Source organism: Mesoplodon densirostris, chromosome 12 (genome assembly GCF_025265405.1).
Source record: "Mesoplodon densirostris isolate mMesDen1 chromosome 12, mMesDen1 primary haplotype, whole genome shotgun sequence".
NCBI lineage: Eukaryota > Metazoa > Chordata > Mammalia > Artiodactyla > Ziphiidae > Mesoplodon > Mesoplodon densirostris.
In genome coordinates, this window is record NC_082672.1 from 47,954,238 (window position 1) to 48,197,010 (window position 242,773).

At 39.8% G+C, this 242,773-nt stretch overlaps 2 protein-coding genes and 1 pseudogene across 4 annotated transcripts; 2 read left to right on the forward strand and 1 right to left on the reverse strand.

The window, feature by feature from the left end:
• Positions 1 to 8,399: 8,399 nt before the first annotated feature.
• Positions 8,400 to 9,305, reverse strand: RFPL4B (ret finger protein like 4B). The gene has a single exon (XM_060114540.1). It carries the CDS (start codon positions 9,303 to 9,305, stop codon positions 8,400 to 8,402), a length of 906 nt encoding a protein of 301 aa, XP_059970523.1.
• A 60,874-nt stretch (positions 9,306 to 70,179) lies between these two features.
• Positions 70,180 to 71,102, forward strand: LOC132499842 (nucleophosmin-like; annotated as a pseudogene).
• A 25,054-nt stretch (positions 71,103 to 96,156) lies between these two features.
• LAMA4 (laminin subunit alpha 4) lies at positions 96,157 to 238,157 on the forward strand. Of its 3 annotated transcripts, none has more exons than XM_060114340.1 (39): positions 96,157 to 96,312; positions 96,416 to 96,762; positions 135,806 to 135,907; positions 144,685 to 144,809; positions 147,300 to 147,380; positions 156,378 to 156,592; positions 158,784 to 158,879; positions 160,751 to 160,902; positions 162,715 to 162,825; positions 168,665 to 168,776; positions 171,829 to 171,996; positions 174,234 to 174,427; positions 180,399 to 180,515; positions 191,965 to 192,113; positions 195,183 to 195,324; positions 195,932 to 196,028; positions 200,311 to 200,427; positions 201,998 to 202,177; positions 204,511 to 204,650; positions 207,054 to 207,230; positions 207,904 to 208,049; positions 208,489 to 208,651; positions 209,531 to 209,664; positions 210,130 to 210,301; positions 211,696 to 211,827; positions 213,281 to 213,423; positions 215,034 to 215,172; positions 215,627 to 215,764; positions 217,397 to 217,530; positions 218,441 to 218,605; positions 220,436 to 220,589; positions 225,717 to 225,904; positions 227,173 to 227,362; positions 228,103 to 228,258; positions 229,637 to 229,796; positions 231,766 to 231,896; positions 232,956 to 233,049; positions 233,527 to 233,646; positions 237,715 to 238,157. In XM_060114340.1, exons 2-39 carry the CDS (start codon positions 96,568 to 96,570, stop codon positions 237,858 to 237,860), a joined length of 5,475 nt encoding a protein of 1,824 aa, XP_059970323.1. In that variant the 5' UTR covers positions 96,157 to 96,312; positions 96,416 to 96,567; the 3' UTR covers positions 237,861 to 238,157. The 3 variants fall into 3 exon arrangements, with proteins under 3 accessions (XP_059970323.1, XP_059970325.1, XP_059970324.1); XM_060114342.1 differs by having other exon boundaries at positions 158,784 to 158,858; XM_060114341.1 differs by having other exon boundaries at positions 96,200 to 96,217.
• Positions 238,158 to 242,773: the final 4,616 nt, after the last annotated feature.

A 242,773-nucleotide genomic window follows, 5' to 3' on the forward strand; every position in this document is an offset into this window, starting at 1 on the left:
CACCACTATTATTCAACATAGTTTTGGAAGTCCTAGCCATGGCGATCAGAAAAGAAAAAGAAATAAAAGGAATACAAATTGGAAAAGAAGATGTAAAACTGTCACTTCTTGCAGATGACTTGGTACTATACATAGAGAATCCTAAATATGCCACCAGAAAACTCCTAGAGCTAATCAATGAACTTGGTAAAGTTGTAGGATACAAAATTAATGCACAGAAATCTCTTGAATTCCTATACACTAACAACAAAAGACCAGAAAGAGAAATTAAGGAAACAATCCTATTCACCACTGCAACAAAAAGAATAAAATACCTAGGAATAAACCTACCTAAGGAGGTAAGAGACCCGTACTCAGAAAACTATGACACTGATGAAAGAAATCAAAGATGACACAAACAGATGGAGAGATATACCATGTTCTTAGATTGGAAGAATCAATATTGTGAAGATGACTCTACTACCCAAAGCAATCTACAGATTCAATGCAATCCCTATCAAATTACCTGTGGCATTTTTTACAGAACTAGAACCAAAAATCTTAAAATTTGTATGGAGACACAAAAGACCCCGAATAGCCAAAGCAGTCTTGAGGGAAAAAACGGAGTTGGAGGCATCAGACTCCCTGACTTCAGACTATACTACAAAGCTACAGTAATCAAGACAATATAGTACTGGCACAAAAACAGAAATATAGATCAATGGAACAGGATAGAAAGCCCAGAGATAAACCCACACACCTATGGTCAACTAATCTATGACAAAGGAGGCAAGGATATACAATGGAGAAAAGACAGTCTCTTCAATAAGTGGTGCTGGGAAAACTGGACAGCTACATGTAAAAGAATGAAATTAGAACACTCCCTAACACCATACACAGAAATAAACTCAAAATGGATTAGAGTCCTAAATGTAAGACCCAACACTATAAAGCTCTTAGAGGAAAACATAGGAAGAACACACTTCGACATAAATCACAGCAAGATCTTTTTTGATCCACCTGCTAGAGTAATGGAAATAAAAACAAAAATAAACAAATGGGACCTAATGGAACTTCAAAGCTTTTGCACAGCAAAGGAAACTACAAACAAGATGAAAAGACAACCCTCAGAATGGGAGAAAATATTTGCAAACAAATCAACGGACAAAGGCTTAATCTCCAAAATGTATAAACAGCTCATGCAGGTCAATATCAAAAAAACAAACAACCGAATCCAAAAATGGGCAGAAGACCTAAATAGACATTTCTCCAAAGAAGATATACAGATGGCCAATATGCACATGAAACTCTGCTCAATATCACTAATTATTAGAGAAATGCAAGTCAAATCTACAATGAGGTATCACCTCACACCACTTAGAATGGGCATCATCAGAAAATATACAAACAACACAAATGCTGGAGAGGGTGTGGAGAAAAGGCAATGTAAATTGATACAGCCACTATGGAGAACAGTATGGAGGTTCCTTAAAAAAGTAAAAATAGAATTACCATATGACCCAGCAATCCCACTGCTGGGCATATACCCAGAGAAAACCATCATTCAAAAAGACACATGCACCCTAATGTTCATTGCAGCACTATTTACAATAGCCATGTCATGGAAGCAACCTAAATGCCCATTTAGACGGGTGGATATACAATGGAATATTACTCAGCCATAAAAAGGAATGAAATTGGGTCATTTGTAGAGACGTGGATGGATCTAGAGATTGTCATACAGAGTGAAGTAAGTCAGAAAGAGAAAAACAAATATCGTATATTAACGCTTATATGTGGAACCTAGAAAAATGGTACAGATGAACCGGTTTGCAGGGCAGAAATAAAGACACAGATGTAGAGAACAAACGTATGGACACCAAGGGGGGGAAATGGTGGGGGTGGGGGGGGCGGTGTGGTGGTGGTGGTGGTGGTGGGATGAATTGGGAGATTGGGATTGATATATAGAGAGTAATATGTATAAAATAGATAACTAATAAGAACCTCGTATATAAAAATAATTAAAATAAAATCCAAAAAATGAAAGAAATCACATGATAACACAGGCTTAAAATGGAAAGCTGTTTATTTCTGTATCACATTGGTCAAGTCAGAGGTGAAGTTCCAAGGCAAGTAGAGAGGCTGTGCAGCCGTCAGGGGTCCCTGTACACTTCATGGGCACAGGCTTCTCTCAGGCCCTGAGGCAGCCCCTTACCCTTATGGTCCAAGAGAGTCGAGCAGCAGGATGAAGGAAGAGACCACAAAGTGGGCAAAGAGGGAGAGCCAGCTGTTTCTTAAGAAAGGTCCTTAGAAGCTTGCCACGAGGAAGTCTAAGACTAGGCTGCATGTGGCACCCATACATATCAGTACATTTTAGAGTCTGGGCAGAATCTGCCACCTATGAAAAACAAAGAACAGCACTCACCAAACTCTAAGCGAACATGTACGGACTATACAGAGACAGTAACCTCTTAAGAAGCAGAAAATCTCACCACTTTTTCCAGATTGCTTTCTATGGAAAAAAGGTGGCCCAGAAAGGCTTGAACAAGAACCATTTTCTTACAGAAAGTCCTAAAACCAAATATTAAGAATACAGGCTTGGGTCATTATGGTGAACAGTCATTTTTATACACACTTTGGGGTATTATCAGGGTATAAGAATTGATGAAAATCTTGTGATCAATATGCAGAGGGGCTGGTGGTGGGCTAGAATGTCCATAATGTTATCTGAGTTTTCTAAACACACTGATCTAATCCCAGCTAACGTCCCTCATTCCCCCTCCCTTCTCTTCAACTGTTCCAGGGTTTTTCTAATTTGTTTTGGTTTTTTTTTGTTTGTTTGTTTTTTTGCGGTACGCAGGCCTCTCACTGTTGTGGCCTCTCCCGTTGCGGAGCACAGGCTCCAGAGGCGCAGGCTCAGCAGACATGGCTCACGGGCCCAGCCGCTCCGCAGCATGTGGGATCCTCCCGGACCGGGGCACGAACCCGCATCCCCTGCATCGGCAGGTGGACCCTCAACCACTGCGCCACCAGGGAAGCCCTGTTTTGGTTTTTAATGCAAGAATTAAAGTTAAATTAAAACTAAAATGGAATTACATTTTAAATTAATTAATGGACTTAATTCAAGAATGAAAATTAAAGTGCACTCTGTCCTCTAGTCCACTGGTTTCTAAGTGTGGTCCCCACCAGCATCACTTGGGAACTGATTACAAATGCAAATTTTGGGGTCCCACCCCAGACCTACTGAATTCATCCAAGAGATTCTGAGGCACAATAAACTTATGGAACCAGTTCTTTAGTCCAGTGATTTTCAACCCTGGCTGCACACTGAAAGCACCTAGAAAACTTGGAGAAGTACCACTGTCTGGGTCCCATCCCCGAGGTTACAATTTGATTGGTTTAGGACGTGGTTTGGGGTCTGGGAACTTTTGAAATTCCTCACATGATTGTAAGGAGAAACCAGGGCTGAGAACCATTGCTCTGGCCGCTTATGTCATCTGTGTCTTTATGGCCAAATAAAGTCATTCAAATCAGCTATGTCTTGGAGTGGTGGGGAACTAGTCTTCCTCCCAAATAGAGATGTTGAAGGTAGTGTAAGTTTTTCCCGTCCCTGTGACTCAGGTGGGAAGGACTGAGTTCCTCCTTCACCATTAGCCTTGGTTGGAGCTCAGCCTGGCCCTCACCCTTCTTTCCCTGCATCTCCACACCCTTTTCTTGTTCTCCTTCCCCACCTAGCCTGTAGTTTTAGTCAGTTATGCTAATTGAGGCAGGGTGGATAGGTACTTAATCAGTTTAGTCCAAGAAGACCACAGTGGAAAGAACATTATGTATAAAACGTATTGCTTGGAAGGATAGTGAGGGAGAGGCAGAGGTAGATGTGAAAAAAAGAGTAAGGGGTATGATTCTGGCCAAGTTTGGGTGGGGAGGTATTTTATTAAGGATTCCCAGATGGGGGTAGTAAGGGCTGAGGGCTGGAAAGCTGAAATTTGAGAAGGGCTGTTGGAGGGGAGGTGGGAGGTGCAATAATAATTGATTGATATTATCCTAATATACCAATTAGCTTCAGAATTGTAATTATCCTCATACTACTATTGCTTTTTGAGGCAACCAGAGTTCTGTTCCCCAAATTGACTCCACCTCTACCCCCAGAGCCAATTAAAACCTTTTTGTTGGGCTTCCCTGGTGATGCAGTGGTTGAGAGTCCGCCTGCCGATGCAGGGGACGCGGGTTCATGCCCTGGTCCGGGAAGATCCCACATGCCGCGGAGCGGCTGGGCCCGTAAGCCATGGCCGCTGAGCATGCGCATCCGGAGCCTGTGCTCTACAACGGGAGAGGCCACAACAGTGAGAGGCCTGCATACCAAAAAAAAAAAAAAATCTTTCTGTATACATCAGTCCACACCACAATTTGCAACAGTGGGAGGGGTTAGCTGGGGGATGGGAAGAAGGAGGGAAGGAACTTACACAGATGTGTGAGGGGGATGGGCACACCAAGATGCTTTCTTCTACCAATCCATAAGTAATACCAAACAATTGTTTCATTACTAAAAGACTAGTCAAAATGCAATACCTCTTCCTGAATAAGTTTAAAGTATTTTAAAAACTGGGATTAAAAAGATGTTTCCAACATGATAAGGAGTATGTTAAATAAATAGCCAACTTCACACGTCACCAAAGATACTAGATGATGTCACTAATTGGCACCAAATAGTACAATCTACAAGCAAGGCCCAGAGCTAAACAATCGAGGTGAATTATCAAATTTAATCCATGTAACAATCCTAAAGGCTGGGTTTCTTATTAATCCCTCTTTACGAAGTAGGAAACTGAGGCATAGAGAAGTTGGATAACTTGTCCAGAATCACATAACTGAAAGTAACAAAAATAGGATTTGAGCCCTGGGAAGCTGGCTCTGGTGGAAAGAAAGCTAGTGCTCCTGGAGAGGAGTGAGGGGAGAGTGTGTGGGGGGGTGCATCTGAGAGAATTTATTCCCCCTGACCTATTAATCCTTGCAGGGTTTAAGACAGGAATGACCTGATGGACAGTTTAAAAGAATCATTTTGGTGCCCGGGTGGAAGTGAACTATGGAAAGGCACGGGTGGAGCAAGGAGGTTAGGAGGCTGTCACAACCGTCCAGATGGGATACGTGTGAGGTTTAGATTAGGGTTGTAGCAATAGACATGCTAAAGAGTTGGATATGTGAAACATTTTGCTAAGGAAAAATACCGATTGGCAACAGGATGAGAATGTGACCCAGCCCCCATCATTTCCCCTGGGCCACAGTGATTCAGATAGGAAAAAAAGAAACAGGCCAATCATTGGCCACTGGCATTTTCCCTTAATGTTTGATGAAGAAAAAAATCACTCAGGTCCTTTAGCTGGGATGAAGGAAAGCTTGAACTGAAATCCCCCTGAAGAAGAGACAGAAAGTCCCTTAAAGCAAATGGTCCTTGAGAGAAGCTGAAATATGCAGATTATAACACATACTGTTACCTCTAGTCCTAGGAAACTGGGGCTGCCTTCTCTTTAGCACTCAAAGACATGAGAAGCCCAGGGACCTTCCTAGCTTTTCAAATTGAAGTTCTAACCTATTGGTGAATTCTGAAATCAAATTAGTGTGAGACCAGCATCTTTTCTAATAAAATATAATAAAAGAAAATTATAGTGTTATCACTCGTCATAGGTATTGTCTCAGAAAACTTTTGTTTCAACAGTACAAACACCTATTAAGGTGGATTGGGGTGGTCTCCACCTAGGCCCAGTGTCAGAGAAGGGCAAGGAGACCCCTGAAATAAAATCATATGGATCAAAAGGGAATAACAACAACAGCAAAACACCACAACTGGGCTGTCCCTCATATCCAATGGAGTTGGAAAGAAACAGGAGATCACAATTCTATTAGGGAATCATTGACCGAAACCGCTCGCACTGGCCAGGCACGATGAGTTGTCTCACCACAGGAGGTCCCGATAAAGAACATGGTGCTGCCACTGAAAACTAACCAGGAGAATTCGGGAGGGGCCAAAAGGAAGGAGGAGGCGCCATCCCATAATATTGTCCTACCAACCTCCCAGAATCCTTTGCGCTAGACTCCAGCTTGGCTGAGAGATATTGGCGCCACCAGGAAGGACTCTGAGTCAGACCATATATGGGCCAAGCAAGATGATTGGCCAGAGACATCCCGGAAACTAACCCTATTACCATAAAACCTGAGGCCACTACCCTGCAGCTCTCCGCCCAGCCACAGCCCCTTCCCAATACGGTAAGTCCCCTACATATGAATGGGTTCCGTTCTGAGAGCACATCCGTAAGTCCAATTTGTTCGTAAGTCCAACAAAGTTAGCCTAGGTACCCAACTAACACAATCGGCTATACAGTAATGTACTGTAATAGGTTTATAATACTTTTCACACAAATAATACATAAAAAAACAGACACACAAACTAAAGAAAACATTTTTAATCCTACAGTACAGTACCTTGAAAAGTACAGTAGTACAGTACAACAGCTGGCATAGAGGGGCTGGCACTGAGTGAACAGGCAAGAAGAGTTACTGACTGGAGGAGGGAGAGGAGGTGGGAGATGGTAGAGCTGAAGGATCGTCAGCAATAGGAGACGGAGGGCAGGCTGCAGTTTCACTCACGCCTGACGTTGACTGCATGGTTCTGGTTCCTTGCTGGATTCAATTCTATCTACCCTCTTGAGAAAATGATCCAGTGATGTCTGGGTAGTAGCTCTTTTTTTCTCGTCATAGATGACACGGTAGTGCTGGATTACATTCTGATCGGCTGCTGCAACCTTCATGTACTGTTCTACGTTCGGGTCCTATGACTCAAAAACTAACAGAGCCTCCTCAAATAAAGAAAATCTCCTTGCCATTTCCTGTGTTGTGAATCTCTTTGGTTCTTCAGTTACTTCTTCTTCCTATTGTCTCTCTTTGTCCCTTCTCTGGGCCTGCAGTTCCATCAGGACTTCATTAGTAAGCTCCTCATGTTGCACAGCAAGTTCCATCATTATCGCTTGACGCTTCTTAGCAGTACCAACTACATCACCGCTGCTTTTACACTTGCTTCTGGACAACTTGGGCTTGAAATAAAGATACTGTACTACTGTACTGTACTATACGGTACTGTACAGTAAAATACACAAAAGCACAACCACTTGTAGAGGATGCACATATGTGACAATGTATGCCAGACATGTAAACTAACTTACATGATTGGACATGCGAACATATATTCGCATCGTTGAAAGTTTACAACTTGAAGGTTCTTATGTAGGGGACTTACTGTAAAGTCTTTTGCTTTGTCAGTACATATGTCTCCTCAGGAGATTCATTTCTGAGTGTTAGACAAGAGCCCACTCTTGGGCCCTGGAAGGGGTCCCTCTTCCTGCAACAATTCTGGGTCTCTTTGGAAGGGAAGTCAAAGTCACAGTCGAGAACTTGTCCCAACCCAGCATTCCTAGGACAGATGCCACCTTGGAAGTGGCTGGCTCAGTAAAATTTTAAAAATACAACCCGAAAGCCCCTGAATGGTTTGAAAAGGAGCCATCATGAGCATTTAAGACTGGGGTGTGGGAAACTGCAGTCTAGAACAGTGTGGGTGTGATGGGAGGGGAGGGGCACAAACTACAGATAGGTTGTGAGAGGATCCAGTGTTCCAAACAGTCATTTCCCTCCTTATATAATTGATTCCAGAAGGTCCAGAATCTTAGAGAAACTGTTACTGGACCAAACTTGGGTCTGCTCACCCGTGTGTAGTAAAGCCAATCTACTGACAACGAGTTGTGGTAGAGGAAAGTGCAATGTTAACTGCAGGGCACCAAGCAAGGAGTCCAGGACAGATGCTCTCTGACTGATCCTATTGGCACCTTTTTGGCCATCATATATACAATACCACTTTGACAACCACCCAATATGCCAATTATTGAACATTCTCATTAGGACAAACATGAATCACCACTAACTATATCTACCTCAGTGAAAGGTTCTTTGTCTTTCAAGAAAGCAAAAATAAAAAACAGTTCTTTCCCAGTACATTTGTCTCTCTCATTTAAATTTCATGTCAAAATATCTCACTCTGGCATCTCATTCTTCTTTTTCCCCAGACAGTTATCATTATCAGGAATTATACTATAGAAAAGGCATAAAATAATGAAAAAGGCATTGTTCCTCTCCACAAAATGTAATAATTTAATTTATAATCTAAAACTCCCCATTGTATATACTACAGAATAAATGCACAGTGTAGTCTCTGATCATCACAGCTGTTTGGCTGTGAGATATAATTATCCTCAAGTAAAGACTGAAAAACTGAGGCTTTAAAGTGCTTAATAACACCTCCTACACCCCATAGTTATTTAGCTGCAAGGTCTACAAAATACACCTTCAAATCAATAAAAATTGCTTAGCTACAAAGTCTACAAAATTGTCTCTTCTTGGGTCATTCTGACGTTTCTCACATCAGAGATCTCATTCACCTCACAGGACGTTTTTAGGAAGGGATGAGTTCCTGATGGACAGATGGTTAGGGGGCTACCATTATCACCTTCTCCGGGGAACTCAGGACTAAAGAATGGACACAAAGGCTCCAAACAGGAGAAATTACTGTGTATGTAGATGAGGGCATCATTGCTAACATCAAAAAACTTGATTTCTTCCAACTCAATATCTAGAAAAATTCCTACTTGGCTAAGGCCAGGGCTTGCAGGAATTCTAGTTTCTGGGATAGAGCAGGTATAGATTATTCCCGCCTTCATGCTGATGATCCAGAAGCCATGTTCAGAGGAAAAACAGCTCTTCCTCTTCCTGTCAACTGATTTTTTGCAGACCCCCAGAGCCCACTCATTCCCCTCTCCCACTTCTACCACCCAGTAATGACAGCCAGAGGAGAAGCACGGAGTGCCCAGGATACAAGGCCAGTATGCAAATCTCTGGGGATCTTCCATCAGGTTCTGGCAGATCTTCCCACACTGGACACTCCTTAGGTCATCAGAGAGGACAAGAAAGGGGTTGGCGGTGGCTGCATCCAGAGTTATGTCCTCCCAGAACTTCAGGTACTCATCATTCACATGCAGACCCTGCTCCAGTTGGGAACTGTGCTGTATGATGAGAAGAATCAGTTCTCCAACTTGCCATTCCTCCAAAGGAGGATTCTCATTGATGCCTCGACATACGGGACAGATCAATTTCAGATCCTTCTGTTCTTCCATCCAAGTTTGCATGCAATGAAAGCAGAAACTGTGGGCACAAGAGAGAGCAATGGGGTTGAAGAAAACCTCCTGACAGACTGGACAGGCTGCCTCCTCTTGCAGACGGTTGGCCATGGTCCTTGAAGTCCACTCTTTAGCAGAACTGATCTGAAGTGGCCTTTTATTAGCTTCTGGGAGTGATCGGGAGCCTTCAGTACCTGATCTGCTCTTCAGTAGTCAGGATATACCTAAATCCAATACAAAAATTAAATAAGGTAAATCTTTCTGTAGTTTAGACATGAAAGTGACACTAAGTCAACAGAGAATCTTAGCAAAGGCACTGTCTGTGAGGAAAACTATCCAAAATTTAAGTGATCACAAGAAAGAGAAATAGGACAGTTGGACATTGTCTTTTCATGGGGGACAACTTACCTTGTCTGGAGACTTCCAGGTGAAGTCTTGTCTGCTCTGACCACAGCTTCTCCCCGTAGGAGGTGAGCCCAACTGGGTCTTTTTTTTTTTTTTCCCCAACTGGGTCTTTAACAGGAACCAGGAGCACAGTCTTTACCCCCTAAACAGCATTACTTTGTAAGTCACTTGCAGTTGAAGAAAAAGAATTTCCACACCTAAATACAATCATTAAAAAAAGAAAAGGCCACCTACTGAATGGGAGAAGGCATTTTATATATCTGATAAGGGGTTAACATCCAAAACATACAAAGAACTCATACAACTCAACATCAAAACAAACAAACAAAAAAGAAAACCCAGTTTAAAAAATGGGCAAAGGATCTGAATAGACATTTTTCCAAAGAAGACATAAAAATGACCAACAGGCACATGAAAATATTCTCAACATTGCTAATCATCAGGGAAGTGCAAATCAAAACCACAATATCACCTCACACCTGTTCAAATGGCAATCATCAAAAAATCTACAAACATGATACAGCCACTATGGAGAACACTATGTAGGTTCCTTAAAAAATTAAAAATAGAGCTACCATATGATCCAGCAATCCCACTCCTGGGCATATATTCAGAGAAAAACATGGTTCAAAAGGATACATGTACCCCAATGTTCATTGCAGCACTGTTTACTGTAGCCAAGGCATGCGAGCAACCTAAATGTCCATCAACAGATGAATGGATAAAGAAGATGTGGTACATAAACACAATGGAATATTACTCAGCCATTAAAAAGAATGAAATAGGGCCTCCCTGGTGGCGCAAGTGGTTGAGAGTCCGCCTGCCGATGCAGGGGATACGGGTTCGTGCCCCGGTCTGGGAGGATCCCATATGCCGCGGAGCGGCTGGGCCCGTGAGCCATGGCCGCTGAGCCTGCGCGTCCGGAGCCTGCGCGTCCGGAGCCTGTGCTCCGCAACGGGGGAGGCCACAACAGTGAGAGGCCCGCATACCGCAAAAAAAAAAAAAAAAAAAAAAAAAAAGAATGAAATAATGCCATTTGCAGCAACATGGATGGACCTGGAGATTATCATACTAAGTGAAGTAAGTCAGAGAAAGACAGACATCATATGATATGTGGAATCTAAAAAAAAAATGATACAAATGAACTTACTTACAAAACAGAAGCAGATTCACAGACTTAGAGTATGAACTTATGGTTACCAAAGGGGAATGGACTGGGGGGAGAGATAGATTGGGAGTTTGGTATTGACATGTACACACTGCTGTATTTAAAATAGACCTAACAAGGACCTACAGTAATAAATAAATAAATAATCTACAAACAACAAATGTTGGTGAGGATGTGGAGAAAAGGGAACACTTGTACACTGTTGGTGAGAATGTAAATTGGTGCAGCCATTATGGAAAACAGTATGGAGGTTCCTCAAACAATTAAAAATAAAACTACCATATAATCCAGCAATTCCACCCCTGGGTATTCAAAAGATAATTATAGCTAATGAGAGAGAAATGGGATAGTGGAAACAACCCAGACAGAAATGATTGCTTACATTGATTTGGGGACTTTCAGCTGATGCCCTGAAGCTCTGAAGTCTGCACTTCTACCTCTCCAGGCTTCTTGGTGAAGTGAGTGGGAGCTCAGACAATCTGGCTTTTTATAGTGCCTGGGGCACAGTCCCCGCCCACAATCAGGATCAAAGTCTAGGCCTCAAATCTTATCAAGTGAACTTACTCTTCCGGGGCAAGATGATGGCATGAAATCACATGCCAAATTTCACAGTACTACAGTTATCCTCTTTGAGTTCAACTAGCGAACCTACTGCCATCTGAATGAGATTATCTAATTTCAGAGCTCAACTTTAAATAACAAAATATTTTAGAGATCAAATACAGAAATGCACTACTGAAATCTAACCAAGTCTTGCCTAATGTAATCACATCTCTAGTACATTTGTTAGTGAACAGGATCTAGAAGAGTTTTCATATCCTTTGATTCAGCAATTCCTCTCTTGGAGGGTAGTTATTGAACAGGATAAGAAAGAGAGCAGCCACGTAAGCCTGTTGCCCTGCCATATTAATAAAACCTCCCTTTACTTTAAGAGAGTTCTAGTTTAAACAATAAATTATATAGTGTCTGTATTGGAAGTAGAAAGAGCAATGAAAATCATAATGAAGGAGAGCTAAGACACAATCATCAAAAAAGATGAAAACTCTAATTTGAAAAAATACATGCACCCCAACGTTCATGGCAGCACTATCTACAATAGCCAAGACATGGAAGCAACCGAAGTGCCCATCAACAGATGATTGGTTTAAGATGATGTGATATATACATATATATATACTGGAATATTAGTCATAAAAAAGAATGAAATAATGCCATTTGCAACAACATGGATGGACCTAGAGATTATCATACAAAGTGAAGTCAGACAGAGAAAGACAAATATCATATGAAATGGCTTATATGTAGATTCTAAAAAAAAAAAAAAGATACAAATGAACTTATTTACAAAACAGAAATAGACCCACAGACATAGAAAACAAACATATGGTTACCAAAGAGGAAAGGGAGTAGGGGAGGGATAAATTAAGAGTATGGGATTAACAGATACAAACTACTATATGTAAAATAGATAACAGATAAGCAATAAAGATTTACTGTCTAGCACAGAGAACTCTATTCAATATCTTATGATAAGCTACCATGGAAAATAATCTGAAAAAAAGTATATATATAACTGAATCACTTTGCTGTATACCTGAAACACAATATTGTAAATCAACTACACTTCAATTCTTAAAAAATTAATTGAAAATAAATCATAAAGGGAGTTGGAAGGTAAATGAATTCCTGTTGCTAAGGGCAATCTAAGAATAAACACTTCCCTACAATACACGCATTCTGAATAACTTCCCACTTCCCAGAAGTTTCTTGTCCTTCTTGCAAGGGCAACTGCACATCTTTCATTGTATTTTTATCTATTGGCTGATTCCATTTTCATAAGTTAAACATCTATAGCAGTGGGTCTCAAACTTTTTAAAATCTTAATCTCAAGACCCTTGACACTCTTAAACCTGAGAACCCCAAAAATCTTTGTGTTTATGTGAATTTTATTTCTCCATATACACACCATTAGAAATTAAAACAGGGAAATTTTTAAAGAATTTATTTAATTCATTTAAAATAAAACTATTATATGTTAACATAAATAGCACAGTTTTATGAAAAAATAACTTTATTTTCCTTCCAAGAAAAATAATAATTAGTGAATAGAATACCACTCTTTTGCATGCTTGCAAATCACTGTAATTCCTGCTTAACAGAAGACAGATGGATTTTCACATCTGCCTCTGCTGATCTGTTGCGATATGTTGTTTTGGTTGAACTATGTGAAGAAAATTTGGCTTCCCACAGATATTTAGCTGGAAAGTGAAGAACTTGTCCTAATTAGTATTAGATGTCCTAATAGGGCCTCTAATGGTCAGGACCCCTCTGACCATTATTGGAGGACCATTGCTCTACATCAAATTTCATAACTCCAAGAGACAGCCCCAAATCTTAGTTTCTTGGCAACCAAAGACCCTAACGACAAACCCAACCATCCTTTTGTATGGCTTCTGCAATCTCAGAACTAATTCATATGATGTAGCTAAATATGAATCATTTTCCTACCTTTGCCCAATTATGATGAGGTTCCTTTCTTTTTTTATTTTTCTATTTAAATTATTTAACTGCGATGACAATGCCAAATCAGGTTGTTCTCTATAGCACTGTCTGATATATAATAGGCTCTCAACAGATGCTTAACTATGACAAAAAGCATCATCTCTCATTGATGTACATTTTTCAGCCAGCTCTGATTGTGGCTTGATTATACACTGACTCGCTGGTGCCTCTGAGTCTTTGTCTGCTGGGAGAAATATTTCTTCCCCAGAAATACTTTAATTCCAGATTCTTCATTACTACCATAATGCTGAGTTCAGGAAGAAATGTCATTTAAAAATTTTTCAGGTACTGGAAATATTTGGAGCCACTTATCTGTAATGTCTTAATACGCTCATGACAACATATCAAAAATGTGCATGAAGATTTTTTTTAATTTTAGAATAATTTTTAATTATCATTAGTGCTTCTACAAGTTAAGATTAAATCACAAAATGAGCTTGCTTCTGTAGCTTCCTGATTAAAAAATAAATTGACTTTCACACATGCTAGTTAGATAAGATGCAGCCTCTGGTGAGGGAGGGGGACATAGTCAGCCCTGTCGGGAATCTAACATCCCTACAAGAAGATGAAGTGTTTGCTTAAACCACAGTTTATATTTTTCATAAGGCAGCAGCTGTAGTGGGGCAACTTTTCACAATTAGTTTCCATCCCCTGGCATGGGACTTGACTCCTCTCTTCTCTGCAGCCCTGTTATACATTAAAGTGGACCCTTCTGTGTATCTGAAAGAAGATGGAGGGCACCTCTCTGAATTATTAATGCCACCAAAGCCCACTAATGGTGCTCCCTGCTCTCCTCTTCAAAAGGAGCCATGCTTTGCAGACCCGGTGAGCTCCACGAAGAGAATATTTTAGAATATGTAGAATGTTGCACTTCTGCACTTATTGTAAAGGACAGACTCTACAAAAAACGTCAAGGATGATGAGACTCCATAGTTATATACTTGATAATATGTAATCCGTACTCTAGTCCTGTTCAGGACCTCTTATATTTTGTACCTCTGGTGGGTTTTCTTGTCAAAAATATTGAGAAAAAAAATTGAATAATGTTTATGTGTTTTATTCACAAAGTGTGTTCCTATCTGGATAAGAACTGGCCACAGAGGTGCTTATCTACAGCAAATTATCTGTAAAAATAGCAAGTTCTAATCTGGGTCTCTATGTAAATTTCAATGACCTTAGGCCACCCACCCTCAAGTAAAGAAGTAATGCTTAGTCACCCCAAGTAGCCTCACCCTTCTGTCACCTTGTAGGTACGAGTCTGAGCAGAGGCCATAGGGGGTCAGTGTGAATTTGCGTGAGTGGTGATTGTGCAGGAGCAATGACAAACATGTGACTCTGCCTCTGGTGCTGTTTATCTTTGCGATTTCTAGCGCCAAGTATAAGTGTTTTCAGATTATCCATATGTTTTCTCCTCTGGTTTAGGGCTGATGAAATATTTTTATGTAGGTGAGGAAGCCCGAGTCAAAATAAATTTCCTTTCCCCCTAACTATCTAACGTTCAATGTTTTTGTTTGTTTGTTTTTTGATATTATTGAACGCAGCCTGCAAATCTCTTCAAAAGACCTGAGCCGCCCCGCCCCGCCCTGCCCTCGGGAAATCCAGGTAATCAAGGCAAGCCGCCAGCAGTCCCGACCTCGGGCAGGGCTCATCAGCCTCCCGGAGGTCAGAGACTGCAAATCAGGCTCAGGAATAAGGCGAAGATCCAGCCTCAATAACTCCATCCTCCCCGCAGGCATCCTCCTTGGTGGCTGCCCCCTGCTGTTCGAATACAGAACAAAATGCCGCCCCTGTCTCTAGCCTCATCTTCTGAAATCCACAAACCCTCCTTTCAGTCCTTTCCCCGTGCTCCCTGCTAATTCAGGACAGGTCAGTTCTCTCTGGCTGCAACCAGGTTCAGCCAGCCACCCAGCTAACACCTAGTCATGGTTCAGATACAGCTGGAGTGTCAGTTCTTCCGGGGAGCATTCCCCAGACTAGGTCAGAAACCCAGTTTTTGTTTGTTTGTTTGTTTGTTTGTTTTTCTTGGCTGCAGGTGGGATTTTAGTTCCCCGACCAGGCATTGAACCTTGCCCCTTGCAGTGGAGGCACAGAGTCTTAACCACTGGACTGCCAGGGAAGTCAGCCCAATTATATCCTCTCATAGCACCCTGCATACTTCCTCCAAGTAAGTTATCACTATGTTAGGTTTCATTTATGGATGTGATCTCTTGATTCATCTGAGGTCTCTCACATTATTAAATAACACTTACTGAGCACTTTTACTGTGTTGCCAGGCATTTTTCTAAGTATGTCACGTTTTCTAGCATTGAATCCTTGCAGCTCAGAAGGTAGGTGCTGTTATCATTTTAACTTCTCAGATGATGAATTTAAAGTTCCACTGTCAACAAGCTGTGTGACCCTGGTGCGTTACTAAACTTCTCTTGATCGCCTACCTCTAGTGTTTCACAGGAGACAGAAATAAAATTCTACCCTGTTAAAATCAGTGAATTTTATGCATACAATCCAATCCAATTGAAGCTCAATTAAAATAGGTGTTAATCTAATTCTTTAGCTTCTGGAACTATATGGATCCATGCTATCTTGATAGTCTCATCAGACTTCATCCGGGGATTGAATACCCTGGATCCCAGCTATATTTTCTACCACATTTTGCATTTTACTGGTAGTTTATCACCTAACTGAAGAGACGAGTGTGACTCATTGGCTTATCTATACTTCTAAATGTGCTTGTGTGCCTGGACATTAGCTCTTCAGTTTTTTTACAGTTCTATTAGTGAGTTCTTTGGCACGGTATCATTGCAAGACAAGAAATGGCAATGACTAAATAGCAGAGTCAGCCCAGTTCTGTGTACGCAGTGTAGGATGCCTTATGCAGTCCAATGTTTCAATTACTATAAACACAACACACTGTGCTGCCCGTTGTCATGAGGTAAGTCCAAATAAACTAACCAAAATAACTGTCCTTCTTCAGAAGAGCCAGCTGCACCCTAAGCCTTTCACACAAACATCCAATGATTGCCTGCCATCTTTGAGATATGCACGCTGTTAAATACTGAGGCGATCCCAAAACAGGAATGACACTGCTGATGCCCTATATGTTACAGCACCATTAAGGGAGGTAAGACAAATATATGAGAAAGTAAATAATGAAGTGAAGTAGATAAGACGGTCTGTGGTATGTACCGGACTGCTGGTTACTCATACATCTTTTTTTTTTTTTTTTTTTTGTGGTACGCGGGCCTCTCACTGCTGTGGCCTCTCCCGCTGCAGAGCACAGGCCCCGGACGTGCAGGCCCAGCAGCCATGGCCCACGGGCCCAGCCGCTCCACGGCATGTGGGATCCTCCCGGACCGGGGCACGAACCCGCGTCCCCTGCATCGGCAGGCGGACCCTCAACCACTGCGCCACCAGGGAAGCCCCTCATACATCTTTAAACCACATCTACATACAGAGGACAACATATTTTGGGTTGTTTTTAGACATCTTTTCAGAACCTTCATACCAATTAATGCTCATTTCTTAAAATAGCATCAAAGACTTTTGAAAGCAATGTCAACTAACCTATTCTACATAAAGGTTAGGGAGGTAAATTGGTATAGCTTTATTTCCTAACCAAGCTCTCCTCCCACCCTAAAATAATTCCAATTATCCATGACTGTCCACAGGAAGTGTCCAACAAGTATTATAGATGGATAGTTTGCAATGAATTTCTTTATTGATTCATGTACTCCAACCACAAATAATGTACTACCACACCTCTGTCTCCCATACCCCTACCATAGGTGCCAGGGAGACATCTAAGTGTCTATATAGATTTGAGGTATCTACAGTTCTGCATCTCAAGGGAAGGATGTGGGCTGCAGACTTGGACATAGAAGGGGTTAGCATGGACATGTAAATGGTAACTGGAAGACGGGAGTGATTGGGATTGCCCACAAAAGCCGTGCAGAATAGAAAGGAGGGCCTAGAGCAGAAAACCCTGAGAAACACCAGCAATTAAGGAAGGGGAAAAGCAACCCCCAAAAGAGATTATGTTGAAGACACTGAGGAAAGAGATCCCTGCAATTGACAACACAATTCTGGAATCCAAAGGCCTCCATCCAGTCCAATGCAAGCAACTCTGAGAAGGCCTAGCAGTTCATATATTGGAACATATATTTTAGGGCTATTGGGAAATAATCAATATGTTTTAGGGAAGATATTATGCAAAAAAACTTTAAAATACTTTAAAATAACCAAAGAACATTCACCTAATTAAACATAGCCTTGAAGGTATACACTGATGCTCAAATTAGTCCAGATATGATGTTGAAAAGTCAAATCACAAAGTATATCCAGCTTGTGCTTATGAAATGTCCAGAGGACTTATCTGTAGGTTGCCCAGAGTGATCTTGTGTCAGGGATTAATAAAAACTGAAGCACAAGGAGGTCAGCACATCATATAACTGAAAGATTATTCCATGCACTGAAGAAGAGTTTTGAAGTGCAGATTTTTTTTCAGGCTTAAATGAAAGAAGAATAAGATTCTTTGGTGTCAGTATAGTTCAAATAACTTCAGTTACTGATTCGGCAAAACCAAGTTTATGTAGGGAAATCATTTCCTAGGAGGATAACCTTTTCCTCTGACTGGGCTGGAAAAAACAACACTCCTGTCCAGAGATTCCATCTCTTCCCAGTCAGTTGCCCCTGCAAGGCTGAGAGACAGGAATCTTCATCGCACACTGCCATCTACCGTGTCCCTGGGGGAACTGAAGCCCCAGACTGAAATATTTTTGATTCTAACCCTGAAGGCAAGCAGGAAACCAATCGATGAGCATCACTTTCCTTTCACTTGTGGGAGGTTTTATGACTACAAGAAAAAGATATAAATGAGAGGTGTGCACTTATGCCGTTAGATTCATTGAGATCCATAGGACGATGATTTTAGGAACAATGGGGTAAAATTAGACAAGAAATTGTCTCACTGAGGGGAAATCAGTTTATAAAATCTGTGATCACTTTTCTTGGCATCACAGAGAACAGGCAAAATGGCATTCTGTTTTGGCTTTTTTAAAAAATCAAATCCCGAAGCACACCACTCTAAGATGACTGAATTAGGTACATGTAGAAAAAAAGAAAATCTTCATGTAGGTCTGTTTTATTTGCTCTTCCAGGATTATCAGAAATCAATTGTTCAAAGCTCAACAGTCTATATTTGGTCCATCCTCTCCTATCTTTCATCTTGGTACCTAATTTCTGGTCCTTTCTCTGCAGTAGTAAGGTAGTAGCAAGGAAAGAGACAATGCATAACACTGAACTGTCACACATAGGCTTGTTAGCTGAGATTGTCAGCATTTTTGGTGGGTCAGTGGGGAAAGAGGTTTTGAAATGCAAATCGAATTTCATCGTGGATTTAATTCACCAACTCACCAATGCTACTAAAACCTGAATACTGGGTGAATTTCAATTTAATAGTTAATTATAATCTGTGCCTAGTACATGGTTGGCACACAACTAGTAGCTAATACTAGTGACCCCCGGTAAGACCAGCTTTGCAAGGAGTTGGCTGGCTGCTGAGAAGTCCTGTGCATTAGGAGAGGGCTTGAAATGCCACGATTCCAAATACATTTTTTCCCCCTAACATGTTAGGCATGGTCTTGTAAAAACTACTCTGGGGAGAATAATAATGTAGGATGACTCCTTAAGTAGGTAAGTAAGAATTCAGTCCCTGGGAAACAAGCATCTGAAAAGAAATAGGAGTCACAGCAGCACAGTGTGGAAAAGAGCAAGGGAGAGGGGACTCCCGCCGTGTGATTTTGTTCAGTGATGGTTCTTACCCTCTTGTTGCTCAATCCAAAAGACTGAGAGGGCTCCAGCATGATTTTTTTTAAGTTAATTATATCAAAGGATATAATTTTTTTAAGTTAATTATATCAAAGGAATGGGTGGTTTTGTTTTGCTTTGTTTTGTTTTTTGGTAACCAGTTTTACTGAAAGAACTTTTGCAAGAAAGACTCGCTTTTGAGCCTTCTGATATCTACAGATCTTCCAGAAACGGTCTAAAGTCGCTTTTCAAGGAAAGGTAACAGTGCAAAGACACAATCTATGTCTCAATTTAGGGAGAATTCAGCACAAATTCTGCACTTCAGCTAATCTAGCCATTCCTTTCTCCTGCAGGCTGATCTGCCAGTTCAAAACAACCCAGTTCCTTAGAGTTAGACAAGGCTTCAAACCTCTAACTGTGAGCACCCACCCACCATGGCTCTCACTGCTCAAGGGACTAAACAAAGTCACCGATTTCTCTCTCTCCCAGAGTGAGATGCGTTTGTAGAAGAGGGAAGTTTTTCATCCTTTCTCGTGATCCAAATATAATTTCCAGGAAGGCCAAAGCCAAGCAAAATGTCATTTGGACCCCTAATTTTAAGCACCTGCCAGTATCATGTTCAAACAAGTTTGGCCAGAAACTTTCCAAGCCTCTGCTTTCCCCTCCTCTCTGTATGTGCTTGTCCAAGGTGCTCACCTCTCACAGCTAGACACACCTCCCACCACCTCGGCCATTACCCCAGGCTAAGCCATCCTTATCTCTGGCCCCAACTGCCAACAACAGCCTCCTAACTGGTGGCCCTGCATCACTCTGTCCTCCTTCCAGTCTTTCTGTTACTCACACCAACCACTCTCTGCCTCTTGGTTAAAACTCTTCAGTGCATCCCCATTGTCCCTAAGATAAAGACCAAAATCCTTACCCAGGCCCACACAGCATGTATTGCCCAGTGTCTGGACACTGTCTCCCTCTATGGTCTCAATTCCCACCACTCTCCCCCTTTGTTCTCTATACACGGTCCTTCCGTCAGTTCTATGATGTGCTAAGCCCCTCCCCGCAGTGCCGGAGCATGTACTGATGAAATGCTCTTTGGACCTGAAAGGGGTCCTTTCTCATTTAAACATTACTTCTCCTGCAAAGCTTTCCCTGGGCTCCGACCCAAGTCTCATGCCTTTGATAAACTATCTTATTGAACCTCATTCATTTCCTTTGGAGCACTTATCCTAGTATATAATTATTATTAATATTGTATCTTTACTCCCACCAAATAATCAAATTATTGAATGTGATTATTCATTTATAATCCAGCTCTCCTAGTAGACTATGAGTTCCATGATGAAGAGGCAGTTTAAAAACAACATAAGGACAGAGATGATTGAGAAAGAGGGAGAGAGCAAGAGAAAGAAAAGAAGGCAAATGTTAAAACAAAAAACAAAAAACTCTAGCCTAATATTGATTTGGAGTTCATGTTGGAAAAATTCCCTATTGCTTGTTGCTCAGGCCCGGCAAGTCCACAAGTTCACCATTTGGCCTCAGAGTATAAATTCGGCTACTCTGACATCTTCTAATGATCTGTCTTTAGTCTGGCTTCAACTAAAGTTTTAGCTTACAGGAAAAGCTTTACTCTCTGAAAAAGTGTGTTAGAGCGAGGAATTTCTTACAGATGTCCCTTACAAAGTATTCCAAGTTCGTTTCTCTCAATTAATTTTTCAATCAATTTCTATACCCACTTCACTATATTTTTAATTTAATTTGCAAATAAAATGGCATTTGCATTTTCTTGACTATGTCCCTTCAATTACCACCCATTTTCATTTCTAGAATCTCAATTACGTTATGATATGTGCCACAATAATTGCACTGTAAAAAGTCATGAACCATGATAATAGGGAGGCTATTCACAAAAAAATTCCCTCACTGTCTACTCACACTAAGGGCTTGATTCATAAATTTGAAAGAAAAATTCCATGATTATGTGAGCTGGTGGAAAATCATTGTGTTTTAATAGGTCATATAGCCTAGGGACTGGGCATATACACATGTGGCGGTTTCTGAACATGGTTTTAAAGCAAATCTTTGGGGCTTCTTACTTTAAGAATATCAAGGGTAGCTTGATATAAATTCACATTTTTTTTAAAGACTCCTCAGTCACAGATTTGACCATACTGCTATTTTGCTGGGTCATCATTTTTGAGCATCTGACAGTTAGCACCTGGGTCCATAAAGACTGGTTTTCAGCAGCTCATTGGCAAGATGGATAACTTCAAAATCCTGCCCCAATTCTTTGATACCTCTGAAAGACTCACCTCTCTGTCCATTACTCAGTACTTTGCCACTTGTACTGCTTTCTCAAAAAACATTCTGTAATTCCATTTGTTTCAATTGGCACTTTAATAATGCTGTGCTGGGCACTCTGCTGTGTAATGTAGGGGAGAGATGGAGGAATAAGATGTGCCCTCCTGGTTTCTAGGGAGAATGAGATTCAGCAGGAATAGAAGACATGTGTATACCTTATTCTCACATCAGCTAGAGTATGGCATGTTGCATATGCAAGTTATAAACAAAGTATTGTCCTGGCTTCCTTATTCATTTTTCTAGCATATTAGAGGTTTCTTCCTCATGATTCAAATGTTTTTTTCCCTCTACTCCAAGAGTAGGGCAGCTGCACATTATGTTGTGGTTTAAAAAATAATAATAATAAGTTGGAGACATCAAGCCATTTTGCTCTAAATACTTTTTTTAGCATGTGGCTCTTAAGAACAAAGGAATTGGGAGGGAGACGCAAGAGGGAAGGGATATGGGAACAGATGTATATGTATGACTGATTCACTTTGTTATAAAGCAGAAACTAATAAAAAAAATCCAAAAAAAAAAGAACAAAGGAATTCTCCTTCACAATGACAATATCATTATCACAATCAAGAATCAAGGTGGGGCTTCCCTGGTGGCACACTGGTTGAGAGTCCGCCTGCTGATGCAGGGGACACGGGTTTGTGCCCCGGTCCGGGAAGATCCCACATGCCGCAGAGAGGCTGGGCCCGTGAGCCGTGGCCGCTGAGCCTGCGCGTCCGGAACCTGCACGTCTGGAGCCTGTGCTCTGCAACAGGAGAGGCCACAACAGTGAGAGGCCCGCATACCGCAAAAAAAAAGAATCAAGGTGTAAGGGTCTACATTCTATATGCTTGTCATATCTCTAAAATCTCCTGATTCTAGAACAGCCCACCATCACCAACACCACCAACACCTTCTTGTTTAAGCTTTTAAGGACACCGACATTTTGATAAGTCCGTGCCAGTTGACTTTTAGAATGCCCCCCAATCTGGATCTGTCTACCTGTGTCCTAATGGTTAGGTTCAGGTCAAACTGCACCATCATTTTGTTGTTGGTGGTGGTTTTTTGTTTTTTTTTTTGCGGTACGTGGGCCTCTCACTGTTGTGGCCTCTCCCATTGCGGAGCACAGGCTCCAGACGCGCAGGCTCAGCGGCCATGGCTCACGGGCCCAGCCGCTCCACAGCATGTGGGATCCTCCCGGACCGGGGCACGAACCCGTATCCCCTGCATCGGCAGGCGGACTCCCAACCACTGTGCCACCAGGGAAGCCCTGCATCATCATTTTAAAAAGTGGATCACAATAGTGTTTACTGCTCATTGTATTTTCCAGTGATAGACAATTCTTTAAAAGAAATAGAGACTATGAGTTGGCCTTTTTGAATAAAGTATCAAAGAGGTAAAAAATTGTGGATTTGTTTGCTGCCAGATTCTTTAGTTTAGGTTAGGACAGTGTATTCATGAGGTGCGTGTGAATCTTGAAATTTCTGAGCATGTTTTCAAACGATTCATCCAGCCTTTAGAGATTTACTCAAAAACTCCCTTTTCTTCCTCCACTGAGAGATTTTTGAACTTGAGAATTTAGAAAGTGATTGTTCATTATCCAAACCCTTTTAAAAGAGAAAAAGGAGTAGGCAGCACTGTAAATGGAGAATCTTAGTTGCTGGGATAAGAGACAAAATTTATGACTTTCCCACTGATTCCTTGGCCAATTTTGCCCCTCCTCTGTCCCCACTTCTCCAGAGATTAAAACATGCTTGAATTGGAGTAGTCGTTTCCTTCCTTCTGTTCAGTGCCAGTTCTCAGAGGAAAACATCCATTTTGCTCTTTGATTCCTGTAGCCCAGAGATGGCAATGAAAGAACCTGCTGCTTCCTCCAGTATGAGAATTTTATTTGGGGGGCTGCAAGGCAGGAAAGAGAACTAAAGGGTGCGTGTGCATCAAGTGTGGGTATGAGAATGATTTTCTCCAGGGCCAGTTAGCTGGCCTGGAGCCAGAGGGAACCATTCATCCACCTTAAATTGCACCAGGAAACAGAGATGGCTGGAGGAAGTCACTAAATGGCCCTACCACTGGCTGCCTGTTTTCATTGTGTCTTTTTGATAGGGGATATCCTAGAAACGGATGCAGTTTTCTGACTCCTCCTATAGGGGGAGTAAAAGATGCACCTCTCAATGGGTCAATGGGCTGTAAAAATGTGAATAATCTCCCATTAAAAGCCAAGACTTGGGGCTTCCCTGGTGGCGTAGTGGTTGAGATTCCGCCTGCCGATGCAGGAGACATGGGTTCGTGCCCCGGTCGGCGAAGGTCCCACGTGCCGCGGAGCAGCTAGTCCCGTGAGCCATGGGCGCTGAGCCTGCGCGTCCGGAGGCTGTGCTCCGCAACAGGAGAGGCCACAACAGTGAAAGGCCCGCGTACCACAAAAAAAAAAAAAAAAAAAAAAAAAGCCGAGAGTTGAAACTACTGTCATATTATTATGGCCCTATATAACCAGATACAAAGATACAGTCATTAATCATAAGTTCTATTTCTAAGTACTGAGTGGATGATGAAGATGAAAGGGCTCTAGATACAGACATGGAACCTATTCAGACATCTGATGCTCAAAATGTAGACTCAACTCAATCCATTTTGGTCTGAGAATGTTTACTTTTAACATTCAGCTTCAGGTTGTAAGAAAAAGAAACATGAAATAAAGCACATAAATAAAACTTACCGAGCTCCTCACAACATGAAATCAATAAATTTGCTCTAATTTATGGTGCCCTCCACACATAAGTTCAAAATCAACCTAATTTGTTTCAGTTATATATTATTATCCTATTTGTATAAAGGAGCCAACAGATCTCTGGTAATTGCACTAACTTATCAGAAATAAAATTAGAACTTACCTTTTTTTAAAAACAAATATTGGCTCACTTTAATAATAAGGACAAGTTAAATAAAAATTTTGTGATTCAAGAAATTCAAATGTGTTGAAATTTTGTATGTTTTTGAATCTCCTTTTTAGTTGTAATACTTTTATTTTTTAAAAAATCTTTGGTAGCCATCAAAACTAGACATCTAGTTATTTTAAAACAGTCTTAGATGCCCTAAAATCTTGCTAAATATTCCTCTATTACTAAAAATTTGAATTGGCTCTGTCATGACAAATTCAGAAAAGCACCTTTTTTTCTTCATTTTTAAAATAATTCCTAGGACATTTACAGTTAGAAAAACCTAAAACGTGATAAGATATTGGTGAGCTGCTACTGCAAATTGGAAAACTAATATTTCATTTTAGAATGCTTCTTTATATAATTAAGTTAGCTCAAAACAATTAAATTTTCTCTTTGAAATGAAAAATCCATACTAAGTACTTTACATGTGTTATCTGATTTAACCCTCATAACAATGAGAAATATTATCAATCCCATTTTAAAAGGTGAGGAAACTGGGGCATAGAGGGGTTAAGAATCTATGGAAGCACAAATAGTAAGAGACAACTCAAAAATCCTTACGCTTTAACACCCAGCCCTGCCTTCAACAAACTTTTAAGTGATGGTAGAGGGAGAGGAGCCCACGTGAGAGAGAAGCACAACCAGGTTAAGGAGAGAACCGGGGGACACAGTGTTGGAGGAACCAAGGAAAAACATAGAGTGTTTTAAGAAAGAGAGTGTGGTCAGCTTTGCCAAGTGCAGCACACAGACCCTCAGAGATAAAGACTAAGAAAGGTCAATTGCATCTGGGTTGTGAGGTCATTATTGGTGACCTTATTGAGAGCAGTTAAGGAATGGTGGGTTCCAAGGTCGGATGCCTGTATGAGGTAAGAAAGCAGAGTTAGGGGTCTAGCCACTCCTTTGAAAATTTTATATTCTCAAAGAAAAGAGAGACTTGATGATGGCTAGAGAGAGAAATGGCCTCAAAGCCAGTTTACTTTTTTAGAAACCCGTGGAGAAGGAAGGTTGGAGAGTGAGGAGGGTAGGGCAATGACTGTAGGAATAAAATGCCAGAGAGTTCCACAGTGGCCTGTGGGTCACTGATTTAGGTCACTGACTTTGGTCAGTGGCCTAGAGGACTTGGACTTGAGAGGGAGAAAGCCATCCTCTGAGATAGTAAGACAGTGCATGGGAGCCAGTGTGGATGTGGACAGAGGGAGCATGTTGACACCTAGCTGGTGGTTGATGGAGGGCTTACCTGGGACCTAAATGTCCTCAGTATAGGGACAGCAAAATCATCTTTGGAGACAGAGGAAGAGGGCAGTAAAAGGTGTCAGAAGGAGCCTTGTGAGTTTGTGGGAAATCATTAAGGTAACTGGAAGGCGGCAACTCTGAACAAGTAAAAGCACTGAGAGGAACTTCTGAGGACCCAGCTAAGACTGGAGACCAATTGTCTGCAGTGGCCCTGATCTGCCAGGTGTCCTGTCTTTTCATCCCAAGTGTTTGTTCTCCCGAGCGTGGGAGCAGAGGAGGCAGATAGACTCAGAATTCAGTCGTGCTGTGCAGAAGCAGTGAAATCACGTAGTGATCAAGAAGTAAGGCGACTGGCAAAAGTCATTACGATTCTCAACTATGCTATTCAGTCTAGAAATAAAATGAGTTGCTGGTGAGGTCCTTTCTCCCTGTTCCGTATTTTCCAATGGCTCCATTCAAGACCTAGGGAGCCAGAAGTTAAATCATATGCCCAGGATATGTCCTAGAGAGTTCAAGGATTTCAGACTTTGGGAGCTTGACCTACAAACACTGCTCCTGTTGTGTAAGGAAATGAACTTTTAAATCAGATCCTTACATCAGAACATCAGAAACCAAGCAATGCACACTAACCTCTACACAACCTGTGGAGAAAATGGATGGGTATGCCTCTGAATTCAAGACAATATTTGGAGTGTGGTCCTCAGTAGGAATTTCTCCCCTGGACTGTCTCAGTCAAGAATGTGTCCAGTTTTGACAATCACACTGATATAACAAAAGTCTTCCCTTGGTTCACATCAGTGACAGAAATGTCGTATTTCCTTATCAAAATAAAAGAATCTTAGAGTTGGAAGAGAGGTTTAAGATCATTTAAGTCACTTTTTTTAGTTTCCAGAAAAAGAAACTGCAGTTCAAGGGAGTAACACATTTTGTAAAAAAAAAAAAAAAAGTCAGAATAAGAACCTCATTCTGCTCTCCCTCAAATTGGAACTTAACTTTTTGTTTGTTTCCTTTTAAAAAAATTATTTATATGTTTTATTCTTATAAACTTAAAAATAAGCATTTTAAAGCATTTTAGAAGCCACCTAGAGATATTGTTCAGGAAGTAATTTGCAGGCACTGATAAATTAGACTGAGTAAGAGATTGTAATTTTTGCAGATTTTATATAACTGAGAGCAGGGATTCATAAAGAGGTAGTATGTCACAGACTAAAATTCTTATTCCAAAACTTACTGAGTAACTAAGTTATTGTTAACTTCTCTACATCTCTATTTTCTTCTCTGCAAAATAGGTAAAATAATACTATTTTACAAGGTTTTGATAAAAACTCTATGCAGAGTACCTAACAGAGAATATGAAACGCAGGGAGTATTTAAAAGAACGGCTCTGGCTGTTGTTAGGAAAGGCTTTGCTGAAATTCTCTGTGATTACAGAGAAAACAAACAGTGATTACTCTTCAGATCAAAAGCCATCCTGGGGCTCAGAGCTGGCTTCCTCTGAATCAGCAGGAAAAACTCCATCTCTGAGCACATATACTTTGCATTTCAGACTCAAGGACATCCAGTCTGTAACATCTCCAAATGCCAAGGTTTAAATTAAAGATGTTTTATTTGCGTTTTAACCACCAGATGGTGGGGGCAGCTCCCTCAGCGTGCCTGCCTCTCATCTCAGTCTGGGGGACCCCGAGTGCATGCTGCTCCCAGCCCAGCCGAGGCCCCGTTAGCGCTCACACATTGCCTCTTCCATAGCGCTTAGCACAGTGTTGATTTTTGTCTGTCTTCCTCAATACATCATGAACGCCTTAAGGGCAAAAAATTAATCTCACTCCGATTAGTATTCCCAGTCATTAGATAACAAATATTTGTTGAGTGATGAATAAGTAAGACTTGCCCCAGCCTTGCCTTGTCTTCAGCTTTTCAGAACACTCAAGTTCTTCAATAACTAATGGGCACTTCAGCTGATTGAACTGAGGTGCCTTCACTTACATCAGAGAATGAGCCCAACAACTGCATGCTCTGCTTCTCTTCCATCCAACATGTCCTGGTTTCCAGCTGGTTCCGTGAGCTTCCCTGTCCAGTGAGAAGAAGCTTTGAATAGGAAAAGAATTATAAAAGAACTAGGCTGCCTAGCACATATCCCAGTAAAATTTAGGTGTTTGGAACAGAATAGAGTTAGTGTTAAAAGAAACTCAAATTCTTCAATATGCCAAAAGGTAAATAAGTTGATAGGTCAGCATGTACATTCTAACTCAGGATAAGTTAGCCAAAAACAATTCAGTCTCCCCGAATAAGTGAGTATGTACACTTAGGAAAGCTTTCAAAGGTATCAGCATGTCAGGACCTGCTCTGCAAATGTCAAAATAGGGCACCGGTCATATCTACAGACAGACAGATAATAAAGGAAGGGCCTGCTCACTATCTCATAGCAATTTGTCTGGATAGTTTTCTTCTAATCTACCTAATGCTGTCACAATCCCAATTTTATATTTACCTTACATTAATACTTTGTAAATCATTTTTGGTAGTGTAGATCATTGATATTTCTCAAGGGATTCTTCTGGAGGTCTTCTAGAATCTTTAAATTTTGGAATATAATTACAAGTAATTATTTTCCCTCTCTCTTTTTTTTTTTTTTGCTGGTGGGGGGTGGTTCGCGGGCCTCTCACTGTTGTGGCCTCTCCCATTTCGGAGCACAGGCTCCGGACGCGCAGGCTCAGCGGCCATGGCTCACGGGCCCAGCTGCTCCGCGGCATGTGGGATCTTCCCGGACCGGGGCACAAACCCATGTCCCCTGCATCGGCAGGCGGATTCTCAACCACTGCACCACCAGGGAAGCCCTAGTTTCCCTCTCTTTCCTCAGTGAGAAGCTGAGTAGATCTGTGCACACAGGCTTTAAATGCCCTTGACAGGTGACCAATTAGGCTCACTCTCACTAAGAGATTTGTTCCCACAATACTGCCTTTGTTAAAACCAGTGAAATTCAAATTGATTACAAATGGTAGGCCCTCAGAGGTAACCTGTGAATACTGAAAACCTCAGTGTTCACCCTGACAAGGCCCTGAGTAATACCCAGATCAGAGTGGCTGTCTTTGAGACTCCTTTGTGAACTACTTTACCTAAGAAAAACTATGAGAGTTCACAAGAAATCTATCGTGCACTTTTGTCTCTAGCTTGGAGCCATTGAGAAACATTGGTGCAATCTGATGGTTGTGGGAAAGGACAAATAAAAAAATAAAACAAATTGTTATAATGACTTACATTGTATACTATTGGGTTGGTCAAAAAGTGACTTCGGTTTTTAATTAAAAATAAAGGACACGGGCTTCCCTGGTGGCGCAGTGGTTGGGAGTCCGCCTGCTGATGCAGGGGACGCAGGTTCGTGCCCCGGTCCGGGAGGATCCCACGTGCTGCAGAGCAGCTGGGCCCGTGAGCCATGGCCGCTGAGCCTGCGTGTCCGGAGCCTGTTGCTCCACAACGAGAGGCCACAACAGTGAGAGGCCCGCGTACCGCAAAAAAATAAAAAAATAAATAAAGGACACATTTTTCATTTTCACCAAGAACTTTATTGAACAACATATTCACCCTTTTGTTCCACTACCTTCTGCCATATTTCAGGCAACTTCATAATTCTGTCTTCCCAAAACTTTTTATCTTTTTGAGCAAAGAATTGTTCCAGGTGCCTTTTACAGTATTCCAGGGAATTGAAAATTTTTCCATTAAGATAATTTTGTAAAGACCTAAATAAATGGAAATCCAAAGGTGCAGTGTCTGGTGAATATGGTGGATGAATCAGAACTTCCCAGCCAAGCTTTTTGCTTGGTCATCAAAGAAACAAGCAGTCTTGTGTTATCCAGATGGAAGATTATGCATTTTCTGTTGACTAATTCTGGATGCTTTTCTTTGAGTGCTGCTTTGTTTGGTCTAATTGGGACCAACCAAAAGCAGCACTTGTTGGAATTAATCGTTTGGTTTTCCAGAAGGAGCTCATAATACAGGACTCCTTTCCAACCCCATCATATACACAACATCACCTTCTTTGGATGAAGACCAGCCTTTGGTGTGGTTGGTGGTGGTTCATTTCACTTGCCCCACGATCTCTTCCATTCTACATTTTTGTACAGTATCCACTTTTCATTACCCATCACAATTTGTTTTAAAAACAGAATGTTTTCATTACATTTAAGTAGAGAATCGCAGGCAGAAACACTGTCAATGAGGTTTTTTTCGCTTAACTTATGTGGAACCCAAACATCAAAACAATGAACATAACCAAGCTGGTGCAAATGATTTTCAATGCTTTGTTTAGATATTTTGAGTATGTCAGCTATCTCCCGTGTGGTATAACGTTGATTGTTCTCAGTTAATGTGTCGATTTGATCGTTATCAACTTCAACTGGTCTACTCAACCGTGGAGCATCGTCCAGCAAGAAATCTCCAGCACGAAACTTCGCAAATCACTTTTGACATGTTTGATCAGTCACAGCACCTTCTCCATACACTGCACAAATCTTTTTTAGTGTTTCAGTTGCGTTTTTACCTTTCTTGAAATAATAAAGCATAAATACGCTGAAAATGTTGCTTTTTTCTTCCATCTTCAATATTAAAATGGCTACACAAAAATTCACCAATTTTGGTGTCTTTTTAAAAATGCACACTTATATGACAGCTGTCACATACAATGTAACAAAATTGTTTCAAATGAAGTTAAAATAACTGAGTGCTACTAGAGCCATCTTATGGAAAAAAACTAACGAAACTTTTGGCCAGCCCAATATTTTCTACATAACAGCTTTATTGAGATATAATTCACAGACATACTACACATATTACTCATTTGAAGTGTACAATAGTTGTTACTATATTCACAAAGTTGTACAGTGATTATAACAATCAATTTTAGAACATTTTTATCTTCTCCCAAAAAAACCCAGACCCATTAGCTGTCACTCCCCATTTTCTCCCAACCCTCTCAGCCACAGGCAACCATTAACCTACTTTCCATCTCTATAGAGTTGCCTATTCTGGACATTTCATATAAATGTGATCCTCTGTGACTGGCTTCTTTAACCTAGCACATTTTCAAGATTCATCCACACAGTAGCATGTATTAGTACTTCTTTTCTTTTTGTTGTCAAGTAATATTCTGTTGTATGAATATACATTTTATTTGTCTATTCATCAGCTGATGGACATTTAGGTTGCTTCTACTTTTTGGCTATTATGAATAATGCCTATGAACACTCACATGCAAGTTTTTATATGGACATGTGTTTTTATTTCTTTCAGGTATATAACCAGATGTGAAATTGCTGAATCATATGGTATTAAGCTCTAAAGAAACTGCCAGGCTATTTTACAGAGAATCTGCACCATCTTACATTCCCACCAGCAGAGCATGAGGGTCCCTATTTCTCCACATCCTCACCAACACTTGTTATCATCTAACTTCTTAACTATAGCTATCCTAGTGGGTATGAAGTGATATCTTACCATATTTTTAATGACTATGATGTTGAGCATTTTTTCATGCAGTTATTGGCCATGTGTATGTATGTACTATTTGAAGAAATGTATATTCAGGCCCTTTGCCTTTTTTTGGGGGGGGGGGTACACGGGCCTCTCACTGTTGTGGCCTCTCCCGTTGCGGAGCACAGGCTCCGGACGCGCAGGCTCAGCAGCCATGGCTCACGGGCTCAGCCGCTCTGCAGCATGTGGGATCTTCCTGGATCGGGGCACGAACCTGCATCCCCTGCCTCGGCAGGCAGATTCTCAACCACTGCGCCACCAAGGAAGCCCCCTTTGCCCATTTTTAATTATTTGTCTTTGTATACAATACTTTTAAAGTTTACAAGATGCTGTAGTGTATACTATTTCAAATATCTTGTACAAACCAGTGCTATGGATATTATTATTATCATAATTCAAGGAAAGAGAACTGAGACTCAGAGATGTCAACTGACTTGCCCAGGTCACTTGCTATCAAGTAGCAAAGCCAAAATTTGAACCCAGCAGAGGCATATCTCCTTATAAGTATGAGCTCTGGAAAAAAAAAAAAGACAGACAATTTTCCTTGTATCCCACCTGGTCCTGACTGGGCAAACCACAGTGTCCAAATGTCACTAAATCAAATGACACTAGAATCTCTACACTAAAGATAACTGCCCAAGAGAGAGTTGAGCCAGAGCACTCGATATGGATTGCATAATGACCATTCAGGAACATTCCCGAGCAAGAATTCTTTACAGGACTTTGTCATGAACCCCACTGGTAACTCAGAATACAACATAAACTTCCCATATGGCAGGTCATCTTGCTGTGACCATCACTAGCTCTAAAATCACACTGCCAAATGAGGTCCAATAGATGCTTTGTTTTATTTTTCATTTCAGGATGGGAGGTCTTCAACTTTCTCATGATTGATAAGAACTTTCAGATGCTTCCAGATGCAGTAGGTAAATCATTCTATGGAGTCTGTGGAAACCATCAGAAACAGTTCCCACAATCTACAAAGTTCCAAATAACTTTACATGGAACACAAATCAAATACTACTGAAAGCACATGGTAAGCCTTGTGTTCATTTTAACATGAACATGGTATGAAAATTACAGAGCTGGAAGGAAACATTAAAAAATGAGGTAAGGTGGGAAAACATGGGCTCTGCAATCAGACAGACTTGATTAAATTGCAAGTAGGCCTCTTAGTGGCTGTGTGAACCTTAAGTAAGTTATTTATTTTATCTGAGACACAGGTTCTAGTTATTTTCTATAAAATGTTAAAAAAATTTTTTTAACCTATTATATCCTCCAGGATTATCCCAAAGTTAAATGAATAGTTGTGTGTAAAGTGTCTGGCACATTACACCCAGTAATGGCGCCTGGCTTATGCAAGCCGAAGAGCACATCTGTAGGATCGTGGCAATGTATGTTCCATTTGAAAAGAGTAGCTCTAAAAGAAGGCATACTTTTCTAGTATACATCCCACAGGGCATATTTTAATATAGTGGGGGGAAAAGATTGTTCAAGGCAATAAGCAAGTTCTTGGCAACATGGTATATGACTTTATGTCTGGCAGCTACTGTATCACCGGGAAGATCTTCTATAACCTTGAACCAAGGAAACAAACCTACAATATTGCCACAGAATAGTGTTTAGATGGAAATGAAGACATTCTTTGTTCTTTGCCTTCTTAAACAACTCATCACTCACTCTTTCAACAAGACCTGACAGGATTTTGTCTGTCTCTTAGATTCTGTTCTTTATTGGATGAGAGATGGCAGAAACACTTTATTAATGACATAACTTGATGCAAACATGCCACTGCAAGCTAGTGCTATTTTCAGGACTGGCGTTATGGTACACAGGCCCCATTACATTCCTGGAAAATAGAAAGCTTGTGCCCAGCTGATAGCCTCAAGCAAGCATAGTGGGGACAGCCCACCATTTTGGGCTCAACGTGAAGAATTCCGGGCAGGTTAATCAGAATTTTTTTATGGAATACGTTTGAAAGAAGTTTCATATAATTCTGAAGCAGTTCAAAAGGAAAAAGATGGGACCTAAAACTGGCCACTGACTTTGGTTATTAGTGAAGTTGAATATTACATGTGTAATATTTGTATTTTCTCTTCTGTGATTTGTATATTCATGACTTTTGCCCACTTTCCTATTACAGTGTTTGTCTTTTTCCATATTGTTTAGATTTTTTAATATGAGGAACATTAATATGATTGTCAAATACATAGCAAATATTTTCTAAGTTTTTGTTTGCCTTTTCATTTAGTTTATGATGTTATTGATGTAGAGATGCCTTCCATTATAATGTAGTCAAATCTGCCATTTCCTTTATGATCTCTTGCCTTGAAACATCTCCATCTTTATTCAAACCTGATTTTACAACTGCTTAATGTCACCTGATGTTACAGAGAGGTCCAGGAAGGTGAAGACTGAAGGGTAGGTTGGATTAAACAATTAGAATGCCTTGATCACTTTTAGGGAGCAATTTCTGTATACTTGTGAGTTTTGACCCCAGATTGCTAGAGTATAAACAGTAAGTACAGACTAAAAACTAAGATTTCAAGAGCGTTTATGTAAATGAAAATAGACACTATCAAAGTCTGTGGATGGGGGGATGAGGAGCTGCGTTGAGGAGACTGACGCAACCTTTACTATGGCAGATCTGATATGCCTTCAGAGAGACAGTGTCCTTTCCTCACGATGCTGTGACCCTTTTTAGTGATTAACTCTATCCTCAGAAAGAAATTCCATGACTCTATATTGGGTGATGTCTCAGAAAAAAAGAGGAGGGAGGTTATGTATCATCATAATAGTGGTAAAAAAATGAGTTTGAAAGCTTTGAAGCATTTCTCCACGTTATTTCATTTTAGCCTTAAGTGTCAAAATGAGATAGGTAGAGAGCTATCATTATCTCCATTTTACAGAAGAAAATGAATTCCAGAGAGTTCAAGTAATTGACTAAGCCCAGGGTGGTACCTGGTGTGAAATATCAAACTATATTCTTTTCCTCATAAATGTATAGTCTTGCGAGTGAGACAAGATATATTAAAGGAACAATTAAGAGTATCCAAGAGAGTACACACCAGCATCAAATTAAATACAATAAAATACTGTAATGAGTGGAGCTAATAATAAATGCCAGACAAATAGCTGAGAAAGGGTTATATCAATGTTGCCTCACTATTAGAGAAGATTTGATGGAAACATTACTATTTCAAATGGGAGTTGGATTTTGGCAGGTAGAAAGAAAACATTTCAGCCAGGAACATAATGAGAAAGCATTAAGCTAGGAATGTGAGGTCTGGTGTAGGGAAGAAAAGGAGGCAATGAGGAGGCTGGCCTGTTGGAATAGGCTTGTTAGGAGCAGGATATTAGGATGGAAAGGAAAAGTCAAAATTTTAAAGGCCTAGAATAACAGGGAGAGATATTTGAAACAGAAACTGTAAGCAAAAGAGAAGCAATGCAGATATTTTCAAAGGGGAGGGAAATAAAGAATTCTTTAGGAAGAGTTATATGATGAGAACATGCAGAGCAGATAGAAGGAAAAGATGCTAGAGCCTAGAAAGAGAGTTAAAATGCTAAAACTGCCATCCAGATGCGAGGTGATGAGGTCTTTATAATGGTAGTGGAGATAGAAAAGCACAGGGGTAAATTCAGAATCACAGTAGCTGAAGAAACTTCTTCCCAAGAGCTGAGTCCCAGGGAGTGAAGATAGTCTGATGCCAGTGAAAAAAAAGACAGGCAAAGAGATACATTTTTTATATCCATATTTGTATATATTTTATGTGTATATATACACATATATATATATATATGTATATATACATACATACAGACTACTGTGCTCATGTAGCAGGCACCCAATAAATGCCTACTCCCTGCTCCCCCCTCCAGGGCCCTGCAGATGACACCACTTAAGAGGTTTATTAGTTTAGACATAATAACTAGGATTGTGAGAATAGACGAGCCCTCCAATGCAACAAATGCAGAAATTAAAAAAAAATTAAAGGCCCACAGAGTAAGATTCAAAGAGCGTTCACAGTTAATGGATGAGAGAAACTAACAAAGGTGATTAAAGGAACAGGGGGGAGTGTAGCTCCCTCTGACAACAGCACAATCACCTTCTAAAGCATTAGGTTTAAAGCCTCATATGCACTGCAAAGGGTGTGAACAGTAAAGTTAATAGACAAAGTAGAGTTATTCTGCTGAAGAGACCCATTTGAAAGTGAAATAGAGGTCAAAACCCCACTCTAACATGGAAATTGGAAACCACCAGATGTTCCAATGCTGTGGTATAGTTCAAAAAGGGCAGAATTGATGGATTATTAACCGTGCCAGCTGGCATCGTGGAATTTATGTTTTCTTTGTTATGTGAAATGTACAATCATAACAGAAACATTAAAAACCTGAGTACGTTCAAGGAAGGACACAAAACAATATTAATCAAATTTTGCTGTAATAAATATAACGAACAGCAGAGGGCTCCCTTCCACATCTGGCAAACTCTCAAGGCAGACAAACTCCAAATGTTAGCAGAAGCTTTTTATTTTCTGGTAACTTCTGCTAGCAATTGAACATTTTCATACATAAGGGGGAAAAAAACTATGCATTTGTAAATAAGTTACAAACACAATATTTAGATCACCAGGTCCTAAGGCTCTTTTCTTTAAATTTTTTTCCACTGTGCTTTTGCTAATGAGAAACTTTATCTGAAGTCATTAATAAAATAATTCAGGATGGTCTAGTTATAAAATGCCTCAAGACAGAAGAGTGACAACAAGTTACAATCCAGAATAGTCAAATACTTAGCAATTATGATCTTGAATCATCTGACAGGATTTCTTTTTAAATGAAAGTAATGATTTTTGGAACTAATGGTAATATATGCACAATATGGGAAATAAAAATAGAAAGAGGAAAAAATCAGTAAGCTTATCCTCCAGGTATACCTTTAGTTAATATTTTGGTTTTTTTCAATCTCTTTTATGTATAACTTTGTTCCCATGTTAATACATAGTCAGATTGATTATCATATTATGTATAGAATTTATAATTTTCATCTTGCTTCAATAATTAACATTTCAATAAAACATGTCATAGTCCATTAAAAATTTATTAGTATACATAACTTAAAAATTACATGACATTCAGTAATGTGAACATATGTAATAAAAGGTATTTAACCAAATATAGTTGGATATTTAAGCACATTCTAAATTTTCTTTTCACATAAGTGTAATATCTTTTTGCTTAAAATCTCTTTTCTGTATTGTGATTGAGCTCCTTAAGCTAGTTTTCCAGATAAAAATTTTTGACAACAGAGTATGAAATAAGTAGCCAGTTTAAACATAACTTCTGTTTAAGTGGGGATGAAACAGTTAAACTGTAAAACCTTAGCGAAGCAGCAAAATGACCATTTTTAGCCACACTGCTGCCCCTGAAGGACAACTGATAACAACACGTGGTAAATACCCATAGCATAGAATAGAAGAGACCACTCCGGTTTGATAATTCACATCAGAAGCACACTACAGTCATATCTACATTTGTGTAGCTTTATATTGCTTTTAAATCTATTTACATTTTTTTTACATTTACCTGGGAAAATGGACATAGTACATTCTGAAATATTGGTATAATTATTTTCTTAATTTATCATATTGTTGTTTTAAAATCCTGAATTAATGGAAACAGTAAGCATTATTAAAAAGAGATATGTGAGCCAGTTAGTACTCACTGACACTTCGAGTGAAAATTCTGGTGTTTGGATAGCAGACCCAAATGCACACCCTTTAAAACAGTGCCTGCATGGGTGGACTTTTGGCTTTGCAGTGACCACGAAGTGTGAGTGGTATGATGGACTAAACACAAAATCTGCAGTCAGATGATTTGGGTTCAAGTTTCACCCCAATCGTTAACAGATGTATGATTTTGGAGTAGTGAATCCTTGGAATTCACTTAGGGGATTAAAAAAAAAAACAAAACAGAAGACGATAGAGTGATTTCTCTAACCCCTCTTATGTAATTCAGACTATTCACCTGATGACACAGACAGTATTTCCATAAAATTTCAATTTTGGGCCTGTTATTCCTGTATCCAAATGCACAAACTAGAATCACAAGAGGGCTGCCCTCTGCAACCAGGACTCTAACAAATCAGAGCTGAGAGAGAACCAACATCTGGTTAAGCACTAAGATATTTTAAAATCAAATCAAAACCCTATTTATATTTTTTATAAGATATTTTTAAGTATTTTGAATCATTCATAAAGCACACTATGTAGTAGACTATGTAATCTGTCCATATTTTCAATCAGCTTTTTAAAATTTATTATGAAAAATAAGGATAAAAGGAGATTTTGTCCCAAACATATTGTCATGCAATTTGCACATTGTCCTTAGAAAGGGCAATGATTTTTCAAAGGCCAGTTTTACCACTAGTTAAGCAGGGCACTCATTTAAATACTGATATTTTTATTTAAATGCATATGTTTGATAGCTTCTTTGGATTCATCAAAGCATATCATTAACTACATCAGGAGTCAGCAAATTTCAACTGTTCAATTCAGGGGCCAAATTCAATTGGCCCCCTGTTCTTCACAGCCCACGAGTGAAGAACGATTTTATATTTTTAAAGGACTGAAAAAAATCAAAAGAAATATAATATTTAATAACACATAGAAATTATATGAAATTTAAGGTTGTGTCCATAAAGTTTTTTATTTCATTAATAGAAAATTTGTTTTCTATTAATGTGGAAATTTTTCTCTCTTGTTATGCAAGTACTTACATAATATTCTTAATTTTGCCTCTTGGCCCACAAAGCTTAAAGTATTTTATTTACTATCTGGCTCTAAACAGAAGAAGTTTGCCAAACCCTGAACAATGCCAAAACCCAAAACCATTTTTTAATGTTCCCTGGGCTCTTTATAAATAATTAAATACTTTTCCCCTTTAGCATTAGAAGCAAAGAGTCTATAACAATTTTTTTTTTTTTGGTTCCCAAAATTATCTGACTTTGGAATTACCAGGGTACTTTCAAAAAATACTGATCTTTGTGTCCCAGCCCCAGAGAAGGTGATTTAACTGGTCTGGAGTATGTCCTCAGCTTTGAAAGTTTTAAAAGATGCACAAGTGATTCAAATGTGGAGTTTGGGAACCACTGATTTAGTACTTTGGCAAATCTAATCTACCAGCTTCACCTGGGCCCTCCCTTCTGCAGACAGCCCTCTTGTTCCTTCTGCTAATTCCCCAGCCCATGGCCCACTGCAGCTGCCCCAAACCCTCCAAACTCGCCTTAAGCCTTCCATTTCCACTGCCCCAGGCTTCATTTCTAATAGCAAGTGACATCCTCCCCAACATGATTGAAAAGATCAAGGCCAATTTATCACCAAATTTGCCTATCTTACTTCCTGAATGGAATTCCTTCCTTAAGTCCATTCTCTTCTGTCCAACCCTTCTAGAGGGAATATACTATGGTGATTAAAATAAGATATTGAATCAGGGAGACCTGACTATGAGTTCCTGTTCCTCTACTTACAAGATATGTGACCTTGAACAAATTATTTAATCAGTTTGACCATCAGTTTTCTCATTCATAGAATAGGAGTAAAAACAATCCTTACCTAATAGGGATCTTCTCGAGAATTAAATGAGATATGCTTGCTACTTAAAGTGCAGTCCTTACATCACTGGCATCACCTAAGCACTTGTTAGAGATACAGAATCTCACATTCCACCCAGACCTTCTGAACCAGAATCTGCATTTTAATGAGATTTGTCTGTGATTAGTGTACACATTAAACTTTAAGAATCATGGTGCTAGGAAGCTTTTCATTTCACTGCATGCCCAAGCTGAGTCTCTTTTCAGCCCTTCTACAACACCATATATATATATATGAGATGGTGGTGGTTCCCTTGAGTGTGGTTTTTATGTCCAAAAAGAGATTTGCTTAATTAAAAAGAAAATTAATCTGTCAGCCATGTACAAGATAATTTGAAACCAGGAGTAACTAGTGTGAAGGAAAGGGACGGTTAAAAAGTGCAGGGTTACCTTCACACAACTTAGGAAAAGATACTCCCTCTGAGCATTTATGACCCCACAGGTGTGCACCTGATGAGCTAACAGAGTCCCTGTGCAATTTAGAAAAACATACTCCTCTGGGTTCCTGCTGCCCTGTTTCAGAGCACGTAACTTGCCAAATACAGCAGGGGCTCTGCCAGTTGGCCATGGGTAGTATGTGGCAACGCTTTAGATGTGAGATTAGTTGAGGTCCTGAACTAGCATGTGGTCAGTTGGAATGAAAATGATGGATTCCAGAAAATGCCAAAATGGTGGAGGGCAATGGGGAAAAGGTAGGGTGGAAAGTGGGGTTGTTAAGGAAGACTTCTGGGATGAGGTAGAATTTGACACAAGGGTTTGTATAACTGGGGTGTGGGGGAGGGGGAATGAAATATTTAGTATGTTATGAACAGTATGAGAGAGATGACATTTGGAAAGTGGCAGCCAGTGGGCACCATATAGCAGGAAGAACAATGGACTAGGAGGCGAGAGGGGGTTATTGAAGAGTCTCAACTCTTAAGCTATGAATTTGAAACTACATTATTTTCTTCCAATAACTGCACCCAACTATGCTAGACCAAGCCACTGCCCAACAACATCTTAGCCCAAGTTTATGTTTTTAGTCACTTTACTTGATTAAGATTTAATGTTATATCCAATTTATCACATTCTCTCCCTTCCTCTAGCCAGGGGTGTGGTCTTTGTTAGATGCCAGCCCCCTTCCTCCCCTTCCCTGAAATATCTCCTTTAGAGTTGGGGCAGGACAGAGTGAGCTTGAATGCTTCCCCTTAACCCCCATCCCTACTTCTCTGTGGCTACAACATGCTTTACCCTCACCAACACTCCCTCTAAACCATAACTCTAGGCATTGGTAGTTCCTTATGAAATTTGGTCACATGTCTGGCTGACCTCAGCTAGCACTGTTGTTTCACATTCTTTTGTCCCTCATTATGAGATTCCTCTAGAGACACATGACCCCAAACTCTAACTTCCTTGGCCAGTTGGTAGGCTTACAACATGTATATGTAGAAGCCCTCTCAGCATCTCTTAAGAGGGGGCACATGTCAATGGGGGAGGTAAGAAATCTTAGTGGCCTCTTCACTGGAGAGTTCCTTCCCCAACATGCAAGTACATATACTTGCACATCTGTGACCTCTCTCTCTCTCTCTCTCTCTCACTCTCTCACTCTCTCACCTAGCAGCTCAGAGGTAGTTCATCAGCTCTGCTAACTAAGCAGACATTCAACCAGAAAATGAAATGTCAGTAGGCCTTTCATTAGCTACCCCAAAATATATGAATGATTCTCTTAGACTTTCTTCTCTTGTCTTCAGTGAAAGAGAAGAGAGGAAATGAGCACTTCACTCCCTCAAAAGGGTTTCTTCTCAGTTTTCATACAACAGCAGGGGATAAGAGATAGTGGAATGATAATGCGTGGTCTGTTGGAATAATCCTTCTCAGTTACACATGCAAAAAGATAGCAGGTCCCACTAGCTGCAGTTTTCAGGGCTTAGAATTTGGGGGACCATCTCAGCTCTGGGTCTTACTGATGATTCTGAGTCAACAGAGAAAATCCTACTCACCCCCTATAGTTGCCCTGTTACAAGACTGAGATATTAATTCTCAGAGAAGGGAATATGTTTGCCCGATATCAATTAAGAGGTGAGATTTAAATACCAACACCATGCTCCTCACACTGGTTCTTTTTTTATATAAATTTATTTTATTTTTGTCTGCTTTGGGTCTTCATTGCTGTGCATGGGCTTTCTCTAGTTGCAGCAAGCGGGGGCTACTCTTCGTTGTGGGGTGCGGGCTTCTCACTGTGGTGGCTTCTCTTGTTGCAGAGCATGGGCTCTAGGCACGTGGGCTTCAGTAGTTGTGGCACGCTGGCTCAGTAGTTGCTGCGCACGGTCTTAGCTGCTCTGCAGCATGTGGGATCTTCCCGGACCAGGGCTCAAACCCGTGTCCCCTGCATTGGCAGGCAGACTCTTAACTACTGTGCCACAGTGAAGTCCCCTCCCACTGGTTCTTGGTAAGTCAGCTTACTTATCCATAACTTGAAAGTTTTTAAGCTAGATGACTCCAGGAAAATGAGACTGAACAGCCACATTTTGTAAGCACAGCCACCATTTTATCCCAGTGAGTACCTCTACGTGCTTTTTACAAATTGATATGATTAGCCATACTACTGAATGCTGAGCCTAACTCACTCATTAGTTACAAGCATCTCAATGTGTTACGTTGGTTTAAGAGAAAAAAAACCCACTCCTCATTATCCATTGTATCCATTACTCCATAGATTTTGACTTGTTGAACACTGGGACATTAATACAACCAACAGGGAAATGGGGAAGAACTTTCCTTGGAAACACTGTTCTTCCTGCATCGACATTCCAACCTGTAGCCATGGACAGCTGCAGTTAAGCCAGCTTCCTGTGCCTTCAGAAAGGTCAAGCTGGAAATCATCTTAAGGAAACATTTATTTTTAAGTTAAGCCAGATCTATATAAGCAAAGGGAGAGAGAATGTTCCATCATTAGCTAAAGCATTTGGTTCATCTCCAAGGAGCAAACCAAGATCCTTTGCAGACATGTTTAGAGGTAGGACACTGAGCATTTACCTAAATCTTCAAGTTACTGAATATTTATGCACTCTTTCATTTTACTGGGGATTAGAAGGTTTCCCTGCATGGAGATACTACACTGAGAAAGCCAGAGCAGGGCTGTGACCAGGAGGTCCATAAATACCACTGGGTCAGATGAAGGTGCTTTAGAGGCAATTGGAGACAAACATTATTTCAGCTAACAAGTATTTAGTGAGCACCTGCTCTGTGTTGAGCTCTGTGTGGGGGCTATAAATCATGACTCAACATAACTTCTCTGTGAACCAGAGATATTTTCTATTCATTTTTTTCTAGAGGTACAATGCAGAGATATTATGGTTTGGCCAAATTCTCAAGGCTTTTTTCATCCTTATTGCACTGATCCATGCTTCTAGGTTCAAGATCTTTGGTGCTTTCCAGATGAGAAATATGTTTTCCCTCCTTTGATATAATCCATTTTGAGTTGGCACCAGCTGGGAAATCCTTGCTTGCCTCACCTAATTGAGCTGTCAGGCCAGTTACCAATCTACATTTTTAAAAAATAAATAAATAAAGGAGGAAAGGGAAAAAGGAAGGGAGGAAGGGAAGCTAAGGTTAATTCTAGCCCCTAGGTTTATAGTCTTAACCCATGGCTTTTGGAAGTGGAATTAACATGCCATTCTCCAGATGCTCTGTTTTGTAGAGTTAGGAGCCCCAAAGAAATGTTTAAGCACTACTGTTAAAGAGCCAACAAGTATCTCATTGTGGTTAGATGATGCATTTCCCTCATTTATATGTGTATTCTCTCCCCCCTTGATAAGAGGTGATCAGTAAATATTTAATGGATGAATGGTAAAATAAATACATGTCCAAACGCAATGTGAGGGGGACCACGGACACCTAAGGGTTATGGTTCTGTTTTACCTTGTTGTTGATTCATTCATATTTTAATTTTTTCTAATAAATCTTTTATTTTTCTAATTTTATTTTATTCTTTATACTTTGTTATTGTTCTGCTCCTTTTGGCTTGTTCCCTTTTTATTTATTTATTTTTTGTTGTGATTCTGTTTTACCTTGTAGTTGTTTCAATTATATTTTTTTCTAACATATTTTTTAATCTTTCTAATTTTATTTTTTATTCATTGTTATTGTACTGCTCCCTTTTCTTCTTTGCTTTTGCTGTGCCACACAGTTTGCTGGATCTTGGTTCCCAGTCCAGGAGTCGGGCCTGAGCTCCTGTGGTGGGAGCACCAAGTCCAAACCCCTGGACTAATAGAGAACCTCAGACCCCAGGGAATATCAATCAGAGTGAGGCCTCCCAGAGGTCCTCATCTCAGCACCAAGACCTGGTTCTACCCAACTGCCTGCAAAACTCCAGTGCTGGGTGCCTCAGGCCAAATAACCAGTAAGACAGGAATATGGCCCCACCCGTCATAAAAAATGAGATGACAAAAAAGTAGGTTACAGACAAAGGAGCAAGGTAAAAACCTACAAGACCAAATAAATGAAGAGGAAATAGGCAAGCTACATGAAAAAGAATTCAGAATAATGATAGTAAATATGATCCAAAATCTCAGAAATAGAATGCAGAAAATACAAGAAACATTTAACAAGGATCTAGAAGAAATAAAGAGCAAACAAACAGTGATGAACAACACAATAAATGAAATTAAAAATACTCTAGAAGGAATCAATAGCAGAATAACTGAGGCAGAAGAACAGATAAGTGAGGTGGAAGTTAAAATGGTGGAAATAACTGCCACAGAGCAGAATAAAGAAAAAAGAATGAAAAGAATTGAGGACAGTCTCAGAGACCTCTGGGACAACACTAAACACACCAACATTCGAATTATAGGGGTCCCAGAAGAAGAAGAGAAATAGAAAGGGTCTGAGAAAATATTTGAATAGATTATAGTCGAAAACTTCCCCAATATGGGAAAGGGAATAGCCACTCAAGTCCAGGAAACGCAGAGTGTCCCATACAGGAAAAAACCTAGGAGAAACACAACAAGACACGTATTAATCAAACTAATAAAAATTAAATATAAAGAAAAAATATTAAAAGCAGCAAGGGAAAAGCAACAAATAACATACAAAGGAATCCCCATAAGGTTATCAGTTGATTTCTCAGCAGAAACTCTGCAGGCCAGAAGGGAGTGGCAGGATATATTTAAAGTGATGAAAGGAAAAAACCTACAACCAAGGTTACTCTACCCAGCAAGGATCTCATTTAGATTCGATGGAGAAATCAAAAGCTTTACAGACAAGCAAAAGCTAAGAGAATTCAGCACCACCAAACCAGCTTTACAACAAATGCTACAGGAACTTCTCTTAGCGGGAAACACAAGAGAAGAAAAAGACCCACAAAAACAAACCAAAATCAATTAAGAAAATGGTAATAGGAGCATACATGTTGATATTCACCTTGAACGTAAATGGGTCAAATGCTCCAACCAAAAGGCTCAGACTGGCTGAATGAATACAAAAACAAGACCAGTATATACGCTGTCTATAAGAAACCCACTTCAGACCTAGGGACACATACAGACTGAAAGTGAGGAGCTAGAAAAAGATATTCCATGCAAATGGAAATCACAAGAAAGCTGGAGTAGCAATACTCAGATCAGACAAGATAGACTTTAAAATAAACACTGTAACAAGAGATAAGGAAATGGACTACATAATGATCAAGGGATCAATCCAAGAAGAAAATATAACAATTATAAATATTTATGCACCCAACATAGGAGCACCTGAATACATAAGGCAGATGCTAACAGCCATAAAAGGGGAAATCAACAGTAACACAATAATAGTGGGGGACTTTAACACCCCACTTACACCAATAGACAGATCATCCAGACAGAAAATAAATAAGGAAACACAAGCTTTAAATGACACAATAGACCAAATAGACTTAATTCATATTTATAGGACATCCTACTTGAAAGCCGAAGAATACACTTTCTTCTCAAGTGCACATGGAACATTCTCCAGAATAGATCACATCTTGGGTCACAAATCAAGCCTTGAAAAATTTAAGAAAATTGAAACCTGATCAAGCATCTTTTCCAACCACAGTGCTATGAGATTAAAAATCAATTACAGGGGGGGCCTCCCTGGTGGCACAAGTGGTTGAGAGTCCGCCTGCCGATGCAGGGGATACGGGTTCGTGCCCCGGTCTGGGAGGATCCCATATGCCGCGGAGCGGCTGGGCCCGTGAGCCATGGCCGCTGAGCCTGCGCGTCCGGAGCCTGCGCGTCCGGAGCCTGTGCTCCGCAACGGGGGAGGCCACAACAGTGAGAGGCCCGCATACCGCAAAAAAATAAAAAATAAATAAATAAAATCAATTACAGGGAAAAAAATGTTAAAACCACAAACACATGGAGGCTAAACAGTGCACTGCTAAATAACCAAGGCTCACTGAAGAAATCAAAGAAGAAGAAAAAAAATACCTAGAAACAAATGGCAATGAAAACACGACGATCCAAAACCTATGGGATGCAGCAAAAGCAGTTCTAAGAGGGAAGTTTATAGCAATTCAAGTTCACCTCAACAAACAAGAAAAATCTCAAATAGACAATCTAACCTTACACATAAAGCAACTAGAAAAAGAACAAAGAAAACCCAAAGTTAGTAGAAGGAAAGAAATAATAAAGGTCAGAGCAGAAATAAATGAAATAGAAACAAAACAATAGCAAAGATCAATAAAACTAAAGGTCAGTTCTCGGAGAAGATAAACAAAATTGATAAACCTTTAGGCAGACTCATCAAGAAAAAAGGGGAGAGGACTCAAATCAATAAAATTAGAAATGAAAAAAGCAGAGGTTACAACTAACACTGCAGAAATACAAAGGATCATAAGAGAATACTACAAGCAACTATATGCCAACAAAATGGACAACCTGGAAGAAATGGACAAATTCTTGGAAAGGTACAACTTTCCAAGACTGAAACAGGAAGAATTAGAAAATGTAAACAGACCAATCACAGGTAATGAAATTGAAACTGTGATTAAAAATCTTCCAACAAACAAAAGTCCAGGACCAGATGACTTCACAGGCAAATTCTATCAAACATTTAGAGAAGAGTTAACATCTATCCTTCTCAAACTTTTTCAAAAAATTGCAGACGGAGGAACACTCCCAAAGCCGTTCTACGAGGCCACCACCACCCTGATACCAAAACCAGAGAAAGATATCACAAAATAGAAAATTACAGACCAATATCACTGATGAACATAGACTCAAAAATCCTCAACAAAATACTAGCAAAGAGAATCCAACAACACATTAAAAAGATCATACACCATGATCAAGTGGGATTTATCCCAGGGATACAACGATTCTTCAATATATGCAAAACAATCAATGTGACACCATATTAACGAATTAAAGAATAAAAACCATATGATCATCTCAATAGAAGCAGAAAGAGCTTTTGACAAAATTCAACACCATTTATGATAAAAACTCTCCAAGAAGTGGACATACAGGGAAACTACCTCAACGTAATAAAGGCCATATATGACAAACCCACAGCAAATGTCATTCTCAATGGTGGAAAACTGAAAGCATTTCCTCTAAGATCAGGAACAAGACAAGGATGTCCATTCTCACCACTACTATTCAACATGGTTTTGGAAGTCCTAACCATGGCAATCAGAGAAGAAAAAGAAATAAAAGGAATACAAATTGGAAAAGAAGAAATAAAACTGTCACTGTTTGCAGGTGACTTGATACTATACATAGAAAATCCTAAATATGCCACCAGAAAACTTCTAGAACTAATCAATGAATTTGGTGAAGTTGCAGAATACAAAATTAATGCACAGAAATCTCTTGCATTCCTATACACTAAGAACAAAGGATCTTAAAGAGAAATTAAGGAAACACTCCCATTTACCACTGCAACAAAAAGAATAAAATACCTAGGAATAAACCTACCTAAGGAGGCAAAAGATCTGTACTCAGAAAACTATAAAACACTGTTGAAAGAAATCAAAGATGACACAAACAGATGGAGAGATATACCATGCTCCTGGATTGGAAGAACCAATATTGTGAAAATGACTATACTACCCAAAGCAATCTACAGGTTCAATGCAATCCCTATCAAATTACCAATGGCATTTTTCACAGAATTAGAACAAAAAATTATACAATTTGTATGGAAACACAAAAGATACCAAATAGCCAAAGCAATCTTGAGAAAGAAAAATGGAGCTGGAGGAATCAGGCTCCCTGACTTCAGACTATAATACAAAGCTACAGTAATCAAGACAGTATGGTACTGGAACAAAAACAGAAATATAGATCAATGGTACAGGATAGGAAGCCCAGAGATAAACCCATGCACCAATGGCCACCTAATCTATGACAAAGGAGGCAAGAATATACAATGGAGAAAAGGCAGCCTCTTCAATAAGTGGTGCTGGGGAAACTGGACAGCTACATGTAAAAGAATGAAATTAGAACACTTCCTAACATCATACACAAAGATAAACTCAAAATGGATTAAAGACCTAAATGTAAGGCCAGACACTATAAAACTCTTAGAGGAAAAACACTCTTTGACATAAATCACAGCAAGATCTTTTATGACCCACCTCCTAGAGTAATGAAAATAAAAACAAAGATAAGTGAATGGGGCCTAATTAAACTTAAAAGCTTTTGCACAGCAAAGGAAACCATAAACAAGATGAAAAGACAACCCACAGAATGGGAGAAAATAATCGCAAACGAAGCCACAGACAAAGGATTAATCTCCAATATATACAAAGAGCTCATGCAGCTCAATATCACAAAAAACAAACAACCCAATCAAAAACTGGGCAGAAGACCTAAATAGACATTTCTCCCAAGAAGACATACAGATGGCAAAGAGACACACGAAAAGATGCTCAACAGCACTTATTATTAAAGAAATGCAAATCAAAACTACAATGAGGTACCACCTTACACCGGTCAGAATGGCCACCATCAGAAAATCTACAAACAATAAATGCTGGAGAAGGTGTGGTGAAAAGGGAGCCCTCCTACACTGTTGGTGGGAATGTAAATTGGTACAACCATTATGGAGAACAGTATAGAGATTCCTTAAAAAACTAAAAATAGAGCTAACCATATTATCCAGCAATCCCACTCCTGGGCATATATCTGGAGAAAACCATAATTCAAAAATATATATGTACCCCAGTGTTCATTGCGGCGCTATTGTAAATGTCCTAAATGCCCATTGACAGATGAATGGATAAAGAAGATGTGGTACATATATATAATGGAATATTACTCAGCCATAAAAAGAAATGAAACTGGATCATTTGTAGAGATGTGGATGGACCTAGAGTCTGTCATACAGAGTGAAGTAAGTCAGAAAGAAAAACAAATATCATATATTAATGTATATAGGTGGCATCTAGAAAAATGGTACAGATGAACCTATTTGCAGGGCAGGAATAGAAAGGCAGACATAGAGAACGGACGTGTGGACAAGGTGGTGGGGGGAAGGGGAAGTTGGGATGAATTGGGAGATTGGGTTTGACATAAATACAGTACCATGTGTACAATAGATAGCTAGTGGGAACCTGCTATATAGCGCAGGGAGCTCAGCTCAGTGCTCTATGATTGCTGAGTTGGGTGGGATGGGGGGCAGTGGGAGGGAGGTCCAAGAGGGAGGGGATGTGTGTATGCATATGGCTGATTCACTTCCACTGTACGGCAGAAACTAACACAACATTGTAAAGCAATTATACTCCAATTAAAAAAAACAAACAAACAAAAAAGGCAACCTGAGTGTTTAAGAGCCTGCCAGTAGGAACTAATGATCCATGACACCTGGTAAAAGGAGACAAAGGCACCAAGAAAAGGCTCAGCAGAAAGGTAGAGTTACCCAGACACAGTGTTATTGGCCACGGGATAATCTGTAGATTTGCAACATTTAAAACATGTAGCAGAAACAAAATTGTGATACCTAGAAGATCTTTCTTATGACCTAGAATAATGAAAATCTAACCAACTTCCTTTGTGGAAGTAGCTCAGTCCTGTTTAATACAAAGAACCAAGCAATCAATTAACTTATTAATTGATAAACAATAACACAGAAAGTAGAAGAGAGAAGACAGGCAGTGGGGAAAGAGAAAGGTAGATGGGAGGAAGGGGAGAGGAGGGAGGGAGGGGTAGGAGAGAGAGAGAGAAATTTTTTCCCTCGGAGCTAACCTGGGGGTGTAGACTCATTAAATAAAGAGCATGTCTTTACTTGAGAGATGGCATTAGGCTCGAACTAATGCCATGAATAAGACATCAATTTTCTGCTAGTGCCACTGAGAAGAGATGAAGAGCTTCCGATGGTTTGGGGCAGCTTAGTGATAACCAGGAGCCTGCAGCCTGCTTGCCAAGTTTATTTCAGAAATGGACAAAGAATGAAGTGAAACAACAAAATTTATGTTCCCTTTTGGTCCACAGCTGAAACATCAAGCTCCAATGTGAGAGATGAATGCAGTATCATCCCCTCAAGTGTTTTGTTCTCTATAATACGTGCTTGCCTGCTCCAGGAGAACAATATTTGTTAGAAAATGCAACCGTACGTAATCCAACTAATGGACATTGTTACCATGCCTATGTTTTGCTTTAAAATACTTCAGCATAAATAGCATGTGTTAGTTTAAGTAAAGCCTTAGGTGTAGTGTGTTGTCCTAAGCAGAAATTCCCATCCCAGGATGGTCAGTAAGCTACTTAGTTATAGTTAATTGGGAAGCCCACACTCCAAAGGAGGCTAGCACAGCCTTCAGGTATCTTTTTCTCCATCCACACCAGAGGCTTAGGAAATTAGCATAAAAAATATTAGAAATGGGCTCTAGTGATGAAATTAATGACACCCCAGATATATAGAGGAGGTAAAATAACATAGTTTCAAGAGACTCCCCACCCTATAATAAAAATTTAACCTGACCTGTAGCCTGTGCCCACTGTCCTGTATCCAACTGGGAGGTCAGAAGACTTCTGTTTGCCTGATGTCACCTGTCAGGGTAACAGAATCCTGTCTCAGGAAATCGGTGTGTCTGCCTCAACTAAACCTTCCATGTAATGGGTAGTTAAATCACCTAAAGTCAGAGACCTAAGACCTCCTCAGCCTTAAAGAGTAGAACAAGCTAGCCTGGCCCTGATTAGTAATAAATGTTAATGAATGTCTATATGTGACTCCGAATTTTGTTTGAGAATTTCTTTCATCATCACTTCATATCAAGGTGATGAGAGAGGAGCATCAAACCGCTGAAATCTCCTATTATCTACCAAAACTAACTTAAGAGTTGTGCATTTCCAAAATGGCCCGAGTCAATTTGCTATAGGTAAACAATTAAGTTTAACAGGAACTGCTGCTTTCAAATTTGCCTTTCAAGGGTTGGAAAGTTCAACTCGAAAGAGAGTTCCTGTATCATCAGGCCACTCAAGCCTAGATACTGACAATTCTAGCTGCTGATTATGGCACCTATCCCTGCTGTGACTTTGGCCTAACCCTTCTGATTACTGAAACAGGTTGCCTCATGTTACACTGGCCAGTTGATTCCCAGCTATGAATGCTGCTCTCAGCACTTCAAGATTTGCTATGATTTTCTACACCACAAGATTTATGTGTCCAATGTCTCTCTCTCTCCGCCCCCGCCCTGTATATATATATTTATATGCCTAAGATATTAATGTGGAAGATTAATATAATGAGGAAGATTAGTGTATACTTTAGACATAATGTATTCCACTAAAGTGAGCACTGACTCACAAAAATGTCTAACATACAATTAACAATTCAACATTAAGCCATTTAAAATATAAGGCATCAGGGGCTTCCCTGGTGGTGCAGTGGTTGGGAGTCCGCCCGCCGATGCAGGGGACACGGGTTTGTGGTGCCCCGGTCCGGGAGGATCCCACATGCCACGGAGCGGCTGGGCCCGTGAGACATGGCCGCTGAGCCTGCGCGTCCGGAGCCTGTGCTCCACAGCGGGAGAGGCCACAGCAGTGAGAGGCCCGCGTACTGAAAAAAATAAAAAATAAAAAAAATAAGGCATCAGGGTTTCCCTGGTGGCGCAGTGGTTAAGAATCCATCTGCCAACACTCTATGATATAAATCACAGCAAGATCTTTTTTGACCCACCTCCTAGAGAAATGGAAATAAAAACAAAAATAAACAAATGGGACCTAATGAAACAAAATCTTTTGCACAGCAAAGGAAAACATAAACAAGACGAAAAGACAGCCCTCAGAATGGGAGAAAATATTTGCAAATGAGGCAACTGACAAAGGTTTAATGTCCAAAATTTACAAGCAGCTCATGCAGCTCAATATCAGTAAAACAAACAACCCAATCCAAAAATGGGCAGAAGACCTAAATAGACATTTCTCCAAAGAAGACATACAGATTGCCAACAAACACATGAAAGGATGCTCAGCATCACTAATCATTAGAGAAATGCAAATCAAAACTACAATGAGGGGGCTTCCCTGGTGGCACAGTGGTTGAGAGTCTGCCTGCCGATGCAGGGGAAATGGGTTCGTGCCCTGGTCTGGGAAGATCCCACATGCCGCGGAGTGGCTAGACCCGTGAGCCATGGCTGCTGAGCCTGCGCGTCCGGAGCCTGTGCTCCGCAATGGGAGAGGCCACAACAGTGAGAGGCCCGCGTACCACAAAAACATAAAAAACAAAAAAAAACTACAATGAGGTATCACTTCACACCAGTCAGAATGGTCATCATCAGAAAATCTACAAACAATAAATGCTGGAGAGGGTGTGGAGAAAAGGGATCCCTATTGCACTGTTGGTGGGAATGTACATTGATACAGCCACTATGGAGAACAGTATGGAGGTTCCTCAAAAAACTAAAAATAGAACTACCATACAACCCAGCAATCCCACTACTGGGCATATACCCTGAGAAAATCATAATTCAAAGAGTCATGTACCACAATGTTCATTGCAGCTCTATTTACAGTAGCCAGGACATGGAAGCAACCTAAGTGTCCATTGACAGATGCATGGATAAAGAAGATGTGGCACATATATACAATGGAATATTACTCAGCCATAAAAAGAAATGAAAGTGAGTTATTTGTAGTGAGGTGGATGGACCTAGAATCTGTCATACAGAGTGAAGTAAGTCAGAAAGAGAAAAACAAATACCATATGTTAACACATATATATGGAATCTAAAAAAAAAAAAAGGTTCTGAAGAACCTAGGGGCAGAACAGGAATAAAGACGCAGATGTAAAGAATGGACTTGAGGACATGGGGAGGGGGAAGGGTAAGCTGGGACGAAGTGAGAGAGTGGCATGGATATATATACAGTACCAAATGTAAAATAGATAGCTAGTGGGAAGCAGCCATATAGCACAGGGAGATCAGCTCGGTGCTTTGTGACGACCTAGAGGGTTGAGATAGGGAAGGTGGGAGGGAGATGCAAGAGGGAGGAGATATGAGGATATATGTATATGTATAACTGATTCACTTTGTTATAAAGCAGAAACTAACACACCACTGTAAAGCAATTAGACCTCAATAAAGATGTTTAAAAAATTTTTTTCTTAATAAATAAATAAATAAAGTGGGTTTCTTGCAGGAAAAAAAAAAAGAATCTGCCTGCCAATGAAGGGGACATGGGTTCAAGCCCTGGTCCAGGAAGATCCCACATGCTGCAGAGCAACTAAGCCCATGCGCCACAACTACTGAGCCTGCGCTCTAGAGCCCACAAGCCACAACTACTGAGCCCACGCACCGTAACTACTGAAGCCTGCGTGCCTAAAGCCTGAGCTCCGCAACAAGAGAAACCACCACAACGTGAAGCCCGTGCACCACAATGAAGAGTAGCCCCCACTCGCCACAACTAGAGAAAGCCTGCGCACAGCAACCAAGACCCAATGCAGCCGAAAAATAAATAAATTAAAAAAAATAGTAACAAGGCATCAATGTAGCTTATGTTCAACAAATACATTTTCAGCTGAGGCTGAATTGTAGCTTTGGAATAGAAATAACTTAGACAAAGAGTATTTGACTCAAAATACAGAAGGTTTGATGATGGCAAATTGGCCCATCACAACTAACATTTTTAGGCATGTTCCCTTACAAGGTCTCAAAACATTTTACCAAGAGTTTTCATTTCTTAATTTCGAAAGCATTGCTGTGCTCACTTAGCAGTGCTCACTTAGCAGATGAATAAACTGAAGAATAAAAATTCCTTTGTTTGGTCCTCCAGTAGCATATGAAAAGTCAAAGACCAAAGGAAAGGGACTCTTTGAGCAGATCTTCCTTCAAATCCAAATCATACAGGTAGGTATTCTGTCCTACAAATTAGTCCTACAAAGACTATAAAGAAAAATAGCAGTGACCTTCCTCACCCTTGCCCATACCCAGTCCTGCTTTCCAATGGCACCCAGTTTTTAATCTTTTAACTATTTCCTCTAGTATTCATTCACATTTTAAAATAAGATATGCATGCTGCTATTCTTAGTTTATGAATTTTACATGGTAACCTATTGGTTCTCTATGGTGGAAATTGAAGACTCTATCTCTTGAGCTCACTGGCAAGATTAAATTTACACAAAGAAGCCAGAATATGAAGAAGAAAGAAAATTTGAGGAGAATTCTTTGAAGAAATTTATGCTGTGATAACCAGTTCTTTTTCCACCAAAAGGGCAGGGATGAAATGTCAGTTTCAACTTCCTTAGCTTCAAGTCCAAAGAAAATGGGCTTCAAAGTGACCACCAGAGGGAATCACGCGTCGTCCTCTAGTGGAACACAGCAGAAATGTCTCTAACTCCTGCCCAGGAAATCTTGAAGGAAAGAGAAGCCAGTAGGCTGCTTTGGTGGCAAGACAGAGAGAAAGCTGGGTCTGTGTTGAGAACTGTGCTTCCCTCTGATGGTGGGTCAAACATCTGTGAAACTCAGGATCCAGATGTAGAACCTATAGAGGGTATGGCGGACACAACCTAAGATGACCTCCAATGAGTCACAATCCCATAGAATTCCCTCCTCTAGAATATGGGCAGAAACTCTGACTGGCCTCTAGCTGATAGAACATGGCAAAAGTGATTGGATGTCGCTTCTTTGATGATGCTACATTGTGTGGTGAAGTGTTGGAGTGTCCCTTCCTTGATTAGGCAAAGAGGATGGGATAGTCACTTGTGTCACATTACATTCCATTGCATAAGACTTCCTCTTTGCAACCAGGCTAGAGATTTAACTTCTGTCTTTGAAAGAGTAGTTGCCATGCTGTCAAAGCACCTTGAGAGGGAATATGACAGAGAACTGCATGTTCTAGGAGCTAAGAGCAGTCCCTGGTTGATGACCAGCAAGAAAACATGGACCCCAATCCTACAACCACTAGGAAATGAGTTCTGCCATCAATCTCATGAGCTTGGAAGAGGAGCCTGAGCTCCAGAAAGAAATGCATCCCATGTGAACCTTGACTGTAGCCTTGTGAGACCTTAAGCAGAGAACCCAGCTAAGTTGTGTCCAGACTCCTGACCCATGGAAACTGAGATAAGAAATGTGGTGATTTCAAGCCACTAAGTTTCTGGTAATTTTTTTAGGCAACAAAATAAAATGAATACAATAGAAATGCTGTTCTGAGGTAATATCAGAAAGGATCCTGCCCAGAGCACAAAAAGACCTCTGACAACAGGAATCCATGGATTGATCATCTAAACCCAGAAGCTGATTGAGGGTTGGGAGTGGCCTATCGAAGGACAATATGCATTGCCCATCACAAAGAGGTACCTGATGATGGGAGCCTCCAAAGAACTCACAGGTCAGGGGAGAAGAGGTGAACTGTCTTACAAGTCTAGAGAGCACACAGCCACTGTAAACAAAGAATGCTCTTAACAGGGCCTAATCCAGAAATAACACATTGAGTGGCCTATCAACGGAATCCTTGCCTAACCTAGGAATGAGCCTTCCTAGCACCGTGAGACAAATTGGTCATGAATTGCCTCCTAAACCTGGGTCAAATTTATGACCAGTAAGGGGCACTGTAAACAAAGAATGTTCCCTGCCATTGCAGTTCTACAAAGATCAAATCATTAGCCACTGCAGTTACTGACCTACAAGTACACCCTGAAATTCAGGGTGAAGCATTCTGTCTTTTGGATACATGGGCCCCTAGGTAGTTAAAATGAATATCTAAGGAAGAATTTCAGTGACTCCAGATTCTTGCATCTCCCCATACATAGAAAAGCACTAATAAAATGAATATCTAAGGAAGAATTTCAATGACTCCAGATTCTTGCATCTCCCCATACACAGAAAAGCACTAAAAGCATTGAGATGTCTGATCCTTGTGACTAGCAGTAACCTTTTTTTTTTTTTTTTTTTTGCGGTACGTGGGCCTTTCACTGTTGTGGCCTCTTCTGTTGCGGAGCACAGGCTCTGGACGCACAGGCTCAGCAGCCATGGCTCACGAACCCAGCCGCTCTGCGGCATGTGGGATCTTCATGGACCACATGTGGAATCTTCGTGGACCGGGGCACAAACCCGTGTCCCCGGCGTCGGCAGGCGGACTCTCAACCACTGCGCCACCAGGGAAGCCCACTAGCAGTAACCTTTCACCGAGATCTTGAATGCACGTATATATACTGGCTCCTCCTATACCTCTTTGGAACAGTTTCTCAGAGCTACCTGAGAGGCTGTCTTCTGTCTCCTAGGCTATAGTCTTCAGTAAGACACTGAATAAACTCAACTCACAGCTCTTAATGTTGTGTTTTTTTCAAGTTGAAACCACCAAGGGCCAGGGAAAATTCCCCATTTCCTGACCCATAGTGTGTTAGTAAAACAGCTATCCAGAGAGGGAAAAGTCCTGATTTATAACACTTGCCAATTTCTGTGGTGTAAACATACCCACCATGACTGATTTCAAGCTACCAATAGCTTAACAATCTTCTCATAATTTTCCTGATATTTAAAAACTGGCTCTTGGGAGCCAGTGCTCTAATACACCAGGGCTGCCTCTACTTCCTCCACCCTTGAGGGATCAGCCAGCCTCCAGGAGTAGGGACTGAGGGGAGAGAACAGAAATCTGACCTTCAACAATAGCTCTTCACCCAGGGGGAGGGTGAGAAGAGACTTAACCTTGATTGGAGATTGATGTGTTGGTTCATACCTCAGACTGGACTGTTAGAAAGTTGAGACTCCATGTTCATGACTTAAGAAGATGTAGAACTGCCTATTTTACATGGGTGAATGAAAGGTCACGGGACCTGCCCAGATTTTCATATACATACTCACATGCACACACACACATATATAATGTGTCAACAAAATATGTAAATTAATTATCTCTGTAGGTTAACTAACCAAGATAGAGATAAAAATTGCAGAGCTACCATTTTCTTTCTTTCTTTTAAAACTATTTCCTAATACTCCCCTTTTCTCAAAATGCCTTTCTAAATGAGATGACTCATAAATTCCAAAGTTCTAAATAGACGAATGAATGATTAAATGACTAAAGTAGATTTCCTAATGTGTTTGTCTGTTTAAAAGTGCTGTCACCATCTCAGGAAGCCCCCTGCTTAAATGCTCATTCAGTTAAGTCATGCACAAAGGTGCTCTGCTGTGGGGCATCTCGGGAGATGTCAGGAAAAAAAACCATCTGATTTTAAAAGCAGTGCAATGTGAGTAGCTTTTCATACCTAAATGGACCTGACAGCTAAGTGTGGCTAACATGAATATTTGCTTCAGGAAACTCAGAGTACAGAAGAGGAAACGACACTTCAACCTTGGGTGGAGCTAGACCTCTGGGGTCAAGATGAATCTGTCTGCACTGTTTCTACTGGATTTCCACTTACAAGTCCTTGGGTGAGTCATCTGGGAACAGTTTGCACAGTTGTCATGGGTAACCCTCCTTTGAGAATATTCTCCAAGGGATTGAAGCCCCGAAATTTCCCACCAAGTATACTAATATTCCCCTTTTCTGGAAGAATATCATTTTGAGTCTTACGTCAAAGAGCAAGACATGAGTTGCCCATACAGCTATTCTTTGTACACACTATTATGGTACTTCTCAAACTGAACTCTTGCTTCCATTGATTCTGTTCAAGTGAAACTAGCAAAAAATGCTTAATAGAAAGAGCCCAAAAGTAAAGGGTCTCTCTGACATATTTATATCTTCATAGAAGTTTTGGACTATCCTTGCTCTCAGCTGGTGACCTTAATTCTCACTTCACAGGGAAAACAGAAGCAATTAGAAGAAAATTTCCACAGGCATCTACTAAAGTATCTACCTACATTCTCTGCATGCTCACCTCTTCCATGGATGAAATTTCCATTCTCCAAAGTGTCAGCCCCTCTCTGTGTGTACTACATCCCATCCCTCTTGCCTAATCAAGGATGTCGATCTACCAGTTCTCTCTATCTCCTACACCATTATTTTTCACTGTCTGTTGGATCATTTCTATCAGGATTCAAACATGCTATTATGTGTTCCATCTTAAAAAGGAATAAAAAAAGCACTTGTTCTGACCCTACTTTCCCTTACCAATGCCCTTCCTTTATTCCCCTTTGCAGCAAATTGCCTGGCTATTCTCTTGTTCCTTTTCTCCATCCTGTCTTGAATCCATTCAGTCAGGCTTTTGCCCTCACCCCTCCACTGAGACTGCTCTTGACAAAGTCGTAATTTCCATGCTACTAAATCCAGTGGTCAATTCTCACTGACTGTCTGTCAACTCAGCATGTGACAAGGTTCATCACTCACTCCTCCTTTTTTTTTTAAGGTATATTGTGGTCTGTATTTTTTTAATATATAAATTTATTTATTTATTTATTTTTGGCTGTTCATTGCTGCGCACGGGCTTTCTCTAGTTGCAGCGAACAGGGGCTACTCTTCGTTGTGGTGCATGGGCTCCTCATTGCAGTGGCTTCTCTTTGTTGTGGAGCATGGGCTCTAGGCGTGTGGGCTTCAGTAGTTGCGGCATGGGGCTCAGTAGTTGTGGTTCACAGGATCTAGAGTGCAGGCTCAGTGGTTGTGGCGCACGGGCTTAGTTGCTCCGCAGCATGTGGGATCTTCCTGGACCAGGGCTCAAACCCATGTCCCCTGCATTGGCAGGCAGTTTGTTTATATGGTTTCCAGGATTACACACTCCCAGTTTTCCTTCTTCCTCACTGCTCACTCTTTCCCCGTCTCCTGAATTGGTTCTTCTAATTCTCCCTGAAGATTAGTGTTGGAGAGCCCCAAGCTCGGTCCTCGGCCTCTTCTCTTCTCCAAATACCCTCACTCCCTTAGTGATCTCATCAGGTCCCCTGACTTCCTCATTATTTATATGCTGATGACTTCCAAATGTTGATCTTCACTTTGGACCTCTCTCCCGAATTCTAGACTTGTATAGCCAACTGCTTCCTTCATATCTTCAGTAGGATGTCTAACCTCTCAAATTTAACATATCCAAAACTGAGCTCCTGAGCTCCCAAAACCTGTTCCAGCTGCAGCCTTCTCCACCTCATCTGGGGAAAACTCCATCCTTCTATTTTCTCAGGCCAAAAACTTTAGCGTTATCCTTGATTCTTCTCTTTCCCTGATACATACAACCAGTCAGAAGATCGTACTGGCTTTATCTTCAGACTCTGACCACTTCTTACCATGCCCCCTGCTCCCTGATGGTCCACGCACTGTCCTCTCCCATCTGAATTACTAAAATGGCCTTCTTTCTATAAGTCTCCCAGCATCCATTATTGCCCTCTAGTGTCTTTTGCAATAAAACAGCTATTAATTTGAAACATAAACTCTGTTATCTCCTGCAAGGCAGTTGCCTCAAGGGAGGCCACTGCAGAGTCTTCAGGCTGAAAGATACTAGCTTCCTTAGTCAGAGAGGAATAGATGCTTCTACTGACAAAGTAAGCAGAGTTTCGAGGTATATTCTACAGCTACATTAGATTCTACATGTTCCCATCCCTATTTTCAGGGTCCATTACTTCGAAATCAATACCGTCACTTCAACATAAGAGATCCTGAAAGGTTCTGAATTCAATTTACTGCTTCAGGTTACCACCATACTGACTATGTTGCATAGGTTTCAATATACAGTGTTTTTCTTGTCACTACTTTTTCCTTAGTTTGTAATTGGGTTTGATAGCCTTGTTACACCAAGAGTTCTTTGAAAGACTGCTTTTAAATTTCTAAATGCATATATATTTTAAAAAACTATTCTACTCTTGTTAATGCCTACTTTTGTTGCACCTATGTGAGACAGTATGTTATGTATGGTTTCTTCTTTCTTGAAAGTATAAAGATTTTATATGTGTTCTAATACATGGACAGTGAGTATAACTATTTCCTGTGTTTGAAAAACGACTGTATTCTCTACTTTTACATCTGGTTAATATGTTAATTTTGTTTATCAAATTCCCTCTACCCTTTCATATTTTGTATTGACTTGATTTGTCAATTTCTAACAAAAGTACATTAAGGTTTATACTTTTGAATCTATAAAAACAAAACAGGGGCTTCCCTGGTGGCGCAGTGGTTGAGAGTCCACCTGCCGATGCAGGGGACGGGGGTTCGTGCCCCGGTCCGGGAAGATCCCACATGCCGCGGGGCGGCTGGGCCCGTGAGCCATGGCCGCTGAGCCTGCGCGTCCGGAGCCTGTGCTCCGCAACGGGAGAGACCACAACAGTGAGAGGCCCGCGTACCGCAAAAAAAATTAATTAAAAAAAAAAAAAAACAGAGGGGAGAAAAATACCTGTAGTGGCTCCCATCACGTGCAGAGAAAAAACCTAAGTCTTTACAGCGGCTGCAAAGCCCCCGCTGCCTCATCACGTCTCTAGCAGCTTTTCCAATTTTTCTTCTCCTCCTCCCTCACTTTTAGCTCCATTCCAGCCAGAAGCCTCTTTGCTTCTCCCCCAACATGACCTTTGCTCTGAGCGTTCCCTCTGCCTGGAATGCTCTTCCCCAGGATCCACCCAGCTAACTCCCTCACCGCCTTCAAACTCTGCTCAAATCTCACCACTTCAATGAGAGCTACCCTCTCACCTCACTTAATATACAACTGTTCCCACCCCCAATTGGCAGTTTCAATCCCCCTTACCCTACTCTATTTTTTCTCTTTTTCATAGCATTTATATCACCTTTTAACATACTATGTAACTTACTTATTTTGCTTATTCTTTATTGTCTATCTTCCCTACTTGAAAGTAAACTGTGAGAGACAGATGTTTGCCTGTTTTGTCAGCTAGTTTATTCCAAAACCCTAGAACTGTGCCTGGCACATGGTAAAGACTTTGTAAACATCTGATAAATGAATGCCCTATCCTTAGATGGAGGCTTTCATTTTCATCATTCTTTCTGAGAACATTTGTTGCATTGCAAGACCTTTCTCAACTCTCTACAGGGAAAAATAAGTAAGATTGTATTTGTGTTCCAGTAAGTCATTAGCAATAGGTCTTGTTATGAGATCAGATCACAGTACAACTATTTGCCAGTTATTTAAAAGTGTAGTAATTTAGTTAATATAAATGTATGTTACCGTTACCCAAAAGACTGCCCATGGCCAGCATTTCTTAACTCTTTTTGGCTTACTGTTCTCATTAAGAATCCCCAGAAAAAATGTACATATATTTTTTTTCTTCAATTTCAGAGAGTCTAAGAAACCCCTGACACTTCCTCATGAATCTCTAGGCATTCACAGACCTCTGTAAAAGGCTCCATGCACACATACGCTCACAGAGACATGTACGAACACTTTGGATATAATTTACATGGACTCTCTGATTTCAATCTTTTTTTCCAGTATATTTTATTTTAACTTTTCCCTACATCTTACCAAGTTGGGTTTTGGGTTTTTTTTTTTTCTGTTTATTGAAATAACTTTAGAGTGTTTCAGTTTCACAAAAAGCTTGCAAGTACAGGACAACCACATGAAAATCCTGCTGGAAAGATATCATGTGTAAATTTCTACTTCAAAGCGAATGAAATGCAAAATGAAGATGTGGAAATAATTTCCTGGCCCATAAATATTTAATAAGATTTCGGGTTGATGGGTGTCAAGTGGCAAACTTATAATGTACTGTGTTTAGAAATAAAATACACAGTCTCATGAAGTTCTTTGTGTGACAAACCATTCAATCTACCAATTATATTCCTTATACTTAGAATAATTTATGCCTTATTAGTTAGCATATTCTTAATTATAATTATAAAAGGCAGTTCTGGTTGTGGTCTCTGAGCAATTTTTACTACAAAAAGTTTAAAAGTCTATAGGGGAAATGGCATAGGCAGGCTCTGTTTGCAAAATCACAGACAAGTGGTTTTGCAATACCTGAAGTATATGAGGCTCTCCTGTGCCACTTTACAATTATGTGTTGTAGTTTCCCTGACTCAACTACAGTCCTATTGAACCAGAATCTCCCAGGTGGTGCCCAGGCATGTACTTTTGAAAAACTTCCAGATGAGTTTTCCAAGACAAGTTGAGAAGCCCTGCACAGGCCGTGAGATGTTTTTGTTTGTTCGTTTTTTTAGTTTTTATTTTGGGGTAATATTTGATTTATAGAAAAGTTGCTAAAATCGAACAGAGTGTTCCCATATACTTTCATCCAGCTTCTCCTAATCTTAAGATTTTACAAACCCATGGATCATTTGTCAAAACTAAGAAATTAACATTAATATATTACCTTTATTTAAGCTATAGACTTTATTTGGATTTCACCAGTTTTTCCAATAATGTACTTTCTCTGTCCCAGGATCCAAGGGACCACATTGCATTTAAGCATCATGTCTCCTTAGTCTCCTCTATCTGTGAAAGTTTCTTAGTCTTTCTTGTTTTTCATGACCTTGACACTTTTGAAGAGTACTGGTTAGATATTTTGTAGAACATCCCTGAATTTTAGTTTATCTGTTGTTTTCTCATGATTTGGGGGAAGAATACCCCAGAGGTGATGCACCCCGTTCATCCCCTCATAAGGGGGAACATGATGTTAAAATCACTAATCACTGGTGTGGTGATCATGTGGTTAAGGTGCTGTCTGCTAGTTTTCTCCACTGTACAGGGACAAGTTTTCCCTTTTATTCTAACAACATTCAGTAGAGGAGTGGCACTAAATCTAGCTTACACTAAAGGAGAAGAGAATTAAGCTCTACCCACCCCCCCAGAGAGGGGAGTGGTACCTACATAAATTATTTGGAATTCTTCTGTAAGAAAGATTTGCCTCTTCTCTCCCATTTATTTATTTATTTATTCAACCACTTATTTATGTTAGTATAAAAGTAGGATTTTTAAAAACATTATTTGGGTTATAATTCAATTCTCTCTCTCTCTCTCTTTTTTTTTTTTTTTTTTTTTTTTGCTCAAATTGTTTCACCTTTCAGCATTTCAAGCTCTTTCAAGTTGGTTCCTATGTCCTTTTGACATGCTCCATCTTTTTTTTTTTAATGCATTTCCTCTCAATCTGGCACTACGAGTGCTCCAGGTTCATCTTTGATTTTCTGTGACCCAGGACTAGAATCAGATATTTCTCCAAGGAGTTTTGGTTCCTGATGTTGGAAAATGACTTCTGGAAACCAAGTCCAGGTGCTGGTGTGCTTGTTGCTACTGAGATTTCCCTGCTTCTTGGCCCTCTCAAAGGACAGAGCTAGGAAATAAATACATGTGTACTAACCCATGTACACACACATATCAATAATTGTTTTGTATCCATCTATCTGTTCAAATATTAAACATGCGTTTGTACTGATGTTTCCAGCTCTAATCTACCACCAGGTTTATTTCAGCCTTCCCCACTTGCTTATTTGTAACTTCTGTCCCTAGCAGTGAGAAACCTGACTCTCATTATCTACAATTTATTTACATATTTGTTTATTGCTTGTATACTTGTAAAGCAGTTTCACAATTGCCAACGCATAACCCTGTAAGAAATGAATTTACCAACAAGAGTACAGTGTTTATGTATAGTTCTTTTCATTTTTAGCTTTATAGCATCTAGTAAAAACACTATTTTCCAAAGTTACTTAGGTCAGCTCTTTTTTTTTTTTTTGCGGTACATGGGCCTCTCACTGTTGTGGCCTCTCCCGTTGTGGAGCACAGGCTCCGGATGCGCAGGCTCAGTGGCCATGGCTCACGGGCCCAGCCGCTCCGCGGCATGTGGGATCTTCCCAGACCAGGGCACGTACCCGTGTGCCCTGCATCGGCAGGCGGACTCTCAACCACAGTGCCACCAGGAAAGCCCGGTCAGCTCGATTTTATTCCATCAGTTTGTTTTTAAATAATTATTTTGCCTTGTTACACAAGTAACATATTCTCGTTGTAGAGATGAGAGTAAGCAAAAAAAGGAAATACAACTCATCCCAATACTATGACTTAGCAATAACAAGATAACCACAGCTTACATTTTGGTGGACTGTGTGTATGTGTGTTATTTTTGCTAATATTGAAATTATTCTTTATATTCTTTTGTATGATTTTTTAATCTAATATTATGGATCCTTAAGGAACTATAAGTTTATAGACAGAAGCATCTGCCATTAAGATTCATGTTATAAAGGCCACTCTGGTGGCATGGAGAGAATACAGTGGAGGTGAAGGGAAGGAAGGAGATATTGAAATCAGAAACAGTAGTTAGGCAGATAGAATTACCCAGACCGAAAGATGATATGTGACATATTTAGAGTAACAGTGGGAATTTGAGAGGTATTCAAATCCAGTAACAGCTGGATTTGAGAGGCATTCAGGATAGAATTGCCAGGATTTTAGCAAATGACTGGATACTGGAGTGAGGCAGAAAGAAGAGTTGAAGACATCTGACATTTTAAGATGGAATGGACCCATAAGCAGTGATGACATTTACCAATGTCCATGAAGAACACAAAGCAAAGGATGGGTTTTACAGAGAAGGTGATAGTTTTATTTTTATACGTATTGAGTTTGAGATGCTTCAGGTCTTCCAGCTGGAGCAGGTCAAAGATTAGTTGGAAGTTTGTGTCTGGTGCTCAGATAAGAGGATCAAGCTGGAGGCAGAACTTGTAGAGAAAATACTGGAGTTCACACCAAGAGATTGGGTGAAATCAGTCAGGGTGATGTGGAAAGCTGAAGAAAAGAACAAACAGAGTTGGAAATTTAGATAACATTTAATATTTGGTCAAAGGAAGAGGAATCAGCAAAGGAAAGAGAAGAAAGGGAAAAGTGGTCTAAGAGCTAAGAAGAGAACCAAAGGCGAGTTGTATGTAGAAAGTAAGAAGTGTGCACAGTTCAGAGAATGGAGTGGTCCACTGTGCCAGTGCTGCAGTCACAAAGATGAGGAGGTTTCCAAGGACTGAAGGAGGCAAGGACATTGAAGTAACGCGTGTCAACCCTCCTTCCAAGAATGTGAAGGTGAATAAAAGCAGAATCACAGAGTGGTATCTTGAGGAGAATTTAGGGTAGATGAGAGGCATTGTTTCCTTTCTTTCTCTCCTTATTAGGACTGGGGACACTGACAGGGCAAAGGTTGGAGGTGAGGAGGCTCTCCAAAGTCTGACGGCCAAGTGGGTCTCCTGTCCTTTAAGTTACCCTTATAGCCCAAAGGCCTAGTGAGGAGTTACTGCCAAATGTGAAGAAAGTAGAAATTCTTAGTGCGGGTTATGTGAGGGCAGGGCTGACAAAAAATATTGTGAGTCTTCACTGTTTATACACACACAAGGAGAAGGCCAAAAGAAATAATAAAAAAGATTACTTGTTTAAAATGGTGTTTGGGAGAGTTGTTGTATAACACAGTTAAAGCTACAGTTAGAAATTCTGGGATTCCTTGAAGAAAACCATAATAACACAATTTTGTGCTTTTCACCCACGATGTGGTTTTTAAACTCAGTCAATCTACAATGCTCAAGTGGTTCAAGAACAATAATACAATGTGTTTCCTGAGGGTTGCAGATATGTAATGACCTTGAGCATGAGTGGAACTCCAGTGAACCACTATAATACTGTGAGAAAAATCTAAGCCTCAAAAGAAAAATCTGCATTTCATTGCTTGTGTGGGAGTAAATGTTTTAGATTTATCTAAACAAACAATTTCAACTTATTTATTTACGCTACATTTTATAGAAGAATCCACTGAAAACATCAACAACCCTGAACTGAAATATGGGCTGCTTATTTATTGAATGGCTCTTTTTAAAGATAATAATCATGTGAGTCACAGAAGTTAACTGTTCCCTTTTGTAACACAATGTGGAATTCCTTTTTATGTGAACAAAGATACAATTATTTACAAGTAAAATAAAAAGAATTTCTTTTTAATTTTTGAAATTAAGAACACGGATTTATATCAAACTTTGACTGAATACAGATAGAAATTCTAGTCTATGCTCTGCACTTACTACACCCCTCTACTCTACTCTAGACTTATTACAATGTAAGTATATTCTGAAGAAGAGCCTTCATGGTGAGGAGTGAGAAATAGAGCCATGAGTGCCAACCCCAGTTCTGTTGCCAAATGGCAAGTCACTTGTTATCTCTGGATTTTGATCAGAGCACATTTTGCCAATTCTCTGATTCCAGGCTCCTATATGAAACATGTAATTCCATTCTCACCCCTGGAAATCAGAGAGGTAAAATCTTCTGATGAGGTGACTAAGGCAAAAAGAAACTCATTGACTTATTGAAGACAAAGAACAAAGACATCAAAAGAACCAGAAGTAAGATAGAAAGTCTCAGGTCACACCAGCATAGTACAGTGGCAAACAGCAAAGGCTCGGGATTGGGACTACCTGAGCTGGAGCCCTAGGTAAGTCATTTAACCTCAATATCCCCATCCTAAAAATGGGCTAAAAATAGACCTAGTGCTTAGGGTTGTTGTGAGAGTGGAAGAGCTAGAATAAGAAAAATGCTTAAAACAGTACCTACTGCAGGTAAAAGACTCAAGAAATGTTAGTTATTCATATTATTTGCACTACCTTCCTCATATTTAGCCATCAAGGGCCTGAATTTCTTAGTCAAACACAATGTAAATTAAACTACTCCTCAAAAAGTCACTCAACCAGGGCCAGACCCAAGTATTAAGTGGCCTGAAGATTATACAATTTGGGAGGCCATTTTTAAGATTATACAATCTGGGAGAATTATGAATTATGAATGCAGCAGAGGCCCTTGTCAGAACCCAGGCATTTGAGGAGCTTGAAGTGTAAGCATCATCAGCATCCTTTTCTATCCATCCTCCCCTGCTCTCCACCATCACATTATAGAATACAGCATGTTGCTTTGACTTGGAAATTCTCTCTTGTTGTAAAACAGAATAAATGTAGGAATTCTACAAATCAGTCACAGCCCAGTCCTGACTCCACTGAGAGGTTCTTGGATCCCCTACAACTCACAGCTGAGAGACTCACAGAATGTTTGAAGTTGGAAGAGGCCAACTGGATGTTTTATTACAAAAGCATGCTTTACGTGCAGGTCCAGAGGCCAGTTCTGTAACTGCTGGGTCCTGACATCCAGGAGGAGCAGATGGGGATGGTGAGGCTGCCAAAGGGCAGGGCCCCAAGCAGCTGCACGTGGTGTGTGTTGAGAGCCAGCTTTCTCAGACAATGCTCGAGATGGCTCAAGTTACCCAATGCCTGAGTGAAGATAGCTGTTATTTATTCTAAAAGAATAGAGCTGAGGAGGGAAAAGAAGAGGATGAGGGTAAAAGAGAAAGAAAGCAAAAGAGGTTTCCTACTTGTCCTCTCAAAAGGGAGTGAGACATTTTCCTTAATGGCTTCACTGACAGGACAACCCTCCCTTGAATACTTCACTATAAGGCAGTGAAGGGAGAGCCGGGCAGTGGGAGAGCAGGAGCATTTGAAGGCAAACAACTAGGGAGAGAGTTTTCTTTTCTTTCTTTTTTTTCTTTTTTAATTTTCCTAGCAAACCATCCCAAACCCCTGCAGTTATCATTATTTATCTATAGTAAGCAAGCTTAATCATGAATATACTAATAGAATTTCCTCTCCCTTGCGGGGGTCCAGGCAGGGGTAGTATTATGGAAGAAGAAAAAGAGGAATATTGGAATTATCTTTATAGCTCATCTGTAAAACTCCTTCTCTTTTGAAGAAGGCAGTACAGCTCAGTGATTAACATGGCCTGGCTCCATTTCTTTTCAGCTGCATCCTGGATAATAGGTAAACCTTTCTTAACCTTAGTTTCCTTGAATGTGAAATGGAGAGGAACATGGCGCCTATCTCATGGGAGTGCTGGGGAGGCTGAATGAGACAAGACAAACCAAACTCCTAACAAGGCACCTATTAAGTGCTCTAAAAGTGCAGCTATGATTATTTGACTATTAGGTGTGACTCGATATTTTCTTAATCCAACGTACCAATCACTTCACTGGTCAAAGGAAATATGATCTGAAGCTTTCTTGAAAGTAACAATTACTAAACCCTTCTTTCTTTTTCTTGATTGTTAACTTGTTGTTTCCCAAATTATAGCTTTGTTCTTTTAACTTTTAAAATGTGAAAAATCACCAACTGAAGGCCTCTAAATTGAACATTTCCACAGAACACTGGCTGTGGCTGAAACTGCTTTAAGAAATGATGCTCTCAATGAGAACACAGTGTTTGGAAGCTAGTCATTAACATCTTATTAAAGCAGTACTATATGTTCAAGTTTCAGCCTTCCTGAAATCTATTCTTGGGAGGATACCCGGATCCTCGGATCTGTTGCAGAAGTAGAGAGTGAGGTCCTTGGCCCTGAGGAGTTTATCATTTATAGAGCAACTGGCTGTAGACAGAATCACATAAATAAATGTAACAGAAGCACATAAGCAAATATTTATACATAGCTGAGCACAGCTGCTTAGGTTTACACAGGTGCAAAATAATATATCAGGGAAAATATTTTTTAATGGTTATTACAGTACTTGGCGACTAGAATACAGAGCAATGTAAGTTTTGCAATTGCACAGAACTATATACACGTGGTCTTCATGGTTGCTAAAAAGTATGTGGAGCCTAAGGAAGCTCAGAGATTAGTGAAGAAGAAAGAAATTCCAAATTCAGGGAAGAGCAGGTACAATGAATTGGAAATGAGTGGGGCTGAACTGTTGCAGTTTTTGTTGTTGCTGTTGTTGACAGTTATTCATGACTGATACTTGAGCACTTCCACCGTGCCAGGAATAAGGCTTTAAATCAATCTCACAACAATCCAAAGAGGCTGTGTCCTTGTTACTCACATTTCACAGATGAGGAAACTGAGGCTCAGTGAAATTCAGTGCCTTGACCAAAATGTGTGTTTCCGTGACCAAAATGTGTGTTTTAAGTGTCAGCAAGTGCCGATACTGGCATTTGAACCTGGATCTGTCTGATTTTAAACCTGCCCTCTTAAGCTATTACTCCACTTCCTTGCTGTCATGAACTGAAAAGAGTGGTAAAAGGGATCAGTGGAATAAAAGACTGTTAACTAAGCCCCTTAAAGCCCCAAATGAAGATCATGACAAGACAAGACTGTGTAGAAGAAAGAGGTGGTCGTGGGAAGAGGAGCCTTGGATGAGGAGAAGCCAGCAAGAGGGGCGCCAATGGCACACATCTATCTACCATCCAAAGCATTACTGACAAACTTCCTGTATTACTAAGCAAATTGTTTTTACCTGAAAACTTTAACTCCCTAACAAACATTGCAGCATCACAATACCACACAGTAAAAAGCAGGTCATCCCAAACATGCATATAGATAACCAGAGAAAGAGAGTACTGGTTATCCACCTGGTGACCTGGCCAATTGGTAAGCGAACTGGAAAAATATCTGCTGCCTTAATAACTACTCCACGAAGTAACCTTCTCTCAATGAGTTCCTTGTACAGCATTCTCTGTTAACCTATCCATTAGGGTAAGAGTGAATCTCTCAGGAAGGATGCACCTGGACTCGGGTCCAGGCTCAAACACCTATTGGCTTTGTGACCCTAGACAAGCTTTGTAAGAGCTCTAGGCATCATCTCTAACATATGCCTAGTAGATCTATCCTAGGTTTATGGAGAGGATTAACTGAGATGATACACGTGAAACACTTAGTACAATGCTTAGCCCATAGTAAGTGCTCAAACATCTTAGCTGTTTTTATTAAAGATGTTATAAGACAGGTAAAGCGCTTTATAAGCTCTTCAAGGCAGTTAGAGGCATCCTTTCTCTTTGCTACTTAATTAGCAATGATATTCTTCTGTTGCCATTTAGTGCCTCTGTATCAGGCAAGCACATTTCTGCTGTGGGTGGTACCACTTATTGATGTGGGATAGAGATCTAATTAAGCGCAATACATTGGAACTCCAGGAGTCAAATCCTAGAGCTGCAGTGGTCCGGGGGGTGGGGGTGGCACCACTGCTAATTGAACATTTCCTCTGGGGCTTTTTGTTTCCCTCTGGCTTCCTGTGAAGCTGCTCACTGGGTTCAAGTGCAGCTAGGGTTTGCAGTGCAGTTAAATGACGCCCCAGTTGCACAGCTGCACAAGGTTTTGTTTGGGTATTGCTCGGTCAAAATGATGTAGGAGCTGGGTGGTCGGGGAAGTGCAATCTACTGCAACTGTTCATCACTACCCAGATAAGCTTGAGAAGCCTCCCAATTAACCTTCATGTGTAATAAAGCCAATCAGTACCGAAAACAAGGATTTCTCATTTACTGAAATGATATTTGGCTTGTGATAGCTGTCTGGGAATGTTGAACCAGGTAGAAAACATGGAGAAAATCGCCCTCCTACCCGCAAATTTAAGCTTGGTGATTATTTAAAAAAAAAAAAAAAAAAAAAAAGACCAAGAATTTCATTTGGTACCCTAAGCTGTTTTTGTCCTGATTTCAAGGTAAGAATAGAAATATATGTCTTCTGCTGTAAAATAATATACTAAAACATACCTGCAACTTCAAACCTGATATAAATGTATGAGGCATATCAATGTTTTCCTAAGTTCTTGTGGCTTAAAAATCTAAATAGCAGAAATTAATTTGGAAACATGTTTTCCTTACAGATATGTTTCATCTTTTCAGACAAAGAAAACAGAGTAAAGAAAATGCAGCATTTATGTAAATAAGAGAAGGACATGTCACTATAAAAATTAATATGGCCAGTCAAGTGATACCATTTTTTGAGATCTTGCTGTGTCCACATTACTGTGCTATACTGGAGGGTCAATATAATATTAAGGGTGAGAAGAATAAACCTCACTAATTTTGTGTCTAATAGGCCCTCAAATGTTTATTGAAATGAATTCAATTTAACTTCATTGAATTGATTTATACTGACTTGAATTAGGACAATTATAACACACTGTCACTATACTTAAATCTCTAATCTAGCTAAGGAATTAAATATAAATGCATGAAATTTTAAGTAATACAAATAATGAATAACAACATGACTATAATTTTTTTAAATAATGGCTATTCTCCAGACAGTAGTTGTTTATCTCTGTCCACCTCCTCTCCCACCTAAACATGTGCCACGAACCTCATGGAAAACTCAGTGGACGTGGGCATGGACCCTGAGGTCCCAGAACTATCTTTTTGATTGTCAACTAAAGGCTGACAAAGATTATCATTTTATAGTGGATAATGATGAAAATGAGCACCAGTTATCTTTAACAACAGTCAGTTTAGGGGCTGGTGCAAGGGATGAATTGCATACTGTTGAAGCAGAGGTGGTGAATTATGAAGGCAGTCCAGTTAAAGTAACACTGGCAACTTTGAAAATGTCTGTATAGCCAACAGTTTCCCGTGAGAGCTTTGAAATTACACCACCTGTGATCTTACGGTTGAAGTGTGGTTCAGGGCCTGTGCATATTAGTGCACGCACTTAGTAGCTGTGGAGGAAGATACAGATTCAGACAATGAAGAGGAGGAGGATGCGAAACTCTTAAGTATATCTGGAAAACCTTTCTGCCCCTGTAAGTGACAGCAAGTTTCCACAGAAAAAAAAGTAAAACTTGCTGCTGATGAAGATGAAGATGATGATGATGTTGATTTTGGTAATGAGGAAGCTAAAGAAAAAAGCTCCAGTAATGAAATCTATATAAAATACTCCAGGCAAAAATGCACAAAAATCAAACCAGAATGGAAAAAACTTGAAACCTTCAACACTGAGATCAAAGGTCAAGAATCCTTAAAAAAAAAATAGGAAAGAACTCCTAAAACACCAAAAGAACCTAGTTCTATAGAAGACATTGAAGCAAAAATGCAAACAAGTATAGAAAAAGCTTGTTCTCTTCCCAAAGTGGAAGCCAAGTTCATCAGTTATGTGAAGAATTCTTTCCAGATGACTGACCAGGAGTCTATTCAAGATCTCTGCAGTGGAAGTGGAGGAAGTCTCCACTAGGGCATAGTAATAGTGGTGGTCAGACAAATGGAAATGGTGGGGAGACAAAAATATACATGTGAAATAAATTCAATATGTTAATAAAGTAAACAAATAAATAAGTGTAATTAATAAATAATGGTAGACACACAGGAAGTTGCAAAAATGATACACAGAATCCCATTAATCCTTTACCCAGCTTCTATGGTGCCATTTTATTTGACTGTAGTATAATATCAAAATCAGAGAACTGACATTGGTACCATACTGATAACTAGACTACAGACTTTATTTGGTTCTCCCCAGTTTTTGCCTGCCACTCAACTGTATGTGTACATGTGTGTGTGCTTATAATAGCATGTAGTTCTATGCGATTTAATCCCCTGTATAGATTTGTGTAACCACCACCACAATCAGTACACAGAACTATTCCCTCACTCCAAAGAGACTCCTTCAGTTTACCACTTTGTAATCTCACCCACCCCCAGTCACAATCCCTAATCTGTTCTCCATTTCTATTGCTTTGCCATTCTAAGAATGTTATGTAAGTAGAATCATATAGTATGTAACCTTTTGAGATAGGTTTTTTTCACTAAGCATAATGCCCCTGAGGTCCATCTAAGTTGTTCCATTTGTCAATAGTTTGTTCTTTTTATATGGCTGAGTGGTATTCCATGATATGGACATACCAGTGTCTGTCTACCTATTCACCCATTAGAGGACATTTAGATTTTTCCCAATTTAGGGCTATTACAATTAAAATTGCTATGAACATTCATGTATACATGTTTTTGTCAATGTAAGTTTCCATTTCTCTGGGATGAATGCCCAGGAGTACAAATATTGGGCTGTACGGTAGTTGCATTGTTAGCTTTGAAGAAACTGCCACACATTCCCACCAGCAGGTATATGAGAGATCTGGCTGCTCCACACGCTCTCCAGTATTTAGTTTCCTACTATTTTTCATTTTACCCATTCTGGAAGGTGTGTGGTAATATCTCATTTTGGTTTTAAATTTACTTTTCCTCAACACACAACTACAATTTGAGATGTCACATGAGAGTTAATTGATTGCCAAATTGTATGGACAATTTTTCTCTTCTATTTTGGTGGTTTTCAGTATTGACTTTATGTTAGAATCACCTGGGGAGATTTAAAACCAACTCCAAGCCCAAGCTATACCTCAGACCATTTAAATTTGAATATCTCAGGGTAGACCCAGGCATCATTACTTATTTGTTAAAATTACCCCGATAATTATAATATGCAACCAAGGTTGAGAACCAATGTTGAATCTAATTTCTACACAGACACCAGAAGTCTAATCATAAAGCTCTTTGCTGACTCCCCCATAAGCTGTGCTGCAGATAAAACCCAAGCTCATTGACTGGCTCCTCCAAATCTTGCTCCCCACCTTACCTCCAGCCCCAATAACCTCCATTTTCTGTCTACATTTTATGCTCTGGTAGTAACAAATTATTTGTAGCTTGCCACAGTTATCACTGTGTTTCATGCAAAATTCCTGCAGTTAGAACCTGAGAATGTACATTTTTATCAAGCATTCTAAGTGATCCTGATGCACAATAATATTTGAGACACTATTTCCACTAATCGCAAAGTGATTTACTTATTTTTTATTACTTTATTCTTCATTTATTCATTCATCCAAAAAATATTAATTGAGGACCTAATATGTAGAAGGCACTGGAGAGAATAACTTATGGTACAGTGATGGAAAGTCCTGGCAGACAAGTAAAAAATGCGACAAATACAGGGTGGGTAAGCACAGGGGTTTAGGGAGCTCACAGGAGTAGCACCCCAACCAGTTATAGTAGACGTAGCTTGAAACTTGAAGGATGAGTAGAAATTAGCCAGGCAAAGAGAGGCAAAGGAGAGGAAACAGTTTTTCTGAAAGAGAAAACAACATGTTTAAAGGCTAACAATAGAATAACATGGCTTGTTCAGACAATTTTAAGATCTTTGGTATGGCTGGAGCAGGAAGGAAAAGGAATAAACATAGACGTCTAATATTCAAATGTTTTAATCATATTACTTTAATGTCTCTAATAAAGTAATATCAATAAATAAGAATCAGTGGCTATGAATGGGTGAAGTCATTTTCCTTAAGCAAAGAGTAATTGCCAATTGCAGCTTGAAGGGCTTTTGAAGATTCAATTGGAAATAGCCTTCACCTCATTAAACTCTATTAACAGCATTTTTTTAAGTTTCTGACCCTGCCCAAGAGTAGTTGACCTCAACTTCAGGGTCAAGAGATTTGCTTCGAGCACTTATTTCAGACCCTAAATGTTATGGGAACTAAGTACTCTCTCTTAATCCAAGGGTTCACCTCTGATGGAGGATATTGCTCTGCTCTCTAAATGACACTAACACTTCACTTTTCAAATACATGTCAGCTGTGTTGCTGAGTGTCTACAGCAGTTGTCCTTCTGCTGCCTGAGTCAGTGACTCAGAGAAGCTGCCCTCCCAGCAGTGTGTATGTTTGGAGAGGGTGGTGGGGATTAAAACATAAGATCCTAACTGAAGCACTTTAACTTGCTAAAATTGCTACAGTAGTCCATTGGAACCAAAAGGTGATGAATTCTTCAACTGAACTGTTGAAAAAGTTATCAAGGAAACTGAAAAGGAAAAGAAAAGTAAAATTTCATTTCAAAGATTAGCTTAAAAAAAAAAAGCAAGTTTCATCTCACTGGGGAGCTTTGCTGTTCCAGAATGATTTTAAGTTCACTTAGGGATATTTTAGTTTTATTCATGTTTTGGCAAAATTTATGAGCTGCAGATCATTTCCTTAAAAAAGACATTCATACTCTCACTGCCGACACTGGAGTAAATTTTACTTTATCGAGCAAAATTGTTCACTCTCACAATTAAAAAAAAAATTTATCCCAGGTGCTATGGAGGGAGTGTTCTCCTTCCTCTGGACCTCTGAGAACAATAAAACCATGGTGTCAACTCGTGGGAGCAATTCTGCATCAGAAGACTCTGGCCTGGATGTCACCACTGACCAGCTATGAATTAGGACTAGCCACTGCCATCACAACAAACTTTTAATTAAGAACCTAGTCTGCCACATAGACAGACTAGCTATGGGGCAGATCTTCTGATAAATTTGAGAGTATTTCAAGAGCCCACAGAGTGGAACATCTGAAATCAGGGCTATCTTAGAAAATCTAGGGCATGTCAGCACTGTGCCTACCCTCAATTGACTTACCATATAAACCCTGTTGACATGGATGAAGACCAAACCAAAGAAATAAAAACATGTAGTAAGCATGGTTAAGAATTTATATTCTCAACCAATTATCTTTTTTCATTGTCAGCAGTTTCCAAATCCTCTGAAGGCTCAAAACTCTGTAATGGAAGGGGACATCATAAACGCCCCACTGGCCAGCTTCTCAAGCTACTCGTCTTTGCCACTTTATGTAACAAAACTAAAAACAACACTCTCTCTTAAACAGAATTGAGGCTAGGGAGGGGTGTGTGTGTGCTGGGAGAGGCCAGATCTTGAATACAACACTAAAGAGACTTACCATGTCCTTCCATTTGTGACTGCTCTCTTCAGAAAGTAACTCTGAGAGAGGCCAGCCCTTAGAATATCAGCAGCCCTGGTACTTCCCTGAGGACAGCCCGAGAGTAGAAGGGTCTTTCTCTCCTGCCTTGAGTACATGTTTACCCAACTTTGCCTCTTTGGTTAAAGGAGCATTCAATATGAAAATAAATAAAAGTGTCCTCCAAATCACTGCCAACATTGAGGCAAGTGGTCTTCCCCAAACTCCTACATTATGTGCTTCTTTCCCACCCATCTCAAAAATTAAATAGGACAGGCAGAGGAGCAGCAAATTTCAGACTAACTTTTTCTTCCCTTCCCCTGCTCCCCCCACTCCAGTCCTTGAGTCTTTGTCCTCTGCCCTAAAAGTGTCTTATTTTTTCCCCTCTTGTCATCTGGCAGCCAAGAACATTGAATGCAGCTTGAAGAAATAACATCATATTATAGAAACACCCTCTTCTTAAGACAGCTGACAACATATGTTAGTGCATGTACTCATTCTTTAGATTGCTATGCCATTTTAGGGCAGAGAGAGGGTTTAGATGCAGTCTTCACGCTATTTTTCAAATTTCATTTGCTGTGGAAAAAAGGCAAACCTTGCCATTTTTCATTTTGCAAGGTTATGAGGATTAGGGAGTATTTTCTTTTTTCATTGCATGATTTAACATGACTTTGAAAATTGCACATTAACTCCCAACAAGATTTTGATATTGTAAAGCCTGAACAATCTTTAAAAAGCAAAAGCAAAATATAGCTAATTAACAAGGAAACAAAGATTCCTTTCGAGGAATGACATGGTACATTTCCAGGGTCTGGCCCAGCAAAGATGGGAACGGTGATCCTCACAAACATGGCAAGTTCAGGCCTTTAGGCACCACTGTCCTTCTGCAAGTGTGAGCTTTCTTTCAAGCTCACATATGAAACCCTGGCATGCTTATAAGCTGGCTGTTCCTTCCTTGCCCTTCCCTCTCTGTCTCTTTTATAACCCTAACTCTCCTCTTCCGTAAGAACTAGTTGCAGGATGGTAAAAGGAAATGATTTCATTTGGGTGGAGAAAGGAAAAGATACAGATTTTGTCCCAAATCTTGTAAGTTAAATGTGCTGTGCAAGAAAAACAGCTGTCGATCCACCAGCTGAGTCTCCTTACGTGGCAGGGCCTGGCTGTAGCAGAGTCCCCAAGGGCAGGAGCAGCTCAGGTGGAGACAGGGAAGAGACAGAACCAAGACTTAAATCTTGGTTCCATGTTCATAATTCTCTCTATCCTGTCGTCCTTTCCCTCTTTACTTTAGTAGGAACAGTCCTCTCCAGAGATCTAGAGTGCTATGCTGGCGGCCATAACTTCTCTCTCACACACTGCGGGGAAAGGTGAAAGGACAACTAATCTTCTCTACCCTGGATTGTGCAAAATGTCTATTTCTTAGATCATTGCATTATGTGCTCACGCTGAAAACTAATCTAGAAATAGATTCAGAAAGTAAGATGCTATTAAAAACCTGGATTTAAGATTCTATCCCAAACCAGAAAAGCACAGTTAATCCTCAGGGGGAAAAATATTGCAAGGCATGTGCTAATTACACTTACTCTCGCTCATCCTGTCATGCTGTATCTCCAGTGTGCTTCAGCAAGGAGGGGATGCAGAATTCATTAAAATGGCCTGGGTTTTCGGGTGACAATCACACCCAGAATGGATGTTGGTGGGCTTCCTACATGCAGTAGAGGAAATTGGCTCATCAATCCAGCCTCTGGGGGACTCAGATTTGGGAATGGCTGTGAACTTACTCCTTTAAATATCAATTTTATTTGTGTGTCTATTAATCCTTCTTGGATGGAAATCTTTGAACATTTGCATTTATCTCTGTCCTCATAAAGAGAGGATATTTAAATTATTTTAATTGTTTGGTGACCGGGGTCTTTGTTATTAAAGTCCACCATCTGACCCACCTCTTTCCCTTTGTCAGCTCACTTCCTTTCTAACTCTTTCACAAGGGGAAGGCCTTAAAATGATCCAGCACGTTGTAAGACATTGACTGGGTGACAATTCACTAGGAAGCAGGGTCAATGTTCGTCGACAGGTTCCAGCTCACTTGCACTTCTTATGGTCCTTCTAGGGACCTGCCCAGATGTATTTATTCTCTTTAACATCCTTTGCCCATGCACCTATTAAGAGGGTGCCTTAAAATCTACTGGCTGGGCACTACAAATACTACCCTATTAGATTTTATCACTAAACCTTCATGGTAACCCATGAGGTATGTACTAATATTATTTCCACTTTACAGATGGGAAGAATGAGTCTCAAAGAATGTCAGTAACATGTACAAGATAACTTAGAGAGACAGCATCTAAAAGAAGGCAGTCTATCTTCAGCCCTTGCTCTTGACCTCTGAACTATGCAGCATTTCATCTCAGCCCTGACTGCTGGACCTGCCACATGAGCCCTGATATCCTGCCAAGGTCGCTCATGCCCAGTGCTCCCAAAGTGGGAAGTGGGGGCGGGTGTGTGTGTGGGTCCTTCTACAGGCCATGCACAGCTGTATTCTAAGCGGAGGCAGGAAGAAAGCCACGATCATCACTCAGTTCAACACTCAGCCATGTGCGTGCCAAAGCAGCCGCGCTTGGACCCTTGTTTTTTAAACTTCTTCATGAAAACCATCCTTCAGTTCTGCCATAACCATTCTTTCTAAGGGCAAGGCACATACCTGTAGACGACAATTTTATCCCCCAGTCTCCCATCAGCAGGCATTTGGACTGTTTTTATGTTTTCCTTGTTGTGATCAGCCCTGCTGTGAACATTTTTGAGCTCATGTCCTGTTGCACATGCGTGCGAGTTTCTCCTGGGAATTCAGGGAGATGCAGAATAGCTGGGTCACAGGTATGAGGATGTTCGACTTTACAGTCCAGTGTCAAACATTCCCTGGGAAGTGTGACTCCTAGTTTAGATTCAAACGGGGACCTCATTCCACAAGAAAGTAGCTCCTCCAGAGATGTGAATCAGGAACGCTGTAGACTCTAGATTGTGGAGAAAGCTTAGTGACAAGCCCTAGGCCACAGATAACTACGGGCTTTACTAATTCTGATGAAGACGTGCTCTGAGTTAACATTAGACCCATGTTGGGAAAATCTGTGCTTTGTGATGTATTTTTACAATCCAGTTAGCTGTTTAGTAAACTATGCGTAGTTATTTCTATAGTGTGTGGGCTCAGTCATTCTCAATAAATTCATTTATTGGTTTGTAAATATTCAAATTAAGGAGCTTCTCCAAGTATAACAGGCTACTCCCTGAACTGGGGGAGTGATGTGAGAGCACTAACAAATATAGCAAGATTCTGGTATCTGAAGGGAGCAATAAGATAAATCAGATATTGTTTGTAGCTACTGCCTTACTGGCTTATGTGAGTATGCTACATAAAACCACCATTGTAGAGATGCTTCTCCATGCCAGTTAAATGGAACTGTTTTCATTTTCAAGAAAGAATCCAAATTCTGTATTTTTTTTCCTCTGATTTTAATTTTTTTAAGTTTTCTCTCTTCTCCCTCCTGCCAAATTATTAGACATCATTTCACTTTCTCTTATAATTGTGCCTGTTTTCCCCCTTATGAAATAGTCTTATAATCCACTGTGGGCTTAGAAACCACTAGCCAAACTTGTTATCATTGTGGGTAACATAAGAGTAAATGGGGTCCAAGAAAGAGTCTGAAGAGGCTCTCTTCCAAGTAAAGTGAATTTCATCAACTTAACTTTTAAGGGCTAAAGACTTCTTTTGCTCACTTTCTTGTTTTCAATTGTGTTTTGAGAGGGAGAGGTAACTAAATGGCCAAATTCCAACTATTTAAGATAACTGAGCAAAGGATTCAGACCACAATTCAGGTTCTATTTCAATTCTGATATTTGATTTCTATGTGATTAAGCATAGCCTTAATCATCCTTTAGCTCTCTCAGTTTATGAAACTAGAAAATGGAAATGGCCACCTCTCTTCAGGTATAGAAAGGCTTAACTGTCACCATGTACCTGAATCTTCAACTGGATGGCATTGCCACAGCATAGGCATTATCCTAATGAATTAAGACTTCCTTAGCATATGTTGACCCCTGTTTAGAAATCTCAAGGAAAGAGTCCCAAGTTTCTAAACCTTTCATCAGGCAAAGAGCCAACTAGCTGAGCTTTCCTAACAGATATTCTAGCTGGTGCAAAAACATCATACCAGGCCTGAAGGAAGATATTTTATATAGTTGAAGAGAAAAAATCCAAAATATTGGATATCTAGAAATCTAAGTTTTTCTTAAACCATTATATAAAGTAGTGTTGTACCGAAGTGGATCAAGTGAAAGAAAAAGGCAAGGAGAATGGTACATTTATTCTTCTAATTATTTTTGACTACAATTTGCCAAAGCAGATGACACCAAACTCAGTGTGGTATATTGCAAATATGATCACAAACCCATCACTTTTGGCCAGTAGGACATTAGCAAACTGGACACATGCAGAAGCTGAACTTACCCTTGCACACTGGAACATGTCTTTTTATTGTTCTTAGAACCTGCCTCCACCATGTAAAGAAGCCTAGACTAGCCTGCTGGAGAATGAGAGAATTTTTGTAGGAGAAGCATGTGCCCTCAGCCAGCCAACCCTCCAAAGTAAAGCCACTAGTCCACCCATACCTGACTTCAGACACATGTGGGTCTGAAATTCAAAAACAAATGAAAGAACCATCCAGATGAGCCCGGCCTAAATTGCTAACCCCCAAATCATACACTGAATAACTGGTGATTATTTTAAGCACTAAGTTTTGAGGTGGTTTGTTACTCCATAATAAACAGTTGGTACACTGAACATCTATTCCTCCTTTCTTGCTGTCAGACTTCAAATTAGTCAAGTGATTTAGAAGATGGTGACCTAATCCCCTCCTCTAAGAATGAGTCTTGATTGATCTAGGCCATTGATCTACTATCTTGCCATTTATGGTTTATTGTCTATGCCATTAATATCTACAAGTTGTAAATGATCAATTGCCATTGATTGCTGAGTAATGAAATCTGAGGGGGCGATCTGTTGGGGGGCTGGATACTTCTCTGCTTCTAAGATAATATCTAGTATGGCTATGAGACCTGGAATTGCTACCAGCGCAAGGATAACCAACATATAGAGGAAAGAAGAACCAAAAGATTTGCAGAAAAGCAGAGCTGGAGCCCTCACACCCTGTGCCTATGGCTACAGCCCCTGCTTCTGGACCTCTTGTGATGGGAGAACTTGAATTTCTCTATCGTCTGTGCCAGTTGGAGTAGGAGCTTTCAGTTTCTTGCCTTCCTTGAATACTCACTCCCTGTACAGCAGCTAAACTGACAGCTAGAAATGTGTCACTTGCAATAAACATTTTACAGCTATTGCATAAAACTGTTCATCTTTTAAAAATAGAAACACATAAATTAAATATTTACTTTCCATGTTTCCATACACTTTGATCGTTATTACATTCTGGAAATATTCTTTGATGTGCAAAGAAACAAAATTATGCTAGCAAAGCAGTGAATATAGTTATGGGAACATAATTTCAGAGCTACATACAGGCTCGGGCAGTTATAACCAAAGTCAGTTCTAAGACCTAAAGAAAAATGTAATGTATTTGTTTATCTGTTATCAAATAAACTGATAAATTTGGCCTCTATAAAATGCTAAGTATAATAGCACAGTTTTTCCACTTGGAGATACATGGAAATTAGTAGATACCACTTAAAAGACAACTCTTTGTAAACCCAAGCAAGACCAAATGAGAGACAAAGTGAGATGTCTGCTGACCACTTCAAAGAATTTTGAGCCGGAGTAATATGGAGTAAGTATGAAATTGTTTTATCCATTTTAAAAAATGTGTGAATCTCTGATTACTTTCACACTGATATGGAACTTGCCTGCAATGAACTGCCAAATGTTTACTTTCTGGAATCAGAAACAATGTCAGGCAAAAAGCTCACCATCCGTTCTGCATGGCTCTCACCAAACTTGGCCCTCACATATAGCTTACTCCTGAATGAATTCAGTGAAATGACACATCAAAACGCTTCTTTTAGGGCTTCCCTGGTGGCGCAGTGGTTGAGAGTCCCCCTGCCGATGCAGGGGACATGGGTTCGTGCCCCGGTCCGGGAGGATCCCACATGCCGTGGAGCGGCTGGGCTCGTGAGCCATGGCCGCTGAGCCTGTGCGTCCAGAGCCTGTGCATCCGGAGCCTGTGCTCCGCAACGGGAGAGGCCACAACAGTGAGAGGCCCGCGTACCAGAAAAAAAAGAAAAAAACAACCCTTCTTTTAGAGAATGATTTCTTTTTTCTACTCATGAATTTGCCAAAATGCATTCCTTTACTTCCAAAGATTCCTCAATAGGTTTCTTTTGAAAAGAAGTATTCCTTGGGGCTTCCCTGGTGGCGCAGTAGTTAAGAATCCATCTGCCAATGCAGGGGACGCAGGTTCAAGCCCAGGAAGATCCCACATGCTGTGGAGCAACTAAGCCTGTGAGCCACAACTACTGAGCCTGCACTCTAGAGCCCGTGAGCCACAACTACTGAGCCCGCGTGCCACAGCTACTGAAGCCCATGTGCCTAGAGCCCACGCTCTGCAACAAGAGAAGCCACAGCAATGAGAAGCCTTCACACTGCAATGAAGAGTAGCCCCCACTCACCACAACTAGAGAAAGCCCGCACGCAGCAATGAAGACCCGACACAGCCAAAAATAAATAAATTTAAAAGAAAGAAAAGAAATGTATTTATCACACACACACAAAAAAAGAAGTGTTCCTTTGTCTAATAAGTGGAGAAATGCATAGGTCCAGTGACTCATAATACAAGGCTCTGAGAAGTATTGCTGTTTGTTTTTTTTTTTTAGCTCTTGTTTATCCCATTATCTGTAAGATGCTGCTTTGTGAAATGCTGCTTTAGTATAATCTATTGACTTGGCAATAGATAGGAAATGAGGTTCAAAAAGGAGACAGTAGTAAAAATTGTGTTTACACGTTGAGCCTGGCTGATTGGAAAAATGATGGTTCTTTTAATAAGACAGGAAGCATGAAGAAGTTTGCAGGGCTTCCCTGGTGGCGCAGTGGTGGAGAGTCCACCTGCCGATGCAGAGGACACGGGTTCGTGCCCCGGTCCGGGAAGATCCCATGTGCCGTGGAGCGACTGGGCCCGTGAGCCATGGATGCTGAGCCTGCGCGTCCGGAGCCTGTGCTCTGCAAGGGGAGAGGCCACAATGGTGAGAGGCCCGCGTACCACCCCCCACCACCAAAAAAAAAAAAGTTTTCAGGTGTGGCAGAATGAGGAGTTCCATTCTGAGCATGCTAAGTTTGATGTGAAGATCCCTTTTGGGGTATAACTGTCCACCAGTTGGAAATTCAGGACTAGAGCTTACTAGAATGGCCCTGACCAGAGATGAAGATTTCATAGTCATACACAGAAGCAACGATTAAAGCCAGGGCAATAGATTAAATTGGGAAGGAACTGATAAAAGAGAGGAAAGAGTGCCAAAGGCAGAACGTCTCACTGTATTTAGGGAGTCTAATCAGAGAGTTTAGAAGAGAACAAGAGATGTATGTTCCTTTAGAAGCAAGAAGAGGAGACAGTCTTAACAAGGAAGAAATGTCACCCAGAGACTGAAAAGATGAAGACCAGAGATAATAAGGTCATTGAATGATGTGATCTGAGGTGACTGAGGACCTTCTAGAGAACAGGGATGGTGTTATGGTGAGAACCTAAGCCTTATAAAAAAGACGAAGAGTTGAAGGGGTACCGAGGAACGTATGGCCAAGGAACACTGACTTAGTATGTCAGTGATGAAAGGAATGAGAAAGATAGGTTGGTAACTTAAGAAAGAGAATACAGGGAATATTCACATTTTTAAGATGTAGGATGGCCTAAGCTTTTTTGTAGGCAAAGGAAGTGACTCCAGATGTAAGTTAAAAGGGAGATAGTTGATAAAGTAACATTTCAAAGAAGCTGGAGGACTGAGGTCAGAAGTCTGATTGCTGTTGACAGAAGATAAATTGATAAAGTCTTTTTAGAGAGCAATGTGACAATATCTGTCAAAATTATATGTGTGCATACCCTTCAACCCAGCAATTTCACTAATATGATTCTGACCCACAGAAAAACTAAAGCAGGTATGCAAGGATATTCATTATAATACTAATTGTAATAGCAAGAAATGGAGAACCTAAATGCCCTTCAATAAAGAAACATTTAAATAAATCACGGTAGACCTCTTGTATAGGATACCACACAGCCATTAGAAACAATGAGCAAAATATATATATACTGAAATGGAATGAAGCTCAGTATTTTTCCACCGCACCGTAAGCTCTACTGGAGCAAGAACTATGTATGTTTTCTCAGCTTGTATATCCATGCCCTAGCATAGAGCTTGACCCAGAGTAGGTGCTCAATAAATACTTGATAAATGGAATGTTGAGTTTTAAAAACATGTTGCAGAATAACAAGTAAAATGTGAAAAGATTCACATTTGTTTTATATATACATATATATGCTTAAAATATATATGTATAGGTTTGCATGTGCATAGCAAAAAATTCTGGAAGACTACTCAGGAAATTAGTTATATTTGGAGAGTAGGATTGGATGAGAAGTGGAGCAAGAGAAGTAAGTACATATACTTTTAATTACTTCTGTATTCTTAAATTCTTAAGTTCAAACATAGATTTCTTTCATAATTTTAATATGTCAATAAAAGATATAAAATCACTGGAGAAAAGGGAAGACAAGTGCAATAGAATGGGTTAGCCTTGAAGAGGGTCAAACCCCCCTCTTCCTGAAAGAAGGTAGTGAACCATGGCAACATTACAGAAAGGAGGAAAAAATAGGGAACCCAATCATGTTGCTCAATAAAGTAGGAGCCAGTGTCATCCCTAAGAGTGAGGGCAGTGGTGACTGGCATCTGAAAAAGGTTGAGAAGGTTCAGAACATGGACTCGGTTCTAGAGCTGGGGAGGCCTTGGAGACGATTCAATCTAACCACCCATTTTACATAAGGATTTGCCAAAAAACACACATTTTTGTGAGCTACGATGCCAGTCCAGTACAACAGCCTCTAAAAATATGCAAAAATAACTCGAAACAGATGAATAAATGGATTGCCAGGCATTTGTGAGGGCTCTGATAAAGTTAAGAGGGAGGAAATGTGTAGAGTCTATGCTACACTGTGGCATTCTGCGTCAAGGCCAGGCAGTCTGTAAGCTGGAGCAGAGGCAGGCAGTGAGTGGAGAATGGGCAAGATGGTGATGAGTCCTGGCAGATAACAAATATTTCAGCCAATAAATACATAAAGACACAGAGGCAGGAAGTGAGTGGAGAATGGGCAAGCTGGGGAGGGGAGACGGTGATGAGTCCTGGCAGATAAAAAAATGTTTCAAACAATTAATACATAAAGAAGCAGAATGAGGAGCTGGAACTTGTAAGCTAATGAGAAAAATTCTTTCTGAGCTTAGGATAATGGTATCCAAATGGGAGACAGCAGCAAGATGACTGACAGACTGGAGTTTAGATTGACTGACTCAAATGAGTGACAGGCCACTGGAGTGTTCCACTTTCATCCAAAGAACCACATCTATGCTAGTGTCATGTGAGTAGATAAGTGGATGGAGCTGTTGCTTCAATTGTAAAGGCAATACCTGCTTGCTTAATAAAACATAAAAGCATGCCAGTGAATCAAAATGTCTGCTGGTTCCCAGAATCCTCAAGGTGGATCCTGACCTACCACTTTGAAGAGGTTTAGCTAGCAGTTCAGCCCTTCATGAAGGCAGTGGCTGATTAAGGCTAAACATCCTGGCAGTTGTATCTGGCTGTATAATAGAGGGGTGAATTAAGGACAGGAGACATGTTTTTTAATTCTTTTCCTTTTGTGGTCTCTTATTTCTTTTCTAGTCTACAGGTCTGAATCTGGCAGAGTTTAAAATAATAACTCATCTTTCTCTCCCCTTTGTTGCATTTGATTTATTACATGAACTGTCTACAGGCTTTCCTGAGGTACCTAAAACATAGCTTCAGGGACAAATGACTAGACCCTGGGTTTTATTATTCCATCAGGAATGGCCATGGAACAGTGCTCTCAACCTTGCTTTCTAAACCATCCATCTGCTCCCGGCCATGGCCAGAATGGTCAGAGTATCTGGGGATAGGTCCTTTTCTAGAACATGGGAGCCCTGAAGCTGGGCGGGGCCCCAGGCTCATCCTGTCTCACTTTTTATTTTATAGAGGGAAGAAGTGAAGGCCAGGGAGCTTAAGAGACTAGCTCAAGACTGTGACTAGTGAGGGGCAGCCCTGGAGTGGAAACACAAGGTCTCCAGCCCCCAGGCCAGGGCCTCTTCTCCCCCATGTGCTCTTCCCTAGGCCCTCTACAGATCTGCTTGTCAGCACTCATCATAACACCAGGTTAAAAATCACACTAAACCTTTCCCAAAGGCAATCTCGCTGAATTAAGCACAGAAATGTCACGGGCTCATCTTCAGTAGCTAGCCGGAAGAAATGCTCATTTCAAGGTCTTTAGTACATTATCATTTTCACCCAGAAGATCTCTTCCCTTAGAATACAAGCCAGAACCGTGATAAGCCCAGTCCTTAAATTGTCTGTGCTCAGATATCCCAGTTCACAAAGAAAGAGAATAAGCCTTCATTTTTATTCAGCTGTTTAATGATGAAATGTGTCTCCTTCCAAACATATGTTCCTTCTCGCTGATCCCATAATCAATTTTTTCTCATTGGTATTTTTGTTTTCTAATAAATACTAATTTAAGAGTAATAATAAGTGAACTGTTTCTCAAAATCTGATGGACAGCAATCTTGAATGCTGTTATTTTTGTGTCCTTGCTGCTCAGCTATGACTTAATTGGGGTTGTACAAGTTAAAAATGTCAAAGACTGATGACTTCAGGAGCCCGGTGGAATGGGAAGAGATCACTCCAGGCTGGGAACTTGAAAATCAGCCTTCGGGTCTTGGTCTGCTACCCACTGATGTTTTCATTTCTCTCAGTTTCAAGTTGGATGATGATGCTTACCCCACGGAGTTGTCAGGAGAGTTATTTGGGACATTGTAGGTGTCAGCATTCTGCATACTCAAAATGAAGAGAAATGAAGACCTATGTAAAATGCCATAATTCTAAAATGTTTTAGTAATTATAGATTCTGAATTTGACTGCCTGAGAATACCAGACAGGAAACTGTCCCCTAAATTATGGTCCAGTCTCCTAGAAAATCCTGTTCACTTCTAGGAACTTATTCCTGTGGAATTTTACTATATCTGAGTCTACAAATGAAAATTCAAATAGAGGACTGAGTCAGGTAAGGACATGATTCATACTAAAATCATTTTGGACTGAAAGAGCTAAGTAATTAAGGACGGAGTAGTTGGAGCCATGAATTATCTGGATGGTGCTAAGGAGTAAGATGGGACCTATAATGAAGGGCTAGATGTTATCTTAGGTTGATAATGAGACCACAGCCATGTGATAGACTGAGTAGCAGCCTCCATGAAAAATGTTAACAAATATTAGATACCATGTTGATAATAAAGCATCTATAATTAAGCTATAGCTTCTGAATATTAAAATAACTAAAAGAAAAGTGAGTACTTACTGAATTGCTATAGACAACAGAGAATTTTATTAACTTTATCATCAACCTCTCTCTCTGTCTTCTAGTTTACTCCAGAACACATTATTCATGTAACAACTGGAATAATACTAATATTAGTAGTAATGATAATAGTGGCTAAAGTTTATTGAGTGCTCACTATGTGCCAGGCATCATTCTGGGCAATTTATATGCATTATCTTATTTTACCCTCACAAAAACTCTATGAGGTTGGTACACGCCCCATTTTACAGACGTGGCAGCTGAGGCTTTGAGAATGAAATAACATCCCAATATCACACAGCTGGCAAGTAGGAAAATTGAGGAAAACAGACAATCTGAATCTGTAGACTGGGTTTTTAACAACTACGTCTAAATTATCTTTTAATAAATGTCTCCAAACTGACAAACTCATAGAAAATCAATATATTGCATATACAGGTTTTGCTTTTCTGTTGACTCCTTCCAGAAGACTAACATCCCTGTTAGTGGCTCTGCCAGCCATCTCCTATTTCTCACTGATACACTCATCACAGTCCTTTTCAAAATCACATTTCTTAAATTCCTACTGTTCTTGTATCAGAATCCTTTTGGTTTTCAGTAACAGAAAATCTAACTCAAATTGACAATAAAAGGTATTCCCTGGCCCATGAAACTTTAAAGTTTAGAGTTCAGTTTGATTTCACAGCTGAACAACTTCTTCCAAGACCCATTTTCTTCCTCTCCTCACACTGCCTTCCATGGGGTCAGTTTCTCCTAAAGGTGGCTTCCCTTGGGACTCCTAATGACTGCAAAGGCAAAAAAGTCCCTCTTCCATATGCAAGAGATAAGAGCTGCCCACCTCTAGAGGCTCTCTCCAAACAAAAGAGAAAGCCTCTTTCTAGAAGACCCTAGCACATCTCTCCTTCCACACGATTGGCCTGTGTCAGTCACATCACTATCTCTGACCCTATAATTATGCTCCAGGATGGAATGGGATTCCACTGAATCATTTAGATCAGAACCAAGTACCCCATCTCTAGAGCAATGAGACACTAGCACAGGTGCTGTGCTGGGGAGTAAAAGAAGAGTAGTTACCAAGCGCTCTCTTAATGTCTCCTAGAGGTCTCATCAGTATCTCTAGGGTCCCAGCGATATGAGGGTGAAAACTAGTTTAGAAATCCCAATAGAGGGACTTCGTTGGTGGTCCAGTGGTAAAGAATCTGCCTTCCAATGCAGGGGACGCCAGTTCGATCCCTTGCCAGGTAACTAAGATCCTACATGCCACCAGGCAACTAAGCCTGTGTGCCACAACTAATAAGCTCATGTGCCTCAACTAGAGAGTCTGTGTGCCACAAACTACAGAGCCAACGGGCTCTGGAACCCATGTGCCACAACTACAGAGCCCAGGTGCCCTGGAGCCTGCATGCCACAACTAGAGAGAAGCCCTCGTGCCGCAATGAAAGATCCCACATGCCTCACTGAAGATCCCGCATGCTGCAACTAAGACCAAATGTGGCCATAAATAAACAAACAAATAAATAAATAAATAAATAAATAAATAAAACGAAATCCCAATAGAGAAATGTGGCTGTACTTAAAGGTGAGAACCTATGTTGATGGGTCACTTTATTAGTAAGAAACTACACGAACTACAATCCCAAATATCATAATTGTTTGTTTTTACATATCCTTCTTTAATTATTAAAAAGAAAAGAGGTTTTGGGAGCTGATTTAATATGAAAGATTATCTTTTTATTAAATAAAGGAAATATGTACTTAGCTTGAGATAAATATAATTTAAGACAGTGTGGGACTTTCGAGAAAGCAAATGGGGACTAAAAAAGGAGAAGAAGAAAAGAAGGAAAGAGAGAGGAAGGGAGAAAACCATTAGTGGCCATTTGGAAGTAGTCAAAATAGTCAAAGTAAACCCAGGGCCAGTAATTAATCAACTTTACTTAAGGATGATGCATATGATGGATAGAAGCTATCTCAAGGAATTATTGTCAAGCAACACCTTCCACTGGCTTGGCAAACTCATGATGGTGTGTGCTGGCTGAGAAACACAAGTTTCAAACATTGCTTTCTTTCTGGCCTATCCATTCCCTCCAAGGATAGGTGTGGGGGGGGGGCAGGGGCAGGGGGCTGACTCTATTCAAGCTAAAACTCACCTCAGTTTCAAGGAAATATTGGTTTTACAAATTGAGATGTCTGTGATGCAACCAGATTGGCCCAAGAATGGGGAGTTGTGTTTGGGGGACACAGTGACAGTTCATAAACATTATTCTATTTGTCAGCTGAGGCCTAAGCTGCTATTGCAACAGTCTCCCAACTGGTCCCCCAGGCTCTAGTCTCTCCACTTCAGTGCTCTCTCCACATGGTTATTTGATTAACCCCTCTGTGAGCCTCTCACTCTCTTCTAGTAGTAAACTAGTAATCAGCTCCATACCTATCCATACCATATTATCTCCCATTATTCACCCAGAAAAAACTCTTCACAATGACTCAACCAGTCTGCCCTTGCCTGAATGTGCATGTATTTTCACTCTCCTATTCCTGTGTCTATGCTGTTCCACTTGCATAACATTCCCTTCTCCATGCCCTTCCCCCACCAGTCTTTCCATATCTAATTCCTATACCTGTGTGGAGATTCAGCTCAAATCTATAATACCTTCTTTTCTTATTGAGCTCAAAGGGGTCCCTTCCTGCTTAAAGCAATGGATTTATGCCCATCTTGACCACCTGATGTTACCCACATGCTACAAACCTCCCTTACTAGACTGTAAGGTCATCCCATAGTATTATCTACAGTATTACACACAGTGCTTTGTAGATCCCAAGTAAAAAGATAGTTTGTGCCTGATGCATTATGTATTATGAATTTATAATGTTTTAAAAACAAGCATTTTAAAAAAGGAAGGAATACAGTGTAAGAATCCAATCTAAGAAGCATCTCAAAAAAAACTTGTCCAAAACTAAACTCTTCATCATCTCCATTGCCAACTTGCACCTCCAATTTTCCTTCCCATGTTAGTAATGGCAAATCAATCATTTAAGTCTGTTCAGGCCAAACAACATGGACTTCAGCTTTGAGTCCTTTCTCACTCTCATTCTTCATATCCAGCAAATGTCATTGGTTCTACATTCAAAATAAATCCAGAATTTGAAGGCTTCTTACATCGATTGCTAACATTGTGGACCAAGCCATCGTCAACTCTCACCTGTATTATTGCAAGAGCCTCGGGATAGTCTCCCTACTTCCTCCCTCATCTCTTTCCCTAAAGTCTATTTCCCACATGGCAGACAAAATAAGTCAAATCATATCACTTGTGTGCAAAGAATATCCAAATACTTCCCATCTCACTCAGGACAGAAGCCAGAGTTGTTACAATGATCTCAAAGGTCCTACATAACCCACCCCAGTGGCCCCCTGCCTTTCTGACACTGTCTCCAACTACTCTTTACCTCCATCACTTCATTCTAGCCTCTTCCTCAACAAGGCCAGCACCTTCCCCCTCTGCAGCCTTCACTCTCTATCCCACAGCAACTTCATTTTTCTCCATAGCACTTACCATTTGACAGAATGTATTCCATGCATACATATTTCTCTTGCTTGTTTATTCTTTCTTCTACCCGTGCCTCAGTTAGAATGTAAACTTCATGAAGGCAGAAATTTTTATCTGATTTCTCCTTTGCTCTTTCCCAAAGCCTATAAAAGTGCCAATGGCAAAGTAGAAACTCAGAAAATATTTGTTGAATGAATGGGTGATGAATAAATCTTATTTAGAGTGTTAAATATTCAGGGTCTGTAGACCACCTAAGGGATGTGGTGGACAGTGACTTGAGAATCTTTCTTCTAAAGGTCAGAATCTGTACAGTTGAACTTTTAGAATCGGATCAGTTTCTCACTTGTTAGAGGAGCAGTAACTGTACTTCAACTCCAAACTATAAGGCACCGTGCAAATATAAGGCATTGTTATGGTTATGTGCTCCCTATTCTGAAATATTGTTTCCAAAGTCAGTTGATTTCCCAAAGTGAGCATGTCCAGTATGCGTTTTCTAGAGGATAATGCAAGGGATGCAGAGCTAGACTGTGGAGCTTCTGATTAGCATCTTACAGCCTGGTCTGCAGCTGCTCATACAAAGCAGGTTAGAACATATTTTAGCCCCCCGCCCTGCTTATATGCCCACCATGGTGACAGCAAGCCTTCTCTTAAAGAATCTTCTCCTCCTTTTGTGGTGCTGGGGGTGGGGTGTGTGCAAGGACACAAAAAGCCCGTTTTTCAGACCTCCTCTTTTGAATGTTGCCCAATTCTCCTTAATTGTATCATTTCATTACCAAGTCCTAGGTGCTCCTATTTACTACCGATCTCATCACTGAGTTAACGGATGCTGATGCCTCTGTACTCAGTTGATTACATTACCACAGAGCATCCATCACTTCCCTTTAGCCTGATGAAGTAATTATTCCAGCAGACCTAAAGGAAGGTCACAGCTGAGGCAGTTGATAATCCTCATTAGGACCATTCTCTCTCACCTGTTGGTTTCACCCTTTCTCCATCAGGATGAACGACTTGGATCAGAACATCCTCATTTCTGTTATTATTCCTAAATGCTCTCTGAGCCCCCTCTTCACCGGTACAGTCCCTGCCCTTGGAGCTGACAGAGCCAGTGTAAGAAGAAAGGGCTTCCCAACCTCCTACTGGCCCCTCAGCACTGCCCTTATCCACACTAGCCAATCCTCCCAAAATGCCAATCCGAACACTGTGAGCTATTCACAGTAACAGTGACACTGGAGTTACAGTGGCATGGAGAAAAAGTTTAAAATATTATATACAGTTTGATTCATTTCTGCAAGAAAAAAGGAGATGGAATCTGTAAAATGGATATATATTAAAATATATTTTACATGTACAAAAATATATGTATTTATAATAGAATACATAAAATATAAAAATAGATGGAATCCGTTAACATAGATGTAGCAAAAGCCTGAAGGTATTTACACCCAAACATTTTCAGTGTTGCCAGTCATTGCCCCAGAGTGGTATGATTCCTGGTGCCCCTCACTTCCTTCTTGTGTGATAGCTGTAATTTCCTATTTTACCGTAATTATTATATTTGGTACTTTTTAAATTCTTTAAATGAAAATATGAGCCTGTCGTTCCTGGGCTTAAATTTTTTCACTTAAAAAAAAGGGCTTCCCTGGTGGCGCAGTGGCTGAGAGTCTGCCTGCCGATGCAGAGGACACGGGTTCGTGCCCTGGTCCGGGAAGATCCCACATGCCGCGGAGCGGCTAGGCCCATGAGCCATGGCCGCTGAGCCTGCGCGTCCGGAGCCTGTGCTGCACAACGGGAGAGGCCACGGCAGTGAGAGGCCCGCGTACCGCAAAAAAAAAAAAAAAACGATCACAATTTTATGATGAGATTGGTCAGAGAAGCAAGCATGAGCTCTCCCCTACCACAAGGTCTCCAGCTGACCGTCAAGTGGCAGGAAGTTAAGGTGGGAGATGGGGTCTTCTTCTGCTTGCACTCCTCTCTGGCCACACGTCTCCGAAAGGTTCTGGTGAGAGTTCAGGCCACCTGAGGAGGAGCAACAGCGAGAGTGCTGGGAGAGGATGGAGCTTTTAAAAGTGGTTCTTCCCTGTAGATAAAATACCACATTGTACCCTTCAAAACTGGTTAAGAGGGTAGGTCTCCTGTTGTGTTCTCACCACAATGAAATTAAAAAATTTTTTTTATTTTTAAAAAAGTTGTTCTTCCTCCCAGTAGTTTTCTCAGGCTTTTGATCAGGACGTGAGTAGGACTGTGAACAGCTCCCCAGCCTTCAGATCTGCATTTTTGGAGGATCCCTATGTGGCTGTGGCCGTGAGAGACCAGTAGGAGGCGGGGAAGCTGTTTCTTCTCACCGGGCTCCGTCTCACAGCCCTGAAGGCCATCACTATGTGCTGTGAAGAGGGAGGCTCAAAGAGCCTTTGGAAATCCCACGGCCTTCTCACCCTCCTGTGGCATCGGGGCACATCGGTCCCTCTGCACATACAGTGCTTCCCCCTGGACCACCATTCTTCCCCTCCTCCCCTCAGTTAAGACAACACAGTTTCCCCCTTCTGGAGCCTTCTCCCACACTCCCTAGCCAAGCTGCAGTAAAGGGCTTGTTCTAGATACTTAGTTACCAGCATGTCTGGACTTCTGCTTTCAATTCATGTTTAATCACTTTGCACTGCTTACAGGGTCTACTCATGGTCTGTCCCACCAGACTCTGAACCCCTTGAGAGTCAGGATCATGTTTTTATTATTTTACCTTCAGCATCTCACATGCCATACTGAAGTGTTCAATAAATGCTGATTGAATAAATGCATAAGTGAATTAATGAATAAATTAATTAAATAAATACTGGATGGATGGATGGAAAGGATGCAGGTGGCACATGCTAAAAGCCAGGTGAGGCTGTGACAAGTGTCATCGTCAGGAGACAAAGCATAGGGAGCACATACTACCCAAACCCCGGACAAAAGCCTGAACAAACTGATGGGCAAAGAACCACTTTTAGAAGACGTATCCTCTCCCAGCATTCTCGCTGTTGCTCCTCCTCAGGTGGCCTGAACTCCCACCAGAGTCATTCACAGAGGAGACTCATGGCCAGAGAGGAGAGGAGTGTGAACAGAAAAAGAGACCCCATCTCCCTCCGTACTTTCCTGCCACTTGATTATCAGTTAGACACCTCATGGCAGGGATAGCGCATCTTGCTTCTCTGACCAATCTCATCAGAAAATTGTCACTAGTACACAGTCCCCACAACAATCCCCTGTCTAATTATGTCCAAGATTAGCACTTAAAAATCCTAAATAGCATCTGACGCGACTTTCTATTTGCAGAAGGGCACATGGGATACATTAACAACACCCTTGCCAGATCCTTGGACACTGTGGACAGGCCCAACAACCAAGTGCTGAAGGGAGTGGGCAGCCTTGATGTGTTGATAACTGCAGCAGGGGACTCAGAAGAGAATTCCAGAACCCTCTGTTGATAAAGCCTCCAAATCACCAGATCTGCTGCTGCCAGAACTAAAAATAGCTTGGTCTGGTCGGGAAAGCATTGGTCTGGGAGTCAGAAGGCATGGGGCCCTCACCCTGCAGTAACCGGCCTAGTGTCCTTGCCATTTAACCTCTTAGCCTGTGATAATGCCATGCTCTCTTCTGTGCATTGGGAATGATGGAGCAGTGCCCCTTCCATCATGGGGTAGGTGGGGGTCCCAAAGGAGAGAGTGGACATGAAAGTACTTGCTGAATGCCTGGAGAGGGAGAGAAGGAGGGCCATGATAAGAAAGCAGCCATACTGGAGACACTCTGCAGTTGTAGTGTTAGCAGGAATAAAATCCTCCCGCACTCAGGCCTTTGATGGTCTTGGGGTGGCCCTTTGGTGATGATTACCTTTGTTCTAGTGCCTTCCAACTTGCTATAAAATAGTCAGCCAGTCTCCCTCCTCGCCTGACTGCTCTGTCACTCTAAAGTGCCTCATTCACGGTTAATACAAGGAAGTCCCAAGTAGCAGCCAGAAATGTGAATGGCTATTCTCAGCAAATAGGAGGTTACCCAAGTCACAGGATAAATAAACATGCTTATTTTTTTTCTTTAAAAATAATGATTCTGTGTTTTAAGACTGTAAAATACAGTTAGTTAAATAGTAAATATTGAGCAGTTGGCTATACGCCAGGCTGTGTTAATGCTTTATTCACATTATTTCATTTACTACTCATGAAAGAGGCATCATTATCCCATTTTACAGATGAGGAAACTGACACCCAGATAGACTAAGTTCTTCCAGAACCACTGTAAACAGACTTAGGATTTGCAGCCTATTTTATTTCATACAAACCCGTGCTTCTTGTGTATATTGCTGTTTTGCCTCAAAAATAATAATACTATCTGCAGAAAGATGAGGAGGAAGAGTTAGAAACATATATTTAATCAAAAAGTTCATAGGTCTTGAATAAATGCACTCCTACCCCCACTGCTCAGGCCTCTTATAGAACCTGACACTGCCTGGCAAGCAGGGAAAAGAGGCCCTGGGTCAAATAAAAAGTGTGCGATTAATTGACATTTAACGAAGAACAGGACATAATCCATCAGGAAGCAAATGTGAACAACTTTTGTGTACTGATGAGGTCTATATCTGAAGTCAGAATATAGTACGTACCTAAATCATTATTGTTATTATTAATTATTATTTAAAGTTTTTTAATAATGAGAGTAGGACAGGATATTTGAGCATCATTTTTTCCTCTTCAGAGTCTGGCCATCTTGTCTCCCAATGTAAGTCTCTTGAAGAACCAACCAAACCAAACATATATTTTTAAGTTCTTTTACTTAGTTTAGTGGGTTAACCAGTTTATGTGGAAGAAGATGATCATAATTTAGCTTAATGGTTCGCTGCAATACTATTTTTATATATTGAATTGAAAACATTACAGATGCTTTGGGAAATATGAAAACTTTTTGTTTCTTCCAGCTTTGGCACTTTTGTATTATACCAATTTGTTGTTGAAAACACCAATGACCTTAGCATCAGATTTACCTGTTTTAGTAGTACTTTTACCACATACCCATTACCAAATGTGTATAACAACACCTATCTCATTATAGTGAAGAGGGAAATGAGATAATTTATGCAAACTTTTTGGCACCTAGAAGGTACTCAAAAAATTGGAATTTTTGTGATTTTTTTAGTGCAATCTCTTCTATCTCTGAATTTGTGGCCTTTATTTCGTGAGTTTCAGTGTGGTGTAAATGTGCAAGATAGTTTTGGAATCAGTGAGGAGTGGGGCCAGCTTTCTAGCAGCTGTGTGACTTGGGCAAATGTCTTAGTCTCTCAGAACCTCCCTTTTTAATTCTATAAAAAGGAAATAATAGTCCTATTTTGCAAAAATGCTATGAGGCTTGCTAATAACACATGCAAAGTATCTGGCATATTGTAGGTGCAAAATAAATGGCTGCTTTGTTTATCCTTAGATAAAACGATTTTTGTCCTATAAATAGAGCTAATGATTAGACTTTATTGAAATGCTTAGTTGCATGATTGTGAGTGATTTCAAACACCTAGAAACTTAAGTGTTATTCTATGGTTGTCTCACTTAATCCTTTTTAAAACATGTTTGGGTCTTGTGGGAATGTTTAAAGCTCCTTATGAAGCCAATGAATGCAAAGGTATCTATCAGCTGTAGTGGCCACTGACCCATCCACATGGGTACCCCACATAATTGTAGCTCAACTTCACCCCGAAGCCTTGGAAAGGTTACATGACAGACAGATGTAGTAGGAATGAGATTACAGGCCAAGAGGAAGAGGTCGGAGCTGTGGGCAGTATATTTGACAGGCTCATACACTGCAAGCCTTGTTCCGGGCCCCTTACAAAGCACCTCTTTAGGACGAAAACAAGATGTTCTTTGTAAATAAAAGTTCATGCATTTGAGTAATGAAGTCATTTTCCAGTGCTGCAGTGAAAGATATTCTTCTCCCAAGCCCTCTGGGTGAGGACTGTCAGGGGGAAGAGGGTGGCCAGCCAGTCTCCAGGGAAGGTATGAGCACAAAGAGCGCAGCAGCCTGTCTCTAGAAAATGAGAAACGCGGCCCAAGAAAGTGGGTGCCCTCCCCCTCTGCCATCTGAGAGCATCCGCCTCCGGCTCCAGCCCAGGAATCCCTTTTCCACCCACTTTACTGCAAACTATCAGGACCACATAAAAGATGTACATAAATATAGATAAGACATCCGGCACCTTGGCTAAATAAATAAGAGATGTGAGGAAGCAATCACAAAAGCTGAATATTCATCTGGGGCCCTTGGAGGGGCTCCAAACTGAGAGGGGAGGGGAGGCCGCCAGGAAAGGCCCGGCCACGGTGTCTGAAAGACCAGCTTGGAGGGGGAGGGCCTGGAAGTGAAGGTAAAAAGGGAGTGGTGAAAATGGGTGTGGGAAGGAAGCCAGGACAGCGCAGCACTCAATCCCAACCGCCAGGGACAGGAGGTGGCCGGCGCTCGCGGGGTTCGTCCCAAACACATCCGCCTCTTGATGCTGAGCTTTAAGCTCCATCCATCTGTACATTCTTCAGCCAGAGCCTCTGGGGAGAGAGAGAGAAAGTGAGAGAAACGGAGGGGGAAGACAGAAAGAGGAGAGAGAGAGAGAGAAGCGGGGGTGGGGCAGGCTCTGGCTTACTCTCTCACTCTTCCTTTTTCTACTAAGTTGCTCCCTGGGCTGCCTTGAGTTCCCACATCTGGATACTGCAGACGCACGGAAGGTAAAATAAGCGAGGCACCGCTGCACCACAGGGGGGACCGGCGAGGACCAACAGTGGCCGAGGCCCTGGAAGAGCCCTGTCGGATGTCAGCGGAGAGATGGCTTTGAGCTCAGCCTGGTACGCAGTCCTGCCCCTGTGGCTCCTCTGGGGCGCCGCCTGCTCCCGCGCCGCGTCTGGGGACGAGAGCGCTTTTCCTTTTGACATTGAAGGGAGCTCAGCGGTCGGCCAACTAGACCTGCCTGAGACCATCGAGGCCCGCGTGGCTCCCGGAAACCTGCCGCCTGCTGCCAAGGTACAGTGCCCCTGCCATTGTCACCCTGCTGGGGCACCTGTGCCCCGTGTTGTGTGTGTCACACTTGTGTCCCCCTCTCCCTCCCCCTTTCCCTTCCCCACCCACCTTATGAGTTTCACCTGGACGGGTCAGTTCAGAAACTTGAAATAAAGAGTTTTACTTTGTACGTTGGATTTGGACTTGGTGATTTGAGAGCTGAGGCTTTGGAACACATCCCTGTTCAAGCTGGTAAAAGGGCATGTGTCCTGCGTACTCTGAGTTAGCAGGCTAGACTCTCAGCTGGGGCTGCAGTAGCACGTCTGTGACTTTCCGCCGCCTGTTATGTCCCAGTAGAGTCATTTTTGACAAGCCACACCACTTAACGTGTGTGCCCTGTCACTGGCTTCCTGCTCCTCTGTGATGTTAGGACAGTGATGTTTTGATGTTAGGACAGTGAGAACAATACTGCAGGCCTAATCTTTTTGTCACAAATTAAACAGAAGGTCCTCTGCAACAGGGGAGGGTGAAGAGTGGGTGAGGGCACTAAAGAAGCTGTTAGGAAACTGCAGAGCAGATACTGCAAATAGACACAAGCCATTATATTCCAGAAACAAGAAGTCATGATGAAAGCAAGCCCCATCCCAAATGTAAAAATGATGGAGATATGCTACTGATGATATGCTTATTCAAAGAGCTGCTGTTTGAATCCCTTGCAAAAGCGTTTATGTTAAAAGCATAACCAAAGTGTAGAAACTGGGTAAAGGTGGATGAATCCAGAGCAAGTGATTTAAGAACCCCCTGAGCCGAGACGGACAACAGCATGTCCAGGGCGTGGGAGTTGCTAAATAGGAGGAAAATGAAGTCACCTAAGTTCATGGGAAAGGAAAGAGCAGTTGACCTAACAACACACACACACACACGCACACACACACACACACACACACACACACACATAGCTATGATTACAGCAACTATAGAACCAGAGCAGTTATGTGGATTGATACATTTCTAATGCCATTGATGCATTTCTAGTGCCATTTCTAAGAGCACTAAAGTCTGGATTATTGCTATTAGTCCTACTAATTGTTAGCATAACCGTAGTTATTAATTAAACTACTGATAAGATAATATACATGAAGATGGTCCTTCTCCAGGAGTGAGCCCTACCCACACCCCAAAATGAGGGGAGGATGGGTAGGGCCAGAGCATACCAACTCCCATTGTGGTGTGAAATGTAATCCCCATGAGAAAGAGGGGCACGCCTTCTGGTCAACTTTGTACTCAGACATGGGGAGAAGCCAGACCAGGAGACCCTCCACATGATGAGAAGGCTTCACTTCTCTACAGGCTTGGAATCAACCCCCCAGGAAGCATTATCTCCACCTGTTGCTTTGAGTGGAAAGTTCCAGAATGAAACGCTTAAGAGTAGGATTGCTAGACAGAATACAGGACACCCAATTAAATTTGAATTTCAGATAAACAACAAATAGATTTTGGTTATGTCTCAAATATTTCATGGGATGTATTTATACTAAAGTTTATTTCACTGTTTATCTGAAATTCAGTTTATCTGGGCATCCTATCTTTTTACCTGCTAATTCTAAAAAGACAGGCACACATAACTTTTTGTAACTCTCATCTCACAAAAAGTAAGAAAATAATTATTTGATTTTTTAGGGAACCTTAAATTTATTGCTGAAACCCTGAGCAATTGCTTATATACTAATATGTTCAGTGAAATAATTCGAAGGCAGCACAGCAGAGGGTTTTAGATTGCAGGCTTTGCAGTCTGATGGTCCCAAGTTCAAATTTCAGCTTGCCTGCTCCTTACCTGGGGCAAACTACAGATGCCCAACTTGCAGATAAAGAAACTGAAACTTAGATAAGTTATTGATGTCTACTTCATATTTCATACAGTTACTGTGATGAAATTAGATAAAATACATAGAGGACTTAATACAGTGACTAACATGTATAAATGCTTTATACATCCTACGTGTTGTCTTTATTATTATTATAAAAAATACATGGCTACTTAGATTAAAAGAAACCCTTATTTGGGAATATTTCTCGGAACTTTATTTTTATGGTGCTAGTTTACTTAATATTGCTTGTCTGTATCCTTCCAATCAAAAAGAATGTCATGTAGTGTGCTAAATTTGTAATACTGTCAGAGACTAATAGGTTCAGAATGCCCGTTGAGGCTTCTGGTTTAGGGAAACAGAAAGAATCTATTAGTCATTCCGGAGGGTCATATGATGTAGAAAGGGTGGGATTGGGGTAATTATGTTCCCACTGCATAGTTTCACATAATGCCCTCCAGTCAGCCTGCAGTCCCACAGCGATCCCAACGCCCCACCATTCGGGTTTCCCATGCTTTTTATAGCCAGTAAGGAGACCTGAAAGCAAATACATTCTGGACATTTAATAACATGGTACAACCACTCCACTGAATTGGTTCAGGAGGTTATATTTCATGTGTAGAGAAAAAGAGAACATGGAGTCATACAAGACATTATTCACAGGCGTTTGGAGAGGTGGATGGAAGGATATTCTAAAAATACATTCATTTTATTTGAATTCGATATATATATATATATATATATATATATATATATATATATATATATATATAAATGGTTATTCCTCAATTCTCCTTCAAAGGGAAGAAAGAAAACTAGTAAAGCAAGCGTGGAGCAGTGGGAGGTGCTAGGCTGACGGCCTTCCTAAGGCTCTCCCACGCCCCTCCATAGCAGGACTGGCATCCTCTCCACCCTCAGCACAGACTAGGGCACACTGGTGCACAGTGTGGGTTAGGAGAACAAATACATTCAACATGCACTGAATAAAAGGATGGGAAGCATGGGCTGACCAAGAAGGAAGGCCCCTCCTTCCCTTCTAAAATAAGCACAAGCTCCTCCAGGATGCAGAGAATTTGAAAACAGGAGCACCATGGGTAACTCTGTGCTAGTTGGTAGGATTTTCCTACTATCTGCTTTTTTACAAGCAGATAATTTACTGAGTCCATTATTTCTGAGTATATGGTGAGAACAATGATTCTCAGCAGGTGGGGGTGGGCAAAGGGGAAACTAGGTAGTGTCAAAAAGTGTATTTAGGGGCTTCCCTGGTGGCGCAGTGGTTGAGAGTCTTGCCTGCCGATGCAGGGGACATGGGTTCGTGCCCCAGTCCGGGAAGATCCCACATGCCGCAGAGCGGCTGGGCCCCGTGAGCCATGGCCGCTGAGCCTGCGCATCCGGAGCCTGTGCTCCGCGATGAAAAAAAAAAAAGTGTATTTAGTATTCTAATATTCTACATTTAAGAAAAAGAAAGTCTTAATTTTATCATACACATTATAGCAAGTGAAACTAGGCAAAAGTCTTCTTGGCCAATATGGAGATGCAGAAGAATGGGAGGGGATGCAGGGATGGAGATGGGAACAGTCCCCCAGGAGAGGGTATCAGAGTGTCCTTAGGAAGAGTGACATTCTTGTCTATCAAAAAGAAGCAGGAGTTAAACAAGGTCAAGAACACAGGTTAGAGGTTTATTAAAAGAAACCCTTAGTTGGGAATATTTCTCAGAACTTTATTTTATGGTGCTACTTTACTTAATATTGCCATATCTCTGTTGTCTATATCCTTCGTGGCTGGAAAGAAGCCACCCAGAGACTCAGAGAGGAGTGGGTACTTTGCTGGAAGGGCAAAGCAGGAGGTAGTGGAAGGAGACACTGCTGTTACCGCCTTTGGTAGATTATTGAGAAAATAAGGGAAATAATTGACAATACTGAGCAAACTTCCCTGAGAGGGGAAACCAGGAGTTTATCGCCTGATAACCTGACTGGATTTTGCAGTTGCTTTTCTTAGCTTCCCTCCAAGAAGATTTGTGCCCCATGAACCACAAATGTACCTCACGCTAGACAAACTTGCTTGCTAAAAAAAAAAAAAAAAAAAAAAGCAATATGAACTAGACTAATTTTGAGGGACTTTTCTTCTAGACTCCCTTCATGGTTGATCTGTGATCCCGGGCTCCAACACATAGTTAGGTGCCCTGCCACTAAAGGATTGTAGTATGTTTATTAAAAGACAGCTCAGATCCCTTTCACTATCTGCTTTCCGTTGCCTTATCTTGCTCCCTTACTTTGAGAAAAGCTTTGTAGAACAACATCAAGACTTCCAGTCACTGGCCTGGGCCATCATTCTATACCGCTGTTCAACAGAGCAGTTGGTAATTTAACACCCACACCCCACCCCCAGCCTGGCATGCAGTCATTATTTCACTCACTTAATACCATCCAAAGAGCAGGTTTGGAGACCTACCACGTACAGAGTAATAAAGCAGGCGCCAGGGAGGACAGAAAGAAGGCAGAGTCACATCCCTACCCTCAAGGAGTAAGCAATCTAAGACAGAAAAATATACACGTAGCCACTATATAAAGCAGAATGAATTTATGTTCTGTAAGAGTGGCTATCAGCTAAGTGCCATGGGGCTAATGTGGAAAAAGTATTACTCCTGGGCTAGGCCAGTAGGGCACAGCCACTTACTCACCAAACACCAAGAAAGTTCCTGGGAAACATTATTTTAGAAGGACTGGAATACAGTAACGGTAATAATAATAATAGCATGGCTTATCGATGACACTCATTGAGTATTTACCACGTGCCAGACACTGGTCTAAGCACTTTCCATGAGTTATTTCCTTTAACCCTCATAACAGTTCAGTGGGATTGGCGTAGTTATTATCTCATTTTGCAAACGTGGAAACTGAGGCACAGAGCATTTGCCCAGGCAACCTGCCTGGTAAGTGGCCCAGCTAGGAAGGAGTTTATGAAAGTAATTCAACTGTGCAAGAATATCTAGAAAAATGTGGTGAGGTAAATATAACTATCTGTAGGAACAATTTTAGTCAAAGTTTGGGAATTTCTTAAAGTGAAGATATATAAAATACCATTCAAAGACCATTTATGCAGTGCTTGCTAGATGAGTAGCATAAATTACATGGCCTATCTTACAGAATTTATTATAAAACCACTGGAAAACAGGGAATTCCATTTGCTGTAATTCCAGAGTTCTCAGATTTAACCAGAAGAAATGTTTTTTTTAATTGTGGTAAAATATACACAAAATGTATTATTTTAACCATTTTTAAGTGACATTAGGTAATTCACCATTCATCATCATCCATCGCCATCCATCACCATCACTACCATCCATCTCCAAAACTTTCATCTTCCCAAACTCAAATTCAAAACACATTAAACAATAATTCCTGTTAGCCTTTTCCCCAGGCCCTGGCAACCACCATTCTACTCTCCATTTCTATGAATCTGACTACTCTAGGTATCTCATATAAGTGGAATCTACAGTATTTGTCATTTTGTGCCTGGCTTATTGCACTTAACGTAATATGTTCAAGGTTCATCTATGTTGTAGCATTTGCCCAAATTTCATTCCTTTTTAAGGCTGAATAATATTCTATTGTATGTATATATCACATTTTATTTGTCCATTTGTCTGTTGATGGACACTGAGTTATTTCTACCTTTTGGCTACCGTGAATAGTGCTGCTATGAACATTGGTCTACAATTATCCATTTGAGTCCCTGCTTTCAGTCCTTTTGAGTATACACCTAGAAGTGGAATTGCTGATCCTATGGAACAGAGACAGTTTTAAAACTCAGATTTTTATGGAGGCCGAGTAAAAAATAACGGCAGGGAAAGGAACACATCCTGTGAGTGGTGGGGCCCAAGCAACAGCAGAGGAAGGGATGCGTCTTCCAGAGGGCACCCACCTCTCTGTGTTGCCAGGCCTTCTGTTTTTTTACAAGACAGAATCTGGATTCTTAAGTGAAATTGCTGACTCAGTTTTTTTAATGCCCTGTGGGAAGCACATCTGAGGACTGTTTATTTGCAGCCTCTGCTTTACGACATTTGAAATTCACCTTTCATCAAAGGCACAATGTGGGCGTCTAGCCAGACAGATGTGCTATGAATCCAGCTCCCCTACTTTCTAGCTGTTTGACTTTAGGCAAATTAGTTCATTTTTCAGAGGCTCCGTCTGTTTGATTTTAAAATGAATACAAATGTATTTTCTTTGCAAGATATTTGTGAAATTTAAGTGAAATCGTGTGTATAAGCTGCCTAACTCAAAGTCTGCCCTCATTCTCTCTTCTCTCCCTCCCTCCTCACCCTTTTTCTTCCATTATCTGTTTTTATCTACCTGTGAGTTCAGATTTGTAGTATCAGTCTATTTTCATCTAAATTTTTACTTATTCTGTAAATTTGATTACTTTCAACTTTTGCTTACAAATTTTCTGATTATCCAACATTGGACAAGAAGGAGACTAGTTTAACTATTAAAATAATTGTATCCCTATTGGTTCTTTAAACATAACCTTCCCCCAGAAATAGGATAATCTGAGCACTTAAGAGAAATGAATGAGTTTTCCCAAATACTCAAAAAACTAAACAAAAAACCTAGCATATTTGCTATGACAAGGACTATAACCTTTTTTTTTTCCCTTTCACAATTAAATTCTAAAATCTGACTTGTCATAGATTCTTGAAGCATATAATGCCAAAAACACTCCTCTCCTTTAGGGTTTTTCCTTGCTCAAAGTAACCACATAAATATAATGATGGCCAGACATAGTTATTAGACATTTGATTGGTTAGAAACCATTAAAATCAGATTGCCAGTGCATGCTTTGAGTTCCAAAACTTAGCATTTCCAAACAATTACTTTCGTGTTTTCTAAAGCAAATAATCTGCTACTTGACTGAGATATAGTGACCACATAGAAGAATATTTAAATATCTACTCCAGCATTTGCCAAAAAGCTGCATTCTTTTTTCAATTGCTTTTCTTTTTGCTCCTAGTGTGGTAAAGTTAAATTCTGGGAAATGGTTTACTAAAGGGAAGTTTAACCACAGATGTTTGTAATTCCAACTTAAGTTTCCCATCAAAGTCTTAATGAAATTCAGCTGCCAAGCAGTCCGCTCTGAATCTGAGTCTTTTTATCATGAGAAACTTGGGGAAAACAGCACTCTGAGGCTGACTGGTAGTGGGAAACTGTCCATATTCAAGCCCAAATTCTCTACATGAAGGAAAAAGAAAATACACGAAGAAACAAATTCTCTTAAAAAAAAAAAGGAGTGGGGGGTGGTCAAATATACTTTAAGTAACATGTAATATGGCCCTCTTTTCACTTCCAGGAATTTCTTAGTTTGTGTGTTGTGTTTTGTTGGAGGCTAGAGATCTAGTGTTTACCTAAATGGAGTAAAGTATCAACATTTATGACTCCATGAGAACCAATGAGTTGGAGAAATCCCATAACATTAACAGCTGCATTAGCCCAAGCCCCTTGGAGACTACAGCAGTGATCCATGCTGCATACTACAGCTAAAAGGATGCTTGAGCACAGTGCAGATTCTGTATATTAATATTTATTTAGAAATTATGCCCTCCATTACATGGAGTGGCATGATTACTTTAAAGGAAATCGAGATGTCTAGAGATCAAAGATGTCTTCACTAAAACTCACCTTGGACGTGACTGTTACATGCAACACTGTTGTCTGTTTACAAAGTGAACTGCAGCATGGCACACTGCACTGAGCAGCTCTGTAAAGCCAAATTTCGACCCAAAGGAATGCATAATATAGACACAAGCAGAAGGCAAGATAAATGTCTAAAAAGCCTTGTACCGTGGGATGCCAGGGCTGTAGAACCATCTAGAATCACTGCAAGAGCCAGAGCACAAATTCAGGGTTTAAAATCATGGCTGGCTGCTTCTTCCACACAGAATTATTCCACAGTGCCTTTCAAGGTTCACAGCTACAGTGTGTATGTTTCCCTTTGATGATCAGTGATATAATTTGACAAGCTGAGTGTGCCCTAAGTGTAACCTCTCTTCCTGTTGATATGCCATGAGTCCTAGGAGCAGCAGAGCAGTTCTGTCATCTGTGATTCTGTTAATCCCCAGGTCACAGGTGAGGTGCTAACTGCCTGTTATTTGGAGACTGAACTGAGTCTGAATGCCTGGAGATGGGCCAGTGTTTCTTTGTGGTGCATGAATAACTGCCTCATTCTATATTGTTCCCTTGGAATTGCTGTCTGTCATGATCAATGCCAGCAGACATCCTGAAATTCCTCTCATCAGAGACAAGCCCTGAAGCCTCTATTGCAGCACAGAATTCAGCATAGAGGAGACGTGTTTGAATGCGGAGCCAGTGGGTGGTTATTATTGGATGTATAACTCTATTGGACCTTGCACTGGGAACCATAAAATCAAAGGGATCATAGGATGTTAGATCTAGAAAGAGAGTTTAGAGATTCAAACCCTCTCATTTTGTAGGTAAGGAAGCTGGGTCTCAGAGGGGTTGGGGTGCTTCACTCAAGGACACAAAGCTCATTAGCAGCAGTGCTAGGAACTATGTCTTCTGACTTCCAGCCTTATTTTCTTTCAAATTATTTCAATCACCTGAATCATCCTTAGCTTTAGAACTGGGGATCATTAAGTAAAGTATATATTTTTTAATAAAATATATATATGCATACACACAGATATATATATATACATATACACACAGATATATCTTTAAGAGAAGAATTGTTTACTTCTAATATACTATCACTTTACTCTTCATTGTTTCTAGTTAACCTTAAGTTGAATTATCAGTAGGAGAGTCTCCCAGAATTGAGTGGAGTGGGAAAAGCACTGAACCGTGAGTCTGGAACTAACTATTCTTGTTCTTGGCCATGCCACTAACAGCCAGGTTACCCTTACCAGTTAAAGGAACCTGGGTAAGTCCCTTCACCTCCTGGGACAGCTTGAAAAGAACAAAACAAAATCAAGGTTACTTCAAGCAACCAAGTTCTATAATTGGCTAATAAATAGATCAAATTGTAAACTACTTAAAGGGAAGCTGACCTAAGGAACAGAATCAATCAGAGTCACAGCTGCTGTCCTAGTTAGAACCCCAAGATTTAGTATCCAGAATCTGAAGGAAACACAGGGTCCTGATCTGGTTAAGCGGTTTGGGTGGGGATGGTTTAAGAGTCCTTTTTCCTGCTTCCTTCAGGGGCAGAGCTCAGGATGGTTTGCAGGACAGAGCGCTGGCCCAGCCACAGACATGAGCCTTTCCAAGATGACACGCCCAGGAGGTTTCCCAGCCAGCATCCGGTGCAGACACCTAAGTGTGTCAAATGAATATTAATGGTCTCCCATGCCAGGGTTCCTGCTGCCATCTGCCCTCTCCAAACCCTTCAGGGTGACCCTAAGCATGAAGCTCCACATGGAAAAACAAGAAGGATGATAATGGACGAGATAAGGGACATGGGGACTTGTGTCCCTGAGTCTTCTAAGACTTAGGTGACATGTGACAGAGGGTCCAGAGAGGAGAATGTCTTTTCACTCTGCACAAAAGGAAGGAAGAGCCAGTGAGGGATTATTAATTCATTATAAACATCAACTGAAACCACTGCATTATAGTAGACACAATAATGCCACCAACTAAGCCTTCATGACAAGGTAAAGAGGAAGCTTAATTTGATAGCCTGCTCTAGATTGAGCAGAATGCAACATTTGGAAGCAAATATTTTAAAGGACCTTTCTGGAAGTCAGAATCGCCAGTGTCTGAGGGAGCCTGCCCTGGGCGTGTGAATGACTGTGGGGAGGAGGGGTCGAAATCGTGGAAACTCCAAATGTGGCCCAAGGACAGCGGCATCAGCAGCACATGGACCCGTACTGGGAATGCAGACTCCCAGGTCCCACTCCGGAATCAGAATCTGCATTTTCACCAGATGCCCAGGTTGTTCACATGCACATTAAAGTATGAGAAGCACTAGTCTCTAAAATGCAGCTGGGCTTAGATTTTAATGGACTTCAGGAAATTAAGAATCCAGAAAAGGGAAGCGTTTTTGACATAATTATAGAGAGGCCTAAAAAGTAAAACCAAATCATGGCTGCAGGAGGCTAGTGAGAGAGCTCATAGGCCCACTGGGGTACCAGCCCCCAGCCTCGAAAGGTGCACTTTAGAATAAAAATCAAGCTTCAAAGAAAATTGCTGCTTCAAGACATCTGGAGGAGCTGAGAAGGTAACATCACTTCCTGAAACCCTGGCCCGCACGCAGCAGGTGTTCAGGAAGGGAATTTAAAGAAAGACATGAATAATAATAATATTTTTAATGTTCATTAAAATGCTTAGAGGATATCAAACAGACAAAAAAGACAGACATGAAATGATAAGGAAGGTTTCCTACTCCCAGCACACTCAGCCTAGAAACAGGACCACTGGAGATCTGTGTCCTGGAGGGGAAGGGAGCAGAGACGGGAAGAATTTACTCGTGGAACCTTCTTGGAAACAGGGCATTGCCAGACTCTTAGGAAATAGTGGGATTATAACGTCTCTCTTGCCAACAAGGGAGGCTTTATAATTCAGGATAATGTGTCTTCGGGGAGTGAGGAGTGTGGTCTCTGGCCTAAACTAGAAAGAAACTTGATAAGAGATATGGAAGAGCTAGTTCCCCAGAATGAGAATTGCCAAGGCTAGCCCTCAAAATGGAACCTCTCTAGAGGGATTGAGGTTTGCAGGAAAGTGCTCTTGAGACAGGGTCTCGGCCTCCTCCTGCATCAGCAGAGTCATCTCCATTCTCCTGGCCCATTCCAGGTCTCCTTGATGCAGCCACAGCCCTGAGAGGACCCCTTGTTATTCTGTAACAGCCTTACAGGACAGCTGTCATCCTTTTGATTTTAATGCCTAACCACCTGCTTAGCACTAGCTGTGTCCTAGGCATTGTTTGAGGTGCTCTAAGTGTATTATTAATTTTGCTCATAACGTAATGAGGAAGGCACTGCTATTAGCACTATTCTACACTTGAGGAAACTGAGTCATCTAGAAGTTGAGTAATTTACCCAAGATCACAGTTTAGGGAATCTGGCTCCAAGCTCTTAATCTCTGCCCTGTAAATGACCCTCTAATGTCTGTTTCTAAATCTCAGAGCGTCTTACAATAGCTCAGCTAACAAGGGTCCCCAGCATCATCCAGGAATGCCAGAGTGGTCTTAGAAGCTGATGAGTCTATTTAAAGAACATTTAAATTAGTGGTATGTTTATACTTTGACTTGTTTTTCAAGTTATAGAGGAAACTCACTCTATCATCTCAATAACAATAGGAGGTTCTTCTTTAGGCATAATAGGAATAAAGATTGACATAATATCTGAATGTATATGTATTTATGTATCTCCAAATATGCTAAGCATTAGTCATTTCAGTGGAATCCTGAGTTTACACTAGGGACCTACAACTTAAAAGAACTTGATAGAAGGCTAAAGAAAGAATTTGAACTGTAGTAAAAGCAGGATATCAGGGGAAATGATTAGACAAAGTATGTCAATCATAGGAAAACTGAATGAAGTCTTAGAAACTATTTATCTTTAAAATTTTTTCTTTATAAAGGAAAATATGGAAAGAAATGGAGTTTGCCAACTGAAAGGATTCAAGTCAGACCTAAAAGACACATAAGCTGTTAACTTCTTTCCTAGAAATTTTCAAGCACTATATAAAACAACATGTCTGAAATAAGTGAGTTATTCATTCAGCTCACAGTGATTAAGAGCTGAGAGGAACCAGGCAAGGCATCAGTGATTCCGTCTGGAACAAACCCAGGTAGCCTCCACCCTGCTGGACCAGGAGGACAGCTCTGCTAGCAGCAGTCACTTGTGGAGTCTGCTGTTAGCCCTGAAGAAAGGAAGGTGTTACAGTAGCGGTCCCCCAGATAATCACGCCCAAGAATCTCTACTGCTTCTCCTATCCCTCTAGCCTCAGGTTTTGAAATGTTTTGCTTACTGTCTTAGTTTGCTAAGGCTGCCATAACGTTATACCACAGACTGGGAGATTTAAACAACAGAAATTTATTTTCTTACCTTTCTGGAGGCTAGAAGTCTGGAATCAAGGTGCCATCAGGCTTGGTTTCTGGTGAGAGCTCACTTCCTGGATTGTAGATGGCCACCTTCTCTGAGTCCTCACATGGCCTTTTTCCTGTGCACATGCAGAGAGAGAGAGAGAGATCTCATCCTCTTTTATAAAAACATCAGTTCTATCAGATTAAGGCCTTACCCTTACGATCTCATTTAACCTTTACTAGCCCCTTGTATGCCCTACCTCCAAATACACTCATATTAGGCGCAGAACTTCAACATATGAATTGGGATGGGGGAGGGGCGTTAACTGAGTTGGTAACACCTACCAAGGGAAGTGTGGTAAGCAGTAACTCTTTTTTTAATTAGGCAAAGTAATGTATAATAGCAAAAGAGAGCTTCTGGTAAAATAAGTAGTGTTATCACTCTGTATTAACCTCAGCCAAAAGCAAAAACAAACACAAAAATTCCACTAGCATTTCATTTTGATTGTACATTTTTATGAATTAATTTTTATTAGATATTTTGAAATATGAAGAATAGTACATTCAGCCCTATATTGCCACCTTGTATTCCTTAGGTGTCCAGGGACACTTGATTGATTAGCATTAATGTTTTTATTCTCTTATTTTAAAAAGGTACCTACTACCTCAGCAAGTTGCTTTGTAGGATATAAACAGGAATAGAATCCAGTCAAAGAGATAAAACAAGTAAACAATAGTGTAATACAACTAAATGTTATCAAAACTCTTAGAGGGTTTAGAAGGAATGTTCACTCCTGGTGGGAAGTTCACAAGTGAATTCATGGAAGAGGTGACATTTGAGTTGAATCTTTAAGATTGAGGAAAATTCAAGCTGAGGGGATAGGATAAGTAAAGTCAAAAGACACAGGGTTCTTCTAGAAAGGGATATAGTCCTAGTTGGTGGTACTGGATAACAGGGAGCCACTGAAGATTTCAGAGCAGAAAAGATGCTCAATGAGAATTCTTCATCAACATTAATCTGGACATGGGCTATTGGATGGAGGATGCAGTAGGCAGCAGAGAGCCTGGAATCAGGGTAACTTATATCATGTATTGGTAATTGTCCAGGAACGAGTAAGAAGAGTCTGGATTTAGATGGTGGCCACGGTCTGGAAAGGAGAAAGCAGACGCTGGGGTCATTGCAGAGATTCTATCAGATGATTTGCCCTGTTTTGGAGAGCAAGGATGACAGAGAAGTCAGAGGTGCTGCTTCTGTTTGTAGAAATGTATTACATCATGGGAAAAAATCTTGGGTTCAAAGACCTTTGAACACAAGACCTACTAAATCAGTGGCTTTCAAGCTGTGGCTTCATGGAAATGCCTTGCCTCGGGTATAACTTGGGGTGAGGGAGGCTGAGCAGCAAGAAGTGGGGGCTCTTCTTCCTTCAACCAGTGCATATTTTTAATCTGTTTTATAGATGAATTCTACATGAGATTTCCCTGGGAAAAAAGGAATTCTCTGCCCTACAGTGTTTGAGAACCATGATGCTGGAGGCTTCCGAGTTGATATTCTAAATCATGACAGGTCTCCAAAATATTGCCCCAAATCTCATTCAAATCAGTGCTTCCTAGGCAGTTTCTCAGTGTTACACATACCTGCCTCTGGGCCAGTGCATATTGCTGATTGCACAGAGCTGCTGGTGCTCTGAGCATCTCTGCTGTGGCTCCAAACACAAGCTAGAAATCACTGAACAATTGGTGCTCTCCTGAGAGATATTTTTATGCTTCCTGTTCCCTGTCTGAGGATATTTTTGGCCCTTTCCTAGGAAATTCCACTTTTGTCTCAGTTATTACCTGGGAGTGCTGAGGAAAAGGCAAAGGAGTTTTGGAAAGTTTTGGAGGGTGGTACTGGTTTGAACAGATAACCGGTATCTTTCAGTCCTCATAGGAACAATCAGATGTTTGCATGGTTCTTATTTTTCTAAACCAATGGTTTCATCATTATTAACATCATCTTATCCTAAACCTAAACAGTTATTCAGCTGCACTCGGACCTAAAAAGACAGCTCTTAGTCTTACTTTCCCCTCCCTCAACACAGGATTACACCCATCTTTGGTCCTTCATCTCCAAAGGCCAAAATGCTTCCACTATGAGTGTTATGTCTATCAAAAGGGAGAAAATAAACATTTAAAACCATATTTGATTTTTTTTATTTGAATGAAAAAAGTGACACCTTGAGCATTTCACAGTGTCATTAAGGCAAGTTGCCACTTATTTTATTTTGCTTTATGACATATATTCAGAACACTGAGAGAGAACTGATCTTCTGATAAATTAGGAAAGCCTCCTATATATCTCAACCCAAGTTTAAAGAGCACAGCTTTCAAAAAGCTCTTGACATTGGACAAATGTTATTTACAACTGAAAAATATTGGAATTTCCAATGACTACTAACTCAGTTGAAAAACAATGTTAATACTTTAAAGCTTCCATGAGGGGATATGGGGATATATGTATACACATAGCTGACTCACTTTGTTATACAGCAGCAACTAACACAACAATGTAAAGCAATAAAGATGTTAAAAAAAAGTAAATTTTAATTTTAAAAAAGTTAAATAAATAAATAAAAATAAAGCTTCCGTGATTTACAAGGTATATTCATACATATTTCCACCTTTATTCCTTTCAACTATATTACAAACCAGGCAGGCCACTGGTTATTAATCTAATTTATATAAATGTGGAGATGTTAAATACTTTGCCCAAAGTTTCATAGCATGGAACCAGTATGAAACAGCAGGCAGCTTTATAGAATTCTAGACTATTAGGATGGGAAGAGCCTAGAAAGCATCGTGCCACTAATATCATTGAAAGAGGAGGAAACTGGAGCCAGAAGTTAAGTCACTTCCTCAAGGTCCCACGGCAAGTTTCTAGAACTGGAACCAGCCAAGTGTCCTGACTCTTAGAGCAGTCCTCTTGTCCTACTGAATCACAGCATGGATGCCATCACCAGGATAAATAATAGGGGTGAGGAACACCTGGTGATCTGTGTGTTGGGATATTAAACAAGTTGGATCAGAAAAGAGCATATCCATGTTTACCTTCCTGTTATGACTTATGTCACCATCTGTGCCTTAGTCCTAAATAATTTAACTATTAAAATATTAATTCTCTTGGCCTTTTGGTCAGTATATTTATCCCAATTTTGAATTTAATTTATAACCACACTATTCATACCTCTTCTTTCATTTCAAGGATTTTTGCTTTGTCCCCATATGGCTATTGACCCCTTAAGTTATGCTTTCAGCACCCATACTTAAAAAGAAAGCTTTCAAGTGCACTAAGATTTCAGAATTTCCGGTTAGAGTTTCCTGATGGTCATATAAAAATAAACAATACATCCTGGATCTTAAAAGGAAGAAAGAAAATAAGATCAATTTCAAAAATGAACAATGACACTTCTGTTTTAAAACAATTGAAGAACTAAGTTTAAAAATTCCCAGACCATATTATGTCTGCTTTTCCCCCTGCACAGTCATCATTCAGGTTTCCACATGACTGTAAGAAACTTCCCTATCATGTAGCAAAACAATTATAACGTGAGAAATTAATGAGGAAAATTAAATGTGTGCTGACACCAAAGTGGTCTACTCTGGCAGTTGTACCCCGTTGTGACTGTCCCAACCTGCTTTAAAACAGTTCTGAGTTTCAGCATCTCCATTTTTATTTGTGGAGCTTTTTCACTGCTGATTTCAAAGCCAAGTCACCCTACTCTTCTAACAGCAAGTTTCTCAAAGGCAATCTACCAATTCCCAGCAGAACTGTAGTTAGTAAAATCCAGGGACTGCGCCAGGAGTAGCATCTGCTTAGATGTGCCCTGAGTCTAAAAGAGGATAAGAAATAAGGAAGATTTCAGGGGTTGGGGCAGCCCGCTGTGGTCAGCAAAATAAGAAGGTCTTTGGGAGGCAGAAGAGTTCTAATCTGCTGAGCACTCAGTGGTTCACTTTCAAAATGGCAGGCACTATCATCCCTTGTTCTCTCCCCTGGTCTTGATGTGAAAAGGATGCTCAGTATGGTGAAAGTAATACCATATTTAAGGAAATATAAATATCTTTGTAAGATCAGAGTAATAATCTTTTGGGGGAAGGATAATACTCTTTGTAACGGGCTTAAAATCTGTTTTTTTAAAGGGCTGGGCTCTTCCTACTCTCAAACAGTATTGGTGATTATTTTGGCAGGTGAAGCACATTTTCCTTGTGACCTGTGTTTTTGGACCTGCAATATATCAAAATGTTCAGTGGAAATAAGCATTCTGTTGTTTTCTTTTCTGCAGAATATCTTTTTATCTGCTCTTCCATTCAGTTGTTTTGAAAGCTAACAAGTGTTGGACCCTTGTTTTAATTTTAAGACATTATATCATCATCTCAGATTATCTAAACTGCTTTGATTTTCCTTTGATTACAATCTCTCTTTTTGTAATCTGCTAACATAAATTCATCTAGAAAATGTGCTTTCTCCTCAAAGTCATGAGTCACCATGGATTTCCTTGGAACATAGTTCACATCGTCTAGGAAATTTACAAACTTTTTTTCTTTATATGCTATTCACTTTTTTTTAAACATATTTATTGAAGTATAATTGCTTTACAGTGGGGTGTTAGTTTCTGCTGTATAACAAAGTGAATCAGCTATACATATACATATATCCCCATATCTCCTCTCTCTTGTGTCTCCCTCCCACCCTCCCTATCCCACCCCTCTAGGTGGTCACAAAGCACCGAGCTGATCTCCCTGTGCTATGCGGCTGCTTCCCACTAGCTATCTATTTTATATTTGGTAGTGTATATATGTCCATGTGACTCTCTCACTTCGTCCCAGCTTACCCTTCCCCCTCCCCATGTCCTCAAGTCCTTTCTCTACGTCTGCATCTTTATTCCTGTCCTGTCACTAGGTTCTTCAGAACCGTTTTTTTTTTTTTTTTTTAGATTCCATATATATATGTTAGCATACGGTATTTTTCTCTTTCTGACTTACTTCATTCTATGACAGACTCTAGGTCTATCCACCTCGCTACAAATAACTCAATTTCATTCCTTTTTATGGCTGAGCAATATTGCATTGTATATATGTTCCACATCTTCTTTATCTATTCATCTGTCGATGGACACTTAGGTTGCTTCCATGTCCTGGCTATTGTAAATAGAGCTGCAATGAACATTGTGGTACATGACTCTTTTTGAATTATGGTTTTCTCAGGGTGTATGCACAGTAGTGGGACTGCTGGGTCATATAGTAGTTCTATTTTTAGTTTTTTAAGGAACCTCCATACTGTTCTCTATAATGACTCTATCAATTTACATTCCCACCAACAGTGAAAGAGGGTTCCCTTTTCTCCACACCCTCTCCAGCATTTATTGTTTGTAGATTTTTTGAGGATCGCCATTCTGACTGGTGTGAGGTGATACCTCTTTATAGTTTTGATTTGCATTTCTCTAATGATTAGTGATATTGAGCATCCTTTCATGTGTTTGTTGGTAATGTGTATATCTTCTTTGGAGAAATGCCTATTTAGGTCTTCTACCCATTTTAGGATTGGGTTGTTTGTTTTTTTGATATTGAGCTGCATGAGCTGCTTGTAAATTTTGGAGATTAATCCTTTGTCAGTTGCTTCATTTGCAAACAGTTTCTCCCATTCTGAGTGTTGTCTTTTCATCTTGTTTATGGTTTCCTTTGCTGTGCAAAAGATTTGAAGTTTCATTAGGTCTCATTTGTTTATTTTTATTTCCATTTCTCTAGGAGGTGGGTCAAAAAGGATCTTGCTGTGATTGACGTCATAGAGTGTTCTGCCTATGTTTTCCTCTAAGAGTTGGATAGTGTCTGGCCTTACATTTAGGTCTTTAATCCATTTTGAGTTTATTTTTGTGTATGGTGTTAGGGAGTATTCTAATTTCATTCTTTTACATGTAGCTGTCCAGTTTCCCCAGCACCACTTGTTGAAGAGGCTGTCTTTTCTCCATTGTATATCTTGCCTCCTTTATCAAAGCTAAGGTGACCACATGTGCATGGGTTTATCTCTGGGCTTTCTATCCTGTTCCATTGATTTATATTTCTGTGTTTGTTCCAGTACCATACTGTCTTGATTACTGTAGCTTTGTAGTATAGCCTGAAGTCTGGGAGCCTGATTCCTCCAGCTCCATTTTTCTTTCTCAAGATTGCTTTGGCTATTCCAGTGTCTTTTGTGTTTCCATACAAATTGTGAATTTTTTTGTTCTAGCTCTGTGAAAAATGCCACTGGTAGTTTGATAGGGATTGCATTGAATCTGTAGGTTGCTTTGGGTAGCATAATCATTTTCACAATGTTGATTCTTCCAATCCAAGAACATGGTATTTCTCTCCATCTGTTTGTATCACCTTTCTTTCATCAGTGTCTTACAGTTTTCTGAGTACAGGTCTTTTGTCTCCTTAGGTAGGTTTATTCCTAGGTATTTTATTCTTTTTGTTGCAATGGTAAATGGGAGTGTTTCCTTAATTTCTCTTTCAGATTTTTCATCACTGGTGTATAGGAATGCAAGAGATTTCGGTGCATGAATTTTGTATCCTGCTACTTTACCAAGTTCATTGATTAGCTCTAGTAGTTTTCTGGTAGCATGTTTAGGATTCTCTATATATAGTATCATGTCATCTCCAAACGGTGACAGCTTTACTTCTTTTCTGCTTTGGATTCCTTTTATTTCTTTTTCTTCTCTGATTGCTGTGGCTAAAACTTCCAAAACTATGTTGAATAATAGTGGTGAGAGTGGACAACCTTGTATTTTTCCTTAACTTAGAGGAGATGGTTTCAGTTTTTCACCATTGAGAACGATGTTGGCTGTGGGTTTGTCATATATGGCCTTTATTATTTTGAGGTAAGTTCCCTCTATGCCTACTTTCTGGACAGTTTTTATCATACATGGGTGTTGAATTTTGTTGAAAGCTTTTTCTGCATCTATTGAGATGCTCATATGGTTTTTCTCCTTCAGTTTGTTAATTTGGTTTATCACATTGATTGATTTGCATATATTGAAGAATTCTTGCATTCCTGGGGTAAATGCCACTTGATCATGGTGTATGATCCTTTTAATGTGCTGTTGGATTCTGTTTGCTAGTATTTTGTTGAGGATTTTTGTATGTATATTCATCAGTGATATTGGCCTGTAGTTTTCTTTCTTTGTGACATCTTTGTCTGGTTTTGGTATCAGGGTGTTGGTGGCCTCATAGAATGAGTTTGAGAGTGTTCCTCCCTCTGCTATATTTTGGAAGAGTTTGAGAAGGATAGGTGTTAGCTCTTCTCTAAATGTTTGATAGAATTCGCCTGTGAAGCCGTCTGGTCCTGGGCTTTTGTTTGTTGGAAGTTTAACCACAGTTTCAATTTCAGTGCTTGTGATTAGTCTGTTTATATTTTCTATTTCTTCCTGGTTCAGTCTCGGAAGGTTGTGCTTTTCTAAGAATTTGTCCATTTCTTCCAGGTTGTCCATTTTATTGACATATAGTTGCTTGCAGTAATCTCTCATGATCCTTTGTATTTCTACAGTGTCAACTGTTACTTCTCCTTTTTCATTTCTAATTCTATTGATTTGAGTCTTCTCCCTTTTTTTCTTGATGAGTCTGGCTAATGGCTTATCAATTTTGTTTATCTGCTCAAAGAACCAGCTTTTAGTTTACTGATCTTTGCTATTGTTTCCTTCATTTCTTTTTCATTTATTTCTGATCTGATTCTTATGATTTCTTTCCTTCTGCTAACTTTGGGCTTTTCTTTGTTCTTCTTTCTCTAATTGCTTTAGGTGTAAGGTTAGGTTATTTATTTGAGATGTTTCTTGTTTCTTAAGGTAGGATTGTATTGCTATAAACTTCCCTCTTAGAACTGCTTTTGCTGCATCCCATAGGTTTTGGGTCATGATATTTTCATTGTCATTTGTTTCTAGGCATTTTAAAATTTCCTCTTTGATTTCTTTAGTGATCTCTTGGTTATTTAGTAGTGTACTGTTTAGCCTTCATGTGTTTGTATTTTTTACAGATTTTTTCCTGTAATTGATATCATAGCATTGTGGTTGGAAAAGATACTTGACACGATTTCAATTTTCTTAAATTTACCAAGGCTTGATTTGTGACCCAAGATATGATCTATCCTGGAGAATGTTTCATGAGCACTTGAGAAGAAAGTGTATTCTGTTGTTTCTGGATGGAATGTCCTATAAATATCAATTAAGTCCTTTTTTAAAAAGGAGAAAAAAACTGAAAAAGCAGTTGAAACTTTAAACGAGGATAGATTTTTGCTCTATTTCAGCTGTTCAGTGACTGTGCTATTGACAGTAGCGTATTAAAAACCAAGTGCACCAGGTTCTTGCTTTAATTATTGATAGATTCTCAGTCAATTCAATCAATCTTGTAGCTACCGAGAGAGCCACACAACCAAGTATTCCTATTACCATTCTTTTGCTCATCTCACTTTGGGTAAAATGCATTAGCAGAATGAAAGAGGATAAAAACAATATTCTCTTCTTACAGTTGAATGGAATTATCCCTATGCATAATTTATAACTTGGAAATTATTGTCAATTCCAAACTCCTAACTTTCAAGCCACATGACAGTCCCTTATGGGATCCTGGTGACCAAAAGAACTAATGAGGCTTCTAGGCATACCTAACACTTAGTTCAGGGATTAGGGCATGCCTCCAGTATTATCTACAATATGGAGACAGAGTGGTATCTCCGTGTTAGTATACTGTAAGCCAGAATGTTGCTGAAGATGTCACATGAGTTTAGTCGCTGATATTAAACTAATCCTTCCAAAGAAGATCACAGAAAGTAGGAAAAAAGTCAGTCCATCTGGTGCTTTTTATTGAAGTAGATTACAGGGCGAGGGGGAGGATGCCTAGTTTGAGCAATAAAACAAAAGGAATATAAGTTTGAGCCTCTCTGCCTTATGGGAAGTGACTAAAAAATGCCCTATGTTTTCCAGCCTTTAGGCTTCAGCCTTCTCCTTTAAGAAAACCGTGCAAAAATGCCACCTCTTCTTTTTTTTTTTTTTTTTTTCGGTTCGCGGGCCTCTCACTGTTGTGGCCTCTCCCGTTGCGGAGCACAGGCTCCGGACGCACAGGCTCAGCGGCCATGGCTCACGGGCCCAGCCGCTCCGTGGCATGTGGGATCTTCCCAGACCGGGGCACGAACCCACGTCCCCTGCATCGGCAGGCGGACTCTCAACCACTGCGCCACCAGGGAAGCCCAAAAATGCCACCTCTTCTGAAGAACCATTCTTGATCCATCCCCCACCCCCATGTTAAAAGTAATTTCCCCTTCCTCTTTACTCTCTCAGCATTTCTCTGTACCTCTCCTATACTATGATTCTTAGCACTTTCTACCATATATTATAGTAAGTTACATATGCACTTTAAATGCCCCCACTAAACTCCTGGAGGCCAGCAGTGTCCATGATTCATCTTCTGATTCCCCAAATTGACTGGCCAAGTACCTTCAGTATAATAGTTGCTCAAGAAAATAGTTTATGCATTCCTTATTTGTTGAATGCCTGCTTTGTGCCACACCCTAAACTGGGCCCTGGGTAAACAGTGCTACATGAAACAGAGAGACAGAATGAAATACCATACCAAATACTGAAAGCCAAAACGGTGCTGAGTTTTCTGTTTGTGGCATGTGTCCATTCTGACAGAATCCTGTCATATACCTCTGATGAACAAATCAGCATTCAGCCTGACATCAATAATGAACCATGACATCCCTAGGCTGTTCATTCCAGGAGCTCTGTGCTACGGGCGAGAATGCCTTTTAAGCTAAAAGCTTTGTCTTTCCCACTGTATATGGAAAAATTGACTATGCACTTTCATGGAGAAGGTCTAGCTAAGAAATGTTTATATTGGACCAAGCCCCATCTCTAAATCTGGGCTTGTTGCTGAATGGTATTTTGTTTCCTTGGATCAGGGAAGGGGTTTGGAAACATCTGTAACTAAAGTATTGTTTTAAAAGCAGCACAATTTTTCCCCCTCAAATTACAGATAACAAAATCACTTTAAATCAAACATTCTCAGCCTTCCTCATCCATTTCCTTTCATAAATGTGTATTATTTTGATGGCATTAAAAACAGCAGTGCAGAGAATAGATCTATAGCACTTGAGGCACTGCCGTCTCCTTTGCAGTCATTTTCTTTTCACTTTGTGTACTTTACCTTCACTTTTATAAACGTGCTTTAACACAGTAAGTATCTGGATCAAAACAGTAATTTGGGGGCAAAATTTAAAAGCTATAAACAGATAATATCAGGTTGTAAAGTGATTCTGAAACTACCCTTCAAATTTTTTACTAAAAGGAAAATGTGCAGGTTATTTATGCCATTTATCAATGTAAAATTGAATGAAATAAAGATTTAAATAGTATTTTACCAAAATAAAATTTTAGGGGAGGGAAGTTAGGTAGGAAAATTTTAGGAAACAATCCCAAATAACATGAAAAGAATGGAAATTCTGTACCAACTTTGAATCTCATTCATCTTCTAAAAATAATAGAACTTAGGAACAGTTCATGATATTGTAGTTAAAATTTTGTTCGTATAGATTTACCACTTGTTGGAAAAGTTTTTTTGTTATTGTTCTGTTTTAATTAGCTCCCCAAATTGAGGAGCTAAATGTTCAGGATGGTAACTCATTTGCGTTGCTTTCTGTAAGCAGTTTGTGTTTGATATATTTGTTTATTTATGAACTGTTTGAAAATGGCCCTGTCATCAGAGACCCTGAACAGACCACCACTCTGAAATACTTCAGTCGTGGCCTGAAGATTCATTCTCCTGAGCCTTTTAGGTGCTTGACACATTGTAGAGATGTAAAATATTTGTTTAATGAATTCTACTGCTCCCATTTTACAAATAAGAACACTTGGGGTAAGAGCTAACTGTCATTTGCCTCATAAAATTTGTCTTATAAAATATATCAAAGGCAGCGTGTAGGGTCAACTTACAATCCAAGTTTTGAACCAGTCACAAACCCTCTGTGGGATCTAGCCTCTCTCAGTGTTGAAGGGCGATGGTGTTAGTTTCATGGCCCAGTCAAAATTGTAGTGATGGTATTTTATTAGTACAATTTATAGGTCATAGTTTTCCTGTTAGGTGGGTCAAGCTGTCATACATTCTGCTCAACCAGACACCTGCTTCTTATTCATAAGGGAAACACCTGCATAACCGCTGGTGTATGTTACACAAAGGGGCATCCTTTCCCAAGGCCCACTGTCAGATCCCTCAAATGAAACAAAGGAGGTGTCAGGGGTACAGCTGGATGTCATACAACCAGCTTCTAACAAGAGTTGACTTCTCTAATAAGTCATTACATTATTTGCTTCACAGTCTATTTCTATCTGCACTAAATAGAAACTGCTAAAAATTGAAACATCAGCTATAAATTATATTTAAATTACAAATAATTGCCATATGCCAAATCTAGTAATTACAGAGGGCCGACGGACAAGGTTTCCTATCTCAGCTGAGCCATACAGAGCAAACCTGAGCAAGATTTAAAAAGTGTTCTCCCCCCTCACCTGCCCCCACTTCTCCATCCCATCCCACCCCACTCCCTCACCCTCGTGCCTGGGGAGTGGTAGTCAGAACTCTGGATGATGATGGCACTCACCTGTGAAATAAGGGAGATGGTACTACTGGAATAACTTTAATGAGATTCTTGATAAATCTGATAACCATGAGCAGAGTTGACTTTTATCCCAGATAAGCCTAGGAAAGGCAGAAGTGGACAGAACAGCCCCCACCATTCTTAACATCACTTTCTTCATCATCATCAAGAAGTGTGGTTTAGTGGAAGGTGCACTAAGGGTGGCATTAACTTGCTCTATGTACGTGACTTTAGATGAGTCCCTTACTTTTCTCGGTTGCAGTTTTCCAAACTTTAAATAAGAGGTTAGATGAAGGAACAACTAAGATCCTTGGCAGCTCTGGAATCCTGTGATTATATAATACCGATGTATGTACAGTGCCACACATTCACTACATATTCATTAAGCACCTGCTGTGCAAGGCACTGAGGATACAGTGACAAAACAGACAAATCCAGATTCTGTTCTCTGGGAGCTAAGTCTTCTGAGGAAGAAAGACAATGAACCAGTAACTTCAGGGGTCATTGCTGAGCTGTGTCCCATAAAGAAAGACTTACAGCTTACTGAAAAGCTACCCGTTAAAACAGATAACCCTGGCACAGACACGTCCAAAAGGAAGGGAGGAAACTAATAGCTATTGAACCCCTTCTCTACCCTTCCATTGGACTTTAACTGCACAATATTAGTTGATACTCACAACCACTCTAAGAGATAATATGGTGATCACTCCCATTTTTTTCAGAAAGAGAAACTGACACCTAGCGTTAAATAAGCCAGGCCAGGTTACCCAGTAGTAGAACTGGAACTAGAACCAAGACCTCATGCTTTCCACTGCTCCCAGTTGTCTCCAGAGGATGCAACTATAGGGAATTATGGCACCTGTAAGAAACAGACTGTAGTGCACCACATCAATGCACATAGGAGATAAAACAGTGATGTCCAGAAGCTGGGGGTATCCTCAATGGAAGCATATATGGAGAAGAAATTGATTCATTCACTCAACAAATATGTACAAAACTGAATGGCTGCCAGCTATATGGTTAACAAATGGGGACTTGAACATGGATATACATGTGTGCACTTCTTAAAATGCCAAAGAATAGATTTTCAACATATTCTGAAAATTTTGGGTGCAAATTCTAAAGAAAAATTACCTAGAGAGATATGCTACAGAGTTGGGGGCAGCGGCGGGGGGGGAGGATTTGTAAGCTGTTGGAAGAATAAGGGATAAAAAGAGGGACAGAGAGAATACATTCGAAAAGAAAATTTCCCCCTACCTATGAAATGCTCTTAATCTTCTTGATTTAACAATTAACTGACTGCAATTATACTGAGAAACCTATCAAAACTGATACTTGAAAGGGATCCCACCTTTGAATACAAACTCATTATCTATTTAGATTCCCTAAAAATATGCTCCATCAACTGAACAGGGGAAATATGTCACTTTCCCCAGATTGTTATAAATTATGAAAGAAGAGTCCAAATATGTGAAGTGCAATCCATCTTTAGATGGTGCAGCTTCAGCCTCCAGATGAATAGAAGTCAATTTGCTAGCTCTCCTCAGTCCATTACTGGCTATTCCAAACATATTTCTTGCAAGAAGCACTTATATCCATGTTCTTTCCTGACTGTGGCCCCTAATGGACCCACTTAAAAATCTGTTATAATCCCCAAATTAATATTTAGGATGATTACAACTAAAAAAGACCTTTACACTTCAACAGAGAATTGTTATCTCCCAAGAGTTGATTAAATGTATATGAAATGTAAAGCTGAGTTCAGGATGTTGGAGGAGATCATGGGTGTGGTTATGGTTTTGCCTGTTTTCAGAGGCTTATGCCTGAGGAAGGCTGAAGAACAGGGCTCTCTAAGGAGGCAAAAAACGTGAATGAGATGCACTGCTCTCCACCAACAAAGCAAGGAGTGGGGCCACAAGGAAGATGTGACTTAAAAACAGCTGGATATAGATAAACAACACGGTCCTACTATATAGCACAGGGAATTATATTTAATACCCTGTAAACCATAATGGAAAAGAATATGAAAAAGCATACATATATGTGTGTGTATGTATTTATAACTGAATCACTTTGCTGTACATCAGAAACACAACATTGTAAATCAACTCTACTTCCAAAACAAAATTACTGGATATAAATAATCCTAAACTTTTAGCCGCGTTCTAGCTCAATCCACACAGTCACAGTAATTTCTGGTATCACATTTAATGATTTTCTAACAAAATCTGACTTTGCTTCTGTTTTAGTGTTCGAAACCATCCTAATTAGTAAATTAACATTTTTTAATGAGCCTACAAAGATTTGGTAAAGGCAAGTTGATTATTTGAAAGCGGCCTTGGTCTGGACTGTCTGAGAAAGTCAATCAGATGTCATTTTCTACATCTACTTCAAATGGGGACCATTTGAACCATCCCCAGATAAAGAGCTAGCAGGTCAATTATTTCATATTGCTGCTTGAGTACCTTCTCCTGCCACACCCCTGGGAATGAGGGTGTGCTGCTTACTCTCCACTTGCCCACTTATATTCCCCCCAGACCCTGGCTGTGCCTGCCTACCCACCTTGCTCTGCCTCCAGAGGCAGACCCCTGAAGACTCCTCACTCAGGCTCCCCTGCTGAGTCACAAAGCAGAGCAGAGAGGTGGGGCAGTTCTGCCCTGCTCCCTCCCTGCCTCACCACTGCCTCTTGGGCAGAAGCTGTGACTCCCCACGCCTGCAGGTCCAACGGCAGCCTCTCCTTCACAGCTCTGGCCTCTCTGTAAGAGGCCAGAGTAAGACCTTTCTTTGTTCCTTGGGCCCTAGGGGTGCTAGGCCTCTGTTCCCATGGCCTCTCCATTCCTTGCTGCATTAACCTCCCCACGCGTCTGTAAACCATCCATCCATTCTCATGTCTTCCTTCTCTTCACTTGAATCCTCTAAAGTGAATTCTGTTTCCTACTGGGCCCCTGACTGACGGATTGACTAAATCAATGACAAGCCCTCTTTCAAAATGCATGGCTTTTTCCATTTCCTTTCTAGTGGGGGAACACTTTCCAAAAGTACCTGCTGCAATTAGCTGTTGTAATTTACTAATTATTTTAGTTTCATGTAAAGGAATAATGGAGAAGAGAATATACCCCCCAAAAACTAACCAAGTATAAGAACATAATCTTAAATTCCGTAAGTCAGCTTCATTTCGTTTGAATCATTGCACAGTCTTTTCCCATTCCCCTTTTTCAGCTCCAGGCCAGCTGGAGAGAGCAACCTTTAGCCGAGTTTATGGGTCATTCTGCCATGTTCTGCCAGTTTAAAGCCAGAGATGCTTGGGGTTCCCACTATTGGCTGTCTTGGTCCCTGAGGAGGCAGGAGTCTGAGTTTGGACTCCAACTCCCCTCTTAGAACAGAAAACTAGCCTGTAAACCATCTCACATGGATTTTAACATTTTAGTTTCTCAGTCATTGGAAAATGGGAGTATTGTGCACTATTTTGAGACTCTTTTACCTCTGCCTTAAATTAGTAAGCCCCAACTAGAATAAATAAGCACCCTAAAAGTCCTCCAGATCGCACAGGTAGCCTAGGACACAGAGCTTTACTGACAGAATAAATTAAGTAGTGGAAATCAAATTAAGCAGTCATTTGAACATTTTAGAAGAACCTAAAGCTGGCGTATGTTTTAACTGAGACACGTATACAGACACGTGAAAGGCTTCCATGTGGGATGAGGTAGCTACTAGCTGTACGATGAAAAACAAAGGAAGAACAAATTAAGTAAGGAATGTTCCTCTGCTTATTTTTTTTAACTGTGTGTAATGATAATCGTACATAAAATGAATAACAAGGAAGTTAGGGAAATTATACACAAGCAGCTGAATCTATTGTCATGACCACATTAGTCACTTCCTAGAGATGATGTTTTAGAGACCTTACCAGGTCTAGACATGGAAATCCAATAGCCAGCCAACCTATGTGGGATCTTTTGTCTTTCTTTCTCTCCTTCCTTCCTCCCTCCCCTCCCCTCCTTCCTTCCTCCCTTTCTTTCATTTTTTCTTTCTTTCTCTTTCTTTCTTTCTTTCCTTCTTTCTTTCTTCCTTTCTTTCTTTTCTTCTCTTTCTTTCTTTTTCTTTCTTTCTCATGAGCATTTGTATCCCCTCCATGTATCTTAAGAAATAAAATATTGCCAATATAGTTAAGCCCATATATCCTCAATCTCATTCCTCTCCTTTACCCTTAAATTGCCTGATTTCTTAGGTTCCCATTTATTTCTTTTACTTTTCTCTATATGCATGCAGCCCTACACAGTGTATAACACAAAATTATTTTGCATGTTTTAAAATACAATATAAATATCGTACTGTTCCTATACTGCAGCTTGCTTTTTTCCTTAATATTATTTTTTAAAGATCATTCATGATTGGAGATCTTCCCTTGTGAGATTTGCCAAATTTCTCTCCAAAGTTTTACATGATTTTCCCTCTCTTGGTTCGTTCTTTCCAGGTTCCAATCCATTTTTTCAGCTAACATATTTTCAGCATCTACTTGCTATTTGTTAATCACTCTGATAGGTGATAAGGATACAAAGATGAATAAGACACTCCCTGTTCTCAAGGAGCTCACAGTGATTTCAGGGAGGCTGGAGTGTAGATTAAAACTTGCAATAGCATGTTCCATGTGCTCAAATGAGGTGTGTGCAGAGTGCCACGTGAACGCAGAGGAAGAGCAACTGAGTCTGAGACCGAGGAAAGGATTCATAGGTGATGGTGAGGAGAAAGGCACCCCAAGACCCTTTGCGCAGTACATGCAGAGTCAAGCTGGTCAAGCGAATGGTATGTTGGGGGAGGAGGGAAACATATAGTTTAATTAGAGCAGAGGGAGCTGAGATTGAACCTGAAGAGATAGTTAGGATTTTACTGTGAAATAGGAGCCTTGTATGTCATGTTAAGGAATTTTACTTACTCATGTATGCAGTGAATGAAGAGCCACTTCATTCACTGGGGAGGTTTGAAGCAGAAAAGCAGTATGATAAGGTTTTTAAAACTTCATTCTGGACTGAATGGACTGGAAGGGAGAAAGCCTGGTGACCAAGAGAGTAAACGTAATTATGATAATCCAGGAGAGAAATGCCAAGATTCTGACCTAAACAGTGGTATTAGGAACAAGGAGGAAGAGCCATCTTGGTAAACATCTCAGAGGAAGAGGGCAGACTCTACGAGGCAACAGTATACAAAGGGTGACAGGAGGTGGGATCAGTCTCACTCAGGTGGAGGCAAGAAGGGGTGCATTGTGTACAGAGAATTTTAAAACAATAATAACACTTACTAAACCACAGTCTGCTTTTTATTAGCACTGTGTGCCAGCAATTCTGAATAATGTCCATGACAAAATTCTCCTCCCTGAGAACTCTTTTGTTGTCTAAGTTCTAAGCAGTCGCTGTGGTAACTGTTGAGTTTTGATCATATAACAAATAGGTAAGCTTCAACTTAGCACATTCCAGTTACTTAACCTTGATAAACATGGTATTCTACACAGAAATTAATTTGGAGAACATCCAGTCCTACCGTCCACATAGATAGAGATATTCATTTAGACAGTAAATTTATAACAGATCAGAATTGTGTAAGGTCGTTTCTAACTTGAGACTCTAACCTCTGTGATACTTCATTTACCTCCATTTAAACCATAGATTTGAAATAAACAATGATAGCAAAGTGCTTGTAAAAAGGAAGAGATAAAACGTGAGTTCTTAAACTTTGTCATTCTATATGCAAACCATTCTCTGATCCTTGCAGAGTTCACTGTTTTGGAAGCATTTCCAAAAACTACATTAATGCAAAATACATTCATGTGATTTAAAAGCATTAATCCATTACTTTTTCCCTTTATATTCCATAATCTTTATCATTAACTGAGATATAAGGAGAAAAACAGATTGGGGAGAGAATATCATAAGGTCAGTGTGGGATACATTTAACTCCATGTGCCTATAGAGCTGGAGAAGGACTTGTCTAACAAGTACTTGGAAACAAGAGTGTGGACTAAAAGAGTGAGATCCGGGTTATGGAGAGAGTTTGGGGAGTTACCAGAATATAAACAGAGGCTGAAACTGTGGCAGAGGTTGACCTCACCCAGCAAGAGTGTGTTGATAAAAAAGAGGGATACAGAGGTTATCTTAGGGAACACCTACAACACAGGGGCAGCAGAGGAAGAGGAACAACCTACCTTCCTTCCCCCCAAATGCCCCCCCCACAGATACTGAGAAAGAGAGGCAGGAGAAAAACCTAAAGTGGGAGTTGTCCTGCAAAGAGAAGAGAGAATTTCAAGGAGGGAATTTCAAAAATATTAAGTACTGGCATAAGAACAAGTAACATTGGAAAAGCAAAGCCACAAAGACATCACCCGACAGCTTTGTCAGGGCAGTTTCAGTGGCACCATGGAGACAGAAACTGGATGATGGATAGAGGCATAGGTTGGCATGAAGGAAGCAGAGCCAGTGTGATTGAGTTCTCACTCACCAAGCCTGGCTGTGCAAGAACGGAGGGAAATGAAAAAGAGGCAGAGCTGAAGGAAGGTGTTCTTAGACTCTGAACCTGGGGGAAGAAGTCAGGGCTCGTCCAACACAAGACCCAGCACTTACCTGTACTCTGCTTCTCCTCATCCCTGTGGGTGCAAAGAGATGGGTGGCGTGTGAGGGAGGGAGACTAGGTGATGGGACAGAGCCTGCTGGCCACAGGTGTGTAAGCCCCAGAGCACGGAAAGAGGGCTAGTCTTTCCTAACAACAAGAGAAGCACCACCTCCTCTGAGGTGGGCAGAGGACATCAGGATGAGTCAAGATAAAGACAAATTTTGAGAAAGAGAAGAGAGAGAGATAGTATGAGATTTTCTACCCAATGACCTCCATTTTCTCATCAAAAGAGGAAAGATGATCTCCTGAGAGATTTGGGGTGCATTTCTCCTTTCCTACTAATTCACCACAGCATTTTTTCAGTTATGCATAGACCCACAAGGAAGAGCATAAAGAATGACAGGTACTGCCAGTCACATTTTGCTTTGCATCCTGAATGGTCCAGTGTGAAGGTAGCAATGAAGTACACAGGGCACCTCAAGACAGAAACAGGTACATCTACTAGCAATGGAAACTGGCAGAATACCCCAACCAGAGAACTTGCCTAAGGAAGCACTGCTGCCTTCCCTGAACAGAAGCCATAGTCAGTTTATAGACAATTAAACAATTAAATTTCCCAATTTCTTGTAAAAAGTAATGGTAATTTAGGCAGACATTTGCAATTCTGTGGGCTATTAAATGGTAATGATCAAATCAGAATATCTATAAGGAGCACTTAGCTCAGTGCCTGGTGTCTGTCAAAATATTCGCTGTTATTATTCACAAAAACCAGCTGAAGAGGACAGAGATGCCTGTCATCTCACAACATTGATTCCTACTAAGTGGTTAAGGAGTCATATCAAAATCCCCTAAAGCTTGTAACTCTGAAGTCATTCCTCTCTCCTTGCTCTTAAGGCTAGCCCTTGTGGTCCGCATGTCTTCCTTTCTTGGAAATGTGTCCATGGCATTTGCCCCAGTAAATTAAATAAAACTGAGTCAGTTTTCAGATATAAAAAAAAATCTGGCAGAGGCTATGTTGTGTAACCATAGCCTGGAAGGCGAAGAGTGAAACGCACAAGCCAGTTACATGAGGCAATGTGAGGAGGACCCGGAGCAGAAAGCCAGATGTTAGCAGATTTCTTTTTTTAAGAAAAATCAAAGGAAAAAAGGCACTGCTAAAGCCCCATTATGTTTTATAAGTGGCAATCACTACTATAAATGAGCAACTTATAAAGTGTTTTAAATAACTTTTCAAGGAGAAAATTAAAGAAATTGTCATCAGTATTAATGAACATAATAATCATCCTCCAATCCAACACTTCAAAAGGAAAATCTTTATGGCTTTAGGGCTCTAAACTTTTCTTGTTTGATCCTTTTAGTTTTACAACTAAAGAGAGCTATTTATTAGCAAGTGTGGTAAGTACTTCGTCACAGCCTGAGTCTGTTGGTATCTAAAAGTCCGAATAAGCATTTGATCAAGTGCAGGGCTTGAGAACACTTATCTGAGACCTTTGAGTGGAGCACTGGTTTCCACGCCCAGGAGAATACCCAAAAGACCCATAAAGAGTGCTGAGGAATAGCCACATAAATGTAAAGTAAATGCCATGATAACTATCTTTCCACTCTACAAAATTAAAGGACCTGGCTTAACTGTGGACAAGATAGCAGTGCTGTACTCCTCAGAATTCCTCGGGACCTACATCATTGTCTCTAATTCATTTGGTGATTAAATTGAGGGCTGGAGTGTTTTGCAAGTTTGCCACGGAATGGCAGATAGAGGTCCCAAGCAATAAGCACAAAGGTAGCTCTAAGAGCCAACTAGGAGAAACCAGTACCATAGTCTGTGTTCAGCTGATACCCCAGCTTTATTTATGCCAATCCTAAGAAAAAATATCTCTGAACTGGATAAACCCCTGAGGAATGTTGAAACCACTTTCCTAATCAAGCTATGGTGAAATCACTGTCAAAATCTAAAAATTAACTTCGCCTGTTGAAATGCAGGGAATTTCAATTACGCAAACAAGAGCTTAAAGAGCAAAAGGGAGGGTACATGGGTAATTCTCTCTATATTCAAGTAAAGTCAATCAAGAAGGCAACTTGCTAACTGTAACCCACTGCATAATGCATTTTAACTTATTTTGGCACTTCCATTATAGTTTTGTATACGAACAATCAAAACATGTTAAGTCCTACCAGAAAAGATACAGAGGCAAAGTTATCAATAGCTTAATTCAGGACTGCTTTCCATGTCAGATACTTTATCTTTTATTTTTATAGACAGAAAAAAATAGCCTGTGAAATGCCTACCCGTGTAATAAATTTATATGTTCTTAGAAGTCACTCCTCCTCAGCAAAGGCTAAATTGATATTTTTAAATAGATTAAATTGAACAATTGGTTCCTATTAGAAGGTCCCTGAATACTATTGGATTCTTAATTCTGCCCAAGTTTTAAACAGATGGAAGTCCGTATTGTGTAAGATCCAGAGACTCTGAGTAAAGGCACAAAGCTTTAGCTCCTAAGTGAGCATAACATTCAATCTTAAGGTGACTAATACACTAAAACAAAAAATGGAATTCACTAAAACTAAAACTAGAGCTGAAATCATTGTTGCCTGGAAACGAGAAAAGTGGATTGATTATACCCATACAAAAACCTAAGCAGAAAGATAATTGAATGTGGGCTGTTAAATTTGAAGAATACTAATTTGGAAGGTAGCAATGACTCTGGATACAAATGAATGAATTCAGAGAGGTTTTTTTTAAAGCTTTCCGCATTAAGCCTTAGTAAATTAAAGCAAAAGTTGATGAATCAAAATTTTACAAGTCTAATTCAGAAAGCAAGATGAGTCAATATTTGTAAAATGTTTGTAGATCCTTGGTTGAAGATACAATGCAAATATCTATTCCAATTTTAGGTCAAATCCTATTAGAATAGGCACAGGGCTGTGGCGTGTGCTCTCTGTAATGGAATTTTATTATAATTAATTCATTATTTTTGTTGGAACTGGAGATTAGAGTCTGTTTCTCTCTGGGACATCAAGTACCTACTCAGAGATCTCAAGATGTGTCTCACACCCTCAGATGACAACTTCAGGCCCCTCCTAAATCTGGTCAATTTTTGCTATTGTTAATTGATTTTAATGGGTGATTGGAGACCTCAAATTCCTAAAGAATGCTATTAGAGCATTTAAATTGTTTAGTCAATTGGGCTTTTCAACAGAAATTCTGAAGGTCTTAGACATTCACTATCTATGTGAAAGTAGTGGCTTGTGGCCAATTAACTGGCTCCTCTGTGACAATATTTGGAAAACACAGTGAGATTTTTATGAGTTTTTAACTTAATATTACTTTGCTTGGTACTCACTTTATTTGATAACTCCCAAGAGATTTTTAGAAGTTTGCCACACCCAAAGGATGCAGACTGGACTATACTTCAAAAGAACACAATTTAAGAATTTTTAAGAAAATTCAAAACATGTTCTGTATGATGACAGTATTGTTGGTTTAAGTCTAGTGTTTTCAAGGAGACTTCTTTGAATGAGGACAAAAATGATCAATCAGCTGTATAAATGTTATGCTTTTTGTTAAGAAACAGTCTTAATTACAATTACATCTAGTGAAATAATTAACATTGTGATTATACGATGAACCTCTGGAAATAATGCCTTCTTCAAGGATATCAACATATATATACACTGTCATTTCCAGTTCCTTTAAATATAAGCGGCACATGGATACACCACACTAATTTCCTCCTAAGTTCTATCTAGTTCTGATTTCTATAAATATAAAATTAGTCAAGTAAACATACACTGATTTTTACTCCAAGCCAGACATCACACTAATCATAACAAAGTAAGCAAATGGCAATTTTAACTCTTATTCTTCAAAGGCAGAAGTAAATATTATTGATTAATCCAATCTCAGTGTCAGAGCAGGAGGCAAGCTGTAGTAACAGAGTGGCTTAAGAATGGAGAGCTGTAAAAAGTCTACAAGTGATTTAGTGGAAAGCAAAATGACAATGTGGCTGAAATAAGTTGTTTAAAAAGTAAATATTCCCATTCAATGGTTTTTATATATTAATGATTGTATATATTTTTAAAGAATTTTTTCTGGGGCTTAAAGGAGGGATTTTACATTTTTTATTCATTTCAGCCTGCTGTGGATTGTTTATAACAGCAAAAAATTGGAAATAACCTAAATGCCCAACAAGAAGGGTTCGGTTAACATATATTAATGGTACAACAGCAGGTTAAGAGCTCAAATGTGGGAGTCAAACAAAGAATCTAATTTCTGAGTCCACCATTTCTTATCTGTGTTACTTGGCCTGAATAACAATTCCTGTAAGCCACACAGACCACATCTGCAAAACGAAGGTAACAGAACTTACCTCATAGAGCTATGGTGGGGTAAAAATGCAAGACCTATACAACATGACCAACACAGTGACTTAGCATGATAAATATTTATGTTCAATTAATTAAAATGTAAATTAAATAAAATTTTAAATTTTATTTATTTATTTACTTACGAGGGGAAGCATGGTATTGTAGAGAAACAAGAAGATTTGGATCAGTCTGAACCTCTTATAAACCTATGTGACATTGGATACATTTCTAATCTTCTCTGACTCTCAGTTTGTTCATTTCTAAAATGCAGGTACTTATACCTAATTCACAGAGTTGCTGTGAAGAGCAAATACCCTAACATGGATAAAGTACTTATCACAATACTTGGTACATAGGCTGTCAGTAAATGGTAACCATATTATAGTTATCATCATCATCATTATTGTTATTATTATCCTTGTTATTATTATCAATTTTTTTAAAGGTTGTGGCACCATCCCAGAAGATACAAATCTCCCTGAGGGCTCTCTAAATCACCCACCCACGTGTTTATACAGTTGTCTGCTGTAGGTCAATCTTATATGGGCAGGAGGGTTCAGGGTTGCATCTAAAAATTGATTGTAAGACTTCTCTTGCTTACACACACACATATATAATACATAAACACATCTTGTTTAGTAAATTCTGGAGAATATTTCCAAAGAAAGCAGACAGATATTATTCTCCTTGTGAGAAGACTATTCAGCTTTCACAGGCCTCTAAATAGCACAGGTCTTAGAATTACTTAGAGAAAAGATTGTTAACCAAGAGCAAAACTAAAAAATAGCCACACTTTCATTCTTGAAAATATCTACCTTTTAATATTATGACAAAGGTCAATTTTGCCAGTTCCTATAGAATTTCAAGAAGAGATTCAGTAAAACTTAACAGAACTTTCTGGGAAAAAAATGATGAAATGTTTTTACATAAAAGAAACAACCTTAAACAGCTCTTCCTGAGGATACTCAGGCTTCTCTTGAACCACTTAACAATTTACCATTTCAAGGAATCCTCTAAAGTTCTACAACACAAGGTTCAAGGTATCCAGTGTATGGGCTCTAGTAATGACATCAGAAGCTCCCCATACCCAGGGCTTCGATTATTCCATATGGTGCCTTTATGTGAATTTTAAGATGGTGCCTCCTCTCTGGATAGATGAGTTAGAAAACACAATCCTTTCAAGTGTACAAAACTCAGCAAGAAAGGAGTTGGCCAGGCTTCCAACCCTCCTTGCCCTCTTGGCAGGGGGCCAAGTGACTATTCCACACAACCCTGTCCCTGCCTCCCTTCTCTTCCCATCTCCCACAGTATGACACCTGAGCCAAATCATCCTTCACACAAGGTCAGAACCTTCGTCTGGTGGGTGGATAAGTGGATAATGACAGATTCTCAGAGCGAAGTCTCCTCCTAAACTTGGCATAACAAAGATTTCATCTTGTACACAGTCTAGTCAAGGTAGTGGCTGCCTGGACTGTGTTGAGAAACGTTGGAGACCCAATCCAGCCCCAGCAGAGAGCGGTGAGTAGATTCGCAGGATAAACCACTGGTTTCCAACAGCACATATACCTCAGATGTCCTGTCCTGGTCCAAACCATTCAAATCACAATCACAAGTTCATTGAGCAATGAACATGTACAAGGTACTGTGACAGATGCTTTGAAGCAATCCTTCCAAACCTAGTCTCACACTGAAATCTTCATGGCATTTTTTAAAAATACAGATCCCTCAAAAATTTTCAGTAAACCTAAAATTCTTCTAAAATACAAAATCTTCCAATTTTTTTGTGGTTTTTTTCCTATGTGGTGATAATTTTATTTTTGTTTTTTTAAAAATGAGTCTCTTAATTTAGTCAGGGCCTCAGGCTAATAAGAGATTAGCCACTGTCATATTCACAATGATGCATTTATTCAGGGCAAATCTTAATTTTCTTTGTCTTCTTCAGAAGAAAGAGCTGTGAGAATGCCTAAAAGATTTGCACTACTATCGATTTAAAAACACCCTTTCAGAAATTTGATTCCTTGGGCCAGAGGAAGGCCTTACTATAGTTGATGGTACAAGTGGGTCTTTTCATGCACTGTTTCCAGGCATCTCTATCAGACTCCCTGCCACCACCAGTGTGCTTTTCTCTTCCAAATACACCTCCAATCTCTGCCCCATTCCTTGGAACTCATAGAAACAGAGACCAGAAGGGTGGTTACAGGGGCTGGGAGAGGAGACAGGGAAACAGGGAGAGGTTGGTCAAAGGGTACAAACTTCCAGTTAAAAGATTAACAAATTCTGGTTATCTAATGTACAGCACCTTGATTATAGTTAATAATACTGTATTATACACTTGAGAGTTGCTAAGAGAGTAAATCTTACATGTTCTCACCACAAAAAAGGAATGGTAGTTTTGTGACATGATGGAGTTGTTAGTTAATGCTATGGTGGTAATCATTTTGCAATACATATGTATATCAAATCAGCATGTTGTACACCTTAAACTTATACAACGTTACACGTCAGTTATATCTCAATAAGGCTGGGGGGAAGAATTAATTAAAATAAATAATTTTTAAAATACAAAATTTATTTTATAAAAAAAAAAAATGTAGATTCTTTGGCTTCACCATCAGAACTATTGAATCAGAAACTCCCCCAGTCAGATGTCTGTAACTTGGTCAGTTAGAGAACTCAGAAACCACTGGTATGGAGGGTCCTGAGATAACTAATACTAAGGCCCTCACTACTGTTATCCATTCCTTTTATAATTAAAAGCCTCCTAATGTCAAAATGCAGGATGCAACACATTCATTGGGCATCAAATCAATGTTATGTCTTAGGACCAGGATATATTTTAAAATAAAATAAAATAAAATAAAATAAAATAAAATAAAGAAGTTTAAAGTATATGACACATAGTAAGATTAATTACTGTTTTGTGAGTCTTTTTTCTTACTCTTGTTTCTGTGAATTTCTTTTTCTGTGTACTGCATCACAGTGAAAACATGTATTTCTTGTATTTTGAAACAGAAGTTAGAAATATGTGAAATTAGGTGGTGTGAATTAAATGCTTCCTACTGCAATTTTAGCACCTTTCCCTCTCTTTTGTTCCCTAGTGGAAACTGAGAAAAAGGCTTACCATCAACTACAAAGTCTCCATTATAAATTATAAATTGGTCCCTTCTCAGCCTTATTTTGTCTTCACCTAGAAAGACAGATTTTTTGCCTTTTCTTCATAGGCAAATGACATTATGCTCTATTAAACTTCCTCCAAATGGAATATGTTAAATTTTAGTTTTAGGACTATGGGGTTTTTATACTGCGCATGGTGTCTAGTGATTCTTTCTCTACAGAGAGAAAAGCAAGAGGAAATGGGTTTGCATAACAGTCAGAGGGACCTCAGCCAGATACAATGAAAAGCTTCCTGGTAGCCAAGAGAGTACAAACTACGAGTCAATGGCGGGTGTGATGGGAAATCTCCTCCTCTGTACGTTTGTGGAAACAACCCAGATTCTTATCTCTCTGGAATTCTTTAGATGTAAATCTGTCTGATAGGCAAGGAGTGGACTTCCAGGCCTATGATGTCATTTCTGCCTTGCAGCATTGAAACATTCCAAAGAAACATAAAATACATATCCATAAGCCCAATGGCATAAACCAAGAACAATCTCACAAAGTTTCTCAACCGGAGCACAAGTGACATTTGGGCAGGGCAATTCAGCAAATGCAAGATCGTTAACATCACCACAACCCACACCTCTGGGTTTAATTATCTCACCACTGGAACGAAGGAAAATAATGTCCTTCTCGCAGTTACGAGGACAAATGAAATATAGGAAGAGCGCCCTCGAAGGACCTGCTAAGTGTAAGGATTCATTAACTTCCTTACCCCTCCCTTTAAAATTTTAGGATCTGAAAATCGTATTTTTTTGAGCTCAAGTTTATGAAAGACACGTCTCTAAGTTGTTCTGCCACAGCCAATAATTTCTGAACCCACAGGTCTTTATTCACAGGGAGCGTGATGCAGTGCCTCACCCAAATAGTTTGGATATGTCTTGTTTCGGATTGGAAGAAAACATTAGAAAATTTCTCCTTCACTGTTACCTAAAATCTTCTTATACTTCCTCACAGTGATAGACTGTGTTAAAGGTGCTCCAGACTGTGTTTAAGATGCTCCCGTTCTGCTGAGAGGTGACAGGCGTTCTCGCGGCGTAGGAGAGTAAGAGACGAGATCCTGCTGCGCGAATTGCTACGCATCGCGAGAATTGGACGCCATTCGTTCTCGTGGTGTCCGGGCCGTGGCTGGTCGGCCAACCTCTGCAGGAACCCCCGCCCCCAGGCCCCCCCCCGCCCCCGCCAAAAAAAGAAGTGAAAAAAGAGGCAGAAAAGATACATAAAGAAGATTGGATATACATCATTGAATGGTAGTATAAATAGTTCATGTTAGTATGTTCTGTAAAGAAATGTTTAGATCATTTACCAATCAGTTCCTCTTACTCCTCTCAGAAAATGATAGCCAAAATTGATCTTTTTGGTCATGAAGATGCTTTTGTTTTGTCTGTTTCAGAAATGCGACGCAGGATTCTTTTTTGCCCAGTCAGGAGAATGTTTGCCCTGTGACTGTAATGGTAATTCCAACGAGTGCTTGGATGGCTCTGGACTCTGTGTGGTAAGTCGGGGTCATCTATCACTTCTCACATATTGCATTGAGCCTTTGCATCTTGGGTGGGGATAAAATATTCTTCCTGGATGTTTGAGCTACCTAGGAGCAAACTGCTAATCAAGCTTTCTTTTTACCCTTCACTTTTCCTGTAAAACACCTCATATAAACTGCGTATGACTGTAAGGGGTCACCAAGGTGTATGTCTGAATGTGCGTGTGCCCCTAGCAGTAACTGCCCCACCACCCTTGGCAGCTGGTTTCTTGCTAACGGCCATTGGAGATGGGCTTGAAAATAATACACAGAGGAGGAAATCATCCATCCAAATTCCTCTGTAATAGTACATTTTGCCATATGTTTGGCTTCACTCCACATAGACCAGGAGAATAAAACAGTTGTTTCATAGCCTATTTTACAACCTAAGATAGTCAGGTCTATAGATCAAAATTTGTTAAAAAAAAAAAAAAAAAAAAAAAAAGGTTTAAACCAAATAGCTAATAAAAATGAAAGCTTTGGCATTATGGTCTTTGTAACTCTGTAATCAAGCCCCCAAAGAATTTTTTTTTCTTAACTGAAATGAATTTTCCAAGAGACAGTGAAACATGATAGAGATTTATGAAGGAGAATGAGAAAGCTTTTAGCAAAAGTACGTGCTACGTATTTCCCATTTTCACTAAAGGGACTGACAACCTAGTGAAGATGGGGATTGAAATATTTACCAGAAGTGACTTCAGTAGAGGTCGTAGGAGGCGTTTTTAAAGACTTATGCCTTAAGATCATGTTTTCCTTCATGAGCGATACTATTACACAGCAATATAATAGTAGAGGTTCCCGTGAGGCAAAGAGTCTTTCCAAAACTGCAAGAATATTTTTGCATAAACTGCAAGAATACTTAAATATACCTACCTACCTCAAAATTAGCATAATTGTCTGTATTAAGCAGATAATTTTGATTATAAGTGGTCTTCAAGGTGTGTACTTGAAGGTGTTATTTTACTCATGTATTACATTAAGATGCAAATTAGAACGTTTCCATTTATTTTAAACCTAACAATTCACATTTTTCTAGGGACAGAATTAAGTTGCAAACACTAAACGTTGCTAACTCTTTGTAGTGTTTGTTTAGTCCTGATGTTTCTGTTTTCCCCTTCCCCCATCTTCTTAAATAACCATTACATCCAGGATGTCCTCTGTAGCAGTGTAGGCACCCGCAGCTGCCAAAGTCTACCCCTTTCTAATGCTTCCATCTCCGGTTTCCTGTTATTTTAATCCCAGTGACATTTGAAAAGAAAATCCCATGGATGCACTTGAACTAATAATGTACATCTCTGATAATTTGACCAATTAAAGGCTCTTTGTCATCTAGTTTATTTAAATATAAGAGAACAGAGACTGGCCAGCCCATCAGCTGCTGTTAGACAGTCAGTAAGATGGAAGACTGAAATAAAGGGGAAAAATGTCCCTCCTGCTAGTGCCTATGGAGGGCTATGACAAAACTACTGCTTGTTACAATGACCTGGTCAGAATAAGAGCTATCATGCTTTTATCTTTGACCTGGACTTGAGCTTCTGAAGGGGGCAGTCATCACGTGATTCCTTCATAGCTCCTGGGGCATACAAAGTTCTAATAAAAGTTTGGGGATGGGCTAGGGTGTAAACATTTATATGCGCACTCAGGGAAGTTGCCGATCTTCCTGCAGTTACTTTGTTCCAAGATAGAACATTAAAAAAAAAAAAGAAAATAGCCATCTTACTTCTCAGCTCCTGCCCTGTAGCCCCAGCTCCTTGTCATAGTTCAGGGAGCCAGAGAAGACACAGCGGCTCCACCTGAACACCTTGCAATTCACTGTGGGCGCCAGAGTTTCAATCAGTTCTTACAGTTTGCCTGTCCTAACTCATTTCTGCCCCCTTCCATAAGCAACCAAAAATAAATGGCCTTCTTTTATTCCATTTTGTTTTATTTTGAAGGCTTGTAATGCCTCTGTCTTATCTTCCCCTCTTTGTTTCTAATTCTTCCTCCATTCCCATGATCAATTTCAATTGGACCTTATATTTTACAGACTGATTTTAAGGAACTAAGCCATTTGACAGAATATATAGAGTAAACAAAGTTATCCTACCATTTCAGACATACCAAAAAATCTTAAGAGATTTCTTCACAAGAGGAATGCCAACTCTTCAAATGCAGAAAGGTGGCTAAGTGAAAAGTGGATTAACTAATGAAATCCAGTATGCATTGGTTGTCTTTCCAAAGGGCCACTTTGCATCTTATCAGAACCGGGGTGCACTGGGCAGGGTTCTCAGTGGAGTCAGCTAGACTTAAAGGCCAGGCAACTCCAGTGGGCATGGCAGACTCTCTAGGAAAGCTCCCAAAAGAGGCATGAGAAAGGATTTAAGGTGTAGAAACAAACAGAAGCAGACAGATGGCTAGTGATAGGAATGCCTGGTCACTGATAACCTATAGTTTATCCCCCCGATCTAGAGGCTAGGTACAGAGAACTAAGAAGAGACCATGACTAAGGCCAGTTACCATCTAAAGAACTGGTGCTTCATCATTAGGAGAAAGCGTGGAGCCCGCTGACCAGAACTAGAGTGGAGAAAATCTGACTTGAAGTTCACCACTGGCACGGGCTCCTCAGGTTCCTTTTGATTAAGCATTGGTGTATCTGTTGATTTCATTTATCCACTTAACAAGCATTTTTTGAGTACCACTTATGTGCCTGGCACTATTCTAGGATCTGGATTAAGTGCTTTCCACTGTGTGGACTGAAGGGCTGTAGGGACAGAACACCTACTTGAAAATGCTTGTGGATGTGACCAACATAATGAAGTTCAGAGTATGAGGACCAGGGGCGCTTTAGAAACACATGCAGAGACCCCCACCTGCTCAGTGACAATCAAAGGAAAAAAATTAAAAGATTTTGAGGTCTGTGCCAGCATTTCAGGAAAAAATCTAAATCTGAATGAAAAGATTTGGATTTTAAACCACTAAATAACTGCAAAACATAATTGAAATCTAGAAAGAAAACCATCAAGCTGTTAAGGATTCACATCTGGCTGGTAGAAACGTGGACGGACTTTTATTTTCTTCTTTTCACTTTACAGTATACCTGCCCAAGTGTTCTACAACTGCCTGTAGTAATTTTATAATTTAAAAGATATTGATATTTAGATGGACTTCTACCCCACCCTAAGCACAATGGAGAAAGGGAAGTCATTCAACATATTGAAGGCTAAGGAATTTTTTATTACTCTCAAAGCCTACTTAAAACCTAATTCAGGAAAGCAAAGATATTACATTTCTAATTTTTGTAGACACTAGCATTTTTCTCCTGATTTTCAAACTGTCCTTTGTGTATTAGGCCAAAATCAACCAATGTAAGTCCCTTTAAGAGTAAGCATGTGTGATGGATAAAGCAACACCCTTATTAGATGTCCAATAGAAAGAAGAAATTGAGTAATAGGGAATTCTTTTTCCTGTTTTACTTACAACTATAAAATTGGTATCTAAATCAAGTGCATAATTCTTACATTAAAATTTTGACAATTTTCCAATCTGTTGCAAGCTTGGAAAAACCAAATTTTGCAAACAGTGGTTGATTTGGTTCCATGTTAGCTAAAGTTTTGACATAAAGTCATAAAATTTGTGTGCAAAGGATTTTAAGGATGGCTAGCTTGGTGGAGTCCCTTGTTGCTTTGTGCCCCCAATGTAAGAGTATGATGGGAACCAAATGCAGATAATAAGTTCTCTATACATTGTTTTTTCCTTCTTTTCTCAACCCGGAACATGTTCCTCCTCTTGTATTCCCCACCTCAATTAATGACAGCACCATTCTGCCAATTCCTCATGCTTAGATGTCCCAGATGCTTCATCAACTGCCTTTTCCTCTTCACCAGTATTCAGCTGAACGCCAAATCCTGCCAGTTCAACCTAGGAGAGGGCCTCCTCTGTTCTGTGCCATCCCACTGTCTTAATTCATGCCCATAGTATCCCTCCCTGACCACTAGTGCAGCTTCCCAACTACTCATTATGCCCTGCTCCAGACTCTCCTCCCCCTAATCTGTCTTCCTCACAAGCAATGGAAACATATTTTAAAAACACAACCTAATCAAGACATCCCCCTTTCTAAAATCCTTCAAGGATTTCTATTCCACACCCACTGAGCTTCTTCTCTCTGCCACCTAAACTAACTCTATACTTTCACTCTCTGTGTCTGAACTTGTGTTTCCCTGTTCTCTGCCTGGGATTTCTTGCTTATCCTTCAAGGCCTAGTTCAGATGTCACCACCTCCATTAAGTCTTGTCTTGCTTTCTCAGGAAGAGTAGACCCTTTCCCTTCTTTCTGACCCATAGCAGAGTCATAGCACCTAGCACACTATATTCTTCTCAGTTTACCTCTCTGTTTTTATCACAACTTACTCAAAGTGAGTTATTCAAAGGCAGGAACTGGGTCTTCCTCATTGTAGTAACCGTCACAGCTCATTGTCTGTCATGATATCAGCTTAATTCAGGTTAAAGTGAATGAATAACAAATTAACTTAAAAGCAAAAATCTTTAATATTATAATTTGAGACTGGGGTCCCCTTTATTTTTATTTATTTATTTATTTTTTCTTTTTTCGCTGTACGCGGGCCTCTCACTGTTGTGGCCTCTCCCGTTGCGGAGCACAGGCTCCGGACACACAGACTCAGCGGCCATGGCTCACTGGGCCTAGCCGCTCCGCGGCCTGTGGAATCTTCCCGGACCGGGGCACGAACCCGTGTCCCCTGCATCGGCAGGCGGACTCTCAACCACTGCGCCACCAGGGAAGCCCTGGGGTCCCCTTTATTGCAGTAAAATGCACTGTCTTGTTATTCTAGAGCCTTAGGCTTGGGCCAAGTGCTGAGTAACTAGCAAACAGTGCTACCGACATGAGGTGTTTCCATCTAGACCCTTGCTTCTCAAGTATAGTCTAGACCAACAGCACTGGTGATACTTGGGAGCTTGTTAGAAATGCAGAAACCCAGGCCCAACCCAGGCACCCTGAACAGAATCTGCATTTTCACAAAATCCTCAGTGCATTCTGTGCACACAGGTCCGAGAAGCTCTGATCTAGACAGAGCAGCAGTTCTCAAACTTTTTTGTCTCTTGAGCCCTTTACACTCATTAGAATCACTCAAGGTGCCAAAGAGCTTTTGTTTATGTGGATTATACCTGTTCATGTTTACTGCATTTGAAATTTAAAAGGGAAAATTTTTATAGTATTTTCTTATTAATCTATTTGAAAAGAACAATAATAAATCCATTACATGTAACATAAACAGTATGTTTTTAAACAATATAAACATATTTTACAAATTGAAAATAGCTTTCATGTCTGGCTTAATGGAAGGCAGCTGGATGTCATATCTGCCTCTGCATCAATCTGTGGTGATATCTCCTTGTCACGTAGCCTCAGGAAAACCCCACCTTACACACATGAGAAATGAGAGTGCAAAAGAGAAATAAAACCTTCGTATTATTACGAGAATAGTTTTAACTTCCCTGGACATATTTTGAGAACCACAGGACTAGATAGACTGTAGTCACGCATGAAGCCTGTGACTAGCCACTAACCTGATCCTTTTAGGCTTTCTTCCCACGTTATGCTGGTGCTGTGGCCCAGTCGTTAAGAGATTCCATTTTTCACATGAAGGAGACACAGCTGGTGCCCAAATGTCATTCCTGACACTTAACATGCAATTGATGATCTAGATGTAGCTTTCTTAACCACTGGCCAAAAATTCAGGATGCTTTTTTCATTTTTAAGTGGGGTCAGTTTCATTAAAAAATAAATTTGTACCCCACTCCAACAACAGCGTACTATTTATTGTTGTCATTTTTCCTTTCTGTTTTTTAAATGGCAGAGCAATGAAGGTAAAGGATGTTTTCAATCTCAGAGTAAAAGATTTTCAGAGCTAGAAGAAACCTTAGAGACCGTCTCAGCTAGATCCTCGTTTTACAGACAGAGAGACCCAGAAAAGTCGAGTGACTTGCTCAGGGTCAACCAGCTAGAAAGAGGAGGAGCTAGGGAACTCTGTCCCTGCTGCCAGCACTATCCCTGCCAATCTCCCAGAATGTGCCTCAGTTGCCTTCTAGGGAATTTCATAACTAAGTCTTTAAAAGAAGGCAGATGACAAGAGTCAGTGTTCGCACTCTGAGCGTTTAGAGGTCATAGTGATTTGGAGGCTTTTTGCCCTTGAGGGTAATTGCTTCCTGTGGCTGCCATGGAAGAATTAGTGCCCTGACAAGGAATCCAAAGCATCCATCGAGTCATAAGGTGAAAGAATTGAGAATTGGCTCATTTTTGCAGCTAAATAGGCTCTTCAGGCATGAAGAGTGGTCTAACATCTTACAACAGGCTTGTTTTCTTCTGCACAGATAGGCTTCATCTGTCCAACAAGGACTCAGACAAGTTTGACCCCAGTCTAGAGCTGCCCTGACAGATTGCTTATGGCTTAGATTCCTGGTAGTTGGATAAGGCTCGTTGGTTTTCCCTGGGATGAGAAATTGCCACCAATTTTGAGCTGGCTTTGGGTGCATGTTAATTTCCTTTACTTGCTCCAGATGCTAATCCACCCTTTCCCACTTTTTCCTTCATTTTTCTTTCCAACAAACATTTACTGAAGGTTGACTTAGCACTTGATACAGCATTAAAAACAGTGAGGGAAATATGTTAACATCCTGTTGTCTGCATATCATACTTTATTTTTCAGTTTCTCTTCTGTCAGGTGGTCTGAACTAACCTCTTATCAATAATTCTATTCTGTTAACCTAATTCTAATCAGGACCCAAAGACTGTCCACATCTAATGGCAGATCAAATGCCCAAAGAGCATTCAACCATGATAGCTGTGGCCCACATCAGGATTCCTCCCTTTTGTCTAGTGTGTTGTACTTGATATGAAGCTCAAACTGTTAGTAAAACAGTCTGACACTTTTTAATGCAGTCATTTTATGACTCTTTTGGGAAAGAAGCCTTTTCTCTAACACACTGGAGAAGCAGTATAATATGGGAGTTTCCAGCCCAACCTCTGGAGCCAGATTGCCTGAGTTCAGATCTCACTTTTGAGACATGCCTACCTCTGTGTGACACTGGGCAATTTACTTAACCTCCCTGTGTCTCTATTCATTTGTAAAATGGGGAAAAAATAGTAACTTACCTTAGAATTATTGTGAGAATTAAATTAGTTAATCCAGATTAAATGTTTTGAGCAGGACCTCACTATTATTTTGAACCTCAACATAGAACATAGAGACAAAATAACAAACTCAGAGTTGTTTCCAGTCACTCCGCCTTGCCTTCCCCAAGATTCCTCCACAGAGCCCTCTTTAAAAAAAGTTATCTGTTGAAGTTCTCATGCATAGATGTTACTAAGGGAATTGCTCAAACAGGAGGGTGCCTCTTCAATGGCGTTCTAATTCTAACAGTACAATTTTTCACTGAAAAGCCTATTCAAACTTTATACACTCTGGTGAATATAGATGTCTTCTTTACATCTTTGAAAATATCATAGTGCTACTGGCATTGCCTTGTGCAATCCAGTCATGTCTAGTTGAAGAAAATATCAGTAGACTCACATCACTGACTCTTCCAGAGGACTAGTGAGAAATTAATCCATCACCTCAACAAACAGCTGCTGAGTACAGACTCCATTCAAGTTAATGACAGTAAAATGCTGAGAGACTCAGTGTGGAGGGAGGCGCTGCTGAAGCTCGGAGCTGATGATAACAGTACAATGTGGGCAATGGAAGGAGAGAAGGATCGGGGAGGGGGGCATCAGGAAGGAATCCTGAAGCTCTCAAGGCCTGGTGCAGATCTTGAATGATAAACAGACATTCTAGGCAGAAGAATCAACTGTTTTGTGCTTTTTATCCAATTATCCCCACCACAAATGGAAAAATCACACAATAAATCTGCTTACTATTTTTTGTATATCATCATGCAAGATATCAACCCATTAGCAGAATATTCTTTATCTACCTTCTACTCCATTTATGCTTTATTCAGACACATTTTGTTCTTCCAAGCCCATAAATTTTTTTTTAATATTTATTTATTTTATTTTCGGCTGCGTTGGGTCTTCGTTGCTGTGTGCAGGCTTTCTCTAGTTGCGGCGAGCGGGAGCTACTCTTCGTTGCAGTGCGTGGGCTTCTCATTGCAGTGGCTTCTCTTGTTGTGGAGCACGGGCTCTAAGCACATGGGTTCAGTAGTTGCAGCATGTGGGCTCAGTAGTTGTGGCGCACGGGCTTAGCTGCTCCGTGGCATGTGGGTTCTTCCCCGACCAGGGAATGAACCTGTGTCCCCTGCATTGGCAGGCGGATTCTTAACCACTGGGCCACCAGGGAAGTCCCAAGCCCATAAATTCTTAAAGTGTTCCCCCTGGTGCTTACCCCGGCGGATTTGTTTTTTCATTTCATATTTATTCCAAGTCAGTAAACTGATGCTTCTAGGATGTCCAGAGTTTGATCATTCTGATTATCATTCTGAATTGAAATGAGTAACTGAAGAATAATCCCCTCTTCACACAAACTCTGAAGAGAGTCCCCAGGCTGCTAGTGTACACACAGAGGTCATCCCCATTGTCCACACTTTGTAGCACTGACTGGGGCCAGCGTGGCTCCTTTGCGCTGACCAGGACCGTCGCACACCATCTATTTTGTCAGGCCTGACATCCCCTTTGCTTGAACTACTGCTTGATTCCCAGATTTGCTGTGTATAAAGTTTCTTACTGTGTCCTTGTCAGTTTTCTTATCTTTTGTCTTACAGCACTGCCAACGGAACACAACAGGCGAGCGCTGTGAGAAATGTCTAGATGGTTATATCGGAGATGCCATCAGGGGAGCACCCCGCATCTGCCAGCCGTGCGCCTGCCCCCTGCCTCATGTTGCCAAGTAAGTCTTAAAGGAAGATGGTCTCTTCTACCACTTATCCGCTTAGTTTTTATTTCTTTTTTTTCTCCCTATACAGAGTTCTAAGGTTTTTCCACAGTCAAAATTGAGTATCTCATGTTGCAATGAGACTGGAGAGATATAGGAAAGTTTTCTAGCCTAAATCCACTTTCAGGAAAGCTTAAGCACTGCAGCATAGGTGATGACTCTGTTCCCTAAATATTGGGGGTGGGGTACGGGGCACATCACAAAAGTCAATGAAGCTTCCCAAGTTTTATAATCAAGACTAGTCTCATCTTTTCTTGGCCATCCCTTGACCTAGAGAGATCACAACTGGTGATGCCAACAGACATTATAATTCGTCATTTTCAGTGGTAGTGTTTCTCCTGCTCCCATGGAGCAGACATTTTCAGACATTCCACCAAGCATGGAATCTGAATTACACTTTGAAAGATACGCAAGTTGAGCCTACAGACCCAGGAGTTGGATCTCCAGATATTACAATAGCCACGTCAGAAGCCAAGGAAGTGATGCTTGAGGGAGTTATGCAAACAAAGAGTGCTGAGTCTATTTTCCTTTAAGTTCCCTGAGGGTTTTCCAAGAACAAAAGACTCCCTTCCACTTGGAGAGGGCACCGTGGTTATTAGTGTGGGCTGAGAAAGGTGCAGTGTTTTCATTTCCCTAGCCCAAAACAGACTTTAGCCTGAGCAAAATATAAACAATTAATGCTGATGGAAAATGGAAAAGGAACCCTCAGTGACTCTACTGCCTCTGAGTCTCCTTCCACCAAGACCAACAGTCACACAGCTATTCCCAGGGACCATTTGCACAGAGCTCATTTATTTATTTTAGGGTTGGCCAGACATCCTCCATGTCTACTAATAATTGCTCCAAACAAGGAAAATGTCATCTCTTTGAAACTGTAGGACATTAGCTCAAAGCAGACAACTCCAGGCAGATATTTCATTCCTTCAGGCCATGGGTGGGCTGCTGGGCGGAACATCTTCAAAGAAACATGCTTGTGGGTTTCTTCATGTTCTGGACACTTAACTGATAGTGTTTCTTTAAGTAGGCTGAGGAATAAGAACAAGCAAAATAAAGGGTAAATGAACAAGCAAAATAAAGGGTAAATGCCAAAGAAATGTAATTCATTGGAATGTTTTTAACCAAACTGTTAGAGAAAATAAATTGTATGTACTGCCTTTCACTGAGAAGCACATATTGTTTTCTGATTGATTTTATAAATATTTTCACACAAAGCAAGCATATCCATTTGTTTTCCTCCAAAGACCGTTAGGTCTTTGCTGATACATGCAGGAATGTGAGAACAGCAGGTCTCACTCCATGGATTGTACAGTACCTAAGCCAAAACTAATTTAAAAGTCTTAAAAATTTTGTACACCCCCCTCATGGGGGTGGATTCATGTGTCAGTGTAGGTAGAATTTTCAAAACATATGGAGAACAATATTCCATTTCCCTTGCCTTCATAATTAAGATAGGTATTTATTCTGCGGAAACAATATATTTATTTGTTTTCTGTCCTGTGTCCTAATTTTTATTATCAAAAAAAAGAAGAATCAAGAGAGTGGGTTTCGGGCCTCCCTGGTGGCGCAGTGGTTAAGAGTCCGCCTGCCGATGCAGGGGATACGGGTTCGTGCCCCAGTCTGGGAGGATCCCATATGCCGCGGAGCGGCTGGGCCCATGAGCCATGGCCGCTGGGCCTGCGCGTCCGGAGCCTGTGCTCCGCAACGGGAGAGGCCACAACAGTGAGAGGCCCGCATACAGCAAAAAGAAAAAAAAAAAAAGAGAGTGGGTTTCATGAACTAGAATCCTTTTACTATGGGTCCTATTTCTTGCTTGAGTACTTGCTTTATGACTCTTATCAGCTGAGCTAGTCCCTGCACCCTTTATTCCCAATCTTTAAGGTACACATGAAAGAAATTAAGGTTTTGTGGAGATTATAAAGCATAGTTTAGAATTGGTTCATGACCTTGAAGAGTGAAAGAGAGCTAGTGCAGAAAAAAAGAGGGAAACTTTCAAGTGAATACACAGAAAGTGGTAGGAATAAGAGAAAATTCTCACAGAAATCTAAAATCACAGGTAAAATTTACTTATTTTACTCTAGCTTTAGGATATGTGTTTTACACTTGCATTAAAAAATATATACGTATATATTTATACACACACACATACACATATACCTGATGTTCTGGAAATTCCCACTGTTTCAAGTAAAAATAATGAAGTTCCTCTATGGAAAAATAAATGAGGTAGACATGGGAAATGGTGTCACCAGTGGTGTGTCACTTTCTGTCTGAGCCTGATAGTCTGAGCTCTCCTGAAAGGAGGAAGATAATTTAACTGAAGCAAATGATTGCACCCATTTGAACTTGAGGGGACCAAGGTAGAGACGATCTAATCAAAATCAAAAGTTAAGACAGTCTCTTCAGTGATGTATGGAATTGACTTCTAATATTCTCTTTCAATTCCAGTTTTGCAGAATCCTGCTATAGGAAAAATGGAGCTGTTCGGTGTATTTGTAAAGAAAACTATGCTGGACCTAACTGTGAAAGGTAGGCTACTGAAAGTCACAATGTGCTATGGGGGTCAAAGGAAACTTACTGTTTCTTACACTCATCAGCTCTGCCATGCTCTCGTTCAGTAGGTCTTAAGAAGAGGGAGTGGGAGATAGCATTTCAGAACCCCTTGGGGGAGCGTTCCCAAATCCCGTGCCTCATATACAGCTATGAGAATGCTCCCTAGGCGACCAGGGCTACATCTCAGGATAAATGGGCAAGGAAAGAGGAAAAATGAGTATGCGTATTTTGAAGAGATTCTCTAGATGGTTTTGGTAACAATCCTCTCTCTCTCTCTCTCTCTCTCTCTCTCACTCTCTCACTGAGAACCAGTAGTACAATTAATGTCCAAAAGAGAGAGAGAAAGAGAGAAAGTCTTCTTCAGTGATTCCTTTTTTATCAGCTGGTCAGTTATTAGAGTGATACATTGAAAAAAAGCACAAACCTATTATTTAACCTATTCTTTATACCAGCTCCTCTCCTGAAAAGTAAACTAATTCCATGAGTTTGGATTTTCTGAATCCCTTTTTGGTATTTACACCTAACACTCTTTTTTAAGTTGCTTTGGGCTTTGCTCAAACAAGAATGGCCTTGGCAAGCAAGGGTGCAAGACTCAGCACTGAATGATTCCTGACAAGACATTTCCCATCCTCCCTCAGCTGCTCACAGCTTTCTAAGACAAAAGTGCTTTCACTGAAAGAGTCTCACAGAGAGGCCTTCTTATTTTTAACATAAATGCCATAATATCCTCCGCACTGTGCTTAGGCAGTGAAATGATGTGTGGTGTCCTCAAGACGGGGAGGGAAGGGGCAGAAGGGACCGATCAGACATGCAGTCCCACGTCCCCACATCTGCAGCGCGCTCACTTCACCACAGCACGCTGCTTACAGCCCTGGGTGGGGCTCACAGATGCAGCCTAGGGCTCAAAAGATAAACCTTAAATACCATCTCATTTCCGAGGAAAACACCCTCCATCTCTAAAAGTGTAGCTCTGGAACTCTTTTTAAAAAGCCACAGTGTCTGTGGTACGTAGAAAAATCTCTGTATTTTGAGGGCATTGTTATTGTGATTATTAAATGTGCAAAATGTGGATAATTCTTTTGCTAAAGAGCTGTGGAATTTTCCCCCTTTTTACTGTAAGAGAAGAGGGAAGTGAAAGCTGAGGGACGATATGAATGTCATCCTTTAGGAGGGACTTCTAGAGATGATAAGATGACCTTTGGCTAATTAATTTTGGTGACACGCTTTTTCTGCTTTTTCTGTATTTCCTTATTTGGGGACCCAGGAACAGGAGCCACCTGATTTATTCATTATCTGGCTCAGTGGGGGTGAGAGGATTGTTCATCAGCCAGGGAGGGAGATTTTTCTCCTCAGTGTCTGAGGTTTAACTCAGTTTAGTCGGATAAGGATTGAGCAATATTACCAGCTAATGGGTGTTGTATGGCTCCTGAAGGGGAATTAATGGCCTTAAATAGAGTCCTGCTGACAAAAAGCAAGTTCCTCCAGAAGTGAGTAATCTCAGCCCTAAGGGCTCAGTCCTACAGAATCACACAGGGGTGCGGATTAGGGTTCTGTCAGTGACAGTGGGGGGCCTGGCACAGGACATCATGCCCACCTCACACGTGGCATTGTAGATGATAAATCCCCTGGCCCACATCAGAGACTCCTGGAACCTGCCATTAATCAGCAAGGCTCAGTCAGATCTGCTGCTTAGCCTGGACCTGGATTGATAGGATGGAGGAGAGAGCACTAGTTTGGAAGTGGAAGTACAGTGTTGAGATGTAGCATCAGCCTGGCTGAGTCTGTCTCTCAGCTGTAGCCCTTTATGATCCTCCTGGGCAAGTTATTTGATCTCTAAGTGGCTATTTCCGTCTCCAGAAAGGAAAATATGAAAATACTCACCTCATAGGACTGTTGAGAGAAATACTGTGAAGTTTTTAATATGGCACCTGGCACTTAATAAATGCTCAATAAAAATTAACCGGTGGGCTTCCCTGGTGGCGTAGTGGTTGAGAGTCCGCCTACCGATGCAGGGGACACGGGTTCATGCCCTGGTCCAGGAAGATCCCACATGCAGCAGAGCGGCTGGGCCCGTGAGCCATGGCCGCTGAGCCTGCGCGTCCGGAGCCTGTGCTCCACAACAGGAGAGGCCACAACAGTGAGAGGCCCGCGTACCGCAAAAAAAAAAAAATTAACTGGTAACAGTACGAGTCATTGTGCCTCTTGTCCTGTTGCCACTGCTGGCATGGTGTGTGCTTGGGACAAGCCTGCTCATTTCCCTGAATCTCGGTTTCCTTAGCTAGAAATAGTGCCCTTTATTGATTGTTTCCTATGTCCTCTCTCAGCCTCATAACTACCCTGAGAGGAGGTCGTATTTTATCATTTTGCATATGAGGAAACTGTGACTTATCTAAAGTCACATCACTGCTAAGTGGGGGAACCAGGATTTGGAAAGTTTGGCTTAAAAATCTGGATTCTTCTCCCATTCTGCTTTTCCCGAATGTCTTGTAAGAGTCTCCTATTTTAAACATTGACAATTAATGAATTAGATGAACTTCTGATATGGAAGAGAAAAATGGTTAGTCTGTTAAGTAGATTCCCTTTGACAGGAGGCTGCATCTACGAAGGTGCTGGAAGTAAGCATGCCTTCTAAGGCCTTTCATCTGCATTGGGGGAGGATCACTTTGAGCAACTTTCTTTTCTCCTTCTCTTTCCCATCCACCCTTCCTCTCACCCTGTTCTTTTAAAAAGAATCCACTGAGGTCTTTTGCATCAAAAATTGACCTGACAATCCAGGTAACTTTTTCAAAATAGAAATGACCACACAAACAGATCGGTGGGAAGGGTAGGGATGCAATACATCTAAGACATGTTCTCTTGTCCTCAATGAAGTCAAGGCTAGGGGAGGAGACAAACCTGAAAACCATTCATTGCAAGACAGAAAAAATGAAAAGCTAAAGAGAAGGCAAGCAGAGGCTCTTCAAAAGCGTAGTGAAAGGAGTAGTTTCCTTCCTATAGAGGGGCTGGATCATCCCACAGACCTTAACTGCTTTTGATTTGTTTGACTGGGGGACTGAGAGGGGGTTTCTGTTTTGAGTTGAATCATCAAGTTGTTAAATTGTCCCAATTAAACTTCATCTAATATGTTTTCAATGAATTTGTAAACTCAGATCTCTCCACAAGATCGTTCCAAAATATGCAGCTGATTTGCATGGGTATCTTATCTCATTAGTTCAAACAAGAACACTCTGGGTGTTTCTGTACCTAAAGGTCATTTAATCAGGGGTGATTTTCAAGTTTGACTGTGTGTAAGTATCTCCTGGAAACCTTTGGATTCCCTAGCCCTCCCTCACCCCCTCCATGCCCCACTGAAAAGAGACCTCTCGGGTGAGGCCTGGGGACCCATATTTTGATTCCCCATTGGGTTCTCACACCAGTCCTCTCACTGACTTGTGAACTACTGCTCTATTTCAACCTTTAATACCACACCCACAAAATACAAAACAGTGATTCTCAAACTGGGGCTCAAGAGCCACTGACTGGTGTCCTTGGAAATATTCGTGGAGGTTCATGGGTTCTCAGTATTTCCTTAATTTTGTGTTTCATTTCAGTGATAATCTTGAGAAAAAAGTTCATTGAAACATGTTCTGGACTTTCTGAAGTACCATTTTATAATAAAGGGGGATCTATCTGCCTCAGAGCTGAGGAGAAAATAATGGCTGATGGTGTGTCAGTGAGACATTACAGACAACTGGAAGCCGAATGACATGACAGTGAGGCACACAGAGTCATGACATAGCACAGGGCAGGTCATGCATGCTGAACTCAAACAATCCTCCACCACATCACATTGCAAGTAACCATTCAGTTGCAACGACATCATCCATTGCCTTGAATTAATACTGTTAATTTGAATTTGATCCATTTTATAGTTTTGTTTTATTTGGAAAATTTATCTTGGTTTTTCAAGATGTATACAAGTCATAGACATAAGGAGTTACTACTTAGTTTTATGTTTGAAATATTTAAAGGTAATTTAAATGAACACTGGAAGTGATATTCTGTATGAATGTTTTTCTTTTCACAAGGATCCATACTACATACAATTTTGAGCAACACTGGTCTAAGCATAAGACATGAGCCTCTTCTAGTACTGCACAGAACAGCTCAAAACACGCTTGTCTTCCCAGTAAGGTCCATGTTACTTAGCCTGCTCTGGGCCCTGCCTGTCTCTTCCCAAACTCCTTTCTCACCTCACAATTTAAACTCCCCATGCTGGACCTGCTGCTTTTAAAATCCACCAGGTCAACTGTAGAGCTTACCACATTTTATTACATTTAGATGATGATCATGATGATGATGATAAAAATAATAACTAACATTTATTGAGTGCTTACTCTATGCCAGGCACTGTTGTAAGCAGTTCACTTGCAATGATACATTTAAACTTCAAAAAAAAATCCTATGAGATACCATTTTCATCCTTATTTATAGAGAAAGAATGTGAGACACAGAGAGGTTAAGCCACTTGTTCAAAATCAAACAATTTTTTAAAATCTCATTGAAATATGAGCTTCTCAGCAGAAGTAGCATTTATTTCTCTATCTATTCTTCCTCCATTGCAGTGTCTAGAACATTGTAGGCACTGAGTTATATTTGTTTCAATAATACTTTTTTAAAACTTTTTTTACTAAAAAACCCCGGAATTTTTATTGTTCCTTTAAGAAGGCACGATGTAGTGACAAGAGTCAGTTATTTCTTGCCCCATTTGATCCCCCACTTCCCACCCCATGCCTGGAAAATCAAAGACCCAGAATTGAATAGAGGTTGCAAATGGAAGTCATCTTCTGATGCAAATAATTAAAAATGCACAACCAAATGGACAGGAGTTTTGAATTCTCATTCTCATTCCAGAATGACCTTCCCTCTGCTCCTAAGTATATTTTAAAGATGAGGGACCTGAGACTCAGAGCCATGAAGAGACTTAATCTAAGGTCACACAATTGACCCTCAATGTTCAACGCAAAGTTTTCAGTTAATAAACATATATGATGTCAATGCCTTAGTATTCCACATTGTCTCTTGCGGCAGCTTTAACAGTGTACCTTCATCCATTCAATTCTGCAGCGGATTGAGAGACATGCTAAAACCGTATGAGGTTTTAGCATGTGGATCTTATTGCTTAAGGATCAGGAAAGAAGAATGGGGCAAATTAAAGCAAATTCAGGGAGACTTGAAAATCCTAACAGGAAAGGCCGAACATAGTATCATCAGGGACGATGATGATGGTGATAATGATTTTGATGATGACCTTGATGTTAGAAAACAATAATAAAGAGGAGGAAGAGGAAGAAGCATCTAACATTTATTGAGGCTTATATTATGATTCAGGACTTTAGTCTGATTCTTTCTGCAGGCGTCAAGTTTTTCAAACTTAAGGTATCAGCCCTGTTATCTGTATAGAATTCTTATTACTCCCTACTCTCTGCCCTGCCCCATTTCTGGATTCTTGCCCTGTGACCTGGAATGGGTTACTTATATTTTCCTAGCCTTAGCTCCCAGTCATTCGTAGAGAAGTAGAGAGCATTTATATGGCACCTACTCTGTAACAGGTGCTTTTTTTTTCTTCATTTAATTTAACCCAGATGACAGCTACAGAGTGACATCCCCCCCAGAAAAGCTTCTATGCCACCTGGGCTGGGAATTTTGGCACCTTTGATAAAGGCATTCAGTAAGAGGTATATGGCCTTGGGAAGAGAAGAAAAGGAGAAGGAGCAGAGGAGAGGGAAAGCACTACAAAAATTCCCAAAATAATAGTTTTTGGTCAAAAGCATTTTTTTCCAAAAAAGTATCTTTTTGTTTTCCATTTTTCCCAAATGATATGATCACTGACTCAAATGACAAAGTTCGTATGTCACAGTTCTTTCATTTACACTGTAAATTTATCAGCTCTATTTTCTCCAAGTGAATGAAGTCATTAATCAAGCTAGAAACAAGATTATGCAAGAAAATAAAAGTGCACCAGTACTGGGTACCCAGGCTCCAATGCTGACTCTAAATCCGACTCCTTGTCCTTTTGTATCCTTTGTATCCTTTGTAATTTGCTCTTCGAGGACACGAATTAGGTGTATTAATAGATAGCATTGAATTACTCAACTGTTATATCATGAATGGACTTATTAGTTAACTCATTAACACCAGATTTGTGGAGTGGAAAAAGCATAAGCTTGGAGTCCCATACGATGCTTGAGCCCTGAAGCAGTGAACCGATTGTCCAGCTTCTCCATGCCGTAGTTTCCTCATCTATAAAGTCAGGGTTAGAGGGTCCCATGAGTACAAAACCTTCGTGTGCTCATTCTATAAAATCTGTAGGGTTGAAGTTGGGACTGTGACTTCAGAGTTGCCTCTCAGCCTACCACCAAAAGATATTCTTGAAATTCAAAGTAACTCAAAGTAGGTTTCCACTGTGGTTGAGATTCTGACTAGTAGAAGACCAGGGGACCACCTATGGAGATCAAATACAGTGGAATTAAACAGAGAAAAGAAAGCACCTGGCATCTGGCTTCTGTGAGCTTGGACAAGTCCGTTCACTCCCAGACCTCAGGCTTCCCAGGTGCACACTGAGGTGGCAGATCTGAGTCCCATTTTAATGAGCCTAAGTATCTAATATTCTGTTTGGTGAACTGCGGCACAGGATAGAAATTCAATCCAGCCATGTGTTCCATAGAGGAATGATTTATGCTGACTTGGGGACAAGAGGGTCTGTGAACCAAAGGTACAAAGACATAAGTATGAATAATAAAATTTATCGAACATTTCCTCAGGGGGATGTCTCTTTGTGGGTTGTGTGGCACTTCCATTCATTCTTATCTTTTTCATAGTCCTCGACTTCTAGAGTTTGTATAATTATGCCTAATTCTTTTCCTGTTCTTTCAGTGCATAGGCTATGTGTTTTTCCTCTTCCTGTCTCTTTGTGCCTTACACAAAATAGACATGAATTGTCCTTTTGTTGGATGAATTCACTCATTCATTTATAGCAAGCAGCAGTGTGGTCCAGGGCAGAGCAAAGGAAAGAACATCAGGGTTAGAAGGTCTGGGTCTTATGCTGTCACTTCCTAGCTGTGTGAGCCTGGAAAACCAAAGTAGCCTCTCAGCCTCGGAATGCCAGGCCTGCGTGCCCTACCTCCCAGGTGTCTGTGGTAACTAAATGAACTTACCTGGGTGAAGTCATGAGACACATTGCAAGTGACTGAACATACACCATCATTACAACTACATCAAAAAACTGAGACATAGGAATAAAACCTGGAAAAACATATGCAAAATATTGAACAGTGATTGTTAAGGTCTTGGGATTACAGATGTGATTTTTTTTTCATTTCTTTATTTTTCAAATCTTCTGAATCATGATTCTTTTACTTTAAATGGAAGCATTTAAAAAGGTAGTGTCCTATTATTGCTGGCTGGGTCTTATTGGTGTCCTTGGAAAGTCTTCTCTTCCTTTCCACTCCCAAGGCATAGGTTCCACCCCAGGCCCTCCCCACCCAACCCTGGTCTCCCATTCCAGCCCAGAGTCCATCCTGAACTCTGATGCCAACACTGGCTTCATTCACCATCACTTTTATCACTCAGAAACCTTTACTGGCTCTCTTCTTTTTCTCTCTCATCAAAACTAACTCCTGTGCCTGACCTTCAGTCCCATGATGGTGTGATTGCACATTCCTTCCAGCCACTCCCAAAGCATCTTCAGCCCACCTTAGCCAGTCTTCAACACTGATTTAGGTCCATAGCAGAGAGGGGGCCACAGCCAGCCAAAAAGCGTGTAGTTTGCCTCAAAAAGTATTCTTACAAAGTTTGAGCCAACCTTTAAAAACTGAGATTTCACATAAAAATCCGAATTTCAACTTTTTCCTTTAAAAATAATATCTGACAACACAGATCCTTTATTCCCTCAGGGCTACAGTATAGAAACAGTTGATAGGAGCTGGGAAGCAGCTACCCCCTTAGGTGGGGCCTGTGGGCCCATCACTCAGAGCAGGGCCTCTGCTGGCTGACAGGTTACCTTTTGGAAAAAGTAGAGAAAGGGGCTTTTCCTCTGGTCAGAGGCAGCCCCCCCAGAGTGCATAGCTTGGCAAGGCCAGCAAAGGCTGGAAGTAGTTCACCCTCTGCTCTCCACCTGGGCTGGAGTCTCTCATTAAGGCCAGCTGGCATGACCGTAGGCCTCAGCTCTGCCTCCACAGCAAACGCAGTTAGGCACCTGGCCTCTGCAGGCTCATATATCTGAAACATACAGAATAATGGCCATCTGGCCCCAACTCTGTTTATCTGTGGTACTCCCAGCTCTGCCCTCTGCTTTGTCTCTGCACTGTCTTCCTTCAGTCACAAGATGGCTGCCAGAGCTAAGCGTGCTGCCTGCCTCTTCATTCACCTGCAGAGGGAGAGAAGACCTTCACACAACCCTCAAACAAGAGCCCTGAGCTCCACTCCAACTGAATCACTCCTGAGCCAAACCATTTCGGCCAGGACAATGCCAGGCACTGGCTGGCTCAGGTTTAGGTTATCAGAACAATTCACTATGGCAAGGTAGAATACATACCAGTGTTTCTCAGTAAAGGTATTACTAACATTTTATCCAGGACAGTTCTTAGCTATGCCCTAGTGGCATATCTCACAGCCAAATGTAGCATATCTAGTACCACCATCGTATGCCAGCTGTGCACCCCAGTCATTGGAGTGACCAGAAATGCCCCCACTCTGGTCATATCCAGACACTCCTGCCCCTGAAGGTCTCGCCGAACTGAATGGGCTACAACACAATGGGGAGGGGTAGTTCCTTAGAAACAAAGTCTGGTCCTATTAGGAAGATGGGAGAGTGGGAATTAATTCTGGGAGAGCAATACACAAATATTCATTACACTTTCTTCTAGGTAGGAAAGAAGATAAAAAGGAAGAAAACTGTGGATGCTAAATTTTTAACATGTGATTCCCCTTCAGATGTGCTCCTGGTTACTATGGAAACCCCTTGCTGATTGGAAGCACCTGTAAGAAATGTGACTGCAGTGGAAATTCAGATCCTAACCTGATCTTTGAAGACTGCGATGAGGTCACTGGCCAGTGTAGGAATTGCTTACGCAACACCACCGGATTCAAGTGTGAACGCTGTGCACCTGGCTACTATGGGGATGCCATGAGAGCCAAGAACTGTGCAGGTACAGTTCTGTGCATGCTGCAGCAGCTACCCAGCCGGCACATGTGTGATAGGAGCAGGGTCTCTGTCAGTGCTGGATTTAAATGAATTTATCTTGGGGAAATATTGCCATTACCCCCTTGACACTTTTTCAGGGCAATATAGGAATGTGCATCCCATACTTCTAGGGGTAGGTATTTTTATCAAGACTAATGTAGCTTAGCTCATGGGTAGAATGAACCATGAGACACTAACACTAGTGAACTTTTGTCTCATCATCTTTATGTCCTTCCAATTTTTATCAAAGAAGTAAATCAGACTTCCATAGATTACCTGTCATTGACCAGAGGACTGAATGAAAGTTTGCATGTTTGACATCAGTTTTCTTACTCTGCAAGCTATGTGTCTCTTTTTAGTTACGTTTGGTAAAATCAACATTTCAGTGAAATAGATTAGCAAGCCATAGGTAGTTTAATCATCCCCCTATTTCCTCAAATTATCAGAGTAAATATTTCAGGGATAATATAAGAAATCTTCCTGGTCAGACTTCAGTTAGACTGAAAGGTACAAATTTTACTCAGGATTTCTCCAATCCATTTGCCTCAGAGAGTGAAGCTCTTCAGAAGAAAAGTTAAATTGCCTTCCTGTAGGACTAAAGGGAGGCTGAGACTGAATATTCCTTCTTTTATGTGACTTTGAGGGAAAGAAGAGTGAGGGAGAGTTATTGTGCTCTTGTGGCATGCTTCAATTGGAGATTCTCTCACTGAAACAGACTTCCACTTGAAGAGATTTTTAAGAAGTGAAGAGTTTGAAATTGAGAAGGAAACAAATATGATCTGCAGAAGTCGCAATACAAGTAAACATGTCTCCAGGAAAGCTATGTGCACAGAAGCATAACCCCGAGAATAACAGAGTGGAGAGAGGAGCTCTGTGCCCAGTCAGACTAAAGAGAGAGAAAGTGGGCATCCGAAAGAGTGTTGGCAAAATCAAAGACTTAAACATTGACATCCTGATTCTCAAAATATCGACTCATATCAGTATGTAAACTCATGTTTAAGTTACAGAGATGCAGATCAGTCTTAGAAAAGAAGCTGATGCTAGAAGCAATAAAGCATGATCTTGCTGAATTGTTTAATAAATCTACATTTTGTGGAACATTAAACAGCCAAAATGTAATAAATGTATGTTACCCTTGAAGCTAATTTTTTATGATTATTCTGTAAAGACAGTTAAGAGGTGGGAGGAAATTCACAATTCCATCTTATTGCTAGCCTAGATAGCTTAAGAAATCCTTTGTAAATATTAAAAATTAATCTCCACTCCAGAAGCAGCCACATAGCACAGGGAGATAAGCTCAGTGCTTTGTGACCACCTAGAGGGGTGGGATAGGGAGGGTGGGAGGGAGATATAGGGATATATGTATATGTATATGTATAGCTGATTCACTTCGTTATACAGCAGAAACTAACACACCATTGTAAGGCAATTATACTTTGATAAAGATGTTAAAAAAAAATTAACCTACACTCCAAAACTCAGTGGAAAATGAACAGTCTGGTGAGATTGGGGTTTTGTTTTTGTTTTTTTCCAAAAGGCATTCTTGAAAATTATCAGTGGATTAATAATGGGCTCTCAGATCTTCTAAATTCATGTAAATATGGTCCTAATTCTTTCCACGACATTGTTGCTAGCTATCCCACTGATAGCTGTCATTTGGAGGTTTGGAGTCAGTCTTGCCAAGAGTCAAGCACTGGAATCGCTCTTGGGTCTCCTCACTCACACCTGGCAGTAATCAAACCTGGAGTTGGATTAACGGGAGAATTTGACTGTGATGAAAGGATGGCTTTCAGATTCCAGCTGAATGATGGACTCTGTGATCATTTTGTACCTTGTGAAACTGACCAGGAGCTCTTTGGACTGAAGCAGTTGCAGAGTCATGTCAGAATCTCAAATAGTTGGGAAAGGAATCCTAGAACATTTAGTTTTACTTTTGCCCCAGAGTCACCTTTGAAAATCTCCCTGAGCTGGGGCTTAATTGGGTGAGAGGAATAATCACTAAATCATGTATTCCACACGATCTTAAGAAAGAATATAATTAATCCCCATTGAAGAATTATATACCGATAGCCAGTATTTCTACAAACCACAAAAACATTGCCATATTTTAGGCATTAAGAAATGAATCCCTAATCTCTTGTTTTTGTTTCCCACAGTGTGCAGTTGTGGGGGAGGCCCATGTGACAGCGTAACCGGAGAATGCTTGGAAGAAGGTTCTGAACCCCCTACAGGCATGGACTGCCCAACCATAAGTAAAAATAACAGTACATGATTGACTAACCCCACTTTCTCTAATGTGCTGCAGGTGTAGGATTAAGAAAAGCTATGCAATACTCCCTCTCTAGAAACTGCCTGAGTCTCACCCTCGGCTTTAACCCTGTCTGTGCCTCAACCAAATGGACCCTAAACAAAAGACATTCAGTCCACTTGATTCCGAAGGGCAGATAGGTGATTTACATTTAAACAGCTCTATTTTAGAAATTTTATTTTATCAAGTCTTTAAGTTCAGCGTCTTACTTAGTACGTAAAGGCTAAGTTGGAAATACAGTTCCCAGTGACTGAGTTCATTTTAGCTCCTTTTTCTATATTATCTCTTCAGGTCCTCAGATAATGTAATCCACAGACTACGCTTTACAACACTGGGGAAACTGAGATGCCAAGAGATTTAAGTGGCTTTTCTCAAATCACTCTAAATCTGAAGTGGCACCAGAAATATAATATTCAGGCCTTATGAAATGGAGCTGCCTTCTCTCTTTCCTGCCCCTCTAGTTATTCAAATCATGAGTATTCCTAATGGTGCAAGAACCTGCTGAAACATTTCAAAACAACTGCCCAGACCCGGTGTCAATGACTTCTCAAACATCCTTCAAGCCCTTAGCCTAGAAAAGTCCATGATTGATTTTTTAGAAGGATTTAAGGAAAGCTTTGCCTTAGAAAACCTTCTATCAAGAAAGTAATATTTGGCTTTAGGTAGAGTGGTTTAAAGACTGCTTTAATATTAGATATCCCTTCCCCCAAACAAAAGTATCTTGGCCGCTCAGTCCCTCTAGGCACAAGAGATTAATATTATTGAAGGTGACATAGGATGGGAGGCACAAGCAGGACAGAGTTTATACACTGACAGCATAGGTGACCCCCTAAGCAAGGTCACTTTAAAGACATCAGTGTGCCTGCTTGACCCTACGCATCTTTTCCACCAGCCTGATGTACTGGCTGGGGAGCCATTCCTTTGAGAGAGCATATGAGGAAGTCTGCATTGAACTTCAAATAACAAATTAACATATTGACAACCATTAACACTTTAGTCTCCATTTATCAGTTCTCTAGAAGAGAGTGCAGTCTGGGGGAAAGAGATTGGGAACAGAAAAGTTTCAAAGGGTGTCCTTTGTGTGTGTGTCACAGGAGGGCGCTGGGTCCTGGGGGTGATGACAGTGGTCAGAGGAACTCAAACGTGAAATGTAGGAAGCAGCGAGAAACTGCCACCTACCTAACCACGTGTGCAGGTTCGTCAGCTATCAGGGAGTGATATTCGCAAACAGTGATGTCCTGCAGACCTGCTTCTGCTGAACCATTCATCCCGATAGGAGGTCGGGCCATGGGAAGGCGCTGAGACATCCCTGGGGTGAGGGGAAGGCATTAAAGCCTGAATAGGCAGTAAGAAAAGCTGCTAGGAGAGGGGGAATGCCTGGCACGTTCCATATTCACTAGCTGGCACCAAGCAGAAGCCCAAAGCCTGACATGGAGAGAGTCACCCCAGACAGCTTTCCTACCACCAAAGAAAAGTGGAGAGAGGGTTCTCCTTTGCCACCCATCTCTCAGATGCCTTGCCCTTTGTGCTTCCTTTCTTTCTCAGTTCAGCCTTTAGTGTTCACATTAACCTAATTTTCAGTTGCATGTGTTTGTTTTTTGGTTACATTTTAAGTGCCCAATGTACACTTTGGCTCATCTTAGGACCTACTCTGTTTTGAATGTAAGGACTAGTTCCTGGCCCAGAACAACTCCGCAAGAAACAAAATTACAAGTAGTATTAACCAAGAAAGTGCATATAATAATCGACTTAAAGCAGCATGCTTCCCAGCTGACCTTTGATTTTGAAGAAATGACATACCCACTTTACCCCCAGGCTGTGATAAGTGTATCTGGGATCTGACTGATGACCTTCGGTTAGCAGCGCTCTCCATTGAAGAAAGCAAATCCGGTCTGTTGAGTGTGTCATCTGGTGCCGCTGCTCATAGGCATGTGAATGAAATCAACTCCACCATCTACCTCCTCAAAGTATGCAGGAATGGTATATCTTCTGTGTATTTTCATTCTGGTTTCATAGGGTCACTCCTGGTAATTCCTATCCATTTTGGTATGAGTCCAGTGGTTATATTACAGATTGTTAGACCTAGGAAATTATGAAAAGTTGATTACAGTCATGAACTCCAGCCTAAACAAAGAGCTGTCATCTATTAAAAAGGTTAATATGGAAAATGAAATGACTAAAAAACTAGTGTCTATGTACAAAGCTATTGATGGAGGAGAAACACTCTTATTTCAGTGGAGCTGTACATTGATTATTCAAGTCAACACTGCAGACATACCATTACCTTAGCTTCAGTTTGCTGTGTTTTCAGGAGTTTCTCTAAAAACTAACACACACACTCTCATTCTCTCTTTCCTCCTTCTTCCTTCCCTCTCTCTCCTGCCCTTACCTTTCCTTCTCACTGACACACATTCTTTCTCATCTCACACACACACTCAAATCCACAAGCACACTCACATGCTCTGTTTCTCTGCCTAGATCTAGTGGTTAACATCTAATAAGCAAGTTAAAGGCAGGCAATAGTCAAAAACCATAACAGTGCTTGTATATCTAAGCTTTAAGAGGTGTTTTTTCCCCCTTTAAATCATGGGCTTCAATCACAACCAACGGATATTTTTTAAAACAATAATGATTTGCTGAAAGGATAATAGAATTAATACCAGCATACTTTTTTACTTTGTCAGTTTAGCATAAGAGCATAAACTTTGACACCAGAATGCTTGGATTCAAATCCCAGCTCTGACACTTACTAGCTATGTGACCTTGGGTAAGCTATTTAACCTCTTTATTTTTCAGTTACCTCATCTGGAATTGAGGGTAATTATTACACCCGCCTCATGGGTTGTTGAGAGAATTCAGTGAGTTGTTATATGCAGAACAGTTAGAACAGTACCTAACATAGAAAGTGCTCATTACTCTGCTTTTTGGAGGTGCAAATGATATCCACAGCAATTGCCCAAATGTGCAAAGTGTAAAACAAAACAAAAATCACAAAATTGTAAACCTGGGTGGTCTGGATGGAATCTTAGTAAGTACTCTACTCCCAATTTAGGAATTGTTCTTAACCAGACTCATCTGTTTGGACACATGAAGGCACTGATTCTCAGAGGAGTTACCCAGACTCAGTCCTTTTGATACCACTTGAATCCTCTTTCCCCAACAGCACAACTTAAAGGTAGAAATAATTATTATATTATATTATATATAATAATATTCTATCTGATGGGAAGTCAGTGCCAAGATTGAAGGGCTTACTCCAAAGTAATCAAAGGAAAGCTACATTTGGACCAAACTGCTCAAAATGGAAAAGAAAGGGGAAAATGGTCTGAAATAAAGAGAATTGTTCTCCTTACACCAAAAAGAGGAAAGTGAATTTCTAAACTCCATTTGCACTGATTGACATGGGTTATCATTTCCTCCAAGACCTGCGAAATTGAAGTTTTAAGGCTCAGACACCCAAGGCCACTGCCAGTCTGTATTGTGCCTTTGTGCAAATTTGGAAAAGATACCCTTTCCCCAGAACCAGCACAGCCCAAGCCAGGATCTCCAGCCTGGTATTTGGAGCTTGCAGAATTTCTGCTCCTAGAGCCCTGCACCCCCTTGTGCAGACCTCAAACTTCATACCAGCCTGCAGTAGCCTGTTTACCCCACTATTTTGAGAATAAAGGCTCACACTCTGCTCTGAGTCCTCTTGCACTGAAAGAGTTTTCTGCATATTTTTACAAACCTGGTGTGCACATCTACTGACTATGGAAAAATACGTGTGTTTTTTTCCACAGACAAAATTGTCAGAAAGAGAAAACCAATATGTCCTAAGAAAGATACAAATCAACAATGCTGAAAACACAATGAAAAGCCTTCTGTCTGACGTGGAGGAATTAGCTGGAAGGGTATGTGTTCAGTTTCTGGGACTAACTTCAGAGACGGGATTTAGCTGGTGTGAGACTGGCTAGTCACAAATGACTGAGGCTTAACACAGCCCAGAAAAAATGCAGTGACCCAGGTGCCTTAAAATTAAATCAAGGCAAGACCTGAGGAGAAAGTTAATATACTTGGTCTCTGCTGTGTCTTCCCATTTTGATTGGTTTCCTTGAAAAAACAGGTTTATGGAAAACTTTCATTGTATTTGCTGCTGGTAAATATGGTTGATAAATGTTTTAATTAGGATAGTCATTCAGCTGTTCACCTTAACATTTTTATGGCTAAGAGCAATAGAACATCCAGAAATAAACTTTATTATATAGAATATAAAATTTAAATGTTTGCTAAAGTATGCATTAAATAATAAAAGGAAAGAAGAAAAATTGTGTTGAGAAAGCAATTTTGCAGTTTGGCAGGAAAAAAAAACACTTTGGACCCTCATTTTATACCATATACTAAAATAAAGTTCAGACAGATTAAAGACTTGAGTTTAAATCTCAAATCTACAAGAAAACAGAACTAGATAATTATTAAACCTTGAACGGAAATAACAATACATTTAAATATAGTGTGAAGAATTATAATAAAAAGAAATAATAGATTTGACAAGAAAAAATTTCAAATACATAGTAAAACAACTAAATAAATGAAAAAAGTCAACAAGACTAAGAAAAATGTTGAGGGAAATATGACTTGTAAAAGCTCTCACAAATTAACAAGAAAAACATTAAAACATGAGCAAAGTCAATGTGAGAGACTATTAAATACATTCCCCAAGAGCCTAATGGAAAAATATCCATCCTCTGTACTAATAAAAAAAATACAACTAAGCCACAAGGCGCCATGTTTAACATGTTAAAATGTTGAACACATTTTTTTCCCTGATTACGTTCCACCAGTTCTGCCCAGAGTACTCTGGAATTTCTGCTTTCAGATACTGATGTTTGACATTATAAATTGTTGAAGTTCTTTTCAAAAACAATTCTCATTTCCTACAAAAATAAAGGTTAAAATAACTCTGATAATCTCTTTTGACCTTGGATCTCTTAAACTAAGAGATTATGCTTCTAAAAATGTGAATTACTCTAATTGGATCCTTGGGAGATTCAACTACTTTTAAATGCATATAAAAATTGTGTCCCTCGTTCCCATGCAATGGAGCATGTTAATCCAACCATGAGCATTTGAAGAGCAGTTAGATCGCTTAAATTTCAAAGGAAATACCAGGAAAGAAATCTTTGTGAAAACTCACTGTAATTTCATTTGTGTCATGGCTAGAACTTGCTGAAAGTGTCTCAAATTCTTGAGGAAATGTTTTCACCAAGATTAGTTCCTCCCATAGCTCAGACATGGAGTTACTGATTCTTTTGTTGTACCGTTTTCCTATTTCCAATATAAGTTAAATGCAGGCTTTCATGGGGAGGAAATAGTGCAAGCTTGAAAGGGACATCACAGTAGAAAAGGCTCCTGAACAATGAGAACAGACCACCAAAGCCAGAAGTTGATGATAAAGTGACTGGAGCATTCACCCAGCTGTTGCCATTGATTCTTATTGAAAATAACATCCTTCTGGCTACGACACAAACAGTCCTGATGGTGAAGGAACCTGCTGGAACATTTTGAAACAAACACCCAGAGAGAGTCTTAAGGACTTCTCAAGCACCCTTCAAGCCCTTAGTCTAGAAAAGTCCATAATTGATTCTTAGAAGGATTTAAGAAAAGCTTTGTCTTAGAAAGCCTTCTATCAAAAAAGTAACTAGGGGCTTCCCTGGTGGTGCAGTGGTTAAGAGTCCACCTGCCGATGCAGGGGACACAGGTTCGTGCCCCAGTCCGGGAGGATCCCACATGCCGCGGAGCGGCTGGGCCCGTGAGCCATAGCCGCTGAGCCTGCGCGTCCGGAGCCTGTACTCCGCAACGGGAGAGGCCACAACAGTGAGAGGCCTGCGTACCGCAAAAAAAAAAAAAAAAAAGTAACTAATATTTAGCTTTAGCTAGAGTGAAGGATTCCACTGTAGATTCCCACAGTGTGACAAAAAAATCACAGTAATGTTGCCTCTTGAACTTGAAAATACAGTTGATCCTTGAACAACACAGGTTTGCACTGCACGGGTCCACTTATATGCAGGTTCTTTTCAGTAAATACATACTATAGTATTACATGACCCACAGTTGGTTGAGTCCACAGATACAGAACCTCAGATACAGAGGGCCAACTGTAAAGTTATACATGGATTTTCAACTGTGTCGGTGCCCCCAACCCCTGTGTTGTTCAAGGGTCAGCTGTACCTCTGTATGCAAAGTACCTGTCACATGAGCTCATGTAATCCAAATCTCACAATTTATATTAACCTAAAGTTACTGTGTTTTTTCCCGACCTCCATTTCTAAGTCCTCTAGCCCCCTTTTGATAAATCTTGCTGCCTTTTCCCACCTGCTACTTCTGGGAAACCCCTACAGGATGCCCATGCATTTGTGTTCCCAAATAGCTGCTTCTCAAAAAGGTCTCACTTGTGCCACTGCTGATCATGTCTGTAATGAAAGTACCAAAGCCTATGTCAAAATTCCACTCTCCCATATTCCCAAAGCCACCATGCTCAAAGTCAGAGTGGGACTAGGCTACAAGCAGAAGTGAAGATGGTGGCCCTCTCTCAATCTCAGTGCTGCCCTTTGCCATCTGTATCTAAAAGGTACACTGTAGAGCCCAGTCTCCAAGGGCTGGCCCAGGAGGGTGCTGCACCATTCCCTCCACTTCTCCATCTCCTCCATCTCTTCCCTACTCTTTCCCTATGTGGAGCCACAGCAAAAGCTCTCCATATATCAACACGTACAAAGATCTTTAGGGTTGGGAGGAAAGTGGGTCACTTCCACACATCAAAAGCATCTGAGCCTGATCCCCGAGCCTGATCTCCAATCCTGATAAAAAGGACAAAAAGTCAAAATATGTTTCAATTCCAATTGACCATAAGATTGAAGAACTTTGGCCTTGGCCTTGCAGAATATTAAAGCAAGGAGCAGAAGACAATGCTGAAGAAGTTCTCAGAGGCCAAATCATGAAGAACCTTTCCCACCATGGTCATCCTGTGGACTTTGGAAGATACTGGAGCATTTACCTACAACAATGAGCTGATTAGGTGTGAAGTTTCAGAAACATTCCTCTGAAGTGGAGATGGTAGGTTCAAGACTCTGAAGACAGGGACACCCGTCAGTAGACTGCCGCAGTAGTCCAAACAAGAGTGGTCAATTGCTGCCTTGTCTTCATCGGAAAATAATTTGCAGTGAGCAGTGGTAAAGTGAGACTGTGGGGTGGGGACCAGGAAGAGAGGCCAGAATGACAAGTGGAATAAAAATGATTCAGTGACCAATTGGATATGAAGAGTTGCAAGGATGTAAGCTCTGACTTGGAGAAATAGATGGCCAAGACTAAAAATTCAGAATGGATTTCTCTGGACCTTTTAAGGGTGAGCTCTCTGTGGATGCCAGAGATTTGAGTCTAGCTCAAGAGAAGAGATCAAGGCTGGAAAGGTATTTGGAAGTCAATGTTTAGGAGATAGTTAAACCCAAATTAGATATCACTGTACAGATTCTGAAATGGCACGCCAATATTCCTACTACCATTTTGTCCAGCACTGCCCCTGTTTATGCTTGTCTCCCAGAGTGATGATTAAAAGTTCCCCTTTCACTCTCAAAAGTGTCCCAGTTTAAACAATAAAGTATATGGCCATCCTAGATATTATCACCTTCAATTTAATAGTATTCTAGGTACACTATACTTTATTCACTGTATAATAAATAAAATTCTGGCCACTTTTTACATCAGATATGTACAAGGAGAATTCACTGTTGAGGTGAGTAAATGATTAACCCATTTGTAATGCTAAACGTCAACAGGCTTATAGTTGAAAGCTAATTTTTTAATTCTTAAAGCAGGGTGCACCTGTTTTACCATGTGCCCATATCATTATTGTCCTTCCATAATCAAAGTTAAAGAAAAAAGTAAAACTTTCAAATAAGGCGTCACTATATATTATATCCAGTAATTTTGCAATTTAAAGTAACATGTTCCTCTTTGCCACAGTCTTTTATTAAATACATATATCTAAGCGCCCTCTGGTGTTTGTCAGAAGAGGTTGTCTTAGAGCTATGACATCCGCCAGCTGTCTTTCATTACTTCAATAATTCAAAGTTTCCATATCAAGAAATCAATTAAATGGACACAGTAATAACAATAAATCTTTTCCCCTGAAGGATGAAGCCAAAGTCAAAAATATGCATGTTGTGTTTTTTAAGTATAACTCAATTTAAACTGGACCAAAAATCAACTTGTTAAAATTTTTTTAATGTTTTATATGTCTGTGTCCCTATTTTTTAAAGGCGGGGAGGGGTGACATCAAGAATAGATTCATCTTATTTTCTGTATCATCTAATTTTAAAGTGGCCACAGATTTTTGTGTCTCTGGAAAGCATTAGAACAGGATAAGAGGGAGACTGGAATTGGGGGAAAGAACATCGTGACTCAAGATTGCGATGTCCATTCAGAGAGCCCATGCTTTAGGGAAGGGGCTCATGGCCGCAGTCTTGCTGCGCAGGGAGCTTTGTGTGGAGGAGATTTCAGATAAAATGCCCGATGAAAAGCTCCTGGGGCATGTGTCTGCTAGGATACCATGTCTGCATTCTCTTCCTTGATGAAGAGCCACTTGCTTGTGTTATGTCTGGGAAGTGTAAAAACATTCCAGGTAAAATCATGGCCTAATCCTCCGGCTGGAACAGTGGATGAAAGGAGAGAAATTTGAAATAGCCACTCTCCTGTGCTGGGGGGTGTCTACCAGCCAAGAACTCTGTGTAGCAGATCACCCTGCAGTCCAGTCAGGTACTGCAGCCCTTTGTCACAGAGCTGAGCCAAAAAGACACTGGACGAGGCAAGTGGGCACTTCACCAAATGCCAGACTGAAGAACTCTCCCTCCTCTCAAATATACCCATGAGTCAGTCGTTCTGATGCCAAAAGGAAGTACACGTCCCCATGCTGTGCATACAGACCTGTGTCCTAGCCTTGAACCATTTTTTAGATCAACTTCTGACCTTATACACACAGAGAGAAATACACACATACACATGCACACCCACACATCCTTTCTTCAGGAGCCACATTTGAGCTCGGATTTCATTTTGACAAATCCTACGTGGGAGCTCTGTGAAACAGAGTTGAAAGAATGAAAACGGCTTCTCGGGGAAGAACTTCATTCACCCTGAGCCAAAGCTGCTTGAGTAGTTATTTGTGCACAAGTGCCATCAACGTTGATGGGAATTTGGAAGGCAGCACTGAAAGTAGCATTTAGCACAGTGAGGCATAATCCTTTAAATCTCTGTGGTGATGCAGTCGCAGCAGTGGCTGGACCACCCAGAAGCCACTGAATGCATGGAGCATTTTGAGATCTGCCTGCTTTCTCAACAAGTTTTCCTTTGAACCTTTAATCATTTCAGCACAATGTCAAACTGATCAGCAGACATGGGTAATTCCCTAGTCTGGCATCTTGAGATACAATAAAAATTCAAAGGGTAAATTACATATATAAGATGGTTGGTTTGGGTTGAACTGTGATTGATGGCTTAGGAATAGCATCTATAATTCTAAAGCGGGTCATCACATCCATCTTCATGCATGATTTCTGAGACCATGTTCTATATTCTAGAACTTTCACATGTCAGGGAAATTTATGTTTATGGAATACATTATGCCCACCCACCCCCACATGCACATACACAACCTTTCCTTCTTGCAAATTTAATCTGGTATTTGCGGATTATTTATAGGAAAGTCAAGTCACAAGAAAGAGCCAGTTGGCTCAGAAGGAAAGCATGGATACCATTAACCACGCAACTCAGCTTGCAGAGCAAGCCCACGATGTGAGGGATAAAATCCAAGGTAAATATATTCTCTTCTGGTTTAGCTTCATATCAAGGAATCTTTCATGTTATTAACAACAATAAAAATAGTGGCTACTGTTAGTGTTTATTGTGTGCCAGGACCTGTTGTTAGAGTGTTATAGGTTTAAACTCATGTAAGATCTTCTTTCAAGTTCGTTTACCTGAGACTTCTGAGCACTCATCTCTGCTTACTATCTGTCTATTTTCAATAATATATGCACAGGGTAGAGGGAATTCCCTGGCAGTCCAGTGGTTAGGACTCAGCACGGCGAGGCAAAAAAATAAAAAATAAATGTAGAAAATCATTCCCTTTCCAGGCATTTCACAGAAATGGAATGCCAAAATACCTTTCTGGTAGAGGAAGTTACATGCTGTGTTGTCTGTAAAATGCAAGAGTTGAGTAGGAGTCACATTTTTCTCAATAATTTGCAGTGAAAACACTGCCTTTAGAGTGGCAGTAAACTGTCCACTAATCCAAATCGTCCTAAACTGTCTCTATAATGCTTTCCCAAGGACCAGGCAGGCCACATGCTCTGGTCCCCAATCCAGAAGAAAAGCCAAGAGTGGGTGTGGAAGATTTCTTTGCCCTAAAGCATAAAATTGTGACAGACTTTACCTTTCTTCTTGAGGGTTTACTTATTTGTGTTCTAACTTCTCACAAGTGCAGGCTGCATTTTGAAGACTATCTTAATAGCACACTGAAAGCCAGCCTTCAATTTACCGACAGAAAACAGGCGATTGTGTTTGTTCTAAGATAAAGAGAATTTCCTTGGGTTACAGTCTGCTAAGATACAGTATTTGTGTGTTTCCATAGTTTTTATTATCCTATATATTAAGAGCTGGATGACAACTCCAGGTGCATCTCAAGGGCACAAGGACAGTAAAGGGACCCACAGTGGAAGATTCATATCTTTATACTGAGGTGTAGAGAACATATTCCGGGAAAAGGGATGTATGGAGCCAAGATTAATCTTTTGCTATATTTCCTTTGGTGCCCATAATATGTAATAGAAACAAATGGTATGCATTTCAAACATCCCCTGCTCCCATCCTCACTATTTCATGCTTTTGCATCTACCAATAAAATATTCTTTTCCTATAATATTTTAGAGTTACTGTTGATTTATTCAAAAAGTAAGATTAAACCTAGATTAGCTGATCTCATCTAATTAAGAAATAAATGTCCCTCTAGGCAGCAAATAAAGCCAGCATCTTATTAAGCCATTGAGAAAAAAATGTCACCTTTCCTGTTGTAACTCAAATTTTGATTCTAAGTTGTTTCATTTGGAAAGAATCTAAGTCCTCTTATTTGACCCTTCGGGCATAGGAAAGAAGGAAAAAATACAAAAGAAATGTAAAGAGGAAACAATAATTTCCATCAGTTTTTACCTTTTTTTTTTTCTGCGGTACGTGGGCCTCTCACTGTTGTGGCCTCTCCCGTTGCAGAGCACAGGCTCTGGACACGCAGGCTCAGCGGCCATGGCTCATGGGCCCAGCCGCTCCGCGGCATGTGGAATCTTCCCAGACCGGGGCATGAACCTGTGTCCCCTGCATCGGCAGGTGGACTCTCAACCACTGCGCCACCAGGGAATCCCCTTACCTTTTTAAAAATAATATATGAACAGTCTCAAAGACCAAAGGCAAAAATATTATTGTCTGTATTTCTTTTTCTAATCTAGACCAGATGTGGCTAAAATAAAATAAGCCATATTGTAAATATCTGCATCAAAATGCCAAGAAATTCAGCATTGCAAGTGCTAGATCTGAGGAAAAGTATCTATGTTTAGTTTATTTCAGGAGTTAATATTTTAGACTTTACTTGAAAAGTAAATATTTTATCCCTTCGTAAGTTTCTTTTTTCTTTTTTTTAACATACCTTGGTTTCCCTAAAACTTTCTCAGTAATATTTACAACACTGAAAACCTCTTCTCCCATTTATCTCCCTCTCTTCAGAGTTCAGGGATGCTTCACAACACCAATAGTGTGTCATTCCTTATTGCCAACCATCTCCAAACCATCTCTAAAGTAACTACTGGTGACCTTCAAGCTATTATCCATATAAAATACAAGCCCTTATCCTGGTATGATTTATGTGAGACCAGTGTTGTTTACCCATCTTGTCTGGCCAACCACATAGATCATAGTAAACCAAAGACAGACAATTTCATTTATGCCAGGAAGATAAAATGCTTCCTCCTGGAGCTGCCATAGGACAAGGTGGCAATTACATAACTATCATCTGATCATATGTAGTAGGAAGAGGGAGCCAGAGGCCTGCTCAGCCCCGCCAGTATTCAGACAACTCATATTATTCCTCTGAGCCTCAGCAGCCCCTGTGGTTCTGAAATTCTCCGTCCTACTTACAGATGTGGGGTGAGAACGACCCAAAGTCAAAACAGCACAATCTTGACAAGCAGTCATACCACAGAAGGCAAATAGCAATTGCAAAAAAAATGTATATATTAATGAGCAAAAACTCACATCATACTATAGCAAACCTCTATATTGTATCTAGTCTGTACAACAATCTGAAAGACTTGTTTAAACAACCGTCAATATACACTCATTTTGGCTTAGAGCTTGGGTAAAATCCTTGGCTAAATTGCATTTAATATCTCCAATGCCTACTGCATGTGACAGGAGATACCTCAGAACATTTTCTCCATATTATATATTTTATATAAAAGGTTGGTCAAAGACCCCAGATTTGTGTGTCTTAAATATTAACGGTTTTGAATCAGAATAGAAATCAGATTCAGCTGAAATCAGGGCAGGCTTTGTATTAATTCCATTCCTGTTCTGAAGACACCAAATGAAAAGCAAAGAAGAGTGATTTCCTTGGGTTTAACCTCTCCCTGGAATATATGATGAACTCTGATGCCAACACATTCACAGCATGAACATCAGCATGCTGTCTTTGCTGAGTCTCTCTTTCCATTTTGGGATCAGCCCTTCCCTTTGTCCTCACTGTCTGTGTTTTCAGTGACATCGCTGTCAAATGCCCAGTCATCTCTCCCTACTGTCTTCTCTCACCGTGTCCTTCCTTTCAGAGATCAACAACAAGATGCTCTATTATGGGGAAGATCAGGAACTTAGCCCTGAGGAAATCTCTGAGAAGCTGATGTTGGCCCAGAAGATGCTTGAGGAGATCCGACGCCGTCAACCGTTCCTCACCCAACGGGAACTTGTGGATGAGGAAGCAGACGAAGCCTATGAATGTAGGTGTATTCAACTCCTAGAGCCCAGCACGTGTCTGCTTCCTTTGTGGGTCCAGGAGAGGACACCCAGTCACAGGGCAACATTTGGTCAAAGCAACCAATTCCCAATATTCAGTTATTTAGAGTTTATACGTGGCCTCAGGGAGTCATTCAGGACAACTTGACTATATGACCAGGATTTTTAGATCCAGGCCCAACCTTGAGCTTTTGAGAAACAGCTGAGATTCCACAAGGAATCTCCAAAATTTGACTCCTGAGGAGAAGAAATAGGAACTTAGCAGTTGGTGAAAAACAAGGGAAGGAAAGCTAAGGGGAACCAATTACCAGAACTACAATAAGAAGTCTCATTGAGAAGACAGTAAAGCTACAAGCCCAGCAACATTCATCTTCTGATGTCCATGAATGACTTTTTAATGACTTTGAGCCTTCAGTGGAAATCGAACATTTCCTTTAATGATTAATGTAGGTAACAAACCACAGTAGTATTAGTGAATCTATAACTTGGTCACTGTATCAGTTATAAATTAGTATCTCACAATCCACCCCAAACATATTCATTTAAAACAATAACGATTTATTTGCTTGTGATTTCATAGGTTGGTAATGTGGGCTGGACTCAACCTAGATAGCTCATCTCTGCTCCATGTGACATGGTCGAGCTCACTCACATGTCTGGGGTCTTAGTTGGAATGCCTGGGCCTCTCCCTCCACGTGGGGTTTTATCCTCAAGGAAGCTAGCTGAGGCTTGTTCATATGGCAGAAGCCTTCCAGGAGGGCAAGAGTGGAAAGGGCAAGGTCTCTTGAGGCCTGGCCTTGGAACTCAGAAATGTCATCTTCATTCTGTTGGTCAAGACTGTCCAGATTCAAGGGTGAGGAAAAAGACTCCGCTCTTGATGGGAAGAGTTACAAAGAATTTGTGTCCATTTTAATCTACACAATCAACAAAAGAAGCTTCAGGTTTGCATATCATATTTTAGTTGTTACTGTTATCTCACAACATTAAATTCATCAGTAATTCAAAGTTTTAGCAGTTATTGGTCTCACCTCTAAATCTTGTTAGTTAATGCATTAATAAAGAAGCACATATATTATTGTATTACCAATTTTTTTAATATACTGGTCTTTTTAATTCTATGTATTTTATCTTGTGCATTTTAAAACACATAAGAAGGGATCTGAAGGCTTCACCAGATTGTAAAGGGGCCCATGATACAGAAAGGGTTAGGAACGCCTACATTAGATCATTTTCCTACAATTTTCACTATCAACTTCTGTTAAAACTTACTGTGAATATTCTAGAAGAGGAACATTCTTGACATAAAGGCCTATTGTGATAGCAAACTTACAAGGTCTTAGAAACAGTAAGAAATAAAGAAGAATCTCAGGCCCATTTCTGAGTCAGGATGAGGCCAGCAGTCAGGAAGGCTGGAACTCTGATGTCACAGCCAGATGCTTTCACACTCCTTGCCTATTTTGGGATTTAACACGACTGTTCTGGGGAAATGGAACCAAGTAAATCTCCCACTTAGCTGCCTTCCGCCTACTGAATGCATTTTCAACCACTTTCTCTACTCAGCCATGAACTTTTTATCTTCTGCTCATGGTGATGAAAGTAAATAGAAAACCTCAATAAGACAGACTGATAGTCCCTGGAGAAAAAATAGAATTAAGGCACATAGTCAATGTGTGTAACTTTGATCAGAGAATTAAGATATATGCAAAGTTTAAGAATATATCATTGCCATTTAATCTTCTTTCCAAGATAATGATTTAGGTTTGACCTAAAGGAGCTAAGTAAAAACAGCTGCCTGGAGAGAATACAGAAAATGAATGGTTGTGAACATCATTTGCCAGTAACAGACAAAACAACTGGGGTTGTCTCTAATAGTAAGACTGTAGTATATCCAAGTTTCCTTTGTATGGTCAAATTATTAATAATCTCGGTAATAATAAACCTAGTTTAATGACATCATTTCTACTTAAAGCATAATCTTCATGGGAAAACTAATCAACTCCCATTTTAGCTGATGGTGGTCCAGGGGCTCCCAAACCCTACAAAATAGTATTTAAAACTTCAGATATCAAAGATGGGGCTGTTTTTGTGAACAACAGCTTCAATCGCTATTGCTAAAGAAGACATAACCTGATGAATTTGCATCTTTCTAAGTGTGGGATGGGATGGGATGGGAGGAGAAGGGAGAAGCCCAGACTGAGTTTCTATGTACCTTTCTTCCCAGTGCTGAGCCAGGCTGAGAGTTGGCAGCGGCAGTACAACGATACTCACTCTCTGTTTCCTGTGGTCCTGGAGCAGCTGGACGACTATAATGCTAAGTTGTCAGACCTCCAGGAGTCACTTGACCTGGCCCTTGACCATATCAGGGATGCCGAAGACATGAACAGAGCCACAGCAGCCAGGCAGCGGGATCACAAGGTACAGTGGACACTCTAACTGTAAATGCATTTCAGGCATATACAACATGGGGTTATCCCAAGAAGGGACAGTTGGTAAACAGTTTTTTAAAATATTGGTACATTTAAATCTTTATTTTTAAAATTATCTGTACATTTTTTGGCACAATAATTTGCTAATATAAGTGTGCACACCTAAAATCAAGTTGAAACCGTTGTAGTTGTCGAGCTTGTGCATTGATAAGAATGCAGTTGTTCCTGGTGCTTGTGTCCACCTGTGTTGGATGTATTGCTCTTGCAACTGAGTAAACAAGGCATGATTCCTGTGCCTAACTTTTTTTATACTGAGAGCAGTAAAAATCCCAAAGCAACCCAGAACCATGTTCCTGTAAAGATATGTATAATTTTTGGAAGGGCCTGATAAGCAGATCTCACAGCCTAGCTGGTCAGCAGCTGCAGAGATAGGGAGTCTAATTCAAGCTAAGGTCATACAATTACAAAGAGGTAAGAAAAATTCCCAGGCTTGGCCAGAGCTTGCCAAAGCAGTCACCCTGCGGGGCCAGAATTTGTGCATGCCCATACCGCCAGACTTAGAACTGGTGATGCTCACACTTCTGCGCCAAGTGATGCACACACTCATCAACAAGAATGGTCATCTTCTGATAGGAAGACACCGGCCTCTTTGGACATATTTATAAAGGTTAGAGTGAAAAAGCAATGTCAAAAATAGGAAGCAACTGTGAGCAAACTCATTACTTTAGCTATGTTTATTGTCAGCAAACCCAACTTAAATTAGGTTCTCTGCCCTGATTTTCAGTCATCACTATCACTTAGTAAGTCATTGTAAAATTTCCTAAATAAAAGTGAATTAATCTCTTGCATTCCTACACACTAATGATGAAAAATCTGAAAGAGAAATTAAGGAAAGACTCCCATTTACCATTACAACAAAAAGAATAAAATACCTAGGAATAAACCTACCTAGGGAGACAAAAGACCTCTATGGAGAAAACTATAAGATACTGATGAAAGAAATTAAACACGATATAAACACATGGAGAGATATACCATGTTCTTGGATTGGAAGAATCAACATTGTGAAAATGACTATACTACCCAAAGCAAGCTACAGGTTCAATGCAATCCCGATCAAATTACCAATGGCATTTTTTACAGAACTAGAGTAAATCATCTTAAAATTTGTATGGAGACACAAAAGACCCCGAATAGCCAAAGCAGTCTTGAGGGAAAAAAACGGAGCTGGAGGAATCAGACTTCCTGACTTCAGACTATTACTACAAATATATAGTAATCAAGACAATATGGTACTGGCACAAAAAGAGAAACATAGAGCAATGGAACAAGATAGAAAGCCCAGAGATAAACCCATGCACCTATGGTCAACTAATCTATGACAAAGGAGGCAAGGATACATAATGGAGAAAAGACAGTCTCTTCAATAAGTGGTGCTGGGAAAACTGGACAGCTACATGTAAAAGAATGAAATTAGAACACTCCTGAACACCATACACAAAAATAAACTCAAAATGGATTCGAGACCTAAATGTAAGACCAGACACTGTAAAACTCTTAGAGGAAAACATAGGAAGAACACTCTTTGACATAAATCACAGAAAGATCTTTTTTGATCCACCTCCTAGAGTAATGGAAATAAAAACAAAAATAAACAAATGGGACCTAATGAAACTTCAAAGCTTTTGCACAGCAGAGGAAACCATAAACAAAATGAAAAGACAACCCTCAGAATGGGAGAAAATATTTGCAAACGAATCAATGGACAAAGGATTAATCTCCAAAGTATATAAACAGCTCATGCAGCTCAATATTAAAGAAACAAACAACCCAATCCAAAAGTGGGCAGAAGACCTAAATAGACATTTCTCCAAAGAAGACATACAGATGGCCAAGAAGCACATGAAAAGCTGCTCAACATCACTAGTTATTAGAGAAATGCAAATCAAAAGTACAATGAGGTATCACCGCACACCAGCTAGATGGGCATCATCAGAAAATCTACCAACAACAAATGCTGGAGAGGGTGTGGAGAAAAGGGAACCCTCTTGCACTGTTGGTGGGAATGTAAACTGATACAGCCACTATGGAGAACAGTATGGAGGTTCCTTAAAAAACTAAAAATAGAATTACCATATTATCCAGCAATCCCACTACTGGGCATATACCCAGAGAAAACCACAATTCAAGAAGACACATGCACCCCAATGTTCACTGTAGCACTATTTACAATAGCCAGGTCATGGAAGCAGCCTAAATGCTCATCGACAGATGAATGGATAAAGAAGATGTGGTACATATATACAATGGAATATTACTCAGCCATAAAAAGGAACGAAATTGGGTCATTTGTTGAGACGTGGATGGATCTAGAGACTGTCATACAGAGTGAAGTAAGTCAGAAAGAGAAAAGCATCATGTATTAACGCATATATGTGGAACCTAGAGAAATGATACGGATGAACCTGTTTGCAGGACAGAAATTGAGACACAGATGTAGAGAACAAAGGTATGGACACCAAGGGGGGGAAAGCCGCGGGTGGGGTGTGTGTGATGAATTGGGTGATTGAGACTGACATGTATACACTGATGTGTATAAAATTGATGACTAATAAGAACCTGCTGTATAAAAGAATAAATAAAATTTAAAAATTTTTAAAAAAGAAAAAAGAAAATGAGATTCTGTCTGTTTAGGGATTCTCATAAACTCCAAAGCTCCACCTTCCCAAGACTGTTTCTATCTCTTTTTAAGTGTCAGGAAACTTTGTTTTATTTTTTGCATACATGAAATGGATACTGAAGCATGCTAAATAGTGCTAATTATTGTCATTTTCACTAATTATTAGTTTCTAAACTTTCTTTTGTTCAAATTGCCCATCTTTCTGTGGGAATATCTTTGTTTCAAAGCTAATTTTATTCATTTCTGTCTAATGCTATATCTGGTAAATGACAGAAACCCTTTAATTTGAAGCATATCATTTTCCAACTACTGCCAATGAGCTTATCAGGCAGTGCTGTTCACACATGGCTTTGAAGTTTGGTTGTTACTTCAGGGTGTTAGCTGTGTTCCATTAAGGCAACTCAGATAGAAGTGCTTCTGGAAGGGGTCATATCTCAAACTCTATAACAGGAAAACTGCTCTGAGACAGCTAGATAATACCAATCTTTTTGACCTCCCTTCCTTACATACTTTAAAATATTGCTTTTGTGTAGAGCTGTATTAACTACCTCTCCTTGTGAAGACAAGAACAATTAACCCCAGATAGTCGCACTGTATTAAGCTTGATGGATTTTGAGGGGAAATTGATTTTTTTTAATGTTCTTGCTTTAAGAGGATGTTCAAATGAGATACTTTTCTGTCCCTAGACCTATGTCTTTCCCTGTAGCAAGGTACTTGGAGAAGATGGGTTTCATTCTTCTTTTCCACTAAATCAGAAAAGAGTCCAGGGAGTGAGAAAGACATTAAGATGAACTTAGAAAGTTTTAAAGTATGTCATTCAAGTACAGGCTTTTATAATTATTTCTGTGATATCCTAGATTATACCATAACAAAAATTTCAACTCTAATTTAAATTACCATTTCTAAAGTAACCAGCTCATTTTTTACTCAGATTATAAAATGGGTCTTTTACTTTTTCCATGTTAAAGTTTCATTCTGTATTGCTTTCAATCTCTGAAGCTCTACAATATTTCGTCAAAATCATAAGATCCCTGCCTCTAGAACCGCAAAGTCAAAGTATAAATTAAAGCATTCATCAAAAAATATATCCACACTTGGAACAACCCAATCAAAAAATGGGCAGAAGACCTTAATAGACATTTCTCCAAAGAAGGCAAACAGATGGCCAGTAGGCACATGAAAAAATACTCAACGTTACTAATTATTAGAGAAATGCAAATCAAAACTACAATGAGATACCACCTCACACTGGTCAGAATGGCCATCATTAAAAAGTCTACATATAAAAGGGACTTCCCTGGTGGTTCAGTGGTTAAGAATCTGCCTGCCAATGCAGGGGACACAGGTTCGATCCCTGGTCCAGGAAGATCCCACATGCCACAAAGTATCTAAGCCCGTGAGCCACAACTACTGAGCCTGCAGTGCCACAACAGCCCAAGTGCCACAACAAGCCTGCACACCCTAGAGCAACTACAGAGCCCATGTGCCTAGAGCCTGTGCTCCGCAACAAGGGAAACCACAGCAATGAGAAGCCTGCACACCACAATGAAGAGTATCCCTGCTCGCTGCAACTAGAGAAAGCCTGCGTGCAGCAACAAAGACCCAATGCAGCCAAAAATAAATTAAATTAATTTTTAAAAATTAAAAAAAGAAAAAGTCTACAAATAAATGCTGGAGAGGGTGTGCAGAAAAGGAAACCCTCCTACACTGTTGGTGGGAAAGTAAGTTGTTGTACAGCCACTATGGAAAACAGTATGGAGGTTCCTCAGAAAACTAAAAATAGAATTACTGTATGATCCAGCGATCCCACTTCTGGGAATATACCGAGACAAAACTATAATTCAAAAAGATACATGCACCCGTATGTTCATAGCAGCACTATTCACAATAGCCAAAACATAGAAACAGCCTAAATGTCCATCGACAGATGAATGGATGAAGAAGATGTGGTACATATATACAATGGAATACTACTCAGCCATGAAAAAGAACGAAATAATGCCATTTGCAGCAACATGGATGGACCTAGAGATTATCATACTAAGTCAGAAAGAGAAAGACAAATACCACATGATATCACTTATATGTGGAATCTAAAACATGGCACAAATGAACCTGTCTACACAACAGAAACAGACACATAGACACGGAGAACAGACTTGTGATTGCCAAGAGTGGGGGAGGGAGGAGGATGGACTGGGAGTTTGGGGTTGGTAGATGCAAACTATTACATTTAGAATGGATAAACAACAAGGTCCTAATGTATAGCACAGGGAACTATATTCAATTTCCTGTGATAAACCATAATGGAAAAGAATATTTAAAAAAAGAACGGGGGCTTCCCTGGTGGTGCAGTGGTTGAGAGTCCGCCTGCTGATCCAGGGGACACGGGTTCGTGCCCCAGTCCGGGAGGATCCCACATGCCCTGGAGCAGCTGGGCCCGTGAGTCATGGCCGCGGAGCCTGTGCCTCCGGAGCCTGTGCTCCACAACGGGAGAGGCCAAAACAGTGAGAAGCCCGCATACCACAAAAAAAAATAAAAAATTAAAAAATTAAAAATAAAAAAAGAATGTATACATGTGTATAACTGAGTCACTTTGCTGTACAGCAGAGATTGGTACAACATTGTATATCAACTATACTTCAATTAAAAAAACTGAAAAAAAAGGAAAAAAGATACAACCACACTTGGGCAATTTCCCTCCTCAGAACATCTGAGCATCTAACATAAAGAGCTCAGAGTAGGAGGAAGCGAGATCACAATTTTATGCTTTGATAATAGGGCCATTTAAAATTTTTAAAAGGACATTAAGATTCTTTTGTATATACTTTATTCCTGTCCAAATGAGCTATTTGTGCCTGGCCCAAAGTTAGCACACGATAAATGCTTTTTGGAATTAATTCAATTTTCAATTACTGCAAATACAGAGCCTATTCAATGCTGTATCCCTAGCCCCATTTCACATTTATGGAGAAAGAGGCAAGGGCCCTCTCTGGAGTGTCAACTCTCTTTGATGTGGTGGCACTGTAAGTAATAATCATAACTAAGTTCTTTGAAGCTCCTGAGGTGCTTACTTTCATTATCTCCATTTTATAAATGAGAAAGCTGAGCCTGGGCTGGGTCGAATTACCCAGAGTGGCACAGCAATTCATTGGTGGATCTAGGATAGGAACCTGGATCTGTCAGAGTGCAGTGGCAGCAAGCTGACAGCACTCTCCCTGATGCCTCCTTTATCTAAAGCGACCTTTTCTTCCTCTCTCCCTTGCTCTTCCTCATGCAGAAACAGCATGACAGAGTGAGGGAACAGATGGCAGGGGTGAACATGTCTCTGAGGATGTCTTCTGACTCACTGACAATGCCTCGGCTGACCCTTTCAGAACTTGATGACATAATAAAGGTAAGGACACAGGTTAGTATTTATAGCAGGTTAGAACAGGAGCTCAGTGTCACAGAAGAATAATCAACTCCAATTCAATCTATCAAGTTAGCTGGAATTGTAAAAATAAGATCAGTTGACTGAATTTTTCAGTTCCTTTCATTGTACAGTTGCCACTAGCCACACATGGCTACTTAAATTTAAATTTAAATTACTTAAAATGAAATAAAATTAAAATTTAATTCCTCAGTCACATTAGCCACATTTCATGTGCTCAATAGCACCACATATGGCTAGTGACTGCCATTTCGGTCAGCACAGATAATCATAGAAAGTTCTGTAGAAAGTGTAAATCTAGATACATCCTACTCACTCTTTACTCGTAAGTTGTGTGTTTAATAAATCTGACATTCAAAAATCAATAAAAGTCACATTTTTTAAAGTAGAAATTTTCTGATAAATGCAGTGAACCAAACCATCACGAAAGTACTCTTTTTTTTAATTTTATTTTATTTTTTTTATATAGCAGGTTCTTATTAGTCATCAGTTTTATACACATCAGTGTGTACATGTCAATCCCAATCGCCCAATTCAGCACACCACCATCTGCACCCCCCCACGGCTTTCCCCCCCTTGGTGTCCATACATTTGATCTCTACATCTGTGTCTCAACTTCTGCCCTGCAAACCGGTTCATATGGCTGAGTAATATTCCACTGTATATATGTACCACATCTTCTTTATCCATTCGACTGTTGATGGGTATTTAGGTTGCTTCCATGACCTGGCTCTTGTAAATAGTGCTGCAGTGAACATTGGGGTGCATGTGTCTTTTTGAATTATGGTTTTCTCTGGGTATATGCCCAGTAGTGGGATTGCTGGATCATATGGTAATTCTATTTTTAGTTTTTTAAGGAACCTCCATACTGTTCTCCACAGTGGCTGTATCAGTTTACATTCCCACCAACAGTGCAAGAGGGTTCCCTTTTCTCCACACCCTCTCCAGCATTTGTTGTTTGTAGATTTTCTGATGATGCCCATTCTAATTGGTGTGCGGTGATACCTCACTGTAGTTTTGATTTGCATTTCTCTAATAATTAGTCATTTGAGCAACTTTTCATGCACTTCTTGGCCATCTGTATGTCTTCTTTGGAGAAATGTCTATTTAGGTCTTCTGCCCATTTTTGGATTGGGTAGTTTGTTTCTTTAATGTTGAGCTGCATGAGCTATTTATATATTTTGGAGATTGATCCTTTGTCCGTTGATTCATTTGCAAATATTTTCTCCCATTCTGAGGGTGGTCTTATCGTCTGGTTTATGGTTTCCTCTGCTGTGCAAAAGCTTTAAAGTTTCATTAGGTCCCATTTGTTTATTTTTGTTTTTATTTCCATTACTCTAGGAGGTGGATCAAAAAAGATCTTGCTGTGATTTATGTCAAAGAGTGTTCTTCCTATGTTTCCCTCTAAGAGTTTTATAGTGTCTGGTCTTACATTTAGGTCTCGAATCCATTTTGAGTTTATTTTTGTGTATGGTGTTCAGGAGTGTTCTAATTTCATTCTTTTACATGTAGCTGTCCAGTTTTCCCAGCACCACTTATTGAAGAGACTGTCTTCTTTCCATTGTATATCCTTGCCTCCTTTGTCATAGATTAGTTGACCATAGATGCGTGGGTTTATCTCTAGGTTTTCTGTCTTCTTCCATTGCTCTACGTTTCTGTTTCTGTGCCAGTACCATATTGTCTTGATTACTGTAGCTTTGTAGTATAGTCTGAAGTCAGGGAGTCTGATTCCTCCAGCTCCGTTTTTTTGCCTCAAGACTGCTTTGGCTATTCGGGGTCATATGTGTCTCCATACAAATTTTAAGATTTTTTGTTCTAGTTCCATAAAAAATGCCATTGGTAATTTGACAGGGATTGCATTGAATCTGTAGATTGCTTTGGGTAGTATAGTCATTTTCACAATACTGATTCGTCCAATCCAAGAACATGGTATATCTCTCCATCTGTTGGTATCATCCTTAATTTCTTTCATCAGTGTCTTACAGTTTTCTGCATAGAGGTCTTTTGTCTCCCTAGGTAGGCTCATTCCTAGGTATTTTGTACTTTTTGTTGCAATGGTAAATGGGACTGTTTCCTTAATTTCTCTTTCAGAGTTTTCATCATTAGTGTATAGGAATGCAAGAGATTTCTGTGCATTAATTTTGTACCCTGCAACTTTACCAAATTCATTGATTAGCTCTAGTAGTTTTCTGGTGGCATCTTTAGGATTCTCTATGTATACTATCATGTCATCTGCAAACAGTGACAGTTTTACGTCTTCTTTTCCAATTTGTATTCCTTTTATTTCTTTTTCTTCTCTGATTGCCGTGGCTAGGACTTCCAAAACTATGTTGAATAATAGTGGTGAGAGTGGACATCCTTGTCTTGTTCCTAATCTTAGAGGAAAGGCTTTCAGTTTTTCACCATTGCGAATGATGTTTGCTGTGGGTTTGTCATATATGGCTTTTATTACATTGAGGTAGCTTCCCTCTATGCCCACTTTCTGGAGAGTTTTTATCATAAATGGATGTTGAATTTTGTCCAAAGCTTTTTCTGCATCTATTGAGATGATCATATGGTTTTTATTCTTCAATTTGTTAATATGGTGTATCACATTGATTGATTTGCGTATGTTGAAGAATCCTTGCATCCCTGGGATAAATCCCACTTGATCATGGTGTATGATCCTTTTAATGTGTTGTTGGATTCTGTTTGCTAGTATTTTGTTGAGGATTTTTGCATCTATATTCATCAGTGATATTGGTCTGTAATTTTCTTTTATTGTACTATCTTTGTCTGGTTTTGGTATCAGCGTGATGGTGGCTTCATAGAATAAGTTTGGGAGTGTTCCTTCCTCTGCAAATTTTTGGAAGAGTTTGAGAAGGATGGGTGTTAGTTCTTCTCTAAATGTTTGATACAGTTTGCCTGTGAAGCCATCTGGTCCTGGACTTTTGTTTGTTGGAAAATTTTTAATCACAGTTTCAATTTCTTTACTTGTGATTCGTCTGTTCATATTTTCTGTTTCTTCCTGGTTCAGTTTTGGAAGGTTATACGTTTCTAAGAATTTGTCCATTTCTTCCAGGTTGTACATTTTATTGGCATAGAGTTGCTTGTAGTAGTCTCTTAGGATGCTTTGTATTTCTGTGGTGTCTGTTGTAACTTCTCCTTTTTCATTTCTAATTTTATTTATTTGAGTCCTCTCCCTCTTTTTCTTGATGAGCCTGGCTAATGGTTTATCAATTTTGTTTATCTTCTCAAAGAACCAGCTTTTAGTTTTATTGATCTTTGCTATTGTTTTCTTTGTTTCTATTTCATTTATTTCTGCTCTGATCTTTATGATTTCTTTCCTTCTGCTAAGTTTGGGTTTTGTTTGTTCTTCTTTCTCTAGTTCCTTTAGGTGTAAGGTTAGACTGTTTATTTGAGATTTTTCTTGTTTCTTGAGGTAAGCTTGTATAACTATAAACTTACCTCTTAGAATTGCTTTTGCTGCATCCCATAGGTTTTGGATCGTTGTGTTTTCATTGTCATTTGTCTCTAGGTATTTTTTGATTTCCTCTTTGATTTCTTCAGTGATCTCTTGGTTATTTAGTAACGTAGTGTTTAGCCTCCATGTGTTTGTGTTTTTAACGTTTTTTCCCCTGTAATTCATTTCTAATCTCATAGCGTTGTGGTCAGAAAAGATGCTTGATATGATTTCAGTTTTCTTAAATTTACTGAGGCTTGATTTTTGACTCAAGACGTGATCTATCCTGGAGAATGTTCCGTGCACACTTGAGAAGAAAGTGTAATCTGCTATTTTTGGATGGAATGTCCTATAAATATCAATTAAATCTATCTGGTCTGTTGTGTCATTTAAAGCTTCTGTTTCCTTATTTATTTTCGTTTTGGATGATCTGTCCATTGGTGTAAGTGAGGTGTTAAAGTCCCCCACTATTATTGTGTTCCTGTCGATTTCCTCTTTTATAGCTATTAGCAGTTGCCTTATGCATCGAGGTGCTCCTATGTTGGGTGCATAAAAATGTGTAATTGTTACATCTTCTTCTTGGATTTATCTCTTGATCATTATGTACTGTCCTTCCTTGTCTCTTGTAACATTCTTTATTTTAAAGTCTGTTTTATCTGATATGAGTATTGCTACTCCAGCTTTCTTTTGATTTCCATTTGCATGGAATATCTTTTTCCATCCCCTCACTTTCAGTCTGTATGTGTCCCTAGGTCTGAAGTGGGTCTCTTGTAGACAGCATATAGATGGGTCTTGTTTTTGTATCCATTCAGCAAGCCTGTGTCTTTTGGTTAGAGCATTTAATCCATTCATGTTTAAGGTAATTATCGATATGTATGTTCCTATGACCATTTTCTTAATTGTTTTGTGTTTGTTTTTATAGGTCCTTTTCTTCTCTTGTGTTTCCCACTTAGAGAAGTTCCTTTAGCATTTGTTGCAGAGCTGGTTTGGTGGTGCTGAATTCCCTTAGCGTTTGCTTGTCTGTCAAGCTTTTGATTTCTCTATCAAATCTGAATGAGATCCTTGCTGGGTAGAGTAATCTTGGTTGTAGGTTCTTCCCTTTCATCACTTTTAAGTACATGCCACTCCCTTCTGGCTTGTAGAGTTTCTGCTGAGAAATCAGCTGTTAACCTTATGGGAGTTCCCTTGTATGTTATTTGTTGTTTTTCCCTTGCTGCTTTCAATAATTTTTCTTTGTCTTTAATTTTTGCCAGTTTGATTACTATGTGTCTCAGCATATTTCTTCTTGGATTTATCCTGTATGGGACTCTCTGCGCTTCCTGGACTTGGGTAGCTATTTCCTTTCCCATGTTAGGGAAGTTTTTGACTATAATCTCTTCAAATATTTTCTCTGGTCCTTTCTCTCTCTCTTCTCCTTCTGAGACCCCTATAATGCAAATGTTGTTGCATTTAATGTTGTCCCAGAGGTCTCTTAGGCTGTCTTCATTTCTTTTCATTCTTTTTTCTTTATTCTGTTCTGCAGCAGTGAATGCCACCATTCTGTCTTCCAGGTCACTTATCCATTCTTCTGTCTCAGTTATTCTGCTGTTGATTCCTTCTAGTGTATTTTTCATTTCAGTTATTGTATTGTTCATCTCTGTTTGTTTGTTCTTTAATTCTTCTAGGTCTTTGTTAAACATATCTTGAATCTTCTCGATCTTTGCCTCCATTCTTTTTCTGAGGTCCTGGATCATCTTCACTATCATTATTCTGAATTCTTTTTCTGGAAGGTTGCCTATCTCCACTTCATTTAGTTGTTTTTCTGGGGCTTTATCTTGTTCCTTCATCTGGTACATAGCCCTCTGCCTTTTCATCTTGTTTATCTTTCTGTGAATGTGGGTTTTGTTCCACAGGCTGCAGGATTGTAGTTCTTGCCTCTGGGGTCTGCCCTCTGATGCATGAGGCTATCTAAGAGGCTTGTGTAAGTTTCCTGAGGGGAGGGACTGGTGGTGGGTAGAGCTGACTGTTGCTCTGGTAGGCAGAGCTCAGTAAAACTTTAATCCACTTGACTGTTGATGGGTGGGGCTGGGTTCCCTCCCTGTTGGTTGTTAGGCCTGAGGCGACCCAACACTGGAGCCTACCTGGGCTCTTTGGTGGGGCTAATGACAGACTCTGGGAGGGCTCACGCCAAGGAGTACTTCCCAGAACCTCTGCTACCAGTGTCCTTGTTCCCATGGTGAGCCACAGCCACCCCCCACCTCTGCAGGAGACCCTCCAACACTAGCAGGTAGGTCTGGTTCAGTCTCCCCTGGGGTCACTGCTCCTTCCCCTGGGTCCCGATGTGCACACTACTTTGTGTGTGCCCTCCAAGAGTGGAGTCTCTGTTTCCCTCAGTCCTGTTGAAGTCCTGCAATCAAATCCCACTAGGCTTCAAAGTCTGATTCTCGAGGAATTCCTCCTCCCGTTGCCGGACCCCCAGGTTGGGAAGCCTGACGTGGGGCTCAGAACCTTCACTCCAGTGGGTGGACTTCTGTGGTGTAAGTGTTCTCCAGTCTGTGAGTCACCCACCCAGCAGTTATGGGATTTGATTTACTATGACTGCGCCCCTCCTACCGTCTCATTGTGGCTTCTCCTTTGTCTTTGGATGTGGGGTATCTGTTTTGGTGAGTTCCAGTGTCTTCCTGTCGATGATTGTCCAGCAGCTAGTTGTGATTCTGGTGTTCTCGCAAGAGGGAGTGAGAGCACGTCCTTCTACTCTGCCATCTTGGTTCCTCTCCCACAAAAGTACTCCTAGCTCATTTTTATTACCTTTAAAAGGATATTATTTTAAAGTCATCTGATCACCATCTCATTCTTTGACTATTTTAGCTTCCTCTCCATCCCTGTCTTCCTCTCCATCCCTACTCCCACCACTATCCTTGCTGACATCAAAATCCAGATGGATGAGTCCACCAGCTCTCAGACCTCTGGTTCCTTGAACTTCTCCTGTCCAACAAGCTTTTCCTCCCATCCACCTCTGTAATCCCTAGTATGACCAGACCCAGGTCTTGTCATCACTAAGAATACCTCTCCCAAATCCCAGTATCAAGCACCTCCCACCCTGAGCACCACCTCTTAGGTCACTTACTCTAGAAGGCACACTCCACCAATTCTCTAGCCACGCCAAAACCTCCATCTCATTTGCCCTTCCTTCCTTAAGGAGCTAAAATTATCAGTATAATCATTCTTTGCAAACACCCTTTACTTCCATACCTACCTCTTCCCCTATTGTACTCACCTGAGAATTCTGATCCCTTAACCCTGTAAACCCAAGTACTCTCAGCATCGTGGCCACACCAGAGAAGCCAATATGACTGGTGGGAAACCCACCTCCCCTTATATCAGTCTGGCTGGTGAATTTGCTTCTTGCTTCGCTGAAAATTAGGAACAAAGGATAATTCAACTCATCTTCCCTCCCCAAAGCTACCAGTCTACCTGCATGTGTATCTACACTTCTACCTTCCTTCCTATTATAATTAATGAAATGTTCCTTCTCCTGTCAAAGTTTAATCCCTCCACCTATGCTCTGAATCCCATCCTTCCTCTGCTCAAAAACATGGTTGCTGGGTTTCACTCCCAAACTGTGCCCTCTCTCTTCTGTTCTGCCCAATTCTTACTCTTTACTGAATCATTACTGCCAACATAGAAACCTACTCTAGTGTCTCCTATCTTTTAAAAATTAAAAGGAAGAAAAGCCCTGCTCACATCCCCTCTAATCTCTGCCCCATTACTCTGCTTCACAGCAAAACATCTCAAGTCATTTACAGTTGCTGTTTCCACCTTCCAGCCACCCACTGTCTACTGTACTCAACCCACTCCAAATGGGATTCCATGTCCCTTCACTGAGACTATTTTTGTCCAAGTCATTAGCGACCTCAACATAGCCAAAACCATGGTTGTTTCTCTCTCCTCAGCTTTGTTAGCCCTGCCACTAATTACCCTTCCCTCTGTTTTTAAACACTTAGAGCTCCTGTCCTGAGTTCTCCAATACCCCACTCATCTGATTCTTCTCCTTCCTCCATGGCCATTTCTTCTCAGCCAACTTTGCTAACTTCGCCTCTGCATGTCCACTATGTGGTAAATATTTTAGGCTCTGCAGGCCACATAAAACTGTTCTCCCTTATTCTTCTTTGTTTTGTTTGGTTTTATGTTTTTTAGAACTCTTTAAAGATGTAAAAAATATTCCTAGGGGGAGCTATATAAAAATAGGCCTCAGGCCACACTTGGCCCTGGGCCATGTTGGTCCCTGCTCTAGGTAATGAATGGCTCAGTGCTCAGTCTGGGCCCTTTTTTCTACTTATGCTCTCTCCCTAGTTGATCGCAATGAATCCCATGACTTTAAAGAACAATTAGATGCATGATTCCACAATGTGTACCTCTAGCTCTGAGACCTCCACTGAGTTCCAAGCTTCTATATCCAAATGCTTACTTGACGTTTTCAAGTAAGAACTCAGCGTGGTATGTAGCTAAATTTCAATTTCATCTACCACTTAGATGTGTAATAGGCATATCAAACTTAACATATTCTAAATAACACCCTCTTCCCTAGTTTCACCTAGCTCAGTAACTAGCACAATCCCATTGCTCAAATCAAAATTCTGGAGTCCTTCTTGATTTCTCCTTTCCCCTCACTCCCATTTCAACAAGACCTGTTGGCCCTACCTCCAAGCCGAATCCTAATTTCTGACCACTACCCTCTTCTCTGCTGCTACTCTTGAGTATGAGTCCAAGTCTCCTCATCTCCAGTATGGACTTCTGAAAGAGCCTCCTACTGATTCATCTGCCTCCACACCTGCCCCTCAGGATCCATTCTCGATGCAGCAGCAAAACAATCCTTTAAAAACATAATCAGATAACATTATTTATCCCACACAAAACCTCCAGTGATACTTAAAGTAAGAAACAAACTCATGCTACATGGCCCATGAGGCCCTAAGTGACCTTACTCTGGCCCACCTCTCTGACCTCATACCCACTCTCTCCCTCCTCACTACACTTCAGCCCACTCCTGTTCATACACTCCAACTCCTCCCTGTTTTTCAAACACACCATACTTTTCCTTGCCTCAGGACTTTTGCACCTGATATCCCCAGATCTTCAAATGGCTAGTGTCCTTGTGAACATTCAGTCCAGATGGCTCTCTTGCCCTCAGTCACTCTCTAACCCATCATACCTGTTATCTTTTATTCAAAATATTTTTTATTCCCTGAAATTAGTTTGTTCACTTATTTAACCACTTGTTTTATTTATTACTGTATATTCCCACTAGATTGTGAATTCCTTGAGAGTAGAGACTGTGTTCATAGCTATGTGTTCTATCTCCTGAAAGAGTACCTGGCACATAGTGGGTACGCAGTGAATATTTGCTGAGCAAATTAATGAGTAAAGGTAGAATATCCATGGTATGTTTTCTGCTTATACAACTAAAAACTTTTTTTTCAAAGTATTGTTCCCCAGATGACCAGCCAAATGGACTACAGCCTTAATACTGTAGTCATAACATAAACCCTATGTGCTAGGAACTATGCTACATTCTGGGAGTATAAAAATAAATTAAACATAGTCCCTGCCTTCTAAGATTATGTAATCTGGTGGGTGGAATAATAATGTGAAATCATTACAGTCATGTGGCACATGGATAATTGAAATATGTGGCAACACAGCTCACCCTAAAGAGGTAAGAGATGGCTTCATAAAGGAAGTGGTATCTGAGCTGAATTTGGAAGGATGAGTAGAACTTTTCCCGGTGGATCAGACAGAAAACAAAGAGAAGTTACTCCAGACAGAGAAAATATGTGAAAAGGCACAGGTGCCAGAAAAAATTACAGAGCATGAAAACAACAATCAGTCAAGTTTGGACCATGGGATGCAGTTGGGTGGGAAGTGGTAAGAAATGATGAAATTGGTAAGAGGAGGAGTCAGTTGCTGAAGCCTCACTTAGGATTTGGATTTGTTCATGCAAAGCAAGTGCCTGATTTTGAGAAGGGAAATAATATGATCAGATTTGCTTAATAGGAAGTTCACCATTCCTGTAAGGTGGTGGAGAATGGATCAGAAGACTAAAAGGCTGGGTTCAGAGAAAGGAGTTAGATCGCTCAGACAGGAAAGGGCTGAGTCTAGCCCCTAGGAACACCAGCTTTGAAAGTCTTCTGCCTGGCCAGAGAAATAGGAGACCGGGACAGAGCAGCATCACAGAAACTGGGGAAAAAGAGGGTTTTAAGGCAGAGACTGTGACCAACACTGCTACAAACCAGAGACAGATCTGGTAAATACAGAAAAGTGTCTAATGGACCTGGCAGTATGGGGTCTGACATTGGGAACCTTGGGGCAACAACCATTTCTGTGGTGAGCAGTTCATCAACACAAGAGAAGAAGCTGCAGGGGAAGCTAGAGTCAAGTAATTGTTTGTTTGTTTGTTTGTTTGTATTTTAGTAGGAACTTAAGTATATTTATATCTGAGAAGAGCCAATAGCTAGGGAGCAAGAAAACAGAAAACGGGCACTGAAAAAATAGGGCAGCAATGCGCCTTGTACAGAAAAGGAACACTTTTCATCTTAAAATATGAGGAAGATGTAGCTATAAGTAAGTGTATAGGGTTGGCTGGGGAGGGAGCTGGGGGGTGGTAGCAAAGAGTTGGGGAAACTCCTGGTTGTCGGTGTTGGAGGCTCTTAGGGGCTATCAAAAAATGGTATCCCTTTCAGCACCCAAGTTCTAAACAAGTTGAAAAATAAACAGTAAATATTACGACCAAGAATATCACCTTTATTTCAGCTAAACTGAGGGTGTGGCTTCTTAAGAGATCTCTTAGCCAAGTGGGATTGCTGATACTCAATCCCAGAATTAGGCAGGTCTGCCCAAGGAGACTGCAAACACCGCAGGGTTCCTGGGGCGGGGAGGGGCTTCTCCCCAGGACAGCTTTTGCTGTGTGCAGGAGCACAGGGAAACTCAGCTTTCTGCTAGCTGCTTGCTCCCAAGAGCAGAAGGGTGGAGTTGAGCAGGCTCTGTATAGTTATCCCCTAAGTTGACCAAGCAAATAAACCACTCCTCCTCTCAGGGCAGAATAAGGAAAAGGTGGAAAGGCCTGTAGTTCCACTAACTGAGCTGCCTTCATAGGAAAGGAACATCACATTGGGAGCTGGAAAAAAGTGTTCCCACTAACAGTTAGCTTATGTCTTCTAAATAAAAAAGAAAAGAAAGTGACCTGATGAGAATCGGAAAGGGGTGGGGGAAGGAATTATTATTGGCTTTGGAATGGTGACAGTGTTTAGAGTCACTATGTGACCGGGAGAGCGAATTCTTTTCAGCATTGAGGGCCCAGCCAAGGCTGGAAGTCATAGGTTTGAAGCATCTTTAGCTAAGATCATAGGTCTACTGTTGAATTGAAAATTAAGAGAGGTCATGTTACAAGGTGAGTGTCAGGGAGAGTAGTCAGCAAAAGAAATGCAGCTGAGAGGTCAGATAAGATGAGAACTGAATGATACCCATCAGGTTTAGTAACTCAGAAATCATTAAGTGAATTTCTGTGTTGGTGGAGTATTGAGGTAAAATCCAGACTGGAATAGGTCAAAAGCGTGAATTTAAAGGTGATGAGATAGAGATAGCATGCAGAAGAAACACTTCTTTTTTTTGGGGGGGGGTCTATTTTGCTATGAAAGGGATAAAAAAGTAGGGTAATAACATTAGGGAGAAGTGTGGACAATGGAGGGTTTCTGTTTAGTTTTCTTTTCAGATGAGAGATGGCAGAGCATGTCTGAATTGTAGGGAAGCAATCAGTAGAGAAGGAGTTGAAGATGCAAGTAGATAAATATCTATGTATAACCTTTTAGACTCTTGTAGATCTGTCCTGAAACTTACTGAACTTCATAGTAAGGAGGAATAGAAATTATCTTTGGTGCTCCCTGGGAAAAGTATTTTAAGTCCCTCTAAATTCAATTCTTTTTTAAATATTTTTAGAATGCATCAGGGATTTATGCTGAAATAGATGGAGCCAAAAATGAACTACAAAGAAAACTATCCAACCTAAGCAACCTCAGTCATGATTTAGTTCAGGAGGCTGTTGACCATGCACAGAACCTTCAACAAGAGGCTGATGAATTGAGCAGGTAATATCCTGGTTTTAGAAATGCAAACATCTTTATAGGCTGAGTAACTTATTTTTATTCAATTTCACATGACAGGGTTGCTGGGATACAGTGTTAGCAGTTTGGTTTTAGAGTTGGGTTTGCTTATTTGTTTTTCTGTTTGTTGGTTGGCCAGTCTGAGAGCCAATTATTGTTTTTTGCAGTTGCTTTGGGGAGACAGTTTTTCGATTTTAAAAAATCTGTCAGATTAGAAACCTGACAGAGGGGTAGTTCTGTTCCACATTATTGATAAGATAACCTAACACATTTTAGTTATAGGGATATAACTGCTGCCCAAAATAGTATCAAGTAAATCAGATCCTTCTGCAAGGTCCAATTCTGCCATCATCACCTATTTATTTCAGAGACAGCATTAGCTTTCCACACCCAAGTGTCTTAAGTAAAGCTGGTTGGAAGTTGGCAATACGTGGGACTTGTGGCAGATACTCCACAGTGCCCAGCAGGAACTATTTGATTTCAACACCTTTAAGAGAAAAAAATCAATTGATAATTTTCCTCGCAGTATCTAGAAGAGAGTCCTAAGCACTCATTTAATGTTAATTGAAATGTACTAAAAGATTGGCATTGAATTCATGACCCTGAAAAAATAGGTAAATAATGAGATCATTATAGAGAAAGATTGCAAGTCTGGCAATTAGAAACAAGGATCATGAAGGTCATGAATAAAATAAGACCCAGTATTCACTTCTGTTCAAAACTTAAATCACCTTTCTTTCCTGATTGCCAAGGGCAGGGGTGGGAGTGGGGTTGGTGAGATCATGGGTAAAACCTTGGTGTGTGAGATGTTGTTGTATCCAGCTCAGTGTCATGCTCCCAGGAAATGTGCTTCTTATCAAGCCAATAAAATGGAACTTGGAGAAAATACTAGTTTTGGTAACAACTGTATGGGTAGATTATTATTTTTGAGATTAATTCTGTGGCTCTCTTCGTTGTTCTTTTGTCATTTAGTGACTACATCCAATTGAATGGGATCCCAACACAGACCTTCTCAACCCTTCAGTAAACAGTATTCTAGATAGAACTTCTAAGGAAGTTACCCCATGCTTTACATGAAACATAATCAGAAATATCAATCACCCTGAAGTCCCTTTTTTATGTTTAGCATATTTATGACTACATATATTCAGGAAAACATCCAAATTTATGGACGTCTTCCCTTCAAAATGTGAATATTCTTCAGCATCTATCTGGTGTACGCAGTGATTTGCATGTTTTGCCTCAAACAGAGATAAACATAATTCATCAAGAAGCTTCCATTTCAAAAGCACATCTTTATTTTGTATATTGATGTAGTACCTGTTTTGTGCCTAGTAATGAAAACAAAGTAATAAAGGCTTTTTGTTTCAAGCTCTTTGATATATCTGCTCACCACTCTAGCCAGCAAAATTTTTAAATATTAATAAAAATTGGTAACATTTTATACCTTTTATCCCTTTCTTTTAAAACTTCCTCAGGTTTTACTCTCTGTGCCATTTCTGAGAACAGGGGGTTGTGGGGAGATTTAAGTAGCAGGCATTTGGATCAGAATTTCCTCTGCAGAGCAGGGCTGTGTTATGACCTTCATGGGCCATAAAAAACTTTAATTATATGTCATTACTACATTGGTATAAAGGCTAATGTAATCATTATTGTTATCCTCATTTTTTTCTTCTGATTTTAAAAAAGTTAACATGAAAGCACCTTTGTGGGCCTCTGAATGGTTCTCAGCCCTACTGCAGAGGAGCCAGAATGATGATGAACTCGGACAAAAAAGAAGAAAGTTGCCAAGGAAATACAGAGGAAGTTCCTCTGAGCCTAAGCCCCGGTGTACAGGGACTGAAACTGGTTGGAGGAGGCTGAGCTCAATAGGTCAGGGTGGTGTGAAGAGAGGAGCCAATGTAGGATCTGCAGTGTCATGTACTGCATCACAGAGAATCTTCTGAGAAGTTACTGATGAATAAAGTGATACTAGTCTCAATTTCTGGAATTGGGAAAAAAGTATGGAACTGGTAGATTTAAGACTGAATAAAATTAAGACAAAGGATTTAGGATGAGCTGCAGAAGAGGGGGCTGGAGTTTGTATTATGGAGGAGGAAGTGTTTGTCAATAGTATGAATTATTGTGTGGATACACTTACAGTTTGAAATTTCCATTTAGGAAATGGTTTAGGTATAATAAATCCTGAGGTTTACTGGATGCCAGGCATGGAACCAAACATTACACATATTTTGTCCCTGTTAGACCTCATATGAATCCTCTGAGGCACATACTGTTATCAACCTCTATGTGAGGGTGTCCAGTGCATCATGGGTGTCAGTAAATGTTAGAGGAACCTTACAGGGGCCAGAAGGGACACAGGCAGAGAACGTGGTATCAGGGCAGGGGTGGTTGTAAGATGAGGCTGTGCACTTAAGCGGGGGCAGCTGGGCCTCAGGAGTGAGACAGACCGTAACCGTGTTTGCCCTGGGCAAGCTATGCACCCTTCCTCAGAGCCTCAGCAACTTTTATGGAAAAAGGAATAACAATATCAACTTCATGGGTGTGGTAAGATTTAGAGACATAATATATGGAACAGGGCTAGCCCAGTATCTGTACATTATACTCAATATGTGTTACAGCGTTTCTTAAAGAAAAATGTGATCTGTTATATAAAAGAAGGAAAAAAGATTGAATAGAGTGAAACCAACTAATATTTAACACCAGCTGAGGTTATGCACCCTCTCCAAGGGCCTTAGTTTCTTTGTCAGGGAGGGAATAACAATGCTGATTCGGGTAAGCAGCAGGTGGGGATGATTGTGGGTTCATTCTTCTGCCTCACGCCACCAAGGAGCCAAAACAAGGTGAAGCCTTGAGGGAACCAAAAGTAGAGGAATGCAAAGAAAATGTGCCCTTAGGAAAGGCAGCTCGGGAAAACCTTGCCCAGCCAGGTAACTTTAAATAACAGGAAGGAAGTACCTTTGGTCCCAGAAGTACTCCAATCAGGCCCTAAAAATGGCCCTATTTCCCAAGGAGGTAAGAAGGAGAAATAATGCCACGTTTGTTTATTAACAGGAATTTGCACAGTTCAGATGTGAATGGGCTGGTACAGAAGGCTTTGGACGCTTCAAATGTCTATGAAAATATTGCCAATTATGTTAGTGAAGCCAACGAAATGGCAGAACAGGCTTTGAACATCACTGATCGAATTTATGATGTGAGTATTCCCTTACTTTAACATTCATTTATATGTTGCCTTTTCCTGGCTTATGACTTTTCTGTTTCCTAATGTCATCTGTTGAGCTTCCAATGTAATACAAATGGCAGAAAGTGCAGGAGAACTAAGAAAAGACCATTTTACTTATGTTATGAATGTTTCAGTAATGCAGGTTCTTCAAGATGTGTCATACTCCAATCAGCAAATGCCAGTTTCTTTGACAGCTTTTGTAAACCAAAGTCCCTGAATAAAAAATATTTAAGACTAGCTCCTGCTGATAGAAAAGATACTTTATGCATACATTCAGATTTCCTCAACTCAAAAATTGTTTATTCAACAGCTTTTTCATGACAAGCACTTTGGTGGGCCCTTGGCCAAGCACTATTCCAAGTTCACTGAATTTTCCTCAAAAACCATTTATCTTGAAAATGTCAAGGATATTATTTTCTCATGTTCACATTTGACCTTGATTTTGAGCTATGAAAATGAAGCTGTATGTATTTTGCTTGGTGTTTAGCAGATAAACTGTATCATTTAAATCCTAGAATGATGAAAAGTTGATTACTTCTGCTGTCATTCTTACTCTCTCCATCCAATTTCCTTGTAGGCTGTGAGTGGGATTGATACGCAAATCATTTACCATAAAGATGAGAGTGAGAACCTCCTCAGTCAAGCCAGAGAGCTGCAAGCAAGGGCAAATTCTAGTAAATATCTTTTCTTTCCTGTCTTCCTTCTGATTTATAGCTGCTTCCCTCCTTTTACACAGTGTTCCTGCATATAAACAGAGGTTTCAAAATGCTAGGATTAAAGAATAAATTATATTTCATCTGAATAATAAAAAAGCAAGTATTAGATATTTTCAAATAAATTATGGTTTCAAAAAATTCCATGTAGTAAAATTACATGGAAACATATAGTTATCCAATATATAGTGGATATTCTTGCTAATCAAGAAGGCTAATTAATAGAAACCTACTATGAATGCCAATTTTCAAGAAGATAGTACCATAAAATACACTTTAACACTAAAATTATATTGCACATAATGTAACCTTCCTTGAACAATTCACAAGGCCCTTTAAAATTTTACCATGAAGGGATGGGTCAGCACTGTGAGAGTCAGGAGGACAGGGTACCACAAAGCCATCTGGTTTTTTGCACTTTCTTGTAGTTTGTGTTATACAAGTTTGCTGTATTTAGGACAAGCCTAATGACCATATGGAAAAAAAGCACTTCCAAAGGCTAGTGTCTGCACCTGCTAAATCAAGCACATCCCAGAGTGGGAGAGGGAGGAAAAAATAAAAGTGAAATCATTTCAGTTAGTTTTGAATCTTATGAGTTACTCTTGAAAACAATCAAACTAAGAATTTTACTAAACCTTACTCATCTCTGAGGTAATGAGCTCATTCCTAAGGATATTCGAGCATTGACTAATGAGGTTGGAAATCCATTATCTAGCTAACTTCTACCACCTAAAAACAAAGACCAAGTTTGAAACTGAACATTTCATGTGATTTTATCAAAGCAATTAACTTGAAGTCTAACTGTACATTTTCTCTCTTTTTTAAATGTAGAGCCATTATATACAGAAAATAAATGCATTTGTTTTTCATATGCAGACTATTTAACTATTTAATTACCATAAAGCAGCTATTATCTGGGTAAACAGACAATAAAAATGTTGTTTCTTCATTCTAATTAATTCATTATACAAGTTTAGTCTTAAACATGCTCTTTAGAAAAGAATTAGAATGTTAGCAGTAAAGAATTAGAATACTTATATTAAAATATTTTTGGATAAATGTTGTCATACGTATGTATTGCTTTTGTTTGTGAAGACCAGAGTATGTGGGTCTTTACGATGCAGTGACTTAAATATTTTATTCTCCTTGATAATTTGCAAAGTATTTTCTCAATCCTGTCATTACTGATTTGTTGAACCTCATGAAAGCAATTTTTCTATTCTGATAATGCTGTCTCTTCAAAGTTCCATATTTTATGTGTAGATAAACCTCTCTGCTTTGGTCTCTTTGAATATTTTTCAGATCTGGTCACCTATTTCATGATCTTGTTTGGTTAAACCCCTTCATATGTTTATTTGCCAAAGGGACACTGATGGGGAGTTAGGACTGTGTGGATCAGAACTTGCCTCCCTTTAGAAAATATGCATGTTTGTAATATAAATTCAGATTTTCAAATTGAACCATATTTCATCTATTGAGTTACCCTGTAATTTCAGATTACTATTAATTCATTTCCAAATGAATTTCAATGATCAGTAATCTTTATTTACCAGATTTCCTTTTTTTCATTATGTATATCAAATAGCCATCTGTAATAAACTCAGGAAGCTGCTGTCTTTTAAAATCTTCTACTGAATTAATTTGTAAAATGAAAAATGTCTATGTAAGACAGTGGGTTCCAAATAGGACAGGCTTTTTATGAGGCATTTCTTCTTATAAACATCCAGCCCCAAATAGACTTTCTTTCTCCTATTTTATCAAAAACTCCAAATACAGTTAAATATATTCTTTCTCAGTATATCAGCCAGTGTTTTTTGCAGTAACAAGACCCAAAAGGAAGAGCTGAATAGATTGCTTGTATCACAATATTCAAAAATTGAAACTAAAAGAGGGAGAGAGGGTGCAAAATAACAACAAAGTATGTTTAAGACCCTCCTTGAATTCTGCGAAATTATTGGCACTACCCAGAGGAAACAAGAAAGAAATGCTTGTACTTTGGTTACATTGTACTTGGTACAAGTACATTGACAGAATCATCTAAGCATCACCCATATATACCCATTATGTACATGTATGGGGAAAAGATAACTGAACAATAAACCAAGCACACCAAGACTGTATACTTGAAAAGAGACAGTATACCATGGGAGAGTATATATTTGCAAGCCCATTGGAGAGAAAGAAAAGAAGGGGAAGTGAAGAAATTATTTTTTTGTTTGTAAAGAAACATACATTTCCTGATTCTTTGGAAGTAAACAAAGCATGAAACAAGAATTCTTGGGAAAGTTGATCCTTCAGTTCAGGTGACAAGATATTACATCATGACTTGTTTAGATTTGTGCCAAGGTAGCCCCAGTTAGGGTCTATGCTACAAGTATATTTTCAAGAATAATTTTTTAAGAAAAAGACTAATTATCGAAACTGATGCAAGAACGAATAGAAAATCTGATAGAACTGTATGTACATACATGTGTATAATAAATCTAATCAGTAATTAAGCCCTCCCACAAAGAAATCTCAAGGCTCAGATGGCTCCACCAGTGAATTCTCCAAAACACTTAAAGAAGAAATAACACCATTAGTACATAAATTCTTCCAGAAAATAGAAAAGGAGGAAATACTCTCTTTTTTCTGTGAAGCAACAAAACTTAGATATCAAAACCTAAGGACGTTATAAACAAGGGAAAATATAAGCCAAATTCTCTCTTAAACAGAGATGTGAAACTCCTAATCAGGATATTAGCCAATCAAATCTAGCATACATAGAAATGGTAATACATGACCAAGTTAGGTTTATTCCAGGATTTCAATGATATTTTAACATTTAAAACATCAGTAGCAATTCACCACCACATTTATAGAACATAGGAGAACATTCATATGCTTATCTCACTACATGCAGGAAGATCATTTAACAAAACTCGCTACCCACTCATGTTTTAAAAAAACTCATAGCAAACTAGGAATAGAAGGAAACTTCCATAATCTAATAAAGAATAATAAAATAATATTCAACAAACCAATATTCATACTGAAATATTGAAAGCTTTTCCATTAAGATTGGAAATAAAACAAGGATTCCCCACATTATCAATTCAATGTGTAAATATCCAGTTTAATTCTATGTAAAACAATTAGAAATTAACTGTTTTTAAAATAACACCATTTGCAATAACATAAATTACCTAGGAATAAATCTGATGCAAGATGCTAAGATCTTTACACATAAAACTTTAATACGCTACTGAAGAAATTAAAAGATGATCTAAATGAGATCAAAATGAGAATTTAGATCTAAGGAAGAATAAATAAAAACTGTTCATTAAGTGGAAGACTTGAATTTGTAAAAATAACAGTTTCTGCCAAAATTTATCTATAGATTCAATATAATCTCAATTAAAGTGCGAGAACTGTATATACATATACAGGATGCTTCTAGAATTTCTTTGGAAATGGGGGTAGATGGGGGTAGGCAAGAATAGCCAGCACAGTCTTGAATTAAAAAAAAAAAAAACAACTGGAAGACTTAAACTACCCAGTATCAAGACTTACAACTGTACAAAAATTAAGACAGAGATACAAAAAGATATAAAAAATTACAATACTCTATCATTTCTTTTGAATAAAGCTTAAAAATAGACACAACTAACAGATGGAGATAGGATTCAGAATAGTGGTCACCTCTGGGTAATCATGGAGGTCCCAGGAAACCGTAACGGGCTAATAATGCTTTTAAAAATGCTTTTCTTGACCTGGGCGCTGGTTATATTTTGTGTTCAGTTTGTGAAAATTCATCAAGCCCTACACTTATAATTGTGTACCCTTTTCTAGATGTGTGCTGTGTATCAATTAAAATTTATTAAAACAATCAAGAAAAAATAATTAATCTTACCTAACCAGTTATCACCGTAAGTATAGATAGGTCTTTTCAGCTCTTTATCAGTCGTGCTGCTCGTGGTTGTTAGTCACAGCAGTGCTATATTTTTCAATCAAAAAAATTACCCATTATCTGTACATCCGTATGAGTTACTTTATGACATCCTAAATCACTCCCAAGCAGTGTTACAAGTTTTCTGCAATCCTTTACCTCTGAGTTGAAATGCCGCTTTGGTATTCTATGTTTATATCATATTCAGAATATTGCAGATGACTTAGTGGTACAAACCAGAATTTTCCTTGTTGCAATGGAGATTTCTTCCCTGGCATCTTTGCCCTACTTGTACTTTTTTTGGCTTCTTCACAGGCAATAACGAGGCAGTGGCTGACACCAGTAGGCGCGTGGGTGGAGCCCTAGCAAGGAAGAGTACCCTCAAAAACAGATTAAATGATGCCATTAAGAGACTGCAAGCCACAGAGAGAGGTGAGGATCTCAGGGAGAACTTAAGGCTCATCTGTTTGTTCACTAGTATTAAGGTAAACCTTTGAGGAAAGAGTAGGTGATTCTTTGCTTATTAATCTTTTTATAAATAAATATTGCTTTCTGATGACAAAAGAAACAATGTTTATCTCACACACGCACACACATACACACAAAAGTCCTGGAAAATAATAAAAGCTGTAGTCACATCACCTAGGGGTGACAATTAAATTTGACAGCATTTTCCTCCAATCTTGTGTGTATGTGTGTGCGTGCACGCGTGCATATCAATGAGATCATGATGTTTATACTATTTGGTAACCTACTTTCTTGTGAACATCCTTTTTCATTAACAAATATGCCCTAATTTGGTTATTGGGTTTCTCTGGCCCCAGCAGTAAACAGCTGCTCTCTGTTACATGTCATGTCGTTCTTATAGTGCAAGCAGGGAGACCACTGAGCCAGAGAGAAAAACAAGAGCACTCATGCTGCCTAATCTGGAACTACAGTGGTATCTTAGAAAGATGTGATTGGGCGCATAAGTGCCTTTCCCGGCATAGTGAAAGTTAACACATTGCTGCTGGTTGTGGTGTTTCACTACACAGAGCAAATTCAGCTACAGAACTACAGGATGCAAAAGCCCTGGCCAGAAGGGTGCATCAGCATCATCAGAGCTACCACATGCTAAGCACTGGGCTGTATTTTACAAACATTATCTCATGTGGGCAAGTATTGCTGTTGCCTTTAGGCTGATGTGAACCCTGAAGCTTGTCAAGGTGGGGGAACTTGCTCCAAAAGGCACAGCAACAAAAAGAAGCAGACCCAGGATTCAAAGCTACATCCATCAGAGTTCAGAGCATGTGGGGTTAAGTTAAATGTTTCTCCAGTTAAAAATAATTAAAGCTACAACCTCACCTGAGTGATTTTTAATTGTTTTTATTACAGAAATAATACATGACCATTATAGAAAAATTAGAAAATATAAATAAGAAAAGAGAAAGAAGAGAAATCTTTTATAATCTCATTACCCAGGAAAAAACCATTTTGTTGTAAACATATTTTTATTTTAAATATATAACAAAAAAATTTTCACTATAGATCTCTTTTGAAACTTGCTTTTCTTATTCAAAAATACTTTTACTTCTGTACTAGAGCATCATTTTTATGGCAGAAGGTGTCCCACAAAGAAGAAAGTGATATTTACAATGCATTTCAGACATAGGCATTTTATGAGTTAGTATCTCATATGCATTTTCTATAGCTTCCTCACCAGGTCTCTAACCTGAAGAAATACTACTCTTTTTTTTAAATTTCCCTTTAATTTGGAAATGTTTTAAATGAACGACATGATTTTAATGAGACTTTAGAGTTTTTCAATCTCACTTGTTAATACTACTTACAATATTCTAGTGCACCTGACTTATACCACAATTAACATTTATTTAAAGATCTCGGTTTGGCTGAAAAGCCTGAATTTGAGGTCTCTTTCATCCCAGTGATGAAATGGATATTCATGACCCCATCAAATGTCCTACTTCTTTGCAAAGTAAATGTCCTTGTGCTCTGTGTGAAGGTGACGCTCAGCAGCGCCTGGGTCAGTCGAAGCTGATCACCGCAGAAGCTAACAAGACCACAGTGGAAGTCCAGCAGGTAGCCGCCCCGATGACTAACAGCCTAACCAACTGGTCACAGAATCTTCAACAGTTTGACTCATCTGCTTACAACACTGCAGTGGACTCTGCCAGAGATGCAGGTATCACTTAGTAACTTCACAATTTGCATCCAATTGAGGAATTGGCCATTAAACCCTACACATCTTTTGTTAAGAAGCAATTTTTTTCATTCAAGTTTTAGATTGGAATATTGTAGAAGTTAGCTTAGAAAAGGATAAAAGCTTTTGCTCAGTTCACCTATCAATATATATGTATGTGTGCGGACATAGGAAATATATGTATTTCCCATAAATAAACACCAGACAGACTGGTTGAGTCAATTTTTTTCTGTGTGAAATAATGGTAACACTTGTTTTTATCAATGTAAGATTGATTCTTTGGGGAAGAAGGGCAATCACCTGTTAGAATAAATATGTTAACAAAATATTGGTTTGCTTTTAGGAAAAAAGTTTACTAAACAGCACTGCTGTTACTAAACATCATGCTTTTTCCTTACCTGAGTAAAGCAGGTTATTACCAACAAGTACTGAATATGGCCAAATAGAACTTTAGCTTCCCATTAAGAAGTAAAGTCTGTTGGCCAACTTTAATATAAATATATAGTAATGAAGATGAAATATGTTGATATCTATCTAATTAATTTAGTTATACATAGATATTAAAATCACATATTACTTGAGAATTTTTTTCCAGTCTCATATTTTTATTCCATCTTTTCGTACCTCCTAAATATCAATGTCTTTGTCATGATTAGAACTTCCAGTTCTCCAGAATGGTTTTGCAGACCATATTCCCTTCACTTCCATCTGGATTAAGAACCAACTTTTTAAATCCACGTATGGATTTGTCCATCGCTAGAAATTTTATCCCAGGGCACAATATCCATTCCTGTAACAGGAAGATAGCTCTTTCATACTCATCTTTTAAGTATATATTCATGAGCCCTTCATGTAACCACTCAATTTCTTTTGAAACTTAATCTTTAAAAAATTTGCCTACATGATATCCAGTATTTACATTTGTAAAGATATTGCCTCAGGAATATTTACTAAATGGGTGTTAATTTTTTTTCCTCCTTGTTCAGTCCCATCAGTGATTCCAGTAACCATCTAGAACTAACACTGATTGTGTGCTTTCCTCAAATAGCATTTTGTGGTTCAAAACAAGGTAAATGAAAAAGCATACCATAATATGAGACTTCATAAAGACTCTATAAAGTGGCTCCCTTTCTCTGAGAGAATTGAGGGTAGAGGAACCCTGTTTTGTACACATTTTCATAATCAGCATTTAATGTAATGCTTTAAACATACTTTATTGCCTCTGATGTTGAAGACTATTATACTATAACAATAGCCATTTTATAGCATAGCTATTGTGGCCAGGGATCCAAATAACAAATATTTACCGCTGTATTAACAAATACACTAAATGATAGTAGCTATTATTTACCTGATTTCATTCCTTTTGCTGGAGAAGCACCTTGTTTCCTAAGTACAGAAAAGAAAAGTTTCCTGGGTCCTCACTGACATATTCTCCTGAATCTGAGTTTAGTTTGGCTCCAGGAAGAGGCTTGCTTTTGTTCAGCTGCTAATGCTCAGTGACCATGCCCTACCCTTAGATAGGAGTTTGCCCAAAGATATTTATGTTCAAGTCCAGTGGTTCTCAAACACTAGTGTGCATCGGAATCACCTGAGCCCCACCTCCATGTTGCTGGTCTGGGGACCACACATGGAGAGCCAGTGCTCCAGTCCATGAAACTTTGGAGAAAGTTACGGCATTCTCTGTGTCTGGGGTTCTTTCATCAAGCTGTATCCTTATGATTTGTGCTCTTTTCTCTGTGTGTGTTGTATATCCCCCCTCCCCACACAACAAAAAGGAACCTAAGAAGTCAGTAAGATCTGCTCCTACCATCACCTTTGTCTGGGACCATAAACCTTGGCGCAACTGCCACTTTTCTGGTTGCTCCCTTGTTTCTTCCATCTAGCTCTGCCTCTGCGTGGACCACTGCAGGGGCACTCTGATATGTGAACAGGCATTTTGGAAAACAAGATGCCACCTCCTTTTGCCCAGCATTCCTTTTGACCTGTTATATCAGTTATATTAGAAATGCAAGCAGAATTTGTGCTATATAGTGAAATGAACATCTGCATATTTCTCATGGGCCCTGCCCTTTAGAAGTGTACATTATATGTCAGCTTGCTCTGCATACAATTTATAGTTCAATATGTATTATAAGTGTCACAAGGTAGGAACTGATTATGCTTTGGGCTTAGCTACTAATTTTTCAGAATTAAAAATAATTTCTTATAGTTCTACCAGAAGTAACCATGTATTTGTTGTCTCTTCATCTCATTCCTGAAGTAGACTTAATACTGAGTTATCTACTCAAGTGATTAATTTTTATTAACTGCAGTTGGAAATCTGACAGAGGTTGTCCCTCAGCTCCTGGATCAGCTTCGCACAGTAGAGCAGAAGCGGCCTGCAAGCAACGTTTCTGCCAGTATCCAGAGGATCCGAGAGCTCATTGCTCAGACCAGAAGTGTTGCCAGCAAGGTAACCAGTGAAAGAAGTCGTCATCAGTCACTGGGTGATAATGATAGCGTGAGGCTGAGCTCAGGCTCCTTGGGCAGCTTCCAGAGCTGGAAACTTTCTACTATATTATCCAACTTGGTCGTTCTCAGCTCCATGCGTTCATTAGAATCACATGAGGAGCTTTGAAAACCAAACCAATTCCTGGTCCCAACCTCAAAGCAATACTCATGCTCTCTAGAGGAAGGGCTCAGAACCTGTATTTTTTTGAAGCTCGTCAGTGATTCTAATGTGTAACCAAGATTAAGAAGCACACATTTAACCTAGTCAACAAAGATCGTAGAGCAAAAGGAATCAAGGAAAGCCAACCCCACTAAAAGACTCAATTTTATTATTATTATTATTATTATTCATTATCCTAACAGCTCTCTTTGTGCAGTTACTATATGGAATAATCTTGCTCGTCTACCTCTTCAAAGAATTCTCTAGTGCAACATAGATGATACGAAGCTTTTACTGACCTCTCTACAGGCTTAACACATAGCAGCTAAACTGAACAATTTCAACAAAGACCCCATCCTGAGATGCTATACAGAAGCAACACAACACCATAACTAGTGCCAGCATTGATGGGAAATATCCTGACACAGCAATTAACATTTTCAGTGTGGCAAAACGTGGCTTGTTCTTGGCCCCCTTTCTAATTTGTTTTTTATTAATTTATAGACCAGCATTATTTTTTACAACCAAATTATATGGTTTTATTTTTTCAATTGAGAGTCAGCCTGAACAGACTGTTGGTCCTAATTACTGACAGAATTAAGAACTGGAAATCAACTATTTTGTAATGAAGGAAATTATTATTGGTAAATATACCCAACTTTTTTTTTTTTTGCGGTATGCGGGCCTCTCACTGTTGTGGCCTCTCCCGTTGCGGAGCAGTCTCCAGACGCACAGGCTCAGCGGCCATGGCTCACAGGCCCAGCCGCTCCATGGCATGTGGGATCCTCTCAGACCGGGGCACGAACCCGTGTCCCCTGCATCGGCAGGCGGACTCTCAACCACTGCGCCACCAGGGAAACCCCCACCTTTTAAAAGATATATGATAATTGGTCCCACACCACAAATCACCTTTTTTAGATACCTTGAAGAACATTTCAAAAAAGATTTATCGTCAAGAAATGGCATTTCCAATGCTAGGTTTCTGTGAATGCCTTCTGGTAGCTTTATTTCTATGGGGTAGAATTTGGGGGCCTTAATCACCTGAAACCATTTTCTGAAGAGAGTCTTGGCAATGCCTTTGGGGCCCACACAGCTCCCCAAAGGGAGATGCTTCCTATGCATATATACATCTTTTTCAAACTCTCACTTTTTACAAAGGAACTTTAATCCCATACACTGCTTGATTGTTCATTAAGATTTATTGTCCTTTACTCAACTGGCAACATAGGACAGCTGCACTCAGAAATATAATCTTGAACTCACTGACCATCAGTATTAATCAAATTAATATTAGTCAATTATGTAATACATCTACTTATTCATAAATATTTGCATAAATGACATGAATATACACAGTCCATCTACTTATTAATACTCTGAAAATCACCTCGAATCAGACCAGTTCAGCACGTTATATTGGGCCTCTTAGAAATGTATTTACTAAATCCTGCTTTGTTGTGATGCCTTTCTAAGGATCATTGTAAGAAACATCTTAATGAACTCATCACTATAGTTATTATAATGATAAAGCCAGGCACTGGAAAACACTTTATAGTTATCATCTTGTTTCATTCTCAAAACAAATTTATTGTCCTCATTTTACAGATGAGAAAACTACAGGTTAAGTGATTTGCTCATGGTTCCATAGCTAGTAAGTGGCAGAGCCAGGTTTTAAGACCCCATCTAAGACTTCAGAGCTGGCCTCTAGACGCTTCCCAACTGTCCAGACATGGTCAGGGATATTGCTCACAGCCTCACCCCATGCTCCTCTTTTGAAGACCCTAGGGAAAAGGTCCTAGCTATATTAGTACCCAAGATTAGTTATTATTCTCCTGATCAATTAGTTGTTAATTTTATGGGCCTTGTGAATGGTATAACTGACCAAGTATCCCTTCAAGCTGTTTAGTTCACCTTAACCAAATATGTAGTTCATTGTGGAATGCATATTTATCTTCATTCTTAGACCTACTTTGTCACCTTTTTGTTCTGCTTTCTTTCACCTCACTTTAAATTTAAACTATATTATCTTCCTTAAATCCTTTCTCCAAAAAGTTGAGGACATAAGTAAACAAAAGCTTGGAGGTCATGGGTAAAGCTCAGAGACCTCATAAGGAATGAGGGAAGCCCATTGAGAACCATGGGAAAGCACTATGCCCATTTCTGCGGGGCACTTTTAATGGAATAATTTTAATGGAATAACTCCAGATCCAAGTCTCCATGATGTTTGATGGTCAGTCGTCAGTCGAAGTGCATCCCAAAGCCAGAATTGATGACTTAAAGACCTTTACGTCCCTGAGCCTGTACATGAAGCCTCCTCCTGTGAAGCAACCAGAGCTGAGTGGGACTGCAGATCAGTTCGTCCTATACCTCGGAAGCAAAAACGTAAGAGCACGTTGTTGTAAATGATGGAATAATGTTGAAAGGAAAGATAAGTGCTTTTTCTCTTGCCTTAAAACAAAGTTATCTGTGCAAATAAACAAAATTTCCATTCTAGCACCTCAAAAGGTATAGACCATTTTAAGGCCAAGACTAAAGTAGTGACTTTGGGACAAGTAATTCCTTCTCTGTGTGGGATATTTCTGTGCTTTCTTCATATCGGCCTCACACTGCTAACTCTAAGGAGTCTGAATGCAGCATTTCAAAGACACCCAGAGTACAGAGGCCTATTATGTTTAATGCTGAACCCTGCTTTGAAGGTGCATAGCAATCGGTATTGCCAGGCTGCATTATATCCCCAGATTAACCAAACAAGGTTAGCACACTCCTGGCAGCCATCAAATGTCCACAAGCCCACAGTTGCTTGCCTTCCTGCCCAAGGTATATTTGGACAGGCATGGAGGGATCGGGGGGAGGGGCAGCACACTGATGCAGCCCCAGGGAGGCTGCAAAGGACGAGGCGCTGCCCAGTCTAACAGGCACTTTGGTAATAATTCAAGCCAGACATGCCTTATATACAGCCAAGCATCTGGATTGCTAATTGTCTTTTAAAGAAATGAGAACGAAAGATGATATTCATTCATATGGATTTTACTTAAGAGACTTCTTGACATTTCAGGCCAAAAAAGAGTACATGGGTCTTGCAATCAAAAATGATAACCTGGTGTACGTTTATAATTTGGGAACTAAGGATGTAGAGATTCCCCTGGACTCCAAGCCTGTCAGTTCCTGGCCCGCTTACTTCAGCATTGTCAAGATGGAAAGGTAAAGTGAATCCGTGACACAGGGCTCATCTGCACATTTCATTAAAAATCTATTGAATGCACTCACACGTGCACACACACACACACACACACACAGTCTTTCTATGGATGTTGCTCCTCTTTCTCCCATTATTCCTGTACTCCTTCACAGATACCTTAGTGGAAAATAAAAAAATTAGAAAGAATAGTCATCACTTCTAAAGAGCAATCTGATTTTTAGATTTTATTAATCTGGCCAATCCATGAATTGATTTCAAGATGGAATGTCTTTTTTCCCCTTCCCTTTGATTGTTGACATTCTATAAATGCCTATGAAAGTGACAAAATCAAATCACCAATTCTGTGATGAAGGGACATTCACATTTTGACATTTAAAAAAAAAAACATATTTTCTACAAATTATCTGGCTAATAAAGAGTGAAAATTCTTTATCTGAACAGGGTAGGAAAACACGGAAAGGTGTTTTTAACAGTCCCAAGTCTAAGTAGCACCGCAGAGGAAAAGTTTATTAAAAAGGGGGAATTTGCGGGAGATGACTCCTTGTTGGATCTGGATCCTGAGGACACTGTGTTTTATGTTGGTGGCGTGCCTTCAAACTTCAAGGTGAGCTATCCAGCTATATTTTGACTTATTGCAAATCTATAGTGATTGTTTTTAGAAGTCCATAAAGCCTACAGTGGTTCGGGGCTTGGATGGAAACCTTAATATCTTTTAAAAAAGAGTTTAGCTCAGTGGGTGGTAGAATTCTGAATTAGGATCTATAAATCTGCTGCTTAAATCTGGTCTGTGCTACCCATATTTTCATAGTGTCAAATACTTTCAAGCTATATCTAACACTTGAATATCAATTTATTTCATTCTGATACATGCATATGTAATTAATTACCCCCACCTACTGCAGGAATGTCTGTACCTTGTGGGTTTATAGCTAGTCTTCAGGTTCACAGACGACAGTTTCAAAAACTCAGTTATCTCAGCTAATATACAGGCATGAAATGAAATACCTAGGATGAGGGAGGGGGTGGGGTCTAGGAGGGGAGATGAGACCTGTTGAAAGGCCCAGGAAAGGCCCAGGAAGACAGGGAGTTGATCTAGGATTTCAGTTGCAGAACTACTACTCACTAGTGAGAGGCACATTATTGAACCTCTCTGAGAATTACTTTCCCTCTCTTTATATGAGGACAGGAATACCTACCTCACAGAGCTGGTGTAAGGATTGACTTTGGTCATGAATCCACAGTCAGGTGTGTGACTGGCACATAGTATATGCTCAATAAGCCCCACCCTCTCTGCTAAGATACGGACAACTGAAAAATCATTGTTATTCTAAATGGTTTAGCATAGAAGAGACACAGACTCGGGTCTAGAAAGATATTTCTGTCAGTGGGAAGGTCCCCTTGACCTACTGCTGTCTCACTGCCTGATCTGTGTGGACTGGATGAGATGTGGTCACGGCACAGTTGACTTCACCTTGTTTCACAGCTCCCTGCCAGCTTAAACCTGCCTGGCTTCGTTGGCTGCCTGGAATTGGCCACTTTGAACAATGATGTGATCAGCTTGTACAACTTTAAGCACATCTATAATATGGATCCCTCCAAATCAGTGCCCTGTGCCAGGTAAGAAAGTGTTAAGAGTACTAAAAATTTGATAGCCATGCAAGAGCTGCAGATGAGACAAGTGTGGGTAAATATTCAGGTTTTCAATCTTTTTGGGGGGGGAAACCAGTTTTGAAACTGCATAATAGTCATGGCTGCACACAACTTTTCAGTTCTTCTCTACCATAATGAGCATGCACTATTACTAAAAGTGTTAAACTACTTGTTTGCAGCTTTGGTTTCAGATTCCAGAGACTGGGGTCTCACTGGAACCTTCTGTTATCTTAGCACATAGGGTAGAGAAAAAAAATCCATTACAAACAATTTGTTTAAATGCTTCTTTGTGTCTCCCATGCAGACATCAGGACTTCATTTAAATGCTATTAAGGCCCATGAAAAATGTCGTGAGAATGGGTTAAAAGGGCCTCACTTGAAGAGCATAACAGAAGCTGTCATATTCATATGATTCTTGTATTTTTATTTCAGAGATAAACTGGCCTTTACTCAGAGTCGGGCTGCCAGCTATTTCTTCGATGGTTCTAGTTATGCCGTGGTGAGGGATATCACAAGGAGAGGGAAATTCGGTCAGGTGACTCGCTTTGACATAGAAGTTAGAACACCAGCTGACAACGGCCTTGTGCTCCTGATGGTCAATGGAGTGAGTAAAAATAAAAATCCTACATCTTCTCCCTTAGTGCCTTTACTTTCTGCCATGCATGTTTCTAGGAACCTTCCCAGGTTGAGTGTGTCATGCCATCAAACTGAAGTTTTAGCTTAGAAAGCAAAATTGGGTTTTTTTCCTTCAGGGAAATGATGTCAGCAGTAAGTAAAAGCAGCCATGAGATGCATTTCCCTACAGTACGTTTTTGGATGTATATTAAATATAACCCCTATAATAAACTAAGGGAACTTTAAGGAAAATCAGCACCAAGATCTAGGCGAGCATGTGTCTACAGAAATTTAGCGCTGACTTTTTATTTTTTATTTATTTATTTATTTTATTATTTTTTTTTTTTTTTTTTTGCTGTACACAGGCCTCTCACTGTTGTGGCCTCTCCCGTTGCGGAGCACAGGCTCCGGACGCGCAGGCTCAGCGGCCATGGCTCACGGGCCCAGCCGCTCCGCGGCATGTGGGATCTTCCCGAACCGGGGCATGAACCCATGTCCCCTGCATCGGCAGGCGGACTCTCAACCACTGCGCCACCAGGGAAGCCCAGCACTGACTTTTTAAATCATATGCCCTAATCAGTTAAAAAGAAGTTTGCATGCTTAATATGTGTGTGTGTGTGTGTGTGTGTGTGTGTATATATATATATATATACACACATATACATCTATTTATTAATGATATACATATACTACATATGAAAATAATATTCAAAACTAGGAAAAGGATAATTTATATAAATACTGAATAAAAATAAATACAATTTTAAAATAAAGATGAAGTAAAATTAATTTTATTTTGCTAATGATACAAGAATTATTAATGGCAGTGTTAGTGAGAACAGTGTAATTAAACATGCTTAAGTATTTTTGAAAGTCTCATTAAACGCATTGTGATACAAGTTTTGTCCTGAGTCCAGTTTATTTCAATACTAAGTTTTATTGGCTATCATAACTAGACAAGATACCTCCTATAAATAAAAATGTAGGAAATATATGATTGGCTGTGCTTACTAAATCATGGTACGGCTATTCAGTCTCATTCACCAACTGGCAAAAGTTGTCTTTGAAATTCAGCTGGCACATTTTCATCTTTCCTGATGTCAGTTCTTGCAAGGTAATCAGATATCGTATCATTTTGTAAACTTTAACAAAGGAATTCAAGACCGTTAAAAATCTTCATTTGAAAGACTTTTAAACAGGTTAGAAATTTCTTGCTGATATGGATGTAGTTGTGATTTTTATTTCATAATAAGAATATCATGAGACTTCTTTAGTCTTCAGTTTCAATAATAAAGAATACAGTGTTATTTCTCAAATTCAGCTAAACCTTCTCTTTCATAATAGGAGACGCTCACGTCTTATAACCTTTTTTCTTCTCCACAGAGTATGTTTTTCAGCCTGGAAATACGCAATGGTTACCTACACGTGTCCTATGACTTTGGGTTTAGCAACGGCCCTGTGCACCTTGAAGACACAATGAAGAAAGCTCAAATTAATGATGCAAAATACCATGAGGTACTGATCGTTGCAGTTTGAGTATTTTGTTTTGTTTTATTTGTATTTAGATCTACTGATCTAATCAGATGGTCAAATGAGATAGGTGAGAAAGTAATTAAACTGAACACCTTCACATATAAAAACCAAGTGAAAGGCCCTCACCTACTCAACTCCAGGATAACATTTGCTTTAAAAGAATGGATATTTTATCATATTGGAGTTGTTTTTTTTAAAAATTTATTTATTTATTTATTTATTTATTTATTTATTTATTTATTTATTTTTGGCTGTGTTGGGTCTTCTTTGCTGTGCACAGGCTTTCTCTAGTTGCCATGAGCGAGGGCTGCTCTTCATTGAGGTGTGCAGGCTTCTCATTGCGGTGGCTTCTCTTGTTGCAGAGCACAGCCTTCTATGCGCGTGGGCTTCGATAGTTGTGGCACTCAGGCTCAGTAGTTGTGGCACACGGGCTTAGTAGCTCTGTGGCATGTGGAATCTTCCCAGACCAGGGATCGAACCCATGTCCCCTGCATTGGCAGGCGGATTCTTAACTACTGTGCTACAAGGGAAGTCCCATATGGGAGTTTCTAATAAAAGAGTGAAGATTCATTTTAATTGCTTCATTGATCAAAAGACTCCCATTAATACTCTATCTCTTGATTATGATGGCACTTCTGTACATTTGTTGAAAATGAGAGTGTAGATACACAGCCATTTTTTTGCTTTTTCCTTGAGTCCCATTAAATGTAAAAAGAGTAGATATAAGTAAATAATTTCCTTTTAAACCATTTATCCAAAACTTCGAAAATACTGACACAGATTTTCTTATAAAGAAAACCCACAAAGAATGCTCTTTAGTCCTGAAACAGATGTGAAGTATACTGATAATATATTTCATCTATTTTCACTAACAACTACTTTAAATCTACACTTTAATAAAATATATAAAAGGCATAATATCTTTTAAGTTGAACTGAAATGCAGAGAGTAGAGGCTATATTTCTCTTTTCAGTTCAAAGTCCATAGCCTTCATGAGCATGGTTTACAAAGAATATTTTAACTATTTCTCTGACTGGCACTTTCTCACATTCATTAAAACATCTCACTACACCACCAAAAAATGACACCCGGCAGCATTCAGTCCAGGGTCCAGAAGGTAACTGTTTATAATTTTTTTCCTGAATCCCCTCAAAGGGGCAAAATAAAACAGTTGGTCTCATAGCAAAATTTTTCTTGGGCTAGCTCTGTCTCCGTATGGAAACCCTTCTCCAGCAAATATGAACTTCTGGTTATGTAAGTAAGAGTTTTCATGTCTGTAAGTAAGAAAGAAAGATCTTATTTCCCGCTTTGTGAACAAACAAGCATAAGAACATGGAGGCCCAGCTCTTACAACCAGAATAATTAAAATATATATCAGTCTTCAAAAAGGTGATTGTTAAGCAGTGATCAACTTACTATGCATTATTTCTCCCAGATCTCAATCATTTACCACAATGATAAGAAAATGATTTTGGTAGTTGACAGACGACATGTCAAGAGCATGGACAATGAAAAGATGAAAGTACCTTTTACAGACATATACATTGGAGGAGCTCCCCCAGAAATCTTAGAATCAAGGTAAGCTTTTTTGTTGTTGTTAAGCTGCTTGTTCCTAACAAAGCTGCTTGTTCCTAATGAAGCACTGGGCTGAGGATTCAACATCCAGGAAAGGTGTTTGAGCATTCCCACCTACTACTTTTGTACACGTTTACAGAAGCACACACACAGTCATTCACCCATGGGCCCTGTGCAGCTATTCCCCATGACCCCCTTAAATTGTCCTCTAGTAGATGTGATCTACAGATTTCTTTAATTATTTATTACTCTTAGAACATAGTCTAATGCAATATTTCTTATCCACAAGAGGAAAGGTGGAGCATGTGTATTATGTGAAAACAAAGAAGCGTTGTGTTCATTTACTTTTGTTTTAGTATTAATTTAGACTTATATGAACTCTCAAATAGCATCTTAGGGTAAACAAAAATTTTAAGCCTGTGGGGGTTGTGAATTAAGTATAATGAAACATTAATATATTCAGAAATTCAGCTGTCTCTTATTACCATCAGTTCATAGTATCAGAGACTCTTAAAACTGAGAGACAACTTTAGGATATTCCAGTCCAGTCACTCTCAACCCTGCTTCACATTAGAATAACCTAGAGAACTTTTATGAACATCATTACCCATGACCATTCTCCAGAAATTCTAATTGTTCTGGGATGAGGCCCCAACCATAAGCTTCCTTTCCAAACTAAATATCCTCTTCAATTCCTTCAGCCATGCCACATGGGATATTTATCCATTATGGCTGCTGTATGTGCACCTCAGTCTGTCAATTAGCATGGTCATGCAGGTATGATCTTGTCAGAGCAGAGTACAGTGGGACTGTTACCCCTTAACTTGGCCAGTGTTCACCTAAAATACATGGAAGTCATTGTAACTTGCTCAAAATTAACTTCATATTCATACAATATCCAATAATATGTTCTTGGGCACTTCCTATCTATTAGCCATAATGATGGGTGCTAGGATTACAGTTTTGAGCAAAATGCCATCCTTGATCTTAAAGATAAAGGATTTCTCACTTTCCTATTGCTCCAGAGGCCCAACGTTCACTAAAAATTTCTCTAGCCTTAGTTGATTAGTGTGTTGCAGATACATTAAGGACAAGTAAATGAGTTCATGACCCAAGTGGATTAGTGGAAGACTGAAGACCCGGGTTCAAATCCTAACTTACCACTTGTGACATTAAAAAAAATTACTTAATATTTCTCAGTTTCACTTTATAGGTAAACCATGTGAAACTGCCAATTTTTGACCCATACATATGTCAGTTCATTATGGTTCAACCTATTAATCATCTGTAAAAGGGAAATAATAGCATCACCATCTATATCACTGAATTGTTATACAGATAAAATGAGCTAATGTAAGTTAAAGGATCTTGAAAATTATAAAGAAGTAAACAAATTGGCTTCGTGCAGAATAAAGCTGTTCTGTATGCAAAGATTAGACATTACTGTATGCTTATGAAAGAAGGCATGAGAATATGAATAATTATAAAGCTATTAAAAAGAGCTACAAATAAAATCAAATTTTTATATCCTACATATGTAGGGTAACATCATCATCACCACCACTACCATCATCATCATGGCTATATCAGTAAAGACTAATTTTCTTTTCCAGGACCCTAAGAGTACACCTTCCCCTGGATATCAATTTCAGAGGATGCATGAAGGGTTTCCAGTTCCAAAAGAAGGATTTCAATTTATTAGAACAGACAGAAACCCTGGGAGTTGGTTATGGATGCCCAGAAGACTCTCTTGTAAGTACACAATCACAAGGTTTTTAATAAATAGACAAGAAACTTACCGCTCTTAAAAGCTGAAAAAGCTCTTTTCTGTGTGATCCTGTGTACACCTTGGGCTCTTTTCTGCCACCAGTGGAAAGAAGAATCATTAAGCTGAAAAGGCTTGTGGGGATCCCCTGTGACTTGTCCAGTTGCTTCACTTTTCAACGGTTGGGGCTAGCAAAGCCCAGAGAGGCTGCGTGAGCATCTTCACTCACTCTTGGTGGAGGAAGTAGGGAAGCTGAAACCCCGTCTTTTAGAGGCATACAGAAGGAAGGCTAGCATGCCTGAATTCCAGTATAAGCCAGAAATTAAAACATAACTATTAACGTAGGAACTAGCACATAAGACCTTTGGTATGTAAGAAATGGACATTTTAAGCTTTTGATAATTATCCAAACACTGTATTCCTGCTTTCTTTGGCACACAGATATCTCGCAGAGCATATTTCAATGGACAGAGTTTCATTGCTTCAATTCAGAAAATATCTTTTTTCGATGGCTTTGAGGGAGGTTTTAATTTCCGAACATTACAGCCAAATGGGTTACTATTCTATTATGCTTCAGGGGTAAGTATTTGTTTTTCCCTGTGGAAGCTTCTTTGTGGTAATTGTTTTGTCTGTTAAAAATACTTTTAAGCACCTTAAAAGTGATTTTCAATTCAGATTAATTTTGACTCGTGTACACACACAAATGTCTCATTTCAGACACTTTGTCAAATATTATATATATTGTATATGAGGAGTTTTTAACCTGGGCTTCATAGAGCTGCCTCTCAGGGGTTCATGGAAAGAATTCAGTGGGTCTGTGAACTAGGTGAGAAAAAATTACAACTTTATTTTCTCTAACTAAAATTTAGCATTTTCTTCAATTGTGAATGTTGGCAACAAACCACAGTAATATTAGCAGTACCTGTCACTTTGTCATTAATAGAAATCACAGGTATTTTTCATTGCACATTATAGTAGTCACAGGTATCTCAAAATATTTTTGCTCATTGCTACTTCTAAATTGCAGTAGTTATTAGATCTAATAGATTTTATTATTTAGTGCCTTAATGTAGAAGTATATATATAACTATAATCACATATTTATTGTTTCAATATTTTGAAACTGTATTTCAGTGTAATTGGTTTCCTTTGTATTCCTACATATTTTGTTCAGTGATTTTAAAATATTTTATGAAGGGGTCCATATGTATCACCAAACTGCCAAAAGAGTGCATAGCACAAAAAATGTTAAGAACCTCTGTGTATATATACAAACTCATGTGTGATTCAGTTTGTGAAATAGTTCTTGAAATTGGTATAGAATACTGTAGCTCAGCTTATAAAGATATATACTGTGTTGAAAATAAAATAGGTTTGTAAAAGTTTGGTGATCTAACTGATTTATCTCTGAAAAGGCCATCACCAATATATACACTGATGGACCAGGTCATAATATGATTTATAAAAGCAGCTTTTACTTTTCATTCTTATTACCTTGTATCTGTCACATTTATATCCAATTTAAATCAGTAGCATCTGTGAGAATTTACCCAAAACTCTTTATAGGACCTCTGCCACCAAACCTGCCTCAGATTACCATGGTTAGTTAAATAATACCTTTTGTCCACAAAAAGTAGTTATGTTGAGGGCTAACTGTAGAGGCTGATGCCCACATAGGGAAGAGAAGGAAGATTATCATTTTGCCAATATTTTAAGACAAGCAATAAGCAAATTCAGAAAAAGATGTTAACTTCTGCTATTTTAAAATTTTTCTGCCTCTGTAGATGAAAAGTGAAACATTTTAAAAAGCCACATTAGCAAATTAACCCATGCCTGGTCATCTAGCTACATCCCCAAGGAAATTCAAATATTGCCTTTTCAAAAGTGAGACTGATGACAGAATAGGAATGCCTGAGTTAAGAAAGTAACTGATGCTGGGATGACAACTACTTAGCATGACAAAATCACCTGAAATTTTCAGTTCAAAATACAGGAAATTCCTCTTTCCATTGAAATGTATCTGATTTTATAGGTAACACCAATACAAGCAATAGAGTATTTTGTTGTTGTTGTTCATAGAAATTATTTTTCAAGCAAATTTCCCACACGATGGGTGTTCCTTTAAACAATCCCATTAAGTAAGTGTTGAAAACGTGTCCATCTTTTGGATACCTGGCCTCCCTAGTTAAAAAACCTGTGCTTGCATTTCAGTCAGACGTGTTCTCCATTTCATTGAAGAATGGCACTGTGATCATGGATGTAAAGGGAATCAAGGTGCAGTCAGCAGATAAGCAGTATAATGACGGGCTGTCCCACTTCATCATTACCTCTGTCTCCCCTGCAAGGTACAGCTCCTCACTTTAATTTCTTTCCACCAGATGGCTTTATCTGTAGGGCATGATTCCATCCAGTGACCACTGTGAATAATAGGCTATAATATTACTTTTATAGTGTTTAAAAAAATGATAGAAGGAACCACTTACCTTCTTTTTAAAAACCTGATATTAATTTTTAAGACATGCCAAATAAATCACTATAAAATTAACTAACAGGTTTGTAAAGTTTTTTTCCCAGTGAAACCATAAGCTATAATCTCCTGAGGGAAGTACCTGCACGTAGCACTTACTAAATGGAGTGTAGTGTTTTGCACATAGAAGGAGCTCAGCAAATAATTGGTTTCATTAGGTTTTAATTAAACAATTGAGAATGTTGCATTTACGGCCACATTTTAAAAAGTCTAACTTTATCTTTAAAATATGTAATACTGAGTTTCTTTTTCATAAAAAGAAAGTCTTTCTGGAAAAAGAAAGAAATTTCTGTTGTAGACTGCTGCTATTCTATGTCCACTTCTATGGAGCCCTCCCATTATAAAAAACATTAATAGGTCTTTTCAAGACACCATTTCCAATCACTATCAATGTGCTTTACAATGAAAATAGTTTCCCACAAGTGTGATTAAATGATCACCAAGATTTATGTTCTGATTTTTCCACACCAAAAAAAAAAAAGTTGCCGATGACTAGTCATCTGAACTTGCTTCTATGGGTTTAAATTCTAGTCATAGTTTGGAGAGTCTTTTCTGCATATAGACATAGTCAACCGTTTTATCCAGAGTCTCACAAAGAGTCTGGCAACTTGTTATCTTGTCATTAACCAGATGTTCCATTTCAATTCCATGAGAAAACCTGCAACCTAGAATGGAACTCGAGGTAAAATGTTAGCTGTGTAGTGTTTAAAGAAGCTTTTTCCTTACAGGTATGAATTGATAGTAGATAAAAGCAGACTTGGGAGTAAGAACCCTACCAAAGGAAAAGTGGAACAGACACAAGCAGATGAAAAGAAGTTCTACTTCGGTGGCTCACCCATCAGTCCCCAGTATGCTAATTTCACTGGCTGTATAAGTAATGCCTACTTTACCAGGTATAATATTTTTATTATTCATAAATCTGCATGATTGATAAAGAAGATCAAGTCAATAATGAAAATATTTATGGTATTAAAACATAGAACTATGAAATATCAGAGGCATTAGAGGGTAGTAATCAAAAGCTTGCATGTGCTTGAGAAACTGACACACTTGGGTTTGTGTGTAGGTGTTTTGCCTTTTAATTTCTGTATGACATTGGCTAAGTAGGCCTTCGTTTCTTCACCTGCAAAATGCAGATAATAACAGGGCCTGCCTGGTAGACTTGTTGTGAGGATTAAATGAGATAACGTGCATAAAGCACCTGGCATACAGCAAACTATAAATATTAAATGCGATTATTTCTGTACTTATTATCAATGGTATAGTACAGAGCAACATACCCAAATCATCCTCAAAGGTCTCAGAAAGTCTTTTTTAATTTAATGCATGACTTCCTTTTTTTCATCATTTTTCTTTTATCGAAATTTAGTTGACGTACAGTATTATGTTAATTTCAGGTGTACTACATAGTGATTTGATATTTGCATATGTTATAAAATGCTCACCAAGATAAGTCTGCTAACCATCTGTCCCCATACCATTATTACAGTATTATCGACTGTATCCCTTTTGCTGTTTGTTACACACCTGGGGCTTATTTACGTTGTAAGAGGGGCTTGTACCTCTTAACCCTCTTCACCGGTTTTGCACCCCCACCTCCCCTTTGGCAGCCACCCATTTGCTGTCTGTATCTATGGCTCTGTTTCTGTTTTGTTGTCTGTTTTGGTTTTTAGATTCCACATATAAGTGAAGTCATGTAGTATCTGTCTTTCTCCATCTGACTTATTTCACTTAACATAATACCTCTAGATCCATCCATGTCACACATGGCAAGATTTCATTTTTTGTGGCTGAATAATATTCCATATACATATATATACCACATCTTTATCCAATCATCTATCAGTAGACACTTAGGTTGCTTCCATATTGTGGCTATTGTAAATAATGCTGCAGTGAACATAGGGGTACATATATCTTTTCAAATTAGTGTTTTTGTTTTCTTCTGTAAATACCCAGCAATGGAATTGCTGGATCATATGGCAGTTCTATTTTTAATGTTTTGGGGAACCTCCATACTACTTTCCATAGTGGCTGCACCAATTTATATTGAGGGTTAGCACATCCTCACTAACACTTGTTATATCTTGTCTTTTTTATGACAGGCATTCTGACAGGTGTGAGGTGGTATCTCTGTAGTTTTGATTTGCATTTCCCCGATGATTAGTGTTGTTGAGCATCTTTTCACATGTCTGTTGGCCATCTGTATGTCTTCTTTGGAGAAATGTCTACTTAGGCCCTCTGCCCCCTTTTTTAATCAAGTTGTTTGGTTTTTTTACATTGAATTATATGAGTTCTTTGTGTATATTGTGTATTAACCCTTAATCTGATATATTGTTTGCAAATATCTTCTCCCATTCTGTAGGCTCCATTTTTGTTTTATACTTAACAAAGACAGTGAGGGCCCCCTGAGTACAAAAACATTCAAGGAAGGAATTTAATACAGATTAAGTAACACAGATGAGGTCCCCATCACCCAGAGCATGGTGAGGGAAAACATGTTCATCTGTCAGAATGTGCTGGTGCCAGGTACAAAGTTATTGGTTAATTAGTTAAATGATCATTTCAAGGGTTCTCATTAAGGTAGTGGTTGGTGGATAAAGGCCCATCATGTACATGTGCACACACACACATTTTAATTGCTGAAGTTCTTTGACTGCCATAGTTTCATCATGTAATTCTAAACATTTTTAAGGTTTTTCTTTCCTCTATTACAAACACAGGTTGGATAGAGATGTGGAGGTCGAAGATTTCCAGCGGTATTCTGAAAAGGTCCATACTTCTCTTTATGAGTGTCCCATTGAGTCTTCGCCATTGTTTCTCCTTCACAAAAAAGGAAAAACTTCCTCAAAGCCTGAAACAAGTCAGAATAAAAAGGTAAAAGATAATGCCTTGCCAACTTCCTGATTGCCCTTGTATTCCACACACACAATTCTAGACACTGATGCTTTATAGAATTTACTCTTGTTTGCAACTGTGTACATGTGAAAGATACGATTCTTGTAGTATCTGATATTGCAGTTTACCAGATTTGTTGTATCATTTCTTGTTCCCAGAAAAACAGTTTGAATAAGCTTTTACTCATACTTCCAACTACTTTTCATTACAATAGTTAAAATTACTCTGTACTTTATAATATATATTATTTATTGTGCTAATTCTCTAGTATCATTTGCTTTCTCATAACGATCTCTGGTTTCTGTCACAGTCATGGAAATTATTAGTTTCTGATCTTACCCTGTTTTCCCCTCCTTTCTTGACCTTCATTTTAACCACTCACACAGTTGACCTGTGGCATCAACTAGGGCAGCTCTTTCATCAAATTCTTGAGTCCTAAATCGCGTTCACTGATGACTCTTCTTTCTCGTTCATTTACTCCTAGCATGTACATTATTTGCCTTCATTACAAGTGAAAGTCTAATTCCTTCTCATTCTTTCAATCTAACCCTCCCTACTCCTTCCTGGTCCAATGTTAACAATGCACTCAGGTACCAGTGCTTCCATCCTGGTCCAAGCCATCATCATCTCCCATATGAATTACTGTAATAGCCTCCCAAGAAGACTCCCTGCATTTACCTTGTTGCCCAATAGTATGTTCTCAGCACAACAACCAGATCCTTTTAAACATGCCCTATCATGTTACTCCTCTGCCCAAAGTGGCCCCCCACTTCACTCAGAGTAAATGCTCAAGCTCCTACAATGTCATAAGAGGCCCTATATTTTCCAGGCCTCTTTCCCTCGCTCACTCTTCTCCTCCCATTGATCTCCTGGCTATTTCTAAAACAGGCCATGTACACTCCTGCCTAAGATCCTCACTTGAGCTTTCCTCTTGCCTGGACCACTCTTCCCCCAAATATCTGCATGGACAACTCCTTTGCCTTCTAGGACTGCCCAACTGTCATCTGCTTAGCCCTAATTTTATTTTATTTTTTTTTAAATTGAAGTATAGTTGCTGTATATTATATAAGTTACAGGTATAAATATAGTGACTCACAATTTTTAAAGGTTATACTCCATGTATAGTTGTTACAAAATATTGGCTATATTCCCCATGTTGTATAATATATCCATGTAGCCTATTTTATACCTCATAGTTTGTACCTCTTATTTCCCTACCCCTGTATTTTCCCTCCGCCTTTTCCTCCCGCTACTGGTAACCACTAGTTTGTTTTCTATGAGTCTGCTTCTTTTTTTGTTATATTCACTAGTTTGTTGTATTTTTTAGATTCCACATATAAGTGACATCATACAGTATTTGTCTTTCTCTGACTTATTTCACTTCGCATAATGCCTCCAAGTCCATCCATGTTGCTGCAGATGGCAAATTTTGTTCTTTTTTATGGCTGATTAGTATTCCATTGTGTGTATATATACCACATCTTTTTATCTGTTCATCTGTTGATGGCCATTTAGGTTGCTTCCATATCTTGGCAATTGTAAACAATGCTGCTATGAACATTGGGGTGCATGTATCTTGTCAAATCAGAGTTTTTGTTTTTTCAGATATATGTCCAGTAGTGGAATTGCTGGGTCATATGGTAGCTCTATTTTTAGATTTTTGAGATACCTCCGTACTATTTTCCACAGTGGCTGTACCAATTTACATCCCCACCCACAGTGTAAGAGGGTTCCTTTTTCTCCACATCCTCACCAATTTGTGTTCTTTTTGATGATAGCGATTCTGACAGGTGTGAGGTGATATCTCACTGTGGTTTTGATTTGCATTTCCCTGATGATTAGTGATGTTAAGCATCTTTTCATGTGCCTGTTGGCTTTTGGCATTTCCTCTTTGGAAAGGTGTCTATTCAGGTCTTCTTCCTATTTTTTAATTGGGTTGTTTGTTTTTTCGATGTTGATGTATCTTAGCCCTTATTTTATACCCCAGCCCACCTCCTGCCTTCTACCACTACCACTGATCTTTTACCTTTTCCTAGCTGTTCTTTTTTCCATAGCACCTATCACATTTTAATTTATTATAGACTTTATTTATTATGGTTATTATGAGAGAGGCCTAGTAGTTCATAAATGGAAAATGCACAAATAATATACTCTTTATAGAAAAAGGCAGAAAGCTGTCCTGCAGAGAAAAAGAGAATGAAAGCAAACACTGAGAAAAACAAAGCTGAGATACCAGAAACATCCAGAAAAGGAGTACCTTAATTCTTCCTAGCTTTCCAATTCCTGATTCTTGCCTGTGGTAGGACCCCCACTACACTTTCTTTTCTTGGATTGTGGAAGATACTCCTATATCCTTGTAACACATTTCCCTCTTTGTCTTAAGTAACTCAACCAGTTTGGCTATAATCTGAAACAAAAGAATCTTGCTAAATTGAAATTGGTACCACCAGTTGGATTGCAACTAATAGACCTTCAGAGAAAGAAATTACACTGGTAAAGTCAAGTCTAGTGGGGTTTAGTGGGAATCCACACACACGTACCCATTTTGGGATAGTAAACTGAGTCTCTGTGTTATATGGTAGCAGAGCAATTGATTAAATTATAACTTTTCTTTTTTATTGTTATTCAGAGCATATATCCACAGAGGATTTAGGGTATTTGGTTGCCATTTATAAATTTTATTAATTTTTGCAGCAGACAAGAGACAGGTCCTAGTCCACATATTCCCACAGTGAAGCAGAGAAAGGCAAGGCTGGTCAATTGAGACTCGTGATCCAACAAGCCCTGCTTTGCTGAGCCCCTGTCGTCTAAGTTACTGTCACTCTCCTCTCACAGCTAAGTGGATACACTGGTTGAGAAAAAGTGAGATCCTCTCCACTGGGATGGAGAGAATGAAGAATGGCCAGAGTTGGGGAAAGTCCCCGACCCCCACCAATCTCTCACCCGCACCCTCCATGCCACGTGCACACCATTTCCAGCTTTGTTCCTCAATGAGACAAAGGTGATCAATCTCCCATTATAAGGGTTGTTACTCCACTGGGGTTGGAATACAGTGTGGAGTCAGGGGAAATTTCCCAAGATACATTAGAGGAGAAGAGTCTCCCCGAAGCCCCACTCCAGCCCGTTCTGCCCACCCGTAGCTTGAAGCTATGGCCGTTATTTATAGGTGAGAGCCTGGGCCAACCAAAAACACATTGGTGACTGGATGTACTTCCTCCATCCAAGAGAGAAGGCTTGCTTCTGTAGCAGTGAATCAGGTTCTGAGTCCTGACAACTATGTGAGGAAGGGAAGAAGGGATGGTAGAGCCAGGTGGGCTTTTCTTTAGGACAGGTGAGTCTCTGAGCACCACTTCACTTTCTCCAATCTAACCACCACTGAGAGAGTTTCCAGTATAAGGACCCAACTTTAAGAGCCTCTGCCCTGAGAGCAGGGCACTGGTACAGCTGGTCTGCCCTTTAATTCATTCATCTGCCCTCTGCCCACCATACCTGTATTTTGAGGGTAATTCTGGGATTTGCCTGGAACACTGATTTTTTTTGGAGGTCTTATCTTTTGCCCATATGAGATTAAGAATGTTATTGTCAGTCTGTTCCAATCTGTATTATTATCTTCTGGAAATTCCACACTGCTTTGTTCGACTAGTAGAAAGCCTCATAGACTTCCAGGACTATTGTGGATTTATTTTTATGTGTATAGTTCTTCTGACATTTCAGTGGGAATTGGGGAGGAGAAAAACTAAATGTGTGCATTCATTCAACAATCTGAACCAGAAATTGTCTTTTCTCCTCTAATCCTGTGTCTCATCCTGACTCTTAGACTGTGTTCTCCAATTCTCCCTAGTGCCAAATATTTCCTCTCTCTCCACCCTTGCTTTGTTGCAGGATTTCTTCCCAAGTGGGTCAGATCAGGCCACTCCCTGCTTTTCAAACCTGAGTGTCTCCTCATCACCTAAAACACAAGACCCCATTCTTTACCAAGTCATCTAAGGTCCTTTCTGTCCAGCAACAACCTGTCTTCCAATTTGTTGTTTAAAAGCCTATTCTTCCAAATCAATTTTCAGTCCTTAAAAAACAGGAAGCATGTCTCACTCACCTTTCTGTTCCCCACCACACACTGCCCATGGAAGGCACGCAGAAACGTTGATTTCTTTCCCCTTCACTCCTACCTATTAGGTACTCAATAAACATTTGCTTGAATAAATGAGTAGATGAATGCTCAGATTTACTTGCATGTACTTTTGCCTCAGAAATTGACTAAATGACCATTAAATATTAGTCTGTAGTTTCACAATTCTAAATTTTAAAATCAGTAGTGTAATTTTAAGAGCACAAGATAGTTTTTAAAAATTGTTTTATATCCTGTCACATAGGTTTGCTACATATCACCAAAAATATTCTTAAATATTTTGAAGATGTTACTAAGTTGTTAACTTTTTATACAGGATGTGTAAATAATAATATGTGTATTCAAGTGATATTGTTGCATATGATACGAGGATTTTATTGATTTGTCTCAGGGTTATTTTATTGCCAGCTTTTTCATTTTTCATCATTGATTAAGATGTGCATTTAGGACTTCCCTGGTGGTCCAGTGGTTAAGAATCCGTCTTGCAATGCAGCAGATGCTGGTTCGATCCCTGGTCGGGGAACTAAGATCCCACATGCCACGGGGCAACTAAGCCTGGGTGCCGCAACTACAGAGCCCATGTGCCACAACTAGAGAGAAGCCTGCACACTGCAATAAAGCAAAAAGGCCATGCACTGCAATTAAGACCAAATGCAGCCAAAAAAAAAAAAAAGATGTGCATTTAATTTAAATCACAGAGCACTTGTCTCTATAGCTTCACTATCACAGACTAGAATTTTGGATTTGTTAACATACTCTGTTGTTGTTTGTTGTTGTTACTGCTGCAGCTACTGCTGGCATTTGCTTATGGTGGTAGAGGAAGGAAGAGAGAGGCCTAATATTTTATGAATGGAAAATGCACAAATAGTATACCCTTTAATTATTTATCATCATTATTAATGATAAGAAAATCAAAAATGAATTTTTGCTACTAGTATGTCAGTTTTGTCCCTTAAATGATTCATTGCCTATTCTTATAGGGAGGGAAAAGTAAGGATGCTCCTTCATGGGATCCCGTTGGCCTGAAATTCCTAGAGAGGAATGTTCCAAGAGACTCTCACTGCCACCTTTCCAACAGCCCTAGAGCAATAGAGCACGCCTATCAGTACGGAGGGACAGCCAACAGCCGCCAAGAGTTTGAACACTTAAAAGAAGATTTTGGTGAAAAGTAAAGTAACATACTATCCTTTCAGAAACTTGATGCCATGGCTGGGCTGCATCCTTATTTGCCATATGTCATCCTTTTCCTATAATTTTTCTGTGCCAAATTAATCTTATTCGTTTATCATCAAAACGAATACTAAATAGTACATGATTCATACTGTGCAACAAATAACATTCTCTGTGACTTTCTTCCCAAAAGTAAGGTGCATAAAACAGCATTCTTCTAGGAGTTTGCTGTACTTTATCAAAAAGAAAAGACAATCAAAGAAAGGAAGATGGGGTAAATTTTAAATGACTCATCATTTAACCTTGCTATCACCTTCCCTCCCCCATACAAATTGCGTTCAGATTGTAAATGGGAATGCATCTGAACTGCTGGAAGGTTAATAAGGAAAGACACTGAAAATACAAATGCACTTGTATCCCTGTTGGCCCTCAAGCTATCTCTAAAGTTCATCACTCTTCCTGGTATTTCACAAATGTCCAGGTTATTTAGTATTATTGAAGATTTCTTTGTAAACTGCTAGCACCCAGATATTCTTATATAGGTCTTATATAGCTCTTTCAAACATTCATACAAGCAGTGCATTCAATAAGAAACTCCTAATGCCTTCTAATTTCTTGTTTTCCTAATGGGCAGAATCAGTATTTTGTATTCTTCAGGAAAAATTTAGAGTTAATCAGACTGGAAATTAGCCTCATAAATGTATCTTACCTATGGCCTAGAGCTAAATTTCTAGAAATTTTTATTTAATTTCTACACATTCTGGTAGCTGTTTTTAGCATGTGATATCCATCGATTAATTTTTACAGGGAGAAAATTGAATCTGTATTTTAGTACACAAATCGTATTGTTTCTATGCAAAATTATATATGCATATTAATTACTACTATTTTGTCCACATGAAGCTTCTTTAACATAAAGATTTTTACTAAACTAATTGCAACCATATTTTAAAAGGAAGACATGAGATTATCCTTTACTGAAACAACACACCTGTTGTGTGAGGAAATGGAGAAGGATTTACATTTTTGAACTAGCAGTGCGTACCCGATACTCACTGATAATACTAAGAATGTTAGTATTCTAATTTAATCTTTAATCTAATAGTATTCTATTCTAATCTTCTAATAATACTAATAATTAGAAGAATGTTGCTTGGGATTAGATCGAATGGCTTTATTCTTCCTTACACTCTGTTGCCTTGGGAAGTTAGAGATCACCCTCAGTCTCCTTTGACAGGTGGTAAGCTTTTTCTTCTCATTTACCAGATCCCAGTTTTCCATTCGTCTGAAAACACGTTCCTCCCATGGGATGATTTTCTATGTCTCGGATCAAGAAGAGAATGACTTCATGGCTCTCTTCTTAGCCCACGGCCGCTTGGTTTTCATGTTTAATGTTGGCCACAAGAAACTGAAGATTAGAAGCCAAGAGAAATACAATGATGGTTTGTGGCATGATGTAAGTTGAAAGCAGAGAATATTATTATCAGCAAATGTCCACCACTGTCAAATGGACTGACACTAATACCCCCCAGGGGTTTTTCTAGAAACATCCATTTAAAAATTCTGTTGCTATATGTTCAATTTCAAAACCTTCATTAATTCATTATAAAAATCTTGAAGCATATTATTTTAAAAGAAATACAGTCTGAGTATAATTTTTTTGACAGATCAATTTTTTTTTAGTGCAGTTATTTTAAACAAAAGATCAATGGCCAACATAAACCGAAGTTTGGTTTTTAAGGATATTTCGCTTGACTGGGTTATTTTTCCACTGCCTATAATGTTCTAAATTTTCAATGATTGCTGAGTGTCTCGTAGACTAAGCTATGGAAGGTACAAAGTGAAGAGTATATCTGTTAGGACGACAGGATACAACAGGTAGAATAACCTAAATATCAAAGCAATTCAGTGTGTATATACTGGAAAGAGTAAGCAATGTCAGCTGCATTACAATTAATTATAATTAAATTTACAAGAGAGAGCATGTGGGCTGGCCAGCTGGGCAGAGCCTCATAGAGAACTCTGCTAAACATAAGCTGTATTCGGAAATTAAGCCTGTAACTTTAAATCAAGCGTTAAAGGAAGATACTCCTTCAGAGAAAGGACCACTTTTTTAAAGAACTTCTGTGGCATTGCAGTAGCACAGTTGGGAGGAGAGGCAACACAGCCTTCTCTATTGTCCTTCTCTCCATCCAGGTGATATTTATTCGGGAAAAGAGCAGCGGCCGACTGATAATTGATGGTCTTCGAGTTTTAGAAGAAAGTCTTCCCCCTACTGGAGCTACCTGGAAAATCAAGGGTCCTATTTATCTGGGAGGTGTGGCTCCTGGAAAGGCTGTGAAAAATGTCCAGGTAAGCCAGGCGTGACCAGGTAGAGCCATGGACCTTTAGAGCTGGAAGATCATTTAATCTAGCCCTCATTTTACGATTAGGAAACTGGCAAAAAATAAAACTGTAGTTTGGCTGGAGATGGGGTACATAAGTGGGTATTGTCCTGAGATTGTCTGTCCACCCTGTGACATTACAAAGCCCAGAGTGATCTTTTGATTCTAGGGTAGAGGTGAGATGAAAAATGTTTCAGAGATATAAACTGTCATGAAAAGTTATGTCTCAAGGAGATGCTTATTTGTTCAGCAAGTACCCATACTTTTAATCTTAAAAAAATACCCAAGAAAGAATTCTCTGGCGGTCCAGTCGTTAGGACTCAGTGCTTTCACTGCCACGGCCTGCGTTCAGTCCCTGGTTGGGGAGCTAAGATCCTGCAAGCCGTGCGGCACAGCCAAAAAAAAAAAAAACCCAAAAAAGAAAGCAAGTCATTCCATTATATCAATATATTATTGGATGAAAAAAGCCTTTCAGGCCCTTATGTAAACTATGATCTCATTTTCGTTTCTTACACACACACACACATACACACAATTTGTAAATGTGCAAGGAAATGTGGTTACCCCTGGGGAGACGTGAGGATATAGTAGAAAACAACAACATTATTTTTGTAATTTAAAAGTTTAAAATATTGGACCTTTAAAAATTATCTAGCAATAAAGGAATGCATCAAAGGACTAAGTTTTTTAACATAAATATAGATTTGACTTTAACACAAAGAATTAATATACTTCTAAGATCCGTTAATATATGTGGATAAAGCAAAAAAGGGGGAAAATGTTCATGTTTAATTAGATTTTAAGTAAGTACCCCCAATTCCATGATAACTTCTTTAAAAGAAAGATTTCCAAAGCAGTGTGAAATCAGTTATCTCAAGTGGCCCGTGTTTCATGTTCTGTAGTATGATAAATGCTCAACCACAAAACAATGAAGCAAGCTTTCTGCTGTTTATTTAACCATGGTAGATTTAACAGTTAAGAACTTTGCTAGCCCTCATCAGCATTAGGTGATCTAGGGCACAGCTGTTCTTGAAGAGAAACAAACGAGGATATTTCTGATGTTCAATTTGAAAACCACAGCTGCAATTTACCTTGTCTTGAAAAACGTAAAAATTTTCCTTACCTTAATTATGGTAGGCTGTCATTATCAAATACAAAATTCCAGCTTCGAAGAGCTAGTTATAAAGCAACTACCTGGAAAACTATTGATCATTCAGATAGCTAAGATAAATAAGGCAAGAAATTACTTGGTTTCTCTCTGGACTCAAATCCCTTCATTTTGTTTCCCTTTGGTACGTCTGTGAGTGTTGAGAAAATGGATTTTAAGAAATGTCTTCTTCTCTCAGATAAACTCAGTCTACAGCTTCAGTGGCTGCCTCAGCAATCTCCAGCTCAATGGGGCCTCCATCACCTCTGCTTCTCAGACATTTAGCGTGACTCCTTGTTTTGAAGGCCCAATGGAAACAGGAACATACTTTTCAACAGAAGGAGGATACGTGGTTCTAGGTAACAATGACTTATGTTAAAACATGAATCATGAAATACTTCTTTCCTAGAGGTGGCTAACAGGGATATTGGGCCCAAAGATAAAAACCAGAAAATCTAACTCACTTAGCCCTAGAAAATGGCCTCTTTCCATGAGGACCACCTTTCTCCTCTCCTACCCTCCAAACTAGACACGTGGACCGTGCCCATCCCTGTTTGCTTTCCCCAGCCAGTGCTTCTCCACAGCTGCCAAACCTCTGGAGGTAGACCATCTTAGCCCCTTTAGAATTTCCTGTGCTGCACCATGGTCTAACCTGTGTTGGCTCTTGGCCACCTCAGTCTCTAGGTCTTTCTCTGCTCCCTCTAAGCATCACCCATTGTTCCTACTAAGGAAAGGTCCACTTCTTCCCCTTGCCAGCAACTCTAGCAGACAACACTATCCTAAAAACATTTTATTTCTGGATTTTTATTCTCCTCAACTCTTACTCTCTCACTCATTCAACAAAGTTTTTATTGTGTGCCTCTGCTATAACAGTCCCTATGCCAGGTGATGGAACATAATAGTTCTAAAAATAAATAAATAAAATCCTGGGACCTCCCTGGCAGTCCAGTGGTTAAGACTTCGCCTTCCAATGCAGGGGGTGTGGGTTCGATCCCTGATCAGGGAGCTAAGATCCCACATGCCTCGTGGCCAAAAAACCAAAACATAAAACAGAAGCAATATTGTAACAAATTCAATAAAGACTTTAAAAAATAATAATAAAAGTAGCATCAATAAATCCAAAAAATAAATAAAATCCTAAACAGACTGCACACAATCACCATCCAATCCATTCCACCAACATTCTATAGAGCAACCATTAGGTGTGAGGAAGGTACCAGGACAGGTGCTGGGAAAGAAGATAGGAGAAGGGTATAAAACCACATGTTCCCTGCCCTCAACATCCCCTGAATAAAGACATTACAGTGCAGCCAAGTATTCCTTCTTAAACCGCCCACATGTCCAATAGAATAACCAGAGGTAATATATCCTCTCTTTGTCTAGCTCATGATTTTACTTTCCTTTCTCCTCCTTTATCCCTACTAAAACACCTACAGGCACATTTCTCAACCCTTCATTGAATTTCGGTGATAAGAACTCAAAAGGCTTGGACAGCCTGAAAAGCATAGCAACCTGCACAATTTATGTTCTCAATAAACATTAGTTAATAGCAGGAAAAATTAAAAAGTTATCTATGAGGAGACACGTCAAGTGAACATTATTAAGATGCCCAGGTTTGCAATGAGTCTCTTGGAGTGAACACAGCTAGTCTTAAGAAGAATTCATTTTCTTGCATCACTGCAATAACAGCTCCTAACTGCTTTTGCTGCTCTCACTTTGTTTTTCCTCCCAAATGCTCTGCAGCACTGGCACCAGTTACTTTTTAAAGAATTATTTTAAATACAGATCTGATCAAGTCAGCTCCCTTGCTCAGTGACTGCAAAGTCAAGTCTGCCTTCCATACTGGAGCACTAGGGCCCTTCCCAGTGTGGCTCCCACCAGCCTTCCCCATTCACCTTGCCTCCCTCTACCCTTGCAGGGGACAGTCCAGCCACACTGGCATCCACAGTGCTCTCCAAATGTTCCAGCCTCTGTACTTGGGTTCAGACGACTCACTCTTGCCAGTTTGCTCTTTCCTCCTTCTCACTTTTGAAATATTAAATGGTCCTGCTAGTTGGAATCAATTTCTCCTCACCTGTGCTCACATAGCCATGCTGTGTTTTCAGCAAGCTGTTTCCTCCCCAGGCCCCAGAGCAGGAGTGGTGTGCTAGTTATCTCAGACCCCCACGGAGCTTTCCACAGTGTGTTTGACACGGAAAACAACACTTTCTGCTTACCTATTGAAAAGTGCATCAAACTTTCAAAAACAAGTACAAAAACCTGCAATCAAACCATGGTTACAAAATTTAGGTTGCTGTTCTTGAGAACTAATAGTATTTCTCTCCATAGATGAGTCTTTCAATATTGGATTGAAGTTTGAGATTGCATTTGAAGTCCGTCCCAGAAGCAGTTCTGGAACCCTTGTTCACGGCCACAGTGTCAATGGGGAGTACCTAAATGTTCACATGAAAAATGGGCAGGTAGTGTGTTAAAAATTGTCTTAACAGTCTGTCTCCTGTGATCTTGGATTCTGGATCTGAAGCAGATTTATTTCACAGAATTATTTCATCAATCTTTCCTAACTGGGGGAAAGAACAAACAACAGGGAAGGTATAACATAAAATTAAAACGCAGGCAATATTTGGATTCAGATTCATATGTTGGGAATTGATTTGATTAGAGCAAAGAGCCATGAAATTGTAGCAAAAATCAATAATTAAAAGGTTTTAACAAAAGAATCGGAAGAGAAATTTTTTACAACAAATGGAAGCAGCAAACATGTTCAACTATCAAAACCAACAAGTACTAAAACATCTCTCTATAATCTATATGCATATCATATTTTCAACTACTAAAAACAAAAAATTCTGTTATAATTAAACACCACTTTCATCCTTAAATAATATTACTAAAGAACATTCATGAGAGTACTCAAATAAATATGAAGCATATTTTCAATGATGTCCCTAACTTAATATAACTGATTTTCATTTGAGTTCCCGTATATTCTATTAAACCATATAATAATAAAACAGATCCTTATATGGTGCTTTACTGTGTGTCAGATACTATTCCAGTTGCTTTATATGGATTAACTCATTTAATCCCCCCAAGAGCTCCATGAAGTAAGTATTATAGTTATCACCCTTATTTTGCAAATGAGAAAACATGGCACAGAGTGACGTAAGTGGGAGCGCTGGGGTGGGAACCCAGGCAGTCGGCCCTTAGAGTCCATGCCCGTCATCAGTACCTTAGCCTGCCTTGTACAACACATTTCGTCTTTAAACTGAAAGGAATTCAGTGTGTTGTCTTACTGTTCCTCTGGCCCCTCTTCTCTCCTGTGCCATTATTTTGTTCTCTCAGGAACAGTTTAAAGTTTCTGTAGCCTACTAAAGAGTGACCCCTTGCGCTCAAATTGCAAAGCTAATCATGTCTGGATGTTAAAAGTTCTGCTCCCCTGTGGTAAATGTAAGAAATCTCATTTTATCACAATGAGGAGAAATGAAACTAAATTCCACAATGTGCCTTGTCTTTTGCAGGTCATAGTGAAAGTCAATAATGGTATCAGAGACTTTTCCACCTTAGTGACACCCAAGCAGAGTCTCTGTGATGGCAGATGGCACAGAATTACAGGTGAGAAAAGCTTGAGTGTCCTAGGTTTCCTTAATAAAGTGAGCCTACACACCCACCTGTGGCATGATCGCTTGGCAGAACTTAGACTATAACTTATATGACAGAATAGGTAATAGATGACAGTCTAAAAGTGGCCAAGAAAAGAGAATCAAATGTTACTGTACTAAAATGTGTATATTGAATCCACATGTGATTTGAAAAAATTAATGCTGCCAGAATAGTCTTCGGGAATTGTTTAAATAATGCATACCTTATGGAGCATAAAAGTAGCAGAATAGAGGATCCTAACTATTATCCTTTTCAAAGGAAAATGTTAGTTATTTTTTTGGTTAGACATTGGTGTTTTCAGTGATTAGAGGAAAGTGTATGGTTTATTCTGGAATAAATAAAAGCCATTACTGTAATGAATTATTACCTTTCATGTGAAAATTAATCACTTCAGTGTCACTTATGACCACTCTTTTCCCTGTATTTCAGTTATTAGAGATTCAAATGTGGTTCAGTTGGATGTAGACTCTGAAGTGAACCACGTGGTTGGACCCCTGAATCCAAAGCCAGTTGATCAAAGGGAGCCTGTGTTTGTTGGAGGTGTTCCAGGTAAGAGTTATTTAAAAATGACGTTTCCAAATCCAAAAAGACATTAAGTTCTCATAACTGTTATTATACTATTAAGAATTGAGCTATGTATTTTCATAATTCACCTAATAACTCAGAGGATTTTATATACAATATCCTTTCATAGGAAAAAGTGTACTGACAATTATGAAACCTTATCCAAGGATCAAAACAAAGTAACACATAAGAACTACACCACAGCATTCTAACCAGTAGATAACTTCTCTCCCTCTGCTGTATCTGCTTAATTTTTTTCTCTTCACTTTACATACCCTCCTCACATACACACAGTGAAACACACTCTATCTTATCTGTGACACAAAGAAAACTCATACACTATTGCTGCTCTAGGATCTGAGAAAGAACCTTGGAGGACTAAAAGTTTGCGGATAGTTGCTTCTCTTCCACACTAAGAGAGAATACACAGTTCTTCCCGACCAGGACTAGTTTGAAATGTGAAAACAGCTGCAGACCAGGAGTTCTGTTGTTCTTATGTAGTCACATTCCCTGAGAGGTTCCCAGCTGCAGTTCTGTAAACATCATCAGTGACATCACTGCTGTCATCTGCCAAGAATGGTGTATAATCCAGGATGGTGATAGGACACTTATGGACCCTCCACAATTACTTTAAACCTCTGAGGCAGGGACCATGGCCTTATGTTGAAAGTGATTGTTTCACACACTTCATTAACTTGGAAAAACTGAATGATAAAGGTAGCAAGAGGGAAAAATCAAGCTTTTACATCTGGAATTTGGTGGGGATTTTAAGGAAAAACTTAACATGGCTTTACCTTGCATCCTAACTAGACTATTTTAGACTGACCCATGTAAAGGCAAATAATACTTTAATTAAGAGAGTGAGAAAGATTAAGCATCCAGTCTTGCGTACTCAAAAATAGTACCAACAAAGCACTCTTCTGCTTTGTAATATGAATTTTTCAAATACCAGTATAGACAATAACAGTACCTCACTGATGAAATATTTGAGACCCTCAAAAAGCAATGCTGCTTCTCCTTTACTCCCACTGTCCACTCCCATCTCCATTCCTCAGTCCTCCCCTCCTGCTCCAGGCTTCAGTTCTGAAAGAAATACTGGCAGTGGGCTTCCCTGGTGGCGCAGTAGTTGAGAGTCCGCCTGCCGATGCAGGGGACATGGGATTGTGCCCTGGTCCGGGAAGATCCCACATGCTGCAGAGCGGCTGGGCCCGTGAGCCATGGCCACTGAGCCTGTGCATCCGGAGCCTGTGCTCTGCAACGGGAGAGGCCACAGCAGTGAGGGGCCCGCGTACCGCAAAAAAAATAATTAAAAAAATATTTAAAGAAATACTGGCAGAGACCACATTGCACTTCATGCAGGTACAGTGTGGAAGATGTGTCCTATCAGTTCCTCCATTTCAGCACATTGCTTTCTTCCTGGAAATCACAACGTAGTTTAAAATATTTCACAGGTTCCCAAGGGCCTACAGGATCAAAGTCAGCCTGGCATGCAAGGTCCTGATCATCTGCCCCCCCCACCCCCGCCTTGCCCCTGCCTCTGGGGCCTCCCCCTACCTTCTGGGACTTGCAGTCCTCTGGATGTTCAATGATGGTCTCTTTGCTCCAGGCCTTTGCACAAGTGCACAAGACATCAGTTTCTGGAAGATGTTCTTCTTTCTTGCCTCCCCTAGTACCTTTTCAAGGAACTTCTCCCACTCTTCCCCCAACTTTACTCCTATTGACCTTGAGGATCCAGCTCAGACTTTTTACACACATGCCCCCCTCCCACTAGAGTGTGCTATGCATACCACCTTTGTGGCACTTATTGCAGAATATTGTTGAAGCTAAATTGTACACTCCTTGCTGCCAGAGAACACGACTTCAACACACAACAAATATGTATTGAGTGTCTATTAAGCACTGTGCTAGGCTCCAGGAGATGAACAAAACAAGCGTGGGCTCATGGAAGTTATGGTATTTGTTCTTTACTTTGCACCCAGAGTGCTTACTATATCAAACAAATATTTGGCTCTCATTCAAACAAATATTTGTCTCTCTGATTTGTGTTTGTTTTCAGAGTCTCATCCCAGCATTACACACTGCCATCATCTCTCACTAGAAGACTTGCTAAGCTCTACAGACTGGGTGGGAAAGATATACCTGAAGCCAAATTCTGCCTGCCTGAGACATGCAATGAATAGCAAATTTTAGCTAATGAGCCAACACACAGGAGCTAGCAGGGCATACCCACCAGCCCGCTGCACCACTGCAGCCTTTAATTCCATCTACGAATCATGCCAGCAAGCCTAGAACAGAAGCAATTATAATTTAAGCGGAACATCATTAATCACATAATTTTGAGCTGTTGGAGATTAATTCCACTAAAATGACATCAGAAACTGGGGCATGAAAAAGAATAACTAAAGGAAATTAGGCATAAACAAAACCCCTATATGCACTGAAATCTCTTAGAATCCCAAGCAGTTCTCTTATACCAGGCAGAACCCTGGTAACACATTGTTTTTATCAATAAAAAGTTAATGCATTGAAATTCAATGAACTTTATACCAGAAAATTCAACTTCATTGTATGATCATTTAAAAATCAAAATTAGAAGTTAATTTTTTGAGTTAAGGACCATTCATTCCTGTACTGAAGATCCTGCATTATTCTGTATATAGTCAAGCTTTCAACCTGTGGAATGTTTGCTCTTAAAATCATGTGTTGATTTTATCAATCAATTACTTAAGGTTCTGGGGCACTTACTTTATTGTCACTACTGCAATAAATTGTGTAGTGAATTATGCAGACCATAATTTCTACATGAACTATTTCCTCTAGAATTTGTCCCCCATGAACCAAAGAGTGGTAAGCTTGGGCAGAATCAAAATCCATGTTCTAAAACTAGTGTCCAAAATGAACAGAAGAAATAGATGTTTCTACTCCTTACATTCTTTCCTGTTCATCTTTATTCTGATGATGAAGTACACTGAACAGGCTTGAAGAATATATATAGTCATACTAATCTAGAGACAAAGGGAATTGATCTCTTAGGCCCCTTCCAAATCTAAGACTTGATAATTATCATTCTAAATATGAAATGTTATTTCCATGATTTATTTTCAATACAAAGCTTCTGCATATTCTTAATCTACATTGCTTGGAAAACTTATTACAGCTGCTTGATGGTATTTAATTTGCTGTCCTTTTTTATCTTCCCTCCTGAGTTACTGATTTCTAAGTGTTTCCCATCTTTTATCTGCTACTGCTCACATAGCTGTTTTGTACATAATAATAAGCTTTCACTAAATGGATTTTAATTTCATGATATTTCTAAGCTCTTTAAATTGCTTTAAATTATATTGCTTCTATCATCTCAACACACTTAATTGTGTCTGTACAATTAATAAGCATCAAGGCTTCTTCTAGATCTCTAATTAAGATAATGGGAGAAAATTCCCCTGGCATACCCCAGGGCACCTGTATCCACACAAAGCCTAGGCTAGTTATCCTATTTATAGTTCTTAAGCCCTGAGCTCAGAAAAATTAAAATTTAGTTTATTTGAATTCATTATTTTCTCATTATATTTTATGAGCTTGGCAAAAATGTGGAGGATTAAGGATGAAGGGTAATGATACAAATTAAACAGAAACATTAACCAATTCCAAGAAGAGTTTGGAAGCTAAATTTTCTTTCCTCTGTCTCAGTAAAGCACACAAAATAAGTGAGGCCCAGGTGAAGTTAACTCTAAAAAGCATATGTAGATCCCGAAAATTCACTGCTGAGGCTTTCCTTATAAGTGGTAAATTTCAATGGTAAATACACAGCTGAATTATACTCTGAAATTTGGTCATGGAAAACATGGCAAAACTTTAAAATTACTACATGTTCATATTACTTCAAAAGCAGATAATGTTTCTGAGAAAATGCGTAAATTATTACTATATTCCGTCTTTGACATGTAAATCATCTTGATAATGTGAGCGGTATGATGTGTATTTTTGCCACAAAGTAATATTTGGGCTTGGAACGCCTCAACTGCAGTCTTTGTGTTCATTTCTTTCTTTTTCCAGAGTCTCTACTGACACCACGCTTGGCCCCTGGCAGACCCTTCACAGGCTGCATCCGTCACTTTGTGATTGACGGGCGCCCAGTGAGTTTCAGTAAAGCAGCCCTGGTCAGCGGTGCCGTGAGCATCAACTCCTGTCCAGCAGCCTGACACAGCAGAGCTACTCAAGTACAAAGTTCTTTAGAGCACTGAAAGAAACACAAAGCCAGCCAAGAGGAGTGGCAGTTCTTCTTCTTGGTAGAAGCTTTCATCTAGTTGAGCAGGACTTAAATGAATCATCAGGGACTGGATGTTTATTATTTCTTATTTGGATTCTTACACCTTGGATCCAAAATGTCTGCCATGGATAACAATCAAAGGAGCGTTAAACTTACCAGTATTGTATTACTTCCTGCTGGCGAAATTACTGTTCCTGTGTCTAATAAAATAGAAGGGATTCTAAATAAACACTGGCGCACATTTTTAAAGCGTGGCTAGATTCTCAGATTCATCTTTCACTTAGGTAAGATAACATTCAGCCTATACCAAAATATCTTTGGTATACTTTCTTTATTTGAAAAGATTTACTAATTAACATAAAATCTAAAATTAGATTATAGATTTGCTTTTAGCACTTTTGTTTGGTCTATCAGTATAGCAAGAATATTTTAGTTTTATCAAGGTTTAATAAAGTAAATTTCTAACAAATTATCAGAAAATGGTAATATAATGTGTTTCCAGGAGAGAAAAAAAAGAAAGCCTCAATCGAATAAATGCCTACTTTTTTTCCTTTCTTCCTTAAAAGAAAAATAAAATTGTGCATGAGGGGAGGTTCTTGTAGGATATTGTTACTGTGTGTTCTGTAGGAATCATGAAGGACATTATAGCAAAGAGAATAAGACAAAGTCATACAATTCCACTTAAAAGTATAAAAGTCCTTGTATTAAAAGTTTTTTCCCCCACATACCTGCAAAACAACTAGTCTTATTTCTAAAATTTTATAATCATTTTTAGGTAATACATATTAATAAAGTCTAGAAAAGGAAAAGTGGGCTTGACTAGCTGGCAGAATATTAAAATATAGAGACTGAAATAAAAGAATTATACATGAAAAGATAATCAACAATGAAGACAAAATGAGAAAATAGACCCTCATATCAACAGGGTTGAAGATACGTAAGAGGAGTGACTTTTGGGGTATGGGGAGGGAGTATAAAGTATTTTGAGGAATTACTAAGGGAATAAAATAATCTCTTACATATATATGTAATTATTTACATTCCCCTACTACCCTCATGTCTCAGGTACATTAATAATAATGATGAAGATCAACAAAAGTAGCTAATAGCTATTCATAGAGGACTTACTAAGTGACAGCCTCCACAATAAGCTAAATTAAAGCAGATTTCACTTGATCATCACACTAATCCTATGAGGTAGCATTTGCAGATGAGAAGCCTGAGATTTAGAACGGTTAAATACCTCGCCTGCTGTCATTCAGCTAGACTGAGGAGCCAGAATTGGAAATAGGACTGCTGCCCGCCTCCAGGGGCAGTATGACTGTCCCCTTGCTTCCTGCCCCCAGGGGACTGTCTGCCTTCAGGCCAACTCTCAACTGGTCTCTAAAGCTGGAGTCACAGACTCAACCACCTATACAGCCAGAGAGGTATCATAAAGGAGTGAAGCTGGTGGGGTCTGACTGAGAAAATCAAAAGGGCCAGAATTTCCAAAAGAAGCTGGAAATGTGAAATTTGAGGGGCTTGAAATGGCCTGATTTTTCAGTTAGTAACTAATTAAGATTAAAACAACAGCAATCACAAGAGCAAAATACTGGGCTGACCAAACAACCTTCTGAGAGCTATGGCCTCTCTCAGCCTATGTGGCCTCTGAGCTAAAGACTCTGAATCCAATAGTCTAGGGCCTTAACCAGTACAAATTGGACCAATGCTTAAAACACACTAAGCCTTCACAGTCCTCCCTACAGCAGACCCAAGATGGAGGCGGTAGCTCTGAAACAGCCTGCCATTTTCTTTTCCAAGAGATTTTCCTGAGACATCCTAGAGGGCCATTCTATGCCCTTCATTCTCAGCAGTGGCCCAGACCCTGGCTGGACCTCCAGTAGCTACAGCAAGTGTGTACGCAGACTCACGTATAGGCAGACTAAAGCCACAAAAATTCTTCTACCTTCTCTGCAATTTACAGGGACACTTCTTTGCAGTTATTATTTCACATTCTTATGCTCAGCAAGTAAGAATCTACTGACCCATATCTGCTGACCCTCTTAACCACACAATGACCTTCTGAAACCTTGAATTTACCATTTATAAGAGCTTGATTCAGTTCTTAGATGGGACCCCATCTTCTCTAAACTTCTGTCTAGGGAGAAAGAAGTATGATTTCCTTTCTTTTAGTTAATCATAGTATATTGGAACTTCATACGTAGAAATATAGATTGGATGTTCAGAGTAATTTTGACTAGTTGTCATTCATGGCCCCTGCCAGTTCAGAGCACCTTGGAAATCAAGAGGCCTCCCATAGCCCCAGTTTGAAGAAGCAGCCCTATTTGGGCCTGTATCCCACTTCCTCCTCTCATGGCCACAGCTGATTGGGTGAGGGCACCATCCTATTGCATTCCAGTGAAGCAACATCTCACTATCTGGTGGTATGAAAAGATGAGTTCCAACAACTGAAAATTTTCTCTTGAAATTGTGAATTGGGAAACACAGAATCAAGCCCATAGCAATAATAGCTGAAGCCAAAATGATCTTACCTAGAAGAATGGTTTTAAGTGTTTACCGTACACATTTATAGACACATACTTCCCATTCTGTAAACATAGAATAATATACATCCACCTACCCTCTGTCCAGTAAGAACCACCTCAGTTCTCAGCGCACAGTTTGTAAGGGGGCATCTCAGAAGACACTGGGCTATTTCTGTTCCCTGGGCTTCCACTTCCTTGTACATAGCATGGTAGTAGAGGGTGTTAAGTAGGGTCTTTGCTTACCTTAATTGGTGACTACAGCCTATAACTAGGACCATAAAGCAGTAAATACACATTTTAGGTTCACCAAACTTTGAGGTGTGAAGCCAATCCCTTCTCTTCAGGACTAGCTCAAGTCATTTCAGTATAACCAGCAATGTAAAACCACAATGCCCCCAACACACTACATACACATCACACACACACACACACACACACACAGTCTGTATAAAGGCAACAGAAGAGGCACTGTCCAGAATGTAAGTTCCACGAATTTTTGTCTGTCATCCAATGATGTGTTGTAAGAGCCTAGAACAATGCCTGGCATGTAGGTATATGCTCAATAAATATTCTTTGAGTAAATTTCAGGAAAGCCAAGTTTCCATAAAAGTTACCCCCTCATCTCACCTCCCAAGGCAATCACTTACTAAGTGCCTGGCAATCTTCAGAAAGGAAAAAGTGAAACTGACTTCTCCACTTGGGATCCCCTGAGCCCCAGGGATCTCTGATTTGCCTGAAGATATTGAGAGAAGACTAGGGGAAAAAATGGCATAGCTGATCAGAGAGACAAGAAGCATTCCCTCAAGTCTTTGGTAACCTTTCAAGTCCTGAAAAGTAGAGGAAAAGATCAGCTACCATGGATAAGGCCACTCAATTTATAAACTTCACAACACCAGAGGACACCATTTGCAGAGGATACTGCTAGGGGGCAGGATGGGGTGGGCAGAGCATAGATGAGTTTTAGGGGTGAAAGCCTGCTAATCTGCCAAATCATGTGACAGATGATTTCCCTTAGGTTAAGTTTTTACAGGTCATGTACTTCATTCATCTTTTACATGCTATTTTCCTTCCATCCTTCCTTCCTTTTACAGGAGTAGTCTGCATAATTTTCAACGATGTTTTTCTCTTGCTCACATTTAACATATAAAATTTTGCCCAACCTATTTGCTTGGTGTGTTAGACAGCTATTGCTCCAATACTATTGCACCCCCAAATCTCACAGCTTTAGCCAAAAACCTTTTTCTTGTTAAGACTGTGGAGAGCCTGCTGTTCAGCTGGTCCCCACTTGCCTCTCCCGGGTTTGGCTAGGATTAGCAGTACTCCACATTTCAACTGAGATGCAGATTCAGATCTGATCCACATGTCTTCATCATTTTGGAAACAGCAGCCACCTGAGGTAGTTTTTCTTACGAAAAATAGCAAAGACCAAGAGGCAAAAGCATGCAAGCACACCTAAAACCTTTGATACCTGATATCATTCCACTGGCCAAAGCAAGCCGCCTGACCAATAGGACAAAGACGTATATACTCTGCCTACCCCCCTATTCCAGGAGGTACTGCACAGTCATGTGCAAAGGGAGAGAGTAATGAATTCAGAACAATACTCCAATCTACCATACTCTGCTATTCTGTGGGTAAATTCTCCTTGACTTCTTTCCTACTTATCTGAAATCTGCTCTTCCACTCACAGCTAGAGTTTGAAAGGTAAATCATATTTTCTTTTTCATTGTGTTTTTATCAGAGGAGGTGTATCAGAGAGAATTCCACGAGAGCTGTGTGGAGCCTTCTGGGTGGCCTGCGTTCTGCTTGTTCTTCTGCAAGTTTGTTGAATATTTTAAATGAGGTTTCAGTCCATCTAATTAGGAGTGCATTCAACTTTAGGAAATGTTCAGATATATGACTTCAAGGTGGACTCCTGGAAAGTATAAACTCTAAAATGTTTTTTCTGCTTCTACTGAAGTCCTAAAGTGGCTGGTAGGTAAGGTTCTACCTTGACTCTCAAGCAGAATTTCCTCTCAGTCTGATTCTCCCCAGACTGAAGTTTTTTTTTTTTTTTTTTTTCTTTTTGCGGTATGCGGGCCTCTCACTGTTGTGGCCCCCCCCCGTTGCGGAGCACAGGCTCCGGACGCGCAGGCCCAGCGGCCATGGCTCACGGGCCCAGCCGCTCCGCGGCATATGGGATCCTCCCAGATCGGGGCACGAACCCGTATCCCCTGCATCGGCAGGCGGACTCTCAACCACTGCGCCACCAGGGAGGCCCTGGACTGAAGTTTTTAATGAGACTTGTTAGACCTTTCTTAATTTAATTCTGTTCCCATGT

Bases quoted from the DNA above. Each gene is read 5' to 3' on its own strand.
- RFPL4B (XM_060114540.1), bottom strand. From the start codon at position 9,305: ATGGCCAACCGTCTGCAAGAGGAGGCAGCCTGTCCAGTCTGTCAGGAG.
- LAMA4 (XM_060114340.1), top strand. From the start codon at position 96,568: ATGGCTTTGAGCTCAGCCTGGTACGCAGTCCTGCCCCTGTGGCTCCTC. The intron at 192,114-195,182 runs GTAATATCCTGG...GTTTATTAACAG, and splicing joins GAGGCTGATGAATTGAGCAG to GAATTTGCACAGTTCAGATG. The intron at 211,828-213,280 runs GTACTGATCGTT...TATTTCTCCCAG, and splicing joins ATGATGCAAAATACCATGAG to ATCTCAATCATTTACCACAA.